The sequence below is a fragment of the Pelophylax lessonae genome (assembly GCF_965119305.1).
Source record: "Pelophylax lessonae genome assembly, chromosome: 2".
NCBI classification, from domain to species: Eukaryota; Metazoa; Chordata; class Amphibia; order Anura; family Ranidae; genus Pelophylax; species Pelophylax lessonae.
This window is the reverse complement of record NC_138769.1, coordinates 668742217-669030574: the sequence shown is the minus strand read 5'-3', so window position 1 is coordinate 669030574 and position 288358 is coordinate 668742217. Positions and strand designations below refer to the sequence as shown.

Here is a 288358-nt window from a genome sequence, read left to right as displayed (position 1 = left end):
TAATTCTTGCCATACATGGCTCCAATTTCGATCGACTCTTGGTAAACCCCTGACAGCACTACCCAACTCAACAGAAGTCCTTGACTTTTGTTGAAGCAGCTGGGTGGAAATTTGTCCTCTGCATCAAATCGGATGCAGCCAAAGTTTGAGTATTATGAGTGCTGGTTCACATTTCTGCGATGCGTGAACTCTGCGAATATACAGCGTGTTCCTGCATCACATCCGCACCCCTGGCAGTTCACACTGCCATATGCGATACGCTGGGGGTGTCAATTAAAAGTTAACGACACCCCCAGATCAGATCGCATATCGCAGTGCGATCTGAAAGTTCGCACAGAATCAGATCGCACTTGTGTGAACCACCATGCGATCCGATTCTGTTGCAACCAGAAAAAGGGTCCTGTGCGAGTTAGGTGTGATAGCAGAGCGAATTTAGCCATACAAATTGTATGACTGAATTTGCACCGCACAGGCATCGCATGTAATTTTATTAGCAGTGCGCTCCGAATTACATGCGATCTCTGTGATGGCATAAATGTAAACCGGCACTGACAGCCATGGCTGTCAGAATACAATAGGTGGCAGGGGAGATTGGCCCATCCACTTGTTTAGCATATACAGTGGATATAAAAAGACTACACACCCCTGTTAAGATGTCAGGTTTCTGTGATGTAAAAAAAATGAGACAAAGATAAATCATTTAAGAACTTTTTCCACCTTTAATGTAACCTATAAATTGTACAACTCAGTTGAAAAACAAACTGAAATCTTTTAGGTAAAGGGAAGTAAAAATAAAAAAAATAAAATAATATGGTTGCATAAGTGTGCACACCCTTAAACTAATACTTTGTTGAAGCACCTTTTGATTTGATTACAGCACTCAGTCTTTTTGTATATGAGTCTATCAGCATGGCACATCTTGACTTGGCAATATTTGCCCACTCTTCTTTGCAAAAACACTCCAAATCTGTCAGATTGCGAGGGCATCTCCTGTGCACAGCCCTCTTCAGATCACCCCACAAATTTTCTATCGGATTCAGGTCTGGGCTCTGGCTGAGCCATTCCAAAACTTTAATCTTCTTCTGGTGAGGCCATTCCTTTGTTGATTTGGATGTATCCTTTGGGTCGTTGTCATGCTGAAAGATTCTCTTCTTTTTCAGCTTTCTAGCAGAAGACTGAAGGTTTTGTGCCAATATTTACTGATATTTGGAACTGTTCATAATTCCCTCTACCCTGACATAGGCCCCTGTTCAAGCTGAAGAAAAAAACAGCCCCAAAGCATGATGCTGACACCACCATGCTTCACTGTGGGTATGGTGCTCTTTTGGTGATGTGCAGTGTTGTTTTTGCACCAAACATATCTTTTGGAATTATAGCCAAAAATTTTTACCTTGGTTTTATCAGACCATAACGCAAATTTCCCACATGCTTTTAGGAGACTTCAGATGTGTTTTTGCAAAATTTAGCCAGGCTTGGGTGTGTTTTTCGTAAGAAAATTCTTCTGTCTTGCCACTCTACCCCATAGCCCAGACATATGAAGAATACGGGAGATGGTTGTCACATGTACCACACAGCCAGTACTTGCCAGATATTCCTGCAGCTTCTCTAATGTTGCTGTAGGCCTCTTGGCAGCCTCCCTGACCAGTTTTCTTCTTGTCTCTCCATTCATTTTGGAGGGACGTCCAGTTCTTGGTAATGTCACTGTTGTGTCATATTTTCTCCACTTGATGATGACTGTGTTCCATGGTATATCTAATGCCTTGGAAATTCTTTTGTACCCTTCTCCTGACTGATACCTTTTAACAATGAGATCCCTATGATGCTTTGGAAGCTCTCTGCGGATCATGGCTTTTGCTGTAGGATGCGACTAATAAAATGTCAGGAAAGACCTACTAGAACAGCTGAACTTTGTTTGAGGTTAATCAGAGGCACTTTAAATGATGGCAGGTGTGTACTGACTCCTATTTAACACGAGTTTGTATGTGATTGCCTAAATCTGAACACAGCTACATCCCCAGTTATTAGTGCGTGCACACTTATGCAACCACATTATTTTATTTTTACTTGACTTTACTTTAAAAGTTCATAAATGATTTATCTTTGTCTCATTTTTTACATCACAGAAACCTAACATTTTAACAGGAGTGTAGTCTTTTATATCCACTGAAAGTGTATGGCTAGGGTGCATCATTTGAGGCTTCCTTCAGTGAACACTGCCTGCATTTTAGAACAATAAGTGGTAAGCAACCCCCCATGCTACCTGTAAAAGTCAAGCTAAGCCCAGCCCCTGCTGACTTCTGTGCCTCCTTTTTAGTATAGAGAATCTTGGGAGGCAAAATGAGGTGCGCCCAAGCTTATTTTTTACAGAACAAGTTGAAATTTGTATATAACTCGAGCCCTATATCAGAGACTTCTGATATGCCCTACTTATAAATCTTCTCATCATATGCTCAGCATGAATTACCCGGTATTGTCTCATATTTGTTTTAATGTCTACGTTTACTAAATATTTCCAGCGCGTGTACTGTTTGTACCAAAAACTGAGCATGTTACACATTACAGCCATATGTAGGGTGTAGCATGTAAACATGTAAAAAAAAAAAACCGAAAATAAAGAAAAAAAAAGGGCAGACTTGATGGACTACTGTCTTTTTTTTTTCTACGTTCACTCTTCTATGTTTCACTGACATTTCCTCTAACTCTCTAACAAAAAGCCCATACAGTGGCACAGGCAAGAAAGCTGACATAAGTGTCTGCAGGAGACTGACATTGCACCCGTGATCCACTGATCGCAGGTAAAATGGTTCTGCAGACTCCTGGAGAGTGGAAAGAGAGAGGAAAATAATGAGATGCACATATATAATATATAATACAGCGTATATGCACTGATGGGGATCTCTTTTGTTTAACCACTTTACCACCGGAGGATTTTGCGGTCTTACGTCCAGGCCACTTTTTGCGATTCGGCACTGTGCAATTTTAACTGACAATTGCGCGGTCATGCCACGCCGTACCCAAACGAAATTTACGTCCTTTTTTTCCCCACAAACAGAGCTTTCTTTTGGTGGTATTTGGTCACCTGTTCGATTTTCATTTTTTGCAATATTAAAAAAAACGACAATTTTGAAAAAATAACAATATTTTTCTACTTTGACAGTTAAAAAATATCCAATATATTAAATTTTTGTCATATATTTAGGCCAAAATGTATTTAGCTACATGTCTTTGCCAAAAAAATTCTCAATGAGCGTATTTTTAACCGCTTTATGACCGGAAGATTTTACCCCATTCCTGACCAGGCCATATTTTGCGATTTGGCACTGCGTTATTTTAACGGACAATTGCGCAGTCGTGCAACGCTGTACCCAAATTAAATTTATGTCCTTTTTTTCCCCACAAATAGAGCTTTCTTTTGGTGGTATTTGATCACCTGTGCGATTTTTACTTTTTGCGCTATAAACAAAAAAAGAGCGACAATTTTGAAAAAATAACAATATTTTTCACATTTTTTTATATGAAATTCCCCCTAAAAAATGTAAAAATTAAAAAATTGTTATCATTTTATGCCAAATTGTTTTCTGCTACATATTTTTGGTAAAAAAAATCGCAATAAGCGTATTTTTATTGGTTTGCGCAAAAGTTATTGCGTTTTTATTTAACGAGTAATGGCGGCGATCTGCGATTTTTTTTTTTTACGGGACTGCGACATTGCGGAGGACAGATCGGACCCTTGACTGACATTTTTGACACTTTTGGGGGTACCAGCGACATTACTACAGTAATCAGTGCTATACATATGCCCTGTTACTGTAAAAATGACACTGGCAGGGAAGGGGTTAATTTTATTGGAGAGGGAGGGGTTAATGTATGCCTGGTGCTTACTAACGTGTGTGGGGGGAGGTGACTGAGTGACACAGGGACAGATCGCAGGTTCAGCTATGCTGAACCCTGCAATCGGATCCTGCCTTGTGTAAACAAAGCTGGCGGATTTCCACACAAGATCCCCGACGATCGGGGAAGAGCGGCGGTGATCACTGCCGCTCCTCCCCTGGCCCGACTCCCGCTGTAACTGAATACAGCGGGAGCGAGCCTCCGGCGGCTCGGAGAGATCTACGTCGCCAGACGATAACGAGCCACTTTGCCGCAGTACAGTCAACGTGACTGGTTGGCAAGTGATTAAAGTGATTGTAAAGCTTTAATTTTTTTTTTTTTCATTAAAATAATAAACATGTAATACTTACCTTCTCTGTGCAATGGTTTTGCACAGAGTGGCCTGGATCCTCCTCTTCTCGAGTCCTACGCCGTCACTCCTGGCTCCTCCCTCCTGTCGAGTGCCCCCACAGCAAGCACCTTGCCATGAGGGCATCTGAGCTGAGTTGCTGCTGTGTGTATCCATTCACAAGGAAAAACTGGTATAACAGCTCAATATATACACACACATGTGTGTGTATATTGAGATGTTACACCAGTTTTTCCTTGTAATGATTAAGCGCACATATTAGTGTGTGAAACGCGTCTACCTTGCCACTTTTTTGCCACATTGGGATGTCCAATAAACCTGTATTTTGACCACATCTGAGATCTGAGTGCAGCCATTTCTTTTCATTATCTTGTGAACATCCGTGGATTGAGAGTGGGCTCAGGTAAGTATTAGAGGGGGCTGCTACACACGGAAGATTTTTTTTACCTTTTATGCATTGAATGAAGGTAAAAATCCTTGTGTCTTTACAACCACTTTAATCCACTATTAATGGTACATACCGTGCAATGTGATGGTTGGCGGATTTACTATACTTGTAGATGTTCCATACTTTAGATCTTCCTGATTAGGTCTAGTCTGATCCTAAAAGTGTAAGCTTAGCCAAAACTTTTTATCTTAAAGGAGTTGTAAACATTTATTTTTTTCTTAAATAATAAGCATGTTAATCTCACAATGGTTTTACACTGAGCGGCCCCAAACCTCCTCTTCTGGGGTCTGCGCTCTTAGCTCCTCTGTGCGCCCCGATAGGAAGCTGCTACATATGAAGATGCACCCAAACCATGCTTGCTCCAAAACCGGGCTGTTTACATTTATAGATACAGCGTGATTCGATCCTGCCCCCTGCTCCTTCCTCAAACGACTTTATGTCAAAGGCTCCTGCTGCTGCCTCTCTGTCCTACGAGGAGAGAGAGACAGGAAAGTTCTGCTGTGGATGGGCATATTGCTGAATTGAAATAGGGCTCTGGTAAGTATAAGGGGGGTGAGGGGGCAGTAAAACTGCTGGGAATGCATTAAGGTAAAAAATGTCCTGCCTTTACAATCACTTTACATATAAAGTACAGGGCACTGTGGATATTCTTAGACCCCCGTTTTTATAGGCTTCTACTTTCTGGTGATTGGACACTGGCAAAAGCTTTTGGACATGCCATCCCCCCCCCCCCCCCCATGTACCCTTAAAATCCTATTACACTCTGTGAGACCTGTGAGTTGTCCCGAGGGGGTGGACCTCTTCTCCTCTCTGGAGAGGTTTTTCTATGCTTAACTTGTTTTCTTATTTTGGATTCTTTAGTCAACTCTTCACTGCCTTCTACTATATCATTAAAGGCAGTGCATCCAGATCAGTAAACTTAGTACTTTGGAAGCAGTACCTGGACCTCACACTGTGAGGATAGCCTGTAATGTTGCTTTTGGCATTGGATTCTGCTTGGGCACTCAAGTGTAGTTAGCTGCATGGTGTTTTACAGCACCAGGTCTGTGGTTCCCAGACCCTGAAGACCCCTTTGGGGTATGCCTACCATAATGGGTAAAGCTTGAACCTAAAAAGGGACAATCAATATGGAAAGATAAGACAAGTTTTTCCTGGTTTTGAGACCAATACTGTATCTTTATAGCAGGAAGGAGACACATTATCCCCATTACTTCTATCAGGAAGCCAGGAATGTGTTTGAGTTTATTCACTTTCAAATTGATGGTAAAAATTCCACCATTCAGAACTTCATCTTGGGTGGATGACTAAGTGTCAAACACCACAGGTTGCACTGTTACCGCTACTTCCATCCAGAGCCCTTAAAAAGTACACAGGCACTTGTTCCCACCCTCTTGCCATGAGGACTTTGTTATAGGATGGTCAACCCCTGTGTATCCTTTCACAGAAGCACTAACCCAATTCCTCACTTCACTCCCCTGGCACCCCACAGAGGAATACCCTCACTAATTGCAATAGTGGATACAAGGCGCAAGGGAACTGCGGCAACACACTCAGACTGCTCAGTGTGGCAATGCTGCCATTACACTAGAATATGAAAGGATACTATGCACTTGCACTATATATTAAAGGATACCTTTACGTAAAAAAAAAATATGAATTTTTTTTTCTTAGGAGCCTGCAGAGCATTGCACCTATGATCAACAGATCTCAAGTTCAGTGTCAGGCTCCTTCAGATTCTAAGCCAGCTGTCAGCCCGTACCTCCTGTACAGGCAGACAGTTACTGAAGTCCAGGAAGAATCCATGAACTACAAGAGTGCTCACCAGCACCCTTGCAGTTTATTGAAAACTACAAGCTGTCTGCCATTGTGGAAGATGGTACTTGTAGTTCATTCAGTCACAGAACTCTGTGAATGAATTGCCTGGCTGTGTGGGTGAAACCCCACAGAGCTGCACTGTTTTTAAATTGTGACAGCAGGTGTGGGGAGAGGATGTCTGCCCGCTGTCACAATTGGGTATCGAGGGATGTGCACCCTCAATATGGGCGTAACATGTTACTAAAAGTGAGCTCATTCTTTAGGCTGGGTTCACACATATGCAATCCGGGAACCAGCGCGATTCCTTTGCGGGTTCCTGTATCACATGTCTCTTGCAGGCAGTTCACACTGCCCTATGCAAAATGCTGGGGGTGTCAATACAAACTTAATGACACCCCCAGATCTGTTCGCAGTGCGAACTGTGAAATGGTGCAGGAATCGGATTACATAGTCGTGAACACCCATGCGATTCGATTCCAGTGCAGACGAAAAAAGGGTCCTACAACATTTTGGTCCGGATGCAATGCGAATTTAGCCATACAATCTGTATGGCTGAATTCCCATTGCACAAACATTGCATGTAATCTGCACAGCAATGCGGGGCGAATCACTTGCAATGTCTGACATCGCAATAGTGTGAACCCAGCCTTATTAACTATAAAGACATTGGGATTTTACACACACATATAGATGTTTGTTCATGGTATTATTAGCCCTGTCACATTATTATATTTGAAATGTGTTTTTCTTATTATGTCTCCTTTGTAATCCTATTACTTTGTATTACATGCAGTAAAGTGGTTGACAATGGCAGGAACTTGTCTATGAGAACACAAATTTGGAGTCTGCACTGCAGCTGATTCCAGAACCTATTAGACTGTATGGTCTTTCTACTGTTGAATAGGGTACCACCAAATGACTTCCTGTGTTATATTCTACAGAGACCTTTCTCCAGGACAGAACACTTGTTAAATGGACGTCACCACTTGTATGACGTGAATAGCACTTGAGAAAAATAAAAGGCAAAATGTAGCTCCTAATAAACCCCAAACATCATATTATTTAATAGACTTCTGTACTGTAACCATAACAGCAGGCGACAGGAGTCCAGGAGATAGCAGCTGCCTGTTGATTGCTTATATGTCTCCATTGTTTTTCCGTGGGTGTAATATTCCCCTCTCACTGATTTTATTTACTTTGGCCTCATTTGTGTTTGGGTTGAGCATTGTTCAGCCACACCAAATGGTGTTTAACGATGTTGTTCCATTAAAGTACGCCTAGCTTTGAATAGCTGGATTTGTATTCAGAACAATTAGAGAATAATTAAAGGAAGTTGATTGATGATAATAGCAGCTCATTTAGGTGTCTTTAATTTGCCATTATGTTTAGGCGTTTATATTAAAATGAAACGGGTGTGCACGTGTCACGTAATGAGATCCATTCATTCCCTGTGATCTTCACTGCTAACAGGATCTGTTAATGCAAAAGTAAATTCTAACTAAAGCGGAGAACACGCACAGCCTTTTTGTCTTTCTTTTTTTTTTTTTTTTGTGCAACTAGCAGGTTGAACAACAGGTTGAATGAAAAAAACTGATTGATACCCACATCAACAAAAGTGGTTTTGATGCAGTGATTTCTCCCGCTGAGACATTTAATTCTGAAAGGAGAACTACCCACCCCCCTCCCCTTCCCCTTCCCCTTCTCCCCCTCCCGTTCCCCTCCTCCCCTTCCCCTTCTCCCCCTCCCCTTCCCCTTCTACCCTTCCCCTCCCCCTTCTACCCTTCCCCTCCCCCTTCCGTGGCCCTTCTCCCCTTCCCCGCCCCCTTCCCCACCCCCTTCTCCCCTTCCCCACCCCCTTCTCCCCTTACCCGCCCCCTTCTCCCCTTACCCTCCACCTTCTCCCCTTCCCCTCCCCCTTCTCCCCTTCCCCCCATTCGCCATCCCCTTCTCCTCCCCCTTCCCCCCATTCCTTGCCCCTTCTCCCCATCCCCTTCCACCTCCCCCTCTCTCTTCCCCTCACATGTGCTGTGAGTGTGACTGCAGGTAGTTGTGGGTGCGGGAATAGGTGCAATTTATACACTGTCTCACAACCTCTACCACCCCCCATATGGAAGAAAAATGTATTTCCAATATATTTAGGGAAAAAATATTTTGAAATATATTGAATATCGCCAAAATTGTAGCATTTCAAATATATTTCCAATATATTTGGGATAAAAAATTTTTAGAAATATATTGAATATGGCCAAAATTGTAGCATTTCAAATATATTTCCAATATATTTGGGAAAAATAAAAAATGTTTTTTTTTTAAATATATTTTAAATATATTTTTCTTCCATGTGGGCCAAAACAGTGTGAACCTAGCCTGGCGGGGAGCATAGGGGACTATGATGTAACAGGGGAGTCTAGGAAGGATGTAAAGGGTGGACTGAAAACACTGATTTAAAGGCTTATACACACTTCTGCAAAGAACTAGGTTGTCCTGCACTAGAAGAACATAGGTATCTGCAAGCTGTTTACAATGCATTTTTTGGCAACTCACTTGAGCTCACCTGAAGGCTCAACAGTGTTGCATAATAAAAGAAAGAAATGTAATTGTAACATTTCAATAAAGTTGAAAGAAAAAAGACACAATGTGACGTGCTTAAATGCGCAATGCACCGCCACTTCCTGGACCTCACAATAAAAGGTGCCCACACATTAGAACTCTGTATTGTACCATGAGGGCCAGGGTGATAAGGCCCAAAAGGATGGGGGGGGGGGGACTGTGATACGTACAGGAGGCTGTGATGTGAAGAATGTAAATCATAGCACAAACATAAGACTTGGACCTTTGCTGGAAGAAAATTCTACTGACCGTACTGAATTTTATTTTAGTAATCCTGCTCTAAAACAATAACACCTGACATTTCTACATGTTTTTTTTATTGCAAAAGCAAATTCCAGTCCCCTAGAAGCTAACAATGAGGAATAGTTGAGGTGTTTGTTTTGAAGTTGGATTTCCTCTTCTCACACATCACAGTGCATTCCTTGGCTTCCTGTTATTTACATGTGTGTCTGAGGCTCCAGACCCGCCATTCTTCTGGTCACGAATATATAGTATGCATCTAAGGCACGATTCTGCAGTTGATGATCTCTTTTGTTTGTGTTGCTAGATCAGCGGACTACAGCTGGAAGGATGCAGTTTTGATGGAAATCGACTTTCAGAAAACCAGCATGACTCTCCGAGTGTATCTATGGTACCACCTTGCTACATGGCCTGGATTACACAGGTACAGTAGTGGTAGCTATACCTCTTACACAGTCAAGAGCCAACTACCAATGCTGGCACTGTTCAGTTGTACCCAATCTTCTAATGGGCCATGAGCTGTACACCATTGCTTTTCTTCATGCCACTGAGAGTTATCTGAGGATTGAAAAAAATGTTCCCGTACTGGTGAAAACTTCTAACAATCACTGCTATCAATACATTTTTAACCCCCCCCCCTTTACAGAAATAACATGTAAGGCCAAGCTAATAAGCAGTCACAGTCCATATACTGTGAATGGACGGCAGCTTCAGGCTAAGCAGCATTGGTTCTCCCCTTGGGGGGCACAACAGTGGGATTCTGTGACTTCTGTTGACACAGTGGATCACGGTGCTCAGTACCCAGCTGCTGGGAGTGGCCCGGTGTATAATGTGATCACTATGACCAATCATAGCAATCACATGATTGCATTAAAAGCAAAACAGTCATAAATGGGTTCCATATACACTGCTCAAAAAAATTAAAGGAACACTTTGAAAACACATCAGATCTCAATGGGGAGAAATATCATGCTGGATATATATACTGATATGGACTGGGTAATGTGTTAGGAATGAAAGGATGTCACATTGTTTGATAGAAATGAAAATTATCAACCTACACAGTGCTGAATTTAAAGACACCCCAAAAATAAAAGTGAAAACATTATGCAGCAGGCTAGTCCATTTTGCTGAAATTTCATTGCAGCAGCTCAAAATGGTACTTAGTAGTTTGTATGGCCCCCATGTTCTTGTATGCATGCCTGACAATGTCGGTGCATCCTCCTAATGGGATGTATATGGTGTCCTGGGGTATTTCCTCCCAGATCTGAACCAGGACATCACTAAGCTCCTAAACAGACTGAGGTGCCACCTGGTGGTGTCGGATGAACCGAAACATAATGTCCCAGAGTGTATCAGATTTAGGTCAGACGACCGTGGGGGCCATTCAATGGATACAATTTCTTCATCCTCTATGAACTGGCTGCATACTCTTGGCACATGAGGCTGGGCATTGTCGTGCACCAAGTGGAACCCAGGACTCACTGCACCAGCATTGGGGCTGACAATGGGTCCAAGGATTTCATCCCAATACCTAATGGCAGTCAGGGTGCCATTGTCTAGCCTGTAGAGGTCTGTGCGTCCCTCAATGGATATGCCTCCCCCGACACTTACTGACCCATCATCAAACTGGTCATGCTGAATGATGTTACAGGCAGCATAAGGTTCTCTATGGCTTTTCCAGACCCTTTCACGTCTGTCATGTGTGCTCAGGGTGAACCTGCTCTCATCTGTGAAAAGCACAGGGTGCCAGTGGAGGATCTGCTAATTCTGGTGTTCCATGGCAAATACTAATCGATCTCCATGGTTCTGGGCAGTGAGCACAGGGCCCACTAGAGCAGTGGTCCTCAACCCTGGCCTACAGGGCCCACTAACGGGCCAGATTTGCAAGATAACTGAAATACATCCCAGGTGATATAATTTGCTGCTCGGTGATTGCAGTACTCTAGTCTGCATCTCCCCAAGGTAATACTTAAAATCTGGCCTGTTAGTTGGCCCTGAGGACCGGAGTTGAGGACCACTGCACTAGAGGATGTCAGGCCCTCAAGCTACCCTCATGAAGTCTTTTTCTGATTGTTTGGTCAGAGACATTCAAACCTGTAGCCTGCTGGAGGTAATTTTTTAGGGCTCTGGCAGTGCTCATCCTGTTCCTTCTTGCACAAAGGAGAAGATATCGGTCCTGCTGATTGGTTAAGGACTTCCTATGGCCCTGTCCAGCTCTCCTAGAGTAACTGCCTGTCTCCTGAAATCTCCTTAATGCTCTTGAGACTGTGCTGGAAGACACAGCAAACCTTCTGGCAATGGCACATATTGATGTGCCATCCTGGAAGAGTTGGACTGCCTGTGCAACCTCCTATAGGGTTCAGGTATCGCCTCATGCTACCAGTAGTGACACTGACCCTAGCCAAATGCAAAACTGGTGAAAAACTGTTTTAAAAGATAAGTAGTGAAAATAAATTGCTGTGGCCTCCACCTTTAAAATCATTCCTGTTTTGGAGGTTGTCTCATTGTTGCCCATCTAGTGCACCCATTGTTAATTTCATTAACACCAAAGCAGCTAAAACTTATTAACAGCCCCCTCTGCTACTTAACCAACCAGATCAATATCCCAGGCGTTTATTTGACTTGATGCTATACTCTGAATAAAAAGTGTTCCTTTATTTTTTTTGAGCAGTGTATATATACATTGGGTGATATACATACAATGTTGATTTGCGGCAAAACCCCTGGGGACCACCAAAATTTTCTTGTGGATCATCAGTGATTCACAGACCACTGTTTTAGGGTACTAACCGGGAAGCAGATCCAGAATGTGTAGCAAGGAAACATGGCTGTCCTCATGTACAAATAGATAGTTAGACAGTTAGGCAGATCATTTTTATAATACATAAACACTCTTGTGCTAGGATTTGAGCCTACCCAGGAACATTAAAAAAAATGTTCTCTTTGTAACAACTGTGGACTACAAAATAGCAGGATGTCTTTAATGGTTCATATTAACCGCATGCTTTTTACTCCTATGGAATGTAGCTACCCAGGGCATGAATAGGGAATCCAGGGTAAAGGGATTGTAAAGAGAAAGGGTTTTTTATCTTCATGCATTCTATGCTTTAGGATATGGAAACCGTCTGTGTGCAGCAGCCACCCAATGCTTACCTGAGACCATCTCTATCTAGCGATGTTGCAGGAGTTTCTCAGCTGCCTGGGACTCCTCTCCTCATTGGCTGAGACCCCAGTGCAATTGGCTCCCACTGCTGTTAATCAAAGTCAGTCAGCCAATCAGCAGAGAGCGAGGGTGGGGCCGGGTCATGGCTCGGTGTCTAAATGGACACAGGTAACTGTGACTCGGCTTGGGTGCCCCCACAGCAAGCTGCTTGCTGTGGGGGCACTCAACAGGAGGGAGGAGCCAGGAGCACAGAAGGGGGACCCGAAAAGAGGAGTATCTGGGCCTCTGTGCAAAACCAACTGCATAGGGCAGGTAAGTATAACATGTTTGTTATTTAAAAAAAAAAAAAGGGGGCTTTACAATCACTTTAAGACCACAATAGGGACAGTGAATCATTCACCTTAGTGCCTTCCCCCAATGGAGTTTATAATCAACTCATAATATTCTCATATAACTCTACAGGCTATATTTTATATTCAATAACATGACTACTACAGTCATACACAGTACAGCTATGTTCTTGGTTTTTGAGAGGAAACTAGAGGAAATATTCACACTGTGCCCTGAGCTACACCAATCTTGTCTCCAAATATTACCTAAAGTGTCCTCGAAACTCCTCCAGAGACCTTCTGCTCTCCTGGCTCTCTGGTCTCCTCTTCCCATGCTCATCTCCAGGACTTCTCCAGAGCCTCCCCTATCCTATGGAATTATTTACTCTCTACCTCATTCTGTCTGGCTATCTCCCACTTTGGCCACCTTTAGGCGATCCCTGAAAACATATTTCTGCAGGGAAGCCTATGCTGCCTCCACCTAAAACTGAACTTTTAACTCTTCCATCAGCTCACCCCCCTCCCCACAGTTATTAACCTTTTTTATCACTTGGAGATGAATTGAACTAGGGTGGTACTGTGGGTAAAAAAATTAAAATAAAGTGCAACATTCTACTAATTATAATGTGTAAGGAGCTGCATGTTGGGAAACATTGGGACTTTGAAGGCACGATTATTATAAAAGTACAAATTTTTTTCAAAACCATTAAAAACTAAAACATACATGTATACATGATATAAAACAGTCAAAAAACACTACATAATTAATTGGCTTAGGCCACTCCAGCACCTGGCTGATGGAGCAATAAACCTGATAGTGTTAGAATATACAGTAGATTAAGCTCAACATGTTTCCTGATAATACGCTTCTTCAGGAGCCTATTTTCTTTTGTAAACTTTCATTTAGGTTCTACAAAAAGAATCCCAATCAATACATTATGAAAAACAATCCTCTATTTTACATATATGGAAAAACCTTTTACCGTAGAAACACAGTGCATAAAAATATGATTTTCATATCTAGGATCCCAAAGGCCAGGAGCAGCATGCATAGGGGCAGAGGCAGATGTGGGGACACACCCGGTAGCCAGACAGATGTATCAAGTATAGAGCAGTGACTCCCTAAAACACTGATAAACGTGGGACAAAAAGAGGGGAATCACCCTAAAAGTGAAGGTATTGTATTAAAGACGAGTATGGCCACCTTTTAGACAGAGCTGTAATAGTACAATTAGTAGATTACCAATCCATCAGGGCCTGGCAGCTCAGATAGAAGCAGTATTGATATTTGAAGGCACTGGAGCAACATTGGCATATCTATATAAGGGACCAGTAGCACAACAGAAATATCCTCTGGAACCGCAGGAGGGAAGGGGTGGGGAGGGATGGGAGGGATGGGAGGGATGGGGGGGGGGTTTCAGGGACACATTTATTGTATTACAAATGAGAACCACATTAACTTATACATAAAGCAATCCAGATATGAATGTAAAAGAGGATATGTAAGAGGTGAGAAGGGGATGAAAAAAAAAAGGGGGGGGGGGAATGAAGATACGGGAGGGGGGGTTGGAAAAAAGGGGGAGAGGAAAAATGGGGATGGGAGGGGGTGGGGGGAAGGACAGTGGAAAGGGGAGGGGAAGGAGGGGTGAGAGAAGAAAAAAGGGGAGGTAAACAAGGTCTCACCTTAAAAAAATCTGTGTTGATACTGAAGGAAACTTACACTAGTGGTGTCGATTTACTACAGAAATTAATACAGAAAACTTCAATATAAGATAGCGGTGGGTATTCCCTCCTATAATTGAGAGGACCACAAGACTAATATCTGGTATGTTGGTCTGAGTATATCCCAGGACACAGTAGTCTGTAGGGATAAAAGTCCCAGAATAAAAATAATTTTTAATCCAGAGGGGAGGGAGGAGTGTGAGAGTGCCACTTGCCCCACCCTTTTAGATTGTAAGCTCTTATGAGCAGGGCCCTCCTAACCCTCTTGTATTTTATTGTATTGTAATTGTACGGTCTCCCTTTATATTGTAATACGCTGCGCAAACTGTTGGCGCTAAAAAAAAAATCCTGTATAATAATAATAACAACAACTAATGATACTTACACCGATGTAGCGGCCATATACGATACAAACTCCATCATGGCATTGTGCTGATGGGAGGGAAACTGAAGGCCCTGAGACCTATGTCAGAATCACTGAGGACAAAAAGCCCCACACACCAAAATTAACTCCCCTGTTTTAATAATGCTTAGCGGAATTCTTCTATAACTAGTCTTAAAAAGCATTTGTAAATAGATTTCACATCCTTAGGCCTGCAGATCAGACATGCCATCGCGATTATCAATTATACAAGGACACCGCTATTGTTGACCCTTTATGCTTTATTGTATTAACAGAATACACTTGGTATCTATTCTCCGGAGGAGTGCATCTCTCTGCCAGTATACACCAGTGCTGAGCGGGACCGAGTGGTGACCAACATTGACATACCATGTGGTGGAAGCCAGAACAAGTGGATACAATGTGGAGCTGCACTGTTTCTGAAGAATCAGTAGAGCAATACAGGAACATATATACGGGAATGTGATATATTGCCTCCATGTGATATTTATATATGGTTAATATTTTGTAATAGTTGTTTATTAAAGTTTCTGTAGCATTATATTTATGGGATTGTTTTATTAAAGAGTTTCCTGAATTTCTAAAAATGATAATGCAGTCTGTTTCTTTGTCAAATGTCACATAAATCTATGATTCCTCCTCATAATTCACTTTTCCATTTGCAGTGATAACACTTATTTCTGCTTTTGGCAATAATTGGTAAAAAGCCCCCCATTGTAGGAGTTATGGTTCACTCTCTCCATATGCTTCTCCGGTTCCTGCAAAGCTGTTATAATTTGCTTAACATTTTTAATTGCATCACACTTCCGGCATTGGAAATCCACTGATTATAAATTAGGATATTTATAGAATAGGGCTTCATCAGCAAAGGAGTGAACTTTGAAGTGTGGACTTTGAAATATAGCTTTCCCAGAGGGAGGTTTACTGAAAGCTGATAATTAAAAAAAACAGCACCTTTGAGTAAAGCTGACCAAATGAATGTAGAATTTGGGAGCTCAGTTTGTTGTGTGATTTTTTTTTTTTTTTAACAGATACCTACTGTAAACCCTATTAGTCTGTGAAACCCAATTCAAGATATATTATGTAGCAATTTAGAGACCTGACGGATTTAACCACTTTACCACCGGAGGATTTTGCTGTCTTACGTCCGGGCCACTTTTTGCGATGCGGCACTGTGCGAATTTAACTGACAATTGCGCGGTCATGTAACGCCGTACCCAAACGAAATTTACGTCCTTTTTTTCCCACAAACAGAGCTTTCTTTTGGTGGTATTTGATCACCTGTGCGATTTTCATTTTTTGCAATATTAATTAAAAAATGCGACAATTTTGAAAAAATAACAATATTTTTCTACTTTGACAGTTAAAAAATATCCAATATATTCAATTTTTGTCATATATTTAGGCCAAAATGTATTTAGCTACATGTCTTTGACAAAAAAATTCTCAATGAGCGTATTTTGAACCGCTTTATGACCGGTAGGTTTTACCCCATTCCTGACCAGGCCATATTTTGCAATTCTGGCAGGGAAGGGGTTAATTTTTATTGGAGAGGGAGGGGTTAATGTATGCCTGGTGCTTACTAACGTGTGTGGGGGGAGGTGACTGAGTGACACAGGGACAGATCGCAGGTTCAACTATGCTGAACCCTGCAATCTGACCCTGCCTGTCACTTAGGAGATCCGCCCGCTTTGTTTACACAAGCGGGCGGATTTCCACACTAGATCCCCAACAATCGGGGAAGAGCAGCAGTGATCACCGCCGCTCCTCCCCTGGCCCGACTCCCGCTGTAACTGAATACAGAGGGAGCGAGCCTCCGGCAGTGCGCGCACGCCGCCGAGAGAGGAGAATGTCTGGTGACGTAGGTCTACGTCGCCAGACGATAACCAGCCACTTTGCCGCAGTACAGTCAATGTGACTGGTCGGCAAGTGGTTAAGAATGATGAGTAAGCCGTTCTGATTATTTTTAGCATGCTCTTAAATGAAGTATACATACTGACATACAATATATTGTCAAAAGTATTGGGACGCCTGCCTTTACACGTGAACTTTATTAGCATCCCAGTCTTAGTCCGTAGGGTTCGATGTTTTGTTGGTCCACCTTTTACAGCTATAACAGCTTCAACTCTTCAGGGAAGGCTGTCCACAACCTTTAGGAGTGTGTCTATGGGAATGTTTGACCATTCTTCCTGAAGCACATGTGTGAGGTCAAAAACTGATGTGGACAAGAAGGCCTGGCTCGCAGGAACACATATAACCCTTTGATCGCCCGATAACCCCTTCCCAGTCAGTGTCATTAGTACAATGACAGTGCATATTGTTTTAGCACTGATCACTGTATTAGTGTCACTGGTCCCCAAAAAGTGTTGGTTAGGTGTCCGATTTTCCGTCGCAATATCGCAGCCCTGCAGATTGCCGCCATTACTAGTAAAAATAAAAACTCCAAAAATATATCACACCGTTTGTAGATGCTATAATTTTGCGCAATTTATATTTGGGTACAGTGTCGCGTGACCATGCAATTGTCAGTTAAAGTAACACAGTGCTGTATCGCAAAAAAAGGCCTGGTCAAGAAGAGGGGTAAGTCTTCCAGAGTTAAAGTGGTTAATACTGCTTTAAATATCCTGTGATCATTAATTAATCAAAAAAGTTATCATAAGAGAATGTTTATTCATTTGGTTTTATGTGCCTGTGACAAAATAATGTCCAAAGACTGTTTTCCAAGAACTTCTGTCACAGGTCCTTCAAACATAAATCCTAATTTTTGGTAAGTCATCAAATTTAAAAAATACCAGGGGCAAATGCAAAGAAGAAAAGCAAGCACAGAATAAAATCCTTATAATGCAGGCATTATGCTCATAAAGCAGCCATTTCATTTTCCACCTCGGTTTATGTGGCAACAGATAGATGTTCAATTCCATCTCAAGCGTTTTTTGTTTCCAATTCTGTTGCCTAATATGTTTAAATTGAAGAAACAACTCTCACTGCAATCCTGGCCCTATAACATTCTCTCTGCCTAGGCAAATTCATTTGATTGGAGCTCAATGATGGTTATTTCATAAAAAAAAGAAAAAATAAGTTGGTATTGGTGTGAATAGAAAGTAACAGGTGGGCACCATGGGTTCTGATGTCGGTCAGTGAATAGGACACAGTCTATGCAGAGTCCATGAGAAAGATCCACAGATGAATGTCCATAGCTCTAAAGTCCATAAAACAGCTTACTTTGGAGGCAGCTGTGTGCAAGCAAGAAGGGGCTTGAAAACAGTGTGCCCGATCAATAAAAAAATATCACGTGCAAAAATACCAGCGCCACAAAAAAAGCGTTTTAAAAAAAAACAATTGAACCGCTGCTTCTTCAATTGTTGATGTATCCATAAAGCGATTCAACTGAAGAAAATACAAAAATTAAAAACATCTTTTAATTCTAGCTATAATAAATACAAAACTACAATATATTTCAAACCAGTGTACATTCCTAAACATACTTTCTATCCCTTTTCTCATTAACCACTTAAGCCCCGGAAGATTTTACCCCCTTCCTGACCAGGCCCTATTTTGCGATTCGGCACTGCGTGACTTTAACGGACAATTGCGCATTCGTGCGACACTGTACCTAAACGAATTTGACGTCCTTTTTTTCCCACAAACAGAGCTTTCTTTTGGTGGTATTTGACCACCTGTGCGATTTTTTGATCATGCGCTATAAACAAAAAAAGAGCATAAATTTTGAAAAAATAACTATTTTTCACATTTTTTTATATGAAATTCCCCCCAAAAAATGTAAAAATCTAAATTTTTTAACATTTTTGGCCAATTTGTTTTCTGCTACATATGTTTGGTAAAAAAAAATTGCAATAAGCGTATTTTGATTGGTTTGCGCAAACGTTATTGCGTTTACTAACTACGGGAAAGATTTTTGTTGTTTTTTTTTTTTAACGAGTAATGGCGGCGATCTGCGATTTTTTTTTTTGCGGGACTGTGACATTGCGGCGGACAGATCGGACCCTTGACAGACATTTTTGACACTTTTGGGGGTACCATTGACATTACTACAGTAATCAGTGCTATACATATGCACTGTTACTGTAAAAATGACACTGGCAGGGTAGGGGTTAACTTTATTGGAGAAGGAGGGGTTAAGTGTGTCCCTAGGGGCGTGTTTCTTACTGTGCAGGGATGTGGCTGTTCATGTAACAGCAGAGATTAACGGTCCTACATAGCAGGACCGTTTGATCTCTGCTGTTACACAAGGGAGAATGACAGGCGGCTTTGTTTACATTAGCCGCCTGCCTTTCTCCCTCTGTAACTGACGATCGCGAGTGACCGGCGGACATCGGGTCCGCCGGTCACTCGCGCGGAGGTATCCGTGAACGAGCGGGGGGTGGGAGCGCGCCTCCGGCGGCGCGCGCTTTCCCCCTATTGGCTCACAGGCTAGTGACGTACCGGAACGTCACTTTGCCTGCACGGGGCTGACTGCTGCAGTATATATACTTGTGGCGGTCGGCAAGTGGTTAAAATGGAACTTCAGTTGTTTTTTTTTTTTTTCGTATTTTTACTGTACTGTAGCTGCTGACTTTTAAAAATCAGGTACATACCAGTGCCTGGAGTCCAGCACGGTCATCTCACAGCCGGTTCTTCTCACCGCTGCAGGTCCCAGGTGTCTTGAAAACGGTAGCCAGCTGTGGCTTTATGAGAAACCACTGTCAGCTTCCCACAGCACATTCAAGAGCATGGTGCACTGTGAATGGTCCTGCGGCCTCCTGGAATATGTGACATGTCCCAGGAAGCTGCAGAGGGGTGGTTCACGGGCAAGTGGTATTTTTTGAGTGAAGTTCTGCTTTAAGAACAAGGAGGACTGGCTAGGATGTAGGAATACAGTGCCTTGAAAAAGTATTCACACCCCTTGAAATTTTCCACTTTTTATAATTTTACAACCAAAAACGTAAATATATTTTATTGGGATTGTATGTGATAGACCAACACAAAGTGGCACATAATTGTGTAGTGGAAGGGAAATAATAAATGGTTTTCCACATTTTTTACAAATATCTGAAAAGTCTGGCGTACGTTTGTATTCAGCCAATACTTTGTAGAACCACCTTTCGCTCCAATTATAGCTGCAAGTCTTTTTGGGTATATCTCTACCAGCTTTGCACATCTAGAGAGTGACATTTTTGTCCATTCTTCTTTGCAAAATAGCTCAAGCTCTGTCAGATTGGATGGAGAGCATCTGTGAACAGCAATTTTCAAGTCTTGCCACAGATTCTCAGTTGGATTTAGGTCTGGACTTTGACTGGGCCATTCTAACACATGAAAATGCTCTTATATAAACCATTTCATTTTAGCTCTGGCTGTAGGTTTAGGGTCGTTGTCCTGCTGGAAGGTAAACCTCCATCCCAGTCTCGAGTCTTTTGAAGACTCTTAACAGGTTTTCTTCTAAGATTGTCCTGTATTCCATCTTCCCATCAACTTTGACCAACTTCCCTGTTCCTGCTGAAGAAAAGCTTCCCCACAACATGATACTGCCACCACCATGTTTCATGGTGGGGATGGTGTGCTCAGGGTGATGTGCAGTGTTAATTTTCCATCACATATATCATTTTGCTTTTAGGCCAAAAGATTTAATTTTGGTCTCCTCTCACCAAAGCGCTTTCTTCCACATGTTTTCTGTGTCCCTCACATGGCTTCCCGCAAACTGCAAATGAGACTTCTTATAGCTTTTTTTTCAACAATGGCTTTCTTTTTGTCACTCTTCTGTAAAGGCCAGATTTGTGGAGTGCACGACTAATAGTTGTCCTGTGGACAGATTTTCCCACCTGAGCTGTGGATCTCTGCAGCTCCTCCAGAGTTACCATGGGCCTCTTGGTTGCTTCTCCAAATAATGCTCTCCTTGCCCGGCCTGTCAGTTTAGGTGGACGGCCATGTCTTGGTAGGTTTGCAGTTGTGCCATACTCTTTCCATTTTTGGATGATGGATTGAACAGTGCTCTGTGAGATGTTCAAAGCTTGGGATATTTTTTTTAACGTAACCCTGCTTTAAACATCTCTACAACTTTATCCCTGACCTGTCTGGTGTGTTCCTTGGCCTTTATGATGCTGTTTTTTCACTAAGGTTCTCTAACAAACCTCTGAGGGCTTCACATAACAGCTGTATTTATGCTAGGAATAAATTACACACAGGTGTATTTAATAAATAGATGATTTCTTAAGGTAAGTGTTTCCACTAGATTTCAGTTAGGGGTATCGGAGTAAATGGGGTTGAATACAAATGCATTCAACACTTTTCAGATATTTATTTTTGAAAACCATTTATCATTTTCCTTCCACTTCACAATTATGTGCCACTTTGTGTTTTTGTAGCACATAAATTCCCAATAAAATACATTTACGTTTTTGGTTGTAACATGACAAAATGTGAAAAATTTCAAGGGGTATGAATATTTCTTCAAGGCACTGTATATCCATGTTTGATAACAGGTACTTTCAACTTTGGATGGAGGTATTAACGTCTGCTAAGGAATTCCTAAACAGCCCGATCCCTACCCATGTACTGTAGAATGGGGTGTATGGCCGGCCTTACATTTTTAATGTAAATTATTTGCATTCAACGTAAATTTAGTGGGTTGCCAAAACAGATTGCAATATGCATGGCCACCTTAACACCCCTTTAATGTTCCAGTGTTGATTATATGGGCTTCTAAATCACATCCTGAATGGTAAGCTTAATCACTTATGAGACACAAAGGGCCTATGCATCAAAGTGTCACTACTAAGAACTAGAGTTAATTCTGCACAGCCACCAATCCAATCAAATCTGCCCTGAGACTTTGAGTTTGATTGGTGTCTCTGGGGAAATAACTCCAGCTCTTAGTACTGATACTTTGACATATCGGGTCCATAATGATGAATTGGGTTTTAGAAGCATCATTTCTACACTATAAACTCTTATTAAGGTCCATTAATTACTTTATTTCAGCAAAGGAATGATTAACCTCCCTGTTTAAAATGCAGCTTGGTAATTGCTCATCTGTCGCTAACCCTTATAAATGATAATATAACATTTTCATAAATATTACACAATCCTATTAATTTACATGTATATACATCAAGCTTAATAAGCAAGCTGGAAAATGGAGTTAGAAACAGAATTACGGGCTCTTTCGCACTGGTGTCCAAATGGGGGAGTAAAAACAGGCAGTTTTTGCCAGGCGGGACCACCTGTTAAGCCCCCCCCCCCCCATACACACACACACACACTTAACATTTAAAGTCCAAGTAAACCTATTTTTCAGTATGTTTGGCATCATGTCTCACCATATACTGTACAGCAGAAACCTAGTGCAACATTTCTAATCTGGAGATCCTGTTAGCAGGAGTACTTCCTTTTGCAAGCTGACAACACTAGGCCATTGCATCAGAATTAACAACAGCAATGTCAGTCTTCCATGCAAGCTTCTTTAGTTGGCTGTTGGGCTGCCAATCAGATCTGTTGGAAAATTAACCCAATGGTCAAAACTTTATGGTCAAAACAAAAATAGGTTTGCCCTGTACAGTGATCTGTACACTGTCCACTGTAGAAATTCGGTAATGCCAAATTTGACTGCACTACTGCACATGCCGGGAGTGATGTCATATCAGCCCGGCCAATAAAAACCGGTGGGGAGCTCCAAGACTCTGCATCGCTGGAGCTGAGGTAAATATAGTTCAGCTTTAAGAAACAACACAACAGGTTAACAAATGTTTACAGGGGGACATATTCCTAACATACTGAAAAATAGATCGGGGGGCTAGGTTTTCTTAACCAGGAAGAGACAGCAGGCTCCCAAAGATGTCCAAAAAGAAGATGGAAGTGCATAACTTGGTGTGGGCAAGTGGGCCACAGCAGGAAAATGTTGGATTTGATAGGTAGATGTGTATATTAATTAAGGATAACTCCAGCAAAAAAGGTGTGTGTATTGTGTGGGGGGGTGAAGCTCCTCCTAACTATCGAAAGCCTATTCCCATAAAACTGCATTGTATTATTTGATGACTCATTGGCTGGGTTGATTTACTAAAAGAGCTGTAGTTACATAAAGTGTTGGTGTTCGTGCCTCTTTTATTGTTGTCCCTCTTGTGGTGATCTAATGGGTGGAGAAAGTGCCTCTTTACACGGTATGCCAGCTGTGGATGGGGACCGGTGCACTTAGGGCAGGGGTGGGGAACCCTTTTCTGCCAAGGGCCATTTGGATATTTATACAGTGCATTGCAAAAGTATTCGGCCCCCTTGAACTTTTTGACCTTTTGCTACATTTCAGGCTTCAAACATAAAGATATAAAACTGTAATTTTTTGTGAAGAATCAACAACAAGTGGGACACAATCATGAAGTGGAATGAAATTTATTGGATATTTCAAACTTTTTAACAAATAAAAAAACTGAAAAATTGGGCGTGCAAAATTATTCAGCCCCCTTAAGTTAATACTTTGTAGCGCCACCTTTTGCTGCGATTACAACTGTAAGTCGCTTGGGGTATGTCTCTATCAGATTTGCACATCGAGAGACTGAATTTTTTGCCCGTTCCTCCTTGCAAAACAGCTCAAGCTCAGTGAGGTTGGATGGAGAGCATTTGTGAACATCAGTTTTCAGTTCTTTCCACAGATTCTCGATTGGATTCAGGTCTGCATTTTGACTTGGCCATTCTAACACCTGGATATGTTTATTTGTGAACCATTCCATTGTAGATTTTGCTTTATGTTTTGGATCATTGTCTTGTTGAAAGACAAATCTCCGTCCCAGTCTCAGGTCTTTTGCAGACTCCATCAGGTTTTCTTCCAGAATGATCCTGTATTTGGCTCCATCCATGTTCCCATCAATTTTAACCATCTTCTCTGTCCCTGCTGAAGAAAAGCAGGCCCAAACCATGATGCTACCACCACCATGTTTGACAGTGGGGATGGTGTGTTTCAGGGTGATGAGCTGTGTTGCTTTTAAGCCAAAAATAACGTTTTGCATTGTTGCCAAAAAGTTCGATTTTGGTTTCATCTGACCAGAGCACCTTCTTCCACATGTTTGGTGTGTCTCCCAGGTGGCTTGTGGCAAACTTTAAACAACACTTTTTATGGATATCTTTAAGAAATGGCTTTCTTCTTGCCACTCTTCCATAAAGGCCAGATTTGTGCAGTATAAGACTGATTGCTGTCCTATGGACGGAGTCTCCCACCCCAGCTGTAGATCTCTGCAGTTCATTCAGAGTGATCATGGGCCCCTTGGCTGCATCTCTGATGCTTAGAGCTGAGCTGAAAGTTTAGAGGGACAGCCAGGTCTTCGTAGATTTGCAGTGGTCTGATACTCCTTCCATTTCAATATTATCGCTTGCACAGTGCTCATTGGGATGTTTAAAGCTTGGGAAATCTTTTTGTATCCAAATCTGGCTTTAAACTTCTCCACAACAGTATCTCGGACCTGCCTGGTGTGTTCCTTGTTCTTCATGATGCTCTCTGCGCTTTAAACGGACCTCTGAGACTATCACAGTGCAGGTGCATTTATACAGAGACTTGATTACACACAGGTGGATTCTATTTATCATCATTAGTCATTTAGGTCAACATTGGATCCTCACTGAACTTCTGGAGAGTTTGCTGCACTGAAAGTAAAGGGGCTGAATAATTTTGCACGCCCAATTTTTCAGTTTTTTATTTGTTAACAAAGTTTGAAATATCCAAAAAATTTAGTTCCACTTCATGATTGTGTCCCACTTGTTGTTGATTCTTTACAAAAAATTACAGTTTTATATCTTTATGTTTGAAGCCTGAAATGTGGCAAAAGGTCGAAAAGTTCAAGGGGGCCGAATACTTTCGCAATGCACTGTAACATCATTTATCATTTCATTTTATATCAACGTTATTAGCTTAGAGTGCATTATAATCACACATGAAATTCTGAGTAAAATGAGAAAAGCAGCAACAAGCTAACCAGCTCTGAGTTATATTTAAGTGGGTCTGAACTCAAAAAGTGAAGATTTTCTATGTTATAGGGAACAGTTATAAAATGTATTTGTATCTAGGCAGTACCCATTATAATGTACCTTTTGTATGGCATTCTTCCAATTAGCTGAACCATCGGTGGAGCCATTGTTGGATCTTAGAGAAAACGTAACTCCATCAATAACCAACTTAGCAATTGTCCCCAATTCATCGGCAATCTGGGAGGCAATATCTGAAACCCCGGATATATCAGCTAAAGTGGGGGACAATAGAGTTAATGAGAATGACCAATGGGAAGCCACTGGTCGCAACTCAAATGAAATTGAACAAGAGCATAGACCTTCCACTTTGTTAAATACACCGAAGGAAGGTATGATTGAGGGTTTCCCCACCTCTGACAAAATGATATCTGAAACCACAATGAAAGAAATGTTATTATCTTTTAGAAAATCACTGTTTGCAGATATCTCAGATATGATTGCTCCAACCAGCATCGCTATACAATCACATGGTAATAAGATTGAACATTTAGAGACAAAAATGTCCGAGCTATATGTAGCCCATAATGAGCTGGTGGATGCCTATGCAGACCTTGAAACGGAGGTTCAGCAACTTCAAAATAAAATGGCAGATCTAGAGGACAGAGCAAGAAGAAACAACATTAAATTTAGAGGAATCCCCGAATCGGTTCTGCATAGGGATCTAACGAATTATGTCCAGCAATACATGAAATCTCTCATACCCACATTAAATGATGTAGAACTGTGTATAGATAGAACACATCGAATTCCTAAACCAAAGTTTTTACCGGACACAGTACCAAGAGATGTCCTTACTAGAGTACACTATTATCATGTGAAGGAGAAAGTGATGCTGGCTGCGAGGAGAAATCCTGTTCTCCCGGAACAATTCAAAGGGATATCATTGTATTCTGATTTATCTCAGCAAACAGTGATGAATCGAAAAAAATTAACCCCTATCACTAAGATATTACAAACACATAAGGTTATTTACAGATGGGGTTTCCCTACAAAATTATTAATCACTTGGAAGGGAAAAGTTTTTCCTGTTTATAGTGTAGAGAAGGGACTGCTACTCCTTAAACAATGGCAGTTGTTACCCAATGATGCTCCCCCGAAGGAATCATAATTAATGTAATAAGGGGGAACTGGCGGCCTTTTATCCTCTCCCTCCCCCCCCCCTTTTTTTTTTTTTTTTTTTTTTTTTTTTTTTTTTGGGGGTGTGGGGGATGGTATAGAAGAGGATTGGGGGCTTTGAAGTTTCATATAAATGATTAGAGAAAATCTGTACTATTCGTAAAGTGGTTGCAAGGGGAGACATGAAGGGATAGGGAGGACGCCTTACTTAGAAAATATGTGTCTCTCATGTGAGAGAGTAGGTCGGTGTTATAATACACCAATAAATTCTGCCTCTGATAGAAGCAGTATTAACTGCCCATTTGCCTGCAATGGTTCAGGTATTTTTTTTTTTTATTATCATGTACTATGTATATTTTTCTCGTGTTTTTTTTTACTTTTTTGATTTATTGTTTCATACCCCCTCCCTTCCTTCCAGAAAATCTAATAACAAAAATACTAAAGATGAATTTGGATAATATTTTCAATAAGGATATAAATAATTGTATAAACCAAATACAGATACAAAATTATTCTAAATTAAAAAAGAATACCGGCAAAATAATAAAAAAGATACATATTAAATGCCACTGACCATTTTTTCAATAAATGCCAAAGGCCTTAATAGCCCATATAAGAGAAATACATTATTGAAAAAAGCTAAATTAAACAATACTGATATAATATTTGCTCAGGAGACACACTTCTCTATTTCAAAGTGTCCACTTTTTCAGTTCGAACACTTTCCACACATATTCTTGGCCAACAGCCCAAAAAAAACGAGCGGGACCTTAATTGCGATTAGAAGTACAGTTAAGTTTGAACACATACGTACTATTCAGGACCCTACGGGACGCTATATAATATTAATATGTAAGCTCAATAATTCAGTCTTTACGTTGGTAAATTTGTATGCTCCTAATACCGGTCAACGTCGATTTTTATCACCGCTTTTACAAAAAATTAAGGAGGAGAGGAAAGGAGCCTTAATAATAGGAGGGGATTTTAACACAATTCTCGATATAAAACTGGATACCTCAAACCCCACTAGAAGAACAACACAGTCTATACTACCTCTATTGGCAAAATACGAACTATTCGATATCTGGCGGGCCATGCATGGTACAGAGAGAGATTACACCTTTCTCTCTCCGGTCCATATGGTCTACTCTCGTATAGATTTTTTTCTTACAGATAAAATCATGTTACAAAACATTCAAAAATCAAAAATTGGCACAGCTGGATGGTCTGACCATGCACCGATTATTCTGACCCTAGATGATAGATTGTCGAGTACTCCACCCCGACGATGGAGGTTGAATACATCATTATTACAGAACACCGAACTGTGCCAAAAAATATTGAGTGAGCATAAACAATACTTTGAATTTAATGATAACTTGGAAGTTAATAGGTTTGTATTATGGAATGCATACAAAGCATATATGAGGGGCATTTTGATCAAAATGTCATCGCACATTAATCGACAGAGGCGAAAAAAGATAGGAGATATCATGGATAGTATAGCAATAAATGAAATAACAAATAAAAAAAACCCTACGCTACAAGGTACACAAACCATAATAAAACTTAGACAAGAATTAAGGTTATTATTATTAAATAACCAAGAATATAACTTAAAGGTCCTTAAAGCAAAAGAATATAGCATGGGTAATAAAGTGGGGCGCTGGTTAGCTAGGAAAGTAAAGGCAAAACAAGTTACTAAAAGAATTGATGAGCTCATACACCCTATTACACATAAGAGACTTATAAACCCTAAAGATATTGCAAATGCCTTCGCAGATTATTATCAATCACTGTATGACCTAAAAAAAAAAAAAACTATACACCAGCCAACAATAGAGATAATTTCAAATTATTTAGCACAGATTTCCCTACCTAAGCTTACGGAAGATCAATTAAAATCAATATCTGAACCATTTTCCATTCAGGAGATTAGATTGGTTATTAACAAGCTACCTAATCAGAAAGCATCAGGAGAAGATGGCTTCTCTAACGAATATTATAAGAGTTTGTCCTCAGAAGTGGCCCCCCAGCTAAAATCGCTATTTGAATTGGTAGCCACTACTGGTTCTTTCCCGTCGGAAATGTTGAAGGGGTTAATAGTTACTATCCCTAAACAGAAAAAAGATCCTAAAGATCCCTCATCTTATAGGCCCATTGCCTTACTAAATACAGACATAAAGATTTTTGCAAAATTGGTCGCGAATAGATTACAGGAGTTTTTACCTCACTTGGTACATGCGGACCAAGTGGGGTTTGTGCCAGGGAGACAGGCCCCCGATGGAACTAGAAGAATTGTAAATCTGCTGGCGCGGATGGGATCCTGTCGGACGCCTTCACTGCTCCTATCTTTGGATGCGGAGAAGGCGTTCGACAGGATCCATTGGGGCTACTTAGAAGCAGTTTTGGGTAAGTTTGGGATAGAGGGATGGCTGAAAAAGAATATAATGGCTCTTTATTCTGCGCCAACAGCGAATGTATCATTATCTGGATTGTTATCTAAAACCATTGGGATAACGAATGGGACGAGACAGGGATGTCCCCTCTCACCAGTTGTCTTCGCGTTGCTTATGGAGCCTTTTGCTCAGAGCGTTAGAGACAACGTGGGGATAACTGGCTGGAGGGTCGCTGAAATAGAACATAAGATCAGCTTGTTCGCTGATGACGTTATGTTAATCATCACAAACCCACTCTCTTCCTTGATAGAGGTTGAGAGAATGATAAATGAATTTAGCGCAGTGTCATTTTATAAATTAAATATTACAAAATCACAAATTATGGGCATTAATATCACCACTTTGGCACAAAAACGGATAAAAGCGAAATTTTCATTCGCATGGTCTCCATGTATACCTTTCTTGGGGATTATCCTAACCCCACATACTTCCCAGCTTTACGATCATAATTATAAACCGTTTTTGGATAACCTATTATTACAAGCTAGGGATTTAAAAATACAAGACTTGACCACAGCAGGAAGAGTGGCTACATTAAAAATGATTATTTTGCCTAAATTACTTTACTTGTTCCGTACATTGCCAATTACCCTTCCATCTCAATATTGCACTTCGATTCAAAAGCAATTTAACCAAATTATATGGCAAGGGAAACCACCTCGATGCTCATCCCTTATTATGAGGAGACATAGGAGGCACGGAGGGATGGGGGTCCCTTCGGTTCTCGCATATTATAGAGCATCTGTCCTTGACCAACTGAAGTATTGGTGGTCTCCTGAGCAGCATAAAAGATGGCTGAGAATAGAGATGAACGACTGTAAACAGGAGAACCTTAAAATCACAATGCTGGCTGTAATATTAGGAGCCGAGGTTCCTGTTATACAATCGATAGTGGCTAAAACAGCTCTAACAGTTTGGGCAGAAATTGTAGGAAAACTACTAGAACACGGGAAGATGTGCGAATTCCCCACTCCACTGGCAGTTCTTTCGTGCTTTATCCCTAACCTTGATATAAACCTATGGTTAAGAAGTGGTGTTGATAGTTTGAAAGATTTGTATAGCGACACAGGTATCTATTCATTTGAGAGTTTGACAGATCGGTATAAAATACCATCATCAGCATTAATGAGCTATTATCAAATACGTTCGTTTTTACAGAAGAATAATCTCACTTTATATCTTAAATTACCAACTACTATGTATAAATTGTATCAAGAACCAATGACTACCTCTAATGGTATTTCAATTATCTACGATATACTGAATAAACATAATATTTACTCTAAATCCACTACTGTTTTGAAATGGGAGAGAATATTGGGGAAAGTCTTTCCCGAAATAAGCTGGTTGAAAGCCTTTGACATTACATACATTTCATCCAAATGTATCAACCATTGGGAGTTATACCAAAAAATCTTGAATTTTTGGTATTTAACTCCTATGAAATTGTCGAGATTCTATTCCTCAACATCAGCATTATGTTGGAGAGAATGCGGTGAGCAAGGATCGTTATTTCATATAATTTGGGACTGCAGATCGATTAGAGCATTTTGGTACAGAATATTCTCCCTGGTATCAGAACTGGTGGGAAAAAATATAGTCCCAAACTCCGAAATGGCGATCCTTCACTTAAATATATACGAGATTCCCCTGGAGTTCCGAGTAGTAGTTATGCATCTCTTATTAGCGGCAAAGCTTTTAATCACTAGAAGATGGAACTCTCAGGAGGTACCAACTCCATCCGACGCGGTTGAATTATTAAATCAACAATGTCAGATGGAAAAAATTGTGGCTACCTTAAGTGCAACAAAGAAAATGTTTGAAGTTAGTTGGAAATCATGGTTAAATAATAGAAGATGCATAGTAACATTGGAATAGGATTAAAGCAGCTGGGATAATATAAATATCGTTAGGCAGTTTTAGACTTGCTTTACCTCCCTCCATAAAAATTAATGTTAATTGAGAGAGATTTTAAATAACGGTATTCTAAATATGGTAACCCCCTTAGTGGGAGTCAAAACTATACTGGAAAGAAGGGGAGGAGTGGTTGTTTCCTTTTTTTTTTTTTTTTTTCTCTCCCTCTGGTAGTATAATGTTATAACTGACAAATTTACTGCAACAATGTTGTTTTTGTTTTTTCTACTGGATTTTGTACTATTTTTTTGTGGTTTGTATATTATTTTGGTATGTGAAAAATTAAAATAAAGAGATATTGAAATAAAAAAAAAAAATTTATTTGTATCTAGGCAGTACCCATTATAATGTACCTTTTGTATGGCATTCTTCCAGAAAAACAGAAGTGCACTTCCTGTTAAGTGAATGTGCCTAGGCACCACTGTACCCACACCCTTATAGCTGTAGTAGATTTGGACTGAGATTTGGTGATGTCACTACTGTGCTGCTCACTGTTCTCTTTGCTGCAGGCTCTAACATAAGGAAGCAAAGCCCTTCCTCTAACAAGATGGCCACCTTCATCCAACAACACACTACAAGATAAGTTATGGTAAGTCAGTAAAAAGAAATGGAAACAGTGGCAGATTTTATCTTCCTAGGCTTTAAGATCACGGCAGACGGTGACTGTAGCCATGAGATTAGGAAACGCTTGCTTCTTTGGAGAAAAGCAATGAAACCTAGACAACATTATAAAAAGCAGAGACATCACCCTATGAACTAAGTTCCATATAGTGAAAGCTATGGTATCCTCAGTAGTAACATATGACTGTCACAATTGGACTATAAGGAAGGCTGAACGCTGAAGAATTGATGCTTTTAAACTATGGTGTAGGAGAAGACTCTTGAAAGTCCCTTGGAAGGCAAGAAGATTAAATCAGTCAATCCTGAAGGAAATCAACCCTGAATATTCACTGGGAGGGACAGATCCTGAAGCTGAAACACAAAAACTATGGCCACCTAATGCGAAGAGAGGTCTCATTGGAAAAGACCCTGATGCTGGGAAACATGGAAGGAAAAAGGAGAAGAAGACGACAGAAAACAAGATGGATACATAGCATCATCAAAACAATGAACAAGTTAAGCAAGCTCTGAGAGACCATGGAGGACAGAAAAGCCTGGCATGCTATGGTTCATTAGGTCATGAAGAGTCCGAAAACGACTGAAGAACATTCAGTAATGGAAAAATATCCGCTGCAAGTAGACCACAGTCAATAATGGTGACTAGTCCTTTGCCCTCTGCCTGCACAGCCTACAGAGTTCAGTACCACTGCTCCTGTGATGTCCACTTGTTTCCGAGTCCTGTGCTGAGGGGCTGCCCTGTTCCAGTTCGAACACAAGAGGTCACCGATCAAATGCCATTCAGGGAACGCTTTGCATTTTCTCAATGAATGCTCTGATGGGAGGAAATAGAGAGGTGGGGTGGTGATATAACAATCTCCACCCCGTCCAATCAGAGGACACTTTGCATTTAATTTGAAAATGCAAAGTGTTCTCTGAATGGTGCCCGTTCTGAGCAAGCAACCTTCTGTGTTCACAATGCAGTAGGGTAGCTGCTCAGGACAGGTTCTGGAGGTAAGTGGAGATCACTGGCGTGGGAGTGCCTAGTACAGTGATTTCCAGCTTCCAGGGGTATTCCACAGGTATTATACATACATATACTAACATTGGTTCAAGCTGGTCCAATGTAACTATGTAAAAATTGCCACACCTAAACTTCAGCTTTAAACTTCTAAAACATCTGCAAATGTATCTTTTGCAGGTTTTTTTATTGGAAACCTGTTAGTTATTTTATGATTTGTACTGCTGATCTGATAATCCCGTAGTTCACAATATGAAGGCCTGTTATGAATGTGCCGTTTACTGCCTGGAAAATAAAAAAGAAAAATTGGTGTCAGCGGTGCAGTCCACACTATAATGTTGTACAGAGAGGTGCAAAAAAATCTGCTCCAATTTGACTGTTTTGCTGATACATCTTCTCTTACCTCTTATGAAGGGTGTTCTCAGTGGATACATTTTACTAAACTGCCAATTTAAAACAGTAGGCATGTTTTAATGTATGGTTTTCCAGGGCATAGAAGTGAATCTTGATGCCAAATAAAAAAGGGAATTTAAAACTTAGCAGACAGGCATTCAGCTAAATACACAGATGGAAAAAATATGTACATATAATGTGTGTGTACAGCATATACACTGAACAAAATTATAAATGCAACACTTCTGTTTTTGCCTCCATTTTTCATGAGCTGAACTCAAAGTTTTAAGACTTTTTCTATGTACACAAAAGGCCTATTTCTCTCAAATATTGTTCACAAATCTGTCTAAATCTGTGTTAGTGAGCACTTCTCCTTTGCCGAGATAATCCATCCACCTCACAGGTGTGGCATATCAAGATGCTGATTAGACAGCATGATTATTGTACAGGAGTGCCTTAGGCTGGCCAGAATAAAAGGCCACTCAAAAATGTGCAGTTTTATCACACAGCACAATGCCACAGTTGTCGCAAGTTTTGAGGGAGCGTGCAATTGGCATACTGACTGCAGGAATGTCCAGCAGAACTGTTGCCCGTGAATTTAATGTTCATTTCTCTACCATAAACCATCTCCAAAGGCGTTTCACAGAAATTTGGCAGTACATCCAAACCAACCGGCCTCACAACCGCAGACCACGTGTAACCACACCAGCCCAGGACCTCCACATCCAGCATCTTCACTTCCAAGATCGTCTGAGACCACCCATCCAGATCGCTGTTGCAACAATCGGTTTGCATTAACAAAAGAATTTCTGCAGGCGTTTGAGGATGCCCCACAGATGCTCAATAAGGTTTAGGTCTGGAGACATGCTTGGCCAGTCCATCACCTTTACCCTCAGTTTCTTTAGCAAGGCAGTGATCATCTTGGAGGTGTGTTTGGTGTCTTTATCATGTTGGAATACTGGATCATGCTCTGCTTCAGTATGTCAGTCCATGTTGGCATTCATGATTCCCACAATGAACTGTAGCACCCCAGTACTGGCAGCACTCATGCAGTCCTAGACCATGACACTCCCACCACCATGCTTGACTATAGGCAAGACACACTTGTCTTTGTACGACTCACCTGGTTGCCGCCACACAGGCTTGACACCAAATAAGTTTATCTTATGGGCACATAGACTTTTATAAAGTCAGGGCAACTTCAGTCGTGCTAATTTGGTCAGCTCTCATTGATTAACATGGAATTTCACATGTCATGCGACTTGTGTTCTTACAAGTCAGATCCCAAGTTTACGCAAACTTTATGTTAAGCCTAGTACACCTGGACCAAATGTCGGGTGACAATGGCCTGTTCAATAAAAATTGTCCGACATTCAGCCCGTGTGTATGGCAGCCGGCCTGACAGAAGCTGGCAGTTCGGCTGGCTTCTTTTGGACGTGCATGCTGGAAAATCCGGAACCGATCGGCTCCTTATCAGCATTCTTAGCCAATGGCTGAGATCGCTGACCGGAGTGTTCTGGCGAGGGGGCACCCCCCTGTCAGAACACAATAGCACAGCAGGGAGATCACTGTACTAACATCAGATTGTAAGTACAGCGGCTCTGACCTGAGCTGTGAGTTTTTTTTCGGGTTGAACGAAAAAAAAATTTGTGGTGTGTACCAGGCTTTATTTTTGGGTTTGGGTGGGATAACCATGAACAACAGGTACTAATGTAAACAAACAATTCTGAGCCAAATGTTTCTTTATAAGGGGTTGCTCTTATAAAAGATCTTCGATTGTAGATGAATGCTGCCAGAACAATTGATCTGTAGAGCTGAAAATTAGGTTTTTCAGATGTCTATTATTTCATCCTAAAAAAATTTAAGAGCCATATACATTACATGTGTATATTTTTTGTTCTTCAAAGAATCGTTTCATTATATCTAACATCACTGCATGTGCGTTTTGTGGAAGGAAGAGTGTCTCAACCCTCCTGGGGTCTTGCAGCAGTGACGGAACCCAATTGCAGCGGAACAGCACTCCCTTACAATCAGGACCCTCAGGAGCACCTGGAATTGGGGACAGGGTCCCGAAGGGTCTGTGGTGGCACAGAGGCCGTTATTGGGAAGAAGCAGAAAGTGAGGTCAGTCAATCCGAAGTCACGGCAGGAGACTGGCAAGAGAAGTCGATCAATCCAGAGTCAGGTCAGGTGGCAGGCAGGGAGAGTGAATCAGAAGATTAAGGGTCAGGAACACGAGCTGAGAAACAGGACAAAAGGCAGGTATACGAGAGCAAAGAAAATAACCAAGCACTGACTGGAAGGTGTGATGGTGGCGGGTATCAGATCCCTGCCCTTCTCACTAACTCGTGACCAAGGACCAGCCAATCTCACACCCTGCCGTCACTTACGTAACAATGCCACTCTCAGCTGCACCCTGCACAAAGATTTTCCAGCTTGCGGGGCCACAATCTAGATGCCAGCAGGCTGAGAGCGATTGTCACCGGGCTAATTAAGCAATTAACCCTTTCACTGCCACCACCTCTACGTTATGAGCCCCGAGGACGCTCGTAATTTTAGAAATACCAATTATGATTTTAGAATAATCGTCTGTAATACGCACCACAGACAGGAATGTTCAGAGGATTTATTCTATACAGTAGCACTCTTCAAGAGACAGGTTCTTTGTTAGTTTGCATTAAGAGCTTAGGGACAAGATTAACACTTTTCAAAATAAGGTTTAATTAATAAAAAGGTTAAAATTGGTGCAAATAAAAATATTTACAGAAAAAGGTGTTTCAAAGAACTAGAGACATAATTCAGCAATTAGAAAATTAAGGTAGAATTGAGAAGTAAGAATACTTGCATTCAATGTCCTGAGTGTTATCAAAGTTTAGAGTTCAGAAGCTGAGCCAGTTGTGATTGGTTCTCAAACTTGATAGATGTTCCTTCTTGATGTTACCATGAGAACCTCTGATAACAAAGTTTGAGCAAGCTTTTCTCTAGGATCAAAGGGGCGTTGATGGATACCCCTGACCAATTAAAATAGAGGGGCAATGGGCTGTCCTGGGTTTATGACAAATATCAAGACCTCCTTTGTGGACAGAGTCATGCCACTCTCAATATCTCGAAATATGTAATGGTTACATTCTTTAAACTGCTAGTTTATCATTCAGCATGTAATTTCGCATCAAAAGATACTAAACCTGGATACATTTACGCACAGGGAATATCTTATCGCTATCTTCTATTCTATATGTGATAGGGTGGTTATGCATGGTCTTAATTCGATCAGTATAACATTTCTCATCCAAATATCTACTTATTGTTAAGGTGTCCTGTTCCTGTCTGCATTTATAAATCGTGTGTGTATTTTTTACATTTTCTAATGAACAGCTTGGCTGCATGGTATATATGACACAGTTCTGGTCAGCCTTAATGGATTTGCTCAGTTTTACGACCGGCCTGTTCTGGAAGAACAACATCTGGCCAGGTTTCCTGTCTGTGCTGAGATAACGGTTCCTTTGAAGGGCCCAGCCCCCTGCATTCTTTAAGTTAATTGAGGCAGGGAGAGGGGGGAGAAAATACACTTAGTATATCTGGTCTGCCTGTCATGGCTGCTCTGAACAAAATGGTTGCTTGCGACAGCTTTCGTATATCCAGTGCAGGATATCATTACAGAAGACGTGCTTTGTTTAAATAGAGAGCCAGGATCACATGACCAACCACCTCCCACCAGCAGGGGGGGCACACAGGAGCTATAAAGGGAAGTCAGGGGCCCGGCACCATCTTGATTTGCACCATAGTCCCCGGCCTTCCTTCCCCTACCAGATTCACAGCCCTCCACCTCCTCCCTGTGCCGCATGCTACGACGGCGTGCTCGCCGCGGACCTCAGCCCCAGGAGAGAGGTCTCTGAGAGCAGCAAGTGCCGCGAGGACGCCACCAGGCGCCCAGGAGCGGGTGAGTACACAGCAGTGCCGTGACAGTGACCCCTTCCTAGACGCGACCTCAGAGCACAAAATAGAGTTGGCCAACCTGGGTGTCTACTGTGGAAAGCTCTAACCTTGGCAGGTGCATGGACATTCCTGGCCGGCTCCAGGATCATTCCTCCGGGCCATACCTGTCAGTTACCTTGGTGGAGGCCGAAGTGCTGAGAGGGCTTCCCTTGCAGCTCGGTGCGGATCACCCCTGGTGGTGAAACAGGAGATGACACGTCCCAAGGAGCACTGGATGTGGATGGATCCCGGATGGATGGATGGATGGTGATTCAGGACCGCTTCCAGGAGATCTATAGATGCTCAGAGAAAAGAGACAAGGTTAATGCCAGGCCAAGGGTCATACACAGATAATCAGTCTGAGGAGATGAAGGTACAGAGGGCCGTACAAAAGAGAGAGTCCGTGGGATCCAAGCCAAGGTCGGTACACAGGAGATCCAGCTGAGGTGTCTTTTAGAGTAAAGAGTGGTCAGGCAAGCCGAGGTCAAACGAAGGAGAGATGCAGGTAAGTAAAAGGAGCAAGCCGGGTCAAACAGGAACAACAGGCAATCGGACAGGTCACGGGCACAGGAGCTGATGATAAACCAGCACTGAAGCACAGCCAGAGAGCGTCTTATATAGGGCCAGGGCTGGGGAGGAGGGCGTGGTGACACACCTGCTCTGCCTCCAGCAATCTATTGTTGCTGAATGGTAATTCCTTTCCTGGCAATACCCCTTCCATTGGATGGGATACTCCAGATTTCTCCTACAATGTCTGGAGTTAAGGATCTCCTGGACTTCAAATTGTTCAGAGCCATCTACAACCACTGGGGTGGGTGGAGCAACAATAAGGGAAGGGAACCTGTTGGGTTTCCATGGATTTAGGAGGGATACATGGTAAACCGGGTGTAGCTGGAAGGGAGATCTAGACAGACAGCCACCGAAGTTATGATCTCGGTTACAGTGAAAGGCCCTATGTAGCGTGGTCCCAACTTCCGTGAGGGGCAGGAGAAATGTATATGCTGTGTGGACAGCCAGACTTTGTCCCCTGGCACATAGGTGGGTGCTGGGGACCTTTTCTTGTCGGCATATCCTTTGTAGCATTGTTGTGCTATTTTCAGGGTCCGTTGAAACATATGCCATTGTTGTCTGTTCTGAGTTTGTTCAGAAGTGAGGCTACATCAGGCACTGTATTAGGACAAGACAGCTCAGGAAAAGCAATTGGATGGAAACCATAGTTGGCATAAAAAGGTGTCTTCTTGCTGGAGTGGTGCATGTGATTGTTATAGGAGAACTCTGCTGTGGAAAGCAAAGATAGCCAATCGCCTTGAAGATGCGTGGTGAAACAGCAAAGGTATTGTTCTAACGTCTTGTCGGTACGTTCTGTTTGGCCATTGTTCTGAGGATGATAAGCTGAAGATAAACAGCTGATTCTTTAGGTGACGACAAAAATGAGACCAGAAAATGGGAGGTGAATTGAGAACGTCAATCAGTGATGATGTTTTGGGGCAATCCATGTAGGCGACATATGTTTTGAGAGGAACAAGAAAGTGGTCTTGGCGGCAGATGGGCGTCCTATGGAAGGAATGAAATGTGCCATCTTTATGAATCTATCCACTACCACCATGATGGTGGTGTGTGATAGGGGTAGATCCACAATAAAGTCCATGGCTATGTCAGTCCACAGCCCTTGAGGAACTGCCGGAGGTTGTAGAAGGCCCACTTGTTTTATCTTTGGGGTCTTTGACACATACATCGCATGAGAGGACGTAATCCCTGATGTCTGTCTTGATAGATGGCGACCAAAAATTATGGCTAATGTTTTTAAGTGTCTGGGTAACTCCTCCATGGCCTGCTGAGAGGGTATCATGGAACTGGCAAATTACCTCGGACTGGAGTGAGGGTGGTACATACAGCTGTTCGTTATAATACCACAATCCTTGTTTCTGGGTCAGAGGAGGTACAGTAACCAGTGGTTGGACAGATGAGTTGCGTATACGGTCTAGGGGTGAGACCTGTATTGCTAGGAATTGGTGTGGGGGTAGAATAGTGTCTTGGGTGTGATCTATTGATACTGATTTTTCATACATGTGTGACAGGGAATCCACTTTTTGATTCTTTGACCCAGGGCGGTAGGTGATTTGTAAGTTGAATCTGGAGAAGAACAAGGCCCAGCGGGCTTGACGGGGATGTAATCTTTTGGCAGCACGTAGATTACGGTGGTCTTTAAACATGGTTATAGGTAAAGGTGCTCCTTCGAGTAGATGGCGCCATTCTTCTAGAGTGCCCTTGACTGCGAGAAGTTCCCTTTCACCCACATCATAGTTTTTTTAAGTGGGCAGGAGTTTCCAAGAGTAGAATGCCACAGGATGGAGTTGGTCATTCTTCTCTCCTCTTTGGGACAGGATACCTCCAATGGCAATATCAGAGGCATCTACTTCAAGGAAGAAGGCCCTTGTGGTATTGGCTGAATGAGGATAGGAGCTTGGGTAAATAGTCTCTTTAGTTTCTCAAAGGCTTCTTGAGCTTGGCTGGTCCATGTGAACTGGTCATGTTTCTTAGTCAGGGCTGTTATGGGGGAACATACCTTGCAGTTTATTAACCACTTAAGGACCAGGCCTGTTTACAAGTTAAATCAGTATTTTTTGCTAGAAAATTACTTAGAACCCCCAAACATATATATATATATATATATATATATATATATATATATATATATATATATATACAGTGGGGATCGAAAGTTTGGGCACCCCAGGTAAAAATTTGTACAAATGTGCATAAAGAAGCCAAGGAAAGATGGAAAAATCTCCAAAAGGCATCAAATTACAGATTAGACATTCTTATAATATGTCAACAAAAGTTAGATTTTATTTCCATCATTTACACTTTCAAAATAACAGAAAACAAAAAAATGGTGTCTGAAAAAGTTTGGGCACCCTGCAGAGTTAATATCTTGTACTGCCCCCTTTGGCAAGTATCACAGCTTGTAAACGTTTTTTGTAGCCAGCCAAGAGTCTTTCAATTCTTGTTTGAGGTATCTTTGCCCATTCTTCCTTACAAAAGTCTTCCAGTTCTTTGAGATTTCTTGGCTGTCTGTCACGCACTGCTCTTTTAAGGTCTATCCATAGATTTTCAATTAAGTTGAGGTCAGGAGATTGTGAAGGCCATGGAAAAACCTTCAGTTTACGCCTCTTGATGTAATCCCCCGTGGATTTAGAAGTGTGTTTAGGATCATTTTCCATCTGTAGAAGCCATCCTCTCTTTAACTTCAGCTTTTTCACAGATGGCATCAAGTTACCATCCAAAATTAGCTGAAATTTTATTGAATCCATTTCTCCTTCTACTCGTGAGATGCTCCCTGTGCCACTGGATTCAATACAACCCCAAAGCATGATTGATCCACCCCCATGCTTAACAGTTGGACAAAAGTTATTTTCATCAAATTCTGTGCCCCTTCTTCTCCAAACGTACCTTTGCTCATTCCGGCCAAAAAGTTCAATTTTAACCTCATCGGTCCACAGAACGTGTTCCCAAAACACATCAGGCTTGTCTATATGTTCATTTGCAAAGTTCAAACGCTGATTTTTGTGGTGAGGATGTAGAAGAGGTTTTCTTCTGATGACTCTTCCATGAAGACCACTTTTGTATAAGTATCTCTTTATAGTGGAATAGTGTACCACAACTCCAGTGTCTGCCAGATCTTTCTGGAGAGATCGTGCAGTCAAAGGTGGGTTTTGAATTGTTTTTCTCACAATCCTGCGAGCTGTTCTGTCTGATATTTTTCTTGGTCTTCCAGATCTTGCTTTAACTTCCACTTCCTGATGACTGCCATTTCTTAATTACATTCCGAACAGAGGATATTGACATCTAAAAATGCTTTGCTATCTTCTTATAGCCTTCTCCAACTTCGTGAGCGGCAACTATTTTCAGTTTCAGTTTTCTAGACAACTGCTTAGAAGATCCCATGGTGCTGATTGTTGGGACAAGGTCAGATGAGTCTGGGCATTTAAAAACTTTGAGATTGACATCACCTGGTATTCCCAGACGATGATTGAGAACAATCCATGACACTGGCAGGTCTCAGCCTTGCAAAGGGGGCAGTGCATGCTATAAATTCTTCAGGGTGCAGACGCCATTTTTTTGTTTTCTGTAATTGTAAAAGTGTCAATGATGGAAATAAAATGTAACTTTTGTTGACATATTATAAGAATGTCCAATCTGTAATTTGATGCCTTTTGAAGATTTTTCCATCTTTCCTTGGCTTCTTTATGCACATTAATACAAATTTTTACCTGGGTGCCCAAACTTTCGATCCCCACTGTATATATATATATATATATATATATATATATATATATATACACAGTCAGGTCCATAAATATTGGGACATAGACACAATTCTAATCTTTTTGGCTCTATATACCACTACAATGGATTTGAAATGAAACAAACAAGATGTGCTTTAACTGCAGACTTTCAGCTTTAATTTGAGGGTATGTCCAAATCAGGTGAAAGGTGTAGGAATTACAACAGTTTATATATGTGCCTCCCACTTTTTAAGGAACCAAAAGTAATGGGACAATTGGCTGCTCAGTTGTTCCATGGCCAGGTGTGTGTTATTCCCTCATTATCCCATATACAAGGAGCAGATAAAAGTTCCAGAGTTCATTTCAAGTGTGCTAGCCGGCACACTCATGGGAGGACATCATATAATGCTTTCTCAGAACTGGCTGGCCACGCTGTACCCATCATTCAGCTATAGAGGGGTTGGCAAGTGATTAAGGGCTCTTGCACACAGGTGCCAAAAATGCCACATTTTAGGTGTTAAGGTTTTATTTCTTACTGATCTTAATACAGCCCATTGCTTTTATTGGGCCTGTATACAGAGGTTCCTAAATATCTGTGTCGCATTTAGATCAGTAAAAGAAAATCTGCATTAATAGCATATCATCTTCTGCCAGCTATCGTTGGGGCCCTTTAATAGGAGTTGGTGCACTTTATATCTGTCCCAATGAAACTGTATAGGGAGTATACAAGTAGTAGTGGTGAAGTAGGTTTTTCACTAGCTGAAGAATAGATATGGCTCAGCAGGGATAGTTCAGCACAATACAGATTTGAAATACTGCAGTATGGATGCAATGTCGGTTTGATAGAGATGCAGGAGCAGCCTAAGGTGATGCAATGCTAGATGCAATTCACAACCTGCACTCAAGTACACAGTTCTGCAAATAATAACACTATTGGGCCAAAAAGCCCTCTCACCATCCTGGGATACAGCTAATGATGCACTTGATGGAAGAGTCTCAGTCTCCCTCCCAATGTCTCTGGCAAACAGCAGTGTGGGTGGTGATGAACGTTATCCCCAGCACTTCTGTGGTGACAACATGGATACTGCAGGTTGTATCCAAATCTGAGTTGCAGTGACTTTGGGCACTGGTTCCTCCTTGACTGAGTTCCTGATGGGCTGCAATTTCTGCAACAGAGATCCTCTCACCACTCAGCACCAAAATCCCAAACCTCCCCGGGCGGATCGATAAAATGATCCACCTCTCCTCCTCCTTAGCCTCACGGCCCATTTGGGCCTGTAGTTACTGTTCCTTACTATCCCTCTCTTTTGTGAACTACAATTCCCAGAGTGAAAAGCGATAGCCCTACCCTTGTCTGCAGCAAATTGATCAGTAAGCACTGCTAAGAAGCAGTAATTGAGAGGGGGGGGGACCCTTATACACACACAGACTGCTCACTGCTACTGTGTCCATCTCTAATGCAGTGGCAGTGGAGAACCAGAGACCGTAGCCATTGACACCCGGCTAAATTAGTCAGTATTTTATGTGCATATGCATGAATACAAGTGCCAATCATGCCCCTCCCTAGAATATATAAGTGTGTAAACACATGCACTGCATGGACCATACCTGTGGGTTTTTTTTGCAGAAACTTTCTGCCAGGAAGATCCAGTGTTCATACATCTAAATGTTTCATTTTACCTTCATTCTGCTGCTTGTGGTTTCTTTCTGTGAAAAAAAAAAAAACAAAAAACAAATTTGTTTCAATGCATTTCATCAGGATAGACAATTTTTCACAAAAAGTTTGACAAATCAGAATTATTTATTTTACTCATCCCCAGTATGAGATCAGAAAATCTATTATGGGAAAATTGCCCATTGAAAAACAAAATGCTCTCTATTCGTTTTATGGTTAAATCTGTTTTTAATATAAGCAATTCAAAGGAAATCACAGTTAGACTGGCAATGAATAAAACGTATGAGGGGTCATTTTGTACACCACAGAAGTGTCTTATGTTCTATAAATGTGAAGCATAGACCCCAGACCGGTCTGGCAGTTTTGTTCCAGGTTCTATTCTTTATAAGGTACATGGCAACCAAGCACACAGCAACTCCACAGTCTCACAACTCAATAAACAGGCAGTGTATGCCTTTTTTGTAGTTTAACACTGGTTAAACCTGGTTTGGAAGCAGGATGGGCCTTGGGATGCTCCCCATATAGTACAAAGTACAGCAGAGGGCGCTCTCTGGCTATAACTGAACTCTTCAGCGTAAACCCTGTTTGTGGCTAGTGGTAGGTGAACATACAGCTCAGGAAGCTCCAATGCATAAGCAATCCTAAGTCAGCAGCTCTGGAGCAGTATCTCCAAAGGTTAACAAGGACAGTCACTAGGATTTCTCTCTCTCTTTGGCCTATACTCACTATGTCCTGTGTACTTGGATGTCTTTCCATGCACCAGCTAGATTCTGTATTGTGAGTCTCCAGGCCAGGTCCTCAGTGGACTTCCCCAAACAGTTCCAGCAACTCTAGAAATGGGTCCTGCAGCTCTCCTTGAGCTGGGACCTTGACGGCCTCCTGCAAACTCGAGCTAAGTGACCCAGAGGGCCACAGCTCTCCAGGCTGGGTCTTCTCCACCAGGACAAGGATCCTGCGGCTCCAGGCCCCAGTCGATTTATACACACTTCAACCCACTACTGGTCATTATTTCTCCCAGGGATTAGCCAAGGCTGTCTGAATATGCAAGCCCAGGGGCTGCCTCTTCCAACCCACTAAATTCTGGAATTCACTAGAAACCTGGGGGAAACAGTTGAGCCTGCAAGCAGCAAAACTCCAAACAGCCAAAAGCAATCAAACTTTTCTCCATTGTCTATCGAAGACCCAAAAATTTATTTTCTCTGTCGCTCATTGACAGACGTAGTCCTCCTTGATTAATATCAACTCGGGTTATACTGCCCTCTACAGGAGTAGGACTAGACAGGAAAGAAAACGTTCTGGCCACACCCTAGGGGCAGTCCCAGAGGGTATATCCTCTCACTTCCTGCTACAGCAAATCAGTTTTTTTCTGTCTAGTTAGGAGTAAGGACCTAGATTCCTTGCTAGGATCTTCGGTCCTGGCAGGATTTTTTTAGAAATACTCTTTATATATTTTTAGAGTGTCGGAGCCAAGCCCTGATGGAGGGAGGAGCCTGCTAATGGAGCTGATCCCGACGGCCTGCTGAGTCTCTGAGCCACCGCCCAGAGAGATGTGAGGGAATGCTCTCTCACCTAGCCTCGATGCCTGCCTAGCTGGATCCCGCTGCCCCCCCACCCACCCCGCTACCCGGAGGCCCCGACCCGGTCCTGGTTGCCGACCCCCCCTGAGGCTTGGAGGAGGGAGAACGAGCACCCTGGGTCCCTCCGGGAGACTGGAATCGGCTGTGGATTGGAGAGGTGGCCGCCGAGTGCAGGAGCTGCTGAGAAGCTGGGAGAGCCGGCGTCCAGGATCAGGAGAGAAGGTTTGATTGGAGTGAACACCGTCGAGGGGCCAGTGCTGGAGGGATCCAGTCTGGAGAGACCCAGCAACATTGGATATCGTAATCATCCCCACCATACCACTATACAAGGGACGCCACAGATTAGCCGAAGGGGACTGGTGAGAGGGGAAACCCCCCAGAATTTTCATATGAACGATATCAAAACAGTCTTTCTTAAAAATACTATCATCATTTTGGAGTGTATAAATTAAGAGCTAATGTGACTGTGATGGAAAAATGGTGTGGGACCCTGCTTGCTTGAGTGCGAGAGAAACCCCCAGAGAGGTTGTACGTTTATTTTTTAACATCAGCTCTTCTTAAAAAGCACTGCCTTATTATCATCTATGAGTATGTAGCTTAATAGAACAGAGGGACTAATCTGAAAAAAGTGCGGGACTATGCTTATTTAAGCGAGAGGGGAAATCCCCTAGAACCCCCCTGCGTTGGATCATAAAATCAACCTTCCTTGAAGCACTGTTAAATTATCACCCAGGAGTATATAGCTTAAAGAGTCAATGAGACTGTTGAGAAAAAATGTGCGGGACTCTGTTTACCAAAGTATGAGGGGAAACCCCTATAGAATTGCACTACATTTGATCTCATTCCTAGTCCTTCGTGAAAGTATCAGTATATTTTCATCTATGAGTTTATAGGTTAATGAGTCAGAGGGATGGTTCTGAAAATTGTGCGGGACGCTGCTTACTTATGGTAGAGGGGAAACCCCCCAGGATTCTATTCCACATGATCTCAATATCAGCCCTCCTTGAAAGTACTGCTGGATTATCTTTCATGAGTGTATAGCTTAAGAATTGTCGGGACTGTTTGGAAAAAATGTGTGGGACTCTGCTTACTTATATAACTTAAGAGCTAATGTGACTGTGATGGAAAAGTGGTGTGGGACCCTGCTTGCTTGAGTGCGAGGGAAACCCCCCAGAGAGGTTGTACGTTTATTTCTCAACATTAGCTCTTCTTAAAAAGCACTGTCTTATTATCATCTATGAGCATGCAGTTTAATAGAACAGAGGGACTTATCTGAAAATAGTGCGGGACTATGCTTATTTAAGCGAGAGGGGAAATCCCCTAGAACCCCCCTGCGTTGGATCCTAAAATCAGCCTTCCTTGAAGCACTGTTAAATTATCACCCAGGAGTATATAGCCTAAGAGTCAACGAGACTGTTGAGAAAAAATGTGCGGGAATCTGTTTACCAAAGTATGAGGGGAAACCCCTATAGAATTGCATTACATCTGATCTCATTCCCAGACCTTTGTGAAAGCATCTGTATATTTTCATCTATGAGTTTACAGTTTAATGATTCAGGGGGATGGTTCTGAAAATTGTGCGGGACACTGCTTACTTATGGTAGAGGGGAAACCCCCCAGGACTTATTGCACAGGATTTCAATATCAGCCCTCCTTGGAAGTACTGCTAGATTATCTTTCATGAGTGTATAGCTTAAGAATTGTCGGGACTGTTTGGAAAAAATGTGTGGGACTCTGCTTACTTAGGGAGGGGGGAAACCCCCTAGAATCCTCCTTCATTGGATATAATATACCGGCCCTCTCTGAAAGCAAAGACATATTGTCATCTATGAGTATAAGGCTTAAGAGAAGGTGGGTTTGTGTTGAAAAGGTTCGGGACTCTGCCTGTTTGAATGAGAGGGGAAACCCCCCAGAATTCCTATATGACCAATCTCAAATACTAGCTTTCTTAGAAAGCACTGCTACAGTATTTATTTACGAGTGTATGCTTAGGAGCCAGTTGAACGGCCCTGGAAAAAGTGCGAGACTCTACTCACTTGGGTGAGTGCGGAGGCCCCTCAGATCTTGCTTGCGCGCATTGAGAGATGTGCGGGAGTCTGAGTGCTTGAGTGAGAGGGGAAACCACCAGGGTTTTCATACGTTTGATTTCAACAAACTGCTTCCCCTGGTAGCACAGCTATATTATCATGCGTGAGTCTATAGCTTAAGAACTAGGGAGACCGTCGTGCAAAAAGTGTGGGACCTCTCTTACCTGAATCACTGAATGATATATATGATATTTAGTTCATACTGAGACATAAGAGGAAGCTACACTGAGGGCTTATTCCCCAGAGCCGAATCCACAATGAGAGGTAAACCGGCAAAGGAAGTGGCAGGGAAACCTCCAAAAACTACAGCAAGCCCAGGAACAATTAAAAAATACATGACATCTGAGGGAAAAGATCAAAACACACAGCAAGAGGATCAACCGGTTGTTAGACCCAAACAAAATACAGAGGGAACCAAGAAAATTAAGAATCAAAAGCATATAGGAGTAAGTGGAGAAGAAAGCCTACAAGTGTCAAGAGAAAGCAGTATAACAATAGAGGATGGAGACATGAATAGAGAAGATGAATTCAATGAAAAAGATTATCCACCATCAAAATCAGAAATGCGGGAAATGTTTGCCAGCCTTGAAAGATCCATCAAAGCCGAGATGGCTACCTTATACGTCGACTTTGGGCATATTCTGGGCAGAGTAGAAGAAATAGAAGAGAAGGTGGAGTCCCAAGGAAAAGAACTAAAAAATCTAAAAGAACAAATGAGAAAAATGAAAATGGAGCAGAGAAAAATCGAAGATCAGGAGAATAGAAATCGTAGAAAAAATCTGAGAATAAGAGGATTACCAGAGAAAGGGCCAACAGAAAAATTAGAAGAAACCCTGGAGAAGTTATTTAACCCTCTGCTGGGAAAGGCGACCACAGATAAAATTGAGTTTGAGAGAATTCATAGGTTGCGTAAACCAACCAATCTACCAAAAGAGAAAACAAGAGATGTGATTGCAAGATTCCATAAATACGAGACAAGGGCCCAGATCTGGGAGAAAATGAGAAGTAGACCGGAATTAAAATATGACGGGGAGGACATTCAGATTTTCCCAGACCTGGCAAAAGAGACAATTAACAGAAAACGCATTCTTAGACCAATGGTAGAAATATTAAAGAAAAAAGATATACAATACTTTTGGAACTTCCCTGCAGGCTTAGGAGTGAGAAGAGATGGGAGGACAGTACTACTTAGATACCCAGAGGAAACCAAAGACTTTTGTGAAGCAGTAAAAATCCCACTCATAGATATTCCAGGCTGGACAGACCAGGAGTGCCCAGAGGAAGAAGTTGATGAAGGAGAATTGAATCAGTGGAAACAGAAGAAAAAGATGAAAACAAAAGGATGAAAAGGGACTGGGGGGACCGGGGGGATTGGGGGAGGGGGGGAGGGCTGGCGGAAGAAGGGGAGGAGGGGAGGAGGAGCAAGTAAGAATAAAAAACAGGTGGCCCTATGGAGATCAGCGGGCCGTCACCATTAGACCCTACGGTAGGGAAGATGGGAGGGAACGGTGACCATTAGCAGAGCTCGACCTCGGCCACAAGTCGATTGGAAAGGGAGGAAGGAGAATCGACAACCCTGATGGAGGGACCGGGAATAGTTGGGGGAGGGGAGGGTAGGGGTGGGAAGAGGAAAGGGGAAGAAAGAGGGAAAAAGAAGTCAATAGATCAAAACGTCTCCTATAAGAAAATACAAGAATTAAGAGAACCCAAAAGACAAGAAAAATCAGAGGGATTAATGCCATCTCTTAGGGATCCCTGGTGTTGGTTGAACAGTTTTTATGGCCACCTTAGAGTTGAAGAGATGATAGAGAAAGACAGTAATGAAGATTAAGAAACAATGGTTATAGTTAACATATTATTTTACAATGTCCGAGGTTTAAACTCTCCAGAAAAAAGGAAAAAAATTTTAAAAGAAATTAGTTATTTGAAGGCAGATCTGACATTCTTACAGGAGACTCATTTATCTCATGCAACTAATATTAGATTATATTCTAAGAGCCATCCTACCTGGTATTACGCGGACTCACCCGGGAGGAAGTCCAAGGGAGTAGCCATTGGCATCTCTAGGGACCTTGGATTTGCTCTCGAGTCGAGAATGGTAGACCCAGAGGGAAGATACCTCTTTCTAAGAGGAAAAATAGGAGATGAAGATTTGACCCTAGTAAATATATATAGCCCTAATGAGAGACAAGTAGACTTCCTAGGTAAAGTACTGGGAAAATTAATGGAGTTTAAAAAAGGAGGAGTCATACTGGCAGGGGACCTCAATCTCTGCCTCGACCCTAAAGTAGATACCACATCAAAAACCCTACGGATAAATAAAGTACAGGCAAAGAAAATAAAGGAAAAATTATTTACAAATCAACTGGCAGATATTTGGAGAATTCTCCATCCGAAAGATAGAGATTATACATGTTACTCAAGTGTACATGGAACATACTCAAGATTGGATTATATACTAATCGAACATAGGTGGATCGAAAGGGTAAGCGAGGCTGAGATTGGGGTCAAGACTTGGTCGGACCATACCCCCATTATGGTAAAAATAAAAATGGCGAAAGAGCGGCCTAGGATGGATGCTTGGAAAATAAATGAGGAGATTTTTGGAGATAAAAAGTGGGAAAAAGAAATAGTGAAAGAGTTGGAATTCTATTTTCAAATAAACGATACAAAAGATGCACCAAAAGACATGGTATGGGAAGCTCATAAGGCTTATATGAGGGGCATATTTATCTCAAAGGGGACCCAAAGGAAAAAAGAAAGAATAAAAGATAAGATTAGGCTAATGACAGAAGTACATCAATTAGAGCAAAAACATAAAAATACACAAGATATATTAATAAATAATTTACTTGAGGTGAAGAGAGAAGAATTGAAAGATCTACTAGAACAGGAAATAAAGCAGGAAATGAAAAGATGCATAAAAGAAAAATACATTGAAAGTAATAAGGTTGGGAAAAACCTAGCAAAAATCCTGAAAAAGAAGAAAGGAAAAAATTTTGTAGATAAAATTAAAAATAAAAATGGGGAAATAATTCAAACAACGACAGGAATAGCCAAAGAATTCCAAAACTACTACGCAAATCTGTATGCAGTAAAGAAAGGTGAGATACAGGGGAATGAAACAGAAAGGAGGGAGAAAATCAAAAAATACCTTGTAGACGCAGGATTGACAAAGATAGATGAGGAAAAGTCAACATTCCTAGAAAGACCAATCTCAGAACAAGAAATAGAGAGAGCTATTAAAGAAACGAGTCTAGGTAAAAGCCCAGGACCGGATGGGTTTACCATAGGTTATTATAAAAAATTTAAGGACATTTTAATCCCAAGATTTAAAGAATATATAAACGGAATAGGGACTCAGTACGAGATGAGTAGAGAGGCCCTGTCAGCATCAATCACAGTTATACGGAAAGAGGGAAAAGACCCGGTACTATGTTCTAGTTTTAGACCCATCTCCCTACTTAATGTTGATACTAAATTATTCACAAAAATTTTGGCCACTAGAATGAAGAACCTAATGGGGGAGTGGATACACAATGATCAAGTAGGATTCATCCCGGGGAGACAGGGACGGGACAATGGGATAAAAACTATACTGTTGATAGACCATATGGTAAAAAGCAGAGCTCCCAGTCTACTTCTGTCAATAGATGCGGAAAAAGCATTTGACAGGGTAGACTGGGAGTTCATGATAAACACCCTAGTGGAGTTGGGAATAAAACCTAGAATGTTAGCCTGGATCAAAACTTTGTATAATCAACCAACTGCAAAGGTAAAGGTCAATGGAACTTTGTCAGACTCGTTTAAAATGCTCAATGGAACAAGACAAGGATGTCCCTTGTCTCCGATGTTATTTGTCTTATCTTTGGAATCACTACTGGCAACTATTAGAAATAGTGTGGACATCGGGGGCATAAAGGTGGGACAAGTGGAGCATAAGGTATCTGCCTTTGCAGATGATATCCTGCTCTACATAAGTAATCCGAGGATTACTTTGCCCAACATAATTAAAATAATGAAACAATATGGAGAACTATCCAATTTAAAAATTAATCAAAAAAAATCAGAAATATTAAATATTAATATCCCTAAACAAGAAGAGGAGATGTTAAAAAAAGAATTTCAGTTTAACTGGAGAAAAGATGAGATTAAATACTTAGGGATAAAATTAACCCCAACTCCAGAAAAACTCTACAAAACAAATTTTCTAGAACTTCTGAATGAAGTAAGATCAGAATTAAATAGATTATCTCCGAGAATTTTTTCCTGGATAGGGAGAATAAATACGATAAAAATGATAATCCTGCCAAAAATTATATATAAATTCCAGATGATTCCGATTTCATTACCTCAAGTATTTTTTAAAACACTGAAAAGATTAATATCCCGCTTTATTTGGAAATACAAAAAGCCAAGGGTAAAGTACACTACACTATGTAAAGGTAAGGGACAAGGGGGACTAGCCCTACCCGACTTTAAAAATTATTATTTTGCAGCAATACTCACAAGGGTGATAGAATGGACAAAAAAAAATAATGATAGAAATTGGGTGGTAATAGAAAGCACGATGAGTGGTACACACCTAGCAAAAGTTATATGGATACCTGAGAGGTTTAGAAATCTGGACACTAACACGCATATAATCACAAGACATGCTATTAAGGTTTGGGATAATATACATAAAAAAGAAAATTGGAAACACAATTCACCACTGATCCCGTTACAGGGCACAAAATTTTTTGCACCAGGGGAAGAGAAGGAATTGGGTAAATGGATAGAAGAAGGAGAAGCACAATTAGGGGATATAGTAGAGAAGGGGAAAATTATAACCTTGGCGGAGCTGAAACAAAGGAAAGAAAACTGGAAGATAAATGAGTGGAGGTATATCCAACTAAAGCACTTCACATTGTCACTACCGCAGCCATTGAGAGATAAAAACGACCTCCGCCCTCTTGAGCAATTATGTCTTAAAGATAAGATAATAAACAATATTTCGAATGTGTATAAAATACTATTAACAATAACAAAAGAGAGAGGAATAACATTAAAAGAAAAATGGGAAAGAGACCTCGGCCCGTGTAGTAACAACAAACAGTGGGATAAGAGCCTTCAATTAGTACATAAATCCGCGATAGACACCAACACGGAGGAGATGAACTATAAATTGATCACAAGGTGGTACAACACTCCTGATAAGATGGGAAGAATTCAGGTAGAGAGTTCAAGACTTTGCTGGAGGGGATGTCAGATGGTAGGGACTATAGCCCATATATGGTGGGAGTGCCCAAAAATTAAAGTATTCTGGAGTGAAGTTATAGAATTAATAAGTAAAATTACTAAAATAGATATTCCCTTGGATCCTTGGAAATGCATGTTTCATGGAACCCATATGTCAGTGAAACAATATAAAAAAACATTACTCCCTCACTTATTAAACTCAGCTAAGAGCTTGATTCCCTTTAATTGGCAAAAAGAAGAGGCCCCCTCCAGGAAAGAATGGCTGTTAAAAGTAGAGAAAATAAGAAAGTTGGAGCAGCTGAGGACCTGGGAGGAGGAAGAACAGGGGAATGAAGAGGAGATTTGGGATGAGTGGCAAGAGTTTAAAGACACAAGGGAATACAGAGAAATAATAGGAGTCGAATGATAAGAAGAGACGGGGGGGGGGGGGGGGGGGAGGGATAAGGAAGGGAGGGGGGGAAAAAAAAAAAGGGATAAAAGGTAATATGTGTAAAATGTATATGAAAAAATTCTCCAGCGATTGGAGTGTTGTAAATAATTTTTTACCTGGAAAATTTAATAAAGAAATATAAAAAAAAAAAAAAAAAAGAAATACTCTTTTTAGACAGCTTTTTTTCTCCAGTGTTCCTGTGAGATCTTCAAGCAAGTACACTGAAACTGGGCGACGGGCTGGATGTTGAGATCCAGTGGTCACCCCAGTTCAGCCTATGAGCGCGTGCAGGCCATAGCTCCGCGCTGGGTCAGCCGCGACATAGTGCCACTGGACGGGGACTGACCCTGCGAGTTAAACGTCTCGCCTGGACGCCAATGACCAACAGAGTCACGGTGTCCGTATTGGTCGACAGCCCCCCCACCCCGGTGGAGAGGGGTTCTGTCAGGAGTTGGCGCCCACCTGGTTTCCGGTATGGTGAGTAGAATGTTCCCCCTCTCCCCCTGTCGGGTTGGTTGGTGGACGCAGGCCCCTCTCTGGGATGGTCGGACACTCAGTTTCTGGGTCTCCCCTCTATCCTATAACAGGTCACAGATCCCCCAATTTGAGTGTGATTTTTGTGAATAGAAACCAGAAGGCTTGGTTTGGGAGCTGACTATCTAAAGTCACTATATGACTGTAAGGGTGACTGAAGTCAGTGGCAGACTACTAAAAGGCATTATTATTGAGGTATAGAGGTATCCTACCTGTCTAGTGTGTACACAGGCCGATGCCTATGCCTGAGTTACTACAGCCACAGATCGCCATCCCTCCAGAAAGCCGGTCACTTCCACAGGCCGCACAGCCTCCCGCAGGCCGAGGACACCTCCCGCAGGCCGAGGCACTTCCGCAGGCCGCACAGGCCGAATGCACACATCCCGCAGGCCGCTGCTAACTTGCAAGCCGTCGCTATCCTACACAGGCCGCCGCCATTTTCCTGCAGATCGCACGAGGCCGCCATATTGGCGTAGCCTCGTGTCTCCAGCATGGGGGCGGCCATGTTTGAGGTGACCAAACACCTCGTGGAGTAATTGGGAGGCGCCGGAAGGCGTGTAAAGGGGCGGAGCCGCCTCCTTGGCCCAGGGAAAGCAAGCCAAAGACTTCCTGTCTGTAACAGACAGTGCTGGAAGCAGGTTGATAAGAAACTTCTGTGCATCAGGTGAGCCTTGGGGTCTCTCTCTCTCTCTCTTTCTGAGGGGTCCAAGCAGGTAGACTGAGGGGCGCTACTGCGCTGGGGGACTAAGTTAAAAAAAAAAAAAAAAAGGACCCTCCAGTACCCCACTTGTGATGATGCATTATCAGCAGTTTTGGAGTCTTTGGTATCCCGGGTGGAGGTAGCCTTGCAGGGACGGGGGTCAAGAAGAGCGACCCCCGCCTACCCCTAAGTCATCTGATACCTCAGATACGGATTCTGAGCTGGTCATTGCAGTCCCTTTTCTGGGGTTGTTGTCTCAGGTACGGTCTCCTCAGACAATAAGGAGGACGCTTCTGCCTCCGCCATAGCACAAGAAGCGTTGGTGGAAGCACTAGTTGTGTCTGTCCGGGAAACCTTAAATCTTGAGGTTACACCGGCAGAGGTAGCTGAGACTCATATTCCTTTTTTGGTACTAGCAAGCCTACCAAAATGGTGAAGGGTTTCCCTTGCCCAAATAGGGTCGTCCGTAAATGAGCCCTGCTATTTCCAAACGCATGGCTAGGCGCTATCATTTTGAGGAATCCCTCATTACAAAGATGGACGGTACCACCAATAGTGGACTCACCGATTTCCAGACTAAATAAAGCCACTGTTATCCCGTTGGATTGACAGAATGGGCCCCACCCATCTCTAGGGTGGGGGGATGTCTTCACCGGTTTCCGGATCCAGGGCTTTCCAGAATCCCAGGTAAAGGGGTTCGCAAGGTCATATGGTCGGGATACAAGATCGAGTTTCGATCACTTTCACCGGTGCGATTTTTCCCTTCCAATAGTCGACATCCCCGGGTCGCTTAAAAGCTTTGCGGGGGACAGCTTGATACAACAAGCAGTGGTAGTTCCCATTCCTTGGAGGAGTTCTAGTCAAACTTGTTCACAATGCCCAGGAAAAAGGGCTAGGTGCGTCCAATTCTGGTCTTGGAAGAGATGGAGTCCATCCATACAGTGGTGGCCTCCCTGCATCAGGGGGATTTCCTGGCGTCCATAGACATTTAGGATGCCTACCCTTATATCCCCATCTTCGCAGGACATCAGCGTTTTCGTTGCTTTTCCCAAAGATCATCCCTGGTTCCCACCAGGAGACTGAACTATCTGGGCCTAATTTTGGATACATCCTTGGCAAGAGTGTTTCTCCATGCGGAGAAACTCCCAAAGATTCAGTCAATGATTCGGATGTTGCTGTCCGTCAACTGGCTGGGATTGATGGTCGCCTCCTTAGAGGCAGTACCGTTTGCCCAGTCTCATACCCGAATTCTCCAAAGAGGAGATTCTTCTCATATGGAATCGGAATCCCGATTCCCTGGACAATCGGATCCGATTGAGTGAGCGGACCAGGGAGGCTCTGGTCTGGTGGCTTCGGTCTCCGATGCTCAGCCAGGGGAAGTCATTTCTTCTGATAAATTCCAGGTTACCGATAAATGTGTTGGAACTGAGAGCGATCAGACTTTGTCTGATTTACTGGACCGAGCAGCTCCAGGGCAGCCCGGTTCGGATCCAATCGGACTATGCCACGGTCATGACTTAGGTCGATCACCAAGGGGCACCAAGAGTGCCCTGGCGGCCATAGAAGTGGCCAACATTCTTATTGGGGGAACAGTTGTTCCAGTTCTCTCCGCGATATTTATCAGGCAGATTATTTCAGCCGTCAGATTCTGGATCAAGAGGAATAGTCTCTTCATCCAGAGGTATTTCACCAGCTGTCCCTTCATTGGGGCACCCCGGAAATTGGATCTGTTGGTAGGTTGGCTCAACAGGGCTCGCACCCGCGATCCTCTAGCGGACGCAGCAGACGCGCTGAACGGCCTGTAAAGGCAGTATCAGCTACTATATGTCTTCCTGCTGAGATTTCTCCGCAGGATAGAGGTGGAGGGAACTCCAGTTATCCTGGAAATTCTGAGCTGGCCTCGTCAAGCCGGGTACGCCGACTTGGACAGGCTAGTCGCGGATGCTCCTTGGAGACTTCCTCTCAGGGAGGATCTGCGGTCTCAAGGACCGATCTTCCATCGTACTTTACAGTCGCTGGTTTTAATGGCCTGGCTATTGAGACCCAGGTACTGAAGGAAAGAGGGTTGTCAGCTTCAGTTATTCCTACTCTAATTAAAGCAAGGAAAGCAACTTCCAGCAAAGTCTATTATCGCACATGGAAGACTTATATCGCGTGGTGTGAATCTTTGGAATTTCCCCCACGTAACTATTCGGTGACCCGAATCTTGGCTTTTCTGCAAAAGGGGAAACTATCCTTGAGCACTCTCAAGGGTCAGGTTTCAGCATTAGCAATCTTCTTTCAGAAGCCTTGGGCTACTCATTCCTTGGTTTCCAGGGGGTGCGGCACTTGGCTCCGCCAGTGCGCGTGCCCTTACCGCCCTGGGATCTTAATTTGGTGTTTGTCGGTTCTTCAGAAACCTCCCTTTGAAAATATCAGGGAGATTCCCTTGCTTACATTATCCCAGAAGGTGGCCTTCTTGGTGGCTATCACTTCTGCACGCAGGGTGTCAGAACTGGCTGCATTATCATGCCATTCCCCATATCTAGTGGTTCATAGGGATAAGGTAGTTCTTCATCCGAAGCCAGTGATTGATGAGCCTTTAAAACTTCTAGTTGGCACCGGTTGGGCCTTCTAGATTGGATTTTGATTTCCATTTTCCCACCCCTCATTTGTGGCACTGCTTTGGGACGTCCCGAGTTGATATTAATCAAGGAGGACTACGTCTGTCAATGAGCGACAGAGAAAAATGGATTTTTGTAAAATCTTACCGTAAAATCCTTTTCTCTTAAGCTCATTGACAGACGCAGTACCCGCCCCTCTACTTTTGAGTTGGGTTGGGTTAAATTCTCTGACACTGCTTTGTGACATAACTAACATCCTGTAGCAGAGAGAGAGAGGATATACCCTCTGGGACTGCCCCTAAATTGTGGCCAGAACGTTAACCTTCTGCCTAGTGTCCTACTCCTGTAGAGGGCAGTATAACCCAATTTGATATTAATCAAGAGGACTGCGTCTGTCAATGAGCTTAAGAGAAAAGGATTTTACGGTAAGATTTTACAAAAATCCATTTTTTATCCAGTACAAGGGGGTTACAATTAGGTAATTGTTCCTGTATTCTGGCTGTAGCTCCCCATAACTTAATCTAAATCCTAGAGACAAAATATCTCTGTCGTATTGTTGTTCTCTTACATGAATTTTGCCAGATACCAAAGTATGCGCTACTGTATGTGTGTAGTGGTCACCTTGCTGTATATTAGTAGGTGAACCTGTTCATTGCAAAAGAGTTTATATCCTGCTCTTGCTTTTTTTAGTTAACCCTGTCCTTTATGGTCTGGGTTTCTATAGCTAGTTTTAGCTTAGGCTGGAGACAACATAGGCTAGAGCCAGGTTTGGCATTCAACGGCCACTTTTAGTAATTAGAGGTCCGGTTGCTTGTCAGATTAGAAACTACTAGGGAGGGACTAAAGTACAGAGTACATAGGCTGACTCAGAGTTCAAGTGCCACAACACAGTTTCTGCAAATGAGGAGCTGCATTCCAGGCTGGTTGGACACCAGCAAATTGATAAGCCAGCCAGGTCTCCGAAACAAAGGCGGATGCCGAATCATGATTATCTGAAACTGAATGTTGCTGCACAGTATGCTGTACAGGAGCATTACTGGTGCTGGCACCGCCTAGTATTCTTTAAGAAAAACTATTGGTATCAGCAAAGCCCAGTACTCGTTTGAGGATTTTGTTGCAAGCAATATACTATATTCTCAGAATATAGTAAGCGCAACCTTTTTAGATATCTCTGGACAGATTTAAAGTGAGGAATCCCCTACGTTAAGAGATGGTTAATTCCAGAGCAAAAAATGGGGCTCCTCCATTTAATGGATAAAATTTCAGATGGGTGCTCTTGGAGAGAAAATAATCTTTTAATAAACATGGTTTTAAACAACTTTAAAAGAGCAAAAATAAACCATGGGTGGCTAAACTCCAATCACAAAATGCATATTAATGAATAATAATACTAAAGAAAAGGCCTTCAAAAAATACAAGGCTGAGGGGTCATTGGCAGCATTCCAACATTACAAAGAGTGCAATATCTTAAACAAAAGGCAAATACTAATACTGATAAAAATAGATAACACTGAAAATAGACTGTGTTGGAACAGTAGTGGAATATGGGGGTCTGCAGGAGAAACGTATCAGGGTCCAGAAGCTCCATTTAAAATAAGGAGATTTTTGACCCTTCTCTTGATTTGTAAATGAATATAGGGTACATAGTACCCCTGGTTACTCATTTCTCAAAAAATTAAGTATTAAATAAACACACCACGTACTTGACAAAGTCTATTATTTAACAGAAAAATGAACAAGAAAATGCCCCACAGTATGAATACATCTTCAATCACATTGTAGCAATATAGATCCTCATCAATCACAATGAATGACGTTTGCAACAAATGACATTTACTGACCCACAGCTGAATGTACACAAAAGGGCGGGATCCTGGGTGATGTCATATTTGCTCATTTGTTCAAAGTAATGTTGTGGTTATAAATACTATGCATTTTTCAACTTTGCTCCTTATGTGTTTAATAAGTCATGAAAAATGTCAAGAATGGACATGTGGTTTGGTGCATTTTCCACTGTTGTGTTTACTGTTCTGGTAAGAAAATCAAACAGAAAGAAAAGGGAAAAGAGAGAGAGAACAGAAAGAAGTGAGAGAGACATAGAGGGGGGAAGAGGATATTAGACAAAGGAGGGGGAAGGATGAAAGACAGAGAACCCCGGGGCCCCAAAACAAAAGCTGTTCTTTTATATAAATGGAGACTTAAAGTGTATATAAACTCTGAATCTATTTCATAGCATGAATGCAAAAACGAAAGTGACCAGCCGGTAAAAACCCCTTGGCCCTTCCTCCCAGTGTCTATGAAAAGGCAGTGCAAAGCAAAAGTCACATGTATCTAAACATACATCACATGCATATAAATTTGTTTCAGGCAATGGTAGCAGCTACTATATCAAATCTAGCATTATATTGTCATGCTTCCATCATCCATAAAAATTATAAATAATGTCTGCATTAGCAGCGCTTTTTATGGAAAAAAAATCACTCTCCTGTGCCTTATACAGTTCTTTTAAAAGTCCTTTTAAAATTCCCAGGGGGTGTCAGTGAGGGTGAACCCTCAAATGTGAAGTCCAACCACAAGGTCACTGGCCCATCACCACACCAAGTGAAACCTCTCCCCTAGGGACTGAACACTCACCAGATATCACATAAAAGGAAAAGCAATAACCACAAACCAGGCGCTCCTGGGATGCCTGTAGGGTGGAGGGATAGAAGTAAGCCTGTGAGGCTCCCCATCGGTTGTTCTGCTGTTAGCCAACTAATGGCTCAGTAAAGAGATTCGCACCCAGGGCAGCCATAGGAAAAAATCCAGTCCAGAAGTCAAAGCAATAATCACAAATCTGGCGCTCCTGGGGTGCCTTTAGGGTGGAGGGATAGACATAAGCCTGTGGGGCTCCCCAGCAGTTTTTCTACTGCTAGCCAATGAGCATAGGAAGGGTGCTGATATGGACAAAAGTACATGAGGAAGGCAGCGCATGAACCACACGGGGATGCAATGGATAAGGAAGTCAGGTGAACATCCAGTATAGAAAGGGCTAACAGTTTATTGGTATTGATAATCGAAAAACAAAGTACATAAAATGCTTACATCCCCCTGGGCTGGAGTGGACAAGGGCACCTGGCAGCAAGCAACACGAGTGCGAGGGGGTCAGTCTCCCAGGACTGCTGAGCAGTGTGTGGACAGAGCCGGAAACCACCCGGGCGAGGATGAAAGGACTCCGCTGTAGTTCCGTAGTGGTGACATCAGCCGGACAGGCGCCACTTGCGGGGAAATGCCAGGAACCAGGATGGAACAAAAGCTATATGGTTGCCATGACTACATGTTTCACACTATGCACTTTATCAAGTCATGGAAAGGAATAGCAACAGAGAAATTTAAAGATAGGGGAAGGGGCGGGACTGTGATTACAAACCAGGAAAAGGTTTGATTACACTTTTAACCTCTCGGTGCCCTTATCTCCCTCCTTGATAACATAAAAGTTTAAAATACGCACAAATTCTCTCAATTAAAAAAATATATAACAATATGACAATAATAATAATAATATTAATAATATATTTTATATTCAATACTTTATATAAGGCATCCTCCAGTTATTATTATTATTGTGGTGCCTGTCCGGCTGATGTCACTGCTACGGAACTACAGCGGAGTCCTTTCATCCTTGCGCCGGCTGGTTTCCGGCTTTGTGCACACACTTCTCAGCAGTCCTTGGAGACTGACCTCCTCGCACTCGTGTTGCTTGCTGCCAGTTGCCCTTGTTCACTCCAGCCCAGGGGGATGTAAGCATTTTATGTACTTTGTTTTTCGGTTATCAATACCAATAAACTGAAAAAATAATATCCCCAACAACATGGTTATTATAACAACACGAATAACTATAGGGGACACCGAGGCGCACAACGTCCACAATATAATGGTGGCTTTAGAGGTGGACGGGGAAACAATTATGGCCACAACAATTACAGGGGGGATTTTCAGAGGAGAGGATCAGGCAGACCTCCTTGGAGAGGAAGAGGGGGGACCCAACCACAGAGGGGGGGGGGGAGGGAACCCCTATCAGCTGGACAGGAGAGACGAATGGAGACCCTGGCCACCAATAGAACCAGCACAAACTGCCAGAGAGGTAAGAGAAGAAGAACTAGAGGATGTAGAGGAGGGCAGAAAAAGAAAAAGAACAAACTAACTGAAGGGATTTTTAAATTAAGTAATGTTGATTTTGCAGAGGACGAATTAAAAGTACTAAGCTTGGGACTTAAGTTTGCACCAGAAAAAAATCTTAATAAATTCGACACATATATTGATCTGCAAAAGTTTATTAGAAAATTAAATATTAAAAAATATTATGCAGGAAGGTCATCAGAAAATGTTTTACCCACGGGAGATTTTATGTATACTCAATTGAGAAATAAGTCTGTTTTTAATCCTAAAACAATAAATAACCAATTTTTAGATGTTTTTAAAGGTATGGTTGAAAATGACCTAGAAAGTCTAAGGATAAAAAATTCAAGGAAAAAAGAAGATATAGAAAGAGGCCTAAAATCCTTGGAAAAAAGGAAAAATGTAGTGATTCGAGCCGCCGACAAGGGAGGAGGTCTCGTAATTTTAAATAAAAAAGACTACTTGGATGAGTTAAATCGATTGGTCAGCGATGTAGATACCTATGAACAATTAAAGGGGAAACCTACGAATAAATATAAAGCCAAACTAATTAAATTGATTAAATAGGCAAGTAAGGAAGGCATTATAAATAAAAAAGAAAGTAGATACTTGGTGCCAGATGCTCCCAGGGTACTAGTTATCTACCAACTGCCCAAAATACACAAAAATAAAGAACATCCACTGGGAAGACCAATCGTAAGCGGGGTGGACTCTCTTCTATCCCGCTTAGGTGAATATTTAGATTGTTTTTTCCAGCCTTTGGCACAAGAGGGTTTAGCATATCTACGAGATAGCAAACACCTAATGGAAATTATAAAGGATTTGGAGATAGAGGAGAATGACATCTTAGTAGGTGTAGATGTCAATTCCCTCTACACAAATATTAAGCAAGAACATGCCTTAAGAGCAGCGAAGTGGGCTCTTGACCAAACAGAAATTAAAACTAAACAAAAAGAATTTTTATTACAAGGATTGGACCTCGCGATGAGCCATAACTTTTTTGGCACGAAAAAAAGTTTTTTTAGACAGAAAAAAGGAGTAGCCATGGGAGCAAAGTATGCTCCCTCCATAGCTAACATTTTTATGTGGAAATGGGAAAGTGAACAAATTTTTTTATAACAGACCTGAGGAACTTATTACCTATAAAAGATATATAGATGATATTTTTATTGTATGGAGAGGCACTCAGGATTCACTAAAGCAATTTTTAACCCATATGGGTGAAAACCAATATGGCATTTCCTTTTCCCACATGCTCAGCTATGATGGTATTAACTTTTTAGATTTATTTATTTTTAAAAATTCCAACAGACTTTTTACTAGAACTCATTTTAAAGATGTTGATGCAAATGGTTACATCCCCGTGGGCAGTTGTCACCATCCTAGATGGTTGAACACAATCCCCAGAAGTCAACTGATGAGAATAAGGAGAAATTGTAACAATGATAGTGATTATGACAAACAAGCAGAAATAATTCTAAAAAATTTCAAGAAAAGGGATATAAGACCAAAGATCTCATTAATGCTAAAAATAAGGTAAAAAATATAGAACGTAAAGATTTATTTACCAAAAAAGAAAAGAAAAAGAATGATTTTAGTAAGGCTTTTTTAACGAGTTTTTCTAGGCAGCATTTCCAAATGGAAAAGATTTTTAAAAGGCATTGGCATTTATTACTAAAAGATAGTGTTTTAAAAACCCTTTTACCATCCAAACCACAATTTATTTATACAAAACCAAAAACTCTGAGGCTACAACTAGCTCAGAATGTAGTCAACCCACCTACCAAAACTTGTACGTTTCTGGACCAAGTAGGATTTTATAGTTGCAGAAGGTGCATGATATGCAGAACCTCCAGATACAGGAAAAGGAAAACCAGTGATTTTAAATCCTATTTTAATGGAAAAACATATCAAATAAAAAAATGTATCACATGTGCGTCCACTCACGTAACCCACCTCCTCTCACGTCCCTGTGGGATACAATGTGTAGGGAGGACCACTAGGGAACTGAGAGTAAGGTTGAGAGAACATGTCTTAAACATAAAAAAGGGTTTTAAAAACCATAGTCTCTCTCAACATTTTAAAATTGCACATCAAAGTGATCCCAGTCTTTTAACTTTTTGTGCCATTGACAAAATTGAACCCCATTGGAGAGGAGGCAACCTCAAAAAAGCTATATCACAAAACGAGACCCAGTGGATCCACCGATTGGAGACTTTAAAACCTAAAGGACTTAATGTTGATTTAGACATAAATTGTTTTTTATCCAATTGGTAAAGAGTGCCCTACCATGCTTTTAATTCGCCTCTTTTATATGGATATTTTATATAGAAATTTATAATAATTCAGATCCGTTTTTTATATAATTATATTTATTATATATGTCCTTTGCCTTATATTTTATATTTTTAAATTTTTTAACAATTTTTAATATTTAATATAATATCCCAATCACAATAATTATATCATACATATCCTCAGTCAATATTTATTTATTCTAAATCTACATCCTCTGCCAACAATATCCCTATATATAATATTTTAAATATATTTTAAATATAGAATAATTTTAATATAAAAAATTAGAATTCTCTCTCTCTATTAAAAAGTATCCCATCTAATATATATTTATCGATTAATGAATTCCACTCCATTAGTAGTTTTATATATTTTTATATTTAATATAGTGATTATCAGTATAATCAATACTTTGCTAGTAATTTAATTATTACAGGGAAGCATTTTTATTTTAGGTTCAAATACTAGTATAAGATATGAATCGTTTATACAGATTTTTGTCTGTTTAATAAAGTTGTTTATAAAGTTGGTTGTAAACAGGAAGTGATGCCCGGACGTAATATTCGTCAAATAATTAATAATGTATCTATCAATAAATTTTTTTCCTTAATGGATCTATAATATAAGATCCGATATTAATTGCCAAAGTCCGAAAGACGAGACGGAACGTCACTTCCGGTCAGGCACTTCCTGGTCGCATCGTGGAACGCACGCCAAGCGCTGCTCACACGAGGCTTATGATATATGCGCTATAACAATACATGTTTGTAAGTATGTTTTTGACTTGTTAACCACAATAAACTGTTCAAGCATACTTCACCATGTACGGCCTTTTTATATTTTAATGGTGGATACGGAGGCGGACTTTTACCCTACCCTTATCCAAGGCTTTTTGAAAAAACATCTCTGAGATCCTGGCCAAGAGGGCTTATGTGCAATATATATCCAAGGCTCAAAAATTCTGGCAATTTGGTGAGTGGGGAACCGAGAGGGGTCACCTATCACTTTGGAGCACCTTGAATAATCTTCAGCACCTGAGCACTTTATTTGGATCACGTTTAAGGACTTTTGTCTTGAATTTATAATATTTATCACGTTTAAAGATTTTTTCATGAATTTATAATATTTATGTCACATTGATGTGCACTATCATTAATGCTAGCGCTGCTTAATTTTGGTTTTTAATACCAATAAACTGTTAACCCTTTCTATACTGGATGTTCACCTGACTTCCTTATCCATTGCATCCTGGTGTGATTCATGCGCTGCCTTCCTCATGTACTTTTATCACATAAAAGGAGCCTTGGTAAGCATCCAGAAGGACAAGCTGCCTCGTCTCTGCCAGCACGCCTCTCCACCTCAGATAAGCACCAAGCTCAAAACAGAAAGCCCTCATTAGGTCATCCACAGGGTCATGCAGGCTCCTTCACCAACACTCCTCTCCTCTCCAGATAGATTTCCATACAAAAAATAAATGACTCATAGTGCAATCCAGTCTATTTATTGTTAAAAGTACTCAAAACACACTAACAAACTCCCCCTGTAAAATGCATTTACACAAAAGTTTAGTGATAAAGCTTAGAATACCACAGAAAGTGCGTATCGTTCTCGCCGAAGTCGTGATGACAAAACGTGCCAGGGCGTGATCACGCGGCTACCTTGACGACCGATCGTGCGTATCTCCCGGGATCTCTGCGAGCAGCTTGCAGCGAGTCACTGGTGGTGAGCAGCAGCAGTGAGATCGATATGCACTTTCTTTTTGTATTCTAAGCTTTATCACTCAACTTTTGTGTAAGTGCATTTTACAGGGGGAGTTTGCTAGTGTGTTTTGGGTACCTTTAACAATAAATAGACTGGATTATACTATGAGTCATTTATTTCTTAGCATGTTTGGCTTAATAATGCCAAGCATTATAAAAATATATTTAATAATGTAATAATTTTAAAGATTTCCGAAGTTAAAGTTTTTCTAAACCCACATCATGAAAAACTACCAATAAATGGTGTATTACATGCTATTCATACAAGTGATCGACTGATATTGGTTTTTCGTTGCCAATACCGATATTTTGGCCAATGCATATCGGTATCGGCCGATATTGGCCGATATTTTGGCACATTTAAAAATTTGCAAAATAAACACAAAATTCGACACAAATCTGTTACTGAACATATCAAACTTTATTTATTAACAATTTGTATTTTTTTTTACTTTTACATTTTTATTGGAATTTTAATTTAACATTAAGGGCTCGTTCTCCACACCTTAACTGCATGAGAACTGATAGGAAAACTTCAATTGCAGGGACATTTAGTTTCACATCATTATGATTGTGCATTAATGCATAATAAACTACTGCAGTAGTGCACTCATTCACTGCAATAATTCTAAATCACGACTGCAGTGCAGTCAGTGCAAAACTGCTAGAAAAAAAGCTAGGCAACACAACAGCTACACAGTGGATTTAACTGGAGTCAGTGGACTAGCTATGCAGTATGGCACTCACTGCAACTGCAGTCAGTGCTAAATTGATAGAAAAAAAGCTAGGCAACACAATAGCTACACAGTGGATTGGACTGGAGTCAGTGGACTACCTCTGCAGTAGGGCACTTACTGCAACTACTGCAGTCAGTGCAAAACTGCTGGAAAAAAAGCTAGGCAACAGCTACACAGTGGATTGGACTGGAGTCAGTTGACTACCACTGCAGTAGTGCACTCACTCACTGCAATCATTTAAAATCACTACTACTGCACTACTGCAGTAGTGATTTAAAATTATTGCACCATTGAGTGGCGCACGACTGCAGCAGCAGGAGTCCACTGAGTGACTCCAATCCACTGTCTAGCTTTTTTTCTAGCAGTTTTGCACTGATTGCACTGCAGCGCAGTGCAGTCAGTGCAAAACTGCTAGAAAAATAGCTAGACAAAAGCTAGACCGTGGATTGGAGTGGACTGGACAGACATTACTACTACACTTCAATACTCGCAGTTAAGTAGAACAATATTATAGTGCAGAAAGCATAACATTTCAGCATGTTCACCAGTTAAATAGCTTCTTTTCTTTTCATAAATTGCTGCCACTTCACTTAAAACACGCTCACTTGGTACCGAGGAAGGAGGAGCAGAAAGGTATTTTCTAGCATGAGAAGCAAGTTTTTTGTAGCGTGCCTCATTTTCTTTCCACCACTGAAAAGGGTCACTTTTTCTGTCAATTACTGGCTCCTTCAAATAGAGATGAAGTTCATCATCCAGGCTCATTATTACAGATTCTGATAAATCCTCCGCATGAGGCCCCAATAAAACGCAGAATATGGCATCTATTTGACCACGATGAAGTTTCTCTTCTGTCCGTTGTCTTTTTGGACATTTTTCTCCTGCATCCTGCTCTTGCACAACAGAAACCTTCTCTTCTTGACTTATCTTTTCGTCAGGAGGAGGAACCTCCTGCTGCTGCACCTTGTGTTGAATATCTTCTGTCAGCCATTGTTTTGCCTTGGCCAATACATCATCAGAAGAGAAAGTAAGGTTCTTGTATCGGGGATCCAAAAGACATGCAAGCACAACATTTTTATTCTCCTCATGCTTCTCAAACCGTTTGATGAGGCTGTCCCTCATGGCCTGCCTTCATGCTTTAATGCCACGTGTGTTGGGTCCTTCATTCTGTTGAAGAAGTATCTTCAGCACTCTCACACATGGGATGACAGAGGACACAGATGAGTCGTATCTCAATGGGTAGGAGCGTCTCAATAATGTTGGCTATTATGTCCCACTGATCAGCAGTAGGACAAGAATGTCCTCTAATTCCATATTCAACAGAATTTATAGTGACAGCTCGCTTCTGCTCCAGCATCCTTTGTAACATGTGTAGCGTTGAGTTCCATTGTGTTGGAACAGCCTGTATCGAGTTGTTTTTGGGTAGGCCAAGGTCTTCCTGCTTGGCAAGTCGCTTGGCAAGAATAGAATGGTGGAAATGGCCTGCACACTTCTTCAGCATGGTAATAATGTCCAGCAAAGCTTTCTGGTTTGACAGACCATCATTTACCACAAGTTGGAGGGTGTGTGCCATGCAACTGAGGTCTGACACTTCAGCAAGTCTCATTCCTTTAACCATGTTCGTTCCGCTATCTCGATGCACAAGCATCACTCGGTCTTTGGTGATTCCCCATTCTTCTAGCATGCCTAGAAACATTTCTCTAATGTACTCCACAGTGTGGGATCCTTGCATCACTTTTGTATGCAACACCAAATGCCTTCTTGTCCATCCGCTGTCAATGAAGTGGTGTCAGGAAGGACATTCCTATAGACAGCTTCCTGTGCATAAGCTACGCCCATTGCTCAAGTGCGTGCACCTGTTGCTTGTATTGTCATCAAGGGGGCTATTTAAACTGAGCCTGTGCTGTGCTTCAGTGCTGTCTTGTCTACAGCGTTCCTGTGTATACCTGCTACCTGTAAACCTGCATCTGCATCTGACCCGGCTTGCCTTGACTTGTCCTGAACTCTGCCTGCATTGACCCCAGCTTGCCTTTGACCACTGTTCTGCCTGTACATCTGCACCTGATCTGTCTGCCAGTGTATGACCCAGTTTGCCTGACCCTGTACCTGCCTATTACCCTGCTGGACTGCCTGCTGTTAGTCTCTGCCTACTTTCCACTGGTGTCCATCTGGCATTCCTGCTCTGCTGCAACCTGTACTACCTGTCTGCTCTATCAGGGACCCCGAGTCAGAGGTGTAAGAGAGGCCTTCCTCATCGTATCAGGCTCTTCTACCAGGTACGTAACAAGTGGCATGTAAGACTCATTAGTGATTATGTTTGCCCTGACCAGCAGTCAGTCATGAATGAGAGTGAGTTGCCAGCATTCTCTGGTTGCAGCATAGTGTTTACTTTGTCAACGACCTTTTGGTGAATCTTTTGCAGCATTTCAGTTCGATAAAATTTGTCACTCTTCAGCGTGTACCTTGGCTCAACTATGGACATCAACCTCTGAAATCTTTTTACAGACACCATTGTAAATGGCTGGTTATCAGTGACCATCATCTCTGTGATTACTCTGTCCAGCAGTTGGGATCTTCCATCCGATTTTAGCCACCTGTTTTTTTTCTGAAACATACAGTATCTGTTATTGTTGTTTGGAATAGTGATGTTTCACCTTGTGATTCATTTTGTTTTTTCTGTGCTGCATGATATAATTTAACATGATGTACTCTTAAGCCTCGTACACACGATCAGATTATCAAACGATCTGTCATCCATTTTTTGTTGCCTGCTATTCTCATGTCGAAAGTGAAGAGGTTACTTTCATACAAAAATTCCCGTACGACAGAATTCAACTTCAGAAGTGATGTCATGTGTTGAATTGCTTTGTATGTGTTCTTTTGTTTCAAAGCATGCCTAGTCTTGCTCTTACGATTTATTTCGGACGAAAACAGGACTAATTAAACGAAAATTGGACTTTGTGTACGATAAACATTTCATAGCCTGCACATCCGAATATTCGTAATTGGCTGTCAAAAGCACTATACTAACAATCTGAAAATCGGCAGATCATTAGTAGGATGACATTTTCCTTCCGATTTTCGTATCGTGTGTACGGGCCTTTAGATTGGCCCAAAGATTTGATGTATTTTTGGATTTTGCAATTACTGATCCCATGCTTACATTATTTTTGCAAGTGTTGCACAATGCTGCTGATTTTCCTGGAGATGGAGAAGAGAAATAGTCCCAGACCACACTATTAATTTTTCTATCTCCATCCATCTCCATTGAAACTTGAAAAGACAAATAGACAATCACTAATATAGGCTTTAACAAAATGGCTGGCTGGCAGGTAGGTGGGTGGCTGGCTGGCACCCTTTGGTGGGTGGGTGACTGGCTGGCACCCTGTGGTGGGTGGCTGGTTGGCACCTTTTGGTGGGTGGATGGGTGGCTGGCTGGCACCCTTTGGTGGGTGGGTGGGTTGGCTGACTAGCTGGCACCCCTTGGTGGGTGGGTGGCACCCTTTGGTGGTTGGGTGGCTGGCTGGAACCCTGTGGTGGGTGGGTGGCTGGCTGGCACCCTGTGGTGGGTGGCTGGCTGGCACCCTGTGCTGGGTGACTGGCTGGCTGGCACCCTTTGGTGGGGGGCTGGCTGGCTGGCTGGCACGCTGTGCTGGGTGGCTGGCTGGCACCCTTTGGTGGGTGGGTGTCTGGCTGGAACCCTGTGCTGGATGGCTGGCTGGCACCCTTTGGTGAGTGGGTGGCTGGCTGGCACCCTGTGCTGGGTGGCTGGCTGGCACCCTGTGCTGGGTGGCTGGCTGGCGCCCTGTGGTGGGAGGTTGGGTGGCTGGCTGGCTGGCACCCTGTGGTGGATGGCTGGCTTGCTGGCACCCTGTGGTGGGTGGCTGGCTGGCACCTGTTGTGGGTGGGTGGCACCCTTTGGTGGCTGACTGACACCCTATGGTGGATGGGTGGCTGGCTGGCACTCTTTGGTGGCTAACTGGCACCCGGTGGTGGGTGGGTGGCTAGCTGGCACCCTTTGGTGGCTGACTGGCACCCTGTGGTGGGTAGGTGTCTGGCTGGCACCCTTTGGCTGGCTGGCTGGCACCCTTTTGGTGGCTAGCTGGCACCCTTTGGTGGCTGGCTGGCACCTCATGTGGTGGCTGGCTAGCTGGTACACTCAGGCAAGGCCTGTGGCTGGTACATATACTGGCCTGTGGATGTGTGGGATTGGGTGGCTGGCTGGCACTGGGCACTGTGGGCAGCTGTGGGTGGTGGGTGGCCGCAGCGGCTGTGTTACACAATGTGCGCACCCTGTGTCACTGGTCACCGCGGCGGGTACTGTAACGATAACGAGGGAGGTGGCCTAAGAAGGCCGTAGAAGCTGCCCAGTGCATGGAGGAGCGTGGCGCAACATACGCGATGACATCACTAAAAACATTGGCAATATCGGTAACTTCAGAGGCCGATTCCGATATATCGGTGAAAGTGCATATCATCCCCCGATATATCGGTGTTGCCGATAATTGGTCGATCTCTAATTCATACCCACTCAGTCACTATAAAATTAATTTTCCGTGTTCTGCAAAAAACCTAGTTGATCCTTTATCTCCATCTTCTGTTCATGTCCCCAATTTAGCTAGGGAATTTGTGGCTGTGGTGGCAACTCTACACATGCTCAGTTTCTATGCTGAGCATGTGCTCCCTATCCCGTCTGAGCAGCCCATGTTACTATAGAGTCACACATGTGGGCATATACACAGTGGTAAATGACAACCCCATCACTCCCTCCTCCTCCATGCCCACTAAGCAGCTAAACACAATGGTGGTGGGATATTACATGTAGATTGATGTAGGCTTCATCTCCCTCTTATTCTACGACACAAGCTGGAGGGGCTTGATACACCATGTAATTGCCAAAAAATAATAAAGATTTATTTATTTAAAACTTTTTATTGACATGAATCATTTATTTTTACTCTGTATTCCAAAGGCTGTTTTTTTTTTTTAACATGTGACCAGCAGCAGAAGACTAGACGCTGCTCCTGCTTATGTTTCCCTGCAGACAGGCTGGGAAAGATCTGGGTCAAGCTGTATATCGATTTGTAATTAAAATAATTACAGCGTCATCATCCACATACAGAAATAGAAGGTACAATGTAAATTAAACAGTGTATGTTTAGTATCTCTTTAATCATTTGGCCTTGCAGGGCCACATGGTAAAATGTAAAGCAAATGTTAACAACATTTGTGAGAAGACAAATTGTTTTCATGGCAAAAACATTTTTGGCCCGGCCCTGCACTCGTCCAGGCTCTATCCAGCACAGTTAATTTTAAGAGGATATTGTTTTTAGTTTAAAAAAAGAAAGAAAAGCGCCATCTTGTGAGATTTCACACAATTCCTAGGAGGATTTTTGAAACTGGAAAAGATCATCACTTAATCACACAGAGCACTGAAGAGCTGCTCTTGCTGGATGGAGCATGACAGGAAGAAAACCTGGTCGGATGCTGTTTTGTAAGATGAAGACAGAAATGCAGCTTCTCTGCAGAGCACCTTCTTCTTTCACAGCCCTACACTCTTTTTTATATTTCCAGTGTGTGATGAAAAGGTCAAAATGTCTTTAGTGCAGAGTTGTGGCTGCTTGATTCAGCAGTCAAAGGATGGAATTAGCGTGCAGCTGTAATTTTGGACCAAACAATATGCTTCAAAACATTTACATTTTTTTTTTAATTTAATCCATTTTCAGAACAGGGTAGTAAGTACATAACCACCAAACATAACACAGTTTAGTGTGATCTAAATACATGCAAAGTGTTTCAGGGAGGATAATAAGACCAAAAGCATATTACATTGCTGCCTGTGCACAGTGGCCACCATAAATGGGCTGGTTGGTGGTTCGATTCCCACCTGGTCCAGTTACCAGGTAGAAAAAGGAGAAAGACAAGGAAAAAGAAAGCAGAATCAGGAAGAAAGAAAAGGAGAAAAAAAGAGGGGGAAATAAAGGGAGAAAAGAGGAATTTGGAAGCGGACAGGAAAGCGCTATCCTGGGACATCACTCCTTACCATCTTAGACTGAAGAAGAGGGTCTAGATGTCTCAGTCCTTACCTGCCATAACATCTAAACATTGTCCAGTGGAACCATGTGCGCCATACCTTTTCCTCCCTCCCTTTTGGAGTAGATGTTGTGATATTTTCCATTTGATGAAGTTCAGTAATCTTAGAGAAACACAATGTGCAAAGCATCTGTTTCCAGAGGGCGGGAATGCATAACTTTCCCACGGTCAATAGATAAACTATCATCATTTTCTTATACCTATGTCTGGGTATGTGATAAATGTAACAGATATTTTGCTCTACTTCCCCTAGAAAACAGCCCATCAATTGTTTAATTATGGGAGGAGTCGTGGCGTATAACTTCATCGCGCATTAGGACACATCGGTCCTTTTGTTGATTGGCAACTTTAGCTTTATTCTATGTGCTGGTCTTTGATTTTAATGAAGTGAGTGTATGACTTTTCTTACTGATACATTTTCCTGGAAAATGCAACACTAGGTCACTCTTCTTTTTTTCTTCCTCGCATATCTGTAAGTAACTAAGGGAGCTGCGGGAAGCGAAGAAGTGTTCCAGCAGGAAGACCATGACGATTCATTTCCAGGGACACCAGTTCAGGATTGCTTTGGAAACTGCATGTTTGACCTTCCATGGTGGAGGTCCATATTGAAGGGTAAAGGCCCGTACACACGTACCGATCGTCGGCATACAAACGTCGGCGGACGAAAGATCTGCCGATTGTATGCGTGTTAGTATGGTGCCTCCGACAGATGTCTGCGCACAATCCGCGGACAAAAGTCTTTCTTGCAAACATGAAAATTTTTGTCTGCAGACACCAGAACGGACGATTGTTCGCCTGTCAGTACAGAATTCGGCCGACAGACCGCAGATTTGCAAGACTGGGCATGCTCAGAAAATAAAAAACACAGGGAAAGTTAACCATTACATGACATCACTTCTGCAGTCAGCTGAAGTCTGCAGACAAAATTCTTGTGCTGTCCTTGTGCTGTCTTTGCACTTTTCAACAGACACCGACATCCCGGGGAGAAAAGACGAACATTTGTATGCCGACGATCGGTACGTGTGTACGGGGCTTAAGAGGCAGTGTGAACGGGTGTTGGTGATGGCTTTCCCTTGGATGCACCTTATTCCAATCAATGCTGAATTTGATGCAGAGTTGAGAATAAATTTATAGGAGCAAACAAAAAAAGGGTAAGAAACAAACAAAAAAAGGGTTGGGAGGCACACCCTGAACATGCATTTCTAAAGATGGTGCTGCTATGAAAACCAAAAGACATATATAACTACAGAGGATAGCGCACACATGCAAAAGAAATAACCATATATATATATATATATATATATATATATATATATATATATATAACTAGGCACCTGATCAAAATAAGTAAAAATGGGGATTTAGTCCCACCATATGGCCATCTCGTGCTCAAGCTCACCACTACCTCAAAGTACCCCATTGTCAGTGGGTAAATCCAACCTCTCTAAACCATTGGTAAAAAAAAATAAAATTTAAAGGACTGTTCAGTCATATGTAAATCAAATGGCACAATCTGATTCTGTTTTTAGCCCTTTAACTATGATTTAAATGTTTTATGTATATTGTTTTTCCATCAAAAATGTGTGAGAAGCTTTTTTATGTGGTATTTAACCTAGCACAGCCTATTACTGTGTACAATTGTTTAATTATGGTCCTCACCTGTGACCAAAAGCCTTTGAATTTATCACAGGACCAGAATATGTGAAGAAGCGTGGTGTACATTGCTCTTGATTTTTTAGATCTAAAAGGATTTAGAAATGAGAAGCCCTGCCTCTTACAATGTTAGGACCATCTTCTCATAGGTTTAGACACTGGTCCTTTTGCATATCTATGTTCTTTTTTCCGGGACAACATATAGGACTGTTGGACTAAATTCCCCTTCAATCCAACATTTTATTTTCTCATAGTAGCAAACCCTTAGTAAGGAGACACAATGGACTACATCAGTGTTTTTCAACCTTTTTTCAACCAAGGCACCCTTTACAATCTGGCAGAATCTCGAGGCACACCAGCCAAAAATGTCGAAAAAATTGAATTGTTACTTACATTAATGGGATACTTGAGCCTGGGACGATCCACACAACCGCTCTATTCTATGGAAACTGCACTTCTTTTTTATGTTGTATTCCGCTTGCACATCTGCTTCAGTTTGGCAGCAGTGCAGGTGTAGCGCAGAATACCCGCGGTTTTCATGTGCGATTCCTGAGGATTCCTATAGACTTCTATTATGTCCCTCATTTTTGGTGTGCTTTCAGAAAATGCACCAAAATTGGGGTCATTTTGCTGTGGCAAACCTGGGGACTCCTCGCGGCACACCAGTGTGCCGCGGCACACTGGTTGAGAAACCCTGGACTACATTATGCCTTAAAGTAAACCTACAGCTAGTGTTAACTCTCCTACTGGTATTACAGATGACATAACAATCATACAATTTCCCCTAGAGCAGCTTTTCTTAACCAGGGTTCCTTCAAACCCTACAATTCCTTCTGAGGCTGCTAGGGGTTCCCTGGGCAGTAGGCATTGAGGAGTTGATACTCTACATACACTAGCTACGAATGCAAGGGAGAACTTATTTACTAACTACTAAAGTTAGGGGGCACCACAGTTTCTACTGTCTGTATTTTTTTCTATCATTATTGTTATTTTAAGAATATTACATCAAATTTTGTTGTACTAAGCAGGGGGTATACAAAAGTTATCTTCCCAGGGTGTCAAGTATGCTAGTGTAGCAGAATTCCAGGCATTGGGCCTGATATGGGTCTGCCATTGTTACCGGTAACACTTCTGACACATTTAAATTGAAAACCCAAGTGTGAGAGCTGAGACAATAACCATTCTGGCATCTTTGGTTTGTTTTGTTTATTTTGTGATGGGGATGGGAGAAGGGAATGAGTGGGATACTCCTCTGGCTCAACTAGGTTTAACTGGGACACTTTGTAAGAAAAATGCCTTTTAGCGCTGTACTGACACCAGCTGAATGCCGACCAACCCTTCCTGGTGCTTGAAAATACCGTCTTGCTGAAATGTGCTGAAACTTCGACTTTAACTCCTTGGTTAACTCAGAAGATCCAAGACTGTAGTAACTCTTGACTCTTGCACTCTGTCTATCTCAAAAGTCCAGTGAATGGCTCCCTCCCGCCCTTCACTGGCTGAGGTAGGTCCTTGTAACTGCTTGTGCTGCTGCAACCCTTAACACTGTAAACTTGACTCTTCAGGGCCCAACCGCTAGCGGCCCCTTTACATTTCCAGGGTCCTCTCACTAGGCATCACCTCTGACTCTTCAGGGTCCTCTCACTAGGCACCCCCTTTACTCTAGCTGGCTCCTGGATCCCTGAAACCTTCACCGGAGAGGTCCCCAGGCAGACCCTCAGGGGCAATTTGCAATACTCACGAACTTGGCATGCTTTCCTGGAACTGAACCTCTCTATCTCCACTGGTCCTCGGCACCCCAGATCCTCTCTGCAACTCAACTCAGCTCTCTCTCTGTACACTCAGGCAAGCCACCCGAGACACCCGTTCCTTCTGACAGGAGGAGAGACATCCGTATCCTCCCTCCTGGGACTCTGCTTCCCGCCAAAGATGCTGCGTCATGCGTTCCCCTCAGACTTATACCCACTCCCAGAATCCTGTGCGGCAGAGTCTGCCTTTCTGGGGTAGATACAGGCCTGAATGTGCCACTGATTGGGTTTCCTCCACTGCCCAATGAGAACCCTTCCCATGGAGCCAGTGGTGAGACTCCCCAACCTCAATCGCAACACCTGGGAGACATGACAGCCCAGCTGAAAATCATGGCCCTGCTGTTAGGCAGCCAAGGCCCATTATACTTTGCCTAGCACCTACTTTGTAGGGTGCTACACTAGGTATGCCAGATATTCTTATATATAAAATGTTTTACAATTTAAGTTTTCATGCTAATGTACCGCAAACTCTAGGTATACTTATTTTAAGCAGGGGTTTCCCAAGACCTGAAAAAAATGTCAAGGGTTCCTTTGGGGTAAAATGGTTGAGAAAGCCTAGGGTTTTCTATTATGCAAAGAGAAACCTTATCTAGGAAGCTAGCAGTTGCCACTATCCCTTCTACTTATCCAGATCCCATACTGGGCCAGCAATATGATGGGAAGCTTTACAGGCCAATTGGGAGGCTTGGTAAGCAGCAAGAATGTGGACCAAACACCTTCTTCCTTGATTAAAGCTGTAAGCAGCACAGTTTGCATGTTCTCGCTGTGCTTGTGTGGATTCTCTCTGAGTAATCTGGTTTCATCCTACACTGGGAAGACATGCTGGTAGGGTAATTGGCTCCTGTTTAAATAATCCCTAATAGGAATATTTATACAGTACATGTAAAGTAGGGACTTTCGATTGTGAACTCCTTAAGAGTAGGGATGTGAATCTACAATATATGTAAAGTGCTGTGTAAATTATTTGTGCTAGATAAGTAATTTGTTTTTATAAATATTAGTTATACTCTTATCACATAGTTACATTTATCCAGCTTGGACCAATGTCAGTATGCATTTTTTATTACTAAGGGACTGCTAAAGAAGGTGACAATTATTGTAGCAGTTCCCACTCACTCAGTACTACCACCATTCACAAATGCCTTGCATTTTTTTTTTATGAATGCAATGTGTTCTCTGATTGGATGAAGTGGAGATTGTGACATCAACTCCCTGCCTCACCCATTCAGAGAGTGCCTTGTAAAAAATACAAGGTGTTTCATGAATGGCAGTGGTGCAGAGAGAGTGACTCCCTATGGAGTAGTAGCAACCTAAAAACCACAGCAGTCCCCCTTTAAGCTGGACCAATGGAACTTTGTAATAAAGATCCTACCTAAACTTTAGCGTTACGTTTTATGTAAACCTGAAATTAAATTTTTAGTAGGTCTGCACTCATGTCTCATTGTACACTGTATCATTTTTGTTAATCTTTTGCAAAGTCTGGAGATGTTATTGGTAACAGACTGATAACATTTAGATACGAAGCCTAACGGACAACTAGAGGAACTCTTAGGGCAAGCTGACAACTCAGACTGCAAATTCCATAGCAGTGGTATAGTGTTGTCACAAAAAAATATTAGCTGAATAAGACTGTATACAGTGAGGCATCATGTCATACTTTGGGTCCACATACCTTTCAGGTCCCCTGTTATATAACAGATCACCTCCAGTTTTGGACCCAGGGTGCTATGTCTCACCCCCTTCCTCATCTCTCTCCCTATTCCCCCTCTCTGCCTCTGTTTTCCCTTTATTTTTGTTGGATCTTCTTACCAGAACAGTAAACACAACAGTGGAAAAATGCACCAAACCACATGTCCATTCTTGACATTTTTCATGATTTAATAAACACATCAGGAGCCAAACTGAGAAATACATAGTACTTATATCATCTCCATTACTGTGCACAAATGGAACACAACTAGATGAATACAATACTCTGCAAGGGGTCTGATGATATCAGTACGAGTATAAATTGTAGCCAGAGAAAACTGTTTGCTAAAGATTCATGTAGCTGATACACATTAATGTGTGAATGTCACCACACAAAATAAAATACAGAATAATAAATATAACTGATAAAAAAAAAAAAAAAAGAAACCTGCTCAATCTGTGGGTGGATGCCTTCTGGTTGACCTTACTAGGACTGTGCCTGGTTTCAATACCTTTGAGTCGCTCATGTAAAAAAAAAAACATACCACGTATAAGTCAGAGAAAGGTGAGAACATCTGCTATGTATACTTTTACAAGGCCAGTGAATCAGAAATTATTGAAGCCAAGTCATCAGCATGACAGCCAAGCAACTAGCATTTCCAGAAGGAGAGGTTGGCAATGGCTGCTTGCTTGTATGTCATATGGCAGGTTTTTCTTTTAGTTATCATATTCATTTATTACGGGTACTTTCAATTTACACAGCGCTTTTACATTTGTAGTGTACATTCACATTAGCCCCTGCCCTCATAGAACTTACAATCTAAGGTCCCTTAAGCCTAATACACATTGGCCAAATGTTCAATAGAAACCGGCCAACGTTAGGCCTGTATGGCAGCCGGCCCAAAAACGGTCTCCGGACCGGCTCCTAATCTGTACTCTCAGCCAATTGCCAATGGCTGAGAGCACTGACCAGAGTGTTATGGTGAGGAGGCTGTCCCCCTGTCAGAACACAATAGCACAGCAGGTGAGATCGCTGTACTAACTTTGGATTGTTAGTACAGCGGCTCCGACCTGCGCTGTCAGCTTTTTTTCATTCAACCCTCCGGGTTGAATGGAAAAAAAACTTGTGGTGTGTACCAGACTTAAAGCGGAGTTCCACCCAAAAGTTACATACACATACTAGGACCAATCATCCTACCAGCATGACTTTGCATTGTGCGAGGAAACCAAAGTACCTGGAGGAAACCCACGCAGGCACAGGGAGAACAAGGAAACTCTAGGCAGGCAGTGTCATGGGAGGGGCGAAACGCGTCAAGCAGGGGACTAACGTCTGACGTCACTACCGATGGTTGGAACGCACGCCGAGGCGGGGGACACCACGAGATTTTCATGCTGAACATTATCATTTTACTTGTAAGTGTGATATAACTACATGTTTTGAATAAAGTATATAGTTTCACACTATGAGAACCTCTCTCTCAATTTTATGATGCTTGCCATTGGGAGTCATAAGGAGAAGAGATAACCCAGAAAGGCAATATAAGGCTTATTGGTACAAGATACATACCCAGTCCAACCAGGAGTAAGACAAGGATCCCATATACTATCCGAAGTGCTTTCATAGCACTAGATGCCTAGTTTTACATTTTTCTGGTGAGTGGGAACACGAGAGGGGAGCACTGAGTGATTCCCCTATTTTTGGATTACAAGCACTGGCACTTTGAAGCACAAAAGTGCTTTTTATATTTATATATTTATTGATTTTGAGACATAAGGACTTTTGCATCCAGCACTTTATTCGCCAATTACTTTGTACGCACATGGTATATGTTCAGCACTTTATTGCTCGGTATAGATTATATAGTATAGCAGCGCTGATACCACATCTATCTCATCCAGTGAAGGTCTGTTTCCCTTTGTAATCAGTAGCAGCTATTAATTCCTTGTTTTACTTTATTATTTCACTCCTAAGCGCGGGTACATACATATTTTAGGCAGTGTTATGGATTGAACCCAGAAGCCTAGGGCTGTCAGCCAGATGCAATAACCGCCTAGCCATTGTGCTGCCATTTATAAATGCTAAAAAAAAGATGATTATTGATCAATTGCATATACACTTTATTTATAAATAAATTGTAAGGGGGACAGGCTGAATTGGTATTGGAAGCAGTAAATCTTGCATGTGACATGGACACCCAGGAAAAGTCCAGACAGGTTTGTCCTGCGCTTGCATTCAGCAAGGCAGTAAACAAACATTGCTCAATGCAGGAAGGCTTTTTACAGCAAGCCAATAGTATAAAAGTTGCTATAACAGAGTGTCCACTCTTAGGTTCCCCAAAACACATAGGCAGCTCTTATACCCTTTAGTGCCTCATGCATACCAGAGTATGAATGAATGAATGCTCAACATATTCTGGATTATTTTCTGCTATAAAAAATGCTTCTAAGTATGCACATTTATGCATTTATGGCATTAAGCTTCAATGAATTATACTGGCCAGAATAGTAATTTATTCTGCCTATTGAAATAGAGCAGTCAAATTTAAAAAAAATGGCCAGTGCAAGTAAAAAAAAATCAACTTTTGCCGCAATACTCAACCTTGAAATTGGGAGCTGCCCAAACAGAATTTTTTTTTGCCATAAGATGTTCTCAGCCTTCCGGGCTGAATGAAAGCCAACATCATTTGATCCACTTCCTATGAGCCTATGCCGTTGAGGAACCTCCCCCCAGCCTGTGACTTGACGGTGAAGAAGAAACAGTAAACTGATAAGCATATCTCACTATTATTTCTTCACCTAAAAGAATGCTTCTCGTGAGCTCATGAACTGATTGACTCTTTGTGCTGCTTCTCCCTCCTCTATCTGGGCTCTGCTGTACAGGGACTGCAAGAGGCTGACAACAAGTGTAGGTATCTGCTGCCGTCTACTGTCTGTAAATGTAAGTTGCCGTGCTTCTTACTGTCATAGAGTTATTTATGTACATCACTTCCTGTCCCTGCTGGCTGTTTCAGAAACCCTAGATTGGAGGACTCTGACATCTTTATAAAGGGGAGTAGACTGAGCAAGAACTGAGCAGCACGTCCTGTCCACGACGTTCCCGCTGCTTTAATTTCTTCCAGACCAGAAGAGACTATTATGCACATATTCCTATAATCTAATAGTTTAACCACTTTACCACTAAGCCTATTTTTGACACTTTTTGTTTACAAGTTTAAATCAGTATTTTTTGCTAGAAAACTACTTAAAACCCCCAAACATTATATATATTTTTTTAGCAAAGACTCTGGAGAATAAAATGTCGGTCATTGCAAAATTTTTTGTCACGCGGTATTTGCGCAGCGGTCTTTAAAATGCCATTTTTTTGGGAAAAAATTTGAAAAATCACATTTCACAGCATTTAAAAAATACTAAACAGTAAAGTTAGCCCATTTTTTTTGTATATTGTGTAAGATGATGTCACGCCGAGTAAATAGATACCCAACATGTTACGGTTTAAAATTGCGCCCCCCCGTGGGATGGCGACAAACTATGGCAATAGAGATCTCAATCTGCGACGCTTTAAATTTATTTAACGGTTACCAGTTTAGAGTTAGAGTGTAGCTCTTTTTTTTTAAATTATTGCCCACGCTCTGACGATCGTAGCAATACCTCACATGTGTGGTTTGAACAGTGATTTCATTCGCGGCTCGACTTGCATATATGTTTTTTTTTGTGCGCGAGCTAACGGTGACGGGAGCGGCTACATTTTTTTTTCCTATTTATTTTTTCTTTTTTTTAACTTTATTACAGGTTTTTAAAAAAAAAAATAAAAATCTGATCACTTTTATTGCTGTCACAAGCAATGTAAACATCCCTTGTGACACCAATATGTAGTGACAGGTACACTTTATGGAGGGATCGAGGATCGAGGGTAGCATAGGCCAGGTAGCTGTATGTATGTAGTGGTTACCTTGCTGTATATAATTAAGTGAAGCTGTTTCTTGCAATAGAGTTTTTATACTGCCCTTGTTATTTTAGAAACAACTAAGGAGGGACTAAGGTGCAGAGTAGATAGGCTCATTTTGAGTTCCAGTGCCACACCATAGTTCCTGCCTGTGAGAAGTCCCATTCCAAGCTGGTCGGACAGCATTTGAAGGATCCGCCCATGACCGCAGATCTTCTCGTCAGGTCTCTGCTACATCATCCTCAGGGGCCCCTTCAACTCGACTTTGCTCCTACATTAATCTGGAGGAATTTCTATTAATAACTATACTGTATATATTTAAGTATATATGCACACTTCCACCAGGTATCAAGTACCTGGTGGAGACCAAGCTGTAGAGAGGGCTTCTCTTGCACCGCCTGTCCAACACCCCTGGTAGAGATTACAGGAGATGTAGGACACAGAGTGGCACGAGGGCCGGTATAGCAGGTGGTGTCTTGACAGAAGACTGATGGCTGTGGATCACCGGATGAACACCTGGAACTGGAACTCGGTGATGCTGGATGAGAAGGCAGGAGCGAAGCCGGAACACAAGCCAAGGAGTCGTCAACAGCCGGACAGCACGGGTACAGGGACGTGAGACAGGAGAGCAGTCAGGATACAAGCCAAAGTCGGTACACAGTCTGGCAGCAAGGTACAAAAGCAAAAGGCTAAAGCAGGGTCAGACACAAGCTGAGGTCACAGGTAGGCAGGCAGGAATCCAGAGGAGAGTCAAGGGCAAGCCGGGTCGGTATAACAGGTAATCCAGAAGCAGGTCAGGGCACAGGTAAACAGGAACAAGCTAAAAGACCGCTCAGCAATATGCTCCTGTCACCGCTCAGTATAAATAGGCCGTTTGGGGCCAATTACGTGCGCACGTTGCGTACGCGTGTTCGCGCGTGCGCATACACACATTCCTTCCTGTGTGCCTGGGCATGCGCACAAACGTCTGTTTGGGTCCAGCTGAGCGTCTCTTACACCAGGACTCCTGGATGATGAGTGTTTCCTAATATCCAATGTTAAATTATTAGTTGAAACATTTTTTCCTGAGTATCGTGCTATAACAGCTCCTCTTCTGGATTTAACACACTCACACGCTTTGCTTTAGAAGTTTATTTTTTTTTTCTTTTGCCTACTTTTAAGACTTAAATGCAGAGTGTAAGCATCATAAATGTAAATAATATGTTTGGCTGAAAACTTGGTACTTAGAGGCTTGTTAGCACAGTGTAAGTAACTTTCTGATCCTTTAATAACTGAAAATTTGCTCCTTAAAAGTAATTTGAATTTTGAAGCCTTCTCTTCCATAGACAGACGTGCGATAAATACAGCTACTGATATTTGCAAACTGATTTACTGCCCACAGATGCATCCACTGGCAACTGGAAATCTAAGGCTTCAAGTCTTTAAACAATCTGTTCTCTAGTTTTATTTTGAACAGGAAAAATACATAAAGACAGATTACATTTTTTTTTTTTTACAACCAAAAAGGTTTATTTAATCCAGATCAGATACAGACAGGCTAATCTTTTATATACAGTATTTTACAAAAGTAAGTACACCCCTCACATTTTTGTAAATATTTTATTATATCTTTTCATGTGACAACACTAAAGAAATGACACTTTGCTACAATGTAAATTAGTGAGTGTACAGCTTGTATAACAGTGTAAATTTGCTGTCCCCTCAATATAACTCAATACACAGCCATTAATGTCGAAACCGCTGGCAACAAAAGTGGGTACACCCCTAAGTAAAAATATCAAAATTGGGCCCAATTAGACATTTTCCCTCCCCAGTGTCATGTGACTTGTTAGTGTTACAAGGTGTTATCGCTCTCACTCTCTCATACTGGTCAGTGGAAGTTCAACATGGCACCTCGTGGCAAATAACTCTCTGAGGATCTGAAAAAAGAATTGTGGCTCTACATAAAGATGGCCTAGGCTATAAAAAGATTGCCAAGACCGTGAAACTGAGCTGCAGCATGGCGGCCAAGACCATAAAGCGGTTTACCAGGACAGGATTCACTCAGAACAGGCCTCGCCATGGTTGACCAAAGAAGTTGATTGCACGTGCTCAGCATCATATCCAGAGGTTGTCTTTGGGAAGTAGACGTTTGAGTGCTGCTAGCATTGCTGCAGAGGTTGAAGGGGTGGGGGAGGGGGGGGTCAGCCTGTCAGTGCTTAGACCATACACCGCACACTGCATCAAATTGGTCTGCATGGCTGTCCTCCCAGAAGGAAGCCTCTTCTAAAGATGATGCACAAGAAAGCCTGCAAACTGTTTGCTGAAGACAAGCAGACTAAGGACAGTGGTTACTGGAACCATGTTCTGTGGTCTGATGAGACTAGGATAAACTGATTTGGTTCAGATGGTGTCAAGCGTGTGTGACGGTGAGGTGTACAAAGACAAATGTGTCTTGCCTACAGTCAAGCATGGTGGTGGGAGTGTCATAGTCTGGGGCTGCATGAGTGCTGCTGGCACTGGGGAGCTACAGTTCATTGAGGGAACCATGAATGCCAACATGTACTGTGATATACTGAAGCAGAGCATGATCCCATCGCCTCAGAGACTGGGCTGCAGGGCAGTATTCCAACATGATGATGACCCCAAACACACCTCCAAGACGACCACTGCCTTGCTCAAGAAGCTGAGGGTAAAGGTGATTGACTTGCCAAGCATGTCCTAAACCCTATTGAGCATCTGTGGGGCATCCTCAAATGAAAGGTGGAGGAGCGCAAGGTCTCTAACATCCACCAGCTCAGTGATGTCATCATGGAGGGGTGGAAGAGGACTCTAGTGGCAACCTGTGAAGCTCTGGTGAACTCCATGCACAAAAAGGTTAAGGCAGTGCTGGAAAATAATGGTGGCCACACAAAATATTAACACGTTGGGCCCAATTTGGAAATTTCCACTTTGTTGCCAGCAGTTTAGACATCAATGGCTGTGTGTTGAGTTATTTTGAGGGGACCACAAATTTACACTGTTATACAAGCTTTACATTTACTACTTTACATTGTAGCAAAGTGTCATTTCTTCAGTGTTGTCACATGAAAAGATTTAATAAAATATTTACAAAAACGTGAGGGGTGTACTTACTTTTGTGAGATACTGTATATATATATATTTTTTTTTTTAAAGGTGATTTTATTGAACAAACAAAACACAACAAAACAAAAGAGACAATACAGTATAAAGGAGGGGAACCCTCAAAGCACATAAGGCTTCATCGCTCATCAAATGCCATAACATGAGCAGTTTACATATCTTTCAGTTTTCTTGTCAAAAGGAATCTCCGTATAAATCCCTCGGGGGGGGGGGGGAGAGAAGGGGGGACAGAACAGTAACAGAGATAGCATATTACCATAGTCAGGGCCGTCTTTTCCAATGGGCACGCCCGGCGGTTGCCCCGGGGGCCCCACTTGCCAAGGGGTCCCACATGGATGGTGGCAATTACTGTCCCTGGTGGTCTAGGGCCCCCCCGTTGTCCGCCGGCCCGGGCCCCCCCCCCTTGTTGTCCACCGGCAGTGGCCGCGGCTCGAGTCTGCACTGCACAGACACTGGTTGCTAAGGCCAGCCCGATTGGCATCTAGCAACCAGTGACGTTAGCAGAGCAGACCCATGATGCACAGCGGAGGAGGATCCTCCTCCTCGTCGGCTCGCCCTCCTCTCCTCTCCGTGTCCGCGCCTAGAAGACTGGCTCCGCCTCCACCCACCTCCTCCCATGTGCAGCCGTTGTGAAAGGTAAGGCAGCCAGCCCAGCTGCCAGGCTGCTTGATATGATATCCTTTCTTTTTTTAACTCTCTCCAATCTCCATGGCATAATCGACACAAGAGACAACTACCTGTCCTGGAGGATATACCTTACTATATATTGGTCCCTGTAATATGTATATAGTAAGGTATATATCCTCCAGGTAGTAGTTGTACTCTCTTGTAGTATAGTGTTCCCTGTAATTTGTATATAGTCTATATACTGTGACAGGAAGTCAGGTAAATCTATGGGTGTTGTCACAGACGGGAGATACATCTCTGCCTTGTTTAGACAATTCACCAATTACTATAGGTGTCGGCTGCAGAGGTAGCCAGAAAGGTGTAAGGATGTTGAAAAGGCTTCAGCTATTCAGCATGAGGCAATTAAGGCCTCTATAAGTTATCCAGAGGATGACTGCTGATTGCTGCCTCCTGAGGCTGTGTGAGCCGAGGAGAGCAGTCAGCTGAGAGACTTCTAAAGGTGAGGTGATGAACTTTTTCTGTGTGAAGAAAAACAAATGGACATTTTCTGTGTGAAGAGAAAATAACTGGACTATTGAGTGTCTGCTGTAGGACCAGCAGTGTCTGCCCAGCAGTAGGTTGGGACAGACTCCAGAGATAGGTTCCTGTGTGTGAAGGTAGACGCCCACCGCGGCCAGGGTTTAATTTGTTTATTTTTGATTTATGCTGTTTTTGATGCATGCACTTGTTTGAAGAAAATTGGAAGAATAAACCATAAACTGTTGTTTTCAACCACTCCTCGGCTATCTCCCTGTGTAACGACCCCCCCCCCCAAGGGGTCATCCACACCCACTACCGAGCTAGTCCCTCACATATGGTGGAGTGCCGCGGGCAGTTAAAGTAAACCCAAAATGGAGGAGATGCTGAAACAACTGATTATATCGAATGCAGCTCAACAGCAGGCAAATGCAGCTCAACAGCAGACAAATGCGGATTTTCAGCGGAGCTCTGCAGCTCAACAACAGGCTCACCAAGAGAGCATTGCAGCTCAACAACAGGCTCACCAAGAGAGCATGGCAGCTCACCGATAGGCCATTGTAGGCTTGGAACAGAGACAACAGCAGCAAATGGAGGCCATTGTGAAACAGCTTCAGAGACAGCAGACCGAGGCTGGAAGTCAGGCCAGTAACATACCGACTTTTCGGGTAAGCCACTTATTGCCAAAGATGACTGCAGATGAGGACCCTGAGATGTTTCTGACCACGTTTGAAAGAACAGCGGAGAAAGAGAGTTGGCCTAAAGAACAGTGGGCTGGACTAGTGGCCCCCCTATTATCTGGAGAAACCCAAAAGGCATATTTTGACTTGGACCTTGCAGATGCAAAAAACTATGATCGATTAAAAGAGGAAATATTGGCACGTTTTGGGGTAACCTTGGATGTCCGTGCTCAGCGGGTCCACAATTGGAGTTATCAGCTGAGGAAGCCACCTCTGTCGCAGATGTATGACCTCATCCATTTGGCTAAGAAATGGCTGCAGCCAGAAATTCTGTCCGGACCAAAAATTTTGGAGCGAGTAGTCATGGACAAATTTCTTAGGTCTCTTCCTAACACCCTGCAGAAATGGGTGAGCCATGGTGGACCGGAAACCGCAGACAAACTAGTAGACCTGGTTGAAAGGTACCTAACAACAGAGAATTTGACCTCTTTTCCCAGAGATGCACAGACTTTTCACCCCAAGGCCAGACCCTCCCCACCTATAAGTAAGAATGCACCAAGGGATGGGGGTGTAAAGAGGGACCAAAGAGCAACTAGAGGTATTATCGGGACTACTACTAATGTTTGGCGGCCTGGAAGACCCATCCCACAGGAGAGGACCAGAAGGTTGATTTGTCACCGTTTCCGGGAAGAGGGACATGTAGCAGCGGTTTGCCCAGCGGTTTGCCCAGCGGATGATGAACCCATGCAGTGGCACTTTCTGACTGAGAGACGACAGTCCCTTTTTGCAACCACATGCACTGCAGAAAAGGGGAATGAGAAACCTTTATATAGAATGTGTTTAGATGGTAAAGATGTTGTGGTTTTGTTGGATTCAGGTAGCTTGGTCACCTTAGTGAGAAGTGATCTAATGGTGAAAAAAAACTTACATCCTAGGAAAATGGCTGTAGTTTGTGTACATGGGGACACTCGAGAATATCCGGTGACTACGGTTTCCTTTGAAACCTCCCTCGGTAACTTGTGTCACCAAGTGGGTTTAGTTCCCAAACTGCCACATGACGCCTTTGTGGGAAGGGATTTCCCAAAGTTCTGGGAACTCTGGGATTGCCCAGATTCCCCAGTAGGTGGTTCGTCTGAGCCTGAAACATCTACTCCAGAATCCTCTAACTGTGAGGATTCTCCTGAATTTCCGTGCTCAGTCTTAGCCAGGGAAACACCAGTCCCTAGGGAGGAGCCTGCTACCTCAGATGAGGAACAGCGGCCGTTAGGGTTGGATGACCTTGAGGTGCACCGAGAAAATTTTATCACTGAGCAATTGAGGGACCCCACATTGCTAAGCGCCCGGGAGAATGTAGTGAAAATAGATGGGGAGTTAGTTAACCCTGACGAGAGGATTGCCCTCCCTTACTTCATCATTGAAAGGGACCTCTTATACCGAGTGTCACAGAGGATAGAGGACACCCTTGAGCAACTGGTAGTGCCTAAACCGAGGTTTTATTGGCCTGGGATCACTAAGGAAGTGGAATTGTACTGCTCTTCCTGTCCATTGTGTCAGATTAATGCACCAACGCCACATTTCCGCAGTCCATTGGTACCCCTGCCCATTATCGAGGTCCCTTTTGAGAGGATCGCCATGGACTTGGTTGGCCCCTTACTGAAGTCCACTAGAGGGCACCAGCACATCTTGGTAATAATGGACTATGCCCCCCATTACCCAGAAGCGATTCCTCTCCGAAATACCTCTGCTAAAACCATTGCCAAGGAGTTATTTCAAGTTTTCAGCTGTGTGGGTCTTCCTAAGGAAGTCCTAACTGACCAGGGCACCCCGTTTATGTCTAGGGTGACCAGAGAACTTTGTAAACTCCAGAAAGTGACCCAATTATGTACATCAGTATATCACCCTCAAATAGACGGGTTAGTGGAGAGGTTTAATAAAACTTTAAAACAAATGTTGAGGAAGGTCGTGGATAAAGACGGAAAGAATTGGGATTGTCCGCTACCTTATCTGATGTTTGCCATAAGAGAGGTTCTCCAATCATCCACAGGGCAATCCATGTGATTTAAGATGTTCCACAATCCTATCCTTTAATAGGGTTTCCATTAATTTGCCTACTATTGATGTCAGACTCACTGGTCTATAGTTGCTCGATTCCTCCCTACTACCTTTCTTGTGAATGGGCACGACATTTGCCAATTTCCAATCTTCCGGGACGACTCCTGTTACTAATGATTGGTTAAATAAATCTGTTAATGGTTTTGCCAGCTCACCACTAAGCTCTTTTAATAATTTTGGGTGTATCTCATCAGGACCCTGTGACTTATTTGTCTTAGGGTCCTGATGAGATACACCCAAAATTATTAAAAGAGCTTAGTGGTGAGCTGGCAAAAACAGCTCACCACTAACACCTATATGATCTTTAACACCTATATGATCTTTAACACCTATATGATCTTTTTTTCTGGTTCTGGACATGCTACAGAGCTGAAACTTCACAGGTACACCTTTTAGACCCCCCAGACACAAAATCACACAAAAAAAAGTTCTTAAAAATTGTCATTTTTGATAAAAAAGACAATTATTGAAAAATTAAAAAAAAAAAAAAAAGAGATTTTTTGATTTTTACTTTGGATTTAGTATCTGGGGGGTCTAAAAGGTGTACATGTGAAGTTTCAGCTCTGTAGCATGTCCAGAACCATAAAAAAAAGATTGTTTGTATTAGAAAACTTTCAGCACAGGAGGTTGGCTTCGCTGCTGTAACACCTTGCCGGTTTAATAGAAGGCATTTTTTTGGGTTCTTTGCAGTCAGGAAAAACATCTGAACTTGTGTATAGTGGTACTGTGCACAAGTTCTGATGTTTTGCCTGCCTCCAAAAACCCCCAAAAATGCCAGCAAAAACACACCTGGGAATTTTTTTTTTTGACGCTAGCGTTTTTTTTGGCTTTTTATGGGGTTCTTTTGAGGCAGGCAAATGTAAGATCCTGGTACTTTCAGTACCTTCTAGCCTCTTACTTCCGGGTTGCGTTCCACCATTCAGGTAGATGGAACGCATATAGCTGCATGTCTCTTTAACAACTGATGACGTCATCACTAGGCGCTGCTCTGAGCGGCTATTTCAACCGACGGTCTGCACTCACAAGGTGTTCGTGCAACCGCTCATAATACAAGCCTGACTGACGCTCACCAGCCTGTGATAAGTACCCCGCAGGGGACCCCTTCCAACCAAACCACTTGCTATATCTTTCTGCATAATAAGAACTGTTACTAAGCTCTAAGATACATGCTCTCACCATCTATCACCTGCATCGCTACCTAGAGTGTTAGCTCTTGAACCTACTACCACCTGTAACCTATATCCTTGTGTTTGCTTAGCATATCCTGTACACTTCATCTGTTATCACCTATCACCTATTACCTGTACATGATTGCTATCTCTCCTGCATACTATCTATCACCATCTGCTATCACTCCTGCAACATTAATACCTGAGTGCTTATTATTATTTGCTATCACTACTCAAGCCTATCCCTTCAGTATATCACCTCACTACTATTGCATAGACCTCTATCACTCCAACAACATCATCTTTGAGTGTTTTTGTGTGTGCATACTGAAGCAGGCTGAACCACCATGATGAGTCAAGAGAGTTGGATAAGGTGATTCAACATATCTCTACACGACTACTGAGTGGAAATTCTGCAGCTGCAAATCCAGTTCACAAAATCAAACCCCAGAGCGTTACAGATTGCACGAACCCGAAAAAATGGATTCAGCAGATTTAGCCACTCATGTGATGCACCTAACACAAAAGGTAGATGCATTAATTGTTTCTCTTACCGAAGTGCAAAAAGAAAATCAGACTTTGAGACAACAGGTAGCCCTTGTATCACAGCTCACTGCTGCTCAACCCCGTGAGCCCAAAATAAACCCTCCACAAGTGTTTACAGGTGATCGGAAAAAATTTCGTGAATTTAAAAACGCATGTCAATTGCTTTTTAATTTAAAACCTCGTACTTACAATACAGACCAAAAGAAAGTCTGTACCACTATATCATATATGTCAGGTGATCCGCGGGCCTGGGCAGACTCCTTCTTTGAGAAAAACGACCCTCTTCTCAACTCCTATCATGCGTTCTTAGCAGAACTTTCTAGCCTGTATGAAGACCCAAACAGGCAGAGTACTGCTGACACCCAATTGAGGGCTTTAAAACAGGGAAGGAGACCTGTTGAAGACTTCGTAGCAGAGTTCAAGAGATGGACCCTAGATTCAGGGTGGAATGACGCATCTCTACGAACCCAGTTCAAGCTCGGGTTATCCGAAGCCGTAAAAGACGAGCTCGCCCGAGCGGATTTACCTGGCACTTTGGATGCCTTAATACAACTCAGCATCAATATCGACAGACAGTTACGAGAAAGGAAGGCTGAGAAAATGGGAGTACCATTAACCAATCCTTCTCGATTTTCGTCCTCCGACCCTACTCCTATGGAGGTAGGAATTATACGTCCACCATTGTCGTCTGTTGAACGAGCCAGGAGAAAATCTCAAAATCTCTGCATGTATTGTGCATCCACTGATCATCTGATAAGCGTCTGTCCCCTTGTCCTCAAAAAAGAGGGTAAGTGTTCACATGTATTACTGGGGGGATTAACGACTTGTTTTTCTAATCCCTATCTTTTCATTCATTTGATCTTACAGTGGGACCAAAATAGAATCACTACTAAGGCTATGATCGACACAGGATCTTGTGGGAACTACATTGACACTAGTTTTGTTGCTTTGAATAAAATACCTATTATTTCAAAACCTATCCCTGTCTCTGTCAGTTTAATTAACGGTATCTTCTGGTCCAATTACCAATCAAACACAAGCACTTCTTGTTACTACTAACAAGTCTCACGTTGAGACCACCACCTTTGATGTATTACCTTCACCACATTTTCCCATTATTTTTGGGCTTTCCTGGTTGCATATACATCAACCAAACATTGATTGGAAAACACGGACCCTAACTTTCCCCTCTCACTATTGCGAGACCACGTGTAACCTCCAATCTTATAAAAAAATCCTGTCCATGGTGTCGGATGAATTCACACCACCACCATGCTATCAGGACTTGTCTGAAGTCTTCCTTGAGAAAAATGCTCAAGTATTGCCTCCCCATAGGGACTATGATTGTTGTATCGATCTACTCCCTAACAGTAAACTACCTTTCGGACATGTTTATCCTCTATCTCAGGATGAACTTTCTCATCTTAAGGAATACTTAGATGAGAATTTAGCGAAAGGGTTTATTAGACCCTCTACTTCTTCCACAGCTGCAGGACTTTTCTTTGTCCGCAATAAGGATCTAAGTCTTAGGCCTATCATTCACTATAGGCAGTTAAATACTATAACTATAAAGGATCGCTATCCTCTACCTCTCATTCCGGAACTCATTGAACAAGTGCGTGGAGCCACTTACTTTTCAAAGTTGGACCTAAAAGGGGCTTACAATCTCATCGGCATCCGTGATGGGGATGAGTGGAAGACGGCATTCAGAACTAGATACGGACTATTTGAATATCTAGTGATGCCCTTTGGATTGTGTAATGCTCACGCAGCATTCCAACGCTTCATAAATGACATCTTCAGAGACCTACTCGATGTTTGTGTTGTGGTATATCTGGATGATATACTCATTTACTCTCAATCCTTGTCTGAACATGTAAGACATGTACGACTTGTGTTGTCCAGATTACTCGTACACAATTTATATGTAAAGCTGAAGAAATGCCTATTCCATAAGGAAGAAGTATTATTCCTAGGATACATCATATCAAAGAATGGCATTAAGATGGATATGAGCAAGATATCGTGTATTCTGGATTGGCCTGTACCAACAACTCGTAAGGCATTACAACGATTCCTCGGATTCTCAAACTTCTATAGGAAGTTCATCAAGAACTTCTCTTCTGTGAGACCGCTCACACAACTCACAAGTGTGAAAAAAACATACAAATGGTCTGAAGAAGCAAATAAAGCTTTCCGCTTGTTAAAATCAAGCTTCACTTCTGCTCCCATACTACGCCATCCAGACCCATCCCTCCAATACATCCTAGAGGTGGATGCGTCAAACATGGCTGTAGGAGCAGTTCTTTCCCAGCGACCAACAAACGCTTCTCCACTTCACCCAGTTGCTTTTTTCTCTAAATCACTAAGTAGCCCAGAGGTGAACTACCCAGTGGGTGAAAAGGAGCTGCTTGCCATGAAACTGGCACTTGAAAATTGGCGACATTTACTCAAAGGTACCCGGTTGCCAATACTCATATATACAGATCATAAGAATCTCCAATACCTTCAGATCAACAAGACCCTTTCCCATCGGCAGATACGGTGGTCATTATTCTTCCTAAGATTCAATTTCTTAGTGACCTACACTCCTGCAGATAAAAACAAGAAGGCGGATGCGTTATCACGGTTAACCGAAGATAACTGTGCTGAAATCCCTTCACTTCCTATAATACCCCATGATCGTATTATTGGTGTTGTTCGTTCCTTAAAGGAAGAGATTCTGCACAGCCTAGGACTGGATTCACCACCACCACAACTAAGTGCTGATGCAGAAGGCTTCCTCTATTTTGACAACAAACTCTACATACCTCCTGGTATGCGTACTAAAATTTTAGAACTATCACATGACGTACCTATGGCAGGACATATGGGTATGACTAAGACATTTAATTTACTCACCAGGCAATTTTGGTGGCCTGGAATGAAGACGTCTGTACAGAAATTTGTTTCCTCATGTGACATCTGTGCAAGGTCCAAAATTGACACTACAAAACCATTTGGTCTACTTTGCAGTCTACCAATACCCGAAGTTCCATGGGAAGTTGTGTCTCTAGACTTCATAGTAGAGTTACCACCTTCCAAAGGATTTACTACCATCTTAGTGTCAGTGGACCATCTGACAAAGATGGCACATTTCATTCCTATTCGCAGACTACCTTCATCTAAGGAAACAGCGGAATTACTGGTGAAACATGTGTTCAAACTACATGGAATTCCAAAGACTCTCCTATATGACCGGGGATCACAGTTCATCTCTAAGTTTTGGCAAGCTCTATGTCGCATATTGCGTATTGAGCGGAAGCTTACTTCCCCTTATCACCCACAGACTAATGGGCAAACTGAAAGAGTCAACCAGTGTATTGAACAATATTTACGTTGCTACACCTCATACCTACAGGATGATTGGGTGGACCTCCTCCCTTTGTCAGAATTTGCTTATAATAATGCAACCCACAGTACTACTAAGCAAAGTCCGTTCTACCTAAACTATGGGTTTCATCCCACACTTCTTCCACCACGCATCCTACCATCAAGTAATCCAGTAGCCTCTGACTATCTCACCCAAATAAAAGACTCTCTGGATTTACTTAACACCACCATATCACATGCTCATAGCCAACAAAAAAGGTACTACGACCTTCGTAGAAGACCTTCCCCTCAATACACTATTGGGGATCTTGTCTGGCTATCTACAAAAAACTTGAGGTTGAAAATCCCCAGTAAAAAGCTTGGACCTCTGTTTTTGGGACCTTTCCCAATCGAGAAACTCATAGGAACGTCTGCGGTTCGACTCACATTACCGGCGGATCTTAAAATACACCCCATTTTTCACGTATCGCTATTAAAGCCACATATACCCAACCAAGGGATTAGACCTACCATCTTACCTCCACCTCCAGTACAAGTTGAAGGTGGAGAAGAATTTGAGATTAGGGAGATTTTGGATTCTCGTATCCACAGAGGAAAACTCCAATATCTCATCAGATGGAAAAACTATGGACCCCAAGACGACACCTGGTTGGATGCTTCTGACGTTCACGCATCCAGGCTTATACGAAGATTTCACTCCAAATACCCTGAGAGACCAGTGCTATAGGCCTTCTGGAGCCGGCCTTAGGGGGGGGTACTGTAAGATCCTGGTACTTTCAGTACCTTCTAGCCTCTTACTTCCGGGTTGCATTCCACCATTCAGGTAGATGGAACGCATATAGCTGCATGTCTCTTTAACAACTGATGACGTCATCACTAGGCGCCGCTCTGAGCGGCTATTTCAACCGACGGTCTGCACTCACAAGGTGTTCGTGCAACCGCTCATAATACAAGCCTGACTGACGCTGCCGTATCCTCCAGCTATCTTCTCTATACCTGGACTGACCAGAGCCTCGCTACTTGATCCTTTACCTCGCTACCTGATCCTTACCCTCGCTCACCAGCCTGTGATAAGTACCCCGCAGGGGACCCCTTCCAACCAAACCACTTGCTATATCTTTCTGCATAATAAGAACTGTTACTAAGCTCTAAGATACATGCTCTCACCATCTATCACCTGCATCGCTACCTAGAGTGTTAGCTCTTGAACCTACTACCACCTGTAACCTATATCCTTGTGTTTGCTTAGCATATCCTGTACACTTCATCTGTTATCACCTATCACCTATTACCTGTACATGATTGCTATCTCTCCTGCATACTATCTATCACCATCTGCTATCACTCCTGCAACATTACTACCTGAGTGCTTATTATTATTTGCTATCACTACTCAAGCCTATCCCTTCAGTATATCACCTCACTACTATTGCATAGACCTCTATCACTCCAACAACATCATCTTTGAGTGTTTGTGTGTGTGCATACTGAAGCAGGCTGAACCACCATGATGAGTCAAGAGAGTTGGATAAGGTGATTCAACATATCTCTACACGACTACTGAGTGGAAATTCTGCAGCTGCAAATCCAGTTCACAAAATCAAACCCCAGAGCATTACAGCAAAACATCTGAACTTGTGTATAGTGGTGTATATACACACATCCATATATTTATATACACACCTAGACATATATAGGTGTAATAGTAGCAGAAATATATGCTTGCGCTAATTAAATCATTTACAGTAATATATTTCTGCTACTATCACACCTATATATGGCTAGGTGTCTATATACATATAATTATGTGTGTATATATACCACTAAACACAAGTTCAGATGTTTTGCCTGCCTCAAAAGAACCCCAAAAAATGCCAAAAAAACGCTAGCGTCAAAAAAAAAATGCCCAGGTGTGTTTTTGCTGGCATTTTTTGGGGGTTTTTGGAGGCAGGCAAAACATCAGAACTTGTGCACAGTACCACTATACACAAGTTCAGATGTTTTTCCTGACTGCAAAGAACCCAAAAAATGCCTTCTATTAAACCGGCAAGGTGTGAAAACCGAGAAGCCATATTGGTGATCTGAAAGTTTTCTAATACAAACAATCTTTTTTTTTTTTTTTTATGGTTCTGGACATGCTACAGAGCTGAAACTTCACATGTACACTTTTTAGACCCCCCAGATCTGAAATCCAAAAATCTCTTTTTTTTTTTTTTTTTTTTTTAATTTTTTCAATAATTGGCTTTTTTTTATCAAAAATGACAATTTTTAAGAACTTTTTTTGTGTGATTTTGTGTCTGGGGGGTCTAAAAGGTGTACCTGTGAAGTTTCAGCTCTGTAGCATGTCCAGAACCAGGAAAAAAAAAGGATTGTTTGTATTAGAAAACTTTCAGCTCAGGGGGTTGGCTTCTCTCCTCGGTTTTCACACCTTGCCGGTTTCAAAGCAGGCATTTTTTTGGGTTCTTTGCAGTCAGGAAAAACATCTGAACTTGTGTATAGTGGTACTGTGCACAATTTCAGATGTTTTGCCTGCCTCCAAAATCCCCCCAAAAATGCCAGCAAAAACACACCTGGGCATTTTTTTTTGACGCTAGCGTTTTTTTGGCATTTTTTGGGGTTCTTTTGAGGCAGGCAAAACATCTGAACTTGTGTATAGTGGTATATATACACACATACATATATTTATATACACACCTAGACATATATAGGTGTGATAGTAGCAGAAATATATTACTGTAAATGATTTCATTAGCGCAAGCATATATTTCTGCTACTATCACACCTATATATGTCTAGGTGTGTATATAAATATATGGATGTGTGTATATACACCACTATACACACGTTCAGATGTTTTGCCTGCCTCCAAAACCCCCCAAAAAATGCCAGCAAAAACACAGCTGGGCATTTTTTTTGACGCTAGCGTTTTTTTTTGGCATTTTTTTGGGTTCTTTTGAGGCAGGCAAAACATCTGAACTTGTGTATAGTGGTATATATACACACATAATTATATGTATATAGACACCTAGCCATATATAGGTGTGATAGTAGCAGAAATATATTACTGTAAATGATTTCATTAGCGCAAGCATTTATTTCTGCTACTATCACACCTATATATGTCTAGGGGTATATATTCAGACATATATGTGTATATATACCCCCTATACACATGTTCAGATGTCATGTCTGACATCAAACATGTCCTCAAAAAAGCACTGGCAGTGGCAGCCCCTGCAGCATAAAAAATGCTTGGCTGGTGAGAAGCCATATGGGTGTGCCGAAGCAATTCAGAGAAATTATCATTTCTCTATAGCGGTCACCCTGCTATGGAAGGGTTTTGTCACCCTGCCATAGCAGTCACTGCCAGTTAACCCTACACTACACTACGGTCCCCTTACACTTAACACTTTCCCTACAGAAACTAAATTTTTGAAGCTAACTTAAGTGTAAAGGAGCACTCTAACTACACTAGATATCCCTTTCCTCACACTAAAAATAGCTAAATGACACTTTTAAAGTAAAATTAACAGAACTGCTTCCACTCTCTTCCATGTCCAGTATAACAATGCTAGGAATATGGCGGGGGCGATCTTATATACTGGGGGGCGTATTCACTAATGATTGGTCTAGGGACCCCCCCAGTCACTCCAATCACATTCCTAGCATTCTCCTGCCCCCTCAATTGGCTTTTGCTAATGGTTCTGGTCCAATCACGGGCTTTTTTGGGCAAAAAGTTCTAAATTCGGCCGAACCTCGAACACCCAATGTTCGGGCCGAACCAATGGTCGACCCGAACCGTTCGATCATCCCTAGTAGTATATAGTGTTCCCTGTAATATGTATATAGTAAGGTATATACTCCAGGTAGTTGTACTCTCTTGTAGTATATATTGGTCCCTGTAATATGTATATAGTAAGGTATATACTCCAGGTAGTAGTTGTACTCTCTTGTAGTATATAGTGTTCCCTGTAATGTGTATTCTCGTGGGTGATTGTGTAGGCCGGGGGCCCCAGTGCACTGCATTGCCCAGGGGCCTATAAGGCTCTTAAGATGGCACTGACCATAGTCAAAACAAAATAGGCTGTACCTGACATGACCTAGGTAGGGTCAGAGACCGAGGAGGTAGTCAGGTCAGAGTCCACCCAAAAAGACCAGATTTTCCAGAACTTTTTCGGACAGCCTCGGGCCTCATATGTCATTTTATACAAAGGCAAAGCCTGATTAATAATAGAGATCCAAAATGGAACGTCAGGGGGAGCAGAAGACTTCCAACGGGTAGCAATAGCTTTCCTAGCATAAAAGAAGGTCAAGCGTAAAAACAGTTTAGAGCGAGCAGGGGCATCCTCATCATCCACATACCCCAATAGACAACGAAGGGGACTACAAATATTAGATAACTGGGAAATATTAGCAATAAAGGCCATGACCTCCGACCAAAAGGCACAGATAGGGGGACATTCCCAAAACATGTGAAAAAAGGACCCTTCAGCAATATTACACTTGGAACAGAGTGGGGAGGGTAATTTACCTATTTTATGCAAAAATTGAGGAGTAAAGTATGCTCTATAAAGGAATTTCAGTTGTATAACCCTATCCCTAGAGGAAATCATAACAGAGATTTGTTCAGGAAGGACGTCTTGCCATACCTCATCCGTCAAGTCCGTTACATTCTCCCGCCACTGAGACTCAACCACAGCCAGGCATTTGGATTTAGAATGTAAAAGTCTAGAGTAGTATGTAGAGACCAATTTCTCATGCAAAGAATCAGAAAGGAGGTTCTCCAAGGGGGACGGTTCCAGCGAGACATCCTGGAGGCCAAACTGTGCGGCCGCCGCATGTCTCAATTGCAAATAATGAAAATGGGCAGTAGAGGGTAGGTTAAAGGCAGATTGCATGTCCGCAAAGGACCGAAAGGTTCCCCGGATATACAAATGGGAAACGGATTTCAGTCCGAAGCGGGCCCAGAAAAGACCGTCGTCCCGACCAAAAAACTCCAGCAGCTAAGGATTGTGCCAAAGGGGGGCATTGGGGGAACACATGCCCGGAGGGGACGAAACCAGAAAAGTGACCAAATCTTTCAATAATTGTCAATAGAATGGGAAGGGATTGATAGGGATCCACTAGATATATCAACATATCATCCACGTATAGTGAGATCTTTTCTTCCAAACCATTGATCACAAAGCCCGCAATGCCCTCACATAGACGGATCTGCGCAGCCAAGGGCTCAATGGCAAGGGCTAACAATAACGGTGATAGCGGGAACCCGTGTCTGGTTCCCCCGGAAAATAGGAAAGGAGTCTGATACGAAATTATTTACTCTAATACGAGCGCAAGGGAGGTAGTATAGAAGTCGCATCCAATTTATGAACCCCGGCCCAAAACCAAATTTCGCTAACACTTCCAATAATAAGGCCATTCTATGGAATCAAAAGCCTTGTGAGTGTCCAGGGCCACAACAACCCTGGACCCCACAGAACCATGAGTCGTCTGAAGGTTAGTAAAGAGTCTATGCAAATCAATCGAGGTGGAACGGCCAGGAATAAAGCCCAACTGGTCCGCCCCTACCAAGTCCATGACAACCGTATTCAGACGCCTCGCAAGGACCTTGGCCAAAATCTTCACATCAATATTAATAAGCGATATTGGGCGATACGATTCACAGAGAGGAGGATCTTTGCGTGGCTTGGGGATGAGCACAATAAGAGCCTCCATCATAGAGGGTGGCAGACGTCCTTCCTTCAGGGCACAAGTAAATACAGTCAATAAATGAGGGACCAACAGTTCCCTATAATGAAGGTACCACTCGATGGGGAAACCATCCAAGCCAGGTGTCTTATTGTGAGCGAATGTAGCCAGGGCTGAATCAATCTCATCCGTTGTCAAGGGCGAATCTAAAAAGCGAGATTGGTCGACCGACAATGCAGGTAAGGTGATATCATATAGAAAATCATCAAGTTCAACAATAGTATAATGAGCTTTGGTTTGATATAAAGATGAGTAAAAAGCAACAAAACTGTTAAGAATATCAGGAGTTTGTTCCACAATGACACCGGCATGAGTGGTAACCCGAGGAATGACACTGAAAGGCTGAAAGTCCGGTCTAGCTAAGTAGGCCAGAAGGCGACTGTTTTTATCCCCTAGTTCAAAAATTCTTTGATTCTGATATAAGAGCTTTTTTTGGGTACACTCAACAATAATTAAATCCAAGTCACGGGCTCTGGACCGCCAAGAGGCGTGGTTTTGTGGAGTGGGGTCATTGGTGTATTGACGTTCAGCCGCATGCAATGCCCGTTCGGCGTCAACCAACTTAGTCTGTCAGGCCTTCCGGGCATTGCCTATGGCAGACGAAAAAGTACCCCGCATAGTAGCCTTGAAGGCATCCCAAGTCAGCAAGTCCAAACCCCCCTGCTCATTGAGTGCCCAGTAGGAATTCAACTCCGTCAGTCCCTGATCGGTCACCGCGGGGTCCGCCAGCCATAAGGGGCTTAGCCTCCAAAGTTTATAGTTGGGGGGGACCCTAAAGCGAGGTCCACCAACAGAGGGGAGTGATCAGACACCGCCCGAGGACGATACCTGATCCCCAAAAGCAGACCCAGCAGTTCCCGGGAGAGTAAACAGAGGTCAATCCTAGACAAAGTATTGTGTGAGCTCGAGTAACAAGAGTATTCAGTAATCCCCCCATGTTTCCACCTCCAGGCGCCCAAGAGGTCCAATTTGTCCAAATAAGAGCGTAAGGGGGCATGTTGGGAAGATGCAGCGCCAGACCGATCAAGGGCATTGTCGAGCACTGTATTAAAGTCACCCACTATAATAAGAGGTCCCTCAGCCATTTCCAAAATCAAACCCAAGACTCGATCAAAGAATGACTTAGTAAACGGCGGAGGGATATAGACATTAACCAAAGTATAAGGTTTGCCCAGAAATTAAAAAATCAGAATGATAAAGCACCTCGAGGGGTCCGTTTTGAGTTGCTTGATAGTAACAGGGGCTGATTTGGCAATCAGAATTGACGTGCCACGAGCATAGGAGGAGTACGTGGAGTGTAGCGCATACGCCACATGTGCCCTTTTAAGGGACATTACCCTGGACCACTGGAGGTGAGTTTTCTCTAACAGGACAATGTGAGGGCTATGTCGTTTGAAATATTCAAACACCAAAGAGCGCTTCACCTCAGAGTTAAGCCCCCTGACGTTCCAGGAGATTATACGAAAAGTAGACATAACAATACAGGGAAAATCAACGTTGGCAACGAAGGTCAGCCAAAAGGGAGGCAACCCTCCGAGCGCCAAGGCAGCACAATCATCCAAGTAAAACCAATAAGAGGTAATAAGATATAATGACAACCACATTAGCAAGGTAAATAACAAGAACATCATGACAAAAAGGAAACACATGACATCAAAGATCAAAAAAGACATAATGTGTGAGTCCTGGGAGACACGCAGTGCCAAAAAACAAAAAAAAACAAAAGAAAAGGAAAAACCCCAAAGTCCTGCAGGCTTAGGAAAGTAACAGCAACAAAACTCCCCACCCACCCTAACCCACCCGGCCCTCAGGCCCCAGCAGTTGAGAGCTTTGTATCCCATAACAACGAAAAAAATCCAATTCAGGGAAACATGGATCTGCTCGTCCTGTAGCAGACAAAAGAAAACAGCAATAAAGAAAGGGGATAAGGGGGGAGCCCCCATCCCAAAAATGCCCATCCATCAGGAAAGAAATACGGAAAAAGGTCCCTGACCCCAAGTCAAAAGGATACTCAACTTTCCAAAAAGGCTGGCACAAGGGATCCTAAGAACACCCTGACACAAGCCCAGGGCCCAGCAGCATGGTCACCAAACAAGGAGACAGAGTCCCCTAGGAGGAGATCGACGATCCTGGCGGGGGGGGGGGGGTGCGATCTGCGGCCCAAGGAATCCACCCACTGCGCAGCTTCTCAAGGATTCTGAAAAAAGTGAGCCTTGCCTTGAAAAATTATCCGCAGGCGGGCAGGATAGAGCATACTGTACGGCAATTGTAGATCCCGAAGCCACCTTTTAACTGCCATAAAGGAGGCCTTCTGCTTCTGAATAGCTGCAGAAAAGTCAGGGAAGATAGAGATGACATCATTATTATACAGGACACGACCTTTATCCCTGGAGGCCCGAAGCACAGCCTCCCTGTCACAAAGGTGCAAAAGCTTGATGAGAAGAGGACGAGGTGGCGCCCCTGGTGGCAAGGGGCGTAGTGGCACTCTATGCGCCCGCTCAATAACAAATAAAGGAGAAAAAAAAACATTCCCAAAGGTGTCAATAAGCCATTTCTCCATGAATGATTCAGGGGCCTTGCCCTCCGATCCCTCAGGCAACCCCAGAAAGCGCAGGTTATTGCGCCAGAGGCGATCCTCCATATCAGTAATCTTGTCAGTTGTGGCAGCCTGATCCCTCTTTAAATGAGTCACAGTGGCTTGTAAGGGGCGGTGGGCATCCTCCAGGTCACTAATGCGTTGTTCAGCGTTGCTCACTCTATGGCGGAGGTTATGGACATCCTGTTTTGAAAACGATAAGTCCATCCTCACAGATTCTATCTGGGTAGTGAGGGAGGCCTGACAATGATGGATGGCGTCCATAATTGCAGTCAGGGTAGGCTCAGGCCTATCTGCAGCCATGTCCGGCTCTGAAGCAGCAGGGGAGCCCAGTGAAGGAGAAATAAAGTTACTCACAGCCTCTTGCAGCTTAGAAGACGAAGATCCAGGAGAGACAGCATCCCCTGCAGCACCGTCCTGGGTGATGGAAACAGGCAGCGGTGACGACCGTACAGCCGAAGATGGATGACTCGTGCTCCGTGGCAGGCCGGCGCCATCTTGGGACAGCACGAGCGGGAAGGCCATCGGGTGAAATCCAGGCGCCTCCGGACCTGGATGACCAATCTTCACCATGGCTGCTGATGCACAGAGGGACCAGTTTGGCTTCACAAACTTGAATCAAAACATTGAAGGAGCCAGGTGGAAAATTGTTAGTCGAACAGTAACTGCAGGCAATCAGATGCAGTCAGTATTTGGGTATTCAAGAAGCCTTGGGTGCTGGTTAGTGTGTATGGAGTGTCTATTAGAATTCTCTCATTCAGCCTGCGGAAATCTATGTATGGTTAAGCTTAGTTTTATATTCTTTTTGGTATGAGCTACCATGCTTGCTTCTAAGAGTTATCCCATGCTGTATCCTTACTCTGCCCTGCTCCACTAAAGTGTCTATTGATATTGAACGCTTCAACACCTGCTTGATACCACATCTGCTCAAGGAAACCTACCACTGTAAATTTTTACTTCTTTCTTTCTACATTCCTATTTTCTATTCAGACCAGACATTCAGCTTCTCTACTGAGTTTAATCCTCTGACTTATTGTTCGATGCTACATCTTCATACTCTTTTCACTTACTTGCTTGTTAATTTTTTATCTTCAGTTCGCTTTCACGAGTTTCAGGGCTCTATAGTGTTAGCTACTCACTCTGATTCATTTGAAATAACTTTCTCCTAGTCCTGGGAAATTCAAAGGAAACATGAGATGAAAAAGACCTTCAGTCTTGTTCAGTAGATGAAGAGATAGGCAGCAGAATTTTTCTGGAAGAGTCGAGCTTGGCCTCACTTCTCCCACCTTTTAAATCACCCTATTGGTAATTGTCAGGGAAGTCCCCCAGTGTCAGAACACAATACCTCAGCGGGCAGGATTCCCCCATCCAGATTGAGTGTGTGGATGGGGGAATCAGGTAATTTTTGTTACTCATCCTGCTGGTTAAATGTATAGGCTGCCTTATTCTTTCCACCTCTTTCTTCATTCCAACCCCCCCCCCCCCCCCCACCCAACACAAGTTCCTTTACCAACCCTACTCTGACAGCACTAGGTCTAGACAAGAACCCCCATTCTGGGTACATGTGAAGATGTCCTTATCAATCACCACACAATAATAGAGTAGGGGCTGACTTGCCGTGCCCCCCCCCCAACCTTTCTTTTCAAGACCCAATTTAACTGTCTGAGAGTACATTTGGGAAAAGCAGTAGAGCAACCATGAGACCTTTACTATGGCTTTACTTTTCCCTTACTTGATTTTTGTTGTTTCTTATTTAGTGCAATTGATATTTGGTACCACTAAGATGTTTAAACATTATATAAATATTTCCATGTAGACTTTGTGTTCTACTTCTGTACTTGTGATGTCATTACAAAACTGTAATGCAAAATTTTTAATAGAAATATTCAATAAAAATTATTATGGAAAGGACATTTAGGGTCTCATATATACCACATATCCTGATGTTACCCAGACTGTCACACATCTCACTTCTGGAGCAGGTGAGAATCTGGAAGCATTCTTTATCATGCTCTAATTGTGACCCTGGTTTGTGGTGTATTAGTGTAAAGTGGCATATTAACCACTTCAATACTGGGCACTTTTACCTCCTTCCTGCCCTGGCCAACCTTAAGATTTCAGCGCTGTCACATTTTAATGGGCGATTGCGTGGTCATGCAACACTGTACACAAATTTATTTTTTTTGTGAAACAGATAGTTCTTTTGGTAGTATTTAATCATCACTGGGACTTTTTTTTTTTTTTGCTAAACGCAAAAAGACCAAAAACTTTTGAAAAAAAAAGTTTCTGTTATAAAATGTTGCAAATAAAAAATTTCCTTCTTCGCCAATATGCCCTGATGAGGCTGCACTGATGGGCACTGATGAGGCTGCAGTGATGAGACTGCACTGATGAGGCGGCACTGATGCCTACTGATCTGGTGGTGTTCTATCAGAATACTACTACCTATCAGATTCTGCAATGGGAACGAGAACAACTTACTGCGCATTCGCCATGCGTTCAATCATGGCTGCTATGCGTTCCAATAGCTTTCCTAATGTGACAGAACACGAAGCAGCAGCAGACATCTTCTTACACCCACGCAAGACTTGAATTTTTCATTTATTTTAGCAGTAAACTCACCTTATAGACTGAATAACAGTATTACATTTATATTATTATTGTAATATAGTAAATATAGCGAGAAACCTGCAGGTAGAAGGTGGCGACGGCCATCTAGGTACACCCCGCACTGCTCATCAACAAACTGATTATATAGTGAAATAGACAATGTGGGGAAATAGTCTATTTCAGTATATAAGATGAGTTTACTGCTAAAATAAATGTAAAATTCAAGGTGCATGGGTGTAAGAAGATGTCCGCCACTGCTTCGTGTTCCATCACATTAGGAAACCTATTGGAACTCATAGCGGCCATGTTGGAACGCATGGCGCATGCGTGGTAAGTTGTTCTAGTCCGAACGTCACTTCCGGTTGCAGAATTGTGATAGAGCAGTGGCACTGATGGGCACTGACAAGAAGCCACTTATAAGGCGGCACTGATAAGTGGCCCTGATGGGCAATGATGGGGCTGCACTGATCATTAGGGCACTATGCACTGTAGTCATCTTTCGGGTAGTTAAAAATGGAAGATATGTTTTAACTGATAAAAGCTGTGTGATTTGTGAATATGTACTCTGACAAAGATAAATAAATGAATTGCAAGTGTCACAGGTCAGCAGCAAAGTTGATCACCATATCACATCTTGTACTGCAGCGAGCCCTGCTCACAGTACTGGAAGGTACAGATTTGGTTGGATTCCACCTGCTGATTGACATAGCAGCTACAAGGCGAGTCCTTAATCAACCTCACTATTAGGCTGTGCTTAGGGCAACACCTGTTGCAGAACAACATGTTTATTTCCTAACCCAATGCTACAGTTTGTGTTCTTCTGGTTACCATCTTTAGCTTGTATTGAGTATGCTTGTTACTTGCCCATCATGACCTTTGGCCTGTACCTGTTTCTGAATGTGCCTTCCTTCTTTGTACCTTTCAATGTTTCTAACCGGTCAGCTACCATATGCACAGGTGTGCATGCATGTCCATCTTCCCTTGCTTTGGTGAAGACCTGGAGGTGTGTACAGTTTAGAAAGACATTATCATCTTGGTCACACATGGCAAAGTGACTGGGTCTCTAGAAAGGGCATACCCCAACCCTAATTCACTCACCTTGCCTGTATTTCCTCACCCAGGGAAAGGTGACGTCACCCTTCTGGTCATGTGATAGTGCTTGGAACTAGTGATTGCCAGGCCCTGACATCATTACAGGGGAGCAGGTCACTTGCTCCTTCATAAGCAAGGGTGTTGGATATTCTCTCCAGCTGCAAAGAGAGCAAGGAGCTTCAATGGGGTACAGATAAGGTGAGTATAAGAGAATTGGGGGGTACCCTTAGCTGAGACACTGTCAGTTTGTATGGGCAAGGTGACAGTGTCTCTTTAAGCAATTTTATTTTAGTTCATTTTTACATGCACTTCAATAAAACACCACAATTTTAAGCTCTACAGTACAGTCTGTCCATCCTTTTTAATGCTGTATTAATTTTAAGCAAATATGTACTGAATTTCAACTGTTCCAGGACATAACATTTTCAAGAGAGGTTTTCCTGTCTAAAAAAAGAAAATTAATAGAGCTTGCAGTTGAATTTCCCCTTGGTGGAAAGCTTTGCAATGCCAAGGTGAAATTTAAATTGATTGAAAATGTAATAGAAATAAAGAACACTTAATCCACTGCTTCGGGAAGCTCAGGAAACTTGCTAAATTACATTAAGAAGTTATATTAAGAAGTTATATTGTGAACACAGCTTCACTGCTTACATTGCTCCACTAGTTTGTAAAGTTTTCTTGTAGACAGTTTAAATGGCTAAAGGGTACCTAAAGAGAGAAACTCATTGCCTATTCAGGGTATAATGTCAATGCAAAGAAGATGCATTGCCTCTGTGATTCAACTCAGCTATTCGTTTCCTGCCTGACTACCCAAATGCCATTTCTGACAGTGGTCTCCCACATAACTACAGAACATTTGAAAAGCTTGTAGGCAGGGCCTATGCCTTAGTTACCCAATCAGGGAGAGACCACACATGGTCTTTGATGTTGGAATTATGTTGTATATTGTATATACTGTATATACTGTTGGTTAGCGGTCATGAATAATGACAGATCTTGAAGGCACTGTTACAAGGCAATCCAACTGTAGGCAGGTGCTGGGCTACAGCAACATGGAGAAGGAGACATTGCCTTTTATTCTTCTCCATCTACTGAGATACTGATGTTATGCTGCACTATTCTCCTCCGGCCAGCAGGGGGAGAGCTAAAGCTAGAGTGCAGAGATACCTGACTGTCGCAGGGAGACTGGAGCATCCACTCACACTCTGCTTTGACCACTGGTCACCAGAGGCTTTTGTGAAAAAAAGAAGCTAGTATTGTAACACCTGTGCAATGTTAAAGCGGAGTTCCGGACACAAAATCAATATTTTTTTTTGTGCCCGTCCGCTAGTTCTGCATCACCTGAACAGGAATTGGATAGTTAGGTTTTTTTTTTTAAAACTCACCTTGTAATTGAAGATCGTAAATACTCACCTCAGGGTACTTCCTCCCTCAGCGCCGTGGCTCCGCTGTCACTTCCTGTCTCGCGATGATTCCTGGGAGCTGAACGTCATCGCTCCCAGGTATCAATGCGACGGCACCGGCCCCGCTCGTCACTTCCGGGCGACGCCGCATTCCCCTGCTAAACAGCTTCTGGGCATGCCCAGAAGCTGTTTAGGAATGCGGCGCATTCTGGGAGAAGAAGACGCGGAAGAAGACGCAGAAGAGGACCGTGCCGGCTTCAGCTGTCCACAAGAGAGATGGAAACGCTGTGGAAGAAATTTTATGAGTAAGTATTTCTTCTAAAAGGTAAGTGCGAACCGGGACAGATCAGAGGCTAGCCATTGAGGAATGTACTAGCCCTGACTGTCCCGGGGGTATGCTTGTTAAAAAATGACTTCTGTGCCCGGAACTCTGCTTTAAGTCATACTAAAGACAGGGCAGCTGCACTCTCTCAATGCAAACACTTTAGGATACAAAAAATAAAAAGTGCACTACTCTCTTTAAATTTGCATGTGCTGGATATATCCAAACAAGAAAACTAAATAAATAATACAAATGTTTAAATACAATGTTTGATGCAAATATTATCAAGAATTATCATTCAAGTAAATAATGTGCCAAAAAAGTGAAAGTGCCTGAAAAAAGTGCAATTTGTGAATTTGTGAAAATAATATTAATTAAATATTCAAACAAAAAAGTCCATTTTAAAGTGCAAAGAAAAGTTTTTTGATATATTAATCAATCACTTCCTCTCATAGACGATCCCAGTGCTCTTAAGCGACAGTGCTGTGCTATTTTACTTCAATTCACTGCGCCGTGCCCCAGCCCCATGGGTCCAGACTCACCAGATGTAGTTGATCTCTTATAGCTTATGCCAAAAGAGAGCTCTCCACAGCTCAGCTGTGGGTGGCAAGGTGTCCTTAATGCTGTCTCTTTTACACAGACCAGTTTTGGAGCTCACATGTGTATAAAGCAGAGAGGAATATGTTCACACAAAAACATCTTTATTAAAACACATCCACACATAAAAAAGCTATTCACATTGTTTAGTGCCTCCCCGGCACCCAGGGTTCATCTGCCAGTAATTTTAAAAATTGCCAATGCCCCACTGATCTGAAGGCAGGAGCCGATGCTGTCCATGTATGGACGAGATAACTGCTCGCGGCTCGCCCCTACTTGTACTGGTTTCGCCTCTCAATTGGACATCATCAGGAGGCATGTGTGGATGTGTTTTAATAAAGATGTTTTTGCGCGATCATATCCCTCTCTGCTTTTTACACATGTGAGCTCCAAAACTGGTCTGTGTAAAAAGAGACCGCATTAACCACTTAAGCCCCGGAGGATTTGGCTGCTCAAAGACCAGGGCCTATTTTGCGATTCGGCACTGTGTGATTTTAACGGACAATTGCGCGGTCGTGCGACGCTGTATCCTAATGAAATTGACATTCTTTTTTCCCCACAAACAGAGCTTTCTTTTGGTGGTATTTGATCACCTGTGCGATTTTTACTTTTGCGCTATAAACAAAATAAGAGCGACAATTTTGAAAAAATAACAATATTTTTCACATTTTTTTATATGAAATTCCCCCCCCCAAAAAATGTAAAAATCTAATTTTTTTAACATTTTAGGCCAATTTGTTTTCTGCTACATATTTTTGGTGAAAAAAATCGCAATAAGCGTATTTTGATTGGTTTGCGCAAAAGTTATTGCATTTTTATTGTTTTTTTTAAACTAGTAATGGTGGCGATCTGCGATTTTTTTTGCGGGACTGCGACTTTGCGGCGGACAGATCGGACCCTTGACTGACATTTTTGACACTTTTGGGGGTATCAGTGACATTACTACAGTAATCAGTGCTATACATATGCACTGTTACTTTAAAAATGACACTGGCAGGGAAGGGGTTAACTTTATTAGAGATCAAGGGGTTAAGTGTGTGTCCCTAGGGGCGTGCTTCTAACTGTCAGCGGGCGTGGCTTTTGATGTAACCACAGAGACATACGATCCTACATAGCAGGATCGTATGATCTCTGCAGTTACACCAGGGAGAATGACAGTCAGCTTTGTTTACATTAGCCGCCTGCCTTTCTCCCTCTCCAGCGGGAGATTGCGAGTGGCCGGCGGTCACTCGCGTGGTGATGGCAGTGAACGAGCGGGGGCGGGAGCGCGCCTCCGGCGGCACGCGCTCACCCCCTGTTGGCTCGCGGGCGAGTGACGTACCGATACGTCACTTCGCCCAGGAGGGGCTGACCGCCGCAGTATATGTACTTGCGGCGGTCGGCAAGTGGTTAAGGACACTTTGCCACCCACAGAGGAGCTGTGGAAAGCTTTCTTTTGATCTCTTTTGGCATAAGCTTTAAGAGGTCAACTACATCTGGTGAGTCTGGACCCATTGAGGCTGGGGCACTATGCACATGGAGTGAATTGAAGTTAAATAGCACTGCACTGTCACTTTAGAGCACTGGGATTGTCCATGAGAGGATGTGATTGATCCATGTATTAATCAATTTATTTTGCACTTCACAATATACTTTTTTGTGTAAATATTTAATCAATACTTTTTTCATGAACTCAGGGATTGTACTTTAATTCCAGGCACTGGCGGTTTTTTGGCACATTATTTACTTGAATGATAATTTGTGACAATAGTTGCATAAAATATTTTATTTAAACATTTGTATTATTTATTTAGTTTTCTGGTTTGGATATATCCAGCAGCACATGAAGATTTAAAGAAAGGGCCACACTTTTTGTTATTTATATCTTTTGGGGAGAGACCAAGGGGGCCCCCCTTTTACAGCGAGTGGGCACTGCAGCACCCTGGGGGCTGATAAGAGGGCTATTTGCCCATTGCTGTTACTGCTAGCAGGGACTGAGCCACTGAGAGCAGGACACCAAGTGTACCCAGTCCATACCACACTCGTACTTCACCCTATACTGCACTTATTCCAAACCTAGACTGCACCTATACCAATCCTATACTGTATTATACCGGACCTTTACCACATCTGAACCACATCTACAGTATCTTGCACCTGTACCGAGACTACACCTTACCTTTACTGTACCTAAACTGCATGTAGTCATTGCCTGTGCTGTCATTAAGTGCATCGACACTCTTAAAGGGCCCAGACGATAGCTGGCAGAAGAACATCTCTCAGAAAAATATCTCAACAACGTATGTCCCATGTAAAAAAAAAATATTCCTTTGTTCCTCTGCCCCATCTGCTACCATCCTCCTTTTCTTTTGATCAGTGTATATCCAGTTGGTCTGGGATGTGCTTTGGCAGTATAGTTTCGGCACTAGTAGAATAAACTTTACCACTGCTCACTGCTGCACTTGAGGTGTCCTTGCTACTGTTTATACTGATCTGGACGTCAAATGTCATGCTATGCCTAGTCCATACTGGTAATCCCTTTGTATGCTAAATTATGTTATGACCATTGTTAATCCATTTTTTCTTGCCTAGTTACCAACCCTATTGGGTGACAATATACTAAGTTTGCCTTTATAACCTGGTTTGGTGCCTGTTTTCTATGATATAGCACTACTTTTGGTTTTAGCACACCTTGGTATCAGGATAAAGTACAGAGAACCAAAAAACTCATTAGATTGTTAAAACTTTTACTCTAACTTTTAGAGTGTAAAAGGGTTAGAACCTTGTTATTTTTTCATTCTGCCTGGATCACCATTAAGGACATTTTCACTCACACCAATAATCTTAAGAAAGTAAGAAATAAAAGAATAATCAATAGGGACAGAGGCAGCAATAAAAATCTAAAAAAGGTTTTAACTCTTTGACACTTTCATGAAGAAAAAATATTTTGCCTCTGTTTTTAGGAAGGTGCAGTTTACCTTACCATCTGTAGGTGGAGCTGTTTTTCTGGCCTCTGTGCAAAGGGAATGGAGAATGAGAGGAGCTTTGTTCCTCTGAACCCTCTATAGGTGTCATCAGGGAAGCAGATGTCCTATTAGATTCTGCAACACTGGATGACCCTCCATGGCCATCTTTAATCAGGTCAATGCTGATAAATAGAATAGGTGTTATGTCAGTGCTTATATGTATAAACAGCCGCAGGCAATGAGTGCAGATATACACAAGGCACTAAAACAGAAACAACAGGGAAGAATTTCAATACTAAATATATATAAATAAACACCTAAAGTGTTCTTCTAAAACGTTCAAGGTACAAATGATGAAAAAAATCCAACGTGAATCTTTGTGCAAGTTAACCACTTAAGCCCCGGAGGATTTGGCTGCTAAAGGACCAGGGGTTTTTTTGCGATTTTTTACTGCGTGACTTTAACGGACAATTGCGCGGTCGTGCGACGCTGTACCTAAACGAATTTGACGTCCTTTTTTTCCCACAAACAGAGCTTTCTTTTGGTGGTATTTGATCACCTGTGCGATTTTTTGATCACGCGCTATAAACAAAAAAAGAGCGTAAATTTTGCAAAAATAACAATATTTTTCAAATTTTTTTATATGAAATTCCCCAAAAAAAAAAGTAAAAATCAAAATTTTTTAACATTTTTCGGCCAATTTGTTTTATGCTACCTATGTTTGGTAAAAAAAATCGCAAAAAGCGTATTTTGATTGGTTTGCGCAAAAGTTATCGCGTTTACTAACAAAGGGAAAGATTTTTGTCATTTTTGGTGTTTTTTTTTTAACGCGTAATGGCGGCGATCTGCGATTTTTTTTTCCGTACTGCGACATTGCGGCGGACAGATCGGACCCTTGACTGACATTTTTGACACTTTTGGGGTTACCAGTGACATTACTGCAGTAATCAGTGCTATACATATGCACTGTTACTGCAAAAATGACACTGGCAGGGAAGGGGTTAACTTTATTGGACAGGGAGGGGTTAAGTGTGTCCTAGGGGCGTGATTCTAACTGTGTAGGGACATTCCTATTGGTGTAAAAGCAAAGATCAACCGTTCTACATAGTAGAACGGTCAGATCTTCACTTTTACACAGGGAGAACTGACAGGCAGCTTGTTTACACAAGCTGCTCTGTCTTTCTCCCTTCACAGGAGCGATCGCAGTGTGACTGGCGGACATCGAGTCCGCCGGTCACACGCACTGACTTGCCTGTGAACGAGCCTCGGCGGGCGCGCGCCTCGGCGGGCGCGCGCCCGCCCGCGATAGGCTCGCAAGTCAGTGACAGGCGAGTGACGTACCGATACGTCACTCTGCCTGGCCGGGGCTGACCGCCGCAGTATATAGTCGTGCGGCGGTCGGCAACCGGTTAATAAGGCAATGTCTCTAAGGTGGTCCCCCACCTAAAGTGGTTCATTCACCCACTGTCGCCTCCACCAAAAACAGAAAGTTGCACTCACCAGATGTAATTGCTGTCTAAAATATAGAACAGCAAATATCGCATATTACAGGATCCAGATCATAATAGGTAAGTAGCTATCTTTTCCCCAAATCTTCCACCGGTTTCAAAACCAAGAGCCTGCTTCTTTAAATGTGTTTAGATATAAGATAATCTTTGTCTTAAGAGGGGAATAGTGATGTATTTAATGTCTGCCAGTCTCAAGTTGGTACTAGGCTAGGATAGCCCACAAGAGTTTTTAGTCTTCCTCTTCTTCCTGTCCGCCATCTTTTTTGGATGGGATGTGCTGGGCATGCATGATTATGAGAAGGAGAGCCTTTTGGATTGCAATTCTTTAAATCAAATTGATTTGGAAAACGGTGGAAGATTTGGGGAAAAGATAACTACTTACTTCTTATGATCTGGATCCTGTAATATGCAAGATTTGCTGTTCTATATCTTAGACAGCAATTACATCTGGTGAGTGTGACTTTCTGCTTTTGATGGAGGTGACACTGGGTCAATGAATCACTTTAGGTGGGTTACCACCTTAGATACATTACCTTATTAACTTGCACAAAGACTCACTTTGGATTTATTTCATCATTTGTACCTTGAACATTTTATAAGAACACTTTAGGTTTTTGTTTATATATTTTTAGCACTGCAATTCTTCCATGTTGTTAATGCTAATAAATAACACCGTCCCACTGCAATTGGAGTGTATTTAAAAAGTAGATAGAATAGGGAAAGGATCCCTACTGGTTAGGGACAATCTATTTAGTGCTAGAGAGAGGTTCCTGTTGAGGAAAGACAGAACAGGAATACTGCAAACTGGAGACTCTATAGATGAGACAAATATCCCTTATCGGTCTGCTAAGTGTGCCTGCACCACTGCTCTGCCTATCAGCCACCCCTTCACTCAAAGGCTGCTTTAGTAACATAAGCTCTATTAGGGTGAAACCTCAAGTGCTGGAATGTGTTGAAGTACTGCCAATGTTGCTGAGAACTGTTGTACCCGAGTCGCCTGTGTTATCAAGACTCTAATGCCATATTGTTTTGGGACTGTTAAGTAAGCACCTTGCTGCTGTCCTCCATGTGTTATTTGTTACTTCTTATTAACACTTGCTACTTTACTTGGTCTCTCTGTGCCTTTTTACTCCATCTTGGGAATCAATCACCTGGCCCTATCCATATATTTCTCTCCCCATCTGAGAAATTTTCTCTCACTTTCTGTCAAGGGGACCATGACTGTCACTAGGACTAGAAGACGGCATACAGAAAGCAAAACAATTAACAATACTGACACTGGTTTCCTACCCTTCCCCACTATATCTGAAACAAAAAAAAGGTTTGGCTGTTTTTTTAAGAGATTCTGTCACCAGACTATTCATTTCAACATTTCATTTCAACAAAAATCTTTCTATGAGATTAGATGTTCATTTGATGTATTTTATGCATGCTATTTACCTTGCAAAGCCTCACTTATGTAGGCATCTAAAAGTCCTGAGACTGCTGCTGGGTGCCGCCATCTTGCATATGTTGACAGCAGCCCCGACAGACTCAGGGCTGTCCTCTAAGTGATACTCTATAGTATTCCCCTGCACTCCTCCCCTGGCAGTTACATAAAGGGTTATGTAGAGGGGTTAGAGGAGGGGTACAGTAGCTGGGGCAGCACAGACAGTAATTAGACACTTCCAGAAGATGAGAGGGCTATGATATACAAGGAAAGACGTGGCTGTGCTAGGGAATTGACTGTTCCTGCAATGTAATTTTCTATGAAAAACACTGCATGGAAGTATTTAAAATATTTGATTCAAATGGGCTTTGATCAGTTTGTGACAGGATCTCTTTAAATATATTAGCAGTTGTATCACAGTCATATGCACAATCTTGAATATCTCCATAAATCCTAATATAATTTGCAGTAGAGGGGCATTATATAATAACTGCAATAATTATTCATTATAATATTTATCTGTACCGCCCATTCCATATTTCAAACCCGAACCAGCATGACAGTACATTTCTGCCTTTTGAATCAAATCACTTGATTTATCAGAGTCAGCAGCCTCGAAGGTTATACCAATCATGGCAATCCCATTCTCATGGCATCTCTTAGCACCGGCAAGTGGCATTTCTCAGAGAAGCAAAGATGCTAAAGTGAGTAAGTGTCTGCAGTGAAAAGGGACAAGACCTATAAATAATGCATTTGCTGGGAAATGTTTTCACAAACAGCTGAACAAGAATGGAAAATGCAGCCTAGAATGTGCTATTTCACCAGAGTGTTATGACAGCTCCAATCTTCCTTTATGATGTACAGGACTATTCCCCTCTGGGAGAGCCGCAGTGGTGCTCAATCTGATAGATGACTCTTACTTTATTGTAACATGGCATATTGACAACTAAATCAGCATTGCTGCAAGACTTGCATATTTATGCTACATTTTAATAAGCAATCTTGATTATTTTAAAATACATCTTTGAGAAGAACCCTAACTCTTGACTTGTTTGCTTGTTTAAGCCAGAAAATCTAACTTGACATGGGATCCGATTGATTGTGTCATAGATAGATACAACACTCTAAAGCAGCCCTTCTCAACCAGGGTTCTGAGGAACCCTAGGGTAACCATGCTACCGTGTAGTGTGGATATAGTAATTAGTGGCATGGGTTCCCTGAGACCTCCATATTTTTTCAAGGCTTTCTCCATGTAAAAAGGGTTGAAAAGATCTCCCTCATCCACAGTATCACAAGATACCTTATCTCTTCCTAAATTATTCAGTTAACACCAAGACCTAGGAAAACAACTACAAAATCTTATCCAGATGGTACGGAACACCATATTTCCTCTACAAAACTTACTCTGAACTCCCTAACACCTATTGGAGATGTCAGAAAGACAAGGGCATGCTCTTGCATATTTTTTGATCCTGTCCAATCATACATTTCTTCTGGACTAAAGTTAGAGAACTAGCACAAATATTTACTGACTTAAAACTCTGTGATGATTCTGCCGTCTTCCTCTTACAACAGATCACTATCTTTCCTAAAACCTATAAAAAAAGCAATCCCACACCACCTCTGGAATGCAGCCAAGTCTTTTATTCCAGCCCACTGGAAAAACACATCCCCACTCCTATCCAACGGTGGGCATGTAGAGTATATGACATTCAACACGTGGAACACCGGATTTCTTCCTCCCAAATCAAACAGGAAGTACACAATGCCACTTGGTCCTACTGGAATACATTCTCTTATTCAGATGAGGAAAAGGACACATTTTAACATCTAAACCCACGTTCTACTATACGTGCATAAGAATTCTATTTAAACCTTGCCTGTGTGGGACCCCCCCCCCCCCTCTCTTTTTTCAGGTAGTGGCTTAAGTATTGAGATATACGCATGAGAGTGAAGTAATGATGGTTTGGGAGGTTAAATTCTTTCAGTAGTTGTGCAGGAGATTTGGGAGCGTTATTGTCCATTAGGTCAAATATGTTGATAATACCTTTTGCAAGTAAGCGGGGTATTGGAATATTAAGGATCAGGTGGGTTAGGACATGCGTGGGTAAAGTTACATCATGGAATTGACTAGAATGTATTGAATTTTTCAGTAATGCTCTCCAAGCAAAGAGGGATGTTTTTGTGGGTATCAACAACTCCGTAGCGTTTTGAGGCTTCCACCTGTTAGCTAGGATCAGGGAGAGCATGTTGTTATTTTGTTTGACTGATGATTCCACTTCCAACCAGGGGGTGTCTGATGAGGGGGTGAACCAATGTTTCAAATGAACCATTTGTGACGCCCAGTAGTAGTCTTTAAAATCTACTAGGCTCCTACTTTCCTATGTTTGAGCAAGCCAATGTGAGAGCTTTGGGGTCTTTTGCCTTGCCAAATATTGTGAGGAAGTATGACAGAAAGGGACCTCAGGAGCTTGAATATTTAACAAAACATGAAAAAGAACATTTATAAAAACATGAAAAAGAACATTTACAAAAACAATACTAGAATGGTACACTAAAAATATATAATCTTTATCTGTCCTATGGGCTTGGATCTGGACCTGGCCTGTTAAAATAAGAATACAATTAATTATTACATAGCATCAAAATAAAGTATTTTAATCTGTAGACACATTAACTCTCAGCTGCAGCTGATAACTGGTAATTAGGACATTGTACGCCTTAAACAAGGTAAGGGGGGATACTCATAATATCCAAAATGAACTCTCAAAACTCAGTTGGTTCATGCTCTACTCTTCACTTAGAGATCTAAGTTGAATTTAGCATTTTGTGTTTAGGAGTTGCCATTTTATATTTTTCTGACTTCTTAGAGGACCATGTGCAGCTCTGAATCATGCATTCTGCTGCTTCCACTAAATTCCTGAGTCTTATCCAAAGTAATAGCAAGCAGCCCATATTTGCCACTGGAGCCACTACTACTTGGAAATACTGGGTACCAGCCTAGAATAGGAGCCTATATCTTTCTGTATGGATCTCTATATACAATACAATATATTGATCTGCATATTACAGTAAATCTCATGAAGCTTTCTATATACAGTACAGTGTATGGATCTCTCTATGTACAGTACAATGCATGGCTCTCTAAATACAGTACAACGCATGGATCTTTGTGTATACAGTGCAATGCATCGATCTGTATATACAGCACAATGCATAGATCACTATATACAGTACATTGCATGGATCTCTCTATATATCCCAATGCATACAGTGAGGGAAAAAAGTATTTGATCCCCTGCTGATTTTTTATGTTTGCCTACTGACAAAGAAATGATCAGACTATAATTTTAATGGTAGGTTTATTTTAACAGTGAGATACATAATGAAAACAAAAATATCCAGAAAAAAACATTTCAAAAAAGTTATATATTGATTTGCATTTTAAAGAATGAAATAAGTATTTGATTCAAGACCAATCAGCAAGATTTCTCTTAGAGAGTGCTCCTAATCTCAGCTTGTCACCTGTGTAAAAGACACATGTCAACAGAAGCAATCAATCAATCAATCACATTCCAATCTCTCCACCATGGCCAAGACCAAATAGCTGTCCAAGGATGTCAGGAACAAGATCGTAGATCTACACAAGTCTGGAATGGGCTACAAGACCATTACCAAGCAGCTTGGTGAGAGGGTGACAACAGTTGGTGAGAATATTCGCAAATAGAGGAAACACAAAATGACTGTCAATCTGCCTTGATCTGGGGCTCCATGCAAGATCTTACCCTGTTAAGTTTCAATGGACATGAGAATGGTGGGGAATCAGCCCAGAACTACACAGGAGAACCTTGTCAATGATCTCAAGGCAGCTGAAACCATAGTCACCAAGAAAACCACTGGTAACTCACTACTCCGTGAAGGACTGAAATCCTGCAGTGCCCGCAAGGTCCCCCTGCTCAAGAAAGCACATGAACAAACCCATCTGAAGCTTGCTAATGAACATCTGAATGATTTAGAGGAGAACTGGGTGAAAGTGTTATGGTCAGATGAGACCAAAATCAAGCTCTTTGGTCTCAACTCGCCGTGTTTGGAGGAGGAGGAATGCTGTCCAAGAACACCATCCCCACTGTCAAATATGGAGGTGGAGACATTATGCTTAGGGGGTGATTTCTGCTAAGGGGACAGGACAACTTTACCGCATCAAAGGGATGATTGACGGGCCATGCACTGTCAAATACTGGGTGAGAACCTCCTTCCCTCAGCCAGGGCATTGAAAATGGGTCGTGGATGGGTATTCCAGCATGACAATGAACCAAAACACACGGCCAAGGCAACAAAGGAGTGACTCAAGAAGAAGCACATTAAGGTCCTGGAGTCACCTAGCCAGTCTCCAGACCTTAATCCCATAGAAAATATGTGGAGGGAGCTGAAGGTTCGAGTTACCATGCATCAGCCTCGAAACCCTAATGACTTTGAGAGAATCTGCAAAGAGGAGTGGAACAAAATCCCTCCTGAGATGTGTGCAACTACCTCCTGGTGGCCAACTACAAAAAAACATCTAACCTTTGTGATTGCCAACAAGAGTTTTACCACCAGGTAGTAATTAATGTTTTGCGAAGGAGTAAAATACATATTTCACTCATTAAAATACAAATCAATTTATAACTTTTTTTGAAATGCGTTTTTCTGGATATTTTTGTTGTTATTCTGTCTCTAACTGTTAAAATAAACTGACCATTATAATGATAGACTGATCATTTCTATATCAGTGGGCAAACATACAAAATCAGCAGGGGATCAAATACGTTTTTCCCTCACTGTAGATCACTAAATACAGTACATTGCATGGGTCTCTGTATTCAGCACAATGCATTGATCTCTCTATATATAACACAATGCATGGATCTCTGTATCCAGTACAGTGCATGGATCTCTCTATAGACAACACAATGCATAGATCTTTATATACAGTACAGTGCATGGATTTCTATATAGGGCACAATTCACAAATCTGCATATAGAGCACAATGCATGGCTCTCTGTATACAGTATAGTACATGGATCTCTCTATAACACAGTGCAGCGATCTCTGTATTTAGCACAATGCATGGATCTCCCTATATATATAACACAATGCATGGATCTTTGTATACAGTGCAGTGAAAGGATCTCTGTATATATGACACAATGCATGGATCTATGTATACAGTACAGTGCATGGATCTCTCTATAGACAACACAATGCATGGAACTATGTATACAGTACAGTGCATGGGTCTCTCTATAGTCAACACAATGCATGGATCTCTATATAGGGCACAATTCATGGATCTGCATATACAGGACAATGCATAGATCTCTCTGAACACAGTTCAGTACATGGATCTCTCCATAACACAGTGCATGGATCTCTGTATACAGTAGAGTGTATTCATCTCTCTATATACAATGCATGGATCTCTATTTACAGTACAATGCATGGCTCTCTATTAAACACCCCCTAGAGCTGGTGGTATTTTACATTGTTACTGTATTGCTAGAATTTGTAGTCTTCCTTACAATGGTGGAACTACCAGGTTGTGCACTGGGTCTGTGAGGTTCTACTGGTTCTACTGGCTTCTGGTTACATACACAAATGTTCTGCAATATCTCAGCATATTAAATGTTCCAAATTGTGCTACACCAATAAAATATTAGGGCTAGTCACTCCTTGATTTCTACCTCCCTGAGCTCTATATCATATGTCATGGTTACCACTAACCTCTCTGCACACCACTTCCAAAGTGATTGTAAAATGGCTGCCAGCACCAGAAATAACTTACACACAACAGGTAGAAAAGATGAATATTCAGTCACAGTGACCCCTGTGGTGGGATGACTATTGCACAACATAACTGAACCAGAACTTGCAGCAGACTTGCAGAATGTTTGCAAAGAAAGTTGATCTGGAGTCATGCAATGTGCACTTTATGCAATTGTGCAACAAACTTGTGAAGCCTGGCAAGTCTAGCAAAAGAAAGGTATTTTCAAACTTGCAGCTCAATTGCTTGCTATTTGGGAAAAAAACCTTCTGTTGCAAATTATTTATTACTATTTAACAACTGAGGATTTATATTGTTCTTTACTTGCAATGCACTTTACTAAAGCAATGTTTTATATGATCCTATGATCCATCCTTTTGAAAAAACATAAATAAAGAATTTACAAAAAAAAAAGGTTGAGAAGGACTGCCCCCTAAAATAATTCAATAAAAATTTGCAGAAGATCAACATGGTCTTAAAGTAGACCTAATCTCTAAAGTAAATTATTACAAATTACAACTATTTCTAAAAACACTACTGTAATATTTTTAGTTGTTTGGCCTTGGGCAGGGCAGACAGTCACGGTCTGTGACTGCACACAAATCCCACCCTCATTGGAGAGTCTTTCCTCTAGAACTACCTGTACTACTAACCTGAGCAAAGACAGAACCTGGCTAAAAAGTAAGTATTACAGTTGACCCCCAAAAAAGTGTGGGGTCCCCCTCAATCCAATCCACACCCTATGTGAATGAGTATGGGGTTTTGACAACTCCTTTTTAAAAAAATAAAAAAATAATGTCCCCTGATGTAGATACATTGTCAATCACACCGCCTGCTGCCACCGCCAGACACGAAAAAAGGTAAAAAAACCTCTGGTCTCATCCTAATTTTCCCTGCTGAATGTCTGCTCTTCCACCTGACATTTCTTAAATAGCTAAGGGGCGAAGTCATGCAATGACCCTGCCCCCCTTGTGATGTCACCAACTGGGGCATGCTGGGGTCACAAGAGTGGCCCCTTATCAATTAAAGAACTGTTACCGAGCAGAGTAGGCATTAGACGGTCAGCCTTTGTTGCGGGCGGAGATTGTTTTTCCAGGTCCGGTGGATTGACGATAGATCTACACCAGGGGACATTGTTTTTAATTTTTTTTAAATAAAGGAATTGTCACAAACCTGTGTACTGTTTTTATTTATTTTTGACACTTTTTTTGATGAATGAGTAGGGGTACAGTGTACTTCTACTCATTCACATGGGAGGCTGGGACCTCGGGGTCCCCTTTGTTAAAGGGGGCTTCCAGATTTCGATAAGCCCCCCGCCCACATGCCCCCACAACCACAGCCCAGGGTTGTGGGGAAGAGGGGACAAGGTGCTTTGGGGTAGGGGGGAGCCTGGTATGGTTTAGGAGGGGGGGGCCCTTGCTCCTCCCCCCCCTTTCCTAACCTGCTGGGCTGCATGTTTGGATTAGGGTCTGGCATGTTTTTTTTTTATTTAATTGCAGCATGGTGTTTCCCTTAAAATCCACACTAGACCTGAAGGGCCTGGCATATATTGGGGGGGACCCTCACGCCATTTTTGTTAACATTTTTGTATTGCCGGCATTGTTTTGTTTACATTTTAGCTGATGAGTCATCGGTGGTTAAGGACACTGCAGACGGCTTCCTGGCCTGCTGCTTAACAACCAGCTTTTCTTTACACAGAATCTAAATCGGTCAATTATTTTTAGACTGATTCGAAGTCTAATCGTTCTGAAAATTTGAAATTCGTTGGAAAATGAATTAACAAAATTAATTTCAATGAATTTCAAGGAAATTTGTTACTATTCATTACTATTTAATTCAGAGGTTTGGATATATCTCTGTAGTCTGGAGCCATTCCTTTTTAGAGAGCAGTATAAGGGCTCAAACAGCTATATAATAGTTTTCATTTTTGGCCACTTTTGCTCATTATTGTTTTGTAAATGACAACACCTTTTTTGACTAAATTTATTAAAATACAAAATTTGCATTTTTTTTTGACTGATCGTTTAACAAAAAATTAGGTGAAAATAAGAATTTTGAATACAAGTTAGTTCTTTTTTTCTACAAAAGTTTAAAAAGAGTTCACATTTTTTGAAAAAATACAAAAATATGAAGCCAAGCAGTATTCAACATAAAAAGCAGCGTTTAGAGTTATACTCACCTTTAATTAGCCACTGTTCCCTGCAGAATGTCTTCTCCTTTGCAGGATATATCTTTTAACTAGAAAGTCAGCACACCCACAACAATGTGATACAAATGTAGATTGTAATAAAAGTATTTAGAATAAAGATATGATAACATTGATTGGATCTGGGACATATCACATATAAGCAGAGTGTAACATACATGTACTTCTTTAAAAACTATCCATTCCACATACATGAGTAACATAGAATACATAAGTGGTGAAAATACATCAATAGCATACAAGAGTTTACAACGGTGGCCACAAAAATTGGGCAGAACAAGTGAGTTCCCTAAAATTTACATTTTGGGGTAAAAACATTCCTTTCTCAAGGAGAACCTTAATTGTCTATGCTCCTCCACTTGTTGGTTGAAGCAGTGAGGAAGACCACGGCCACTACCAGGCAACAAAAGGATGATGTTGCTGCTCCAGCCAGATAACCATTGAAAAAAAAAAGGGTGGGTTTTAGAGAGGGAAAAGTTTGGGGGTTGGCGGGAGGGTCATTTAATACAGGAGCTCTCTGATTGGTCTCAATTCATTTTTTCCCAACTTTTTGAAATCACATTTTCAAAATGGCATTGAACAAGTTAAAAATGATACAACCTAATATGCTTTAGTTTCTCGGATTCATCTTTGTGTTATACCACAGTTGATCATTATATTAATGATGTTGCAGAAGATTACAGTCTAATTAGATGTCAAGTGTATGGGAGAACTGCACATACAGTTAATAGGCTGCATAGTAGGTTTAATTATGGAACATTGATGCCAAGTGAACAAGGAGAGTTAGATGAACAATGACCTTTCTGCCCCCTGAATCAGTTTGCAGTGAAGACATCCCATCAATTATAACTGTCTGCTCTAACGAAAAATTCCAGTCAGAATAAAAATCACCAATATCCTCATATAATTGCAGGTCACGTGTACTTGGAATTTATTTTTGACTATGAGCTGCACTAGTACCTGAGGTAAAGGTTCATTGTAACTGATTGTTTGCCTTTAAATACAGCAGTACAGAACTTCTCTTATTTTCTCCCTTTTGGTCTGTTAAATATACCACTTAAAATATTTGTGTCTGTTTGAAAAACAGTAAAGTAAGTAAAAAGAACAAAAAAAAAAAAACAAACTGTTGATCAGAATTGTCCTGTGCACACTATAAAGAGCCATTGAGCTCTCATAATTCTTATTTTACACCTGCAAGTCAATTAGTGCCTATGCTTTGAAGCTTATGTGCCTGCTGTTCCATGTACTTGTATGAAAAAGTATCCTGTTCTCTTTGTATTGCTTCATTTGCGTGAAATACCTGATGTTCCTGCCAGTCCCTCTGCTTTCCTATTAAAAAAACTAACCACACTAGGTATGAGAGCACACCATGGTCAGTTTTCTTGCTATGCTGGGAACTCAGTCTGCTCTCCTCCAATGATCAGACTTGCAGACTTGTCCTGACACCCCCCCACCCCCATTCACAGAGAAGATTGGCCTCTTAACCACTTACTGACCGCCTAACGACTATTAAACGTCGGTCGTTTAAAGTTAAATACCGGGGTAAGGGCAGCAGATAGCTGCCCTAACCTCTGTATTTTTTTAAACGGCGGGTGGTCAGCTTTCAGGTAAGGGTGGTACCATTGGCGGATTCACCACAGGATCACCCTTATAGTGCGGCGGAAGAGGTGCCCCCTCCCTCCCGCTGCATCCGCTTACCGGACCCGCCGGCAGCGGGGAAAACAATCCGGTCCCGGATCCTCTGAGACAGGAAGTTGAGTGAGGTCAAGATGGCCCTTACTCGACTCTATGGTGTTGGAGGACAGGAGCAATGTCAAACTTCGTTGCCTAGCAACCGGTTTAAAGGGCCGATTTTTTTCAATGTTTTCTTTTCCCTTTTTTAGTGTAGTTGTGAGGTCTGAGGTCTTTTTAACCCCAGATCTCACAATAAAGAGGACCTGTCATGCCTATTTATATTACAAGGGATGTTTACATTCCTTGTAATAGGAATAAAAATGATACATTTTTTTTGTAAAAATTAAAAATAATAAATAAAATAAATAGGAAAAAAATTAAAGCGCCCTGTTTCCGTTAGCTCACGTGCAGCATACGGAAGTCCCGCCCACATATGTAAACAGTGTTCAAACCACACATGTGAGGTATTGCCATGATCATTAGAGTGAGAGCAATAATTCTAGCCCTAGACCTCCTCTGTAACTCTATGTAGTTTTCTGGCAAACAATTATTTTAGCTTGTAAACACCAAGTGTCAAAAATAGGCCCGATCTTAAAGTGGTTAATAACGTCCTATTGGACTAAACGCGTTGGAGCAGGACACTTGTCTTGCCCTTGCATTATTCTGGGTCGCCAGCAATTGCCATGTAAGTGATTTTTCTTTTGTTTTATGTTGCTTTTACCATTGGAACAATAAAACTTACTACATATGAAAATCCATCTGGGCTCCTGGTGAGCTTTTTTCATTCTGAGTTGGACTCCATTTAGAGCTGTCTGTGGGAGTTGCATGCTCTGATACTTCCAGAGAGATTTTCACTTATGTTATAAGGCGTATGTGCTGCTGGGACAGTGGCTATTTGTTTCGGTGAGTTTGTCATTCACTCGATGGTGGTGGTTCAATTATTTGGATACTCTTTGATATACACCTTCAATTTCACTGGAGTGATGGCATCATATTCATATTTTTTATTCTCTCATGCATTTAGACTATTCATTGGTATTACATGTACCTAAATATAGACTAAATATATCTGCACTTATGATTATCACTTTTTTTTTCAATTACATTTTTATTTGTTTTATTTTTTTTTAAACAAAGACCCCTAGTGATGCATTGACAATAAAGAAATTGACAAAGTACAGAGTAAAGACAACATTTGTACTGTATAGAAAGTCTCTGCTGTTAGTGCAAATACAAGGAAGTTGAACCATTACAACAGGGAGATCAAGTACAAGCTACTACCAAACAAAGCTCTATTTAGCCAATATACTATATGGAAAAGGGATCATGGAGAGACTTGCACAGGTAAAGTGTAATGAAACAATGGAGATAATAGGGAGTACCTATAAAACAGCCATAAGTCAAGGTAATGGGGTTCCAAACTCAGACAGGTCCCAACTCTCCCAAATGTTTTAAAATTGTGGAATACATCATGTTCAGTAGCAGTTAGGAATTCCATTGTCCGTATTTCAGCTATCAACTGAAGGAATCGAGACGGGTTCGGGGGAGCTTTTGACAGCCAGTAGAGTGGGATAGCTCTCCTAGCAGCCAAGAAGATGTATAAGATCAATCGTTTAATAGGCTTGGCATCACCAGAGAAAGGAAGACCCAATAGATAATGAACAGGGTCAAGTGGTAGGGACAAGTCCCTCACCATCTGGATTAATATCATCACCTCAGTCCAGAAAGGCTGAATCTGAGGGCATAGCCAAAAAATATGGAACAATAAGCCTAATTCAAGGCCCCAGCGCCAGCACCTGTCTGAGCATGAGGGATCCTGTCTTTGTATGCACTCAGGGGTCCTATACCAAAACATCAACATTTTTAGAGTGGTCTCTCTCTGCACCATGCATTTAGAAAATGTAAAAGCAGAAGTCCGAATCTTATCCCAAATCTTAAGGAAATAGGCAGCTGTAATATGTGAGCCCATTTATGAGTTTAGGAGTGGGTATCTTCAGTGAGAGAAACAGCTTTGTGAAGAATACAGTAAATGAAGAACCCCAGGTGTAGTTGGTGGGGGCCCTGAGCACACAAATATTCAAAAGAGGTGGGTCTGTCTAGAGATAGGGATATGGACATATAATGGAAAAGATATCTAACTTGTAGATAAAAATAAACATATTTTTAGGGATATCTAACACTTCAAAAGTATGCAAACTATGAGTAACAGGGTGTACCAGGTTACGAATTCGAAATAGGGAGGCCTGCATCCACGGTAACATGCGATCAAAGTATAAGCTATCCGGAAATATCGGGTTAAACAAAATGTTAGTAAGAGGGAGGTATGGTGAAGAGAGAGATAACGTTTGGAAGCACTTATATGATATGATTATCACTTTACTTTAAATATCTAGATATTATATTTGTTTTGTCACTTTTTCACTTAATGTGATCAATTTTATGGTATTTTATGTCTGTGTTTATGAACCTTTTGCACTTACGATTGCCCTAACCAATATTACTGTTTAGACGTTATTTGGCGCTACACTTCACATTAATAGTGGGAAGATCAGTGTTCTGTAATTTCTCCTCCTTCTTATGCTGATGAGAACAGAGGGAATGTGATCACTTAAAAAAAGGGGAGAAAAGGTATTTATGTTTTTTATATCTATACACAAATGTATTGCTTTTCATTTCTATTTTAAACTGAATGGGTTGTTTTACAAGGTGAAGGTTTACAATCACGTTAATACAGTAGGACTGGTTATGTAGTTAATCAAAAGTAAACATGACAGGTCTTACACCACAAATGTGTTGTCAGCTCACAATAACTTGACATTAAGAGCTAAGTACAAGTCTGATAGTAATTGTTTTGACCACAAAGGACCCCAGTGGGTCACATGTAGGCCTAATTCCATACTTCATGTCCCAAACTTAAAAAATAATATTATTGGTTGCAAAACTATGCCCAGGAGGGAACAATGTTTTCAGAATTAGATATTCAGATTCACTGTGCTATAAACCACTGGTTAATTTTGCTTAAATTGTCATAAATGTGGGCTTCCAGCAATGCACTAGTTGGAGGGCTGTTATTAACCGTACAATTCTGTGGACACATCACAAAATGCAGCAACAGTATGATTGTTCAGAAATATTATAACAAAATACAATATCTCACAAAAGTGAGTACACCCCTCACAATTTTGTAAATATTTGATTATATCTTTTCATGTGACAACACTGAAGACATGACACTTTGCTACAATATAAAGTAGTGAGTGTACAGCTTGTATAATAGTGTAAATTTTCTGTCCCCTTAAAATTCAACACACAGCCATTAATGTCTAAACCACTGGCAACAAAAGTGAGTACACCTCTAAGTCAAAATGTCCAAATTGGGCCCAATTAGCCATTTTCCCTCCCCCGATGTCATGTGACTTGTTAGAGTTACAAAGTCTCAGGTGTGAATGAGGAGCAGGTGTGTTAAATTTAGTGTTATCGCTCTCACTCTCTCATACTGATCACTGGAAGTTCAACATGGCATCTCATGGCAAAGAACTCTCTGAGGATCTGAAAAAAAAAGAATTGTTGCTCTATATAAAGATGGCCTAGGCTATAAGAAGATTGTCAAGACCCTGAAACTGAGCTGCAGCACGGTGGCCAAGACCAAACTGCGCTGTAACAGGAAAGGTTTCACTCAGAACAGGCTTCGCCATGGTCGACCAAAGAAGTTGAGTGCATGTGCTCAGCGTCATATCCAGAGGCTGTCTTTGGGAAGTAGACATATGATTGCTGCCAGCATTGCTGCCGAGGTTGAAGGCGTGGGGGGTCAGCCTGTCAGTGCTCAGACCATACACCGCACACTGCATCAAATTGGTCTGCATGGCTGTCATCCCAGAAGGAAGCCTCTTCTAAAGATGATGCACAAGAAAGCCCACAAACGGTTTACTGAAGAAAAGCAGACTAAGGACATTGGTGTACTGGAACCATGTCCTGTGGTCTGATGGGATATATATATATATATATATATATATATATATATATATATACACACACACACACACACTCTTTTTTTTGAGGTGGGGGCAGAATCTTGGGTGAGTTCCCACACTTTATTTTTTGGGACTTGACCCCTGGTATAGACCATAGTTTCTGTTTTTTTTTTTTTTTCTAGGCGTTGTTAAATCTTTCAGTCTTGTATTGTATTCCTAATATTTTTATAGTTCTGTATGTACAGCATTTTTGTATAGTAAAAGCACATTTATACACTGCAGAGGTCTGAGCTTCCTTGATTATACCGCAAAGTAACCTTGCTAGATAGACGCAAGCATAAAAATTGGGGGCTCATCCGAAACATGCATACAAAAGATTTTCTCAAAAACCTTCTGACTTTACAATTCCTTTAAAATGTTTCATTTTTACATAACTAAAAATGATAAAGGAATTTTACATTTCTTAGTACTCACTATAATAAGCAACAAAAGGGGTATGTACAAAACCACTATACATTTTTAAAAATTACATTTGAATTTTTTTTAATTGATACATAACTAAACTCCACGTAGGTATAACATAAAAAAATTTGTGTTCTCCTCTGCTCATTAATACTTCATTAAATATATTTATTTAATGCAAGAAATGTAAGTACTTGAATTTGAATTTTTATCAGCTATTTGCAGGCCCCTACAACAGAAGTAAAACTGGGAAAGTAAAAAGCAACACAAGAAGCAATAAATTGTGCTGCAGTGCAAATAACAATCCTAACAGTAAGGCCCCTTTCACACTTGTGTGACCTAAAAGTTGCGTGATTTTGACACAATTTTGCCGCAATTGTGACTGGACTTGACGCAATCCCTATGTCTACGGACCTCAAAAGGCATCAAAGTTGGACCAAAGTAGTGTAGAGACTACTTTGAAGTCGTTGCAACTTGAAGTCCCACAGATGTGAACGGTACTCATTGGAAATCATGGAGTACAACTTGTAATGCGACTTTGCAGCCTCAAATCGCAGGACATGTCGCACAAGTGTGAAAGGGGCCTAAGAGAGATAAGCTCAACAGTCTGCTGCATCTCTTTTTACTGTACAATTTTTTATTTACTATTTTTATTTTCATATTATTTTTATTTGTATTCATTTACTATCTTTAACCCTTATGCTGGCATTAGAAGATAAATAGGAAAGTATGTCATATTTTATTTGTTTTAAACTCCTTTTTTACATTTTTTCCGTTACTTCCTGGTTTTCAGACTTAGGCAAATGATGTCATACATTCCAGGAGTCGTCAGGAGGAAGGTGAGTTTTTTCTCAGCTAAACACACCCACCTGCTTGCACGTCTGTGCTAAGGACAGATGGATTCCAGGAAGTATATTCTACATTAATCATCTGCCCTTACTCAAGATGGCCCTGGCCAGAAATGCTAGGGGGGGGGGGGGTTTCAAAGTGAATTCTCAGCATAATAAAGCATGGAGACATGGATGGATGGGGGAGTTTTTGCTTTGAATATTAAAAATGATTTAAATAGTGTTTTTGATTTGTGGTGCTCAGATTCAGTGTTATTTTGCTTTAGGTACATTTTTTAAAATGGCAATCAGCTGGTGTCTTCTTCAGCCAAGGCCTAGACTTAAGAATCTGGAGAGGGCCGTGTGGTATGAGAAGTGAACTGTAAGTTACACACTCCTAGGAGCGGAGAGTCAAACAGATGGGAGAATAGTGTTTGGTGGCCAAATTATCATGATGTGCCCTGGTCAGGTTACGCCCCCATTACATACACTTTAACCAGTTTATGACCGCCCACCGCAGATGTACTGTGGCAGGCAGCCACTCCTGGGCGAATAGCCGTACATGTATGGCGCTCGCTCTCGGGGAGTCTAGGGGGTGAGGGCGCTCCTGCCCCCCGCTTGACAGCGGGGAAGCCGATGCATGTGTCAGGTGGCTCCGATTGCCGCCTGGCACCTGTGATCGTTCCCCGCTGAGAGAGAAGGACGGGCAGCTGTTGTAAACACAGCCGACTGTTCTTCTCCCTGGGATGATCGCAGAGCTCATGTGATCCTGCTATATAGGATCACATGTCTCTATGGTCATCTCAGAAGCCATGCCCCCCACAGTTAGAATCACTCCCCTAGGCTCACATTTAACCCCTTGATCCCCCACAGGGTTAACCCCTTCCCTGCCAATGGCATTGTTACAGTAACAGTGCATATATATATATATATATATATATATATATATATATATATATTGTAGCTTATTGCGATTTTTTTTACCAAAAATATGTAGCAGAAAACAAATTGGCCTAAAATGTTAAAAAACTTTGATTTTTACATTTTTTTGGGGAATGTCATATAGCAGAATGTGAAAAATATTGTTTTTTTTTTTTTTCAAATCGCACAGGTGAGCAAATACCACCAAAAGAAGGCTCTATTTGTGAGAAAAAAAGGACGTACATTTTGTATGGGTGCAGCGTCGCATGACCGCGCAACTTTCCGTTACAGGAACACAATCACAACCCTCCCCCCCACACACACACACACAATCCAAACCGCATCAAATATTGGGCGTGGTCAAATTTCACTAACAGTGGGAGGGTTTTAAAGAGGCATTAAATACCAGGAGTGCATTACATACAGAGTGCAGGGTTGGGGTGCAGAGTTTGGAGGTGCGTTATGTACATAGTGCAGAGTTCAGGGGTGGGCTGCATACATAGTACAGAGTTCAGCCTTCTTCCACAGCTGCTTTCCTCTGCATCCCCTATCCACATCTCACTTCCACCCCTCTTCAGCCCTCACCTCTGCATGCTAGCCCCTCTCCATACCCATACATTTCTCCCCACCTTCTTTAAAGCTCCACCATCTTCCATGTCTTACTTTTGTTGCTGTGTTAAGCAGCTCTAGTACTTTCCCGCACACTCTAGTTGGCTCCCCCTCTCTCACTTGCAGGGAGATCATCCACTGGGGTTGTCAGCATCTGCACTGCCCTCCAGGCACCTGCGTCTCCCTTGTCCCCATCCTGCACTCAGTGGGAGACACTCAGGTGATCAGATCTGGGGGAGCCATTGGGAGACAAGCTGTCACTTGTAAACACAGAAGCCGGACTTATGTGTTTACAAGTGATAGTGGTGAGTACTGAGTAGGAAGCAGAGGGCAAGAGCCAGAGGTGGTGGAACTGAGTTCCACCAAGTTCCAGCTGAAAAAAAGCACTGGTATATAGATATAGACAGATATACTTCCATATGTGTATCTACAATGGTCAACATCAATAGAAAATACAAAGAAACATAAATTCCTCTACATACTGGTGACATGAATTTGCTGTTTTTCACAACCAATTTCCATTGCATGTCTGAAAAAGGTTGGAAACTGAAAATAAGTGGATGGATCACTGACTCTTCATCATAATAGTGTGGACTAGTGTTGAGCGAACACGGACTGTATTATTCGGTTCCATACCGGATAATTGGATTTTTGCTACCCGGACACGGACCCGAAAACTTTACTGTATGTTCGGGTTTAAAATCCATGTTCGGTAATTTTATTTCCTGTTTTGTATGTAATGGCGCGCTTTTAATGGCAGGCTTTCAACAGCCAATCAACAAGCGTTTAACTGGTGTGCCAAAGAAGCCATCACAACCATGCCTACTAATGGCATGGCTGTGATTGGCCAGCTGAAGCATGTGACCCAGGTCTTTATAAGCTCGAGACACATCGCGCATTGCGTCAGTCAGCTGTAGTGTAGGGAGAGAGCACACAACGGTGCTGGCTGCTGCTGATTAGGGACAGACAGGGTAAAACAACATTGTGCCCGAAAAGAATGCAGGGACAGGTCGGAGTGTAGGCAGGGAAAGATATTTGAGCATTTTAGGGACAGGCTGGAGAGATTAGGCAGGGAGGGATTAGGAGACACAGGACAGAACAATCGTCCGTTCGCGATCTACATCGATTTTGCTGTGTGGGGGGTGGTGCAGTGAACGATCTTTTTGCCCTCACTTGAGCCCACTGAGGAGGAGGAGGGAGAAAAAAAATATATTTTTATCAGTCTGTTGTGTGCAGCGTTCAGCTATATTTTACTACAGAGTGCTGTTCTAATCTGCTATTTAAAAATTACAAAGTTAAAGGGGAATTTTTTTTTTTCCCTTCATAGCCTGCTGCTGACCGTGACATAAAACATAAGACACTGCTGTGTTCACATGTGCTATTGAAAAATCACCATTTTTATATACTTTTTTCTATTCCACTATTCAATATACACCCTTTTGGGGTAAAAAAAATTAAATTGCGGCATAGTCTGTACTAATCTGCTATTTAAAAATTACAAATTTAATGGGGAATTTTTTTTTCCCCCTTCATAGCCTGCTGCTGACCGTGACATAAAACATAAGACACTGCTGTGTTCACATGTGCTATTGAAAAATCACCAATTTTTGAAATACTTTTTTCTATTCCGCTATTCAATATACACTCTTTTGGGGTGAAAAAAATTAAATTGCGGCATAGTCTGTATCAATACGTGTGAGATACACCTTTCAAATTTTTGGGGCGCATCTTCCACCGCCAAGGATTGCAGGGCGCTTCAGTTTGCCTCCTGTTCCGAACTCCTCCTACTCCTCTTCCTCATCCTCATCCTGCCTTTAGGGTACACAAAATTGTAATCGGGGCCTAGTCTGTGTTTGTACGTGTTAGATACACCTTTTTATTTACTATTTTCTATTCCGCTATTCAATCTACACCCTTTTGGGGTAAAAAAAATTAAATTGCGGCATAGTCTGTATTGATACGTGTGAGATACACCTTTCAAATTTTTGGGGCGCATCTTCCACCGCCAAGGATTGCAGGGCGCTTCAGTTTGCCTCCTGTTCCGAACTCCTCCTACTCCTCTTCCTCATCCTCATCCTGCCTTTAGGGTACACAAAATTGTAATCGGGGCCTAGTCTGTGTTTGTACGTGTTAGATACACCTTTTTATATACTATTTTCTATTCCGCTATTCAATCTACACCCTTTTGGGGTAAAAAAAATTAAATTGCGGCATAGTCTGTATTGATACGTGTGAGATACACCTTTCAAATTTTTTGGGCGCATCTTCCACCGCCGAGGATTGCAGGGCGCTTTAGTTTGCCTCCTGTTCCGAACTCCTCCTACTCCTTTTCCTCATCCTGCCTTTAGGGTACAAAAAATTGTAATCGGGGCCTTGTCTGTGTTTGTACGTGTGAGATACACCTTTTTATATACTTTTTTCTATTCCACTATTCAATCTACACCCTTTTGGGGTAAAAAAAATTAAATTGCGGCATAGTCTGTTTGTACGTGTGAGATACACCTTTTTATATACTTTTTTCTATTCCGCTATTCAATATACACCCTTTTGGGGTAAAAAAAATTAAATTGTGGCATAGTCTGTATCGTTGCCTGTGAGATACACCTTTCAAATTTTTTGGGCACATCTTCCACCGCCGAGGATTGCAGGGCACTTCAGTTTGCCTCCTGTTCCGAACTCCTCCTACTCCTCTTCCTCATCCTCATCCTGCCTTTAGGGTACAAAAAATTGTAATCGGGGCCTAGTCTGTGTTTGTACGTGTGAGATACACTGTTTTATAAAAAAATTTCTATTCCGCTATTCAATATACACCCTTTTGGGGTAAAAAAAATTAAATTGCGGCATAGTCTGTATCGGTACGTGTGAGATACACCTTTCAAATTTGTTTGGCGCATCTCCTTCCACCGCCGAGGATTGCAGGGCACTTCAGTTTGCCTCCTGTTCCGAACTCCTCCTACTCCTCTTCCTCATCCTGCCTTTAGGGTACAAAAAATTGTAATCGGGGCCTAGTCTGTGTTTGTACGTGTGAGATCCTCCTACTCCACTTCCTCATCCTCTACTGCCTCCTCATCCGGTCAGCATAACACCTTCACCACCAACTTCAGCACAGCCAGGGGTAAACGACAGCAGGCAGTTTTAAAACTTAATAAACAAGCAAAAAATTGGGGGAGCAAACCCTGAACATGTATATCTAAAGCCGGTGCAGCTATGGACCAAGCAACATGTATATTAAAAAAGAAAAGCGCACACATGCAAAAGAAATGACTATCAAATATGGAGACAATCCATAAATAAAAATGGGGATTTAGTCCCACCATATGGCCATATCGTGCTCAAGCCCACCACTGCGTCAAAGTACCCCATTATCAGTGGGTCCTACACTATCCATAAAAAAGGGGTGAATCCAGCCTCTCTAACCCTTGGAGACAACACTCCTTGCTGGGAAAGATGTGCTAATGCACTACAGGGGACTCCTCCTATATCTACTTGATAGTGGACACTGATAGAGTACAGGTGTGTGTGGGGGATGGGATGCTCAACCTCAGAAGTCTGGTCAGACTGAATACATAATTAACAAGCAAAAAATTGGGGGAGCAAACCCTGAACATGTATATCTAAAGCCGGTGCAGCTATGGACCAAGCAACATGTATACTAAAAAAGAATAGCGCACACATGCAAAAGAAATGACTATCAAATATGGAGACAATCCATAAATAAAAATGGGAATTTAGTCCCACCATATAGCCATATCGTGCTCAAGCCCACCACTGCGTCAAAGTACCCAATTATCAGTGGGTCCTACACTATCCATAAAAAAGGGGTGAATCCAGCCTCTCTAACCCTTGGAGACAACACTCCTTGCTGGGAAAGATGTGCTAATGCACTACAGGGGACTCCTCCTATATCTACTTGATAGTGGACACTGATAGAGTACAGGTGTGTGTGGGGGATGGGATGCTCAACCTCAGAAGTCTGGTCAGACCGAATACATAATAAACAAGCATAATAACTGATAATGGGGTACTTTGACGCAGTGGTGGGCTTGAGCACGATATGGCCATATGGTGGGACTAAATCCCCATTTTTATTTATGGATTGTCTCCATATTTGATAGTCAGTTTTAAAACTTGCCTGTTTGATGGAAGAAAACCACACACCGCGCAGGAGTTGTGGCAGAGCATGGAACAGCAGACAAATGAGTGGTTGCTGCCAGCGAGCCTCAAGCCCGGCCTGGTGGTGTGCGATAACGGGCGAAATCTCATAGCAGCTCTGGGCCTAGCCGGCTTGACGCACATCCCTTGCCTGGTGCATGTGCTGAATTTGGTGGTGCAGAGGTTCCTTAAAAATTACCCCGATATGTCAGAGCTGCTGCAGAAAGTGCGGGCCGTCTGTGCGCACTTTTGGCGTTCTCACCCTGCTGCTGCTCGCCTGTCAGCGCTGCAGCCTAACTTCGGCCTTCCCGCTCACCGCCTCATATGTGATGTGCCCACAAGGTGGAACTCCACCTTGCACATGCTGGAAAGACTGTGCGAGCAGCAGCAGGCCATAGTGGAGTGTCAGCTGCAGCACGCACACGTGAGTCGCTCTGCGGAACAGCACCACTTCACCACCAATATCTGGGCCTCCATGCAAGACCTGTGTGCCTTGTTGCACTGTTTTGAGTACTCCACCAACATAGCCAGTGCAGATGACGCCGTTGTCAGCTTAACTATCCCACTTCTATGCCTCCTTCAAAAAACGATTCGGGCGATGATGGAAGAGGATGTGGCACAGGAGGAGGAGGAGGAGGAGGAGGAGGAAGAGGGATCATTTCCAAGGCTTTCAGGGCAGTCATTCACAAGTGGCTCCGAGGGTAGGTTCCTGCACCCACAAACGCCAGGTACACAATTGTCCAGCAGGGGCACAGTTCTGGAGGATGAGTAGGATGAGGAGGAGATGGAGTCGATGGAGGAGATGGAACCATGTTCACAGCAGGGTGGCACCCAGGCCAGCTCATGGCCATCACTGGTGCGTGGCTGGGGGGATACAGAGGACACAGACGATACACCTCCCACAGAGGACAGCCTTTCGTTGCCTCTGGGCAGCCTGGCACACCTGAGCGATTACATGCTGCAGTGTCTCCACAACGACCGCCGAGTTGCCCACATTCTAACTTGTGCTGATTACTGGGTGGCCACGCTGCTGGATCCCCATTACAAGGACAACATACCGTCCTTAATTCACTCACTGGAGCGTGATCGCAAGATGCGCGAGTACAAGCGCACACTGGTAGACGCGATGCTGCTGGCATTCCCACCTGACAGCGGGGCCACAGTGGAAGCACAAGGCCAAGGCAGAGGAGGAGGAGGAAGAGGTCGCCAACGCAACCAGGGCACCGCCAGCACCTCAGAAGGCAGGGTTAGCATGGCCGAAATGTGGAAAAGCCTTGTCAGCACGCCACAACAAACAGCAGCACCAGCAGCTCATATGGAACGTCTTAGCAGGAGGCAGCATTTCACCAACATGGTGGAGCAGTATGTGTGCACACGCCTACATGTAGTGAATGACGGGTCTGCCGCCTTCAACTTCTGGGTCTCCAAATTGGGCACATGGCCTGAGCTTGCCCTTTACGCCTTGGAGGTGCTGGCGTGCCCTGCAGCCAGTGTATTATCTGAACGTGTATTTAGCACGGCTGGTCCAGAGACAATGTGGACAAGCTCACATTCATTAAAATGAACCAGGCATGGATCCCACAGGACTTTTCCGTACCTTGTGCAGAATAGAGATGGATACCGACCTCACCCAGCCATTGTTCTATTTTTGATCTTTCTTACTCTTTTGGGGTGTACCCTAATTTAAAATGACTAAAAAAAAAGCAGTGTTGGCTACCTCGTCCTCCTCCACCGCCGCTTCCACCTACACCGCCACATCCACCACCACCTCAACCTCCCTCCTACTCCATATGGGCCTCGTCCTTCACAGATGAAGAACATTTTTTATTTTCCTGTTTTTTTTGTTGTTTTAAGTTATTTCCCTATCCACATTTGTTTGCAGAGCACTTGCCATGCTCTTAACTACATTTTGCTGCCATTTGCAGCGCACTAGCCCTTTCCATTGTTTTTTTAGAGCCATTTTAGTGCCTGAAAGTTCGGGTCCCCATTGACTTCAATGGGGTTCGGTGTCCGGGTAAAGCTCGGAAAAAGTCTGGGTCACGGACCCGGACTTTTTTTTCAAGTTCCGCTGAACACGGACATCCAGGTGTCCGCTCAACTCTAGTGTGGACCAAAGCACCATAGAAATATGAAGGACACTTTACCATACAAACACTATAGTAAGAAAATAGAACATTTCTTCATGCGGATAATGTACATGAGACATAAGAGGAACAACTGCATAAGGAAGAGGGAATTGGGTTTAAATGAGAGACAGATGACAGCTAAAGCCTCGTACACACGCAACGATTGTTGGCCGACCGATCGGCCGTCTTTTGTCCAGTGTTGTTGTGTTGGTTGAAATGTGCTCTAGACTGCACACAAATTTTCTCGGCCAACAACAACCAACTTCAGAAGTGATGTCATGTGCTGGTTTACTTTCTGTGTGTTTTTTCTTCTCTGAGCATGCCCAGTCTTGCTCATCTGATTTTTGTCTGCCGAAATCTGTACTGACTGATGGAAAATCGGCCGTTCTGTTGACGGCCAACAAAAATTTTATAGCATGCACACCAGATTTTGTTCGGCCGAAAAGTCGCAGTCGGTTGTCGGAATCATCATACTAACAAGCCGATAATCGGCCGATCGGACGTTGGCCGAAAATTCACGGCCAACAATCGTTGCGTGTACGAGGCTTAAGCTGCCAAGCCAGAAAAAGTGGATATTACAATTTGAATTATCTAAAACACCCCAACCTTATACATTCATCTCTTTTTGCCAACCAGTATTATTTTAAATCATAGGTTGTTTTTATTTCTTTACGAACAATAAAAAAATGTACAAATTGTTACAATACTCTTTTCTTAGTTTGGTTGCGAGTTGGAAAGGCTCATGCTTTGTTAGCAGGGATCTTGTCCCATGGGCTCACTATGGTTTACATAGAATTGGATTTGCAGTCTGTATGGAAAAGCTTCTTAATTCAGTTAGAAATGTAATAAGATATTGCCTAGATTTAATGGCCATTAAGAATGCAGACAGTGAATCAAGAGCATTTCGCCTCCCTTGCTCACAAAGCTCCTAATTTGTTGGTGTGGATTCTAATAGGAGAAGCAGGTGCTGAGAGAGGAGATAACTCGCAGAATGTTTAAAATTCATGCACCGATGTGGAGGAGTTATTATGTAGAATCACAGCTATGTTTATCTGCAATTGCTTATCAATGCATCTGTTCTGTCTGTGCAGTACATGGAGATTTATTCTGGGCTGGCTTGCTGCATTCAGGTAGTGCTAGTCAATCCTTTTTAAAGAGCAAATACTGAATTTTTCTGTGTCTGTACATATGTATATATACAGTATATGTTTCAGTTTACCAATCCTCACATATGGATGCTACATTAGTTTTCTTTTTTAGGCTATTAGGTGTTATTTTCTAACATCCTTTAACAGATAAGGCTGTCCAGGTAGAGAGTTGAGACAAACTTTTTACCAAGCGGTGCTTACATTGATCCACTTTTATTTATTTATATAAAATCTTTATCCCAAAAAAAAAAAACAGTGGCTGTAACTGCTTAAAAAGTGTTGGTTAGAGTTTGGCTTTAATTTGTTAGTCAAGTCCATCTAATCTGCTAGTGCGTCTGAAGTTGGCCATAAACTAGTAGAACTTCATTTGAATTTTTTCAGAACATTTGTTGGATTTTCTAATCCTTGGGATTAGAATTGGCATCCCAAGGATCTGTGGGGTCGAATTGGCATTCATTTTCGACCACAGTGACAAGAAGAATCGAAGCAGGATGGAATTTTGTTCCTAAATGAACACATTTTCAACAGTGAATGTGGTTTTCATGCGTGAAATTTCATTCATTCCAAAATTGAATGTTAAAAGTTAAAAATTTGTTATAAAATATGAACAATATTCGAAAAGTCATTGAATGTACTGCAAATTTTCGTAGGAATGTCCATACAAGTATTCATACAAATGTTATTTCCCTTGTCTGGGAAACTACCAGGTATTTTTTGTACCAGATTTTTAAGATTTTTGGTGAGTGATTCTTCTACTTTTATGGACTTTATTAATTTATTGACTTTAAGGACTTTATGGTTATTAACATTTATAGAAGTACAGCTTCCAAGTGATTTTATGTGGGCGCTTCAATCCTTAATTTACTATTTTATTGAAGGTTGTGTGTTCTTCTCCCTGGAATGATCATAGAGCCCATGTGTTCCTTCTATATAGGATCACATGTCTCTATGATCATTTCAGAAGCCACGCTCCCCCACAGTTAGAATCATTCCCCTAGGCTCCCATTTAACCTCACCCACAGGGTTAACCCCTTCCCTGCCAATGGCATTATTACAGTAACAGTGCATAATTTTAGCACTGATTACTGTAGTAATGTCACTGGTACCACCAAAAGTGTAAAAAATGTCAGTTAGGGGTCCAATCTGTCCGCCGCAATGTTGCAGTCCCGCATAAAATTGCAGATCGTCACCATTACAAGTTAAAAAAAAAACAATAACAATGACATAAATCTTTCCCGTAGTTTGTAGACCCAATAACTGTTGCGCAAACCAATCAAAATACGCTTATTGTGATTTTTGTTACCAAAAATATGTAGCAGAAAACAAATTGGCCTAAAATATTAAAAACATTTTGATTTTTAAATTTTTTCTTTTGAGAATGTCATATAGCATAGCAGAATGTGAAAAATATTTTTTTCTTTTTATCAAAATTGTAGCTCTCTTTTTGTTATAGTGCAAAAAATAAAAATCACACAGGTGATCAAATACCACCAAAAGAAAGCTCTGTTTGTAGGAAAAAAAGGAAATTCTTTTATTTGGGTACAGCATCGACCGCTCAACTGTCCGTTAAAGTAACGCAGTGCCGAATCACAAAATAGGGCCTGGTCATTAAGGTGGCAAATCCTTCCGGTCTTAAAGTGGTAAATACTACCCTCTCCCCAGATTAACAATGCTTTTGTCCAAAGGTGTCTCTGTTGCTCCTCCATCCAGAGTGGAGAGACACTAAAACTAGGAAGTGTGTTACTGGCTGGATCACCAGGTAAAAAAAAAAGAGAGAATAAAATGAATACAGCAGCATTTCTGTTTTTTTTTTTGTTTTTTTTTGCCCACCTCCTCTCTGGAAATTGCCCCTGCTTACTTACAACCTCATGACTTTAGTATCAACTTTCTTCCAGGTAGAATGATTCCCAGCTTCAACCCACTTCCTATGAGCCTAGGGGATCAAGGGTCTACCTCTCACTCTGGACTTAACCACTTTCCCACCGGAGGATTTTGCAGCTTAAAGACCAGACCCCTTTTTTCAACTTGGCACTTCGTGACTTTAACTGATAATTGCTCGGTCATGCAATGCTGTACCTAAACGAAATTTACGTCCTTTTTTTCCCACAAACAGAGATTTCTTTTGGTTGTATTTGATCGCCTCTGCGCTTTTTATTTTTTGCGATATTAATAAAAAAAGAGCGAACATTTTGCAAAAAAATGACATTTTCAACTTTGTCTTTTAAAAAATATCCAATATACTCAATTTATGTCATTTTTGTTTGCCAAAATATATTTAGCTACATGTCTTTGACAAAAAAAAAATCAATGAGCGTATTTTTATTGGTTTGCGCAAAAGTTATAGCGTCTACAAACTATGGTGTAAATAGTGAAATTTACGCAGCTTTAATTTCTGACTGCCAATCTCATTTCATGAAGTGCTAAAATGGCGGGGCAGTACAAAACCCCCCCAAACTACCACTTTTTGGAAAGTAGACATCCTAAGGAATGTCCTGACAGGCATGTTGAGCTCATTGAATATTTCATTTTTTTGTCACAGGTGTTTGAAAAATGACTTTTTTTTTTTACACAAAGTTGTCATTGAAATGATATATTGCTCACACATGCCATGGGTATATGTGTAATTACACCCCAAAATATATTCTGCTGCTTCTCCTGAGTACAGGGATACCACATATGTGGGACTTTTTGGGAGCCTAGCTGTGTAGGGGTCCCCAAAAACAAATCACCACCATCAGAATTTCAAAGGGCGTACATTTTTCATTGCATTTTCTCACTACCTCTAACGGTTTAGGAGGCCCTGAAATGTCAAGATACCACAAAACCCCCCCAAATGACCCCATTTTGGAAAGTAGACACCCCAAGCTGTTTGCTGAGAGGCATGGTGAGTCCATGGAATATTTTATATTTTGCCACAAGTTTTGGGAAAATTAAAAATTTTTTTTTTAATTTTTTTTTTTTACACAACGTTGTCACTAAAAGATAAATTTCTCACACATGACATGGGTATATGTGGAATGACACCCCAAAATACATTCTGCTGCTTCTCTTGAGTATGGGGATACCCCATGTGTGAGACTTTTTGGGAGCCTAGCTGTGTACAGGACCGCAAAAGCCAATCAACACTCTCAGGTTTTCTAATGGCGTAAATTGTTCATGTCATCTCTGCACTACCTGTCACAGTTTCGGAGGCCCTAAAATTCCAAGATAGCACAAAACCCCCCCAAATGACCCAATTTTGGAAAGTACACACCCCAAGCTATTTGCTGAGAGGCATGGTGAGTCCATGGAATGTTTTATATTTTGCCACAAGTTCCGGGAAATATATATATATATATATATTTTTTTTTTTTTACACAAAGTTGTCAGTAAATGATATATTGCTCACACATGCCATGGGTATATGTGAAATGACACCCCAAAATACATTCTGCTGCTTCTCCTGAGTACAGGGATACCCCATGTGTGAGACTTTTTTGCCGTCTAGCCGAGTACAGGACCCCCGAAATCCAACCTCCACTTTCAGGCTTTCCAAGGGCGTAAATTGTTGATTTCACTCCTGACTACCTATCACAGTTTTGGAGGCCATGAAATTCCAAGACAGCACAACCCCCCCCCCCCAAATGACCCCTTTTCGGAAAGTAGACAACCTGAGCTATTTGCAGAGAGGCTTGTTGAGTATTTTGCAGATCTTACTTTTTGTCACAAAGCTTTGGAAATTGAAAAAAGAGGAAAAAAAATGCATTTTCCTGTTTTTTCTTCATTTTCCAAAAAAAATTAGAGCTGTAAAATACTCACCATGCCTCTCAGCAAATAGATTGGAGTGTCTACTTTGCAAAATGGGGTAATTTGGGGGGGTTTTGTGCCATCTTGGCTTTTTATGGACTTCAAAAGTGTGATAGGTAGTAAGGAGTGAGATCAACAATTTACGCCCTTGGAAAGCCAAAAGGTGCGCATTGGTTTTCCGGGTCCTGTACGCTGCTAGACTGGCAAAAAGTCACACACATGGGGTATCATTGTACTCAGGAGAAGCAACAGAATGTATTTTGGGGTGTCATTTCACATAAACCCATGGCATGTGTGAGCAATATATCATTTACTGACAACTTTGTGTAAAAAAAAATAAAAAAATAAAAAAAAAATTTTTTCCCAAAACTTGTGGCAAAATATAAACTGTTCCATGGACTCACCATGCTTCTCAGCCAGTAGCTTGGAGTGTCTACTTTGCAAAATGGGGTCATTTGGGGGGGTTTTGTGCTATCTTGAAATTTCAGGGCCTCTGAAACTGTGACAGGTAGTCAGGGGTAAAATCAGCAATTTACGCCATTAGAAAACCTGAAGATGTGGACTGGTTGTCGGGGTCGCGTACACAGCTAGGCTCCCAAAAAGTCTCACACATGGGGTATCCCTGTACTCAGGAGAAGCAAAAGAATGTATTTTGGGGTGTCATTTCACATATTCCCATGGCATGCATGAGCAATATATCATTTAGTGACAACTTTCTGTAAAAAAACAACAACAAAAAAAATAATAATTTTCCCGAAACTTGTGGCAAAATATAAAATACTCCATGGACTCACCATGCCTCTCAGAAAAAAGCTTTGGGTGTCTACTTTTCAAAAAGGGGTCATTTGGGGGGGTGTTTGAACTGTCCCGGCATTTTATGCTCAATCTTAGCCACACATCACCCACTCTTCTAACCACTTGAAAACCAAGCCTTTTCTGTGCCTTTTTGTTTACATGAAAAAATATTTTTTTTTTACTAGAAAATTACTTTGAACCCCCAAACATTATATATTTTTTTAAAGCAGAGGCCCTATAGAATAAAATGGTGGATGTTGCAAATTTTTTTGTCACACGGTATTTGCGCACAGATTTTCCAAACGCAATTTTTGCGAAAAAAATACATTTTTTTTAATGTATTGCACAAATACACTATATAATTTCATTTTTTTTGGTAAAATTTAAAAGATGATCTTATGCCGAGTTCATAGACACCTAACATGACATGCTTTAAAAATCATGCATGCCTGCGCAGCGGCAAAAACATACGTACATTTTTAAAAACCTTTAAAAGTCTCTACAGGTTACCACTTTAGACTTACAGAGGAGGTCTACTGCAAGAATTACTGCACTCAATCTGGCGATCGCGGCGATACCTCACATGCATGCTGCAATTGCGGTTTACATATGACACTAGACCACTGCTTGCGTGCGCCATTGTGCGCAAGCACCGGGGGAAAGGGGGGGGCTCAATTTTTTTTTTTTTTCTTTTTTCTTTTGCTTTTTTATGTTATTTTGACACCTTTCCTTTAATTTTTTTTTTAAATCATTTTTATTGTTATCACAGTGAATTTAAATATCCCCTATGATAGCAATCTGTGGTGTCAGGTACTCTTTTTTAAAAAAATTGGGGTCTTTTAGACTCTAGATCTCTCCTCTGACCTTAACGAATCTGACCACACCAAAATTGGTGTGATAAAATACTTTCCCAATTTCCCAATGGCCCTGCTTATTTCTGGCGAAACAGAAGTCATGAAATGCTCGTAGCCTCCGGCATCTTAGGCCATAGAGATGATTGGAGCCATTCTCATCTCCAATTAGCTCTATGGTTAGACAATTGAACCACCGGCTGCACTCTCGGGTTAACCGGTGGGACAGGAGAGCCCGAGAAAAACCACGGAAGGCTGCGGAAGGCGGCGGTGGGGGGGGGGAGGCCCCTCCCACTGCATGTAAAAGCAGTCTAGCGGCCAATTACCTGCTAGGATTGCTTTTACATGTAAGCCGACCGCTGGCTGTAAAAAACGATACCAAGATGATGCCTAAATCTGCAGGCATCATCCTGGTATAACCACTCAAAATCCAGCAACGTACCAGTACATTGCTGGTCCTTGTTTGGCATATAGGTTTTTTTTTTTTTTTCCATGCAGCCTGTGGGCTGAACGGAAAAAAAGAGAACCTATCAGAAATCAGCACAGGAATAATGCGTAGTATTACTCATCATTAACCGCCCAAACAACCACCCACTGAATTTAATGATGGGTATACACGACACTATCCACGTATACCAAAATAGGATTTTAACTGCAGTGCTGAAATCAGAAAATCGCCACAGCTGCTATCAGCAAAGGTATCCATATATGCTGAGCGCAAACACTGTTTGTGTCAGAATATATAAAATCAATGCATGGTAGTCGACGAGTACCTGCAAGAGAAACAGGTCACAAAAGAATGAAAAAACAAAGGACATTAAAAAAAAGTACAGTAGGAAGAGTAGGACATATAAAATGACTGACACAACAAAAGTTTTTGGATTCTCATCATTAACCGCCCAAACAACCACCCACTGAATTTAATGATGGGTATACACGGCACTATCCACGTATACCAAAATAGGATTTTAACTGCAGTGCTGAAATCAGAAAATCACCACAGCTGCTATCAGCAAAGGTATCCATATATGCTGAGCGCAAACTCTGTTTGTGTCAGAATATATAAAATCAATGCATGGTAGCCGACGAGTACCTGCAAGAGAAACAGGTCACAAAAGAATGAAAAAACAAAGGACATTAAAAAAAAGTACAGTAAGAAGAGTAGGACATATAAAATGACTGACACAACAAAAGTTTTTGGATTCTCATCATTAACCGCCCAAACAACCACCCACTGAATTTAATGATGGGTATACACGGCACTATCCACGTATACCAAAATAGGATTTTAACTGCAGTGCTGAAATCAGAAAATCACCACAGCTGCTATCAGCAAAGGTATCCATATATGCTGAGCGCAAACACTGTTTGTGTCAGAATATATAAAATCAATGCGTGGCAGCCGACGAGTACCTGCAAGAGAAACAGGTCACAAAAGAATGAAAAAACAAACAAAGGACATTGAAAAAAGTATAGTAGGAAGGAGTAGAGGGACATATAAAATTACTGACACCACAACAGTTTTTGGATCCTTTTATTTTTCTAACTGTTTCTTGATTTGGGACTGCGATCTTCTGCGATCTTTTCTCTTCCAGCTTGGGTCTCTCAAAATGTCGATGGACATCCAACATCTTTCGAGACCCTGTGTTTGTGTGCCCTACACTGTGTCGTGCTGTACTCTACGCTAATACTCCACTAGTGTATGGTAGCGCTCGAAACATTCCCCGATGCAGAGACCAGGTTGGTCAGGACATTTGGGACAATAATAACGGGTGTCACGCCTAAATCCGCGCCTGCTACAGACACGACATCTTTTTTGGGGGTATCTTTGAGTAGGGGTACTCGGGAGGACATAAGGAAAATGCCTCTCATGCAGCCGGCTCACTGCATCTGGAAGGGGAAGTTTGGCAGGCATGCCTCCTGGGTACAGGTAGGCAAGGATGATCTCTTCCTGGAATTCCCAGAAAGATCCAGTTCGTCCTGACTCCCTGTATAGGACAAAGGCGTTCAGCATAGCCAATTGGTAAAGGTAAACAGACACTTTTTTGTACCAGCGTCTGGCTTTACGGGCAACTAAATACGGCGCCAAAAGCTGGTCATTAAGGTCCACCCCTCCCATGTTAAGGTTATATTCGTGGACACAGAGGGGTTTCTCCACAACGCCAGTTGCCGTAGTGATTTGGATCGTCGTGTCTGCGTGAAGGGAGGACAGAACATAAACATCCCGTGTATCCTTCCACTTCACCGCAAGCAATTTGTCCGTTTTCAAGCAGGCTCTCGCCCCCCGACTAAGACGGGAATTTACAAGCTGTTGGGGGAAGCCCTGGCGATTAGGTCGCACGGTGCCACATGCGCCAATTTGTAAATCGAGAAGGTGACTAAATAGTGGCACGCTTGTGTAAAAGTTGTCCACGTACAAATGGTACCCCTTTCCGGATAAGGGTGACACCAAGTCCCAAACGATCTTACCGCTGCTCCCTATGTAGTCTGGGCAGTTGGGGGGCTCCACACAGCTATCTTTTCCCTCATAGACCCGGAAACTAACTGTATAGCCTGTGGCCCTCTCACACAATTTATACAGTTTGACCCCGTACTTGGCACGCTTGCTGGGGAGGTACTGTTTCATAGCAAGGCGGCCAGTAAATTTAATCAGGGACTCGTCAACGCAGACAACTTGTTTGGGGGTAAACAAGGCTGCAAACCGCTGATTGAAGTGGTCTATGAGGGGCCGAATTTTGTGGAGCCGATCGTATTCAGGGTCTCCCCGAGGACGACAGATTTCATTGTCGCTGAAATGCATGAATCGCAGAATTTGCTTGTATCTCCCCCTGGACATGGAGGCAGAGTACATGCGCATATGGTGAACTGGGCTAGTGGACCAATATAGCCGCAATTCACTCTGTTTAGTTATGCCCATGTGGAGGGAAAGGCCCAGAAAGATCTTAAATTCGGAAACCGTTATAGGTTTCCAGCCGAATTGTCTGGCAAGGTGTGAATTTGGGTTGGCGGCGATGAACTGTTGTGCATATAAATTTGATTTATCCACAATCGATCTGTAAAGATCTTCTGTGAAGAACAGCTCATAAGAGTTCAGGGGCCAGCTGTCTCCACGTGGATTCCAGGTTGGGCGGTGAATGGGGGAAGTACTGGCGCTGTAGTATCAGTGGGTTGCCAATTAGGATATGCCAGCGCATCAGGGAGGGCACTATGGGCTCTACGGGCCTGTCTACGAATACGCGGTGGCTGCGGGCCACTACTTGTGCTAGCCACCGCACCAGCTTCAACTGCACTTAGGGGACTCGCCACGTCACCAGGTGTTACTGCAGTGCTGGTTGTACTAGGTCCAGGTTGTACTAGGCCGCTGGCGCTTGCCAGGTCGCCAGAAAAATGAGCGGCACTAGTAACCACACTCTGCTCCATACGAGCACCCTGCGATTCCTGCATCTCAACAACTTCAGAATGGGGTCGGGTACGCCTGGGTCTAACAGGGACCCATCTGTCGTCAGAGCTGTCTGTCAGGGAGCCGCTGCTGTCATCAGGTTCATATACTGACACTAATTCGGTCATTGTAGCTTCCCCTTCGCTATCAGATGACTCGGTCAGCATATAACTGATAAGCTCTTCATCCCTGTACGAACGTTTGGTCATTTTGGTAACTAAATTTACCCGTACAGCGATGCGACTCACAGGTAATAAAAGCACCTGGTTGTCGAAGATTATTTCAAGCGCTACCAAAAAAACTGCTAATGCTAGCAGGGATCAGGCCTGACTCTGCTAACACAGCGGTTTTGTGTCTTGTGTTTTTTGTAAGTGACAGTAATCCATTGATTACTACACTTGCCTGTGTGAAAGGGTTAAACGCAGGTGCTGGCCGGAATCAGTGCTGATCGTGCAAACACCGCGTTTTGGGAACCCTAAACTATGGGGGCGCTAGTATAGTTCTGATCAGATCAGATATTGATCTGTTCAAACACTATACTAGAAATGGAAGTGTATGTGCGTGCGTGCGTGTGTGGTAATCAAGGGGTTACTTCTAAACTATGCGCTGGGGATCTGGGGGGGGGGGTGGCGGGGACCCTAAACCTCCTTTGGGAAAGAAACTAGCTAGCTAGCGCAACCTCAAGTCACAATGACACTAATACAAAATACAGTAAAAACAGTATATTATGTGTGTATTAGTGCTAATGTGACAGAGGGTGTAGGGGTTAACTGGATGTGATCAGGGGGGGATCAGGGGTTTAAATCTTTATTGGAAGGGGCTGGCGGGTATCCTAAGGATAAAAGGAACGGTGGCAAGCGCTAAACCTGGTCACAAGTCACACTTATACGGGTATATAGAAAATGCTATATACTGTATACAGTGTGTTGTGGCAGGGGGTGTAGGGGTGATCAGGGGGGGATCAGGGGATTAAATCTTTATTGGGCGGGTGGCGGGGACCCTAAACCTCCTTGGGACAGAAACTTAGTCGCCTGCGCTAATTCTGATCACAATGACACTAATACAAAAATACAAAAACACTGTATATTACGTTTGTATTAGTGCTGATGTGACAGAGGGTGTAGGGGTTAACTAGCGGTGATCAGGAGGGGATCAGGGGGGATCAGGGGCTTAAATCTTTATTAGGGGGGGGTGGCGGGTAATTCAAGTGGAAAAAGGGGGGTCGCAAGCGCTAGACCTGACCACAAATCACACTTATACGGGTATATAGCAAAATGCTATATACTGTATACGGTGTGTGTTATGGCAGGGGGTGTAGGGGTGATCAGGGGGGGGGGGGTCAGGGGCTTAAATCTTTATTGGGCGGGTGGCGGGGACCCTAAACCTTCTTGGGACACAAACTCAGTCGCCTGCGCTAATTCTGATCACAATGACACTAATACAAAAATACAAAAACACCGTATATTACGTTTGTATTAGTGCTGATGTGACAGAGGGTGTAGGGGTTAACGGCGGTGATCAGTAGGGGGTCAGGGGGGATCAGTGGGTTAAATCTTTATTAGGGGGGGGTGGGGGGTAATTTGAGTGGAAAAGGGGGGGTCGCAAGTGCTACACCTGTTCACAAATCACACTTATACAGGTATATAGGTAACTGCTATATGCTGTATATAGTGTGTGTTGTGTCAGGTGCTGTAGGGGTTAATCGGGGGGGCGATTGGGGGGTAAATGTGCCTATCTAGCTGTGTGTGACTGTGTTTGGTGCAGTACTTACAGTTAGAAGTGCTCTCTTCTCCAGATGAATCCAAAAGGGATCATGGGAGAAGAGGGCACGTCTTTTCTGAGTCTGTGTTTACATTTCACAGACTCAGAACAAGATCTGATTGGGCAGGACCGATCTACAGGTCCAAGCCAAAAATCATTGGCCTGGACCTGATGACTGATCGGTTCTGAACCCAATCAAGCCATCGGTGTCGGCGGGCACGCGCGGGAGCGCGCACAGGACCGGCGGCAAGTAGCGACGTAGACCTACGTCACTCTGCCTGGCCGGGGCCGACTGCCGCAGTAAATATACTGTGCGCAGTCGGCAAGTGGTTAAAATAAAATTCTGTAGAGGGTGGTGCCACATCATTACATAGAGTGGTTCTCCTCCGCAAACAGGATTTGCCCACCACCGGACAAAGAAAAGGACCTATGACTTCATGCCAACCGACCAAAGACACCCAATCCATGCTAAACTGGGTGGATGAAGTAATCTTCAGTTCCAGCTAAGGTATTCAGCAGCAGCAGCAGCTGTGGCTGTCTGAATATCCAAACAGAATGCAGTCACCATTCAGCTCATAATTTTGTTGATTTAGTCGATTTTTACATTGACTTTTATGGAGCCACGTGGTACCCCCCCCCCCCCCCCCCCCCCGTTTTTAGCAATTAGTGCGCTTCACATAATTAATGTAAAGCATGTGCCTATTCTTGGTGCTCATTTATATTGTGAAAATCAAATAAGCCTTAAACAATTAGCCCAATTATTAACAAATAACTAAAACAAAAATTATCTTAAAGTGGTCACCTAAATTAATAAACAGATATCAAGTGCTGCCAGCTAAAACACTCAATAGTGATTTCATCTCACTACATTTATCTTTATAACAAAAAAGTGTAGAACAACACCTTTTTCCCTATTCTTGTTTTCAATTCATCACTAACCTCATTATAAACAGTGATAATATGTTTAAATGTGTTTTAACAAAAAATCAAATTCCAGTCTAAATAATATAAAAAAGTCCAGGCACCGATGTGGACGAGAAGGCTTGGGTCGCATTTTCCACTCTAACTCATCCCAAAGGTGTTCTTTTGGGTTGAGGTCAGGACACAAGGTTTAAGAGTGTGTCTATCGGAATGTTCGACCATTCTTCCAGAAGCGCATTTGTGAGGTCAGGTACTGATGTTGGATCGGAAGGCCTGGCTCACAATCTCTTGCTTTGTGCACTGGTGCGCAGTCATGTTGGAACAGGAAGAGACCATCCCCAAACTGTTCCCACAAAGTTGGAAGCATGAAATTGTCCAAAATGTCTTGGTATGCTGACGCCTTAAGAGTTCCTTTCACTGGAACTAGGGGGCCAAGCCCAACCCTTGCGAAACAAACCCACACTATAATCCCCCCTCCACCAAATGATTTGGACCAGTGCACAAAGCAAGGTCCATAAAGACATGGATGAGTGAGTTTGGGGTGGAGGAACTTGACTGGCCTGCACAGAGTCCTGATCTCAACCTCATAGAATCAAAACATTCATAGATCAAACATTCCCATAGACACACTCCTAAACCTTGTGGACAGTCTTCCCAGAAGAGTTGAGGCTGTAATAGCTGCAAAGGGTGGGCCAACTCAATATTGAACCCTGCGGACTAAGACTGGGATGCTATTAAAGTTCATGCATGTGCATGTAAATGGCAGGCGTACCAATACTTTTGGCAATATAGTGTATGCTCTGTATTCCCAAGGGCAGTAAATTCTCAGAAAAAACCTCTGTAATCCTCCTCAGTATGCTCAGGATGGCCGCCTCCTCCGGTCTCCTGTAGAGTTGTCGCGAACATAAAATTTTATGTTCGCGAACGGCAAACGTGAACTTCCGCAAATGTTCGCGAACGGGCGAACCGGGCGAACCGCCATAGACCTTAATAGGCAGGTGAATTTTAAAACCCACAGGGATTCTTTCTGGCCACAATAGTGATGGAAAAGTTGTTTCAAGGGGACTAACACCTGGACTGTGGCATGCCGGAGGGGGATCCATGGCAACACTCCCATGGAAAATTACGTAGTTGATGCAGAGTCCGGTTTTAATCCACAAAGGGCATAAATCACCTAACATTCCTAAATTCTTTGGAATAACGTGCTTCACAACATCCAGTGTGTGAATACGATCAGGTATGATGTTGTTGCGATCAGGTAGTGTAAGGGTTACGCCCGCTTCACAGTGACAGACCAAACTCCCCATTTAACGCACCACAAACAACCGCAAACAGTCCATTTGCAGTGGGCACAGTACAGTCTGTGGGCCTGACACTCACTGGCAGGCAACTGCAATTATATTACAGAGGAAAAATTAAATTACTTTTTTATCTGCAAGGTGCTGTGCCACCCTATATGAGTGGTGGGCAGTGGGCACAGTACGGTCTGTGGACCTGACACTCACTGGCAGGCAACTGCAATTATATTACAGAGGTAAAATTAAATAAATTTTTTATTTGCAAGGTGCTGTGCCACGCTATATGAGTGGTGGGCAGTGGGCACAGTGCAGTCTGTGGACCTGACACTCACTGGCAGGCAACTGTAATTATATTGCAGAGGAAAAATTAAATATATAAATATCACTACTTGTACTAAATTAATAGATGATGTAGTAATCCACTGCGCTTTAGGAAATATAGGTAAGAAAAACCTGACAGAATAACACAAATAACACAAATTGCTGCTACTTAAATGAGTAAATATAATAAAAAATAAAATTCATCCAGAAAAAACAGGAACTGGCTTTTTCATTCGAATTTCAGTAGCGCAGGGATGGTGATAACCTCTTACCAAATAAATAGGATGATAACATATACCAAAATATATGAATCAGATGTGATAAATATAAGCATAAAATCATAAATACATAAAAGCATGAAATCACATCAATAGGAGTCCATAAAGTCCATAGGTGTAAAGTGCATAGAGCAATGAAAGTGCAAACACGAAGGATCACAGGTGCAACTTATGGGGACCACCCTTGCTTGCCACCACCATACAGTGCTGGGAGAAGTATCTGAAATTCAGACTCACCAGACGCCTATGCCTAACCACTCTCATGGGCAACAACAGCATATAGTAAAAACAGGTTTCCTCCAGATCTCTGATTTGTGCTGCAAAGACTCCTCTGGAAGATTTCCTGGTAAATTTATAGTGCACTAGTGAGTCTGAATTTCAGATACTTTTCCCGCCACTGTGTGGTGGTGGCAAGCAAGGGTGGTCCCCATAAGTCGCACTTGTGATCCTTCATGTTTGCACTTTCATTGCTCTATGCACTTTATACCTATGGACTTTATGGCCTCCTATTGATGTGATTTCATGCTTTTATGTATTTATGATTTTATGCTTATATTTATCACATCTGATTCATATATTTTGGTATATGTTATCATCCTATTTATTTGGTAAGAGGTTATCACCATCCCTGTGCTACTGAAATTCGAAAGAAAAAGCCAGTTCCTGTTTTTTCTGGATGAATTTTATTTTTTATTATAGGAAAAATTAAATAATTTTTTTTATCTCCAAGGTGCTGTGCCACCCTATATGAGTGGTGGGAAGTGGGCACAGTGCAGTCTGTGGACCTTACACTCATAGGCAGGCAACTGCAATTATATTATAACTAACTCTGCAGCTTCAGAATGAATCTAAGATGGATACTGTCCTTGCTTTTTTATAGGAGGTGATTGGCTGGAATGTGCCTGCTGACTGTGAGGTACAGGGTCAAATTTTGCTCAATGATGATGTATAGGGGGCGGACCGAACATCACATATGTTCGCCCGCCGAGGTGAACGCGAACAAGCGAATAGTTCGGGACATCTCTAGTCTCCTGTATGCTCACACATCTCCCAAACATGGTTCATATAAAACATAAGTCAGGAATATAGTGCACTCCATTTCACAAGTTTTATTGATCCCCTGCGGAACAAATACACTTACTAAAAACATGGTATCAGAGTGCTAAATGTCACTGTTACTCTGCAGGAGAGCGGTGTGATGTCATGGGCTCAGCTCCTCCCTCCTTGATGTGTTGCGCTCTGTAATTGGGCTTCTTCAGGTGGGGAGCCAATTCTATTGAGTCCTTAAATACTACTTGCCCTCATTGCCATAGCAATATGTAAACCACTCCATTGTTATAAAACTAAAAAGTTATAAAACTGCATAGTTTTATAACTATTTGTTATGAAAAAAAAAAACATTCATATGGTGAACACAAGTGTTCATGAACTAGATTTGTGCATTGGCCAGTCTGCCATGATCAGTTCTTTTCAAACCTGGACCTATACGACCTGGTACAAATCTGAGCCAGTGACGGTATTACTGGGGGAAGGCAAGCAACCCATATAAAAGACTGTGTAATAATGTATTTCTTAAATCTGTTGCCAATACTTACTAAACTAGACCAGTACATGCTGCTACAAGGTAAAGGGAATTAGCAGGCCTGGGTGCCTGTTCTGAGTATATAATGAGTTAAATTCATACATTACAATGTGCAATATCATTAAAGCACTTGTGTCTTATCCGATATTCATTTTATATCTGAAGTCAAGCTGGTTTCTCTGTGAAGTCGGAGATCAGATCAGTCACTTTGACTACTCTGTGAGCTTTACGATACAGGAATACCAGAGGGAACCAGACATACTATTCCCGTCAACACATATTAACCTGAGGTAACAACTCATGTCTCATAAAGCTGTTTCTCGGATCACCTCTCACTTGATTGTTAATATTCCCCGGTGGCAGCGATAACACAGAGCGAGATATGGAAACAATACACACATTAAAAACCAGCATAGTTTTGTATTGAAAATAGTACAACAGACACTTTTAAAGATATTAAAGTCTTTGGCATAATGGAAGTAGAATGTATGGTGTTTTGCTTAAAGTGTTTTCTATTAAAATCAATACGTTTGCGTCAACACGCATCAAGACAGACGTCAATGTGTCATAGAAAATATAAATGCATTATGGCTAGTGTCTGTTTACGTTGATGATCATTGATGTGTATTCTGACATGTGTTGACATTCAATACAAAGTGCATTACAACAGGCATTGCGAATGTGCGACAATGCAACTTAGGCCTGGTTCACACCTATGCAGGATGCTGTTTGCATATTCCAAGTGCATTTTGCGTTTTTTAATACATGTTTTTGATCAGTTGAAGTCTCTGGAGCCAAAAACACAACCTGGTGGTCCCTGGCCCTTTCTATAAAACGCACAGATGTGAACGTAGGAAACCATTTTAAATGGACTGTAGTGTGTTTTTGAAAAACTGAAAACGCACTAAAAAATTCATAGATGTGAACCAGGCCTTTAGGGCCAAAACACACCTTTAATTTTGGGTGCATTGTGGTGCCATTCATTTCCCTCATGGTAATACATTACTGTGTTACATGTTGCATGTTTAGATCTTGGTCCCTCCCTGTGCGTTGGCAATTCGCAATGCACAATAACACAAAAGAGGTAATGCAATGCACAGAAACAGAAAAGGTTACAAGACATTACATGTTCTATGACAGCGTTTCTCAACCAAGGTTCCCTAGGGTTCCTCCTCAGGTTGCTAGGGGTTCCTTGAGTAATGGGCAATTTCTGAATCTCAGATAAGTTCCCAATGACACCATTGTTCCTTTTAGCTATCTGTAGAGGGGTAATTCTTCCCAATGATGACACGAGTAAGGCGCATTCTTCCCACTGACCGTCACACTAATGTGTCATGAGTTGTACATTTCTAATTTTTAGCAGGGGTTTCCCCCGAGACCAGAAATGTATTTCTGTGTTGAAAAGGTTGAGAAAGGCTGCCCTACTGCCCTACTAACACCATCCATGTTTTAATAAATTTGGGGTGCACACCCTAATGCAATAGGCTGCGCACTCCCATGAGCTGCAAAGAAATTAATAGATAGTACTTATGGACCCACCCTAAACCACCCAAACTACAATTATTCTTGGTTAGTAGTGGTTATTCTTTTTAAAGGACTGGACTGCACACAAGACAAAGAAACAAAAAAGGCCAACAATATCTTAGGGTGCAAGAAAGTTTAGGCTGGGTTCACACTTGTGCGATGCCAGACATTGCATGTGATTCACACCGCATTACTGTGCACATCACATGTGATGTTTGTGCAATGCAATATCAGCCATACAGTTTGTAGGACAAAAATGCTGCAGAACCCTTTTTTTGGTCCACACTGGAATCGGATTGCATGGGTGTTCAGACCCATGCAATCCGATTCCTGTCCGATTCCACAGTTCGCACTGCTTTTTGCGAACCGATTTGGAGGAGTCATTAACTTTACATTGACACACACAGTGGTTTGTAGAGAGCAGTGTGAACTGCCTGCAAGTTTGATGCAATGCAAGAACCTGCACAGAAGGCACGCTTCTTCCTACATTGCATCAATGTGAACCCAGCCTTACTGATATTTTTAAGTGTATGTATAGCCAAAACATTTGTTCAAATTTCGTTTTGGCTAGAGCATTATTATACGTGCTGTCAATTTGACTTTTACTCTGGAGTATTGCATGCATAGTAAACTCTGTATACTCTACATAGACACATCCATACATGGGGAACTCCGGATCTGTGTGTCCAAAAATCAAAGCAGACAGAGTACAAAGGACTAGTCACAGTATGTGATGTAGTCTCCCAGCAGCTTATCTTTTTCTCATTACTGACCTACCATGCCTTGTTCTGCAGTATGCCTCTTTGTAGAGGAGGCCATCTTGGTAGGGGCAGGGCGGCAGGACTTTACTTTTGCATATTAGAGTTTTTAACTAGGGAAACAGTAAGCAGCACAGTAGTGAATTCACACTCCAATTCTCTTGAGACTATCAGTCAGAAGCAGCAGTGCCTCATATCTTACACTGTAGATATACAGCTATGAGGCTGTATGCACAGCAGTGCTTAGGCACACCCCAAGTGCTATCCTATTTTTTCGGAGGAATTTAAGACAAAGGGTGCATTTTTTAGGGTATTTCTTGGACATGTTTTACATTCTAGATGTTCCTTATAACATAGCTAATACTTCCATCCAACTTATTGCTAGTCATCCTTTTCCTCTTTTTTTTCCGTCAGTTTTGGATAGAGTAGGAAAGGTTTATAAACCCATGGCAACAATATTGCTACTGTGTATGTGTTTGTATGCAGTTTATCTGCTAGCTTAACTTGGGTAGGCTGCAGATAAGCCCTGGTATACTCCAAACTAGCAGATACACAATGGAGGACACTTCTAACTGTTCTGTCTGTTCAGCGTGCAAGCACCCTTTTTTGTTGCATATTCAATGAACCATTGCTCGGTGGACCCCTTTGTGAAGGTATAAAAGAGTCAACAAACTGGAGTAGGCTCTCCCAAAGGTGACAAGGACAGTCTCTAGGGTCATTACAGCTTGTATTCACAGTGCCCTGGGTACTTATTGCTCACTTGTAGCATCATCCAGACTGCACAGAATGCCCCCAGGTCAGATCCTCTGTAGACTTCTTGCACTGCTTTCAGGGACTCTTGATGTTGCGCCCCTAGCTCTAAATGTAGCTGTAATCCAGATAGATAAATGTTTCTTCTAAGCTTCTAAGCCCTCAGGCTGAATCTTCTCCCCTGCTGGTCACCCTCTTGACCAGGGATTGGCTGAGGCTGCATGAATATTCCGCACAGGGTCTGTCTCTCCCATCCACTATATTCCAGAACTTACTGGAAATGTAGGGGGACGTAGTTGAGCCTGTACCAAGAATAGCCAAAAGCAATCGAACACTGCTCCTCTTTTGCAGAGAAGCCCAAAAACCAAATTCACCTTAAGTTTAGCAATCTAGCTGGGAGGGTGCTACATAAGATTTTAGTAAATCTGTTTATTTAGAATGATTATATTCAAATAAACATGTACTGTATATGAAGAACAATGTTCCTGGACATAATATAGAGGAAGAGGAGTTTCCGCCAAAAATTTCCTTTAGTTTTGAATGTAAAGCTGGCCATACACTAGTAAAATATCATTCAAAAATTTAGTTTTAAGAAAAATTGTTGGATTTTCTAATAGTTAGCGGAGACATTTGTTTCAACCACAGTGATGAGAAAATGCGAAGGAGCAGAATGGCATTTTTTTTTTTTCAAATTAGGTTTAATAGAGAATGTCGTTTTTGATTGGGAAAGTCCACTTACTCTACAATTGAATGTTTAAAGCATAACTCCACTTTTGTTGGGAAAAAAACATTCCCCTCTGGGTGATCTCTGTACATTACAAGGATTTTAACAAACTTTGTTACAGATTCCTACCTTTTGTTATTATGAAGAAATCCCTGTATGTTTGTCTGTGTCCATGTGGGAAAGGGAGTCTAATGAGATTGGTTTCATAATTATTAATCTGCTGTGCACCTGCAGGGCTCTAATGAGGAAAGCTGCTTGCCCTGCTTCCCTTTAGACGTGATTTCCTATGGGCAGTATTTCGCCACAAATGTGTTTGTTGCAGGGGATGCCTGAAATCTGACTTGTATCTTAGTGCAGATTTCTGAAAAAATTGGTGAGCCAATCACACAAGCAGGAAATTATATTTCTGGGGGGCGTTCTCTACACATTCTGTGTACAGAACAGCTCCAGGTAGCCATATTGCATTGCATTTTCAGAAAATTACAGAGCTGCAGATTAAAAAGGAAAGGTTATTTTTTAATAACATTTAATTACAATATGACTTTTATATATATTATATAATATATATTATGATATATTTTATATATTATTTTTTCTTTATTTGCTATTTTTTTCCCCACGACATTGGAGTCACCCTTTTAGTACTAAATACAGTATATAGCTGATTCTGCACTTCTGGGTTTTGGGCGTGAGCGTGCGCTGCTGACGGCTCACTATCAACATGATTTTGCACAGCAGGAGCTGGTCAGCGTGTCCTACTAGACCCGATGTCCGCCAGGACCCGCTGATTGTTTGTTACTCTGACAGAGACATGTAAACAAGGCAGACTGTCATTCTGTGAGTACAGAAGACATGGATCCTGTGCAGAGGCTGACTGGCAACCTTCAGCCCAGGGGGTAAGTACAAACCAGAAGCCCATGGTGCAGCAAATCAGCATAGCTCCCACTATCCCTTTTCCTGTTCTCCTTCTGACCCCCATTCCAGGCTGAAGCTCCGCTCCAGGTACTCTCTACTCACTGGCCGAATCTGGGTTCCTGACCTTGCCAGCAGGGGGTGGTTGGGGGAAGCTGGAACAGCTAGATTGGGGCTGGCCGGGGGAGGAGAGTGTCTAGTGGTGCATGGAACCGGCCTCTGCTCAGACACAGTTTACACCATCCATGCTGGGGGAGGAGGTCTGCGCTCTATCCTTGTCTTTATCCCACACTCAGTAGGTCAGCAGTGGAGACTTTTTACTTCTCTTCACCAGGAATCCTTTAGGCATGTCTGTGGCAGCCTTTTTATGGGGCATCAGAGCTGCCTGGGGGGCAATTGCCCCCCTGTCCCCTGGCCCAATCTTCCCCTGATTCTGTGTTCCTGTAAAGCAGAAACACTGATCCATGTCTTCAAGTAGTAAAAGCAACTCCCCCACAGTTAGTAAGCACCCCCCTAGGCACACATTTAACCCTTCAATTGCCCTTGATGTTAAACCCTTCCCTGCCAGTGTCATTAGTACAGTAACAGTGCATATTTTTAGCAGGGATCTCTGTAATAATGTCACTGGTCCCCAAGAAAGTGTCAGTTAGGTGTCTAATTTGTCTGCCCCAATATGGTCCTGCTATAAGTCGCTGACCGCCGCCATGACCAATTAAATCATAAACAGGTGGGGGGTACTGCGCTTCTGGGTTGATAATGAATAAACTGTGCTTAGTGTAAATGCCTGTCACAATAAAAGAAGGGAACTATACCATGTGTGGGTGAAATAAATAAGATAAATCCATACTCATAATAAAAAATCACAATGCTAAAATATTGATGCGACACTCTAAAAATATATATAAAAAAATTCCACTTAATGTGCTGAAAATGCTATAGTGACAAATAAAGTGCTCAGGTGCATACAAATAAATAAAGTTAAAGTGTCCTCTGTGCTCCACAAAAATACAACAGTCTGGGTGAGATATAGTCCAAATGGTTAAGGTAAGTGTTCCAGTGGGGGAAATTATCCACAGGTGCTACTCCTTCACCTAACACCGTGCTTAAGGTAGTGGGGTGCTTCTCCTTAGCCCCTCTAAGTGTTCTAGCCGCTCACCTTAAGGTCTAAGGGTAAAAGCCTTATCATTAATCCAGGGGGCTCCTCTCCAATCCTATATCGTGCTCCACTAGGGTCAGATATCTGGGCTGCTGCGGGTGGGTTGGCTCCCTCTCCCTCTCCAGGCTCCCAGCGGTCACAGTGGATCTCAAAACAAATGCTCAAGATAGTGCAAGTATGTCATGGATAACGGGGTGCTTTATTAAAATAAGGTTAAAACCACTCACATTTGTTGAGTACAAAAAGCGCAAAGAATAGCATCGGAGTGGGATCGCAGTCCTCACTTCCGCAATGTGCGTCACTTCCGGTCCGAACGTCCCTACGCGTTACGCCACTTCCGCGTCACGTGGCTTCTTCAGGGGTTGCTATTGGCCGTGTGTGACGCTTATTTATATTGTTGAGGCCGGATGTACTCTAATCGCCATTTTGGATATGGGTAGTGTATTCATTCTCTGAGAACCGTCACTAGCCTGTAAACAAAGAAAATATATTATCAGATGTCTCGACTTCTGCCTAGAGAAAAATTATTTTTGGTATAGTAGAACTTACTATCACCAAAAAATCGGGATTGCGATGGGCGCAAAATTCGCGCCTAGTGTAGCGAATATTTTTATGGCAAGATGGGAAGAAGACACGGTTTTTACTGACACTCCTACTGAGCTACTTTTATACAAAAGATTCATTGATGACGTGTTTTTAATATGGAACGGCACTTTAGAGTCTCTAGAAACGTTTTTAAATAAGCTCAACGAAAATGAGATAAATATAAAACTGTCATGGGAGATCAGTGAGAAACAAGCCAACTACCTCGACCTAATTATACAAGATGAAGAAAACAAAAGAATAATCACAAAAACACACTTTAAAGAGGTGGATAAGAACAGTTACCTTCCCACGGACAGTTGCCACCATGCAAATTGGATCTGCAATATCCCGAAAGGCCAGCTACTTCGTTTGAAAAGAAATTGCAGTAGGAACAACGATTACGAAGAGCAAGCCAAATTGATTGGCAATAGGTTCATCGAAAAAGGCTATGACCCCACATTTATCTCAGAAAGAATACAGGAAGTTGGGAATCTGGAAAGGAAGACACTAATCAAAGACAAAGAGCAGCAAAAAAGTACTTTTAATGAGAAATTACCCATTTTATTAGATTTTAATATGCAATATAAAAAAAATAGAAAAAGTGATTAGAAAGCACTGGGAGATCCTAAAATTTGACAAACATCTGGGAGGTATCCTCCCAGATAAACCAGTGTTCGTCTATAAGAAAGCGCCAATTATTAAGAACATGATCGTGAAAACAGTGGTAGACCCTCCAAAAAGAAATCTCACATTCTTTTCAGGGAAAGGCTTCTATCCATGTAAAAGATGTTACGCCTGTTTGAAAAGTAAATATCCAAAAGAAAAAATCTTCGAATTCAGATCCACGAAAAATGGCCTAACCCACAAAATTAAGGACTTTGTATGCTGCAATACCGAAGGAGTTGTATATGCTCTATGTGACTGTGGCCATCAGTACATCGGAAGAACGAAGAGACTGCTAAGAATCAGAGTCAAAGAACACATCAAAAACATAGAAAAAGGGGGGGCGTGGCGACCGCCGAGCAAGATGGCCGCATAGGTTGAGAGCTCCAGGCGGCATCCGGCTTCTACTATAACTACGACCCATCACAGCGTCCTCACGGACAACAACTACCCCGATCCTGGTAGGGGAACACCTGCTCCACACAGCCACGATGGCTAGGAGACGAACGGCGGCACCCACCGTCCGGAAACTCTCGGACTTTTTCCTCCCGGCGACTCACGGTCTTCGGCAACATGGCGCCGGAGACCGCTCAAATCACCAGCCGCCTCGCCCTCTAGGGGCAGAGTCGCCGGCGGATGACGTCACCCGGAGCGATCCCGCCGCACGAACGGAGATACCCGCGCTGATGAGGTCTGAGAGGTCGACAGACTCCTCTCCCTCGACTCCTTCCACCCAAAGCCCGGCCAAGTCCAGGCCCAGAAGGGAAGACAGCCCACCGCCTCTCGATCTGGCATCCATGGAGGTGAGCAACCCCAGCACTGCGCCCTGTACACCTTGGGCCTACACCCCTCCTCCTGATCCTTTTGCCAACCTAGTTACAACTGGGCAGCCTGTATCTGACACCAGTTTAAAGGACATGCTTTCCATGCTTCACACCTCTATGCAAACAAATATCCTTGCCTCCATATCTTATTGCCATAAAGAATTGCATGGCATGGGGGATAGAGTCAATGCTGTTGAAGCAAGAATGGAAGAATTTACCGTCTCTTACAATACTATGGTAGATGCCCACACCTCCCATCAGGAGGACATCCGTCACATACAGGCAAAACTTGCAGATCTCGAGGACCGTTCGAGACGCAACAATCTGAAGATCAGGGGCATACCAGAATCAGTTCTTCCAGCCCAATTGCCCTTATATGTAAAGGACTTATTCCAAAAAGCAGTGCCTGATCTTTCCAATGCAGATCTCACAATAGATCGCATCCATCGGATCCCTAAGCCCTCATTCCTTCCACAAGAGATTCCACGTGACGTTTTGTTACGGATCCATTTCTTCCAGGCAAAGGAACGGATTCTAGAAGCCTTCCGTCGCAAAGATCGCCTCCCTGAGCAAGCAATACCATTACAAGTCATGCCAGACTATTCCCAATATACCCTCCAACTCCGAAGGAACCTCAACTCCATCACGAAAGCATTGCGGAACAACAAGATCATGTATAAGTGGAAGTACCCAGCGAAGCTCTGTGTGACCCACCAAGGCTCTACTTCTCACATAGTCTCCGTGGACCAAGGCATCCGCCTCCTCCGACAGTGGAACGTCGTCCCTGAACCGACGGACCAGCAACGCCCAACTGCGGGACCCCCACCTTCTCGCCTTCAACAGGAATGGCATGTTGTCCCCGGACCCTCCAAGTCCTCACGCCATAACAAGTGAGGATGGCTATGTGAACATTAGCCGGGTGCGCCTGACCCTCCTGCCTTTAGTAGCACTCACCACCGTGCTCCTTACCCCACCGCCACCGCAGTTATTGCTGCGCCTTTGACCCGTCAGGGTCATGCCTTTTTATCTCCTATGTGTTTTGTTTGTTATGTTTTTTCTCTTTTTCTCTTTTTTTTCCTGTCACTTGTCGTTTTACAGAACAGGACTCTTTACCGACCCATGGATCAACCTCCAATTGCATCGTTCGGATGCGGCTACTTTCCACCACCAAGTTGGACATTCTACTCTTCCATGCCTGCTGTTACATGGACAATGTCGGACATATGCGTTCGCTGAGTCAACATGGTACCGTGAGTTTACGCCTCAGCTGCTAGCCTTTTTACACGCTATTGAGATCTCTTTTTCCCACTGCAGTGATGTACACAATATTTTGGTTCCCATGCTAATGCTATGATGTCTTTAAATTTGCTGTCCCTTAATGTTAAGGGTTTGAATCACCCGGTGAAGCGCTTCTCCATGTGGAGGGAGGCTCAGACACACAAAGTAGATATCCTGGCTATACAGGAGACGCACTTCAAACAGGGACATATTCCCAAATGTACGCACCAGAACTTCCCACACATTTTCCAGGCTTCGGCCTCTGAGAAGAAGAGGGGGGTGATGGTGGCTGTCCGCGACTCGGTGTCCTTCACCTACTCCAAGGTGGTGCAGGACATCGAGGGGCGATATCTAATCATTAACTGTACCATAGATGGTTGTATGTATACCTTGGTTAATGCCTATGCTCCCAATGTACACCAATTGAGGTTCATGCGCAAGCTTTGCTGTAAGGTCAACAAAATCAAAACGGGCAGACTAATCATGTGTGGAGACTTCAATTTGGTGGCGGACCACGCCGTGGACTCGTCCTCTAAGAGGAGTCCATCCACGCCATCCCTTGCATCCCTTATTCACTCCGAGGGACTCCACGACGTGTGGCGCTACCAACACGCTGAGGAGAGGGACTATTCCTTCTTCTCGGCCGTCCATAATTCTTACACGAGGATTGATATGTTTCTGGTAGACACCTCAACTGTCCCCCATGTCCTACATACGTCTATCTCCCCCATTACTTGGTCGGATCACGCTGCCATTCATATGTCCTTGTCATTCAAACCTGTTTCCCCGACCACATTCATTTGGAGGTGTAATAATTCTATTCTTTCAGACCCAGGCTCCCTCACACATTTACAAACCCGACTGCGAGAATTTTTCAGTATCAATGCCACTCCTGACATGGACCCCTTCACTCTATGGAACGCTCATAAAGCGTTCGCTAGAGGCCTGCTTATTCAAATGGGCTCCAGGTTGAAGAAGAAGTTTCAACTTCGCTTCACTGAACTGACTACCCAAATAAAGGACCTAGATGATTCCAACAAAAAGGCTCCCTCTGCCACTAATGCTACCCGACTTTCCTCCCTTAGACTGGATCTACGTAGGCTCCTGACAGAAAAACATGATATCATGCTGGCACGCCTTCGTTTACGATATTACACGTCACACAACAAGGCTGGGAAATTTTTGGCCTCCAGACTTAAGGCCAAACGGACTAGGACCAAAATAGATCACATCTTCCATCCGCACAATGATCAAAAATTAACACACCCCCAAAAAATAGCAGACGCATTTGCTGACTACTATGCCACCTTGTACAATCTTAGCTCAGACCCCTCCACCCCACAACCCACGAATGAGGGCATTCAGGCGTTTCTCAAGCGCCTGCAATTGCCAACTATCTCGAGTGAAGCTCTTTCCTATCTAAATAGTCCCTTTACATTACAGGAACTTACCAAGACGTTTCGTTCCCTTCCCATGAACAAATCGCCGGGCCCCGATGGTTTAACCAATGAATACCTACGATCCCTACAAGAAATACTTTCCCCGCACCTACTTAATGTTTTCGCTGAAGCAACAGCTCGAGGACACTTCCCAAGCGAGATGTTGCAGGCCAACATCACCACCCTCCCCAAACCTGGTAAACCCCCCACTACCCCTGCCAACTTTAGACCAATTTCGCTTTTAAACAATGATGTTAAGCTTTATGCCAAGCTCGTAGCTAACCGCCTGGCGCAATTTCTGCCTTCACTGCTCGGGGGCGATCAGATGGGGTTCGTCAGGGGACGTCAGGCACCTGATGCTACGAGGCGTGTTATAAACTTGTTACACCACGCTGAAAAACACAAAACGCCTTCTCTGCTTCTATCCATAGATGCAGAGAAGGCGTTTGACCGAGTGCACTGGGAATACATGCGGGCGGTCCTACATAAATTTGGGTTCGCAGGTCCTATCGTTTCATCAATTTTAGCCCTCTACTCCACACCATCGGCCAAAGTGCTCTCGGCAGGGACGCTGTCCAAATCGTTTTCCATTACTAATGGGACAAGGCAGGGATGCCCATTATCACCCCTTATTTTTAACTTATTGATTGAACCCCTGGCTGAGTCACTCCGAACAGATCCATTGGTATCTGGTTTTAAACTGGGTCATAATAGCCATGTTATTACATTATTTGCGGATGACGTCATCTTAAGCCTGACGAACCCTGTCGTGTCCCTCCCTGCAGCACATCAAATATTGCAAAATTTTAGTGCAGTGTCGTATTACAAGGTAAATTTTGGTAAATCTGTTATCCTTAATATGAATGTTCACTCCTCTACCCTCCACCATCTCCAGACTACACTACCTTACACGTGGACCTCCCAGTCCCTGCCTTACCTAGGCATCCAGATCTCGTTCCCGCTGTCTACCCTCCTTCCCTCCAACCTAAAACCCCTGTCAGCATCCATCTCCAAAGACGTAATCACGCTTAGGCCCGCCGAGCTCTCTTGGGCTGGCAGAATAGCCGCCTTTAAAATGGTATGTCTTCCGAAAATTCTTTACATTTTCCGTACGCTTCCCATATCCATTCCCAAAAAGTTCTTGGACTCGCTATCTAAACTACTAAGAGCGTTTGTATGGCAGAAAAGAAGAGCAAGATGTAAATACTCCCATATGCTACGTCATAAGCAAGTAGGAGGCTTGGGTATGCCAGATATTGTAGACTACTATCACGCAACCAGGCTAGCACCGCTCCGTAACTGGTTTTCCAACCCCCAATCTCTCCCCTGGATCCCAGTGGAGGCTGCATTGTCCAACGTGGCAGACCTTAGCCTTCTCTTGCTAGCCGACATATGGAGGCCCCTGACCCTGTCCTCCCTGCCCCCCACGATTAGAGCTTCTATCCAGTCCTGGAGACTCCTGTGTACCCACTTCCCACATGTTACTCCTACCCTGACAATTCCTTTCCCGATGGCGGTACTCAATGTGCTGATTCCGTTTTCTTCCGTTGCCCAATTCTTGTCCGCGGGTATATTACAGATTTCCCAACTATACCAAGGACGATCCCTACGTCCATTCAAGGAGCTCCAACAGGAATTTGCATCTAGTGGTAGAATTGTATTACACAATATCTACCTCCCTTAGAATAGGATTTTATTAGACGTACTATATTTATTATATATTTTATTAATATCACCCTTCAATATACATTTTATATATATTATTTATTTAATAACCAATATTCGGTAATTTTTCTATAACTATGTTCCCTTGGATTCATCATGAACATTTTTAAACAGATGAGGCTGTTATTTAGGTAGTTGTAACTATAATATTGTTATCTGGTATCCAGTGGTTTTATACTATTAATGTTTCTTGGGGTATATTAATTTAATTGTATTTTTAACAATAGAGGTTTCTGGGTAATATGATAATTATGATTTTATATTATTGTGATTGGAAAATGTAGCGATGGTAATATGTACTCCACTTCCGGGACACAGTCCTCCGTGAACAACCATAATGATTTTTTAGTATTGAAACTTCCATTTGATTGCCATGTCCATCTTCAAATTTGCATACTCATCTTAAATTTAGCATATACGGACTAAATTAATAGAGAATTAACACATTCCGGAAGCCCGGAGCGGGCTTCTATAACATGGCGGAATCGGCATATCCGGTTCTCAGAGAATGAATACACTACCCATATCCAAAATGGCGATTAGAGTACATCCGGCCTCAACAATATAAATAAGCGTCACACACGGCCAATAGCAACCCCTGAAGATGCCACGTGACGCGGAAGTGGCGTAACGCGTAGGGACGTTCGGACCGGAAGTGACGCACATTGCGGAAGTGAGGACTGCGATCCCACTCCGATGCTATTCTTTGCGCTTTTTGTACTCAACAAATGTGAGTGGTTTTAACCTTATTTTAATAAAGCACCCCGTTATCCATGACATACTTGCACTATCTTGAGCATTTGTTTTGAGATCCACTGTGACCGCTGGGAGCCTGGAGAGGGAGAGGGAGCCAACCCACCCGCAGCAGCCCAGATATCTGACCCTAGTGGAGCACGATATAGGATTGGAGAGGAGCCCCCTGGATTAATGATAAGGCTTTTACCCTTAGACCTTAAGGTGAGCGGCTAGAACACTTAGAGGGGCTAAGGAGAAGCACCCCACTACCTTAAGCACGGTGTTAGGTGAAGGAGTAGCACCTGTGGATAATTTCCCCCACTGGAACACTTACCTTAACCATTTGGACTATATCTCACCCAGACTGTTGTATTTTTGTGGAGCACAGAGGACACTTTAACTTTATTTATTTGTATGCACCTGAGCACTTTATTTGTCACTATAGCATTTTCAGCACATTAAGTGGAATTTTTTTATATATATTTTTAGAGTGTCGCATCAATATTTTAGCATTGTGATTTTTTATTATGAGTATGGATTTATCTTATTTATTTCACCCACACATGGTATAGTTCCCTTCTTTTATTGTGACAGGCATTTACACTAAGCACAGTTTATTCATTATCAACCCAGAAGTGCAGTACCCCCCACCTGTTTATGATTTTGACACTGTGTGGTTACCAGTCCTGGTACTAGCAGCATCTGGGACCTTCTTCACCCCTTTTTAATCGTTCACTCTAGACAGCGCAGGACTCACCACACCACTCCCATGACCAATTAAATACTTAAATAAATAAAAGTATCCCATAGTTTGTAGACTTTGCGTAAACCAATCAATATACACTTATTGGGATTTTTTTTTTTTTTTTTTTTTTTACCTAAAATATGTAGCAGAATACATATTGGCTTAAATTGATGAAGAAATTAGATTTTTTTACATTTTTTTATTGAATGTGTTTTAGAGCAGAAAGTAAAAAATATTGTTTTTAAAAAAAAAAAAAAAAAACAATAGTCATTCTTTGTTTCTAGTGCAAAAAGTAAAAACTGCGGACGTGATCAAATATGACCAAAAGAAAGCTCTGTTTGTAGGGAAAAAAGGACATACATTTTATTTGGGGAGAGTGTCGCATGACCACGCAATGGTCAGTTAAAGCAAAGCAGTGCCGTATTGCATAAAATGGCCTAGTCAGGAAGGGGGTAAACCTTCTGGAGCTGAAGTGGTTAAAAAAGGGTTGAAACTCTATTAACCCTTTGATTGCCCTTGATGTTAACCCCTTCTCTGCCAGTGTCATTAGTACAGTATCAGTGCATATTTTGAGCACGGATCACTGTAATAATGTCACTGGTCCCCAAGAAAGTGTCAAAAGTGTCAGTTAGGTGTCCGATTTGTCTGCCTCAATATCGCAGTCCTGCTATAAGTCGCCGACCGCCGCCATTGCTAGTAACTTAAATAAATTAATACAAATATCCCAAAGTTTGTAGATGCTGTAACTTTCGCGCAAACCAATCAATATACACTTATTGGGATTTTTTTTTACCAAAAATATGTAGCAGATCACATATTTGCTTTAATTGATAAAGAAATTATATTTAATTACATTTTTTGTTGAATGTGCTTGAGAGCAGAAAGTAAAAAATATTGTTTTTTATAAAAAATGAATGGTCATTCTTTGTTCCTAGCGCAAGAAATAAAAACTGCAGACATGATCAAATAGAACCAAAAGAAAGCTCTATTTGTAGGAAAAAAAAGGACACACATTTTATTTGGGTAGAGTTTCGCATGACCGCACAATAGTCAGTTAAAGCAAAGCAGTGCCGTATTGCAAAAAAAGACCTGGTCAGGAAGGGGGGTAAACCTCCTGTAACTGAAGTGGTTAAAAAAAGGTTGAAACTCTATTCCCGCTGGTTAGATTTCCTCTCTTTTGTATTATAGTGACAGTGGTCACCGACACCGGAAGTGAGGGGAAATATCTCCAATGGGTAAAACAGAAAGAAATGTGTCAAAATCTTGTTTTTTTATCCCGCTTGTGTTCCTGTCATTAACCACTTGCCGACCGCCGCAAGTACATATACTGCAGCGGTCAGCCCCCCCTGGGCAAAGTGACGTATAGGTACGTCACTCGCCCGCGAGCCAATAGGGGGCGAGCGCGCACCGCCGGAGGCGCGCTCCCGCCCCAGCTCGTTCACTGCCATCCCCGCGCGAGTGACCGGCGGCTCCGATGTCCGCCGGTCACTCGCAATTTCCCGCTGGAGAGGGAGAAAGGCAGGCGGCTAATGTAAACAAAGCCGCCTGTCATTCTCCCTGATGTAACAGCAGAGATCATACGATCCCGCTATGTAGGATCGATCGTATGTCTCTGTGGTTACATCAAAAGCCACGCCCCTTTACAGTTAGAAGCACACCCCTAGGGACACACTTAACCCCTGGATCTCTAATAAAGTTAACCCCTTCCCTGTCAGTGTCATTTTTTTTTTTTTTTCAAAATGAGATTTTTTTCACCAAAAATATGTAGCAGAAAACAAATTGGCCTAAAATGTTAAAACATTTTTATTTTTTCATTTTTTTGGGGGGGGGGGGGATTTCATATAAAAAAAATGTGAAAAATATTGTTATTTTCTCAAAATTGTCGCTCTTTTTTTGTTTATAGCGCAAAAAGTAAAAATCTTAGAAAGCTCTGTTTGTGGGAAAAAAAGGACGTCAATTTCATTTGGGTACAGCGTCGCATGACTGCGCAATTGTCCGTTAAAGTCTTTGAGCAGCCAAATCCTCTGGGGCTTAAGTGGTTAAATGAAAGAAAATACATTTGGAATTACAGGCTGCAATAAACACTATACTGGCATTCTAACCCTTTCCAACTATTATCAAAAACACTACAAAATACAGTATCAAGAGTCACTTGCAGAAAATAAATGTAGTTTGTTTGCCGGGTGTACTGGGGAAGTATTTATGTGTTCACTGGAAAGTGAAGACAAGAAAATGATAAAATAAATGCAGAAGAAAAATTTAGAGAAGAAAAGACATAAAGAATGATAAGTATCTTGCCATATCTGGGAGTTCTGAAGAATGATCCGATTAAAGGTTCAGTAACATTAAAAGAGGCAGAGGAATTTTGATGTAGAGATGAGATAAATGGAGAGATTAGGAAAATGCAATCGGGGAATTGGCCTGTTTAGGGATTAATAGAACATTTTGGTCCACACACCATGAATAACTGCCAATAAAATAAATGTTACAATACTGACAAAGAGCCAGATTATTTATAAAGGCTTTTATTATTAAGAGTATATACTTTTTAAAGGAATCCTGTCCTGAGAGAAATACTAAATACTGATATAGAAGGTTCGTTTTTTTTTTTGTTTTTTTTCATCCAGCTAGCAGGCTGAAATTGAATTAATGGTTTGTTTATGTGTTTCCACGCTATGGATGTTGTTAATATATACCTGCTGTCCCCACTTGGACTACCCACGTGGTAGTGTCTGATAAGTGAATATGCAAAGAGGAGTGGGTATTGGCGCTGCTCTGTTCTACCTCAGAGTATTAGACTGAATTTGTCATATATCATATCATGGCCAGTAATAATTGATTAGATAAACACATGACTAAAAAAAAATACAAAAGAATGCATATAATTGTATATATAGTATAATTTATGCAAAAAAATCAAGTGCCCAGTGAAAAAAAAAATCAATATTACTATAGATACAAACACTTGAAATCAATTGCCCAAAGTAAGTGCCCAGTGAAAATAATCAATATTATTATAGACACAAACACATAATGAAATCAATTGTGCCTTAAAATATCAATTGTGCTCATAAAATATAAAGTGGCCAATAGCGTATAAATTGACCAGTGCAACCAATCATATGTCCTTTTGTGAAGAAAAAAAAAAAAATATATATATATACAGTATATACACTCCTCACATTTTTGTAAATATTTTATTACGGTATATCTTTTCATGTGACAACACTGAAGAAATTACACTTTGCCACAAGGTAAAGTAGTGAGTGTACAGCTTGTATAACAGTGTAAATTTGCTGTCCCCTCAAAATAACTCAACACACAGCCATTAATATCTAAACTGCTGGCAACAAAAGTGAGTACACCCCTAAGTGAAAATGTACAAATTGGGCCATTTGTCTCCCCGGTGTCATGTGACTTGTTAGTTTTACAAGGTTTTTAGGTGTGAATGGGGAGCAAGTGTGTTAAATTTGGTGTTATTGCTCTCACTCTCTTATACTGGTCCCTGGAAGTTCAACATGGCACTTCATGACAAAAAACTCTCTGAGGATCTGAAAAAAAAAGAATTGTTGCTCTACATAAAGATAACCTAGGCTATAAGAAGATTGCCAAGACCCTGAAGCTGAGCTGCAACACGGTGGCCAAGACCATACAGCAGTTTAACGGGACAGGTTCCACTTAGAACAGGCCTCGCCATGGTCGATCAAAGAAGTTGATTGCATGTGCTCAGCATCAGATCCAGAGGTTGTTTTTGGGAAATAGACCTATGAGTGCTGCCAGCATTGCTGTAGAGGTTGAAGGGGAGGGGGGTCAGCCTGTCAGTGCTCAGACCATACGCCTCTAAAGAGGATACACAAGAAAGTCCACAAACAGTTTACTGAAGACAAGCAGACTAAGGACATGGATTACTGGAACCATGTTGTGTGGTCTGATGGGACCAAGAAAAACATATTTGGTTCAGATGGTGTCAAGCTTGTGTGGCGGCAACCAGGTGAAGAGTATAGAGCTGCATGGAGGATCCGATCAGATCCGCCTAAAAAACTGACAGGCGTATCTGATTGGATCGCCCGTGTGAAAGAGCCCTTATTCATTTTTTTTTTACAATATGGATGGTAGGAAGATGACAGGGGGATGAAGATGACAGGGGGTGGGAAGATGACAGGGGGGATGAAGATGACAGGGGGTGGGATGGTGGGAAGATGACAGGGGGGATGAAGATGACGAGTGGGATGGTAGGGAGATGACAGGGGGGATGAAGATGACAGGGGGTGGGATGGTAGGAAGATGACAGTGCGTGGGGTGGTAGGAAGATGACAGGGGGGATGAAGATGACAAGGGGTGGGATGGTAGGAAGATGACAGTGGGGATGAAGCTGACAGGGGGTGGGATGGTAGGAAGATGACAGTGGGTGGGATGGTAGGAAGATGACAGTGGGGATGAAGATGACAGTGGGTGGGATGGTAGGAAGAAGACAGGGGGTGGGGTGGTAGGAATTTTACATACACCCCCCCAGCTTTACACACCCCTCCATCTCCATACACCCCCCAGCTTCACACATCCCTCCATCTCCATATACCCCCCCCAGCTTCACACACCCCTCCATCTCCATACACCCCCCCCAGCTTCACACACCCCTCCATCTCCATACCCCCCCAGCTTCACACACCCCTCCATCTCCATACACTCCCCCCTGCTTCACACACCCCTCCATCTCCATACCCCCCCCAGCTTCACACACCCCTCCATCTCCATACACCCCCCCCTGCTTCACACACCCCTCCATCTCCATACACTCCCCCCTGCTTCACACACCCCTCCATCTCCATACACACACCCCCCCCAGCTTTACACACCCCTCCATCTCCACCCCCCTAGCACCATACATCCCCCCCTTGCAAGTGAAGAGAGAGAGAGAGAGCTGGTCCCGCCTCCTCTCCTCCGTGTACTGTACAGGAAACACACAGGAAGGGGGAGGGGCGGGTTCAGTGCTCGTCTCTGCTCTCTGCACTCACAGGGAGCTGGGGAGAGAGATCAGCTGCCGTGTGTGTTTGTGTAACTCACTGAGGAACGGGGAGCTCCGGTCTCCTCTCTATACATACAGGGGGCCCTCTCAGGCCCCCTGCAGCATGGGGCCCGGTCGCCATGGCGACCCCTGTGACCCCTGTACGTCCGCCCCTGCCCCAAACACACCTCCAAGACAACCACTGCCTTGCTAAAGAAGCTGAGGGTAAAGGTTATGAACTGGCCAAGCATGTCTCCAGACCTAAACCCTATTGAGCATCTGTGGGGCATCCTCAAAGGGAAGGTGGAGGAGCGCAAGGTGTCTAGCATCCACTAGCTCCGTGATGTCATCATTGAGGAGTGGAAGAGGACTCCAGTGGCAACCTGTGATGCTCTGGTGAACGCTATGCCAAAGAGGGTTAAGGCAGTCCTGGAAATAATGGTGGTCACACAGAATATTGACACTTTGGGCCCAATTCGAACATTTTCACTTAGGGGTGTACTCACATTTGTTGCCAGCGGTTTAGACATTAATGGCAGTTTCTTGAGTTATTTTGAGGGGACAGCAAATTTACACTGTTATACAAGCTGTACACTCACTACTTTACATTGTAGCAAAGTGTAATTTATTTAGTGTTGTCACTTGAAAAGTTATAATAAAATATTTACAGAAATGTGAGGGGTGTACTCACTTTTGTGAGATACTGTATATCTATATAGTCCATCCATTAGTACAATATTCCACCCTTGATATCAGTATTGCAAGTCCTCCTCTGAGGGCAGGAACTGGTGATGTTGCAGCAGGAAAGAGTATCTCAGAAGCATGCACAGAGTCCGGTGTCTCCACACATGCCTCTCCCAAGCCCTTGGTCTTCCCCCTGGCATGCGTATCTCCAATGTCTTTCACGTGTTATTTTTGAAGCCACTGGTTTGCAATCGCTATACTTCTTCACTTCCTTGCCCTCATCCCATTCCTGTGGGCAATTATGAGGAGTATGAGGTTAGAAGCATCTTGGATTCTCATTTGTTCCGAGGTCAGGTTCAATACCTGGTGCAATAGAAGGGTTATGGTCCCGAGGAGCGCTCCTGGGTTCCCTCCACTGATGTTCATGCTCCCGCCTTTCTTCGCGCTTTCCATGCTCGCTTTCCTCAGAAATTATTTTTTGCTCCACGGAGGAGGGGCCGTTGGGGGGAGGGTCCTGTCAAGATCTTACCTTGGCCTCTTGTTGGCAGCCATCTTGGACATGTGCAGACTGCTGCCTCTTATAAACTTTGATTGTATCATCACTTGCCTGCTGCATGGGTGTCACACAGTGATGATGCTGCACACCTGACTATATCTATCACCTGAAGGGTTGCAGTCCTTACCCTTGTGTTTGTGCTCCAAGGTGCATCTCTGCTAGCAGCCTTCTGTTCTCCATGTTCCTGTATGACCTGGCTTGTCTGACAACTCCTCTGGCTCTTGACCCCGCATTGGCAGACTACCTGCCTCTGGACTTGACCCTGGTTTGTTCCTGCTCTCACTTCCTCCCTCTTGCTGTACGTTTATTGTTGTTTGCTCCAAAAAACTGTTTTATTTTACCTGCATCCTCGTGTGGTCTGGTTTCTTGTCACCCTGACACAATGGCCTGCTGTGGGTCATTTTGTAGGGCTCTGGGAGAGCTTTTCCTGTTCCTCCTTGCAAAAGGAGCAGATACTTGTCCTGCTGTTGGTTTAAGGACCTTCTATGGCCCTGTCCAGGTCTCCTAAAGTATCTGCCTAACTTCTGGAATATCCTCCATGCTCTTGAGACTGTACTGGGAGACACAGAAAATCTTCTAGCAATGACACGCATTGATGTGTCACCCTGGAGGATTTGGACTGCCTTTGCAACCTCTATAGGGTCCAGGTATTGCCCCATGCTACCAGTAGTGACACCGAACCTAGCCAAATGCAAAACTGGTGAAAAACAGTCAAAAAAGATGAGTAGGGAAAAAAAATATCAGTGGCCTCCACCTGTAAAACCATTCCTCTTTTAGAGGTCATCTCATTGTTGACCATCTAGTGCATCGGTTGTTAAATTTATTAACACCAAAGTAGCTGAAAATGATTAACTGATTTGAGCAGTGTATGTACTCCTCAGTTGTAAACTCACAACTTACTAGAACACATGGTAATGCAGGGCACTTTGTGCCGTGCATTTCAGTGCTATTCATTTAGTCTGGCATTCCAAAGCAAAAGTATAGTACATGCAAACTGATAGTGTGATATCACAACGCAGGGGACTGCAAAGATCTCAAGGAGCCCTAATGCCCCCAAAGATCTCCAGATAAGGAGGACAGAAGAAAGTTTACTTATTTACACTTGACATTTCCCCCTATCTAGGGATCTTTACAACATGGACTTTTCTTTAACCGAAGTTCTGGCTGGACTGACCCTTTATTATAAGTTATTCTAGATAAAAAAAAATTGGTTTCTTTGCCAATGGATTGCTCCCATGTAGATGTCTTTGTGATTCTCATGTGGATCCATAGCCTGATTGCAGTGTTTGAAGCGATCACACTACTTAGTTGCAGTTGACATCTGTGCAAGCTGTCTTTTATTCATCCGCTTGGCATCAGGATGATTTATGTAAGGAAATTGGTAGCTGAAAAATTTAAGACACAGCAGCAGATTCATCCTGGAAATTAGAAATTTAACAGCATCTGTATCTGGTGTGAAACAGAACTCAGCGAGCTGTGTGCAAGAGAGCCAGATAAAATTAATAATGGCAAACACACAGAAGCATCAGTCAATGAAAGGTAAACTATTGGGAAGATTATAAAAAAATAACTTTTTACTTTTCATTTAGAGGGAAACAATAACACTTTTGGGGCAAGTTTACTTCTTATTTTAGGTATATAAAAACCTAATTCTTAAAATCTCATATAGAATATAATGTAAACCTAAACATGTCTGTAGCACTTATTCCCTCAGGAGTCAGTGGATTTGTTTGGGTTCTCCTGCCCTGCACAGTGATGATCCACCCTGCACCTAACCTGATAATCACAGAGACACCTGGGACTTTGGAAACGGCTTTTATTAAACAGACATAGAAAAGGGAATTTGGGTTTAAACAAATGCAGTACAATGCAGTACAATATCCCTTCCTACGTGCCTACGTGCACCATGACCGCTGGATCTTTCCCAGCCCCACCCAATAATCTGTCTACCTGATCCACGATGTGCCATAACTGAGCGCCCGGTAAACAACATACTGTTCGGTGACCACGGTCTTTTTCACAGGTTGCCCTATCTGTCCTCCTAATAATTGAGTCCCCTGCTACCTCTACCTGTCTAACCTTTCCTGCATCTCTGCCCCCCTCCTTACTGGAGCGGTCACTCCCCTGGCAGCTAGGAGAGGGCACCTGCTCCAGAACTGCCACCCCTTATATCCCCAACATCATGCAACTTGGCATATTTATTGGGGTGTACCAATTCAGGACTGGATATGCAATTGGACTGGATATTCCTTTATTTCGAACAGCAGGCCTCAGTGTAATGTGTGGTCCTCTAGCCAGGAGAAAGGTGACACAAGATGGCAGAGTCGCCCCTAAAAGACAGGTATGTGGTGGTTGCCCTACACCAAGAAGTGGGGCGGGACTGAGTCAGCTTGGAGCAAACCCTTGTACACTCAGTTCCCTTACAAAAACTGGCACATGCAATTTTGAGACGACAGCACAGTAAATATGAGAATGGCTTATCTACGGAAAAAAAGAGGCCTACCTAAGCCAATGGCCAGTGCAAGAATGGTTTAGTGCTGACGGTGTTGGGGCCATTCATCTCTCTTAGTGGAGAGCTCACTCTCTGAGTCTTCACAGAGAGTACTTTTAATCCACATAATAAAGTAACAGCAGTGCCCCCTCTTGGTAAAATTCCTCTCAAAAATAAATAACAGCAAACGTCAGCCAAATGGACACTCCTTGGTGGCCCTTTCATCACACAAGAACTCTGATGATGTCTCCATGGGCGCAAATTAGTCCTCTAACTCATGGACAGGATGATGTGGTTTCAAGTTGGGCCTCAAATCCTTTGTGAGGTTTGGTTAAAGGCAGCCCGTTAGGCCTTGGCCTCCCTCTCAAGCATGTGCTTCCATGATAATACTATTGTTCTGGCTCTTGCCTGCACTGTAAGGCCACAGGCAATCTCTACAGTCAGTCACAGCTAGACATGTGCATTTTTTTCCTTCCAAATTAAAATTAGGAAACACTTTTTTTGATATTTGGAAATTCGGATGTATCAGAATTTCTGAATTATAATAGTCAGGGCTGTCTTTAATATTGATTTGACCCTGGGCAAACATTTTCTTGGGCCCCCCATGCAATTTCGCTCTCCACCTTCTCTGAGACATACAATAAACAGCAGCTAGACTCAAAATCAGTTTACTTAATCAGATCAGACAGCAATTGCGATTGGTTGCCAGAGGTTACAGTGTATCATTACTGCTCACTGACTGACTGCTAGAGGTTACAGCACACACCATGTCTCACTGTTTATTTGCTCGAGGTTACAGCACATGACTGCTGCTTGTTGATTGGTTTCTAGAGATTACTGTACAATAGCACTGCTCACTGATTGGTTGCTAGAGGTTACTGAACATCCTTACCACTCACTAATTGGTTACTAGAGGTTACTGCACATTATTACTGCTCACTGATTGGTTGCTAGAGATTACTGCACATCCTTACCGATCAATAATTTGTTGCAAGAGATTATTGCACATCATTACTGCCCACTGATTGGTTGCTTGCCTGCACACCATGGACTGGGGAGGTGAGGGGACCAATCAATAGATAGAAAACTCCTAGGGATACTAGGACTCCTGAGATCAGTGGCATTGCTGGGGAAGGGGGTGATCAGTGGCAATGCTGAGGGGAAGATGGGATCAGTGGCAGTGGTGGAGGGATGGGATTAGCGAGGAGGCAGTACACTGTGGCAAATTCTGAATCATGTAGAGCAAAGCAGGAAATCTTTGGCAAGTATATCGTGGGGGATTCTACACTGACCACCAATGTGAGGGGAGATTCTACATTGACCACCAATGTGAGGGGCAATTTGCACTGACCACAATGCAACAGGTGATTTTACACCCCCACCAATATAAAGAGGGATTTCTACACTGACATCAATGTAATAGGAGTATTTTTACCAACCACCAGTGTAAGGAGGAATATACAATGATCTCCAAGTAAGGGGGAGTTTACACTGACAACCATTTTTGAGGAGATTTGTACTGACCACCAATGTAAGGTGACACTTCTACACTGATCACCAATGTTAGGTGGGATTTACACTGACCACCAATGTAAGGGGAATTCTGCACTTACCACCACTGTAAAGGGAAATGTACACTGATCACCAATGTAATGAAGAAGTTACACTGACAACTAAAGTAAGGGGGACATTTACACTGACCACTAGTGTGAATGAAAGGATTTTTCACCAAGCCTCAATGTAATGAGAAGATTTACACTGACCACCAATGTAACTGAGACATTTAGCCTGCATTCACAGAAATGTGCTGCCCTTCGCCTGGTACACAGCAGTGGCATTAATTGTTAATGACACCTTCACACATCTGCTGAAATGTGCGTATTCATATCCACCAAAAATCAGGGTGCTGTGCCACCATGGTATTTTGAAAAAAGGTTCCCCCTCCAATTTGCTTACCTTTGCAGAACAGGCTGATGGTAGGCTTAATGACCTCAGTTGTAGACAGGACTTTCAAGCATGCCCCTTTACCACCCCAGTGAGCAGCATTAAACAGAAGCGAAGGTGGATATGACCTCAGGGTGTCATGATGTACATACTGTATGAGTGCTGCCTCTATTTACATATCAATTCAGCTGGTCCGCGGCTATTTACATATTAATGCCACGCAATTTACATATCATTGCAGGTTATTTACAGGTTAACACAGGGTCTGCAGGTGAGTCATCTGAACATGGCAATAGGGCAGAGCTGGGCAGCTATGGGACTAAAACTTTAAGGGAATTTAAACAGGGATAGTTGGCAAGTATGAGGCAGCTACTTTTGGCCCCACAACAATGATGGGGCCCAGGGCAGCTGCCCCTTTTGCCCTGCCTTAAAGACGGCCCTGACAATAGTAACTAATTAATGAAACAAAATTTAGGACAACATTTGAATAGTTTTCTAATTGAACTTGAATTCAAATAGTTTTCGAATTCAAATAGATTTTGAATTCAAATTTCGAATTTCCGAAGAGAATAAAATAAATTAGAAAATAAAGTGTAGCAGGATTTCCAGGCATTGGGCCTGATGTGGGTCTGCCATGGTTACCGGTGACACCTTCAGCTCATTTAGCTGATTACCCAAGTGTGAGATTTGAGTCAAGGACCAATCCGGCATCTTTGGTTTGTTTTGTTTATTTGATTATGGGCATGGAAGAAGGGAATGAGTGGGATACTCCTCAGGCTCAACTAGGTACAAATGGGACACTTTGAAGAAAAATGCCGACCAACGCTTGCTGGCGCTTGAAAAGCACTGCCTTGCTGTACTGTACTTGAACTTGACTTCTGACACTCTGGTTAGCTCAAAAGTCCCGGACTGTACTGAGAACTGACTCCTGACGCTCTGGTTAGCTCAAAAGTCCCGAACACTGCTCCCTCCAGTCCTTACTGACTAGGTAGCCTCTGTATCCTGCTTCTGCTGCTGCAACTCTCAACACTGTACACTGCACGCTGTACACTTTGACACTTCAGGGCCCAACCACTGGTACCCCCTCTACACTTCAGGGTCCTCTCACTAGGTACCCCCTCTACACTTCAGGGTCCTCTCACTAGGCACCCCCTCTACACTTCAGGGTCCACACACTGGCACCCCCTTTGCTCTTCAAGGTCAACACTGGCACCCTCTTTACACTTGCTCCTGCACTGGCTAGCTAGCTCCTGGATCCCTCTGACCCTCATCGGAGTGGTCCCCTCTCTCTCTAGGCAGACCCCCAGGGGGCAGTTTGCAGTACTCATGAACTGGGAATGCTTTCCTGAATCTGGACCCCTCTCAGCTCCGCTGGTCCTCTACTCCAGATCCTCTCTGCAGCCCAGCTCAGCCTTCTGTCCCCTCTCACTAGGCAAGCCACCTGGGACACCCGATTCCTCTGACAGGAGGAGAGACAGCTGCACTCTCCCTCCTGGGACTCTGCTTCCCGCCAAAGACGCTGCGTCATGTGCTCCCCTTAAACTTATACCCACTCCCAGAATACTGTGCGTCAGAATCTGCTTTTCTAGGGTAGATACAGGCATGAGTATGCCATTGGCTGGGTTTCCTCCACTGCCCAATGAGAACCCTCTCATGGAGCACAGTGGGGAGACTCCCCAATCTCAACAGCCACACCTAGGAGACATGACAGCCCAGCTGAAAATCATGGCCCTGCTGATAAGCAGACAAGGCCCACTATACTTAGGGACGGGTGCTACATCAGGAAGAGAAAAGAAAATAATATAATAGAGTAGAAAATAATAGAATAGAAAAGAATAGAATAGAACAGAAAATAATAGAATATAATAAAACAGAATGCAAAATAAAATAATAGAACAAAATAGAAAATAAAATAAAGGGATAGAACGGAAAATAAGGCTAGAATAGAAAAGCATAGAGTAAAACAGAACAAAATAGAATAGAAAATAAAGGAACAGAATATATATATATATATATATATATATATATATATATATATATATATAAAATAAAGGAATAGAATAGAATGAAAAATAGAATAAAATAGAAAGAATATAACCATCTTCTGAAATTTGAATTTCAAATAGAATAGAATAGAAAAAATAAAACAATATAACTATTTTCCAAATATCGAATAGAATAAATATGAATTTGAATAGAATAGAAAATAATATAATAATATAGAAAAGAATAGAACAAAAATGAAAATAAAAGAATAGAAACAAAATTGAACAGAATAGAAAGAATAAAACCATCTTACAAAATTCGAATTTTAAAAAGAATACATTTGATTTCAAATGGAATTCAATTTAAATCTAATTCAAATGCAATTCCATTCAAACTGAAATGCAATTCGAATATAATTCGAAACTAATTTGAATAAACAAAATTAATTCTGTAAACAAATTAAACGAACTAAAAGTTAACTAAACACATTTATGTAAATACCGAATCAAAACAAAATGAAAACCATTTTTTTTGTTCCGCACGTGTCTAGTTACAGCACAACATAGCTCAGTTCACACCACTTGGCTCTGCACAGCTTCGGCAGCAGCTTAATCCTCAATATGTCAGCACATCCTTAGTCTACTTCTAACAGGAAGCAGCAAAAAAAAAAAAGATTTAGGGCTCTTTCACACGGGCGGTCCGATCAGATCCGCCTGTCAGTTTTTTAGGCGGATCTGATCGGATCCTCCATGCAGCTCTATGGGGCAGCGGGTGTCAGCGGAGACACCTCCGCTGACACCCGCTGCCATCCGCATCCGATCCTGTGCTGAAATCTGGACGGATGGAAACCCTATTTTTCCATCCGTTCAGTAATCGGAGCGGAGCGGATCTGATGAGAGCGGACAAGTGGTCCGCTCTCATCCGATCCCCCATAGAGGGCAGCGGGTGCTGAGACACCTCCCTCTCCGCTCTGCAAGCGGAGACGGAGCTGTCATCCGCCGGCTCAGCGGGGATCGCGGATCGATCCCCGCTGAGCAACACGGATCCGCCTACGGAGGCGGACCGTGTGAAAGAGCCCTTAAGAAAGCCTCTGTGCACATTGTGATCCTTTGGGGAAACATGTTTCCAGTCCAGTGATAACCCAAAAATGTAGAACTCAGTGGTCAAGGAAGCACATGGTGGGCCTAGGTGTAGCTTTCATCAGCAGAAAGGTGTTATGCTATCAACAGCTTTCATAGACTGGCCTAATCCTCCTATATGTAGTATTTACTAATTTATTTGCATAAAGCTACATATATATATATTATAAAGCATATATACAGTATATAGCTACAGTTGAAGGCCTGTACTACTGGTTAGCTGCCAGAGTTTCTAGCCCAAGGGATACATTCAACTTTGCAAATTTACATTAAAAATCTTTGTTTTACGGTGTGTCCAATGTTTGTTTCCTTTCAGACTATATATTAAAACATAGTATAAAGTAGAAAGGGGGAGGAAAGGATACTTTACTTCTCTGATGTATTCAGCTGTGTGTGTAATCTGAACTTCACTTGTCCAGCACTATCAATAACAAGCTTTTCTCTTTCGTTCATTGATGGACACAGTGCTCCATAAATCATATAATACTGGGTTATATTGCCTCCTCCAGGGGTAGGACTAGGCAGAACAAAAATCTCCTGGCTACGCCCATGGGCCATCCTCAGCTGGTATATAACCCCCCTCTCTGCTCTAGGTAATCTGTACTTTAAAAATTGAGGATGCGGCTGATGTAGCCACGGACATGGCTGTTGTTTGGTACACATAAGTCACCTCACACTCCAAAGGTGTTTCCTTTTGTGCCTTATTTTGACACGTTTTCCTGTAAGGAATGAGAACACCAAAATTACCCTTTGTGGTCCCCAAACATTTTGCTGTATGTTGCCCTTTTGAGGAGTCACTTTTAAAAAGTGGACTAGTCTGCCAGTGGTGGACCCTCCTGTTTCCAGGTTGAACAAATCGGCCATGATCCCAGTAGAGGAATCCCCGTCCTTTAAGGACCCAGCTTACAGGAAAGCGGAGGCTGTGGCATGCAGCATATTTACTATGGCTGGCTCGACATTGCGGCAAGTCTTTGCCTCAGCCCTGGTGTCTCAGACCCTAACTGAATGGGCCAAGCTTTTGCGCCAGGGCCTATGGGGTGAGCAGGTCCCGCTGCTTATGTTGATTTAGCGGACCAGTTGGTCCATGGGCTGCAGTTTACTTGTGATGCAGCTTTGGATATAGCTCCTGTGCTGTCCAAACTTTCTGTTTCAGAGGTGATGATTAGGCGCGTGCTGTGGTTTAAGAATTTGTCCGCAGACCAAGCCTCTAAGAAAGCTCTCATTGCTCTGCCCTTTCAAGGTGATCACCTGTTTGGGGCTACCCTGGATGACATCATTAGGGGAACCCCGGGGGGGGAAAGTACCTTCCTGCCATAGTCTAGGAAAGGGAAGGAGCCTCATCGCAGACGAGGGGCCCTCCTTCTCAGCACATAGAAAATTCTTTTGTGCTTCTGGGATGGAGAATGAGAGAAAAAGATCTTTCAAATCTTCCCCGGGAGGTTCCAAGCATCCTTGGTCGGGTAAGCCTAGAGCTATCTTCTTCGGAGCCGCAGACAAGACCCCTGCAGCATGAAGGTCTGCCCTCATCAATTATTGGGGTGGGGGGACATCTTCGCTGGTTTCCAGCCTCATGGACCTCCTTCATGAGCGTCAAGGGAATCTACAAAATTATTATTTTGGGGGTACCCAGAAAGGGGGACAAATCTTTTCCTTTTCAGGTTTTGTTAGGGATACAAATGGTAGCCTGATGGCAGAGGAAGGTCCCACGGGTGCCGGAGGGCGGAGGCTAACCTGAGGTGCGGAATCTAATATCCACCGGTTTTCGCCAGAGCCTCTAGTGGTGAGGATGGACTTTGCTGTGTGTGGATACCAGGTCGCAGTCCTCAGGGTCGCCCCACCAAGGGAGAAACCGATCAAGATCCGAAGGCAGATAAGCAGACAAGGGAGATCCGAGAGAATGGTCAAACAAGCTGGGGGTCAGGACGGGCAGCAGGGCAGCTGGTCAACAAGGTCAGGAACAAGCCAAAGGTCAAAATGGGTATCAAACAGGTAACAGGAAGCAGGCTTCAGGAACACAGGAAGAGCTGCAGACAAGACAGCAAAGACACAGTGCTGCTGAACTGTTTAAATAAGGCAGCCTGTTTGCCAATTACTGCAATTAGTCTGCTCTAGGTTAACCCTTTAGATTGCAGACTCATGACAGCACATCAGTGTGCTCAGGAAGTATTCCTAACAGGTTTTTTTAGGTCCTGAGTCTCCTTGTGCGGATTTAATTCCTGCAAAGGTTCAGGTGATGTCTAAACTACCTAAGGTCCCAACTATCCCTGTCCAGGGAATTGATTTACCTGATTCTTATTCTGACCAGGGTGGTCCTTCCTCTGGACAACTTCAGGAACAACAGGCCGTGATTCATCAGCTGCTATCACACAGACAGTTCTCTCTCCCATTTTGCATATAGGTTCTGAGTCTGGTGGTATCCACCTTCAAGACAATTCTGTTTGCACAGTCCTACATGCAGCTCCTTTAGCAGGTTCGGCTCCACAGGAGGATACCAAGGTTCGTGGCGAGATCACAGGTTCCTCTGGCAGATGCCGCAGGCGTGCAACGGCCATGGTAAGTATCATCCTCAGCTCAGGCTTCCTCTGAAATTCCTGCAAGGAATCAGGGGCAAGGATCTTCGAATCAGTCTGGTGGTCATAAATGTCCCTTGGGGGCTTCCTGTCAGAGAAGACCAGTTGTCCCAAGGGCTGATCTACCATCCTGCTTTACAGACGCTGGTTTTAATGGTTTAGCTATTGAAAGCCAGGTGCTGAGGGATAGAAGTCTGTCTGGATCAGTGATCCCTACTATGGTGAAGGCGAAGAAGTCATCTTCCAGAAAGATATACCATCCTACCTGGAAAGTATACATTTCTTGGTGTGAGTCGATTGGCGCTCGTTCTCAATCCTTTTCTGTGACTCGGATCTTAACCACTTGCCGACCAGTCACGTTGACTGTACTGCGGCAAAGTGGCTCGATTCCTACGTCGCTGGACTCCTGTTTTCAATCACAGCGGGAGTCGGGCCAGGGGAGGAGCAGTGGCGATTGCCTCTGCTCTTCCCCGATCGTCGGGGAATCGAGTTTGGAGATCTGCCCGCTTGTGTAAACAAAGCAGGCGGACCTCCTAAGTGACAAACAGTGACAGATTGCAGGGTTCAGCATAGCTGAACATGCAATCTGTCCCTGTGTCACTCAGTCACCTCCCCCCACACATGTTAGTAAGCACCAGGCATACATTAACCCGTCCTTCTCCAATAAAATTAACCCCATCCCTGCCAGTGTCATTTCTACAGTAACAGTGCATATTTATAGCACTGATTACTGTAGTAATGTCAATGGTACCCCCAAAAGTGTCAAAAATGTCAGTCAAGGGTCCGATCTGTCTGCTGCAATGTCGCAGTCCCGCAAATAAAATTCGCAGATCGCCGCCATTACTCGTTAAATAAAAAAACCACCAAAAATGACAGAAATCTTTCCCTTAGTTAGTAAACGCAATAACTTTTGCGCAAACCAATCAAAATATGCTTATTGTGATTTTTTTACCAAACATAGGTAGCAGAAAACAAATTGGCCAAAAATTTAAAAAAATTTTGATTTTTACATTTTTTTGGGGGGGAATTTCATATAAAAAAATGTGAAAAATATTATTTTTTCTAAATTTACGCTCTTTTTTTGTTTATAGCGCAAAAAGTAAAAATCGCACAGGTGATCAAATACCACCAAAAGAAAGCTCTGTTTGTGGGAAAAAAAGGACGTACATTTTGTTTGGGTACGGCGCCGGACGACCACGCAATTGTCAGTTAAAGTCGCACAGTGCCGAATCGCAAAAAGTGGCCTGGACGTAAGACAGCAAAATCCTCCGGTGGTAAAGTGGTTAACCTTTCTTCAACTGGGCGTTGATCAGAAGTTGGCCTTGAGTACCCCGAAGGGGCTAGATGTCTGCCCGGACAATCTTCTTTCAGCGACCCCTAGCCACGCATGCTTTAGTTTGTACCTTTATTCAGGGGGTTCGAAATGTGGCTCCATCTTTTATCCTGTACGGTCTCTTTTGCCGCCATGGGATTTAAATTTAGTAATTTCGCTTCTCCAGAAACCTCCATTTGAGAATAATCGGGAGATTTCCTTGCCTACATTATCCCAGAGGGTGACATTCTTGGGGGCTATTACCTCAGCCTGTAGGGTATTGGAATTGGCGGCATTATCCTGTCACAGTCCCTATTTAGTGGTCAATAGGAATTAAGTGGTTCTTCATCCCTGTGCATCATTCCTGCCCAAAGTTGTCTCTGACTTCTACTTGAATGAGGACATTGTGTTGCCTTCCTTGTGTCCCAAGCTGGCTCATCCCAGGGAATTTGCTTTGCATACCTTGGATGTGGTTTGTGCGATTAAGGTGTATCTGGCAGCTACTGAATCCTTTCGGAGGTCAGACTCGCTTTTTGTGGTTACGGACAGACCAAGAAAAGGGCTGGCCGCTTCTTCAGCTACCATCTCCAGATGGATCAGGCAGACGGTGACTCAGACCTATTCCATTAAAGGTCAGGTTCCACCTTTCCCTGTCACGATGCATTCTACGCGGGCGCTGAGTACTTCTTAGGCCTTCCGTCATCAGGCACAAATATCTCAAGTTTGCAAGGCGGTCACTTGGTCGTCGGTGCATACCTTCACAAAATTCTTTAAGGTAGATACTTTGGCATCTGCAGATGCTTCTTTTGGCTGCAAAGTTTTGCAGGCTGCCGTTTAAGAGGGGCTGTTTCCTCTTGCGGGTGTTTTTCTTTAAACTTTTATCTTTCAGATGGGGCTCCTGTGACCTGGTTAAGGTTCCTGTGTCCTGGTTAAGGGCTTTTATGTTTAGCCTTGGGTTATTTTCCCTACCCCTCATTTTTCTTTTGACACTGCTTTTGGACATCCCAGTAGTTATGATTTATGGAGCGCTGTGTCCATCGATAAACGAAAGAGAAAATGGGATTTTTGTACTTACAGTAAAATCTATTTCTCTGTGTTCATTGATGGACACAGCACTCAACCCTCTATGGAGTTCTGATACTTCTAATACTGCTTGCTACTAAACTGATTACCTAGAGCAGAGAGGGGGTTATATACCAAGCTGAGGATGGCTAATTGGCATAGCCAGGTGTTTTTTTTATCTGCCTAGTCCTACTCCTGGAGGAGGCAATATAACCCAGTATTTATGATTTATGGAGCGCTGTGTCCGTCGATGAACTCAGAGAAATGGATTTTACAGTAAGTACAAAAATCCAATTTTTGCATCAAATTAGTTAAGATTAACCTGTTAAAAAAGAGTTGACATGAAATCATAAAAATGTTTTACTTTTTTAGAGGTGAACATGGAAAACAGAACATGAAAAACATAAAATTCCAGTAAAATGATATTCTATTGTAAATTTTGTAAAATCACTCAAGTGTTGGAGCACTCCATTCTCTAGTTTCAAGTTGGCATTCAGTAAACATCACAAAGTTAATCTTGGTCTACTGGGCATATTATATGTCTTTTCAGAGACCGTTCTGACAGTCCTGGGTTGCAGCACACTTCTCTCTGGAAAGGCACAAGAAACAAGGAAAGATTCCCTCTGATCTTTATGAACTTTAAAATATGGCAGCTAGAAATAAAAATGTACACAGGGAAAGCAATCTTCTTAAAGTGGATGTAAACCTGTTTCATTAACTTTGACCTAAGCACCCATATCTGTAGTTTTTTCTTATCGCTCTCCAAAGCCCTAAATCCTGGGCCTTTCTACTGCTCCATTCTTCTGTTATCAGCATGATAACGTCTGACAAGTTCTCCGACAACCGAGATAAAACCAGCCTGAACTTTGTATTTGGTTGGGTGTTATATATAAATTAGCAGAGAGTTGGTCTATGCACAGCACAGCTCTTCACATTCCTTCCTTCCTTTGCCTATGTGGAGTGGGGGTGTGTGCCTTTCCTCCAATCAGCTGTCACACGGTGTATGCCTAGACTCCACACCCAGTGCTGGAAAAAGGAGAAAAAAAATCTCTAACACGATGTGCACTTTCTAAAGCATATAGCAAGCTGAAGACAGCAGATATACATGTAACACTTTTGTAGGGAGATTTGTTTCATCTCTGTGTATCATCTGGGGCTTTCAATTCCCTGGGTATATGTGAGGATTTACATCCACATTAAGGTACTTACTGGTGCTAGGAACTCTGGTATGTACAGTATTAATCCAAAAGAGGCTTGAAGGGATTCCAAAAGAGAATCCGTCAGGGGAGAAAGAAAGACAAATATTGGACAGAAAGAAAGAAAGAAAGAAGTTAAACACTGGATAAGCAATGGAGCGTTAATGACGAGCCAAAGGAGGAAAAAGTAGCCACATACAGTAGATCTACAGAAAGGCTGCAATAAATAACCAAATAAAAAGACTGAAAAAAGCCAGTGAAAGAGGAACTCCAAGAGAAAATCAGAGCACTTCTATGACTGAAGACCAAAAAACTAAAAAGTAATCTGCAGACACAAGACAAGCCAGAATATTCTTTGGGATAGAGCAAAAGGAAATCTAAGGAGTTATCTCCAAAGAATGGTTCAAGGCACGGGGAACAAACTCAACATGAGGAAAAGTCAAGCCAGATAGAGGAATACAGAATTGAGATTGAGACAAAAAGTTTTCTTCTGTCACTTACACGAAGAGCTTGCACCAGTTGCAATCAGCATGGCATCAGAAGCAAATATCATCTTAGCACATGCCAAACAGTCATATGAGGGATTGCAAGTTCTCGGCTAGCACGATAAACAGACTTGTGACGGCTCCACTGAAAAAACTCTTGAATTCTTTGCACGTTTTCCTCTGAAGACTCCCCTGGACTCTTTCCCTTACATAAACACCCCGATTCTTCAAATAGTTTATAACAATGACGAATGTTCTTTGCCACTGGTGGATCAATCCTGAAACGCTGTCGAAACACACGCTGCATTGTTATTACGGACTCAGTATTGCTAAATTGGAGAACACAAAACGCCTTATGTTTAGGGTTGCCACCACACCCCTTTAAACTAGGGATAGACCGATTATCGGCAAGGCCGATATATCAGGGGTCGATATGCACTTTCCCCAATATATCGGTATCGACCCGGAACTGGCCGATATTGCCGATATTTTGTGATGTCATTCTGCCTTCTTAGGCCGCCTCCCTTGCCCTGGACAGCCTCGTCTGGAGTCGGGACCAGTCTCGCGGGAGTGTATCACAGCCATACACCCACCCACTACAGCTTGGTGCTAGCCAACCACCCACATCCACAGGCCCTGAACCAGCCAGCCAGCCACATGCACTGTACCAGCGAGCCAGCCAGCCACCCACAGGCCCTGTACCCGCCAGCCAGCCACCCACACGCCCTGTACCTGCCAGCCACAGGCACTGTACCAGCCAGCCAGCCACCCACCCACCACAGAGTGCCAGCCAGCCAGCCACCCACCACAGGGTGCCAGCCACCCACAGACAGGGTGCCAGACAGCCAGCCACCCACAGACAGGGTGCCAGCCAGCCAGCCACCCACAGGCCCTGTACCAGCCAGCCACAGGCACTGTACCAGCCAGCCACCCACAGCCCCTGTGCGAGCCACCCACCTACCACAGGGTGCCAGCCAGCCACCCACCCACCACAGGATGCCAGACAGCCAACTACCCACCGCAGGGTGTCAGCCAGCCATTCACCACAGGGTACCAGCCAGCCAGCCACCCACCACAGGGTGCCAGCCATCCAGCCAGCCATCCACCACAGGGTGCCTGCAAGCCAGCTATTAAGCATTAAACAAAAATAGACATGTTCAGTACCAGATTTGTGTAAAAAAATTGTCTTTATTTTTCAAAACTTTAAATGTACAAAATATCGGCCCATATCGGCTGAAACTGATATGTTGTGACCAAAATATCGATATCAGCCCTGAAAAAATGATATCAGTCGATCCCTACTTTAAACGAGGACATATATGAATTACACAGGTTCTGAGGGTAATATAATGCACATAAATGAGTTTAATTACCACCTTAATCAGCCACAGAACCTGTGTAATTAATGTGTGTCCTGGTTTAAAGGATGAGGTTACATAGTTACATAGTTAGTCAGGTTGAATAAAGACACAAGTCGACAACGATCTGGTCCATCTGGTGGCAACCTTACTTCTATTGCATAGATACCATCAGTTAAGGACTAAGGTTAGCATCTATTTGGGTGCTAGAGGTGGTATCTGATTGCCGCCATTTACAATTCTAGGCCACACCCATACAAGTAGTGCAGGATTCATTCGTTGGCGGTGCGTAATTGCACAGATATAAGGTTTTAAAATCGGGTCATTCTTTTTGAAATACACCGTAAATGACCCCTAAGGGACAAGGTAAGATGTATATCATTTGCCAAAAAATAACTGAAACAAATTTCAGTCAGATGGAGATGTTACCTTTTATTCTATCATTTACAGAAAAAAAAACAGTAAATAGAAGGAGTAGAAAACAAAATCAAGAAAGAAAACCATATAATGACTAGGCAGCAGAGGAATACAATCAATCTAAAAAAGGATGAGGAAACTAAAGAAAGGGAAAAAACCATCAAAACTTGGCTTGTTCAAAACAAAAACAGTTGGGTATAGCGAGACGTACGTTATTACTCCAAGAACCGATTTGAGATATTTTACAAGTACTTTTAGAGAGGGTTATTCCTGTTGTGTGTGTGTAAATCAACATGTGTTTAAGTCACAAAACATTTTAATGCATATAATCTAAGGATGCTAGAAAAAGGAAATAGTTACCCTTAGCAGGGAATATAAAATTGTTGTTCATTATAACTGCATTCATACAGTTAAAGATTTTCTAAGCACAGAGTGTGAGTAATGTTTTCTGCTCTGCAAAACATGTATTTAGCCTGCTGGGCTTGACAGCTGCATTATAATGAATGTTGCCATATAGCAAAGGGACATTAGCAACCCATATTGGCCTGTCAATGGGCTTTTGGCAGATTGGCATTTTGTTTTATTTGGCTACAATGAAATGAAACGCCAATACTGAGTGATTTTCCTACACCTTACTAAGCACGCAACCGCCTGCCTCCCGCCTATATGTATAACTGCATAAGCTGGTGTGTTCTAAACATTCACTCTCATTTGGAAACAAGCAGTTAAGCACTCAGTCAGGTAGAAAATCTAAGAGACAAGCTAATGCAACAAACTATACTACTGTGGTGAATCTGCATCCAATCCACCACAATGAATACAGCTAAACATTTGCTGCAAATGCTTAATTAAAAAGAAAAAAAAGAGTTAAAGGCAATGGGATCAATTGCATAGGTTTAAGGCTAAACAAAGAAAATATTCTGCACTAATTGTGATCTAAAATCAGCGATGAATGATTAACCACTTCTGGACCGGAAGGATTTCCCCCCTTAATGACCAGGCCATATTTTGTGATTTGGCACTGCGTTATTTTAATGGAGAATTGCGCAGTCATGCGATGCTGGACCTAAATAAAATTGATGTCATTTTTTCCCACAAATAGAGCTTTCTTTTGGTGGTATTTGATCACCTGTGTGATTTTTATTTTTTGCGTTATAAACAAAGAAAGAGCGACAATTCTGAAAAAAAACCCCCATATTTTTCACACTTTGCTATATAACATTCCCAAAAAAAATTTAAAAATCTAAATTTTTTAACATGTTAGGCCAATTTGTTTTCTTCTACATATTTTTGGTTAAAAAAAAAAAAAAATCGCAATAAGCTTATTTTGATTGGTTTGCGCAAATGTAATTGCGTCTACTAACTACGGGAAAGATTTATGTCGTTTTTATTGTTTTTTTTTTTTTTACTAGTAATGGCGGCGATCTGCGTTTTTTTTGCGGGACTGCGAAATTGTGGCGGACAGATCCGACCCCTGACTGACATTTTTTACACTTTTGGTAAACAGTGACATTACTACATAAAAATATGCACTGTTACTGTAATAATGACACTGGCAGGGAAGGGGTTAATATTGTGGGTGATCAAGGGGTCACAAATGTGAGCCTAGGGGAGTGATTCTAACTGTGGGGGGGGGGCGTGGCTTGTGAAATGACCACAGAGACCTGTGTTCCTATATAGAAGGATCACAGGGGCTCTATGATTATTGCAGGGAGAATAAAGGTCAGCTGTGTTTACAACAGCTGACCGTTCTTCTCTCTTAGCGGGGAACGATCGCGGGTGTCAGGCGGCAATCTGAGCCACCTGCCCGCTGCATCGGATTGCCCACTGACGAGCGGGGGCAGGAGTGCACCGCTGGCGGCGCGTGCTCGCCCCTAGCCTCCTGCACGCGACCGACGTACAGCTATGTTGGTTTGCCCAGGAGTGGCTGCCTGCGGTGGGAAGTAAAGCAGTTAATAAACAGCTGCACTAACTGTATTGCACATCCCAATACTAAAACATAACAATCCAAAAAATTGTGTTGCGGGGGTGTGGCGACTGCCCAGCGTGATGACTGTCTAATACAGGAGCTCTCTGCACTCGCCAGGAAAACTCAGCCAAATCAAGCCCTAGACACCACTCAGCTGCCTCACCTGTTGCCATTCAGGAAGCACAGACCCGTGCTATGCCTCGCAGAAAAAGGGAGACACCGCAACCCCATAAGTTGTCGGGTTTCTTCCCTTCTCTATCCAGTGGTCCACGACAAAATGGATCTCCAGTGATGCCTGAGAATCCATCTTCCCTTGGGCCTTCTACATTCATAGAGAATGCAGTACGTTCAGGGACATCCACCCCCACCTTTACAAACCCTGTGAAATCTAAACTCCGCAGGGATTCTCCACAGCCCTGTGAGGAATAAATGCAGTAGGAAGCAGACAGTGATCCATCACATCCAGCAGCTCCAACTGTAGACCCAATTGCAGAATTCAAAACTACAGGCCAACCAGTGTCAGACACAATGCTTAAAGATATACTCCTTTTACTTAGAGCCTCAATCAACATAAAATAGAAATCCAGGAACTGGGAGAGTGGGTGGATCATGTGTAAACTTCACTAAGTGAGTTTACTGAAAACTACAATACCCTCGTTGACTCCCATAATGCTCAAACGAAATATATAACCTTGATCAAGGCAAAGTTGGAAGACAGGTCCCACAGAAATAATCTGAAAATAAGAGGAATCCCAGAGTCGGTTCAACAGTCAGAATTATCCCATTTTGTAAGAGAATTGTTCCTGATGGTACTACTGAACCTCACTTCTGCAGACCTGACAATTGGCAGGATCCACCGGGTACCCAAGCCCTCATTCTTGCCTGATGAAACCCCCTAGAAATGTGATCCTGTGCATCCACTTCTTCCAGGTAAAAGAACAACTCCTAGAAGCTTTCCGTCACCCATCCCAACTTCCAGAGAAAGCCTCAGGTCTTCGCTTACTACCTGATTTATCCCAATATACCCTACAACAGCGTAAAAACATGCTGTCCATTACAAAGGCTCTCAGCAATCACATTGTGCCTAACATATGGAAATATCCAGCGACGCTGGAAACAAGGTACTAAAGCACCACTACCAGAATTACCTCTTTGAATGAAGGCATTGCTACACTGCGCAAATGGGGCATCATTCCTGCATCATCCTCAGATTCACCAAGAGCTCCGCACCTCTCCAAGGTTGCACCTGAATGGCAACAAGTCTGTCACAATCGCAACCACTGACCTATGCCTAGGGCTCTTCTCCATCAGTACTGCGCACAAGCACATCATTAGTTCCCGGCAACCACAGGTGAAATACCACCATGCTTCTAACCCCCAAGATGGCTAGCAGTATCCAGTGCTACCCCCCCCCCCCTTCTTAGAGAGGAAGGCACATTTTTATTGTTCATTTTTTCTGTTGTTCTTCACCTACTTCTACCTGCCTAGTTCCCAAAAAAATTGTGTTGCGCTGTGAATATACTCAAACAAACATAACTTCAAATAATCAAAATCATGTAGTGCTCATACACTGATAAGAATGAAGTGCTAAAAGTGCAAAAAAGGAAATTCCTCCGTATATACATGTAAAGCTGTCAACGTGCATCCATAAACGATATTATTCAATAAAGTGCCAGGTCAGGTATGCAGATTAAATATTTTCAATTAAAGTGGCAATTATTCTGTGCAAAGCATACAAAAACTCAAATAATGTTCATTCAAAATGCTAAATCTTCAAATGTGGCATAAAATTGGTATATGATATAGGCAAAGGAATCCCGATTCTAAATATTGGTGGTGACACAGGTGCTCCACACGTACTTAATTACAGTCCAAAAGTCCAAGTGACCCCTTGTCTGTGCTCCACCATATATAATAATGAATGGATGCTTACCAGTTTGGGAGACCCCAAATGGGTTCTAGCCACGCATTAGTGGGCAACATCCCCCCCACTGTGGGTATGAATGTAACACTCCCTTCACAGGACCCATATGTTAGATGTATCATCCAAAAGATCACCCAATATTGTGGCAGGTTAGTTGTCGTCATTCATTAACCAGGCATGTGTATAAATAAAGGAACACAATCACTGGAGATATCTCCATTGCCCATGTGACGAAGTGTATTGAGACTAAACGTACATTGGGTTGGAGGACATAGTGGTGACATCAGCATGTATGGCGGGGCGCAGGATGATAATTCTGAATGCCTGATGTATTCATTTTACTTGTGATTAGACTACTGTTCTTTTAATACATTTCCTTTGCTTGGAAATTGCGCATTGTGCGATTGTGTTCCTTTTTTATACACATGCCTGTTAATGAATGATGACAACTAACCTGCCACATTATCGGGTAATCTTTTGGATGATACATCTAACATACGGGTCCTGTAAAAGGAGTGCTATCTACGTACGCACAGTGGGGGGGGGGGATGTTGCCCACTAATGCGTGGCTAGACCTCGTTTAGGGTCTCTCAAACTGGTAAGCATCCATTCATTATTATATATGGTGAAGCACAGACAAGGGATCACTTGGAGCACTTTTGGACTGTAATTACCTGTGGAGCACCTGTGTCACCTTGAGTATTTGGAATTGGGATTACTCTGTCTATATCATTCACCAAACTTATGCCACATTTGAAGATTTGGCATTTTGAATGAACATTATTTGAGGCTTTTTATACTTTGTTAATAATAATTGGCACTCTAATTAAGTATTCAATCTGTATACCTCACCTGGCAATTTATTGAATAATATAATTTATGGATGCACACTTTTACAGCTTTACATGTATATATGGATGGATTTCCTTTTTTGCACTTATAGCACTTTTTCTCATCAGTGTATAAGCACTACATGATTTTGATTATTTGAATATATGTTTGTATGAGTATATTCACAGCGCAACACATTTTTTTTTGATTGTATAGGTTTAAGGCTGACTGCACACCTACACAGCTCTTTTTGCGGTGCCTTGGGGTGCCATTCAATTTAAAAGGCACTCCAATAAGTAGCTGGTAATAAACTCAAGTCATATATTGTTCTATGCTGTATTCTACAAACAGTCCTGGATTACCCCAATGATTGTTAGCATGCAAAATACCTAAGGGCTCCTTCACACCTGGCTGTTGTGTTTGGGTCATTTGGTAGCACATTGTCATCTACTGTATTTGTGCAGCTCATATTTTAATGTGCTGTTTTGTGCCCAGACCAAAAACAATATATTGGTTATGTAAAAAGAATGGTAAGCTGAGTGTTCAAATAATTCTTACTCTTTAGGGAACCCATTGCCTTTCTAATAACAGATTCTCCCACCTAAGCTGTGGATCTCTGCAGCAACTCCAGAGTTACCATGGGCCTTTTGGCTGCTTCTCTGAATAATTGCTTTCCTTGCCCGGCCTGTCAGTTTAGGTGGGCGGCCATGTCTTGGTAGGTTTGCAGTTGTGCCATACTCTTTCCATTTTTGGATGATGGATTGAACAGTGATCTGTGAGATGTTCAAAGCTTGGGATAATTTTTAGAACCTAAACCTGTTTTAAACTTCTCCTCAACTTTATCTCTGACCTGTCTGGTGTGTTCCGTGACCTTCATGATGCTGTTTGTTCACTAAGGTTCTCTAACAAACCTCACAGAACAGCTGTATTTATACTAAGATTAAATTACACAGAGTTGGACTCTATTTACTAATTAGGTGACTTCTGAAGGCAATTGGTTTCACTAGATTTTAGATAGGGGTATCAGAGTAACGGGGGCTGAATACAAATGCACACACTTTTCACATAATTATTTGTAAACATTTTTGAAAACCAGTTATCATTTCCCTTCCACTTCACAATTATGTGCCACTTTGTGTTGGTCTATCACATAAAATCCCAATAGAATACATTCACAAATTTTGTTGTAACATGTCAAAATGTGGAAAATTTTGAGGTGTATGAATACTTTTTTAAGGCACTGCAATCACACCTTTGCTACTTACATGTTTAGAACACTAAGAGACAAACCCTTCCGCTTCTGCTCCCTTTTAGCTAAACAGAGTAGATATAAAGAGGCCAATGGATGACTGAACCTGCCAACATATGTCCAAAACTTGGATACCAAGTCAGTTTGAGACATGATACGAGTGATATGAAGCCCAAATCTATGCTTCCTCCTCTTGGCTCTCAGTGCTCCTCCCTCCCCCTCAGAAGCACCCAAAGCCCCCCTTTCCATGTGTATTCTTTTTTTTTTTTTATACTTGCTTTTTTCAGATTTCTTCAGGCTTGTCTCCTAATGTATAGCTTCTTCTTCTTTTTTGGATCTTTAATGATGTGGAGAGCTGCCTCACCAAGATATATGGGTTGGTTACATATATTTAAATTTGATATATTTTGATAGCATGTGGTATAGGAAAATATAACCCCTAGGTGCCAACGGCATGCAAATATGCTGTCTCTCGGCGGGTGGGCCTTGGCGCCGATAGGCTGCATATTTGCATACCAATTAGCAGACACAGCCCTGCGTGCTCCCGGCACATTTACAGATGACTAATTTAAAGCTCCCAATCTTTACCTTCTGGGGTCCCCTACCTGCAATCTTGGCCCCTCTTTTTCTCTGTGTGCTACCATAGGATGCCACTTCCTATGAGGGCACACTTGTGGCTTTATTATCCCTTTAATGTATATAGTGTGTTGGGTACAAAGATCAACATAGCTCTGTCATATATATCTTGATGTGTGTAAAATAATTTTAAATCTCTGATAGAGCAAAGAGGATATTAAATCTAAAATAAGCTCACACTCAAAAGTTTATAAGAAATAATTTTAAACCCATTTAGATAAGTCAGAGAAAATGTATTCATCTCTAATCAGCATCAATAAAAAGATTTTCAAACTCATTATGTTCTTCTGTTAATCACCAAGTTGAATAATGAGAATGTTCTCTGATTAATAAAACAATGGAAGCGCATATGTCACTGTTTGGCCTCTTGTAGAGAACAAAGTGACAATGGAGAGAATAAGTCTCAAAAAATATAATTTTGCAAAAAATGATTTTGCGTTTTGTATCAGCAACTTGTTCTAAAAATTGCAGCAATATAATGTACTGTTGTTCCAGTATAATTATACATTTAAATAGTTTGATACTGACTGTCTGACCCCTCCTCCTATACTCCTTTGAATTTACCTTAGATTAGCTGGCTATTAGATCTAAGAGCCACAGCTTAAAGCGGAGTTCCAGGTATTTTATAAACTTCCTCCCCCCGGTTGGTGATCACTTTGTAATGTTTATTTGGACCCCCTTTTTTTATATATCAATAGAAATACCTTTTTATTTGGCCCGATTGTGCCACTTCCGCTTTACCTTGCGAGGTACGTCATGTCCGCCCGCCCATTGAATTGACTCCTGGGATATGAGTGTCATCAATCCCAGTAGTTAATGGGCTTCCGCCGCTTGTAGCATCACAATGAGTGTTCCGCGCGTTATCCTATATGCACATGCGCAAGATCGTTATCCTGGAAGGAGGATGCCCACACTAAAGATGGAAGCGTGCTCGCTCGGGACAACAAAGTGAGTTTTAATAAAAGTATAATGATTTCTACAATCTACATTTTATACACATACCATTATGTATCGCATTAGGTGCATCCATCACATGGGTATTTTTAAAAAAAATAAAAAGAGGGAAATTCACATTAAGTTGGATGGTGCTCGGGTCAAAATGTGCCACTAACTTGTTTGGAGGTTCCATGCTAAAGAAGGGTCAAAGTATGACTTCAGCTAGTACACTTCTGCTGTTCTCCTCTAATTGTGAACTTCATTGTTCTGTTAATGGGATATATTAGAGTATTGGTCCTGGGATACTTGAGCTTTCAAGAATGTGCTAAGCAATAATGCCTGGTATTCCCAAAATTCCTACGAATGGCATTTCCCAGTGAACACATTCTAATTTATGTCTCTCTTATCACATCTTACTGCCGTGTTTACCGTTGGCATCAAACCTCTACAGAGAATGGCTGTAATAGGAAATTATGGCTAGATGATAAGTGAATAAAGTGATAAGCACAAGTAAAAAAAAAGACTTCAATTGGTCTTTAAAGATGGTATTTTTCAGCAGAAGGACTTCATAGTACAGCCATCACTTTGACAAGCATTGGACATAGCTGAGACAAAGGACCGCCCTCCAGGTAACCTGATTTGTCCCTACTTAAAGTACAACTAAACCCTCGTTCACACTGAGGGCGGGTTTAAAATCGTTCAACTGAACTGACACAACTTCAAACCGCAGCATCAGGTTGTGGGATGCTTTTTTCAGCAAGAAAAAGGAAGCTGGTCAGAGTAGATAGGAATATGGATGGAGACAAATATAGAACAATCTTAGAAGAAATCCTGTTAGAGTCTGCAAAAGACTTGAGACTGGGAAGAACCTTTCAACAGGACAACGACCCTAAACACACAGCCAGAGCTACAATGGAATGGTTTAGATCAAAGTATATTCATGTGTTAGAATGGCCCAGGTAAAGTCCAGATCTAAATCATATTGAGAATCTGTGACAAGACTTGAAAATTGCTGTTCAGACACTCTCCATCCAATCTGACATGGCTTGAGCTATTTTAGAATAGGTAACAATTTCTCGAGATGAGCCTGAAAAAGGAGCACGCATGCTCCGAACACGTGCCACGCCTATCGCTTGTGACACCTGGGACATCGGCTGTCCAACCACACAACTATTATTCTTTTGACAAGCGCTTATATACCATCATCTTGTGAGTTGTTTACTTATTATGGCTATTAAAGTCTCATACTGCTACTCTTAGATGGTGCTGCCTCTCTTCTTGTTTTTCCTGCAGAGTCACATCTAGCTCCTCTACAGCGGCTGCCACTAAGCTAGCACATTGGACTCTCCTATGTGACTGTTTGTTTTTATTTATCCAGTTTTCGGGACTGATAGCTTTTATTGTACTGGATATCCTACATTTTGCTATCCATGTGCCAGTTTGTGTTGGTCTATTACATAAAATCCCAATAAAATACATTTATATTTTTGGTTGTAACATGACAAAATATGGAAAAGGGGCATGAATAATTTTTCAAGGAACTGTACATAGCATCTTCAAGTTACATATATACAGTTTAACTGGCAATTGCGCAGTCATGCAACACTGTACTCAAATTAAATTTATATAATTTTTTCTTCACACAAATTGAGCTTTCTTTTGGTGGTATTTGATCACCACTGGGTTTTGTTTTGTTTTTTTATTATATAAATGAAAAAAATACCAGAAAAAACATTTTTTTTTACTTTCTTCTATAAAACATATAAAAAAAATGTTTTAATTCAATTTCTTCATAAATTTAGGCCAACATGTATTCTGCTACATGTCTTTGGTAAAAAAAAAAATACCAATAGGTGTATATTGATTGGTTTGTGTAAACGTTATAGTGTCAAACTATGATGGATGTACTGGAATTTTTATTTATTTATATTTATACTAGTATTGGCGGTGATCAGCAACTTATACTTGCAATCTGACACTAAGTACCAATCCTGCCATAGCAAAATTTCTCAAGCTTGTGTCTAGGAAAATAAAAGCATTATAACCAAACTTTAACGGGGCGTGGCCTGACCTTGATGGCTTGAGGACACATCGTCTGTGAGCTCCTGCTTCCCCGAGCCCGGCTCTTGTCCTGCAGCAACCCTTTCTCCCATACTCACCCTCCAGCGATGCCAGCGAAGTGCAGACCCTCCTCCCAACCGCCCGGGGGGTTCCGCTCACTCCACGGACCTCCGGCACCTCTTTTCAGCCACGCCGCGTGGCCGGCGTGAGGTGGACAAGATGGCGGCCGCTCTTCTCCCGTCACCACGCTGCCTCCAGGACTGGGCTCTTCCTCTGGATCTCCGCCTTTCCAGGTACCGGGGCGCAGCCCCAACCCATTCTTGCCATATACCGCTGCCTCCCCCCATTCCACTGATTCAGGGGATCCTGATGGAGACTGCGACTGGAAGGCCCACATCCAGGCATTGCCTACTCAGACTGAAATTATCCAGGTTATCACCACCACGGTGGAGCAATGAGTTACACAGTCCTTGGAGGGGCTGCGGGCGGACACAGCAGCTTTGGGTCATAGGGTGGATTTGCTGGAAAGTGGTCAGGATGATTTCTTACACTCTCTATCAGCCGTGCAGAAGACTGCCTTAACACATGATAATGTCCTGAATACTTTAATGGATCAATTGGATGATTATGAGAACCGAGATAGACGCCAGAACATTCGCATCAGGGGGCTCCCTGAAGCTACCAGGGCCCCTGACTTGCTTCCCACAGTGCAAGGCATATTCGGCCAGGTTCTGGGAGACAGAGCTCCGAATCTCATAGAAATTGACAGGGCGCACAGGGCCCTGCTCCCTCTGCCACAGGATGGGGAGCGTCCCAGGGATGTTATCTGTAAGCTCCATAAATATGCCCTAAAAGAAGCAATTATGAAAGAGGCTAGGCCTATGCCTGTCATTGATTTTGATGGTGCCCTGACGGATTTTACTGATTGGAGGCTTCAGAGTACCATCCCTCTGCCACAACGGCCTGAGCGATGGCAGCTGGTTACCCCCAAATCGGGCAGGAGGCGGAGGGGACCATGCCATGGCGCTGCCCACACATCTCAGCCTGACTGAATTCACTGTCCCCTTCTGGGGTCTGTGTTTTGACATTGCCTTTTTCCTAGGGTGCCCAGGCACCCCTAGTGTCTTTTTGCTGGTGATTGCACTTTTGTTTTACTAATGTCTCCATTGCAAGGGGACTTTTTTCCTCCTTGCGGTCTGGGGACTGGTCTGGGTCCACTTGGGCTCAGACCATCCCTTGGCCTGCTGCAGGACATGTTATATCTGTTATTATGGTTCGCCTTTGTTAAGGCGCGTTTACTGGGTTATTGCTCGGGGATGCATTGCTCCTCTCCCTGTCCGTTCAGTCACAACCCCACAGTAGGTGGCCCCGAACGCGTATTGCTCTCGAGGGTTCTTTTTTATCTGGTAGCCACACATTTTTCGGCTACTGCGGAACATAAGTATAATATGTTTCTTCATAGTGGAGACGGTTTTTGTCTCTTTTCCCCTGTTTTTTTCCTTTTTTCTTGTTTTTTTAATTTTTTCTATTTTTTCCCTTTCTTTTTCACCTATATCCTGGAGGTTCATGATTTGAGGTTGGCGAATGGAGCAATGCACCCTGGGGGTCCTACTACTGGCAGGGTCAACTGGGAACTAGCTCTACTTGCTTTTATGAGTATGCTACTGCATCATCTCCTGCTTTTCTATGTCTGATGTTCTACGTGTGACCTCGTACAATGTGCGAGGACTGTGCTCTCCCAACAAGCGGGGCAGGATGTGGCAGGAACTGCGTCATTTATGCCCTGATGTACTTTACCTTCAGGAAACGCACTTCACTGCCTCATCCACCCCACGCTTGCCTACTCAGATGTACTCTCTCTGGTTCCACAGTGTATCCCCAATCTCTAAAGCCAGGGGGGTAGCCATTGCTATCCACAAGCACTGTCCATTCGTGGTGACTGACACCTTATTGGACCCGGAGGGTAGATTTATTTTTTTAAAGGGTACTATTTTTGGCCAAATGTATATTTTTGCTAATTTATATGCCCCCAATGCTAGGACGGCATCCTTAGGGAGGGCATGGTTCTGCTTGGGGGTGACTTCAATGTGGTCCTTGACCCGACCCTGGACTCCTCCTCGGGTCACTCTCACCTCTACTTCAGGGCTCAGAGACACCTTAGCAGGCTGTTCAGGGCCCTACATTTGGTGGACTGCTGGCGCGTCTCCAATCCTGGGGCCAAAGACTACAGCTATTATTCCAAGGTTCATGATATGTACTCAAGACTGGATCTCCTTCTGGTTGACCAGTTCCATTTGGACCCTGTTCGTTCTGCTTCGATAGGGTCGATTACCCTCTCTGATCACTCCCCGGTCTCCCTAACCTTTTGCGCCCCCCCGGAGCTCACCGCGTGACCCAGACGTGGCGCCTTAATGAGAATCTTTTAGACTATCCCGTTATATCAGGATTGGTTGCAGAGGAGTTGAGCTCCTACTTTGAGCTCAACTCCTCTTCGGGGGTCACACCGTCTGCAGTGTGGGAGGGCCATAAGGCAGTGATCAGGGGGGTTTAATCTCCCAGGGCTCCAGAGTGAAGCGGCAGCGACGACAGGAGTCTCCTGGAGAAGATCCATGAGCTGGAATTAAAACACAAACGAGCCTTAGCCCCGAAAGATGCCCAATCTCTGGAATCCCTTCGGGGAACTCTGACACAGTGTTTGGAGCGGGGGGCCTGGGACAAGCTATGTTTCTGGGCTCACCGCTTCTATGAATACGGTAATAAGTGCGGTTGCCTCCTGGCCCACATGCTGCGAAAATGCGCGGAGGCGTGCCATGTCCACGCCTTGGAGACCTCGGAGGGGCTAGTGGTTAGCTCCTCCCAGATTGACAAATCCTTTCAGCGAGTCTACGAATCCCTGTACCATCTTCCCTCCACTGGGGAGGGGATAGATTGAACAGCATTCAATCCTATGTGAGGGACTCTGGTCTTCCTCAGCTCCTAGAAGGGGTTTTGGAGGAATTGGAGGCTCCCATCACTGAGGAGGAGGTGGGCAGAGTGGTCGCTGGTCTGCCCTCGGGCAAGAGCCCGGGGCCGGACGGGTTCACAAATCAGTATTATAAAACCCTGCTCCCTGCCCTGGGTTCTCAGATGTGTACGTACTTTAATGCAATCTCCCGAGACAACTCCCTTCCCTGGAGGCATTGCTGGCCCATATAGTGGTGTTACCTAAACCGGGTAAAAATCCCCTTTATTGTGCTAGTTACAGGCCCATCTCTCTCCTCAACACCAACACCAAGATCTTGGCCAAGATACTGGCGTTACGCCTACAAGACCATGTGGCTGCTTTGATCCATCCCGACCAGGCGGGCTTTATGCCCCTTAGGGAGGCCCGTGACAATACCATTAGGGCTCTGCATATTCTACACTGGGCTCAACATGGCCCGGACGCGAGCCCGAGTCTGGTCCTCTTATTAGATGCTGAGAAGGCCTTTGACAGGGTGGGTTGGCTGTACCTTTCGGAGGTTCTACGATCTCTGGGTCTCAGGACCCGCATGTTGGGTTGGATCCTTGCGTTGTACTGTGGTCAGGGTGCCAGGGTCTGGGTGAATGGCTTATTATCGGATCCCTTCCCTATCTTTAACAGTACCCGACAGGAGTGCCCTCTGTCGCCCCTTCTTTTCGCCCTGGCCCTGGAACCCTTCTTGCGGAAGGTGAGAAATGTGCCTGATATTGCCGGAATAACGGTGGGTTCCATTGAATACAAATTGTTGGCTTATGCTGATGACCTGTTGTTTTATGTGTCCCAACACCAGCTCTCTCTCCCTGTGCCCGTGCCTGAATTAGACTTGTTCGGTAGACTCTAATTTCAAGATCAATTATGATAAATCTGAGCTATCGCTCCTTCGTGTGCCCCCTGGGTATGGCAGAGACGTTGAGATGGTCCTTTGGCTTTAAGTAGCGGGAGGGTTCCCTTCCATACTTGGGTGTACACATTTCTTCCGACCTGAAAACGATGTACGATAGGAACTTTGGTGACCTATTGGCGCGCATTCATCTTGATCTGAACTCCTGGGCGTCGCATTCCTTGACATGGTTCGGGCGCATCAACGTTCTTAAAATGACTATCCTCCCTTGACTTATTTACTTACTTAATACGGTTCCCATACAACTTCCTCAACTTTTTTTTTAAACGTTTGCGTCGTCCCTTTCTGAAGTTTGTATGGCGCGATAAATGTCCTCGCCTAGTTTATGCCATTCTTAGGAGACTGAAATCAGATGGTGGGGTGGGGTTGCCTGACGTCTCACTGTATTACAAAGCGATGACCTTGGTTCGTATGCTGAACTGGGCACATGACACTACGACTAAACCCTGGGTCCCACTGGAGAAAACGTTGGCGAGTAGGAACTTGTCGGGTGCGCCGGAGATCCCGGGGAGCAATAGAGGGCTATCTGAATGGACTTCCCCGCTGACGAAGGCGACGCTCCGTATATGGTGCGGCCTTAACATGAACGTGGATTTTTCCTTTGGGGTATCCCCCCTGGCGCCCCTAGAAGGGTTTACCTGGTTCTCTCCTGGAGAAGATGCCCGTTTTTTTCAAACGTGGGGTGCAGACGGGAAAACTTATTGTGGCAAGTTTGCGCCTTCAGGCAAACTATTGTCATTGAAGGCCTTGCGAGAATGCTTTGAGAACTTTCCTATGTCCGACTGGCGATACAGACAATTGACTGACTTCATGGTGAAACTCCCTGCTGCGCCCCGCTCGATAGATCACCTTTCCGCACTGAAAAAATGTTTTGTCGACCCCCCGGAGTCCCGTCATTTACTTTCCCATATGTAAAAATTGGTCCTAGGCACAGTCTCTCGCATGGCTCCCTACTATGCATGGGAGTGGGAGAGCGAGTTGGGGGTGGAACCCACCCCCCCGCAGCTCACTAAGATCTTCCGCCTGACCCATGTCTCCTCCATCAGTACCAGAATACAGGAATCTTCCTACAAATTTTTAGCTCGTTGGTATAGAATGCCCTCTAAATTTTCACTGATGTTTCCGGGCTCTGACTCGCACTGCTGGAGGGGTTGCGGACAGGAGGGTACATTTCTTCACATATGGTGGGAGTGCCCTCTCTTGCAACCCTTTTGGGATGCTATTCATCCCTGGATACATAAAGTTGCCCTCCTGAATGCACTCCTTTGCAGTATCTGTTTCATGACACCCGCTCCTCCATTAAGAAGTATAAACGTAGTGTAATCCCGTTCTTGCTAAATGCAGCTAAATGTTTGATCCCGAGGCATTGAAAGCAGACCGCTTGTCCTACATTGTCTGAATGGAGGAGAAAGGTTAACCTACTTATGGAGGCGGAAAGGAGGGTATTGATTTCACAGGGGCAACAGGCTGGTGGAAAGGGTGGATGTTTTACTCAGGGGAGATCTTAGACACTTAGTTTAAACCCCCAGGAGGTAGGCCTATAGTCGTCTTCACAGAGTGTACCTCCCTAGTAGGGTGCTACGTACTTACTGTCCCTGTATCCTCCAGGTTCTTCTACCCCTTTTTCTTTTTTCTTTCCCCTTCTCTTTCCCTTTTTCCCTGTTCTTCTTCTCGACGGCTGTGCTGGGAGCTGTCTTTCTCTCCCCACTGCTCCTTTATCTCCTGCCCAAGGCTCACCATTTTCCTGTGTGATATGGCTAACACCGTAGATGCTTGCTCTTTACTGATATAGGTCACGACTCTATCTGGCCGCTTCGGGGGAGCTTCTCCGGGGCTTGAGCTGGGTAGCTGGGACAGGACCTCTGTCTGGCCATTGGGCACCATCTTCATATCACTTGAACTGTCTACATATACGTGACTGTGTTTATTTTTCTTCATCTGTGATGTATTGCCATAATGATTATGCTTCTTCTGTTATAGCCTTGTTGGAAACTTTGTTTGTTTCCTTTCTTTCCATTCCATGTTTTTGTAAATTTGAACATTTGAAAATAAAGATTATTTAAAAAAAAAAAAAAAAACTTTAACAATGTTAACCACTTGCCTTCTGTGCACTTAAACACCCTTCCCATCCAGGCCAATTTTCAGCTTTCAGCGCTGTCACACTTTGAATGACAATTGCGCGGTCATGCTACACTGTACCCATTTGAAATTTTTATCATTTTTTTTCACACAAATAGAGCTTTCTTTTGGTGGTATTTAATCATCTCTGGGTTTTTTATTTTTTACAAAAAAAAAGAATAAAGACAAAAAATTTTGAAAAAAAAAAAAAGTTTTTCTTATTTTCTGCGAGTAAATTTTGAAAATAAATTTTTCTCCTTCACTGATTTGCGCTGATGAGGCGGCACTGATGGGCACTGATAGGCTGCACTGATGGGCACTGATGAGGTGGCACTTATGGGCACTGATGAGGTGGCACTTATGGGCACTGATGAGGAGGTACTAATATGCCGCACTGATGAGCACTGATAGGCGGCACTGAGAGGCGGCACTGATGAGCACTGATAGGCGGCACTGCTGGGCACTGATAGGCGGCACTGCTGGGCACTGATAGGCGGCACTGCTGGGCACTGAGAGGTGGCACTGCTGGGCACTGAGAGGCGGCACTGAGAGGCGGCACTGATGGGCACTGATAGGCGGCACTGATGGGCACTGGCGGATGGCACTGGACACTGACGGGTGGCACTGATGAGCGGCACTGATGGGCAGCACCATCAGTGCCCACACTCAGTGCCCATAGTGCTGCCAGTCAGTGCTCATCAGTGCCTAGATGAGCAGGCACTGATGGGCACTGACTAGCAGCACTATGGGCACTGATTGTGGGCATTGATGGGGGGCACTGATGGCGGGCACTGTGGGCACTGATGGGGGGGCACTGTGTGTGTGTTTTTACCTTGTGTAATCAGGGCACTGGTGATCGGTGCCCTGATTACATTCTCCTGTGTCCCCGGCGCTGTGAGGTCATCGCTCATTGGACGGCCAGATCACGTGGTGAATGGCCGCTGTGATTGGCCATTCACCATGATCTGTGATCGGCCGTGTCCAAGGGACACGGCCGACACAGATTTTCCCCGCAGCGCGCTCGCGGGAGCGCGCTGGGGGCGTGTCACTGGGAGGCCATTTAAAAACGGCCTCCCGAAAATTCGAGTCCGCGCTGCAGCCATATATAGGCTGTAGCGCGGATGGGGGGAGGTTAAAATCAATGGCAATATGACTCCAGAGGAGACTAAGGCCTTATACAATCTCAGCAACAACCATGAGATAACTATAAAAGCAGCCGATAAAGGTGGAAATATTGTCCTAATGGACAATAGCCAGTATACCGCTATGTGTTTACGTATTCTCACTAACACTGATTGGTACAGGCCGATTGATAGATTTGTGATTGAGGGATTCAACCAAGCATTCTATACATTGGTAGATAAAGCTTCTTACGATAAGGTCATCCCAAAAAACACTTAGGATTTTATTAGAACTAGTTTCCCTAGGATTCCAACATTCTACGCACTCCCTAAAGTCCACAAGAGTGTCTGTAACCCCACTGGGAGACCTATCATCTCAGGCAATGGGGCGATTACAGAAAATTTAAGTAGAGTTGTAGACCAGCACCTTAGACCTTTTGTAATGTGCCTCCCATCATACATACAAGATACAATCCATCTTTTACATGTACTTGATGGAATTCATGTGTCACCAATACTATCTTGGTAACTAAAGATATGGAGGCTCTCTACAGTTCATTACCACACAATTTAGGCTTAGCAGCCATTTGAAGAGTCCTGTCATAAACTGGTCCAGGCGATAGATCTTTTCATTTATTTATTTTGTCCTCATTGGACTTTATTCTGCGACACAATGTGTTTTCCTTTGCAGGTTCCCACTACCTCCAGGTACAGGGCGTTGCCATGGGCACCTGCTGTGCCCCGGCATACGCCAATCTGTACCTGGGGGAGTGGGAACGTAACCTGTTCACGGAGGAGAGTTTTTCAGTGTATTCAGACCACATCTCGATGTGGTATTGCTACATTGATGATATCTTCGTCCTGTGGGAAGGCTCACAAGCTTTACTTCTAGAGCGCATTGATTCCCTCAATCACAATTCTCTCAATCTAAGGTTTACAATGGAATCAAACAGGACAGCGGTGACATTTCTGGATGTAAAGATATCCAAGACAGAAAATAACACACTGTCATGTGATCTTTTCAACTATCCTACATGCCAGTAGTTCACACTCTAAAACGTTGGTTGACTCAATCCCCTATACACAATACCTGAGACCTGAGAGTGAGACGCATTTTGTACGAGTGAGGACTCTTTCTTGAAGGAAGCCTCAAACATACGACAACGATTATTGTCAAGGGGATATAGTCAAAAATGCCTCAAAAAGGCATACAAAAAGGCCATCAACAAATGAGAAAAATTCTTAAAAAATATTGGCATATTTTGACGTCTGACCCTACCATCAGTCCATTTGTCTCAGATAAACCCCAAATTACCTTTAGAAGAGCTCCTTCCCTTAATGATTTCTTAGTCAGCAGTGAATATAAGGGCCAGAATAGGAGGGATCCCTGTACTTATTTGGGGACCTATCCATGTGGATCTTGTGCACAATGTCGATATATTGATACAACAAGACAATTAACACTGCCCAATGGTTGGAAGTTTCGTCCGAGACACTATGTCAATTGCCAAATGTCAGCTGTGGTATATCTACTCTTATGTGAGTGTGGATGTTTCTATGTCGGGAAAACCATTCAGAAATTTGCAAAACGAATATACCAACACATCCTCAATATTAAGAAAAAGAACCCTGATCTTCCCTTAGGCAGACATGCCGCCCTAGTTCATGACAATGCTACCCCAGTTGTGACTTTTCTGGCGCTGGATCGGATCCATCCCAGCTCACATGGAGGGGACAACAACAAGGTCCTCCTCCAGAGTTAGCTGCGGTGGATCTCCAACCTCAACGCCACCTGTCCTCCGGGCTTGAATGAAGCGTTCAATTATAAGCCATTTTTTCCCGGTTTCACCTTGAATGGGATTTATAGGAGTGCAGGAGAAATAAAATTGGAGATACACATTTCCATCTTTGGCTAGTCATGGGGCCCCTTTAACAATAATAATGACAAAAAGGCTGTAGTCAACTAACTCCTCCCTTCTGTCCAGTCTGTTGCTATGACATTCTCCCCTCCCCCACTGCTTTTTTTATTGTTTTCCTGTTTTGATTTGTGATATAGGATTCACATATGCTCCCTGATATATATTTCTGCCTATGTGGGTGTCCTTATGTACAAAACATTGACAGTGTATATTTCCTCTTTTTATACAAAAGGCATATCAATTGTAATACTAAATTATCTTTGTTGTTGTATTTTTTCAATTATTGTAAAAATGCTTCTTACAAAAAATGCTATGCTTACTTGCTGGGCAAGGATTCAATCCCATTCTGGGCTGTATGACATTATACTTGCTTTATGTATACATTAATGCATTAATGTCATTTTTCACTTTTTCTTTCTCCACAGGCACCACCAGATCTGACTCCTATGACCATAATAGAATAGGGGTACCCATACAGATGCTACTTTTAGATAGACACAATACATGAATTGAGTCCCGCTTTGCGACCCATATGGGTGCTGGCAGGGCGTTTCCTATGTGCTAGCCCTATTTTTTTCCCCCAGGTGTGGCTTCCCTGCTGACGTTCCCCGGCAAGCCCAGGCCCCCGCTTTGCATGCTGGGGCCTGTAGTTTTGGAATCCATCCAAAACTAAGGCTCCACCTTTTCGTGTCGGCGGTCTTGGGACGTCGGACGCCGCCGCAATGCACATGTGCGGCGGCGCCGGACGCCGCGGGACCGGGGAGCTGCTTTTGAAGGGACCTCTCCTCTCTCCTTGTCTACATCTCAGCCCAGACACTAACTTTTCCTGTCTTAATGGCCGATTGGGCCAAAGGATATGACCAAATTGATGCCTATAGTGACACAGGTAGGGAGGGAACACACAGGTACAATCAATCCACCAATTAAGATGAGTTCCATTGTGCACACATATATGGAGACATTATTTGCCTCCATTCCACAGCACTATCTACCACTGAGAGGTTTGCCCCTCCTTGCTGTCACCTACTCTTCTTTTTCTTTACATGCTGGGACCTTTCTGATCTCTAGTCTTATTACTTTCCCCTTTTTTTCAACATTCTATTGTAGGTATTGGTCACTTGTATTTGCTGTGCTCCTTGTGAGCGTTATCGGGATGCCACTATCTGGAGGTGAATGTTGGCGCATAGAGGCCCTGGTGTTTCCCATATTTCCATTTTTTCCCCCAGTCTGTTGCACTCTTATGGGGGCCTATTTTCAGTAAATAGTTTCAACAAACTGGTTGAAACCGGGCCCATACACAAAGCATTTTGGACGCCTTTTTACTCAGTGGCTATCTGGCGTGTATTGATACACATCTTGATCTGGGGTGAGTGTCCTGTATATATAAAAAATCTATAACATATACATATACACATATTTATACATGAAGATCATTTTTATTGTGCCCATATGGTGATGGATATCCTGTTTAGCATTTATGCATAGAATAACACACACTAAACTACTTGTATATTTTCCATGTCTAGATACATTGTGATAAATATATGTTCAGTTCATAAATCCCTGAAGAAGGAATCATGGGATGATTCAGGGATGTTTGCATCGCATGAAGAGCTAGTGACTACACCTATATACACTGCTTCGCATGCCATTGAATTGAACACAGTTTCTCAATTGTATTGTGTTTTTATGTAAATGTATTCTATGATTATTTTGGATATTTTGTACATCTCTCTGTACATTTTAAAATCTATTAATAAATGCTGCTTTTTATTTACTTCTGTACTTCTCTATTTACTACATTAATACAGCCCTACCCAATTTAAATTCCCCTGGGACATTTTCTTTGCTTTTTATCTGTATACAGTGCTTGCGGAAGTATTTGGCCCCCTTGAACTTTGCGACCTTTTGCCACATTTCAGGCTTCAAACATAAAGATATAAAAGTGTAATTTTTTGTGAAGAATCAACAACAAGAACAACAAGTGGGACACAATCATGAAGTGGAACGAAATTTATTGGATATTTCAAACTTTGTTAACAAATAAAAAACTGAAAAATTGGGCGTGCAAAATTATTCAGCCCCTTTGCTTTCAGTGCAGCAAACTCTCTCCAGAAGTTCAGTGAGGATCTCTGAATGATCCAATGTTGACCTAAATGACTAATGATGATAAATAGAATCCACCTGTGTGTAATCAAGTCTCCGTATAAATGCACCTGCACTGTGATAGTCTCAGAGGTCCGTTTAAAGTTCAGAGAGCATCATGAAGAACAAGGAACACACCAAGCAGGTCCAAGATACTGTTGTGGAGAAGTTTAAAGCCGGATTTGGATACAAAAAGATTCCCCAAGCTTTAAACATCCCAAGGAGCACTGTGCAAGCGATAATATTGAAATGGAAGGAGTATCAGACCACTGCAAATCTACGAAGACCTGGCCGTCCCTCTAAACTTTCAGCTCATACAAGGAGAAGACTGATCAGAGATGCAGCCAAGAGGCCCATGATCACTCTGGGTGAACTGCAGAGATCTACAGCTGAGGTGGGAGACTCTGTCGATAGGACAACAATTAGTCGTATACTGCACAAATATGGCCTTTATGGAAGAGTGGCAAGAAGAAAGCCATTTCTTAAAGATATCCATAAAAAGTGTCATTTAAAGTTTTGCCACAAGCCACCTGGGAGACACACCAAACATGTGGAAGAAGGTGCTCTGGTCAGATGAAACCAAAATCGAACTTTTTGGCAACAATGCAAAACGTTATGTTTGGCGTAAAAGCAACCCAGCTCATCACCCTGAACACACCATCCCCACTGTCAAACATGGTGGTGGCAGCATCATGGTTTGGGCCTGCTTTTCTTCAGCAGGGACAGGGAAGATGGTTAAAATTGATGGGAAGATGGATGGAGCCAAATACAGGACCATTCTGGAAGAAAACCTGATGGAGTCTGCAAAAGACCTGAGACTGGGACGGAGATTTGTCTTCCAACAAGACAATGATCCAAAACATAAAGCAAAATCTACAATGGAATGGTTCACAAATAAACATATCCAGGTGTTAGAATGGCCAAGTCAAAGTCCAGACCTGAATCCAATCGAGAATCTGTGGAAAGAACTGAAAACTGCTGTTCACAAACGCTCTCCATACAACCTCACTGAGCTTGAGCTGTTTTGCATTGAGGAATGGGCAAAATTTTCAGTCTCTCGATGTGCAAAACTGATAGAGACATACCCCAAGCGACTTACAGCTGTAATTGCAGCAAAAGGTGGCGCTACAAAGTATTAACTTAAGGGGGCTGAATAATTTTGCACGCCCAATTTTTCAGTTTTTTATTTGTTAAAAAAGTTTGAAATATCCAATAAATTTCGTTCCACTTCATGATTGTGTCCCACTTGTTGTTGATTCTTCACAAAAAATTACAGTTTCATATCTCTATGTTTAAAGCCTGAAATGTGGCAAAAGGTCGCAAAGTTCAAAGGTGCCGAATACTTTCGCAAGGCACTGTACATTTTGGGGAAGGGGCAGGGGCTGTTTTAGATACACCCGCAGTATCACATTTCCATGTTTAGTCTATATTCGGGTAGAAAATACCCATGTCCCAACATTGATATAGCTGGTGTATTCTACTTTGCCTATTCTGTCCTTGTTTCTTTTTCCACTCTGGTTACATAGGCTCTTTTTTCCATGACAGAATATCAGGGAAAGGGATGGGAGGACTTCATATCAGGGCTCCAAAAAGATTTTGGTCAAAAAGAATCTACTATATCAGAATTGTCTTTCATTTTTTCTGGCCTAACTAAATGGCTAGAAAAAAAAGTCAGCCTTATATTGGCATATAAAAAATTGGGAAGAATACAAAAAAGATGGTTTAAAACCCCTTGGGTTTACAAATCCAAATTTTCCCCTCTTTTTAAAGACATTAGTTTGGTCTTCAAAAAAGCTTGGGAAAAAACCTCCAACAGTGTTCCGAAAACATGATGGGTCTTTTGAAAATGGCCGGGAAGTGCTAACCGATAGCGAATGACAACAGAGACGGGGCGGCGCGTGAAAGCCCCGTTGCTGGGAATGCTGAATCACATACAGTATATGTACCTGATTCGGCGCAGCGGGGCCGCCCTGCTGCAGTACAAAGGCGATGGGTGGTCCGGAAGAGATTACGTTTACAGGATCCTAAGGGTTTATGTACACTGCAAACCACTATAAAGAAGCTGATTCTAGAGGCTTTTGAGCTTTTTTGAGCTCTCATTTTGTTTTGCCTGAAAACTCCCCTCCATTTTAGCCAATGTGTCCATGCACACTATGGCTTTTTCAGGCGTTTACAGGCATATTCTCTTACAGGTAGAAAAAAAAAGCCCCCCACCAAACTCAAAATTTTGAGAAGAGCTTTCTAGCAGAAAATACACCCAAAAATGCTTAAAAAAAGCCAGAAAAAAACAAAAAAAATAAATCTGCTCAAATAAGTTAAAAAGAAACGTGCAAAAGACCACAAAAAGCACAAGCTTCTTCAAGCTTTTAGGCAGAGATATAAAAGCTGAAATGCCTGTAAAAGCATCTTCTTTTGAGCTGCAGTGTGCATTAGCCGGGCCCTAAGAACTGGATGATTACTAAAGATTAATATTACTAATTATTACACACCCAGCTGAAATCCATGATAGTCCTGGAGATGGAAATATTGTCAAAGCATGCTAGTATCAAATACTATAGACATTAATATTGTTACACTCATATGCAATGCAAGATAAATAGGATGCAATCATAATTTGTATTTTATAACTGTTTTTTCAGAGTTCCCACAGCCATATCTATACAATAAAATGGAATAGGCTGATCTAAAGTCACAGCCCCACGACATAGGAGAGACACCGGCTGCTGAAACTACCCTACTCAGAAGGAACCAGTTAAATCTTCACTTGTCATCCCAAATGTCATGCAACTTCTAAGTGATCTTTAAAATCTGCACACAGCATCTGCCTCAATTACTCCTGTCATGTCACTGCTTGCCATGATTACCGACAAATGGGTGGGCATGGCAATCTGCTAGATAAAATAAAGGGAAAAAAAAAAACACGAAGCAAGGATGGAAATTGTAAGACTTCTTTCTGCCTTGTTCCCAAGGTAGCAAGGAGCAAAAGTAGTTCCCGTTTCCTAGATAAATTGAAGAGCAGACTTTTCTCAAAGTGAAAAATATGTATTTGATACATACAAATATAAGGTAAAGACGTTTAGCTGCATTAGATTCAGGACAAGAACAATTACTATGGGCTTATTTAAAGGCAATCTATCTGTAACTTTTCAAATATACTGTATGTAAGTAAATGACTGACATGCCATAATATACAGCAATAGAGCTGTACCATCAAAAAGCACTATGACGACTTTGCCTAGGCCGGAATGATGTAATCAGCCTTCTGCAGACAGGGGCAGTGAAAAAGGTATTATATTTTTAATTTTTATTGGTGCAGGAAACAAATTCTTAAATTGTTTTCCTAAGCTGAAGGTAAACTAGTCAGAATCACCCAACCCAGAAAAGGACTGACACTTACCCCACAGACTCACCACCAGTGCTGGGAAATATACACTGCTCATAAAAATTAAAGGAACACTTTTTCATCAGATTATAGCATCAAGTAAATTAAACTCCTGGGATATTGATCTGGTCAGTTAAGTATCAGAGGGGGTTTTTAATCAGTTTCAGCTGCTTTGGTGTTAATGAAATTAACAACAGGTGCACTAGATGGGCAACAATGAGACAACCTACAAAACAGGAATGGTTTTACAGGTGAGGCCACTGAAATTTCTATTCCTACTCATCTTTTCTGACTGTTTTTCACTAGTTTTGCATTTGACTAGGGTCAGTGTCACTACTGGTAGCATGAGGTGATACTTGGATCCTAGAGAGGTTGCATAGGCAGTCCAACTCCTCCAGGATGGCACAATAATACATGCCATTGCCAGAACGTTTGCTGTGTCTCCCAGCACAGTCTCAAGAGCATGGAGGAGATTCCAGTAGACAGGCAGTTACTCTAGGAGAGCTGCACAGGGCCATAGAAGGTCCTTAACCCATTAGAATGACTGGTATCTCCTCCTTTGTGCAAGGAGTAACAGAATGAGCACTGCCACAGCCCCACAAAATTACCTTCAGCAGGCCACTGGTGTGAACGTCTTTGACCAAACAATCAGAAACAGACTTTATGAGGGTGGCCTGAGGGCCTGACGTCCTCTAGTGGGCCCTGTGCTCACCGCCTGGAACCGTGGAGCTCAATTGGCATTTGCCATTGAACACCGGAATTGGCAGGTCCGCCACTGGCACCCTGTGCTTTTCAAAGATGAGAGCAGGTTCACCCTGAGCACATGTGACAGACGTGAAAGGGTCTAGAGAAGCCATGAAGAACAGTATGCTCCATGTAACATCGTTCAGCATAACCGGTTTGGTGTTGAGCCAGTGATAGTCTGGGGAGGCAAATCTATGGAGTTTTTATAGCACTGTCTGAGGAAACTGATGGGGCACTGCATGAGAAAAGTGATATGGGAACTTGATCTGAGCACTGTAATGGGGGCATTTGCTCCAACTTGGAACTTCCTCCACCGCCGCCATCTCTATGGAAACCTGGCCGATATACAGTGGGGCACGCTTCCTTCCCACTTCCCATGCGCATGATCGGGAGGTGCATGCTGGTTACCCAATCCTGGAGGAGAGTCCCAGTGGGCTTCAGATGCCCACAGTCAGGATTGCTGCATTGTTAATCAAGAGGTTACAGTAAGTAATCAATGCTGGCCAATACCATCCCTACAGTGAAGCATGGTGGTGGCAGCATCATGCTGTGGGGATGTTTTTCAGTGGTAGGAACTGGTAGAATAGTAAGGTGTGAGGGAGAGATGAATGCAGCAATGCACAGAGACATCCTTGATGAAAACCTGCTCCAGAGCGCTCTGGACCTCAGACTGGAGTGAAAGTTCATCTTCCAAAAGGACAACGACCCTAAGCACACAGCCGAGATAACAAAGGGGTGGCTACAGAACAATTCTGTGAATGTCCTTGAGTGGCCCAGCTAAAGGCCAGACTTAAAACATCTTTAGAGAGATCTGAAAATGGCTGTGCACTGATGCTCCCCATCCAACCTGATGGAGCTTGAGAGGTCCTGCAAAGAACAATGGGAGAAACTATAAATATATACAGGGCTGGTTTCTCCCATATCGCCTGACTCTCATTTTTATACCACAACGATGCATTATTCTTCAACAAAGTATTGAGCAAAGGCTTTGAATACTTATATACATGTGATTTTTTTCGTTTTTTATTTTTTATTCATTTGCAAAGATTTCAAACAAACTCCTTTCACTTTGTCATTTTGGGGTACTGTTTGTAAAATTTGGAGGAAAATAATGAATTTAATCCAGTTTGGAATAAGGCTGTAACATAACGATAATGTGGAAAATGCGAAGCTCTGTGAATACTTTCCAGATGCACTGTACATGTGTAAGCTACAGAGCCCCATCAAGGCACCCCAGTATTTTCTGTAGTCTTAACTCTACATTTTGAGAACCTCCACAGTGAAAGCACATGCATTATAATGGATAGACAGAGGACAGGTGAGCCTGGAGGTTGCCCATCCCTCCTTAAAGGCACAAGGGTGCATTGGACACCTACCAGCACATAACACTATGGAAGCAAAGGTGCCCAGTGCGTCTCCTCCCCAATATTTCAACAGAACTGTACAAACAAATGGCCACTGCCCCCACCTATAACTGGCCTTTGCAGTACAGAGCACATGAAAGGGCAACACATGCTAAACAAAACCAGAGAAATTCCCTGCTCAACGTATTGACCAAACTGCAAACAACTGAATTATCCTGTCTAACAGTATGCATTAAGAACAGGGGTTTAGTTTGCATACATTTGCAAATACAGCTATAACAACAATAAGCTACAGAGCCCCGTTAAGGCACCCCAATATTTTCTGTAGTCCTAACTCTAAATTTTGAGAGCCTCCTCAGTGGAAGCACATGCATTATAATAGATAGGCAGAGGGTAGGTGAGCCTGGAGGGAGTCCACCCCTTCATTAAGGCACAAGGGTGCATTGGACACCCAGCACATAGCACTATGGCAGCAAAGGTGTCCAGTGCATCTCCTCACCAATATTTCAACAGTACTGAAAAAACAAATGGCCACTGCCCAAACCTATAACTGGCTTCTGCAGCAAGGAGCACATGGAAGGGCAGCACTTGCAAAACAAAACCAAAGAAATTCCCAGCTCAACTTACCGACCAGCCTGCAAACAGTCAAACTATCCTGTCTAACAGTATGTGTTAAAAACAGGTGTTTAGTCTGCACGCGTTTGCAAATATATGCATAAGCTACAGAGCCCTGTCAAGGCAACCCAGTATTTTCTGTAGTCCTGGATGGAGCCCACCCCTCCTTAAAGGCACAGGGGTGCACTGGACACCCAGCACATAGCTCTATGGCTTAGGTCACTTGCACTTTAATAAGTTGTTAATATGACTCCACCTCCAACTATTAGCAGCCATTTCATGTGCAGGGTCCCTTTAAGAGACCAATCCTTGCTGTCTACACTTAGTTTGTTATTCAAAGGAGAACTCCCATAGCGCACCAAATAATACCAGTAAATACTTTTTTTTAGGTTAAAATGCACTCACATATGTTAAAAGCAAATTGAGCAGTGTATCTCTTTACAGACAGGGGGTTTCTCCAGAAGGGACATCACTGGCTCCACCTGATGCATTGTGTCACTGGTCACATGACTTCCTCAGGGTTGCTACGCTTAAGAAGTCACGCGGGTGATGTCACTTCCTGTTGATGCAGAAACCTGTAGTTTGGTGAGAAACTCCAAGTCTGTAAAGGGACACACTGCTCAAGGATGCCCTGGGTACTCAAGGATGCCCTAGGTCAGGGGTAGGCAACCTTGGCCCTCCAGCTGTTGAAGTACTGCAAGGCCCATGAGGCACTGCAAGACTCTGACAGCCACAGGCATGCCTCCCCAAGGCTGAAGCAAGATGGGATTTGTAGTTTCAGCACAGTTGGAGGGCCAAGGTTGCCTACCTCTGCCCTACGTCTTTCTCAATTCTCAATCTTAGCAATATCCCTGAACTGTAGATTGACAATGTATGCTTTTATCGAGCGTATGGTCTACAAATGCACCCAGATCTTGCTTCATTACCACCTTAACCCAGCTCATATATCACATATAAATATTTGACTTTTTGATATGTTAGCCTCGTTTCTTACTCCTGCAACTTTTGATGCGACTTGCAACACGTTAGGTTGCATGACAAGTCAAAACACATGTATTTCAAAGATCGCTGCCTTCAATGTTCAAGGCACAGCGACAAAAAAAAGGACCTGCACTAAATTTGGTGCAAATTCAGTGCCAAAGACTGCACTGTTAAATCACAAATGTCGCAAGCAAGTCACACAACTTTGGGGTCACAGCAGTGTGTAGTGAACCTTAAGCCGGGTGCACAAGGGAAGTTTTGATCCACTCAATCCAATGGGCTGAAGGAAAAAAAACGTACAGATCGCCATACTAATGCATCCAATGTTGGTGTGGCAATCTCCTTGCTGAGCTATTGTGTTCTGACCCCCCCCCCCCCCCATAGCCAGGACACACTCATCAACACTTGCAGCCAATGGTTGATCAGTTGCTGGTTGATCTGGATGCTCTAAAAACCTGTGTGTGTTGGCTGTACACATAGGCAGGTTCCTGCTGAACTGACCAATTTTTTATACCCAGCAATATACTGTATAGCTTTATGCCATCTGGAGACTACACAGACTATAAAATTAAAGAGCAATTAAAGGGCTAAAATTGCTCAAGTCCTAAAAAAGGTTTAAAAGTACCCTTTCCCAACAACAACATGAAGACCATTGCTGAAGAAGTTGGAACACTTCTCCAAGTGATTGAGCTCAGATGCACAAAACAAGGTCCATAAAGAGCTTGATGAGTTTAGTGTGGAGGAACATGAATGGCTTTCACAGAGCCTTTATCTCAACCCTACTGCACATCTTTGGGATTTATTTGAGAAGAGAAGCTATTTGTGAGCCGGGTCTTCTTAGCGAACATCAGTACATGCTCTTTAGGCTGAATGAGAACACATTCCAAAGATATAAATGACCATGGCTTTGTAATTGGATGCCCAACAATCGCGTGCCCAACAAAAGTGTAGCGGTCACATGTCCACAGACTTGTAGCTTTATAATGTGTCTGTCTGGTTATCATGAATTACTAACCCAGAACAAGCATGTTGAGGAGGACTTCCTCCAACTCTCCAGAACTGTATGGTTGATCCGGGAAAGAACTGAAGCCAATGGGCAGGCATTTTAGTCAGGCAACCAGGGGTCAGCGATGACAGCCTCCATTTCTAATAGGATAGGTATGATTTAGCAGAAATAACGTTTTGGCCCTTCTACTGTGACTATGTATCACTTTGTTTAAATGTTCCTAACTTTAGTTGTCTCAAATGCAAATGTGTTATAAACTCCTGAGAGTTACCAGATGTTTTATTTGTCAATGCACAATTATTCGGCTGTTCTGCAAACAATTCTTAGCTGTGGTTTTCTATTGATAGGGCTTGAAAACACTGATTTTGCATTAAAATATGCTGATCCACTTCTATGCCTGTTTGCTATCGTCTGAACAAAGCACATTCACTGCTTAGGATATTTTGTTTCATGAAAAATTGCTTTACATTGTATTTTGCATTTTAGACTGTACGGATTATTTTAGAAAGCCTGGGCAGATAAAAAGTGTTATTTATGTATTGTTTCCAGAACTCTTATACTCACATTTTGTATAACAAATAGTGGGGCTGATTTACTAATATGTGAGAATGCAAAAGCTGGAGCAGCTCTTCATAGAAACCAATCAGCTTTTAGTTTTCTTTGTCAAAGCTTAATTGAACAAGCTATAGTTAGAACCTGATTGGCTACCATGCACAGCTGCAGCCAGATATTGCTCTCTCCAGTATAAGTGAAGGGCCATACACACTATAAGATTTTCTTAAGGCCCCTTTCACACAGGCGGACCATTCAGATCCGCCTGTCCGTTTTTTTGGCGGATCTTATCGGTCCCCTCATGCATTCCTATGGGGCATCGGATGTCAGCGGAGACATGTCCGCTGACATCCGACCCGATCTGATCCGTCAAATCTGGACGGATGTGAACCCTATTTTCCATCCGTCCAGCGGATCGGATCGGATGGCATCGGATGAGAACGGACCGACGGTCCGTTCCCATCCGATTTCCCCCATAGAGATGCATGGGGAACTGACAGCAGTGTCTCCGCACACAGCACGGAGACACAGCTGTCCTCCTGCTGCTGAGAAAAATGGACTCCGTCCAACGGACGGAGTGTGTGAAAGGGGCCTAAGACTTTTTCCTTCAGATTTACCTTTTCTATGTAGTGCAAGGGCTTGCCAGATTGCACACAAATTGAAAGTGTTTAGGTTTGACCTCATATTGTATGGTTTTGGTAAGTCTAAAGGAAAAAGTCTTCAGAAAATCTTATAGTGTGTATGGCCCATAAGTCAACTCCAGCGTGTCCCTTTAAAGCGGTTGTAAAGGCGCAAGGTTTTTTTTACCTTCATGCATTCTTTGCATGAAGGTAAAAAAAAACCTTCTGTTTTTTTACAGACTCCCCAGCCCCCCCAATACTTACTTGAGCCCCATCATGATCCACCTTGAGAGCCTGGGCTCACTAGGGACTTGCTTGAGAGCTTGGGCTCACTAGGGACTCTCCCTCCTCATTGGCTGAGACAGCAGCAGGAGCCATTGGCTTTCGCTGCTGTCAATAACAGCCAGTGAGTCAATAAGAAGAGGGGGTTGGGATAAAGCAATGGTCTCTGTGTCTGAATAGACATGCAGAGTAGTGGCTCGGGAGTAAGCCTATGTGGGTGCCCCCAGAGCAAGCTGTTTGCTCTGGGGGCACATGGCAGGAGGAAGGAGCCAAGCACGCAGGAATACTTTAACATCTCTGATAGACATTTTGCCCCCTTGAACCTCCTTCAGACCAACATTGTGCATATTATAGGGGTCCATTCATTAAAATTGGAGAAACAAAAGTGGAGTTGCTCATAATGACCTCTCAGATTACTTGTAAAAAGCTGAAACCTAATTCCCCAGATGGAGTTTTCTAAACTAAACTAGATGACCCAAATTCTTACCTGAATCTGTAGCCATGTAACGCATCTCCTTAAGCCCCGTACACACGTACCGATCGTCGGCCGAACGATCGGCCGTCTTTTTCCAGGGCTGTCGTGTCTGTTGAAAACTGCAAAAGACTGCACACGAATTTTGTCGGCCAACAACAGCCGACTGCAGAAATGATGTCATGTGATGGTTAACTTTCCGTGTGTTTTTTCTTTTCTGAGCATGCCCAGTCTTGCAAATCTGCTGTCTGTCGGCCAAAATCTGTACTGACTGGCGAACAATCGGCCGTTCTGGTGTTGGCCTACAAAAATTTTAATGCCTGCACGACAGATTCTGTTCGGCCGAAAATGCGCTGTCGGCTGTCGGAAGCTTCATACTAACAAGCCTACAATCGGCCGATCGTGGCCTGACGACTACAGTGGCGCGGCTGTTTGTTACCACTCGATCTCAGTACTTAAGATATGCTGTGATTCGGCATAGCACGGTCCGGTTCCTGTCATTATAGCGAGGTCTGACCTGGCTGGACTTTAGTTCAGGGTGTTTACCCACCATTGGACACACGGCAGAGATCCCTGGTATATGGATACATGTGCAATGCTTTAGATACAACCTTTGAACCTGTGTTGAGGTCACCAGCTTGCAATGTCCCAGAGGAAGCCTGCTGGCGAAACATGTCGGACATAAGTGGCCCTAACCACACAACTATGGTTCCTTGTATACTATGTATCTTTATGCACTGAATTATTATCACTGTCTGTGATTGTTTTTACAAACATTGTAATAAAACCTTGTTATTTTATTTTGCCTCATTTTTATTTATCTATTATATACCTCAACAAGCTTCACCTTCAAAATCCCAATTTTTTGGTTCACACCCCTAATTTACGGTCTCTTTGGGGCCCAACAAGAGTCCGCAGGGTGTGTTACACCGCTGTCCTCTCCTTCCACCCCCCACAATAGTCTCATCTTTTCTAATACACAATGGCATTTGTGCTAAATGTAGTTTTTCTTGTTAGAGTGTTATGTAAAAAATTCACTGTTCTTTCCCCAGTGAGCATCTTCAGTGTGGGTGTCAGTGAAGTAAACACCTCTCCAAAGTGCCAGATGCCCTCGATTGTGAGCATTTGCCCACTCAAGTCGGTTACGACGAACTGCAGTCAGATCAAAACCCAGATGAGGATGACGAGCATGCAGATGAGCTTGAGACGGTTTCTGACAGTTTGTGCAGAAATTCTTTGGTTATGCCAACCATGCAAAAGTTGACACAGACAAATTCCACTGTAAACCACAGTGCTGTTCCACCTGCTGATTCTTAGATTGTTGTCTGGTTTTGTTCCTACAATTGTGGTGGGCACACCCTAATCAGTGAGAAGTAAGAAGTGCTGACTCCCCTTACTGCCCAGGCTTCATCTTGCATTGCTCCCCCCCCTGTAGTGCTGCTGGCTTCCCTTCTATTCTCTCCTCTACCCTCAGCTGCTGCGGGGGGATGTTTCAGGATGTCATTTACTGGCCACTTCCTTTTCTCACTCACTCAATGTGTTCATTCATAACTGAAGTATAGTAAACTGTGGTTACTATGCTTCACTTTGTGAATGAACAGGAAGCTGTTCAGCACAGAGCACTTCCCCTTCATTCTATGTCCAGTACAGCTGAGGCTCCAGAAAAAGGCATGTGTGATAACCGAGTAAATTGTACATGGCGTGATGAGTAATGCTAAAGTGCTCAATTTTGGTCTCATCTGACCACAGCACTTTCTCTTAATTCTTCTCTGAATCATTTAAATGTTCATTGGCATGACTGTACATGTGCCTTCTTGAGGAGGGGGACCCGTCATGTTTGGAGGAAGAAGAATGCTGACTATGACCCTAAGAACACCATCCCTACAGTCAAGCAAAGAGGTGGAAACGTTATGCTTTGGGGCTGTTTATCTGCTAAAAGTGCAAACCGATTGGCATTGAGGGGCCAATGGACAGGACCATGTATTGTCAAATCTTGGATGAGAACCTTCTTCCCTCAATCAGGACACTGAAAATGGGTCATGGATGGGTCTTTCAGCATGACAAAGACCCAAACCATACTGTCAAGGCAACAAAAATAAGCACATTAAGGTCATGGAGTGGCCTAGCCAGTCTCCAGACCCTAATCCTATAGAAAACTTATGGAGGGAGCTGAAACTTTGAGTTGCCATGCGACAGCCAAGAAACCTTAAGGCAGGGGTCTTCAAACTATGGCCCTCCAGTTTTTCAGGAACTGCAATTCCCATGATGCCTAGTAATGCCTGTGAATGTCAGAGTTTTACAATGCCTCATGGGATGTGTAGTTCCGCAACAACTGGAGGACCTCAGTTTGAGGATCCCTGCCTTAAGGATTTAGAGAAGATCTGTAAAAAAGAGTGGACAAAAATCCCTCCCGAGATGTGTGCAAAACCTGGTCACCAACTACAAGAAATGTCTTACCTCTATGCTTGCCAACGAGGGTTTCTCCACCAATTTCTAAGTCATGTTTTGCTTGGGGATCAAATATTTATTTTACTCACTGAACTGCAACTTAATTTATAATATTTGTATTATGTGTTTTTTTTCTGGATTTTGGGGTGATATTCTGTCTCTATCATTTGTATAACACCTATGATAAAAATGATAGACCCTTCATTTCTTTGTAAGTGGGCAAACTTACAAAATCTGCAGGGGATTAAATAATTCTTTTCTCCACTGTACTACTGAACAATAATAACCTGATATGGTTCAATACAACACAGAAAACATTGATATAAGTGGGACAGAACCTTTCTCCACTATAGGAAGGAATGTTAGTGATTTTCAGCGTAGTTACAGCTACCCAGGTTATTTTGTGTTTACCCAGAATTTAAGCTACTGCAGTCTTTAGTCCATCCTATGGTTACCCTTCTGTCATCTCAGTCCCACTGAAAATAAACTATCACTGCCACTTAAAAAATTGTCACTCAGTAAAAAACATATTTTATGATGCACAAAGTAGAGTGATGACTATACTTTTTAATTACTAAAATGCCTTATTGGTTTCCAGAATAATGGTTCTGCTTTACACGTACGATTTACTCAGTAATCAAACACAGCCTGAAAATGAGAGCACTGATTTAAATTGTATAAATTGCTTTCATTGTGAGGACTGGGCGCCACTGGTAATAACAGAGCACAGAGAATCTGTCTACAAACATGGTGCAGTCATCCCTGTATTCTCAGGCTTTCTAGAGAAGACATTCCAAGGCATTCTTAGTCAAACACAACTTCAAGATAGTACACAGAATGGAGATAGGAGGAGAAAATGCAAGAGATTCGTAGATAAGTGGATGAAAGGAAGGAAGGCTTTTATCATTCACTGTCTTAACCACTTGCCGACCGCCGCAAGTACATATACTGCGGCGGTCAGCCCCAGCCAGGCAAAGTGACGTATATATATGTCACTAGCCTTTCACCGGCTTGTGAGCCAATAGCGGGCGAGCGCGCGCCTGCCCCGGCTCGTTCCCTAAGAAGTCAGTGCGTGTGACCGGCGGACCCGATGTCCGCTGGTCACTCGCGATCGGAAGGGAGAAAGGCAGGCGGCTAATGTAAACAAGCCGCCTGTCATTCTCCCCTGTGTAAAAATGGAGATCAGACGGTTCTACTATGTAAGACCGTTGATCTTTGTTTTTACACCAATAGCCATGTCCCTATACAGTTAGAATCACGCCCCTAGGATACATTTTTACAGTAACAGTGCATATGTATAGCACTGATTACTGCAGTAATGTCACTGGTAACCCCAAAAGTGTCAAAAATGTCAGTCAAGGGTCTGATCTGTCCGCCGCAATGTCGCAGTCCCGCAAAACAAATGACAGATCGCCGCCATTACTCGTTTAAAATAAAACACCAAAAATGACAAAAATCTTTCCCTTTGTTAGTAAACGCGATAACTTTTGCGCAAACCAATCAAAATACGCTTTTTGCGATTTTTTTTTCCAAACATAGGTAGCAGAAAACAAATTGGCCGAAAATGTTAAAAAATTTTGATTTTTAAATTTTTTTTGGGGAATTTCAAAAATAAAAAAATGTGAAAAATATTGTTATTTTTGCAAAATTGACGCATTTTTTTGTTTATAGCGCATGATCAAAAAATCGCACAGGTGATCAAATACCACCAAAAGAAAGCTCTGTTTGTGGGAAAAAAAGGACGTCAAATTCGTTTAGGTACAGCGTCGCACGACTGCGCAATTGTCCGTTAAAATCACGCAGTAAAAAATCGCAAGAAACCCCCTGGTCAGGAAGGGGGTAAAATCTTCCGGGGCTTAAGTGGTTAATCACCTGTTCTATCCTTTCATTTCTGAAAAGCGCAACAAAGAATATGTTTCTATTTTGTGTATTTTTGCTGCAATAGTTTAAAAAGCTGCTAAACCTAAAACACAAGCCAACCCTAAAGAAGGCACACTTAAATAGTAACTCCACTTTTGTAGGGAAAAAAATAGCAAAAAAAAAATAATAATATAGCATACACAATTGCTACAAAAGCCACACTGTAATTGAATGTTATTAAAAATTACCTTTTCAATCTGCAGCTCTGTAATTTTCTGTAAAATTCTATGCATTATTTTAACCTGGAGATGTTCCATACACCATTGGTGTACAGAACATCCCCAGAAATGTCATTCTCTGCTTGTGTAGTTGGCTTATTGAATTTCCTGAATACAAGTTATAGTATAGGCATTCTCTGCCATATAAACATTCCAGTATTGATGAGATACTCCCAAAAGGTCCTTGTGTCACTTTCCCCAGCCTGCATGGCTGGGGAAGAATCGAATGCAGTGCGACTGGCAGACATCTGGGGTCTTTTAGACCCTTGAAAAACCTTAGAACCCTTAAAAAATGTTTAGGTCTCAGGAAACACCCGTTAAAATGAATTCATCAGGAGTCAGTGGGAAGAATGTCCTTACATTGATGGTCAGTGAGAAGAATGCACCACTTATATTGATGGTCAGTGGGAAGAATGCCTTTTATGTTGGAGGCCATTGGCCAGAATTCCACCCTTACAGACAGGTAAAAAGATTATTGGTGGGATGCCACTGGCTCTGCCAGGTGACTTTGGTCCCAGAACTATGCAGGCACCATCAAGTGGGAGATCAATAAACCCTTTCTTAAGGAACCCCAAACAACTTCTGAAGGAACCCCAAGGTTCCATGAAATCCATGTTGACAATAAATGCTCTATGCCATTCAACTTCACTTCTCCCCTGGAAAGAGGGAACTGCCAGAACAGAATAATTAGAAGCCTCAAAAAGAGGAGACGGCTATGATGCTCAAGGATGGAGGGGGTTTTGTTAGGAAATTGACTAGTCAAATTTGTTCAGAGGCACTGTCAGGAAGGACATTCCAGCAGAAAGGATGGTTCTTCTAGATGGCGTCCTATGTATAGGCACAAGCTAAGTCATGTTCCTGTTCATGCTAATAGAAATTTTGCACATGATTCATGCTTTAGTAATCTTTCATGCAACATTACTAAAGCATGCAACTCAGGATCCTTTTCCCAACCGGAATACTGATCCACCTGAGCCATTAGCAGTTAATTGGGAAGAGGAATATGAAGTGGAAGCAATTCTGGAATGTAGAAAGAGATGGAATCAAATTCAGTACCTGAATAATTGTTTGGGTTATGGCCCAGAAGATAACTTGCGGGAGCCTGAAAAAAACATCCATACCAAGAGACTCATTCAAGCATTCAGTCTTGCCCACCCAGGGAAAATCTTCCAGTTGGGCATCCAGAGGCTGCCCATTGGGAAGGGGCAAGGTCAGGAAGGATATTCTGGCACATGAATGAACTCTGCCTGCATTGAATCCGGCTTGCCTCTGACCCCACTTCTGCTTGTTCCCCTTGCAGCTGCTCCACTGATCTGTTACCGACTGCATCCTGACATTTCTCCTGCCTATGTATCTGCACCTGAATTATCTGCCTGCATATGACCCGATTCGTCTGACTCTTTTCTGTCCCAATCACTGCTGGACTGCCTGCTGCGAACCTCTGCTGATATTCCACTGGTTCTGCTCACTGCCTGTCTGCTACCAGCCAGTGCCTGTCCGCTATCTACAGTACCAGCAGGCTCCTGTCTCCTGCTCACTTTTGTCCATCCGGCACTCCTGCTTCACTGTGATCTACTGACAGTCTTCCCCTTATTGACACTGAGAGTTCGTCCAGCCCTGCTGTTAGCAAACCATTAGGCACTTGTGCTACTCTGTATTCCTGTGCTACCTGTCTGTTCTATCAGGGGCACCAAGTCCGAGGTGTAAGAGAGGCCTTCCTCTTTGTGTCAGGCTCTTCATCCAGGTATGTGACAGGCACATTAAGTATAATTTAGGGAAAGGAAAAACACTGCATGTAAGCATTTAAAATACTTACATAGTTAGTCAGTAAGGATGATCGAACTTTTGAAAAGTTTGGTTCGACCAGAACACCCGAATTTTCCAAAAGTTCGGGTTCGGATTTCAGAACCCCATTGAAATCAATGGGACCCGAACTTTGGTAATCAAAAAACACAATTTTGAAGCCCTAAAACCCAATAAATGCCCCTAAAAATTGCCTAGGGTTCTGGGTCATGCCCCATTAACTATTAATCACACAAAAAAAAGTTCTTAAAAATTGTCATTTTTGATAAAAAAAAGCCAATTATTGAAAAAAAAAAAAAGAGAGATTTTTTGATTTTTAGCATGTCCAGAACCATGAAAAAAAAAAGATAATTTTTCAGTAGAACAGGGATGTGTAATGTTCTGGTACCTTTGGGTACCCTAATTACTCTTTCATAAGTGTATGCGCCCCACCATTCTCTTTTGGTAAGGTGCGCATACACCTTTAAGACTGATGCTGTCATCACTGAGCGCCGGACTGGATGGCTATTTAGATCGCCGGCTCTCACTCACATGTGTTCGTTCAAGCTGCTTTGTGCCTTGATACTAACCTGTCTTGAAGCTCTCATGCTTGCAAGCATACCTCGCTGTCCGAACCACGCTGCGCTGATCCCTGTATCCCGCTACCGGATCATCCGCTCTTGCCGAACCTCTCCTCTGCTACATTGCTATTAGTGATAAGTACCCCACAGGGGAGACCTCTATAACTTTCATACTAAAGCTTACACTATCTAGCTCTGCATACTAAGGACTATTACTACATCTGCATTATCTAAGATTGCTAGCTCTTGAGCCTACTACCACCTGTTCTTGCACTGGGTTGATCTCTCTTGTATGTCCACCTGCTACTCTGTCATCTGCTACCATACATGATTGCTAAACCTATCTGCATCCCATCTGCTACTATCTTACTTTCAAGAACATTTCCTTTCAAGTGTCTGTCATCTACCATCTCTACCCAACCTGTCTCTTCAGCCTATCATCACTGTGTTACTATATACATAAGTCACTCTTGGAAACATCTTATTGAGTGTGTGTATTTACTTGCTGAATTGAGATCATCCACACATGATGAGTCATTGAGAGTTGGGATTGGTGTCTCAGCGTTTCTCTACATGACTACTGAAGTGGAATATTTCTGCAGCTGAAAATCCACATCATACATAAAACGCAGGAGCGTTACAGATTGAACGAACCACAAATGGATTCAGCAGAAATAACCACTCAGATGACACAATTAAAACAGCAAGTAACTGCGTTAATACACGCACTTGCTGAATTAAAAGAAGACAATCAGGCTCTGTCGCAGCAGGTAATTAGACTGACACAACTTACCACTGCTCAGTCCCCTGAACCCAAAATAAATCCTCCTTTGGTATTTACAGGCGATCGCAAAAAATTTTGCGAATTTAAAAACGCATGTGAGTTACTTTTCTTGCTAAAACCCCGTACCTACCTTACTGATCACATTAAGGTTTGTACTATTATTTCTTACCTAACAGGCGATCCTCGGGCCTGGGCAGACTCTCTTTTTGAGAAAAGCGACCAGCTTCTCAACTCCTATGCCTTGTTCCTAGCAGAACTCACTAGCCTATATGATGATCCCAATAGGCAGAGTACTGCCGATCTTCAATTAAGATCCTTGAAACAAGGTGGGAGACCTGTAGAAGACTTTGTCGCAGAATTCAAGAGATGGACCCTTGATTCAGAATGGAACGATGCATCTCTGAAAACCCAATTTAGGCTTGGCCTATCAGAGGCCGTTAAAGACGAGCTCGCCCGAGCGGATCTGCCAAAAACCCTGGATGCATTGATACAACTCAGTATCACCATAGATAGAAGACTACGAGAAAGAAAGGCTGAGAAAATGGGAATGCCATTATCCAGTTCTTCTCGGATTTCGGCCGTTGACCCCGTTCCTATGGAGCAACTAGTGCCCATGGCAACACCGCAGATTTGTAAGAAATGGAGGCCATCGAAGCAGAAATAATTGTGATGTAGGATGAAGTGTAACATAGAGATAATGAAATCATTGAATTTATGGTCATAGCCACTTTGTTGGCTAAGTGCTTGTTGTACTGCAAGAATCCCTTTGTCATGCGGTATGTTGCTGTAAAGTGATTCTACGTCAATTGTAACAAGGTACGTATCTGGTGGGATGGTCATGCCTTCCAGGATTTGCAAAAGGTGGATGGTGTCCTTCGTGTATGATGATAATTTGGTTACATGAGGTCGAAGGTGAGCATCTATGACTCTGCTCATATTTTCTGAGATGTTCCCGTTCCCAGATATTATGGGTCTCCCTGGCGGATTGTTGGCGTCTTTATGTATTTTTGGCAAAGAATAGAACGTAGGTGTTCTAGGATGTGTAGTTCTGATGTATTCCCATAAGGTTTTTGAGATGGCCCCTTCGTTCAAGGCCTTGTCGACTTTTTTGTAGAATGTTTCATTATAGGATTTTATCATCAGTGGTGATATTTGTTTGTAGCATTGCCGATTATCCAAGATGTTCATGCACATCTCCTTATATTTCTTGTTGTCCATGATAACTATGTTCCCGCCTTTATCAGCTGGTTTTATCGTGATGTTGTCATAGCTTTTTAAGTCTTTAAGTGCTTTCCTTTGTGATTTGGATAGATTATCCTTTGTTTTGTTCATACTAAGTCCTTCGATTTCCTTAGTCGTCTGTTTGACAAATAGGGCGACTGCTGGATTGAGGCTTAATGGGGGGAATTTTTGAGATTTTTTCTGGAAGCGGGGTGTTTCTGGATCTTCCTCTTCTTCCTCACTTTTGTCTTCTTCGGGTGGTAATGAGGGATCTTCCCAATCATCGTCGAGACCACCTTCCTCCAACAGGATATTTAAATCTCTGATCGCGCGAAATTCTGCAGCCGTGAGGTGGGGATCTTTTGTTTCTGGAGGGGGTTTGTTATACATGGCTTGGAATAATGTTTTGCGTGCAAATAAGTTGATGTCTTTTATAACTTCAAATTTGTCTGCATTTTTTCTTGGACAGAAGGAGAGGCCTAGCCGTAGTACCTCTTCTTCGTGGGTGGTCAGATTTTGTGATGAGAGATTGATTATGGATCGTCTCTCCTCTCCATCTGTTTCGATCCTTGGGGGTCGGTGACCACAGGAAGTTTGGTTTGTTTCAAGGTCTTTCCTAAAAAAGCCTTTTGTTTTTTGGAGGGCTCCTCTCTATTTACTCGAAACCTTGTAGCCATTCCCTGGGTTTTTGTACCACCTTGTGTTTGACTCTCCAGTTCTTCACTTTCATTTTCAGTTCTGGCCTCTGCATCTTCTCTCTCGTTGGGTGTTGGTGTTTGTCGTGGTAGCGGTCCTCTGGGTGGTTGTCCTCTCTTGCGGCTGTCTGACCCGGAGGCATGTGATGAGGAGTCTGATGAATAGTAGGTGTTGTCATAGTTGGTGTATTTAGTGCCAGGTTGTGATTTATTTTTGTACGTCCTTCTAGGGTTGTTCCATCTGTAGGCTCTTCCTTGGGCGAAGGCATTCTTGTCTCGCCAATACTTTTTCTCCTTTTTACGGAGAATTTGTTTGCTGTAGTTTTCCAGGTGGTCCTTCAATTTTCTTTCTTCTTCGCTGTACATCTGGACAGTTTTTAATGGTGCTAATTTCAGGTATATCAGTTTTGTTTCTTCATCGATTTTTTTGATTTGACGTACCACACAAACTAAGTATTCAGTGCATAATGACACTTATAATGTCTAAAATGTCTAAATATCATTTTAGATATGGTGATACCTTGAAAAAGGCATAGCCGCTTTAGGCAAGCCGAAACGCGTGGGAAATTGAGACGCTACCTGCAATATCCAATACCGACGGATGGCAGGATTTTTGTGTTTCTAAAGTCACCGAATATTCACAAGTGTCACTTCTTTACCTTCTTGCACTATCACGGATGGGTCTCTCACCCACCCTGCACTATATAATTTATGAAACAAACATGTTGTAATTCATGTATCTTTTACGATAAAATCTATAAAACGCTCGTATGCTGATACGTTTTCTTTATTGCCTTAAAGTCCCACTTACTGACCTGAGGAAACAAATACTTTTTTGTATTATTTCTAAACTTAAACCTGTCTCAGTGAGTCTTATTAACGGTGTTCCTTTATCCTCTGGTCCGATCACTGATCAGACACAGGCACTCCTAGTCACTGCTAACGGGTCTCATATGGAGACCACTACCTTCGATCTAATACCTTCACCCCACTTTCCCATTGTTTTGGGACTTCCCTGGTTGCACACACATCAACCAACCATAGATTGGAAGGAACGGACCCTGACCTTCCTCTCTTGCTATTGCGAGGGTACGTGTAACCTCCCGTCTTTTGGGAAGATCCTGTCTGTGGTGACAGATGAGATTGCACCACTATGTTATCAGGATCTCTCTGAGGTTTTTCTTGAGAAAAATGCTCAAGCACTACCTCCCCATCGAGACTATGATTGTAGCATTGATCTACTCCCAATTGCCGTTCGGTCATGTTTATCCTCTTTCACAGGACGAACTTTCCCATCTCAAAGACTATTTGGATGAGAATTTGGAAAAAGGTTTTATTAGACCTTCTACTTCTTCCACAGCAGCAGGACTCTTTTTTGTCCGCAATAAGGACTCAAGTCTCAGGCCTATCATCGACTATAGGCAATTGAATGTTATTACAATAAAAGATCGCTATCCTCTACCGCTTATCCCTGAGCTCATTGAGCAGGTGCGTGGAGCTACCTATTTTTCAAAATTGGACCTGAAAGGAGCATACAATCTCATTCGAATCCGTGATGGACACGAGTGGAAGACTGCATTCAGAACCAGATACGGATTGTTCGAATATCTTGTAATGCCATTCGGGCTATGCAACGCCCCTGCAGTTTTTCAACGATTTATAAACGATATTTTCAGAGACTTACTAGATGTCTGTGTTGTGGTATATCTGGACGATATACTTATATATTCACGATCCCTGTCTGAACACATAAGACATGTAAGACTAGTATTATCGAGATTGCTTGCACACAACCTTTATGTGAAACTGAAAAAATGCTTGTTTCATAAAGAAGAGGTACTGTTTCTAGGCTACATCATATCCAAAACAGGAATCGAGATGGACATGAGTAAGATATCCTGCATTCAGGATTGGCCTACACCAACCACACGCAAGGCGCTACAGCGATTCCTTGGATTTTCGAATTTCTACAGGAAGTTCATTAGAAACTTCTCTGCCATTGTGAGACCCCTCACACAGCTCACTAGCATTAAAAAACCATTCAAATGGTCAGATGAAGCAAATAAAGCTTTTCACCTGTTAAAGACAAGGTTTACTTCTGCTCCCATACTACGCCATCCAGACCCATCCCTCCAATACATTCTGGAAGTAGATGCGTCAAACATGGCAGTAGGAGCAATACTCTCCCAACGACCAACTCACACTTCACCACTTCATCCAGTCGCCTTTTTTTCTAAATCCCTAAGCAGTCCAGAGATAAATTACCCCGTGGGTGAAAAGGAACTGCTTGCTATAAAATTGGCTCTGGAGAATTGGCGACTCTACTCGAAGGCACCCAATTACCAATACTTATATACACGGACCATAAAAATCTCCAATATCTTCAGACTAACAAAACTCTCTCGCACCGACAGGTACGATGGTCACTATTCTTTCTAAGGTTTTACTTCCTAGTGACCTACACACCTGCAGATAAGAACAAAAAGGCGGATGCACTATCACGACTAACTGAAGAAAACTACTTTGAAATCCCTTCCGTTCCTATAATACCTCACAAACGCATTATTGGAGTTGTCCGTTCCTTGAAGGAAGAGGTTTTGCATGGTATAAGTTTGGATTCACCCCCACCACAACTAAATACTGATGCAGAAGGCTTCCTCTACTACAACGACAAACTTTACATACCACCTACCATACGCACCAAGATCTTGGTGCGTATGGTGCGTATTATCGCATGATGTGCCTATGGCAGGACATGTGGGTATGACAAAGACTCTTAATCTGATTACCAGGCAATTCTGGTGGCCTGATATGAAAACATCTATACAAAAATTCGTCTCTTCATGCAATGTCTGTGCCAGGTCCAAAATTGACACTACGAGACCATCCGGTCTACTATGCAGTCTACCAATACCCCAAACTCCATGGGAAGTTGTGTCCTTGGACTTTATAGTGGAATTGCCTCCTTCCAAAGGATTTAATACCATCTTAGTGTCAGTGGACCATCTGACAAAAATGGCACATTTCATTGCTATTCGCAGACTACCTTAGTCCAAACAAACGGCAGAACTCCTGATGAAACATGTCTTTAAGTTAAGTGACAGACTGAAAGAGTCAACCAATGCATCGAGCAATATTTACGTTGTTACACTTCTTACCAACAGGATGATTGGGTGGATCTTCTCCCTCTGGCAGAATTTGCCTACAACAACGCAACCCACAGTACGACCAAGCAGAGTCCGTTCTACTTGAACTATGGGTTTCATCCCTCTATTCTTCCACCACGCATTCCTTCCTTCAAATAACCCAGTAGCTTCAGACTATCTTACCCAAATAAAGGACTCTCTGGGTTTGCTTAATACTACCATTGCACACGCTCATAGTCAACAAAAGAAGTACTATGATCTTCGCAGAAGACCTTCTCCTCAGTACGCTATCGGGGACCTCGTTTGGCTCTCAACAAAAAATTTAAGACTGAAAATCCCTAGCAAAAAGCTTGGACCTCTGTTCTTGGGACCTTTCCCAATCAAGAAACTTATTGGAAAAGCTGCAGTACAGCTTACATTGCCAATAGACCTCAAAATACATCCCATTTTCCATGTGTCACTACTGAAGCCCCATGTTCCTGACCAAGGAATAAGGCCTACTATCCCACCTCCTCCTCCTGTACAAGTTGAAGGTGGAGAAGAATATGAGATAAAAGAGATTCTGGATTCTCGTATCCACAGAGGAAGACTTCAGTACTTGGTTCGATGGAAGAACTATGGGCCCCAAGACGACACCTGGCTAAACACCTCTGACATACATGCCTCTAGATTAATCTGCAATTTTCATGCGAAGTACCCAGACAAACCAGCTCCAGAGGCCTTCAGGAGCCGGCCTTAAGGGGGGGGGGGTACTGTAATGTTCTGGTACCTTTGGGTACCCTAATTACTCTTTCATAAGTGTATGCGCCCCACCATTCTCTTTTGGTAAGGTGCGCATACACCTTTAAGACTGATGCTGTCATCACTGAGCGCCGGACTGGATGGCTATTTAGATCGCCGGCTCTCACTCACATGTGTTCGTTCAAACTGCTTTGTGCCTTGATACTAACCTGTCTTGAAGCTCTCATGCTTGCAAGCATACCTCGCTGTCGGAACCACGCTGCGCTGATCCCTGTATCCCGCTACCGGATCATCCGCTCTTGCCGAACCTCTCCTCTGCTACATTGCTATTAGTGATAAGTACCCCACAGGGGAGACCTCTATAATTTTCATACTAAAGCTTACACTATCTAGCTCTGCATACTAAGGACTATTACTACATCTGCATTATCTAAGATTGCTAGCTCTTGAGCCTACTACCACCTGTTCTTGCACTGGGTTGATCTCTCTTGTATGTCCACCTGCTACTCTGTCATCTGCTACCATACATGATTGCTAAACCTATCTGCATCCCATCTGCTACTATCTTACTTTCAAGAACATTTCCTTTCAAGTGTCTGTCATCTACCATCTCTACCCAACCTGTCTCTTCAGCCTATCATCACTGTGTTACTATATACATAAGTCACTCTAGGAAACATCTTATTGAGTGTGTGTATTTACTTGCTGAATTGAGATCATCCACACATGATGAGTCATTGAGAGTTGGGATTGGTGTCTCAGCGTTTCTCTACATGACTACTGAAGTGGAATATTTCTGCAGCTGAAAATCCACATCATACATAAAACGCAGGAGCGTTACAGGATGTGGGTCGGGACCCTCCTTTAACTTTAACACCTATATGATCTTTTTTTTTATGGTTCTGGACATGCTACAGAGCTGAAACTTCACAGGTACACCTTTTAGACCCCCCAGACACAAAATCACACAAAAAAAGTTCTTAAAAATTGTAATTTTTGATAAAAAAAAAGCCAATTATTGAAAAATTAAAAAAAAAAAGAGATCTTTTGATTTTTACTTTGGATTTAGTATCTGGGGGGTCTAAAAGGTGTGCATGTGAAGTTTCAGCTCTGTAGCATGTCCAGAACCAGAAAAAAAAAAAGATTGTTTGTATTAGAAAACTTTCTGACAGGGGGTTTGCTTCGCTCCTGCAACACTTTGCCGGTTCAATAGAAGGCATTTTTTTGGGATCTTTGCAGTCAGGAAAAACATCTGAACTTGTGTATAGTGGTACTGTGCACAAGTTCTGATGTTTTGCCTGCCTCCACAAACCCCCAAAAAATGCCAGCAAAAACACACCTGGGCATTTTTTTTTGACGCTAGCGTTTTTTTGGCATTTTTTTGGGTTCTTTTGAGGCAGGCAAAACATCTGAACATGTGTATAGGGGGTATATATAGACATATATGTCTGAATATATACCCCTAGACATATATAGGTGTGATAGTAGCAGAAATATATTACTGTAAATGATTTCATTAGCGCAAGCATATATTTCTGCTACTATCACACCTATATATGTCTAGGTGTGTATATAAATATATGGATGTGTGTATATACACCACTATACACAAGTTCAGATGTTTTGCCTGCCTCAAAAGAACCCCAAAAAATGCCAAAAAAACGCTAACGTCAAAAAAAAAATGCCCAGGTGTGTTTTTGCTGGCATTTTTTGGGGGCTTTTGGAGGCAGGCAAAACATCAGAACTTGTGCACAGTACCACTATACACAAGTTCAGATGTTTTTCCTGACTGCAAAGATCCCAAAAAAATGCCTTCTATTAAACCGGCAAGGTGTTACAGGAGCGAAGCAAACCCCCTGTCAGAAAGTTTTCTAATACAAACAATCTTTTTTTCTGGTTCTGGACATGCTACAGAGCTGAAACTTCACATGTACACATTTTAGACCCCCCCAGATACCAAATCCAAAGTAAAAATCAAAAAATCTCTTTTTTTTTTTTTAATTTTTCAATAATTGGCTTTTTTTTATCAAAAATGAAAATTTTTAAGAACTTTTTTTGTGTGATTTTGTGTCTGGGGGGTCTAAAAGGTGTACCTGTGAAGTTTCAGCTCTGTAGCATGTCCAGAACCAGAAAAAAAAGGATTGTTTGTATTAGAAAACTTTCTGACAGGGGGTTTGCTTCGCTCCTGTAACACCTTGCCGGTTTAATAGAAGGCATTTTTTTGGGATCTTTGCAGTCAGGAAAAACATCTGAACTTGTGTATAGTGGTACTGTGCACAAGTTCAGATGTTTTGCCTGCCTCCAAAACCCCCCAAAAAATGCCAGCAAAAACACACCTGGGCATTTTTTTTTGACGCTAGCGTTTTTTTGGCATTTTTTTGGGTTCTTTTGAGGCAGGCAAAACATCTGAACATGTGTATAGGGGGTATATATAGACATATATGTCTGAATATATACCCCTAGACATATATAGGTGTGATAGTAGCAGAAATATATTACTGTAAATTATTTCATTAGCGCAAGCATTTATTCCTGCTACTATCACACCTATATATGTCTAGGGGTATATATTCAGACATATATGTCTATATATACCCCCTATACACATGTTCAGATGTCATGTCTGACATCAAACATGTCCTCAAAAAAGCACTGGCAGTGGCAGCCCCTGCAGCATAAAAAATGCTTGGCTGGTGAGAAGCCATATTCCAGTTCCGAAGCTATTCAGAGAAATGATCATTTCTCTATAGCGGTCACCCTGCTATGGAAGGGTTTTGTCACCCTGCCATTTAACCCTACACTACACTACGGTCCCCTTACACTTAACACTTTACCTACAGAAACTGAATTTTTGAAGCTAACTAAAGTGTAAAGGAGCACTCTAACTACACTAGATATCCCTTTCCTCATACTAATAAATAGCTAAATGACACTTTTAAAGTAAAATTAACAGAACTGCTTCCACTCTCTTCCATGTCCAGTATAACAATGCTAGGAATATGGCGGGGGTGATCTTATATACTGGGGGCGTATTCACTAATGATTGGTCTAGGGACCCCCTAGTCACTCCAATCACATTCCTAGCATTCTCCTGCCCCCTCAATTGGCTTTTGCTAATGGTTCTGGTCCAATCACGGGCTTTTAAAGCCCATTTCCTGAAGCATTGCATTTTGGTCAGTTCTGGTTGCCGAATTCCGAACTTTTTGGGCAAAAAGTTCTAAATTCGGCCGAACCTCGAACACCCAATGTTCGGGCCGAACCGATGGTGGACCCGAACCGTTCGATCATGCCTATTAGTCAGTTTGAAAAAATACACAAGTCCATCTACCAATAAATGTGAGTACCAAGTTATATTATGCTTATTTAGGAAAGAATCCACACCTTTTTAAAACTATCTACTGAGATGGCCAGAACCACCTCTGGAGGGAGTCTATTCCACATTTCCACAGCTGTTACTGTAAAGAAACCTTTCCGTATTTGGATATGGAATCTATTTTCCTCTAGATGTAAAGAGTGCCCCTTGTCCTCTGTGATGACCTTAAAGTGAATAACTAAATACCAAGTTCACCAAGTCTTATGTATTCATAAATGTGGATCAAATCCCCCCCTTAATCTCTTCTTCTCAAGAGAGAATAAATTCAGTTCCTCTTATCTTTCCTCATAGCTGAGCTCTTCCATGTCTCTTATCAGTTTGGTTGCCCTTCTTTGCACATTCTCCAGTTCCCCGATATCCTTTTTGTGAACTGGTGCCCAAATCTGAACTACATATTCCAGATGAGGTCTTACTAATGATTTGTACAGGGGCAAAATGATATCTCTCTCTCTCTGGAGACCATTCCTCTCCTAATGCAAGAAAGGATTTTGCTCGCTTTGGAAACCGAAGCTTGGCATTGCATGCTATATTAAGGCTTAGGATCTACCAAAACCCTCAGATTCTTCTCCATCATTGATTCCCCCAGTTGTACTCCCCCTAGTATGTATGATGCATGCATATTCTTAGCCCCCAAGTGCATAACTTTACATTTATCAACATTAAACCTCATTTGCCACATAGTCGCCCAATTAAACAGTGCATTGAGGTCGGCTTGTAAACTTGTTTCTTTTTTCTCTAGGATGACTAGATGCATTCAGATATTTGGAGTCTAGCCCTACCAATTGACCTGCTCACCTGACGCTTCCCTTTTCTCCCTTCCATGGTCCCTCTTTGTACTCCCTTCCTCTTTGGTGACAGGGTCTCTTAAATGAAACCAAAACCTTGTTCTAAACAGCTGTTTTACCAGTCAGCAGCTCCAGGCTCCTTTCAGGTGCTGAATCTAAGCACAACTGCAGTAACAGGGGCATATGGTCTCAATCAATGTATGAGATGTGTGTTTTGGGCAGAACCACTGATCGACTAGCTCTGCCTCACTGTTTCCTGACAGATATCACCTACCCTTACATTACAGCTATGCTTGGGTACTGGCAGTGCAAGGGAGCCTGGCCAGTTGACCATAAAGATGTGTAGTTACATGAGTTGGCTCAATGAAGGTAGCCTAGGAGGGCATGCATATGAAGTCCACCATAAATGGGATTGAAAAAAATGAACATAGATATAGAAATTAAGTTCACCCTAGTTGATATGCCACGGCTAATATTTGCCATAGTGTAGCAGATATAAGCATTTATTCCTTTGTCATGTAAGAAGAGTGGTCCCAAACTAGCAAGAAGATGGAAAACCCTCATGGTACATAATAAGATAAGGCATACAGTCAGAGATGTATAATAACTAAGTAGAACTACTTCACTACTGTACTTAAGTACCGAAATGCGGTATCTGTACTTTCCTGGAGTAGAATTTTTTTCTCCTACTTCCACTTTTACTTCACTACATTTTTTCGATGATTTCAATACTTCTACTCCGATATTTTTTTTTTTGTGCTGCATAGTTACTCGTTACAATTATAAAAATTACTACGTGATACCATTATTTGTCATATTAATGTACCAATTCTCTTTGTATCACCATCTTCTGTTTCCTTTCAATAAAAGTTTGTATACAAAAAAAAATTACCACTGCCAGAACAGTAGATGGCAGGTTTCATGAAGTTCAAAAAAATGTGTATAATGTCATGTGTAAATCAGCGCATATGAAAATAAATGCTACTGAATGTATAAATAAAATGGTCTACATATCTGCTGTTAAGGGGAAAGAGAACCTCCCCCAACCAAGGAGAGTCACAAGCGTACATAGACCTTTTTTCTGGTAAGAGGCTGATTTTCCTTTTTTCACTGGAAGTTGAGAGCACAGCTTTTGCAGTTTTGTTTCACTGGAAGAGTCTATTTGGATATTATTTTGCACTTACCTTCATCCGCCGGGTAAGGGGGAAATCCACAAAGTGGTGGGAGTCTGCACCTATTATTTGGAATAGCACCTGTTTGATTCCTGCACCTTTGAAAATATATTCACCTTGTTTTGTCACATATATATGGTATTATGGCATTATATATATGGACTTTTTATTGACTTCGATTTCATACACTCTTCCTTTATTTCATTATTGGAATATATTGTTGTATATCACATTGGTTTATATATGATTTTGCGCACCAATAAGCTGTGGAGAAAAAAAAACATGCAGGGAAAAGAAGGAGGGATGCTTTAAAGGGGGAAGGGAGGGACATACTTTATCTGTTTTTGTTTACAAAAAGTTACAGCCAAAGGAATTGTGATTGTCCTTTAGGTTAATCATTTGAAATAATAAAAAACAATATGATGTTCAAACTTTTGACTTCTTTCTTTAAGAACTACATAACACAGTACTTGTACTTTTACTTTCAGTACTTGAGTAGCAAAATGTTTTTAAAAAACTACTGGTACTTTTACTTTCAGTACTTGAGTAACAAAATTTAAAAAAAACTACTTGCAATACTTAAGTACAAAAAATGTTGAATACTTTAGTACTTCTACTCAAGTCCCTTTTTGATCGAGCACTTCCACTTCTACTCAAGTCACTTTTTGATCGAGCACTTGTACTTTTACTCAAGTATGGGTTTCGAGTACTTTATACAAGTGTGCATACAGAGCATCCGGAAAGTATTCACAGCGCTTCACTTTTTTTCATCATTTTGTTATGTTATAGCCTTATTCCAAAATAGATTAAATTCATTATTTTCCTTAAAAATTCTACAAACAATACCCCATAATGACAATGTGAAAGAAGTTTGTTTGAAATCTTTGCAAATTTATTAAAAATAAAAAATGAAAAAATTACATGTACATAAGTATTCACAGCACTTGCTTAATATTTTGGTGAAGCACCTTTGGCACCAATTAAAGCCTCAAGTCCTTTTGAGTATGATGCTACAAGCTTGGCACACCTATTTTTGGGCAGTTTCTCCCATTTTTCTTTGCAGGACCTCTCAAGCTCCATCAAGTAGGATGGGGAGCATCAGTGCACATCCATTTTCATATCTCTCTAGAGATGTTCAATATGGTCAAGTCTGGGCTCTGAATGGGCCATTCAGGGCCATTCACACAGTTGTCCCATAGCCACTTCTATCTTGGCTTGGCTATCTTGGTTATCTTGGCTTTGTGCTTAGTGTCATTGTCCTGTTGGAAGATGAACCTTTGTCCCAGCCTGAGGTCCAGAGTGCTCTGGAGCAGGTTTTCATCAAGGATGTCTCTGTACATTGCTGCATTCATCTTTCCCTCGACCCTGACTAGTCTCCCAGTTCCTTCCGCTGAAAAACATCCCCATAGCATGATGCTGCCACGACCATGCTTCACTGTAGGGATGGTATTGGCCAGGTGATGAGCGGTGCCTGGTTTCCTCCAGACATGATGCTTGTTGATCAGACCAAAAAATTCAATCTTTATTTTATCAGACCAGAGCATTTTGTTTCTCATGGTCTCAGAGTTCTTTAGGTGTCTTTTTGGCAAACTCCAGGCAGGCTGTCATGTGCCTGTTACTGAGGAGTGGCTTCCGTCTGGCCACTTCACCATACAGGCCTGATTGGTGAAGTGCTGCAGAGATGGTTGTTCTTCTGGAAGGTTCTCCTTTCTCCATAGAGAAATGCTGGAGCTCTGTCAGAGTGACCATCGGTTCTTGGTCACCTCCCTGACTAAGTCCCTTCTCCCCCGATTGCTCAGTTTGGCCAGGCGGCCCGCTCTAGGAAGAGTCCTGGTGGTTCCAAACTTCTTCCATTTATGGATGATGGAGGTCACTGTGCTCATTGGGATCTTCAATGCTGCAGAAATTGTTCTGTACCCTTCCCCAGATCTGTGCCTCAATACAATCCTGTCTCAGAGGGCTACAGACAATTCCTTGGACTTCATGACTTAGTTTGTGCTTTGACGTGCACTGTTAACCTTATATTGACAGGTGTGTGCCTTTCCAAATAATGTCCAATCAACTGAATTTACAACAGGTGGACTCCAATCAAGTTGTGGAAACATCTCAGGGATGATAAGCCCAATTTTAAGTGTCATGGCAAAAGCTGTGAATATTTATTTACATGTGATTTTTTTCGTATTTAATTTTTTATTAAATTTGCAAAGATTTTAAACAAACTTTTTTCAAGTTGTTATTATAGGGTATTGTTTGTAGAATTTTGATGAAAATAATGAATTTAATCCATTTTGGAATAGGGCTGTAACATAACAAAATGTGAAAAAAGTAAAGCGCTGTGAATACTTTCCAGATGCACTTTATAAACAAAAAAAAAAAGAATAATGCTAATTTTTCTGTCTATCATTCTTACTGTGGGTCATTCATTACATATGTACAGTATGACTGTGACATCAAGCAGTAAAGTCTAAATTATTAATTAATGTGCCCTTCGTTTTTTTTCTCTCCACCAACATTTTATTAAATACCGACAACTACCAGAACCTTTTGTCGTATTGGTTTAATTATGTTTTTCAGCTTTATTATATAGTTAATTGTTCCAAATGAACTGAGTGCTAGCACAGTCATACTTTCCTAATCTAATAACTCTCAATGCACAGCAAGTAATCAAGTGAAAATGGGTTCATTGTTAAGATAAGGACTTAAGTACTAGAGCTGACTCTTGAAAGTCAAAATTTCTGCCACTGAGCATACAGATCTTTTTCTTTTTGCTACAAACCCTCGTAGTTGTTAGTTCTTCATCAATGCAATGTTTGACTAAGTGCTTGTTACAAATGACAAATTTGAGTCTTCAGTTGCTTCAGGTATAAAATCAGACTTTGATTACCTAAGAGAAAGAGAATGTATATAACCTTACAATAACAGGCCATGTAGACATGCAGTAATGAGCACTTTTAGTTGTTGGAAGCATTCATTATTACACAAAAATATTCTCTAACGCGGTGGAAAATCTCATTGTAACCATTTGCTAATTCAGTTTTCTACAGCGAAAAGAGGACAAAGTTTTCACCTAAGAACAGGCAGAAGTCTGCCCCATCTACTGATTTTGGTATGAGATTTGCCTACAGCCACTGTATATATGACTGTAGGTTCTTCAGGGGCGAGGCCCTATTTCTTGGAAAGTCTTTTTGAAGCAAATGATTCCATGGTTAATGGTTTTAAAATCTTCTTTCCTTTTATAGATTCCATTGGAGCTGCCCATTTATACATCAGTACAGATTTGTGGACAGATTAATACAGCGTAGAAACTTGGTATGTCAATGAGCAAAATCTTTTCAGCTCAAAGTACACATACATTCTTCGTAAAAAGGAAAAGAGCAAATGCATCAAACTCCATGCAATATAATCAGCTTTTAAGTAAAATCTTTTAGGCTGTAATGGGTTAGTGTAGTCTGCACCACAACTGTAATATAGACAGGCAAATTATTAAGGACTAGTGATGAATGTATCAGCTTGGATTTACCTCTGAAAGGTTTACAAGAGTCATCTCTATCGGCTCCCTCCTTGGACAAGCATCACCAGTGTTGCTTGAGCAAACCTGTTGCTTCTTAGAATGATGGCTGTTGGGTTCAGCATAGCACCTTCTTCTGGCATCTCCACAGTGGTATAACTAGGTTCCCTACTACAAAGAGAGTCAGCTTTATTGATCCCTACAGTCAGCACCTTTCTGGAGGGCCCTACTCCTATTTGATTGGGTCTGACCAGTCCCGTTGGGCTCCAGCATTGGAGACCACATTTCTTCAGTGGGGCTGGTGGTCCAGCTTAAGTCATCCCTGAAAAAGCCTACATCTGGTGTACCTTTTGTCCTTTTGTTGTCAGGCAGGAAGTTCATCCCTTCATTGAAGTGGTTCGCTCCAGACTTCCTTCATCCCCTTTCCCTGCAGTTGTGGATTTGGGATATAATCATGAGGGTGACCCCACCTTGACTAATTTTTCTGCAGTGGACGTTTGTACTTACCGCCCACCCCCCTTTCCCCCAGTATAATAGGCAGTGTGCAGAAATCCAGATTTCCTGTTTGTTCTTTATATTTCTTGATGATGTTTAACTTCTGAGGGAGTTACACTTTTGTAACTGGGTTATGGCCTTTTCTATTACATAACAGGATTATAGCCATTACAATTACATCATGAAACATAACAAAATGAATAAATCTATAGAGATTCACAGAAACAAGACTCATATCAGGGTATTATTCCACACCTGTAGGACATGATTTCTCATAAACAGGCCACTTGCTGGAGGACATGAATGTCTTGGTACTTGGCCTATTCATACCATACTGCACTGTGGTAATGCATGCAGAGCAGTGCACTTCAGAATGTCTTGAGGTGAGCAAGGTCGGCATACCTGATTCATTTTGAATGGGCTCAAACATGAAAAATTGCGCCTGCAGTATGTTTTGTTTTTTTTTTTTTTACTGCAGTTCAGGGTAACCACATTTTACAATGTGGTGTGCTGTAGCACAGGTGAATTGTGTATGTACATTGGGGTGACATTCAAAATGAATGGCATATACATACTGTACACATCATGTTGTAAACATGTTATACTGCATGTGATACCACAGCACTCTACGTATTAACTAGCTGGCATATACTGAGCTACATATTTGCTTTTTGCTAAATCTCTGTGGATCATTACGCTTGGACTGGAAAAAGAGGGGCAGATTTCTCAAAAGCGTATTCTGAAAATTGAACTGTTATGTAATGCAAATAATATTGGGATCACGTACAGTACTTGACCTTCTGTATTGAATGTGTACTTCTCCTTAGCTCATTGGATGGTTAGAATTTTTTTTACTGACCTTTTCTATGCTTGACAAGCTGCTGGTGAGGTTACGTGATGAGACTCTATTTATACTTTTTTCACTTATCGACTGTATTTTCCACCCACGTTGGGTAAAACATTAGGACTGCTCCTACTCTGTCTTGATTTTGCCCGTACACCTAAGAGTGTGCTTGTTCTTGCAGGCATAATCCAACCAGCTAAGGGTGGACTGTCTGTGGAGAGTTTGATAAACTTGTATGACCTTACGTGTTTTTGCAATTAGTGACAGGAGGGATGGAGAGGGGACAGTAGCAGTTGGTACAGGTCTTCTATTTTGTCCAACTGTTATTCACACTACATCAGGGAAAAGCATAGTTTACAACAATAAGTAGATCTCCATTAGCTTAAGGTGAACATGTGCTTAGTCCATTCAGGGCAAAGCAACATGCTTACTTTAATGCTTTCCTCTATAGCACCATATACTCACCTCTGCTGTTTCTTTGCTTTGTCCATTAACCAGGTACAGAAAAAGACTCCCTATGTACATTATGAGTCTTTCAACCTAGACAAAGCTATGGACTGTCCCCATTAGACTACTGGTGTTTGACAATTGGTTATTGGCTAATCGTTTTTACATGAAGTGTCAGTTTATGCTAAAATAGCACTATATGTCTACAAGTAGTTATGCGCTGATATGTATTTTGCATTTTGCACAGTAGAGTAGGGACAAGCTAGTGGGGGTTATATTTCCACTACAGGAAAATATTGTTACCAATGACTCTAATGACTATGATGGTACCTCAGTGTCTTCCATCTCCTCTTCACAAATCACTCACACACAATATTACAAAGGAACACAAAAAAAGCAAAAATTTTAGTTTTGGTCCCCCTTCATCAGCACCTAAACACACTTATCACTTAGGTCAAACAAGACAACATTCTTATTCTTCAGGAAGAGATTCCTCACCCTCACAATCTATTTTGACTCCTACTGTGGATGGAGCAGTTCCATCATCTAATGCAGGGATTCCCAAACTATGGCCCTTCAGCTGTTGCAGAACTACACTTCCCATGAGGCATTGTAAAACTCTGACATTCACATACATGACTAGGAATTGAAGTTCCTGAACAACTGGAGGGCCATAGTTTGGGAATGCCTGATCTAATGTATCACAATCACTTAATATACCCACCTCATTGAAGGCTGGTTCTAACACGCCAGGTAACATTGTGTGGGATGTGCACACTGCATCCATTTTGTTTACCACAGGTCACACCTCATACGACACTAGATCCATTGAAAATGTCCAATGATGATCTGACAAACCCCAAAACTGTGACCAAAAGAAATTCCAAGTAATTCATGTTTCCTCTGATGATCAAATCCATGTCTTGAGTTTGGGCTTAACTTTTTGCCCCACTCAAAACTTGGACAGTTTTGAGATACTTAAGGATGCTCGCTTGTTTGCAAGAAAACTAATGTATAAAGTTGTTTTTGACAAAAATCACCAATCCCCTAGCTCTTGCTCTTTGAACAATGATAATTGGAATGATTTGATTATAATTTTTTTTTTTTAATGTATCTTTTATTGAGAAATATATGTATTATTACAATCATAAAATAAAGAAAGGGAAGAGGGAAAAAAAAGAAGAAGAGGGGGGAGGATATGGCCTCCATATACGAGCCCTATTTAAAGAGCCTATAAATTGTCTCTACGCAAAAATACAGATATGAGTGGCTCCCATGAGGTGTCCTAACAATTAAATACATAAAACACAAGAGAGGACGTCTGAGTGTCCATTGGTTGGTATTCAGTGTTCAAGCAGATTGTTAGAACCCATCAGATCATATGTTTAAGCGGAGGCCTTTCCAAAAAAAAAAAAAAAAGGGAACAGTTAATGAAAGGAAAAAAGGGGAAGGGGTGGGAAAAGAGGGAGGGGGGGGAAGTCCCTTGGTGTACTTCAGTCATCCCCATTATCCTAAAGAGGTGTTAGCCAGATGCGATGCGTATGAGCTGGATTGGGTAAATATTACCCACCCAGACCAAATCCTCCGGGCCAGGGGTGCCTGGCCACAGAGGTCCATGGTCATATCCTCCAAATAATAGATATGGTCAACCGCACACAGCCACTCCGCTATCGAGGGGGCTGCGGGCTGCTTCCAATGTTTCGGGATTAAGGCTTTGGCTGCGTTTAAAAGGTGAGGAGTAATAGATTTACGATATTGTGTAAGTTGAGTTTTAGTGTTATGGAAAAGAACTGTCAACGGATCTTTCGCAATCGGTGAACCCTGAATTATTTCAACTAAAGATAGTACTGTATTCCAAAATGGGCGAATCGCAGGGCAAAACCACCATATATGCGCGTGTGTGGCTCTAAGCCCGCATCCTCTCCAGCAGGTGTCCGAGAGAGATGGAAACATCTTCTGTAACTTGGCAGGGGAATAATGCCATCTAGTAAGAAGTTTATAATTGGCTTCTGCCGTTCTGGCAGAAATTGCTGAGCTATGGGTCATTTGTAAGATAACCTCCACATGTGTCAAAGAGAAGGTACAATTGAGGTCCAGCTCCCACTTTTTAATAAAGGATGGAGTAGAGCTAGGAAGTAGTGCTTCTAAAGCTTTATAAAACTGAGATAGCAGTCCTTTACCTGGTTCTGAACGTGAAAGAATTTGTTCAATCGGATTCAAGGAGTGCATATGACGTAAAGGATGGGGTAGTGCTTTCACAAATTGCTGTAATTGGTAATATTTCCACGAATCCATGAATTTCTTTGGTGCTGAACAACATAATTTAGATAATGGCAGTATTCCCTCCGTCCCGGTTATATGATGGAGAAGAGTGGTTTTACCCTTAGAAAGCCATTGGGAAAAAGAAGGGTCCTTATGGCCCGGCGGAAAGTATTTATGGCCAAGAATTGGCATTAGCGGTGAGTTGTATGGTAACTTGTAATGTTTATGAAGCCCGTCCCAGACACGGAGAACCGAACTGGAAAGGGGTGACGCGGTATCGGCTAGATTTCTAAATGTCGGAGGTATCCAGATTTGGGCATATAGCGAAGTATTTGCCAATTTCTCCTCCAACTGGACCCATAGCTTTTCCCCAAGAGAGAATTTCCAGTCGGCTATCCGTACCAGGGAGGCGGCAGTCAGGTATCTATCAAAATCTGGTACCGCCAACCCACCCCAGTTTTTATCTCGCATCAAAAGCGATAACGCCAGACGAGGTTGTGAACGGCGCCACACGTATGTTCTTACCAAGGTGTTTAAAATCTTAATAAAATTCCCTGGCACATTAAACGGGAGCACCTGGAACATAAAGAGCACCCTGGGTAGCACGTTCATTTTGACAACATTTACCCTCCCAATCCAAGAAGTAGCCAGGTGCTGCCAATTTATGAAGTTAACTCTGATTGAGTTGAGTAACGGGATATAATTCACTCGGGCTAAGTCTTCTACACAGGCAGTGATGTAAACTCCCAAATATTTAAGTGAGTGAGATTGCCAAGTGAAGGGGAAGGATGAACGGATACTAGAGACTTCATCCGGGGGAATAGAAACATTTAAGATCTCCGACTTCGCAAGGTTAATTTTAAAATTAGACAGATTGCTATATCTGTCCAATTCCGAGAGAAGATTAGGAAGTGAAATCAAGGGTTGTTGGACATAAAATAGGACATCATCCGCGTACGCGGCATATTTATGTGACATTGATCCAACTGTAATGCCATGAATGGAAGGATTTGCTTGAATTCTGGCAAGTAGGGGTTCCAATGTCAAAGCAAAGAGTATCGGAGAGAGCGGGCAGCCTTGCCTAGTCCCATTAGAGAGCGTAAATGGTTCGCTAAGAATACCGTTAACTCTAATCTGAGCAGTAGGGGATTTATAGAGGGCGTTAATTAATTGTAGCAAACGAGGACCCAGGCCAAACTCCTGAAGTGTAGCCATCAGAAACTCCCAGTCCACCCTGTCAAATGCCTTCTCCGCATACAGGCAGGGAGGAAAGGGAGTATTCTATTCGCAATTACTTTGGCGTAAAGTTTAGCATCGATGTTTAGCAAAGTAATGGGGCGGTAGCTGGAGCATAAAGAAGGGTCTTTACCCTCTTTCGGAATCACTGTGATGTATGCATGTAGGGTCTCCGAGCGTAGTGGTGAAACTTCCGAGATAGAATTAACATAAGAGGCCAAGTGGGGGAGAAGAATATCAGGATACTGTTTAAAATAGTAAGCCGAGAAGCCGTCAGGGCCAGGGGCCTTTCCCGTGGATGTAGAAGTTAAGGCAGACTGAAGTTCTTCCACCGAGACGTCAGCCTCCAGGCGTTGCAGTTTCTCTAAAGGAATAGAGGGCAAGTAGGCACCCGCCAAATATTCCATCGTCAATAATCTACGTGTATCAATGTCCCGGATAGATTTGGGGACAGAACAGAGATTTGTGTAAAACTTGTAAAATTCAGCAGCGATTGACGTAGAGTCATGCACCAAGGAGTCATCCTTACGTTTAATTTTTGAAACAAAGGAAGCCGCCTTTTGTTTTTGCAAAGATCGTGCTAAAACCCGGCTCGGTTTATCACCCCATTCATACACCTTTTGAGAAACCTTACGATAGTAAGCTTTATTTTGTACGTGAAACAAGGCTTTAAGTTCCTCCCGTTTCTGGGTGAGTAGGGATAAGGTAGATGCCGCAAGGGATGCCTTATGAGAACGTTCAAGAACGTGAATTTCGGCGATGAGGGCTCTTTGACGCCGAGTACGCTCCTTCTTCCTCCTCACTCCCAACTCTATAAGCTTACCCCGAATATAAGCTTTGTGGGCCTCCCATCGCACAGCTGGGCTAACATCAGGCGAAGAATTGTCAGTAAAGAAACTGGAAATTTCTTCCCCTATGTACTGTTTATCTGGGAGTTCGTGAATTAGGTTATCATTTAACTTCCATGTAGATCTTTTGTAAGGGAGAGACGGGATCTTCAAAACTAACCTAATGGGAGAATGATCTGAAATAGTAGATGAAGCTATACAAGAGGAGTCAACTATTTAGAGGCGGAAATGATCCACCAGGAAGTAGTCAAGTCTTGAGTAAGAATTATGTGTTTTGGAAAAATACGAGTAGTCCCTATCTGATGGGTGCATAATACGCCAAATATCTATTAGTTGAAATTCGTAAAGCTGTGTACGCAAGAAGTTTAAACGTTTGTGTGCAATATAGGTCTTACCAGAGGATGTGTCCATTAAAGAGTCCATTGGGACATTAAAGTCACCTGCCACTACCGATATTCCAACAGCGAATTCTTGAAACTTGCGCATGGTAGACACTAAAAAAGGCACTTGATCTTGGTTAGGAGCATAAACATTAGCATAAGAACATACTGTGCCACCCAGAGTGCCCTTCAGGAACAGATATCGACCGCAATCGTCAGCAACCTTATGTGTAAGTTTAAACAATGATCCCTTGTGGAACCCAATGGCGACGCCTTTCGAGTTATGGGTGTCCGAGAGGCCATAATACCAAGTGGGATATGAGGGGGTATTCAATTTGAGATTAGAAGTATGGGTAATATGGGTCTCCTGGAGAAACACCACTTCTCCTTTTAATGCTTCCAATTCCCTAAATAAGCAGTGACGTTTAGCTGGAGTGTGAAGACCTCTCACATTATAGGATATATGTGTCACAGATGCCATGGCTATCGCACCGGGCGGGTACTAACCTCTACGTATTGACTAGCGAACACCAAGAGAAAGGGACAGGGAAAGCGTGAAGGGAAGGGACAAGGGGAGAAGGGAAAATAGTGGGGTGAGAAAATCAAAAAAGAAAACTTAGGGAGGGAAAAAAGAAAAAAAAAAGAAAAAAAAAGGGATAGAACAACCGCCAGAATCGGCGGTATTTTGGTGAGGAACACTCACCATTGAGCGGGAGGTCGGAGTCACCCGCCCGCGGTCCCCCCGGGAGTCCCGCTACCCGGGTGGGAACGCAGGCGAGGGAGAACCGCACCCCGCACATAGTCCAAGGGGGGGGGGGTGGTCAGCAGGAGGGGGGTCCAACAAAAACCCATAATAGTACAGGTCCCAGAGCCCCTACTGCGAGACCCCGCCAAATCGCAAAAGGTAAAAAAAAAAAAAAACTTTTATCAGTCAATACCAGTCAATGTTATCCATGTAGCCCATGGAAAAAAGAGCCCCTGGGGAAAAAAAAAAAAAAAAAGGGGGCATCAAAAAATCAGAAAAAAGGGAAGATTCTTTTCTTAAATGCACTGAATTAATTGATGGATCTATGGGAAGAGGGCAATCCTATGGAAAGCTAAAATACTGAATTTTCTGTAGCAGACAATACCATCCTTTCTTCCTCCAATGACAGTTCCACAGTGAGGTGTTTTCCACCTCCTCCTCTGTATAAACCAAAATCCCGATCATTTCCAGTACTTCAGGGAAATCCCAACATTTGGGCCCTCAACCAACAGGTCACCAAAGAAATTAAAAATGCTAGTTGGAGCCTTAGCCCTGGAGAACAATCCAGAGATTATAATAAAGCAGGCAGATAAAGGGGGTAACATTGTAGTAATGGACCTGGCACAATACAAGCAAATGGTAATGAACATCTTAAACAATTGTAAGTGGTATAAAAAAAAAAAATCTGAAACTGTTTTGGATCAAGTCCTATCAAGCTATAAAATTCTGATTGCGAATGTATTCCTTAAAGGTATAATTGATCACTACAGGTGAATTTCTATCAGTAAAGACCCCCTAGGACCCCGACACTATACACTTTTCCAAACGTTCATAAGAATGCAGACCATTTCCCTGGGCGCATTATTGTGTCTGGCAATGGCTGCCTTACTGAGACTGCTAGCCAACTTATAGATGATTACCTACATTCGCATTTATATGCATTGAGTTCTTACATTCAGGATACTGCTGATCTACATAGAGCCTTGTATGGTATATGTGTCCCTAATGAAACATGGCTAGAAGCTATTGGTGTGGAGGCTCTCTACAAATCAGTCCCCCATGCTCTGGGGATTGAAGTTGTTGAGATCTTCATCTCTGAAAGAGGTCTCTCTGCAAGTCCCTACAATGAATTTGTCGTTGGTCTGTTAAGTTTCATTTTGAGGAACAATGTGTTTATGTTTAGCCATTCCCACTACCTCCAGGTGCAGGGGGTTGTGATGGGACTCGTTGTGCCTCATCGTATGCCAACCTGTAACTGGGGGGTTGGGAACATGACCTTTTTTCTTGTGACAATTTACAGGATTATTTAGGTAAAATACTAATTTGGCGCAGATTTATTGACAATATCTTCATTGTATGGACAGGATCCGTGACTGAGCTAATCTCCTCCATGAAAATGCTTGAGTAAAATACTTTCAATCTCAAATTTACAATAACTTGTCACCAACAAGTGCTTAGTTTTTTGGATATACAAATTTTCATTAACACAGACCGAAGTGTAGGATCCACCCTTTGTAGAAAACCGTCTGCAGGAAATACTATTTTACGTGCGACAAATTCTCATCCTGCCCCCCTAATCACAAGCATACCATATACCGGTAGTTAATATTTGCGACTAAAAAGAAATTGCAGTCAAATAGAGGACTTTAAAGTAGCAAAAGCTCTGCAAAGCAGTCTGTTGGATAGAGGATATAGTCCTTCATGTCATAAAAAAACATACCATAGAGTATGATCCACACAAAAAAAAAAACAAAAAAAAACAAACCTCAGGATTCTAGTGTCAGATTCATCACTCGTTTTTCAGGCCAACATAAAAAAGTTTGCAAAATATTGGAGAAATAATGGCATCTGCTTTTGGCTGATGACAGTGTTTCAAAACATACCCGATTACCTGTAGGCAATCACAGTCTCTAAGGAACCAATTGATCCATAGCCATTATTCAGAGCAAAACATTAATCTAAAAAGAACTGGCACAGCCCCATGTCATAAATGTAATTTTTGTAGATTTATTATGGAGACTCAGCAAATCATCTTACCGAATGGTCGCACGTTTAGACCATTTTTTATTGTTGATTGTCAATCTATTGGAACAGTGTACTATATGCAATGCACTTGCAGTGCCTTCTATATTGGAAAAACTAAGAGACCTTTCTTCCACAGGACCATGTGTCCCTTATAGCTAAAGAAAAAGATGGAAACCCCATAAGTAGACACATAGGCCTTTATCATGGCTTTGATTTGATAAAAATTACGTTTTTTGCACTCAAATATGTAGCTAAACATGAACGAGGGGGTAGACAAAATCCTATTATAACGTGAAACAAAATGTATCCATTCTTTCAAAGCCACTAGAAAGCCAGGGCTCAATGAATCCTTAAGCTTTAAGTCTTTTTTTTTTCTCCCAATTGCTCCTTCCGTATCTGGCCACACTGCTAAGAATTTATATTAACATTTTGGGATTTATTGCCTTAACTGGTATTTGACGTAATGAATACTTATAATATAATGATGTAAGGGTCATCTGGGGGTATCCCTGTTGACCTATGAAATGATTTAGAATATATTTATATTCATTTGAACTCATTATTTCATTATCATTTATTTACTAGATGCAGGTATCCAACAATCATTTGCCTGATGGATGGGTGATTGTACGGATGCCAAGGCCGCCACTGGGGGGAGCCGGTATATCCTGGGTCTCTCTGCTGGCACCTGTTTGCCACCACATGCATCAGTGTCAGTCCCCATTATTTTATCCATTGATGACCATTCAATTGTTCCCCTTTAGTGGACGTTGAAACTGACTGACAGGGTTTCCTATCTATGCCAGCTATGGGCATCAGTTTCCCTTTTCCATTATAGTGCCGATGGACTTATCGCGCTTTGCGTAATACGTAATTTCCAACGGGGACCAAGCATGTACGTTGGCGATTGTTTAGCGTCCGCATTTCCCGCGGCACCATTGGTCGGTGGGGGGTGGAGGGGAATACAATGGGGCCTAGGACATGCCAGCTTTATGCTGGAGCTCTGCCTGAGTGTGACACATCAAGAAATATATTGTAAGTATAATAATGCAGCATTGTCCCGTAGGGCTTCCCTCTGGTAAGCAGACAGGATTCAATATGATGCTTTCTATCTCTAGCACCAACCTAGGAGGGTACTACAATAAGAAGATTCAGTTTATTAATTTTGTTGATGGTATAAGAAATGCCCTTAACGGGACATTATACTCAATACTTTACTATTATTGTAGTTTCAGAGTTATTACAGATGGAAGATCTTTGGTTGGTTTCCCATCCCTAATCTCATTCTTGGATCAACAAAGTTTGTGCAGTGATTTCAAACTTAGACTTTGGAAATACATTGCTATCAATTTGTGTCAATTTGAGGTATGATCTTCCTTTCCCCTTGTGAAGTTAGGGTGTTTCTCTTCCCCCCTCAGGTGGTGGGTTTGTCATTTGGGCTCCTGTTTTTCCTATTTTTCCCTCTGCAGTTACTAATATCCCAGTGCAACATAGGATGTTGGATTCCCAATAGCCATCCCTTAACAATTAAGGTGAGGGGATTCCCCCAGTCTACCCATGAATATGTGTGCTCATTTACATTATAGGTTTAAATTACCCAGATTTATTTGAACAACATATGCTATGATTTTTTGCTCAAATGTAGATTTATCTGCATTTTTGTATTGCTGCATTTGTATATTAATATATCGTTTTTTTTTTTTGTAGTGAACTGTTATGCAATACTCTAGCAAAATTTCCTGAAGAAGCCATAGTCTGGCGAAACATGTAGAGATGAACACATTGCCACAGTACTATATAGATCATTTTTTTTTACAAATGTTTTTATTTGATAAAATATTTTAATGATTACAATAAAAATCGATCTGTTATATTTTATCTTGTGTGTAGCACCTTTAAAAACTTTTATGTACCTCCTCAGTTATATGCTTCATTTGAGGATGTGGTGCCTAGGGTAATTTCAGACACAAGGTTTCCAGTTTCAGATGCCATGTTTCCAAATAGTGCTATTTTCAGGCATATCAAGCGGTTGTAAGACTACATTCCTGTTAATCAGCAGAGGAATAAGGTGGTACTCACACCTTTTTGCAGTCCACTTTTAGATTCCCAACAACTAGGGCAAAGTCCTTCCACAGCTCCTCCCCTGGATAAGAATCCTCTCTAGTGTTCTGCCCTTTGTGGCTTCAGGTAGGCTCCCTAGACTCAAGCTCCTCCTACCTTATAAAGGGGCACCCCACATCATGCTCCCCATTAGGAGGAACAATCTCTAAAGGGGAACTCTACCTGTCTACATATGTATATGTATATTGTATTTGAGCACAGACATTTTTTCAACTGTATTGCATGGTAGTGCAGGTCGGTGACTAGACCAGGTTAGTAACTCTCCTCCAACTGTGCCAATTTACACCCTACTGGCACTATCAGCCCATTAAACTATGCCATGAACAACATTGCGACTGTGTGGAGGGGTGTATGTACATTTCTTCCACTCAGAGCTCAGATTACACTCAGCTCTATGCTCTACATTGTGAAGTCTGTGACATCAGATCCCTACCCCCTGCCTTGTGAGCTGAAAAATGTTGTCTAAATTCTGTATTTTGAACAGCTGTAGAGGATAGAGGACTGCAGATAATCAGGTCTGATGAAGAAGCGTGAGCTTCCAAACACGTTATCGCCCCCTTTACATCAGCACAGTCATGTCCAATCCTGCGGCATCTTGCCATCTTGTGCTCCAAGCTGGTTAAAGCAGCGAGGGGCCACTCACTGCTGATAACATCTCTACAGCTACAGTGCCCCAATATTACATGTCATCTAGGACCACCCGGGGAACCCCCAGGAGAAATACATCACTTGATACATGCCTGCTTGACTTGCTAATATGTGAGCTGCCCTTTGTCTTACATTTTTAATAAATTGCTTTCTCGTCAATAGTACTCTGTCTGGTGTCCATCTATAACTTATTTTTGTACAACTTATGTAGGAGGATATGTTTCCTCTTTGTGTATCACCTGAGGCTAGTCAGCAGGATAGCCTACAGTCACTTTATGGGAGTAGTATGGGAGGGAAGGAAAGGTGATTATATGTGGCATCGGGTGGCAGTGGGGTCAAAGCAAATCTGTAGCTTTGCCCTCTGATTATTTATATTGGGACTTGCAATTGGAAATATCAGCTGAGGAAGCATTTTTGGTCTGGCTGTGGAGAGTACAAATGCAGGAGCACTGATTTGCAAAGGACCTATAATTGCAGTGGTCCCTAGCATTTTCATGTGATGTGTCCCCAATCAATTTCTACTATCTGCTAGATAAGTTCCTCAGTGCCCAGCCACTCCATTAGCACATCTGCAGTCTCTGTCTTGACTGCTGTCTCTGCCTGGATCTACTGCAGCATGTCCACTGACAGTTTTCTGCTGCATTACATACATTAAATATTATGTGAGGACCTTAGGGGATATCGGGGGCAGCATTGTAGGCCTGCAATATCTTGTAAACTGGCAGTTGCTAATTTAGATACACATAGAAGATGAATACTCATGTTGTATGTGGTTTTTCAATATCCAATTAAAAACATCAGCTCTTGTAATTTTGGTAGATTGCTTAGAATTGTAAGCATGTCTCTATAAAAGGCCTTAACACATGCTTCATTTTGAACAGGGGAAAAATAAATTCAAACCAAATAACAGTTTGAAAAACTAAAAATAAAAAGACAGAGAAACTGGCAGACAAGGGAATTCTTGATCCTCCAGTTGTTTCAAGTTTATTCCTATAAAGTCATTTTGCTGCAAGCTCAGATTTTGGGATTTCATTGGCTCCAGCAGTCTTCCACATCATTTCCAGATCTTTTGTTTCGATGATTCATTTAGTTATTTTTAAAAGATTGCAAACAAAAAAAAAAGCTTTACAGATTTGTGAGAAAATTCTCAAGACTTTCTGGGATAAAGTACATGCCACTGGGATGGTATAATTGTATTTATTTTATTCATGTATGTAGTGCAGTCAGATTCAGCAACATTTTACAGAGTACTGTACATTGATCCTTAGTGCCTGCCCCTGGGGAGCTTACAACATGTCAACCACAGCTATACACATACTTAGCTTGATGTGAGGGGAAGGTTGTCAACCTGGGAGTTTTTTTTTATTTTAATCAAAGCAGATCAGTTTGGAGGGGTGGCGTGCAAATATAGGCATCAGGTGTGGCACAGCACCTTGCACTCATAGTACCACAAATCTAAAAAAAAATGACAGGCAGAGGCAGGCCACCCCGCAAGGGCAGTCGTGGTCGTGGTGCTGTGATTTCCTTTGGCCCTCGAATAATGCCCAGTGTTCAGAGGCCACAGACCCTGAACTCTAAAATTTCAGAGGACATAGTTGACTGGCTTACACAGGACACCCAATCGTCTACAGCTTCCGCTCGGAACCTTAATGCACCATCCTCCTCCAGCTCAGCTTCGGGCACCTCTCAATTTACCACTCGCCCGCCCACCGGCACCACCACCAACACTAGCACCACAGCCACTTCACTTGATCTGTCAGAGGAGTTATTTACACATCAGTTGGAAGAAATAAGTGATGCGCAACCATTAGTGCCAGAGGATGTAGATAACGGGGATATGTCTCAGTCAGGCAGCATTATACACATGGACGTACATTGTGATGATGATGATGTTGTACCTGCTGCTGCTGCCTTTGCTGAATTGTCAAGTGAAGCGGCTGATGATGACGATGTGTCCGTGGATGTCACCTGGGTGCCTGCTCGAAGAGCAGAAGAAGAGGGGGAAAGTTCAGATGGGGAGACAGAGAGGAGGAGGAGACGAGTTGGAAGCAGGGGGAGGTCATCGCAAGGAGCTAGTGGCACAGTCAGACAGCATGTAGATTCGGCACCCGGGGTCAGCCAGACAGCATTTCAATCAACGCAAGCTGTTGCCACCACCAGAATGCCGTCATTGCAAAGCTCAGCAGTGTGGCATTTTTTTTGTGTGTCTGCCTCTGATATCAGCGATGCCATTTGTAACCTGTGCCAAAAGAAACTGAGTCGTGGGAAGTCCAACGCCCACCTAGGTACAACTGCTTTGCGAAGGCACATGATCTCCCATCACAAACGCCTATGGGATCAACACATGAGTAAAAGCAGCACACAAACTGAAAGCCACCATCCTCCTCCTGGTCCAGCATCTTCAGCCACGTCAACCATTGCTGTCCTCCTTGCCCCCTATCAACAACCCGCCCCATTTCTGTCAAGGAAATGTTTGAGCGTAAGAAGCCAATCTCACAGAGTCACCCCCTTGCCCGGCGTCTGACAGCTGGCTTGTCGGAACTCTTAGCCCGCCAGCTTTTACCATACAAGCTGGTGGAGTCTGAGGCTTCAAAAAATTTGTGGCTATTGGGACACCGCAGTGGAAGGTACCTGGCCAAATTTATTTTTCACAAAAGGCAATCCCCAACCTGTACTCTATTGTGGAAAAGGAAGTAATGTCATGTCTGGCACACAGTGTTGGGGCAAGGGTCCATCTGACCACTGATAGCTGGTCTGCAAAGCACGGTCAGGGCAGGTATATCACTTACACTGCACATTGGGTAAACCTGCTGGTGGCTGCCAAGCATGGAATGCGTGGCTCTGCTGCAGAGGAGTTTGTGACACCGCCACTACTACTTGCAGGCAGGCCTGCTGCCACCTCCTCTACTCCTCCTACTCCATCCTTATTGCTAACCTCCTCGGCTGAGTCCTCTTCTGCTGTTGCGTCTTGCTCCACACCAACTGCACCCCCCCAGCTCCCCAGGGGCTATTCCACATGCCGGATACGACAGTGTCACGCTGTCTTGGGGTTGACTTGCCTGAAAGCAGAGAGTCACACCGGACCAGCACTACTGTCCGCCCTGAACGCACAGGTGGATCACTGGCTGACCCCGCACCAACTGGAGATCGGCAAAGTGGTGTGTGACAACGGAAGCAATTTGTTGGCGGCATTGAATTTGGGCAAGTTGACACATGTGCCGTGCATGGCACATGTGTTTAATCTGATTGTACAAGGCTTTGTGCAGAAGTACCCAGGCTTACAGGATGTCCTCAAGCAGGCCAGGAAGGTGTGTGGCCATTTCACACTACACGGCCATGGCGCACTTTTCAGATATTCAGCGGCGAAACAACATGCCAGTGAGGCGCTTGATTTGCGACAGCCCGACACGTTGGAATTCAACACTGCTAATGTTCGACCGCCTGCTCCAACAAGAAAAAGCGGTCAACGAGTATTTGTATGACCGGGGTGCTAGGACAGCCTCTGCAGAGCTGGGTATTTTTTTGCCACGTTACTGGACGCTCATGAGCAATGCCTGTAGCAATGCATCCTTTTGAGGAGGTGACAAACCTAGTCAGTCGCACCGAAGGCACCATCAGCGACATCATCCCATATGTTTTCTTCCTGGAGCGTGCCCTGCGAAGAGTGCTGGATCAGGCCGTAGATGAGCATGAAGAGGAAGAGTTGTGGTCACCATCACCACCACCAGAAAGAGCCTTACCATCGCTTGCTGGACCTGCGGCAACACTGGAAGAGGAGTCAGAGGAGGAATGTGGCTTTGAGGAGGAGGAACACCAACCACAGCAGGCATCCCAGGGTGCTTGTTGTCACCTATCTGGTACCCGTGGTGTTGTACGTGGCTGGGGGGAAGAACACACCTTCAATGACATCAGTGAGGACGAGGAATTGGACATGAGTAGCTCGGCATCCAACCTTGTGCAAATGGGGTCTTTCATGCTGTCGTGCCTGTTGAGGGATCCTCGTATAAAAAGGCTGATGGAGAACGACCTGTACTGGGTGGCCACGCTACTAGACCCCCGGTATAAGCAGAAAGTCTCTGATATGTTACCGAATTACCGGCAGTCGCAAAGGATGCAGCAGCTACAAAATAAGTTGAAAAGTATGCTTTACACAACATATAAGGGTGATGTCACAGCACAACAGGAATCCAACAGGGAAAGAGGTGAAAGTAATCCTCCTCCTACCACAACCACGCCGGCAAGGACAGGACGCTTTACAGACGTCTTGTTGATGGAGGACATGCGGAGCTTTTTTAGTCCTACGCATCGCCACAGCCCTTCGGGGTCCAACCTCAGAGAACGACTCGACCGACAGGTAGCAGACTACCTTGCCTTAACTGCAGATATCGACACTCTGAGGAGCGATGAACCCCTTGACTACTGGGTGTGCAGGCTTGACCTGTGGCCTGAGCTATCCCAATTTGCCATTGAACTTCTGGCCTGCCCCGCTTCAAGTGTTCTGTCAGAAAGGACCTTCAGCGCAGCAGGAGGTATTGTCACTGAGAAGAGAAGTCGCCTAGGTCAAAAAAGTCTTGATTACCTCACCTTTATTAAGATGAATGAGGCATGGATCCCGAAGGGACTGACAGTGGGGGATGCATTTGACTAAAAAAGCCCTGATGAGATGCCTTGGGCTAAAAATGGTCCACACGCTGCTGTATTTAATCTCTGCATGCCGGATGACTTACGTGACATCTCCGCCACCAACTACGGTTCAAGCCGCAATGTTTTAGTGCACTTTCTGCCTTGAAAACCTAAATTTTTCCGACCGCTGCTACAGCAGTGGCTGCAACAATACCTACTTTTTCATGCATGTGTACATGCCTAATTTTTCTGGCGTCTGGTGCTACACAGTGGCTGCAAAAAAACAAAAAACAAAAAAAAGGCACACACATGTGTCAATTCCCCTTCGTGATCGTTACCTTGTTGTGGTGAAGGGGCTTGCGTATCACAATGAAGCGATCACCTCTAGGAGTGTGTTGGCACACCCCAGATGATAAGGTTGTTGCTTCATTGTGAACAGACCAAAAGCGATCCGCGGGATAATTTTTCATAGAAAAAACATTAGTTTTCTTTAATTTAAAAAAAAGAGGACAGCCTCTGCGGAGCTGGGTATTTTTTGGCCGCGTTACTGAATGCTCATGCACAATGGCTGTAGGCTCATGCGTCCTTTTGCGGAGGTGACAAACCTGGTCAGTCAAACCCAAGGCAACATCATCGACCTCATCCTATATGCATTTTTTCTGGAGTGTGCCCTGCGAAGAGTATTGGATCAGGCCGTAGATGAGCATTAAGAGGAAGAGTTGTGGTCCCCATCACCACCAGAAGCAGCCTTGTCGTTGTCGATTGCTGGACCTGTGGCAACGCAGAGAGAGGAGTCTGAAGAAGAGAAGTCAGAGGAGGAAGGTGGCTTTGAGGAGGTGGAAGACCAACCACAGCAGGCGTCCCAGGGGGCTTGTTGTCACCTTTCGGGGACCCTTGGTGTTGTACGTGGCTGGCTGGGTGGAGGAAGAGACCTTCAATGATGTCAGTGAGGACAAGGAACGGGACATGGCTAGCTTGGTATCCAACCTTGTGCAAATGGGGAGTTTGCGGTTGTGCAAATGGATGGACTGACTGACTGACTGTTAAACGGGGAGTTTGGTCTGTCAGAGTTTGGTCTGTCACTGAAGCGGGCATAACCCTCACACTACTTGATCGATACAACATCATACCTGATCGTATTCACACACTGGATGTTTTAAGCACGTTATTCCAAACAAGTTGGGAATGTTAGGTGATTTATGCCCTTTATGGATTAAAACCCGACTCTGCGTCAACTACGTAATTTCCCATGGGAGTTTTGCCATGGATCCCCCTCCGGCATGCCACAGTCCAGGTGTTAGACCCCTTGAAACAACTTTTCCATCACTATTGTGGCCAGAAAGAGTCCCTGTGGGTTTTAAAATTCGCCTGCCTATTGAACTCTATGGCGGTTCGCCGATGTTTGCATTCGCCGTTCGCGAACGGCAAATTTTAGGTTCGCGACATGAGGAAGAGGAGTAGGAGGAGTTGGGAACAGGAGGCAAACTGAAGCGCCCTGCAATGTGTATCTCACACGTACAAACACAGACTAGGCCCCGATTAATATTTTTTGTACCCTAAAGGCGGGATGAGGAAGAGGAGTAGGAGGAGTTGGGAACAGGAGGCAAACTGAAGCGCCCTGCAATCCTCGGCGGTAGAAGGAGATGCGCCAAACAAATTTAAAAAGGTGTATCTCACATGTACCGATACAGACTATCCCGCAATTTAATTTTTTACACTCAAACAGGGTGTATATTGAATAGCAGAATAGAAGAAATTTTACAAAACGGTGTATCTCACACGTACAAACACAAACTAGGCCCCGATTACAATTTTTTGTACCCTAAAGGCAGGATGAGGAAGAGGAGTAGGAGGAGTTGGGAACAGGAGGCAAACTGAAGCGCCCTGCAATCCTCGGCGGTAGAAGGAGATGCGCCAAACAAATTTAAAAAGGTGTATCTCACATGTACCTGTACAGACTATCCCGCAATTTAATTTTTTACACTCAAACAGGGTGTATATTGAATAGCGGAATAGGACAAATTTTACAAAACGGTGTATCTCACACGTACAAACACAAACTAGGCCCCGATTACAATTTTTTGTACCCTAAAGGCAGGATGAGGAAGAGAAGTAGGAGGAGTTGGGAACCGGAGGCAAACTGAAGCGCCCTGCAATCCTCGGCGGTAGAAGGAGATGCGCCAAACAAATTTAAAAAGGTGTATCTCACATGTACCGATACAGACTATCCCGCAATTTAATTTTTACACTCAAACAGGGTGTATATTGAATAGCGGAATAGGAGAAATTTTACAAAACGGTGTATCTCACACGTACAAACACAAACTAGGCCCCGATTACAATTTTTTGTACCCTAAAGGCAGGATGAGGAAGAGGAGTAAGAGGAGTTGGGAACAGGAGGCAAACTGAAGCGCCCTGCAATCCCTGGGGGTAGAAGGAGATGCGCCAAACAAATTTAAAAAGGTGTATCTCACATGTACCGATACAGACTATCCCGCAATTTAATTTTTTACACTCAAACAGGGTGTATATTGAATAGCGGGATAGGACAAATTTTACAAAACGGTGTATCTCACACGTACAAACCCAAACTAGGCCCTGATTACAATTTTTTGTACCCTAAAGGCAGGATGAGGAGTAGGAGGAGTTCGGAACAGGCAGGAGGCAGACTGAAGCACCCTCAAATCCTCGGCAGTATGAGATGCGCCCCAAAAATTGGAAAGGTGTATCTCACACGTACCAACACAGACTATCCCGCAATTTAATTGTTTTTACCCAAAGGTGTAGATTGAATAGCAGAATAGAAAATATGATATCAAAAGGTGTATGTATCTCACATGTTCCGACACAGACTATCCCGCAATTTAATTGTTTATACCCAAAGGTTTTGATTAAATAGCGGAATAGAAAATATGATATCAAAAGGTGTATGTATCTCACACGTACCGACACAGACTATCCCGCAATTTAATTGTTTATACCCAAAGGTTTTTATTGAATAGCGGAATAGAAAATATTATCAAAAAAAGGTGTATGTATCTCACACGTACAGAACCAGACTAGGCCCCAATTACTATTTTTTGTACCCCCAAAGGCAGGATGAGGAGTAGGAGGAGTTCGGAACAGGCAGCACCCTCAAATCCTCGGAAGTATGAGATGCACCCCAAAAATTGGAAAGGTGTATCTCACACGTACCGACACAGACTATCCCGCAATTTAATTGTTTATACCCAAAGGTTTTTATTGAATAGCGGAATAGAAAATATTATCAAAAAAAGGTGTATGTATCTCACACGTACAGAACCAGACTAGGCCCCAATTACTATTTTTTGTACCCCCAAAGGCAGGATGAGGAGTAGGAGGAGTTCGGAACAGGCAGCACCCTCAAATCCTCGGAAGTATGAGATGCACCCCAAATATTGGAAAGGTGTATCTCACACGTACCGACACAGACTATCCCGCAATTTAATTGTTTATACCCAAAGGTTTTTATTGAATAGCGGAATAGAAAATATTATCAAAAAAAGGTGTATGTATCTCACACGTACAGAACCAGACTAGGCCCCAATTACTATTTTTTGTACCCCCAAAGGCAGGATGAGGAGTAGGAGGAGTTCGGAACAGGCAGCACCCTCAAATCCTCGGAAGTATGAGATGCACCCCAAAAATTGGAAAGGTGTATCTCACACGTACCAACACAGACTATCCCGCAATTTAATTGTTTATACCCAAAGGTTTTTATTGAATAGCGGAATAGAAAATATGATATAAAATTGGTGTGATTTATCAATAGCACATGTGAACAGCAGTGTCTTATATCAGTCAGCTCTGCTGCAGGCTATGGAGGGAAAAAAAAAATTCCCCTTTTAAGTTTGTAATTTTTAACTAGATTAGTACAGACTATGCCACAATTTAATTGTTTAACCCAAGGGTGTATATTGAATAGTGGAATAGAAAAAAGTGTATAACTTTTGAAATCACTCAATAATAGCACATGTGAACACAGCAGTGTATTATCACAGTCAGCACAGCAGCACTGAAGAAAAAACGCTGCACACAGTGACTGATGAAAAAGACTTTTCTCCCTCCTCCTCAGTGGGCAAAAAAGATTGTTTTCACTGCACCCCACACACAGCAAAATCGATGTGGACCAGCTCTGCTGCAGGCTATGGAGGGAAAAAAAAATTCCCCTTTTAAGTTTGTAATTTTTAACTAGATTAGTACAAACTGTGCCACAATTTAATTTTTTTAACCCAAGGGTGTATATTGAATAGTGGAATAGAAAAAAGTGTATAACTTTTGAAATCACTAAATAATAGCACATGTGAACACAGCAGTGTATTATCACAGTCAGCACAGCAGCACTGAAGGAAAAACGCTGCACACAGTGACTGATGAAAAAGACTTTTCTCCCTCCTCCTCAGTGGACAAAAAAGATTGTTTTCACTGCACCCCACACACAGCAAAATCGATGTGGACCAGCTCTGCTGCAGGCTATGGAGGGAAAAAAAAATTCCCCTTTTAAGTTTGTAATTTTTAACTAGATTAGTACAAACTGTGCCACAATTTAATTTTTTTAACCCAAGGGTGTATATTGAATAGTGGAATAGAAAAAAGTGTATAACTTTTGAAATCACTCAATAATAGCACATGTGAACACAGCAGTGTATTATCACAGTCAGCACAGCAGCACTGAAGGAAAAACACTGCACACAGTGACTGATGAAAAATACTTTTCTCCCTCCTCCTCAGTGGACAAAAAAGATTGTTTTCACTGCACCCCACACACAGCAAAATCGATGTGGACCAGCTCTGCTGCAGGCTATGGAGGGAAAAAAAAATTCCCCTTTTAAGTTTGTAATTTTTAACTAGATTAGTACAGACTATGCCACAATTTAATTTTTTTAACCCAAAGGTGTATATTAAATAGTGGAATAGAAAAAAGTGTATAACTTTTGAAATCACTCAATAATAGCACATGTGAACACAGCAATGTATTATCACAGTCAGCACAGCAGCACTGAAGGAAAAACGCTGCACACAGTGACTGATAGAAAAGACTTTTCTCCCTCCTCCTCAGTGGGCAAAAAGATTGTGTTCACTGCACCCCACACACAGCAAAATCGATGTGGACCACTGACACCTGCCTATCTCCAGCCTCTCCCTAAAAGGATTGATAAGATCGGTCACTGCAAACCCCCCCCACACAGCAAAATCGATTGTAGAACACTGACCCTAAAAATCAGCAGCCTCGCCCTAAAATGCCCTACAACTCGCCCTGCCTAAAACACTCCGACCTGTCCCTCAATTCTATCCGGACACAAATGATTTTTGCCTGTTTGTCCGTAATCAGCAGCCAGCACGATGTGTGCTCTGTCCCTGAACTACAGCATAATGACGCAGCGGCGCTGGGTCTCGAACTTATAAAGACTTGGTCACATGCTTCAGATGGCCAATCACAGCTACTAATACATTTGTAGGCATGGCTGGGATGGCTTAAGGCACACCAGTTAAATGCTTGTTGATTGGCTGTTGAAAGCCCGCCATGAAAAGCGCGCCAATGCATACAAACGAAATAAAATGACCGAACACGGATTTTTACCCGAATATACAGTAAAGTTTTCGGGTCCGTGTTCGGGTAACAAAAATCCAATTATTCGGTACGAACACGAATAATACAGTCCGTGTTCGCTCAATCCTAGTCCTGGGTAATACGTTTATTATGTGATTTTAAGCATGTTGTTTGAATACATTTTGTACACTTTTACATAGATCTGAGTACTCCTCTTCTTTCCTAATCAGGATTACTGTTGGCAGCCGTTAAGGTCCTTTACTTTTGTTTTAAAGATTAAAGATAAGATTAATTTGGTTTCTAATCAACTCACAGGAATTGACACTGCATTTCTGGCAAAATCAACAGGCTTTTCCTTTCTGTATTTACTGTGTGTCCACCACATCTAAGGACTGGGAAGCTGCACTATATTACATTTTTGTTTTAGGGGTTTAGGTATACTATAATGTATGTTGGTACTTTTGCTCTTCTTTGAGTTATCCAGAAAAGAGTGTTATCTGATAACTGCAATCCTGAATATTTTGGATAACAATAAGGCCCCTTTCAGACGGATGGATAGAATAGAGCTTTTAGCTGAGGATAGATGAAGTTATCTACTGCAGCTAAACTGAGACAATGCTTTTCTATGACCCTATTCACACAGCGTTTAGCAGCGGTTTCGTTTCATACAATTTTGTGCGGTTAGAAAAAGTACATTTCATTACATCCTGGAACGATTTATTGCAGCTATCTGAACATATTCGAGGGTAATCACAGTGGGTAATTCACCTGCAGATAGCACCAGCAACCATTGAAAGAAGAACAACAGGAAGCACATCAGAATTACAAGGTAAACCTGGGAATGACACAGGAAGTTGAAGGGAGTGTATAGAGAGAAGAGCAATGGCGGCCCTTGATATCTCTCATGAGGCCATAATAGTCTTGGTGCATCACTGACCAGAGAGATGGGACCCTGAATGCCCAGGATACTCAGCAAGAAAATATGTCTGCAAATGAACAGGAGAACCGAGGTGAGTGCATTGATGTATGTGTGGGGTGCAGGGGTACACATAAATGAGATCAGCTGCCTATTGCAATCTTCCCTAAAAAAATAGCAAATGCAGTTTCCTAGGGTAATTGTTTGCTTTGGTCAATTAGTGCTCCATCCATAATGTTTGTCATATGTTTAATTTTTTTTCAATGGAATATATTGCAGGAAAGGAGATTTGTACAAGAGGGAGGTCTCTAAGTGACCGCTACAAGAAGGAACTCAATGAAGAGAGGTCTGCAGAGAGAAGTGGAGCACCTTGAACATGTCGTAGGCCTAACCCCATGCGGAGGCTTTGTCATTTTAGACTTAAACCGTAAGTTTATTTTGTCTTTTTTTTGCATCCAAGAAGCTGCAGATATTGTCTAATTTTACTTTATTTTTTGTCTTGTTTCTGGATAATAATGCCCACTGCTATTGTCAGCAGCAATGATTATTTTAGCATAGTTTTCCTACAACTTCTTCTTATCCAGAGAATAATCTGACCGAATTTTTGAAAGTTCCCTCAGCTGCTGCAGGCCACACCTGTAGTTTACACTTGAAAGGATTCTAATAAATAATGTAAACTCTAAAAGAACTATATAGAGACACTATCCATGAGTCTTTGAATGCCGTTACTTTTAACTAGAACCGTCTCAAGCGTTCCCACAGGAGCAAGGCGTGGAAGTATGTCATCAGACAATGGAATCTAAGCTGAAGCAAACCAAGAGACAAATGCAGAGCCAGTTTCTCCTGATGAAAATCAACTCAAGCACCTGTGGTATGTTTCTTTCAAAGTGTCACAATTGTCATGTCCCAACCTTCATCTACAAACCACTTTTTGCTGATGTCTTCAAAAATGGCAGCCAGTGTTAGTGACATATTTGTAGAAAAGCTTTATCTATATTCTCATTCTCATTGATAGGAGAATGCAGTCAAGTTCCACCACCCACCAAACACGTCTTACTCACCAAGAGCCCCCTTTTGAAGAAGATTTTGATCGCTTATTTGAAGAAATGAGAAACCATTCTCAAACCTCTACCTCAAAAGATGATGATGAATTCCTCAAGATCTCAGACCCTGATGTCGTGTTTTTAAGAATGGTACTGTATGTAATCAGGGAGGTCCCTCTTGATTAGCGTACAGAGGTCAAGGCAGATATACAGTATATGCATATATTATGTATATCATTTTTGCTTGCAAAGAGCAATGCCCATTTCCTAAGTTTCAGCCATGGGGATTGGGTTTTAATACACCTAGTGGCTCTTTTACTAAATCACTACCCGACCATCATTACCATAACAGTGCACCTGCCATGAGCCCTTATTCAGGATCCCCACCAATGTAAACACCTTTACGATCTCCTCAGGGTTTTCAAAGAATGCATGAGCAGCCAAACCCCTGTCATCCACCCTCCTCTTTATCTTCCCAATCTGAATCATCCATAGAAGTCGGCAGGGAACCAAGCCATTCTTCCCTGCATTCTCCTTACCCAGGTTAATGAAAGTTTGTAGTTTTGTTTTCTGTTTCTAATTTGTTATTTATATGCCTGTTTTATTTTTATATTGTGGTTTAATCTGACTAATTCCTTTGCTATAATCAGGTATATCCAAATTTCTGCTGATTGTTATGTACAGTATGCTATCCCTAGTAAAGGCAGGTTTTCATCATGACATGGTCAAACTGCTTCAATTTTACCTTTTCAACCCCCACTTTATGTCCTCATCCCCAGCCATCTTGTCTGCACACAGCCTGCTAAACCAGAATGTGTCCAGGTAGGATGAATGACAGTATACTTTTCACAAATCCTGTTAAATCTTGCCAACCAATTCTGGATTTTTTTTTAATAAAGTGGATGAAATGAAGAGGTTACCAACACAAAATCACAGCACAAAATTTAATTACGCATGTTACATGGGGGCATCTCCAGGGGAGGACTGGGCCAGGGGGCAAGAGTGAAATTGCCCCCCCGGGCCGCTCTGATGCCCTTTAAAAAGGCTGCACCGCTTCTGCCACAGACATGCCTAAAGGATTCCTGGTGAAGAGAAGTAAAAAGTCCCCAGTGCTGACCTACTGAGTGCAGGGTGAAGACAAGGACAGAGTACAGGCCTCCCCCCCCAGCATGGATGGTGTAAACTGTGTCTGAGCAGAGGCCGGTTCCATGCCCCACTGGAGACTCTCCTCCCCCAGGCAGCCCAGACCGAGCTGTCCCAGCTCCCCTAAAACTACTTCCCGCTGGCCAGGTCAGGAACCCGGAATCGGGCGGTGAGTAGAGAGTACCTCGAGCCAAGCTTCAGCCTGGAATGTGGGTCAGGAGGAGACTGGGAAGAGGGAGAGTGGGAGGATGGGCTGAGCTGCTGCACAATGGGACTCTGGTTTGAACTTGCCCCTGGGCCGAAAATTACCAGTCTGCCCCTGGGCCGAAAATTACCAGTCTGCCCAGGGGCATCTCTTAGCAGGAGGGCTGACACACTTTGAGGTTTGTACGTTTCAGAACCAATTTCCAAGCAATAGTTGTGGCCACTGTAAGCCCTGTATGTACCATTCAGTACACACAGTAATACTCAGTAGTTGGTAGGCAAGTTGTGAAGATCTCAGATAATTATATACAATTCCAATTTTTTTGGTGTGTATATTGACAATTTGTACAGTAAGAAACAAAGCTGTTTACTGTGCTCACAGGTTTAGGTACATTACATGACAGAGGAATACTTGAAATGTTTATGATTTATGCAAGGGATTTATTGCGACTCATGATATCACACCTGCAATAAAGTAAAAAAAAGTGTTGTATACTTGAAACTGAAAAACTTTTTTCTTTAACATGCAAGCATCAAAGTTTTGTATTTTGAAGACCTAAGGTCTTCTTTCTTTGGTTACCAAGTTTGATACTTGTTTACATAAAGCAAACATAAAAATAAATCCAATATAATTGGACAAAGGTTGTTGACTTTTTTATGTTATTACAAAATGTATTACTGGAATAGTATCTACAGAAATATAACTAAAAAGTAAACATGTTCAAAATTAAAAAATTATACAACAGTGGTAATTACAAGTTTACAACATGGGAAAACTCTACAACAAAAAAAATTATATAAAGGTATTTTGCACTGGAATCTGTTTTTTTTTTTCCGGAAAGGAAGTAGTCCGCAAAATGTTAACGTATTTGAATACTGGGATGAGTGCCAGTCTGATGACTTTGGAGTTCATTTGAGATCGGCTCTGGAGATTCACTAGGCACATTCTCCTTTATCCCTAAAAAGTTATGTAGAGCACAGCACGCCAAAACTTCATTCGCTCAATGCTCCACATCCAGGTGCATTGATGTTATCAAAACATGCTGTTTTGATGTACATATTCCAAAAGCACACTCCATTGTTTGGCGCGCTCTACGCAGTCGATAATTAAAAATACGTTTCCTGGAATCAGAGCCATGCCTCATGTAGAATCTGAAGAGGTAGGTGGGTAAAGCAAATGCTTCATCTGCTTCAATTATTAGAGACAGATCCGGACCAGCAGCACCAGACAGAGGCCTTGGTTGTGGCATGTCAAATTCCCCATATTGGAAATGCTGACCCATCACAGAATTACAAAATATTCTAGAATCTCCAGAACTTCCATAGGCCCCAACATCCATCGCTATAAATTTCATGTTGGCATCACTAAGTCCCAGCAGAACAATTGAGAAATATTTTTTGTAGTTAAAGAAGGAACCAGAAATAGGTGGCTTGATGAGACCGACATGTTTACAATCGAATGCCCCAATGCAATTTGGGAAGTTTGTTTTCTCCCAAAACTCATCAGCTATTTCTTCCCACACATTGGATGTTGGTTCTGGCATAACTGAGTTGGGGTGCAGGTGATCCCACCACCATATCTGGAGAGTGCAGAGCTCGGCTACTCCTGTCTTACCATCCCGGAAGTGCCCCGTGCGCCAGTAACTCGGCGATCCGCTCCAGTTCTCGAGCTTTGGCCGATTGCAAGGGAGACACTCAAAGGCACCAGAGGGGACATATCCAGACCCAGGTTACCAACAAGGGAGACCATCCATCCTCAGGAGAGTGTGTGAATAGCTCTATTCCAATAGCCATCTGGTAAGAGGCTCATCCTCTCTTCTGAGTGGTGTTTTACAGCTGGGATCCTATTTGGGTAATCTCTCATCTGGATTGTGTTATCTATACGCCCTTACATTTCCATTCTCTGGTAAGGAGCCAATCCAGATATGGTGGTGGGATCACCTGCACCCTAGTTGCTGTGAATTTGACACTGAGGAGTTATTTATATCACAATACAACACGGACTTTGTTTGGATTGGACTGCACTTTACCTATACTGTAATACTTTTGTCATTTATGTATAAGTGTGACTTATATATGCACTGATTCATTAGTACATCAGTTTTAATTTATTTAATTTTTGATATGCACTGTGGCACTTAATATTGGTTATATCCAATAATTTTGATACCACGTCACTTTTGCATCACTATTGGTTTTATCCACAATTATTTGAATCACGTTATTGGTTCATTTTAACCCCAAAGGGGTTAACCCTTATAAGTTTAGCGCACCTGCTTTTTCAGTTTTCAATATCTTAATTTTTTCTAAGGTTTGCAGCTTTACTTTATTTATCCAGCGCACTTTTTGCACAACACTAACTGGTCAAAGGTTGCCACTAACATCCTAGTAAAATTGTAGAACTTGTCTTGGTGAGTACACAGTCCTCCAAACATGAGGACAAAGTAGCCAATAGATGGATGCTGGGAGGTCAAGGGATGTACCCAGTAGAGATGATGTCTCCTCCGCTGAATCAGATCCATCTGTCACCTCCTTTTCATCCTCATAAGCAGCAAAATGAGCATTGCAATCAGATGTCTTCCGTAATCCATATTCAATGATCACACTTCAACAAAGGTTGAAGTCGTCTCACTGAACAAAGAAACAGGCACTGAACAAAGCCACAGGAAATGGCGAGCAGAAATGCACTATGGGTAGTTAAATAACTAAAAAATAAATAAATAAACATACGGTAGTTGCTATGTAAATGGCAAAAATGTTGAACCACAGCTAAACACAGCCACATGAAAACGCATGTAAACGCAAGTAATCGTAATGTACACCGCAAGTGATCGTTGTGCTTGCAATCTTGGAATTTCTAGATAACAAAAACATGCTTTTACCAGCGGCAGAACATCCACCCGTGTGAAAGGGGCCTTAGACTTTCTGTGGGGAAGGTTAAAAGAAATAATCTGTCCTTTTAAGCAAGCCAACATATCAAAGGCTATCACATCCTCCAAAATTTGAGAAAGAAGATGTGGTTTATCTTAAACCCTCATGTACTGTACCAATGGTGACCTCTGCAATGTAATCCATCAGAACATATGGATATATTTATTTTGAAGTTTTGTGGCTTTCTAAGTATCATTTTAGCAAATGCTGTCTGGTCTGGTCATTCAGGATTTTTCCATTAAGCTCTTGCCAGCTTTTTCTCTTTATCTGATACACAGAATCAGTTTAGCAAATTGCCTTTAGTTTCATTCTCTTCCCAATCTCAGTTCTGTCACAAAGCATCCTGCTCTGCGCTATCCATCCAGTGGAGACCTTTTTCACATATATGTATAGACAATGATGAGGGCATTAGCACAAATACACATTTCCGAAAATGTTTTCAATTTGTTTGCTATATATGCCTCAAAAACCTTAAAGCGATAGTAAAGTCTACCACCTGTTTTTTAAATGGCCCCCTTCAGTGTTATGCCACAACATGCTAGTACTTACCACATACTAGCATATAGTCTGCTATGGCAGACCTAAAGCGACATTAACCTTTTTTTTTATTTTTTTTTAAATAAAATAACAAACAAGTCATACTTACCTGCTCTGTGTAATGGTTCTGCACAAATCAGCACCAATCCTTTTATGGGGTCCCCCGCTGGAACTCCAGGCTTCTCCTCTTTGGCAAGTGCTCTCATGGAAATCCATTTTACATGGGGGGGTCGCGCCTGAGCTGTTCTGTCTGCGTCTATTGACACAGAGAGGGTTTGCTCGGCCCACCCCCCGCACACATGGCACAGCATTTGATTGACAATCAAATCAATCAATGGCTCCCCCTGCTATCAATCTGCCCAGGGAGGAAGGAGGCAGTGGCGAGAGCTCGCCTGCATATCATTGGATCGGATCAGACTTAGATAAGAAATAAAGACGGCTGGGGGGGATTCTGAAGCACAAAAGGATTTTCACCTTAATGCATAGAATGATGAAGTGTTACTTAAACCAGGAGCCTGCATTCCCTATGTCTGGTCTCTCACAGTACACAGAACATGGAAATGCAATTATTTTAGTAAATATAAACTGCTAAATAACTTTTCTCATCACCAGTATATAGCAGTCTTGTGACTTCTATGAGTCTATGGTTAAAGCTTGTAGGAGGAGTTTTTATTCTCCCACGATTGTCCTATGAGAATGCAGGACCCCTGATCCTCTGTCTGGACAGTGCAGATTGGCCCTGTGCTAATCACATGCACTCTACCAAAAAAAAAAACTCTCTAGCAATACACACCAAACTGAGCATGTGCAGCTTGTCCCCTAGCTCTGTAAATATCAGGAGATATACAGTATTGGAGACAGTGGAAGAAGGAGATGATCAGAGAAGACAGGATCAAACAGCCTTTTCACACAATGCAGAGGATTAACCCCCTTAGGTTCCACAGTGAGTATAACAAGCATGCTTTACTGCATATACAGCCGAATTTTACTGTTGTGGGTTTAGTAACACTTTAAGGCTTTAGAACCACTTTAACCTTAAAATGGAGCCCTCTAGTGCTGCGCTGTCACCACTGCCAGTGCTCCTATCTTTGCCCAACCTTCCTACCAGGTTTGAGCTCTCAAGTAATTTGAATGGCTGAGCCACGATGATGTCACTCCTGCACATGTGCATGGGATCCATCATCATGATGCGGCACTCTGAATGCAGAATGTCACTGCACATGCACATTCACGTCACCAGCTAGAGCTGATGTGAATATCTCCTAAATGACGCAAGTTTAGGAGATATTCACCATACCTACTGGGAAGATGTACTATAAGCCTAGTTGATTTTGGGTAACTAAACCCCTTGAAAAATCTAATATACCAGGTGTGACAGTTTATTTCCTGCAATGGACTGTAAAAAAAGGTTTGCTTAGCTATACACTAGCAGCTGTTGTCATGTTCAAAGTAGTCCACTTGTAAAGTTGCACACTTTTCTGGACGGCTCTGCTACTGCAAGAATCGTTCCTGGAATTTGTTTTCTGGACCGTTGCACAGTCGGGGCATGCTGGATGTCCAGAATGTCATCCAATCTGTGTCCTTTTGAGGCATTTTTATTTTTAAAAAGAGCCAAAAGTCACTGTGTGCTTAGTCAGGGGAAGAGGTGTCATGGAGAACCCACTTGTCAGGCCAGAGTTCTGGTCTTTTTCTCTGAGCAGATTCCTGTAGGCTTTTCAGAATTTCCAAGTAACAATGTTGGTTGACCATTGTACCATTTTCTATGAATTCAAAGTGAACTATGAAACACCTTTGCATTCTTCAAAAGATTGGATAAAATTTGAAAACAGCATTCTTTCTAATCTTCTGTCAAGATCCTGGGCACCATATGTGGAACTCTTTCTCATTCCCAAATCCTCTGTTAGAATCTGCTGCACTGTTTTCCTGTTCATGTTCAATTCTTTTGCCATCATTCACACACTCAGTCTTCAATCTGAGCATACGAGGATTCACAATCTGTCCACATTTGCATTCATCCTTTGCGTTTTTGGCTAGTCCACCTCTTGCGTCATCGTGGACAACTTCCTGCCCCTCCTTAAACCATCTATGCCTTTCAAAACCACTTGATTTCTTCATGGTGTAGTGCATCTGGAAAGTATTCACAGCGCTTCACTTTTTCCACATTTTGTTATGTTAAAGCCTTATTCCAAAATGGATTAAATTCATTATTTTCCTCAAAATTCTACACATAATATCCCCTAATGACAATGTGAAAGAAGTTTGTTTAAAATCTTTGCAAATGTATTAAAAGTAAAAAAATTAAAAATCCCATGTACATAAGTGTTCACAGCCTTTGCCATGACACTCCAAATTTAGGTCAGGTGCATCCTGTTTCCACTGATCATCCTTGAGATGTTTCTACAACTTGATTGCAGTCCACCTGTAGTAAATTCAGTTGATTGGACATGATTTAGAAAGGCATACACCTGTCAATATAAGGTCCCAAAGTTAACAGTGCATGTCAGAGCACAAACCAAGCCATGAAGTCCAACAAATTGTTTGTAGACCTCTGAGATAGAATGTTATAGAGGCACAGATCTGGGAAATGGTATAGAGAAATTTCTGCAGCATTGAAGGTCCCAATGAGTACAGTGACCTCCATCATCCGTAAATGGAAGAAGTCTGGTACCACCAAGACTCTTCCTAGAGCTGGCCGTCCGGCCAAACTGAGCGATCAGGGCAGTAGAGCCTTAGTCAGGGAGGTGACCAAGAACCCGATGGTCACTCTGACAGCGCTCCAGTGTTTCTCTGTGGAGAGAGAACCTTCCAGAAATACAACCATCTCTGCAGCACTCCACCAATCAGGCCTGTATGTTAGAGTGTCCAGACAGAAACCACTCCTCAGTAAAAGGCACATGACAGCCCATCTGGAGTTTGCCAAAAGGCACCTGAAAGATTCTCAGGCCATGAGAAACAAAATTCTCTGGTCTGATTAAACAAAGATTGAACTCTTTGGCCTGAATAGCAAGTGTAATGTCTGGAGGAAACCAGGCACCGCTCATCACCTGACCAATACCATCCCTACAGTGAAGCATGGTGGTGGCAGCATCATGCTGTGGGGATGTTTTTCAGCGGCAGGAACTGGAAGACTAGTCAGGATTGAGGGAAAGATGAATGCAGCAATGTACAGAGACATCCTTGATGAAAACCTGCTCCAGAGCGCTCTGGACCTCAGACAGGGGTGAACACAGCCAAGATCACAAAGGAGTGGCTATGTGAAAACTCTGTGAATGTCCTTGAGTGGCCCAGACTTGAACCTGATTGAACATCTCTGGAGAGATCTGAAAATGGCTGTGCACTGATGCTCTGCATCCAACCTGATAGAGCTTGAGAGGCTGATTGGCAGCACTGATGGGCACTGATAGGTGGCACTGGTTGGCAATGGTAGGTGGTATTGGTGGGCACTGGTTAGCAGTACTGATGGGCACTGGTAGGTGGCACTAGTTAGGAGCACTGGTGGGAAATGGTTAGCACCACTATGTGGGACTGATGTCCCTTTAACTGAAGCCAGTAATCTGCTTTTTTTTGTCTCCTCACGCTGTCAGCGCAAGTTAAAAAAAAAGCTGATTACCGGCTTCTGTTTACATCATGTGATCAGCTGCCATTGACAGCTGATCACATGGTAAATGGCCTGGATATGCTCTTTACTCTGATCTGTGATTGCAAGGGGCCCACTGGCAGTGCGAGATTGGGAGGACATCCATGTACGCTGTAGCCAAGAAATTTTAATTTACAATATTTATAATACATAAAATATTTCCACAGTGAAGGAGGGAGAGAGCTGTAATCTAAAGTTACTTGTAAAACAGTTCTTACATATTCCGTACCTCCATACTAAAATTCAAGGGTTACTAATAAAAATGGAAAAGCTAACAATGTAACCAAAATAACACCCCCTCTTCCCAGTGAATAATAAAATAACAACACTTTACAAGTTGCTTCATCCAATAATAAAAGTTAAAATGTCTACAGGTAAAACTGGGGACAAGAATACACTCTTGACATTGACTCACGTACACTGATCTGATTCTCAGTTGGACCTATGTACGGAAAAACAAACAATCAACTTTGACTTACTTTTTCTGCAGTGCAGAGTTGAAAAGTTAAACAATTACATTTGATTTCGTATTAGGATCTGTCATACATAAAAAATATATTGATACATAAACCCTGCTGAAATCAGAAAGAAAATCTGTGGAGAGGGAATGATGGGAAGTCTGCATAGTTTGAAATAGATAGCTGGTACATAAGTCTGTCCATACACCCAATAAGAGGAATAATTATAACCATTATAAGCATTATTTAGCCAGTTGGTATATCTACAACTGAGATAAAATTCACATCTGGATGTTGGAGGTGATCAATATTGGTCAAAGAAATTTCTCAGAAAGCTGCAGAATCTCTTTTGGAGTATTAGTTCTTCGAAAAATTTCCTTTGGAAAAAGGGGACATAGAATCTAAAATCCCCATGTGAATTTTGGAAGTTCTTGATTATGGTCAAAAAGATTTCTAAAAAAAGCTTGAAGAATCTCCTTTGGGGTAATAGTTAATCATTATGTTTTTCCTTTGGAAAAAGATGAAAATGGAATCTATTTATGAGCCGAATCAAGACGTCTATAGAGGGTAAATCAGAAGAATGCCCACCACCATTTGTGAAACATCTGGCTGTGTATAGAGTCCCCAAATTCTAGCAACAACAACAAGGCTACACTGATAAAAATACAAATTAATTACATCAGTTAGCTTCTATTTTTTTTAAAAGTGAAATTAGTATTTGGAAAACAAATGATCATAATCATTTCAACATGTGCTTACGCAAGGATAATAGTTGGTGGTATATAAATCATTTAAAATGACTTAAAGTGCATCTTGCAAATTTATGAAAATGCAAATTGAAGGTTATCTAAATATGATCCCTTATCTTTCTCCAGTACCTAATTACAAAACTGCGATAAAGCGCACAGTACTAGGTAATCATGAAAACAACCTGCTGGCCTTAACATTCAAAGAAAAATGTACTGTAAACCCAAAATAAGTTTTTTTTTTTTAGCTGTTTTGGTTTATTTTTAACAATAAGAATGATTTAAAGTAGTTTTAAGAGGGTTAACAGACAAACAACTAATATTTTGAACCCTTTCTCCCGCAGAGGTAATAGATACCTACTGTTAATACCCAGGCCAAACTTAGCGACAACAGCTTGTGTCAGTTGACTCAGATTACTTAAGAACTATTTTGCACAACTAAATAATTGTTTTGCATATTTTAAAGAACATTTATGGCTTTTATTTGGTACACTGTTTTAATTTTAAAAAATGCTCTGTTTTTATTATAGGATGACGACTGCACAAAAATGTAAAAGAAAAATATACAATTTATTTTCGCATTTTTTGTGTTTATTATTATTTTTAACAGATAACATAGGAAAAGTGTATATGGAAAATGTGTACTTGCATTAGTATACATACCAACATCTCAAAACAGTACAATAGAATAAAAAGAATAGGAACACATTTGGTGATAACTATACATATATAAGTTAAAATTATTGCATTGTTTATTTATAACCAAATGCTTAAAAAGCTTTTAAAAATCCTGTTCTGAATTAATATAAAACTCTCACATAGATACCACATTAATAAATAGTATATTAATATATACCGTAATCCATATAAATTCATTTTGTGTCAAATCTCAACAATACTCATGGTGGGGTATCCAATTATCTACGTTTTTCATAGATAGTATCTACTTCTTCAAGAGATGTGGAATTTATGAGCTACAGTATGAGTGATTATTATGAACACACACATATAATGAAAAGGTTGCAATGTGCTGAGGTTCTGCTATATACCTTAGGAGGACTACCTAGGGATCTCAAAAAGGAAGTGTCCTACTGCTGTCCTCTATAGAAACATTAAAAAATAACTAAGGACAACATTTTTTTTTTTTTTTGAACACCTGTCAAGCTTTTATTGCTGTCTGTGCCATAGTTAAAAGAAAAGCCTTATATATTTGTCCCATTTACCAATATCACCGAGAGTGTAAGTAAAAGAAACTCTAAAATGTGTTTTCACAAGAAAAGAAAAAGAGAGGAAATCTTCCAATGGGGACACTAGTTCTGATAACCATTGGTGATAACCAATAATTCCTTCACTTTGGAGGGGGTTTCCTTTCACTTCCTCTTTTGGCTATAGGACAGGAAGTGAAGGGAAATCTCCCCAGTGGGACACAGATGGCAAAAAAGTGACAGGGTTTATAACCATCCCTTACTCTATCAGAGGTAGCACCCTCATAGGTAGGTGCTAGAATAGACAGTATAGTTTTTGGTCTTTCTGCTTACCAGAGAGATTTCCAGTTGAATTTATATTGCTCTCTGCCTACCGGAGAGCAGGATCAATTGGTAGGGTCTGTTCATGGTGCTCAGGTGCACCTCAACTCGTCTGAAATGTTTCACACTGGTCCAATAGAGAGGCATATTGGACAGCGGGAGGAAACCTGATGTGAGGGCACAGGCATTATTACAGTCCTGGTGATAGGCAGAGGAAAGTGCCTTGGTGTATGCTGGGTGGCTGTATAAATGCCAAGGACACATGTGTTTGGGGTCTTCGGCTGGAGAGCGGGGTCCCAGGGGGAGGCTGCCCCCCTTCTGTAGAAGCTGCCACGTGACCTCGGGTAGTCGACCCGAGGGCTTCAAAGTCAGTTAGGAGCTGAACCCAGATGTCCTGCAGAACTGACTGGAAGAGAGACACTGGAAAGGATCTGATTGTGCATACAGTGAGTACAGATCTGTCTCATGGGGCATGTCATGTGAGGGCCGTCCCTTCAGTGGAAGAGTAAGTGGATGGGTGTCAGTCAAGGGGATGCTAGAGAGTGTCCTGAAGATAAAGTAGTTGCATTGAGTCTGCTGCTAGAGAGAACAAGAGGACTACATTCTTCCATACAAGTGACAGTATGGTTAAAGCAATGTGTCTGCTTCCACAAATAACCTGGTGAGGCCAAGTGAGAGTTGTCATTATCTATTGTAAATAGTTCAGTTGGAGTATCCCACTATTGCCTTCTCCCATTCAAGTTCCACAATAAATACAAAACCTAATACCCCGGACTGTTTATTGAGTAACGAGCAAACGGGAGTAAGGATGGATGTGTGAAAAATTCCCTAGTAACTGCCTGCAGGTAATCAAAGGGAGACCAGACCCAAGAATTTATCACACAGCAAGCCCTCGGGGGATAGTGCTACACCAAAATGAAAAAAGTTTGGTTTTAGTTCTATTTTAATGTTCACCATATCCCAGTAACATGACTGGCTATGTAGACTCTGTTCACATCTAGACTGATGTGACTAAAGGTGGCATGTACTGAGGTTCTGCTTTATACCTGGGGAGGACTGCCTAGGGATCTCAAAAAGGAAGTGTCCTACTGCTATCCTCTATAGAGACATTAAAAAATAACTAATGACAACATTTTTTTTCACCATATCCCTATAACAAGACTGGCTGTGTAGACTCTGAAGAGGTTTCATCCAATAAATAATCCCGAAAAATAAAGTGAGCCCAGGTAGAAATCACAGTGTGGAAGACCGGTGCAAAAGTTTAATGATGTTTTTTTTTTTTTTTTTTACTTAGGCTAACATAATTTTTTGGGATTATATATTGGATGCTGTATTGCTGCAACTGGAGAAACATTGAGACTGTCATTGCTAGCCTCATTCTCTGAAAATGCATGTTGCTTGGCTGTCATGATGATCCTCTTTCGTTTAGGCAACCTTTAACCAGGCTATGGGCATTTAAGTATTTACATAATCTTAACAAACAGAAAGTATGTTTTAAAACAAGCCCTCATTGACCTCTGAAGATGCAGACACTGTGGACTAATTCATAACAGAGGCTCTGAACCTGGGTTCTAGTCAGTTTCTCAGCAGCTCAGCTCCCACTGTTTCCCCGCCAAGCAGTGACTTTGCAGCCTTCCAGTCTTCTATTGTTTATACAGACCAAGCAGTGGGAACAAGGTTGAGAAATTGACTAGAGCTGGCTTTGTTGTGAGGGTGGATTGCTTCAGAGTGCCTGTAGCGTTAAAGGTCAATGGTGGCTTTTTTGAAAGCCCATTTACTGCTCGTTATTAATATGTATGTAGCACTCTCTAGTGTGCTAATAGTGTGGGTGTAGACAAATTTATGTTTTGACCCATAGTTAACGTGGGGCTTTACTGCAGGTCAGGCTGGATGACTCACAGAGGCTAGTCTCTTGTGTCTCCCCCTGGTTCTGGACGTTTTTGAGAAATTTATAGAAGCTGGAGGTTCCACAGTGAGTATAACAAGGATGTTTTACTGCATTTACAGACTGATTTTACTGTTGTGGGTTTAGTAACACTTAACTCTTTATGCCTGAGCACTGTCACGTGACCAGGTAAGAAATGGTTCTCCTTTCCTTATAATCTGACACCAGCCAACACTGGGGATTTTAGTGCCTCCAGCAAAGGGGGCAGGAGTGGCAAGGCAGCATTGTCAAGGTTAGTATCAAGGATTTGAGGGGCTAGGTCAGGGCTGGGACAAGGGGTGGGCAGGAGGGACTGTTGCCCTGGGCGCAATGGTTTATTGCAGGGATGCGGGGGGGGGCACCTTGACCCTAATCCTAAGGGAAGGGGGGGGTGCAGTTTTGCATCCTTGCCTTGGTGCCATTCTGGGAGAATGTGGGTGCATTATGTGTAATTTTATCTTTGCTTAAATTGGAAGAAAAGGCAAAACCTAACTAACACTAAGCCTACTCCCAGCCCCATTCTAGGCCTAATCTATCTAACCCTGTGGAGCTATGCATGAAACCCATAGACTATAATGTTAAAGTATCAATTATGCAATTCCTCCTAGTTTGTAAGCAGCATCTGGACACTGTATTTGCCAGAGTTTAACTGACCTTTCCCAGAGGCTCCAGCATGCTCTGTGGGGGGAGGAGAGAGCCTGGACCTGGAGATGTAGGAGAGAGGACCATGTGGCTGAGGGCTACAGGGGACAGAAGAGAGAGAGAGAGGACCATGTGGAGGGGATACTGCAGGAGAAAGAGGCTCTCACTCTTGCCTGTACAGAGTGGTGGCCTTCTAGCAGGCAAACTTCATCACTGGTCACAGATCTACCCCCCACTGGCACCTCAACAGCCATGGGGCTCCTCTGGGCTACCTCCTGGCACAGCTGCGCAGACATCGCTGAATCTCTGGGTAGTTAGGTTGCTAGTCAGGCATCCTTCATCTGGTTGCAGACCTTCAAGGGCCTGTTTCGGGACATCCTCCCTCCAAGAGTCTTGGTATCTCCAGGATCTGTGAGCGGTTGGAGACCTTAATTTATAGTTACATAGTTATTGAGGTTGAAAAAAGACACCAGTCCATCCAGTACAACCTATGATGAGTGTGTGTATGTGTTTTCTGTCAACAGTACATCGTATACCCCTGTATGTTGTGGTCGTTAAGGTGCCCATATAATCGTTTTTTGAAACTATCGATGCTCCCTGCTGAAATCACTGCTTTTGGAAGAGGATTCCATATCCTTACCGCTCTGATGGTAAAGAACCCTTTACTCAGTTTAAGGTTAAACCGCTTCTCTTCTAATTTTAGTGAATGCCTACGTGCCCTTTTATATTCCCTTTTGCTGAAAAGTTTATTCCCTATGCTAGAGTTGCTAGCACGGTATTTGTACATTGATATCATATCCCCTCTCAAGCGTCTCCTCTCCAGAGAGAATAAATTCAATGCTTGTAGTCTTTCCTCATAGCTGAAGTCCTCCATTCCCTTTATTCGCTTTGTTGACCTTCCCTGGACTCTCTCCATTTCCAGCACATCCTTCCTGAGGACCGGTGCCCAGAACTGGATGGCATGCTCGAGACCAGACCAGAGTCTTGTAGATTGGGAGAATTATCGTTTTATCTCTGGAGTGAATCCTCTTTTTAATACATGCCAGCATTCTGTTGGCATTGCATGCCATTGCTGAGCTTGTCGTCTAATAGGACCCCAGGTTCTTTTTCATCTTAGATTCCCTCAAATGCTCTCCACCCAGTGAGTAACTTGCGTTCATATTTCTGGCACCCAAATGCATTATCTCACATTTTCCAACAATAAACCTCATTTGCCATGTAGATTCCAATCCCATTATTTTGTACAGGTCTTCTTGTAAGGTTTCCACATCCTGTGTAGAAGTTATTGTCCTGCTTAATTTAGTATTGTCTGCTAATATAGAGATTGAGCTTTTTATCCCATCCTCTAGATCTTTTACAAATAAAATAAACAGGATTGGTCCCTGAACATTCAGAGACACTTCATGCAGACTCCTTTAACCCCTAATCTATTTAAAAGCCATTTGCTGGAAAACACCTTGTCTATTCTATTTACTTTGCTAGTTCCCATTGCACAGTATTACCCTTGGGCCCCTTCATAGCATGCTGAAGACCACGGACAGCTTTACCTCAAGGTCTCCTCCACTCAAAGGATTCAGCCTACAGAATCTGTCACTGGTTAACCCTTTCTTTCTCCTCTAGTTGCAACTTATTGCCTAAACATCCCCCCCCCCTTTGCTCCTGGGATCATAGGTCCACCTGAGGTCTGCTGCATATCTTTGTGACTCCTTGTAACTTGGGGAATACCCATAGTTTCAATTTTTGTCATCTTAATAATCTTTAGTAAAATATTAGCTGGCAACCTCTACTATTCCTTTTGGTGTTTTTTGCACTTGTGCTTTCAATGATTTTTTTCAACCAGGTGGGGCAGAGAGTATTCTTGGAGTTGAGGCGAAGAACAGAGAACCCGAAATTACCAAGCTGCTCCTTCAGTGGTGGTGCTATACTTGTAAAGAAAAGATCGCTAAACCTGACCTTCAGTGCGTAGGAGGGGCAGCCAACAGCAGAAGCCCCAAAGTAAGTCTATGGGTGACGTTACTTCCCAGGCATTTTCTAGCCATTTCCAGCTTTCCCCTGCACAGAAGGAGCTCCTTCAAAATAGGTAAGTATAGCAATCTTTTTTTACAGGGTTAGATAGATAAGGCTTAGAATGGGTGTGGGAGTAGGTTTAGAGTTAGTTAGGTTTTGCCTTTACTTCCACATTATTAAGAAGTTTATTGCATTACTAGGACATGCACTTCCCTGGTCTGTTTTTTTTTTTTTGTTTTTTTAGACTGTCCACAGTGCTTGTTATGGTAACTCAAGGGATGGCAGCCAAGACCCTGATATATTGAAGGCTGCAACCCTGGTTCGGGGCTTTTTTGGCTGGCCACACCTGAGCGCGAGAATGGGATTAATGGTGATCTGGGTAATAAAAAATATGATTTTTGTGATTATGATTAAACAGTGGGTAAACATCCAATGGCGATTGGTCCCACGGAAAATGATGATCCTGATTGTTGCTTAAAATCATTATGCTATTCAAAATAAATCATTTGAAATTCGGAACCATTTCATTTTATTGTGGCCCGCGACTGATTATCAAATCACTTAAGTGACCTGTGCTCTTCAAGAGGTTGAGCACCTCTGCTCTACACTTTTACAAGCTCACATTTACAGCCATGCAATCTATTATGTCCTTACAAAAATGATTTCTGAAGCTGAATTCCTCGCAAAAGTTATTTTGAAATCTCAAAACGACATTCTTTTCAATCAGTCTCGGAAGCACCTGGTATTAGAGAAATGATTAGGCAGTCAACAAGTGACATAATTAACCTTCTGCCTCTAATTCTCATCAAGAGTAAATCCTCTGAGGGTGAGTGCAATGGGATTCAAGAGCATCAGGATAAATAGCATTTAAGCAAAATCTAATGATTGGTTTACACTGATATAATTATAAAGAGGATTCTTATTATTTAAGAAGATGAAAAGATGCGTTTTTTTTCTTAAAGCAAAAATAGCATGTATTTTCAGTGAGTGAGTGATATTTTAGGTTACTGTTGGCTATGTTTACACTAGTGGAGTTTTTTGGGGGTTAAAGCAGGCTGTGAGGAGGTGAAGTAATGCCTTCTTACTGCCTGTCAAGCACCTTTTGAAAATAAATTCAGATTGCTCTTTAGAGGGCAAAGCTTGTGTAGATAAACCTAAAAATACTCACTAGTGTTGGGTGAATGGTTCAGCCCAAGCATTGGCTGTTCGCCCATTCGGTGAACACCCGAATTGTTCAGCCCATCAAGAGCCCCAGAATGCACTGTGCACTGCGCAGTGCAGTGAAAGCCATGATTGGCTGAAGCAATGAAGGATTTGCCCAGAACACTGTCAGAGCCATGATTGGAGAAAGTAATAATGACTGTGCCCAATAATGGCTTATTGCTCATAGACACACCCCACACTATAAAAGGTTCCTTCCCAGAGCAGCTAGTTGCAGTGTGATATTGGAGTGGAAATATATAGAACAAGGCTCTGCTCATTGCTACTAGTGAGTTGTGCTATAGTGTACTATTGTGATTCTATTGTGAGTCTAGAGTGTTAGTGTAGTGTGGATATAGTGATATTGCAGCGTGAGTGTAGTGCAGCCATTCATTTTTACTGTAGTGTCAGTTTAGTGTTTCAGGGTGGGTTACCTGCAATATACTGAAGTATGTCAGTGTAGAGTGTCGCGGCAGTTATACGCAGTATAGTAGTGCATCATTTCACTTTTACTGCAGTATATTGGAGTGCGTTAGTGCACTTATAAGGTGTACATGGTCTGACCTCAGGCAGGGCACCATTTCCTCTGTTTAGTGATGTTGCCCATGCTATCCAGCCACAGCATGCAGAGGAGGTGGTGGCCTGGTTTACTAACCCATCCTCATCCTCAATCACCCAAGCAGAGACTAGCGCGCAGTGCACCTCAGCTACTAGGGCGGCCTAGTCTGTCTCCTTGTCCACAGTTGCACTGTTTTTACAATTTATTTTTTTCATTTTTTTTCATTTATACATTTCCCTCAGGGCAGTTCCCGGGCCCCCATACCCTTTGTATGTCCAATAACTTGTATCTAAGCCCTCAAAATGGGTACTTTTGATTTTTCCAGTTCGGGTTCCATAGACTTTAGCAAGGTTTCTTGTTCGGCCCTAAACTTTCGCGATGTTCGAGAGTTTTGGCACGATCCAAACCTCTAATACTGACTAATGTGACTTGCACATTATTACAATTTGCTTTTCTTCATTTTTGCGTTTCTATTAATTTGGAGATTTATAGATTAGACGCTAAGGCCTTGCATAGAGGGCCTTAACGTATACACGAGCTGTGTGTACAGTAACAGCAAGTTTTAAAAAAACATTTGCAAAGCTTACAGTTAGCTTCAAGCAGCTTTACTGAAACATGTAAAGCATGCTAAACACAGAACTTAAAGTAGTTGTAAAGTCATTTTTTATCTTAATGCATTCTATGTGTGTAGCAGCCTCCCCAGGACCCCCTAATACTTACCTGAGCCCGATCTCTGTCCAGCAATGTCCACGAGTCCCTCAGCTATCCGGGATTCTCCCTCCTGATTAGCTAAGGCACAGCAGTGGCGCCATTGGCTCCCGCAACTGTCAATCAAAGTCAGTCAGCCAATCGGGAGAGAGAGGGGGGAAGGCCTAAAAGCAGCTTTGTGTCTGAATGGATAGACAGAGATGCAGCTTGGCTCGGGTGCCTCCATAGTAAGATGCTTGCTGTGGGGGCACTCGATAGGGAGACAGCAGCAGTGCTCACTCATGCCTCATTCATGCCTTATTCATGCCCATCTGTGCCTCATTCGTGCCCATCTGTGCCTCATCAGTGCCTCACCAATGCCCATCCGTGCCTCATTCATGCCCATCTGTGCCTCATGTGTGCCTCATCCATGCCCATTTGTGCCTCATCCATGCTCATGCATGCCCATCTATGCCACATGCATGCCTCATACGTGCCCACCCATGCCTCATCAGCTCCCACCCATGCCTCATCTGTGCCCACTAATGCCTCATCCATGCCTATCCATGCCACATCAGTGCTCATCAGTGCCACATCCATGCCACATCAGTGCTCATCCGTGCCTCATCCATCCCACATCAGTGCTCATTTGTGCCACATCAGTGCTCATTTGTGCCACATCCATTCCACACCAGTGTTCGTCCATGCCACATCAATGCTCATTTGTGCCACATCCATGCCACATCAGTGCTCATCCATGCCACGTCCTTGCCACATCAGTGCCACACCCATGCCTCATTAGTGCTCATCCATGCCACATCCATGCCACATCAGTGCTCATCTATGCCACATCAGTGCTCATGTGTTCCACATCCATGCCACATCAGTGCTCATCCATGCCACATAAGTGCTCATCCGTGCCACATCAGTGCTCATCCATGCTTATCAGTGCCCTACAGTGCCTCACAAAAGTGTAAAAGGTAGTCAGAAGTAGATTTGTAATTTTATGTCCCTAGAGCACCTAACGGTGCTCCCTAAATGTTGGGCCTCTATAAGTGGCCAAGCATACTCAGGACAAGTAGCAGAATGTATTTTGGGGTATAATTTTTGCTATGTAGGTTTTATGTGTTAGAAATATCTTATAAATGGACAACTGTGTAAACAAAATGTGTTTTCATTTTCTTTCCACATTTTCCAAAAACATGTTGGAAAAAATGACACGTTCAAAAGACTCATAATGCCTCTTAGATTATGTGTTGGGGTGTTTGCTTTCCAAAATGGGGTCATTTGTCTTGGTACTCCAGGGCCTTCAAAAGTGTGATAGGTTGTCAGGAAATTATATGTGTAATTTATGCTCCTAGAATGCCTGGACGTGCCTCTTGGATGTTGGGCCTCTGTATGTGGCCGGGCTGTGAAAAAGACACAGTATCCAGGAGGAGTAGCAGAATGCATTTTGGGATGTAGATTCAAGTATGCCTATACAGTGTGTAAGAAATAACTTGGTAATATGACAATTTTGTGGGAAAAAATATTCATTTTGCAAAGAATTGTGGGAAAATGCACAACTTAAAAAAAACTCACCAAGCCTCTTACTAAATACCTTGGAATGTCTGTTTTCCAAAAAGGGGTAATTTGGGGGATATTTGTACTTTCCTGGCTTGCTAGTGTCTCAAGAAATGAGATAGGCCGTCAGTATATCAGGTGTGATCAATTTGCAATGATTGGCACCATAGCTTGTAGACTCTATAACCTTCACAAAGACCAAACAATATATATACTTATTTGGGTTATTTTTACCAAAGATATGTAGCAGTATAACCTTTGACCAAAAATTTATGAAGAAAAATTACTAATTTGCAAAATGTTATAACCGAAATGAAGAAAAATGCATTTTTTTTTTACAACATTTTTGGTATTTTTTCATTTATAGCGCAAAAGATGAAAAACCCAGTGATAATTGAATACCACCAAAAGAAGGCTAGTAATTGTCATTCAAAATGTGAGGGCAACTGAAAGCTGAAAATTAGCCAGGTTAGGAAGTGCCCAGTGGGTAAGTGATTAAACAATCACTGTCAATGTCATTAAGTCTCCAAATCCTAAACCAGCTGCCATATCTAAAATGTATTAAAACTAAAAAGATGAAAATGTTTTGTTAAAAAAAAAATCAATTTATAATATTAAAACAAATACTAAGTACTTGAAAACAAATCTATTTTGAAAGAGCGATTCTGCAGTTGCTATACTTTGCTGCAATAAAACAGCCGATGTGACATGCGTCATAAATTCTATTAATGTCATCTCATGTCTAGGTAGTTGTGAAGAGGGTCAATTAGAGAGGTTTAACACCACCTGGTAAAAATGGGTAAAATAAAAAAAAAAACAAGGAAATATGCAGAATTATGGGGAGAAAATAAGTACTAGGAGGAGAAGAGTATGGGATGAGGTAAATAGTAGAAGTGGAAAAGAGCATGGCAAAAAATAGGTTGGGAGGGAAGGGAGTAGGTGGAAGTGATGGGGGGGGGGGGGGTAATAGAGGGAAGATGTATAGTAAGTGGGGATATTTTAAATGTATTACGGTGTATTCCTTTTTCTTGTTATTAAATGGAAATAAAATGAAGAGCGATTCTGCAGTTGCTATAATTTGCTGCAACAAAACAGCCGATGTGACATGCGCCATAAATTCAATTAATGTCATCTCATGTCTAGCGGTACATGAATTAGAGTTATTGTATTCTCCAAAAATATTCCATACACATCCACTTGTAGCACGCTTCTCGCCTAGTTATTATTTTGTTTTTGGATCCTTCTGTATCAAGGGAGCAGTAATTGTTTGTTTTGTTCTGTTCAGGGTTTCCTAAGTTGGGAGTTTGATTACTTCAACCTGTCTCTAGAAGAAGCTTCTAGAGCTTAGGAAGGGAGAATCCAAATAACCAGCCTGAATATTGATCAGCGCCTAGCCAATCCCTGGGAAGGCGTACCCAGATGGTGGCTGAGAAGCTGATACATAGTTTGAAGTCCTAGAGAGCCGGTAGAGCTCCAAGTTTCAGGGGGCTACTGCTCCTGTGGCAGCCTGTGGACTGTGTTGCTGTTCTGTGAGGTCTCAACAGTGGCAGAGCTGGGACCTGGAAGTGATCTGGAACTGACTGTAGGACTTTACTAAAGGAATCTGGTCTAAAGAAGGACTGTCCCACTCACTGTATTGTGTCCAGAGGAGGCTGGAAGGTAGCAACTATCCTGGGGAACTGTGAGTAATGACCCTGAGTTAATTCCTTGTGACTGTGCACTTTTGGAATAAAAGTGTCAGAGGTTGCTTGGACTGAGACTGCTCTCATAGGGTTTCAGATACTGCCATTCCCCTGTCCTCAGCAGTATCCTAGACTGAGTGTCCTCCTGTACTGTGGAGTGTTCCTGAGATTGCACTGGGTACCAATAACTATGCAGTGATGCAGGGAAACCAGATGTCAAAGAGACTTGCCATATGACCCTTGGCTGTGAGGCCTTGGTTTGTTCAAAGTTCACAGTTGCTTAAGGAAAAGATGGTCCTCTTACAGCCAATTGCTAACTGATTTGGAGTATCCCATGCCCAAATACCTCTCCTGTTACAAGTTTTATCAGCAATAAATCACAAAAAGCCAACCCTTAGATGTTTTTTTGGAGCCAGAGTGAATGGACTGTTGCTTAGGTGGATGTTTGAAGAACCCTTTAATATCAGTGGCTCCTACAAGAATAATACTAGATACTACTTATTGGTCCTGTATTAATCCTCTGTGAGCTCTTGAACCTCTACTTTCCCTCTCTATGCATACTACAAACCCCATAGTTCATAGTCCATAGCCCATCCAGTCAATTTGCCTTTAGTAAATCAATCCCTATGACTATCTCTTTAGCATTCTAGTAGATTTTGACTATCTTGTGATACATATCTGTAGTCTCTGAACCCTTTAAATGCCATTACATTTAGTAAATATAACGTGATGTTGGGACCACACTTGAGATTCCCTGTGTCAAGAAAGTTGACCACCACTACACTACATTGATAAACACAATCATATAATGTTACAGTAAGATATTGTACACTGGCATCCATTTTCATATTGCTACTATTACATGGTTCCAGTTTTTTCATAACAAAAACAAAAATTTAATTTAGGATTGAGGATATATTTGGAATATGCATGTTTAAGTATGCAAGATTAAAGAGAATCTGTGATCAGATTTTTTTATGTAATGATAGCCTTGGGAAGCATACCAAGGATTGTTTTAAACATTAAAAGAAAAAAAATACTAATTATTGACTTCGTGATTACCATAACATCTGTTTACTCAAAGAATATTTTCCTTCTATAGTTGTAGAGTTTGGGGCATGCATACCAATTGGACAAAGTATACACTGCTTTTTTCTGATGAGAAGGTTTGAAGCATTAAAGCACCTTTCACTAAAAGATAATGCACCATGTGCCTTCTACTATACTATTACTGGCATTTCTATCTATATTAAGGAACAGATGTGTCTTATAGTGTGTTTGTTTCCACTGGCTCTGAGATATTGCTGTTGTTAGACCTCAACTTGGAATTATGTGCTTTCAGATCTGAAAAATTCAGCACTCAGTAGAGAGTAGGGTACATCTTTTTTTTTCCAAAAATTTTATTGAAGAATAATGAGAAAACATAACATCATTTTAGGGTTTTTTATGCTTAGCATTTAGGTTAAAGCCCAACCCCAAATTGACCCCTGTCCTAAATGCTGCAGATGGTTGAGTAATGCATTAGGTTTAAAGTAGACTTATGGACAAAATTAAAAATATATAAATTATACAGTCTGTTAACAGTATAAACACAACAGTTGTTATTTTTCTAAGTACCTCCTGTAATAGCATTTTACCAACTGTTGGTGCTTCCAGTGTCTTTTAATTAAAGTGGTTGTAAACCTTAGACATGAAATATAAACAAAGCAAATCTCTCTATATAAGTGTAATTTCTGTCTGCTGCTTCATTCCTCTGCTATCAGCATGAATCACTTCTGACAAGTTTTCCTAACACCAAGAGAAAAATGGTGACAGGGTAGGGAGCTTTAGCTGATTGACAGCCTCAGTTCTGTTCCTGTTAGCTGTGTGTAGGGGTGTGTCTCTTCCCTCCAATCAGATCTCAGAGCTTTCACCACTGAGCTCTGCAGAGTGTAACTTCAGCTCTCCGCCCCCTTTTTCTGAACTCTTAAACAGGCATTAAAAAGCTGGACTTTGAATGGATGTAGAGAAGAGAAGATTCCAGATAGACATGCACAACTTATGTAGGAGGATTTGTTTCATCTCTGTATATCACCTGAGGTCAGGCACTGCACTGGGTGTATGTGAGGGTTTACAACCAATTTAAGGTCTATTTAAAACTTCAACGTACCCTTTCCACAGGGTGACAATGTTGCTTTGTGATTCAACTGCATAAAAAATATTGTTTTCACCCTGTTACAGGAATTAAAAAAATAATGAATCTGCTAGCAGGATCAGTAGGTAATAAAATGATGTTACAGGGGTACTCAGTAAAACAAAAAGAGGAGTATTGGGGCTATCAACAGATTTTATCATATATGTCATTTTTTATTTTGCAGTATACCACAATGCAAGGTAACACGTCCGTGACAATTTACCTTGTGGCGGAGGTACATAGATGACATCCTCCTCCTATGGGAT

General features: G+C 42.4%; 1 protein-coding gene across 1 annotated transcript in view; it reads left to right on the top strand.

Moving 5' to 3' along the window:
- Positions 1 to 15566, top strand: part of DYNC2H1 (dynein cytoplasmic 2 heavy chain 1) — an 807725-nt gene extending 792159 nt beyond the window's left edge. Inside the window, exons 88-89 of the mRNA XM_082246437.1 lie at positions 9661 to 9777; positions 15249 to 15566. Of these exons, the coding sequence (XP_082102563.1) occupies positions 9661 to 9777; positions 15249 to 15407 (276 nt within the window). The 3' untranslated portion in view covers positions 15408 to 15566. The remainder of the gene's footprint in view (positions 1 to 9660; positions 9778 to 15248) is intronic.
- Positions 15567 to 288358: the final 272792 nt, after the last annotated feature.